At 44.7% G+C, this 288,358-nt stretch overlaps 1 protein-coding gene and 2 long non-coding RNA genes across 7 annotated transcripts; 2 read left to right on the forward strand and 1 right to left on the reverse strand.

Moving 5' to 3' along the window:
* Window positions 1-32,578: 32,578 nt before the first annotated feature.
* On the reverse strand, window positions 32,579-225,647 carry hipk2 (homeodomain interacting protein kinase 2). 5 transcript variants are annotated; one of them, XM_033037737.1, is made up of 16 exons: window positions 224,863-225,647; window positions 222,117-222,199; window positions 174,907-175,993; window positions 89,368-89,491; window positions 77,427-77,546; window positions 72,309-72,395; window positions 66,709-66,893; window positions 64,392-64,554; window positions 59,690-59,909; window positions 57,368-57,489; window positions 55,360-55,502; window positions 53,051-53,227; window positions 48,612-48,893; window positions 41,731-41,978; window positions 39,020-39,180; window positions 32,579-37,269 (listed from the first exon to the last, which is right to left on the reverse strand). In XM_033037737.1, exons 3-16 carry the CDS (start codon window positions 175,890-175,892, stop codon window positions 36,808-36,810), a joined length of 3,480 nt encoding a protein of 1,159 aa, XP_032893628.1. In that variant the 5' UTR covers window positions 175,893-175,993; window positions 222,117-222,199; window positions 224,863-225,647; the 3' UTR covers window positions 32,579-36,807. The 5 variants fall into 5 exon arrangements, with proteins under 5 accessions (XP_032893628.1, XP_032893627.1, XP_032893626.1 ...); XM_033037736.1 differs by lacking the exon at window positions 222,117-222,199; XM_033037735.1 differs by lacking the exons at window positions 222,117-222,199; window positions 224,863-225,647 and adding an exon at window positions 189,889-190,339 and having other exon boundaries at window positions 59,690-59,816.
* On the forward strand, window positions 164,333-169,149 carry LOC116983858. Its single transcript, XR_004414827.1, has 3 exons — window positions 164,333-164,345; window positions 165,742-165,744; window positions 169,108-169,149. It is a non-coding gene; the product is annotated as an uncharacterized LOC116983858 (long non-coding RNA).
* LOC116983859 lies at window positions 224,438-234,071 on the forward strand. The gene is made up of 2 exons (XR_004414828.1): window positions 224,438-224,818; window positions 233,720-234,071. It is a non-coding gene; the product is annotated as an uncharacterized LOC116983859 (long non-coding RNA).
* Window positions 234,072-288,358: the final 54,287 nt, after the last annotated feature.

A 288,358-nucleotide genomic window follows, 5' to 3' on the forward strand; every position in this document is an offset into this window, starting at 1 on the left:
TGGGGTCGCGCGGGCTCGAGGGTGGCGGGCTCGAGCCGGCGTCTCCCAAACAAAGATCTTATAGCAGCGCTATAAGATCTTTGCTCCCAACGGCTGCCCGAGCGAGCGAGCGCGCGCGTTGCGACGTGATCAACTAGCCCGCCCCCTCCCCGGACTCCCACCAACCGGCTCGCTGCTCCCCCGGCCAGCCCCGCCCCCGCCCCCGCCCCCGCCCCCGCCACGCGCGGCCCCGGGAGCCGTCGGGCGCGCGCAGTTCGTCCGGCGAGCTGCGGTTACCAAGGAACCAGGAGAAGAATCGTGAATGAATGAATGAGTGGGTTAACTAACATTTGATGAGCCCAGGAATGATTAAGTTAACGTATGATGAGCGTTTGACAGCATTCGGTCTCTACTCTATACAGAAGAATGAGGGGGAACCTCGTTGAAACTTACCGAATAGTGAAAGGCCTGGATAGAGTCACTCTAGAGTCACTGTAGAGAGAGGATGTTTCCACTGTGGGATAGTCTAGGACCAGAGACCATAGCCTCATAATTAAAGGATATACATTTAGGAATAACATTTGAATCTCCAGGTCTGAAGAAGGGTTTCGGCCCGAAACGTTACCTATTTCCTTCGCTCCATAGATGCTGCTGCACCCGCTGAGTTTCTCCAGCATTTTTGTGTACCTACCTTTAGGAATAGGAACGGTCTCAACCCGAAACGACTCCAATTCCTTCCCTCCAGAGATGCAGCCTGTCCCGCTGAGTTACTACTCCAGCATTTTGTGTGTACCTTGAGGAAGGTGAGGAGGAATTTATTCTGTCAGAGGAAGATGAATATGTCGAATTTTTGATTCTTGATTAGCACGGGCATCAGGTGTTATTGGGAGAGTGGGGTTGAGAGGTAAAGATAGATCAACCATGATTGAATGGCGGAGTAGACGATGCATTGAATGGCTTGATTCTAGGTCTATCACTTATGAACTTATGAGATGTCCTCTTGCTGCAGTGCATCCACCCGAGTGTTATCAACTCCAAAGCTTCATGCACCCGTAATAAAACAGAAAGTGATAGAGCCAGCATCTGTGGAGCGTAAAGAGAGGACTTCTCACCTTGTTGATAATTCACCAGCACAGTGGTAAATGCTGAGCTGACCGTTAAGCCATTGCCCCTAAACATACTTTCGGCAAAATACTTTTCCACAACAATTGCAAAGGTTCTTTGTTAATAATTTCTGCAAGTTGTTCAATTTACACTTGGGAGACCTGGTCTGACCGTCCTTTGAGCTTTCTTATAAATTGAGGTGAAAATTGTACAGCACAATGATATTTTTACAAATGATTGTTAATAAAAAATTGCTTTGGGTAACGTAGCACATCTCCACAAATTCAACTAGATCCTCCAGGCTTGATACATGGAATTTTATTCCACACATTTTAATGTTAATTCTGCAGATGTGTTTGAGACCTGCAAACAGTGCAGCCATAACTGGAGTGTGTAGATCTGCATTAGCATTAGTTAAAGGTTTCAAGGTCAGTTTATTGTCACGTGTACCAATTAAGATACAGTGAAATTCGAATTACCATGCAGCCATACTAAAAAAAAAGCACCAAGACACACAACTACATAAAAGTTAACATAAACATCCACCACAGCAGATTCCCCACGTTCCTCGCTGTGATGGAAGGCAATAAAGTCCAATCTCCTTCCTCTTTATTCTCCCGCGGTCGGGGCAGTTGAACCATCCGCAGTTGGGGCGATCAAAGCTCCCGCAGACGGTGGTCGAAGCCCCCGCGTCAGGGCAATAAAGGGGGCTATGCCACAATATGGAGTGTGAGGTGCTCATCATCCTGAAGATAGAAAACAACTTAAAACAGGATCTAAGAAAGAACTGCAGATGCTGGAAAAATCAAAGGTAGACAAAAATGCTGGAGAAACTCAGCGGGTGAGGCAACATCTATGGAATCCATAGATGCTGCCTCACCCAATGAGTTTCTCCAGCGTTTCTGTCTACCTAAAACAAGATCTATGTATTTTAATCCAATTGGCCATGCATTTTGTATGCTGGTTGTGCCCTAACAATGATCTGTTCCACTAACGCTTAATATACTAATTCTACATTCCCTGGGTTCACCATCCTTTGATGTGCCCTTTCACCAATGCATCCTTCTAATAATATGCTGTTCCACTGATATGTCTTCCACTGTTGTGCCCACGGATCAATGCTCCTTGCCATTGCTGTTACCTTTCCTCAATGCCCCGTTCCATTGCTATGCCTGTCCAGCTGTACTCTTTCTGTACTGACCTTCTGACTATCCTTACTTCAGGCCTGAAACTTCTTCCTTCGCTAGGTCTTTATCTCCCTCCTTATGTGCACATTGTCAAGCCTCTTGCTTGATATTGTTTTGCTGATGGGAAGCCTTGTGCAAAGTTTGCAAAGGCTTATTGCGCTGTGCTGTTTAAACACATTTTTACCAACAACATATATCCAATTATTTTGTTTTATTCTATTACCATATTCACCAACTGCTACTTTAGCTAATATTGTGACACTGATGACTTTTCATGTGTAATTAAATGTCTGGTAAATTCTTTAGAACATTCTAGGAGGTGACAGGTACTATAGGAATTTAAGTTACTTTATTGCTTTTATTCACATGCTAGGGAGGGGAGAGGGAGGGGAAAGTAGGGGAGTTGAGGCAGAGTGGGAAAGGAGGGGGAATAGAGGGAGAGGAGGGAGGGAGTGGGGGAGGTAGGGAGTGGAGGATAGAGGGGGAGGAGGGCAGTGGGGGAGGTGATGAGGGAGAGTGGGGGAGTGGGATTGGGGAGGTGAGGAGTGGGGGAGCAGGGAGATAGAAGGAGAGGAGGGGGTAGGGATGAGAGAGGGGTTGGAAGGAGGGAGGGAGTGACTGAGGGTAGGGGAAAGGAGAGGGAGGGAGAGGTGAGGGAGGGAGGGAGTGGGGAGGAGAGGGGAAAGAAGAGGGAGGGTGAAGAGGGAGAGTGAAGAGGGAGGGGGAGTGCTGGAGGATGAGGGGGAATGGAGGAGGATAGAGGTAGGAAGAGGGATGGCGAGGCGCAGTTGGGGAGGGTTGCCATGACTCGCATCACAACGTGGATCTCTGGCGTCACAACAGGAACCCCTCGGCCGTGCTTGCGAAGTTGGCGGCTTTGGGTCAGTGGTGGAATATTGCCTTGGGGACAGGCCCGACGTGTCCACACCTGGTCTAATACCCTCTCCTCCCCACTCCCTCCCTCCCTCCCTCCCTCACCTCTCCCTCCCTCTCCTTTCCCCTACCCTCAGTCACTCCCTCCCTCCTGCCACGGTCTGTTTCAACTACTTCCCTCCGGCAGACGTTACAAGGCCTTCTACGCCCGAACCTCCAGACTCAGGAACAGTTTCATCCCAAGAGCTATAGCGGCTCTGAACCGGCCCTAATGAGTGCCCCCCCACCCACCCCCTTTGGACAGTCTCCCTCAGATGGTCACGTCAATCAATTCAGCTTGTTTATTTATGTATTGTATTTATTTACCTTTCTTGTACATCAGTGGAGCTGCACACTAAATCTCGTTGCACTGACGTGCAATGACAATAAAAGATATATTATTATTATTATTATTATATTTATTAAAATTGATTAACATTTCAGTGCTTCCTCCCATTTCCTCACTCAAAGATTTTGCTGAGAAGATCTGAGGCCTTCAGCTGAAATTAAAACGTAGAAGAAGAGTGAAAATTATCAATAAAGAGGATGAGGATAGATGGAACAGTACAAATTGGTGAGTGATCTATATATAAAATTTCTATGGACACTATTTCTATAGAAAGATAAATATCTCCAATGGAATGAAATGATAATGTTTTCTTTAAACTGAGTCTTTAAAATGGGTGAAGGGATTTTCAACATTGTAGACTGAATATACAATGCTCAGGAAATGTACTAGAATTATAAAGAAGACCATATGTTTCTTCTTGTGGAGCAAAAAAAAAGAATTTGAAAATATATAAATTATAAACTGAGCCCAGGAAGACTAAGATTGAAAAAATATATGTCAAGGGACTCAACTCCTGAAATATCTCCTGCATTGCCTCTGGCACAGTCATTTTAGCTTTTATCTTCCAAACTGGACAAGATATTTTCTGTCCTTTTTGGTGACCTATGAAATGATTTATTTGCTTTTAAAATCCCAGGAACCAGTTCAGAGAATTTAATATCAATATTACATTAATGCCCTATGGACCTGTAACATTTTACAATCTATGAGCTCAGACCAGAGAGCAAATATGGTCTAATTGGGAGACAAGTTAACAATTGGCTAGCCTTTGGCTCTCCATTCACCATTGCACTTTTGCAGCTGTCAATTTACTTCCATTTTCATGTCCATTTCCCCATTAAATCATTATTTTTCTTTTCATAGAAACAGACATAGAAAATAGAAACATAGAAAATAGGTGCAGAAGTAGGCCATTCGGCCCTTCGAGCCAGCACCACCATTCAATATGATCATGGCTGATCATCCAAAATCAGTACCCCGTTCCTGCTTTTTCCCCGTATCCCTGAATCCCTAGCCCTAAGAGCTAAATCTAACTCTCTCTTGAACGCATCCAGTAAATTGGCCTCCACTGCCTTCGGTGGCTGGCTGTTCCTAAGTTCAATTCGCTTCCCAAAAGCTGAGACAAGCAATTCTGTACTGTGATCATTTAATTCACCTTTTGATCTGCCTGAATCATGTCAAGTGCTGCCAGCCTCGTTCCCCTCTGCCAGTCTTGAACTGTAAAATGAACCAATTATTTCCTTAAAGTCCTTCCCTTGCCACAGAGGGCAGTGGAGGCCAAATCACTGGATGGATTTAAGAGAGAGTTAGATAGAGCTCTAGGGGCTAGTGGAATCAAGGGATATGGGGAGAAAGCAGGCACGGGTTATTGAATGGGGACGATCAGCCATGATCACAATGAATGGCGGTGCTGGCTCGAAGGTGCTGGCTCCTGCACCTATGTTTCTATGTTTCAATTTGAACATCACCAACCTCTCTGTCGTTCAGAGTCAAATTTTGTGATATTTTTTGTAAACCAGCATCTGCAGTTCCTTGTTTCTCCAGGATTTTTACATTCTTGGAGATTAAGCATTGATGACAGTGGCAACATTTACTGGCTGTCCTTGAAGAAATGGCAAAAAGCCACCTTCTCGAATTACTATAACCCTTCCACAGGTACATCCAGGCACGATTTTAAGGATTTTAATCCAACAGCGATAATATATTTCTAAAAGAGGGTAGACTCTCTCTTGGGTAGGAAGGAACTACAGATGCTAGTTTACACCGACGATAGATATAAAATGCTGGAGTTACTCAGCGGGTCAGGCGCATCTCTGGAGAAAAGGAGTAGGTGACATTTTCAGTCGAGACCCTTCTCTCTTTTTCTAGATTCTCTCTTGTTAGAAATTGTCATCATCTGGCATTTATTTGGGTTGAATTTTACTTATCACTAATGAGCCCAGGCCTGAAAGTTGTCTTTTGAGGAGTTGTGAATGCTACTGAACATTGTGATCATCAGCATATAACCCCACCATATGATGATGAAATGCCTTTGATGAAGCAGGTGAAACTTGACTGTAAAGCACTGCCAATGAGCCTCAATAGTATGTCTTATGAATGACAGGATCAGCCTCCAACATTTAAACCCTAGTTATGTCTCCAGATAATGTAGATTTACTCTTAGATTCGCACTGCTGCAGTCAGTGAAATGCTCACCTCATCTATGGAGTTTAATCCTTTTTGTCTGCACTATGGGCAAATCAGCAATATGATCTGCAGTGAAACACTTCCAATGCATTGGAAACCCACATCATTGGGTAGATTATTGCCGAGTACATTGTTAGGCATCACTTTTGACACCATCTTCCATCATTATGCTGATTGGGGTGGGAGATTGCAACCTTCACATGGTCCGCCCTGTTTCGACAAATGCAATCAACCTGGTGTGCACAATCAAATAAGATCAAATAGAACAAGTTGTCCTACAACTTTAGGATGTGCATGCCATACGCAAGAAGAAGAAGAAGAAGATTATGCTGATGATTATAACTAAAAATACCTTTACAGATAATAAAGAACATGGTCAATTTTCTAATTTGTCAGTTAGAAGTCTATTATGGAAAGAGAATTTGAAGCAAATAATGAAATCTTTCATTAAGCCTATGACAAAGTGTTTGTGATGTCCATTTGTTTTATTTGTTGGTAACATGTAAGTGTAAAGATTATTAAAGCAAATGCTGCAAATATTACCATAGGATCAAAAAGCAAAACATAATGTCCAGTTAAGTTTTAAAAAAAGATACCAACGGCAAAGGATTTGCAGGGAAGAATTATATTTTAAATCTGAATACTGCAAAGATCATGCTTGTATACTTCGATTCCACCTGCAACTTCATGCAGCCACACATATTGGTGTAGGATAAGTGTGAATTTGGATACCCTTGACCTTTCTGTTATCTGGGGACTTATGCACACTCCCATCTCAGATCCCCAGGTGAAATAGAAAATGGCTCAGAGGACTGCCACAGTGGATGAGAGGGATATGGACCACACCTGCACCAATTATGGCAACAACATGAGCACCTCACACCTGATGTCCAGGTTCTTGTCAATCGTCTACAGGGAGTTCCACTCCCACAGTCCCACTTTTTGTTAAAACTTAGATATCTGTTCTAACTAATTTTTGTTACATGCCTCTACCCCTCCACATCAGATCCCCCAGCACCTTCAGGTAGTCAAACTTGACAATGAAAGGGTCGATGGAGTGGTTGGGCTAATTGCCGAAGAGAATGTCCTTGCTTATCATGTGGTTGGCTCAACTCCCCAACACCCCCACAAAACCAGCTCAAATGATTGGAGATGTTGGAGTCTGAAGACTGACCTGAGATCCGAGCAGAAGACGGTGACATTGTTCACATACAGTGAGACGTTGATCCGAGTGCCCCACTGCCTGGCATTTTCACCCCTCATGTCCCTGTCCTTCCTCAGTGGATTCGGCAAAGGGCGCTATGCAACACACAAAAAAGACAGGAGTGTCGGCACCCCTGCCCTACTGCAGAATTAATAAAGAGCTATTTATTTCCCACCCATCAATTTGGACCGTGCTGCTGAGAGAAACGGTGTATGGTTTGGAAGAGAGAGAAAGCAAACTGAACCAGGAGAACCTGTAGTCCACTGGATACCAAAAGGGAGGAGTGGTTGTGGAAAGATTATGCTGTGCTCCCAAAGAGAGTAAGCCTCCAAGATTTTGTGAACGGGCTGTGCCTAATAAGTACTGCTTCTTTGTACTGAATGCCACTTACTGATATATCTGTTATGATTATGAACAATATCTCTTAGCCATAGCAGTTTGCCGAAGTCATGAGCAAATATCTTGAGATTAAATCTTGAATGTTAAACAAAATTTAAACTGGTCAAATCTTACAGTTATAGCTGTACTGGAATGTCTTGGTGTTTCTAGTCCTGGTGTGTCAACCGTATCATGACACCATGTGGAGTGAATTAAATTGCCTGAAGATTGGCTTCTGTGCAGTGTTGGGCCTTGTGCGAAGTCTACGATGAATCATCCATTCAGTGATGACAGTTGGAAACACTTCAGCATTGCCTTTTGTATTAATGTGCTGAGCTTCAACATCACTAAGGATGAGAGGTTGCTCCCAGAACCTTTTCCTATTGTTTAATATTGTTTCACATTTAACAAATAGATGTAGCAGCCCTACGCAGCGATGGGTTCAGTTGGCTTTGAATATTACTTCTGCTTACCCTGCCCACCACACACGCTGAGTTGTAGGTTAATCAGACTGTAGTTCATTTTTTTAATACATTCTTGTTGCTTCTTCTGGTATAGTCCTCAGCTCTGGTCATGCTGGTCACTGGCTTGATGGTAATGCAAATCTTACATGATGATGGAATTCAGAATTGGTGTTCACAGGGCCTCACCAATGTCCAATGTTAAGCTTTTAGATTTGTTCTGGATGTTTTCCATATATTACAGATGTGCCGTACAACCTAACAGATGATTTCCTCAAATATGTTTTCGTTTCATATGAAACATGTGATGGTCATTCTTGTTAATACATTCGTGAATAGATGCTTCTGGAGTAGGTGCATAGGTGTGAACAATATAAAGTACAGTAGATTTCTTCTCACCCCCTACTCCCCAGTTTATACTAGTTCTCTCCTGACCTGTTAAAAGTAAAGTCTGGTAGCTGAATCCTTCAAAACTCAGCCAGCTTCGTCACTGGGGGCTCCTGATGATTTACATTAAAAACATTATCAAAATTACATGCACACACTCATTGCCTTCAGTGTTTCAACATTGAGAAATACCATAACAAGGGTATGTTTGCATTGCAGAGGCTCTCATCAACAGCATGTGCCTGGGATGGAGGTAAGAGAAGAGCCTGGATAGGCTGGATTTGTTTTCAATAGGATGAAGCCGGTTTGGGGGTGAATCTGAAGGACATATGCAAAGTTACAAAAATCATAGATAGGGTAGATCATGAGAAACGTTTCCTCCTTAGCAGAGATAGGGTATAGGTTTAAGGTAAAGGTAGGAGATTTAGAGGGGGTGTGAAGAAGAATATTTGTTCACCCCGTGTAGTTGATATCTGTAATTCATTCCCTGATTGTGTCCATTTTGTTTGATTAATGTATGGGCCAGTTATTCAGGAGAAAAGTATTTGCATGGTGCACTAGGCTTCTGTTTTTTGCGAATCTGGCACCAATATCCATGACTGGAGGTATGTCTGGCTTTATATATACTGCAGAGTACTAGTGCCATTACAGAGAGTAAGTAAAAGTCAACTATATTGTAATGAATCTGGAATCCTACATAAGCTTAACTGGGTAAGCGTGATAGAAATTCCACCCAAATGAATATTAGTAAAATAGATGGACTTCTATGACATTCACAATCACTATTAGTGCAATTACCTTTTTTTCCTCCAGATTTAACTAACTAATTTATATTCTACAGTAATGGTGGAATTTTTAAGATCTCAGGTCCATTATTTTGGAATACTAGGACAGCAAATTAACTGCTATGTTTCATATCTTCAGTTCCCACTTTTGATTCCTCGACCTCACCCTGCCATTAGGCAAAATCTCCCTCCAAGTGTCCACCCACATTCAAAGAGGGAACATTTCTTCTATCTCCATTCATACTCACTTAAATTAAACAATTTAATTCCTAAGGCCAATTTCATCCCTTCTCAATCCCATTAAATGAATTGATCCAACATCCCTTTCTGCCCCTATACTAGCTGATATTGTAAACATATCCATTTCCCAAGGTACTGACAGGTTCCCGCTCAAGATACCTGTGCACTCTCCATAATCTCAATGTCTTTGCAAATTATTGCATTGTTCCGAAGACTCAATTCCCCTCACCAAAAGATTCCAACGTGGTGTCACCTCCTAAATTGGTGTCTAATTTGCTTGAACCTTTGCATCTGAATATCTTCAAATAGTTTTCTGTTTGTCACAGTAGTAAACCAACCCATATCACAGCTAATAAGAACATCATCTGTAATTGTGACACAAATTCATCTGATCTTCTCACCTCCCTGCAGCCTTCTATGTCATTAATCGTTATCTTTCACCTTAGTCATAGTGATATAGTGTGGAAACAGGCCCTTCTGCCCAACTTGCCCACACCGTCCAACATGTCCCAGCTACACTAGTCCCACCTGCCTGCGTTTGGCCGATATCCCTTCAAACCTGTCCTATCCATGAACCTGTCTATAGGTATGTTGCAAAACTTACCTTCAGAGGCGCTGCAGTTCTGTCACTGCCCGTGTGCGCGACTTTGGCGCCTTTGAGAGGGGGGCGGGTTTAAAATGCCGTTTCCTCCAGGCTGTTTAAATCGATGTTCATCAGCCTGTTTAATTGCTCAAGAAAAATCGCTGCGACTGCCGTTCTCTGCACTTATTTTTAAGCTAAGTTAGATAATTTAATTGTTATAGTAAATTAAAAATCATCTTCTAAAGCCGTGAACACCGACAACGGGATGGATCTCACGCAGGGGACAAGGCAAGGTAGGCTGTTTATTTTTACATTAAAAAGTGCTTCTTAAGTTCCCTTTAATCAAAATTTTAAGTTGCGAGAAGGTGACTTGGAGCCCCTCCGAACCGGCAGTATTTTTCCTGCCGATATGGGGCTCAAAATCACTGCAACTGCAACATTCTAAATGATCGCGTTCCAGAAAAACCCACTCGCAAGATGATTTAAATGGCCATTAATTTGCAGGTATTAAACACTAAATTCCTTCCATTTGGCCTATAAATTTTTAATAAAGTTATGGGCTTTTGACTGTCCTCGATCACAGCTTTTGAGTTAAGTCAATGGAAAAGCAATAGGGAACAAGATGCTAATTTCCGAGTATGAAAATGGCCATAACTTTAATACTGAAGATATGAAAGTGAATTAGGTGTCAAATTAAACTTGTTTTTATGCTTTATCTGATGGGCTAAATTGCAGACAAAAATCGCAAAATTTTGTAACATTGCTACTGTCTAACTGCTTCTTAAACATTTGGATAGTCCCACCCTCAGCTACCTCCTCTGGCAGCTTGTTCCATACATCCACCACTCTTTGTGTGAAAAAGTTACCCCTCAGATTCCTATTAAATCTTTTCCCCTTCACCTTAAACCTATGTCCTCTGGTCCTCGATTCACCTACTCTGGGCAAGAGGCTCTGTGCATCTACCCGATCTATTCCTCCTATGATTTTATATATCATTGTAAGATCATCCCTCATCCTCCTGCGCTTCAGGGAATACAGTCCCAGCCTACTCAACCTCTCCCTATAGCTCAGACCCTCTAGTCTGAGCAACATCCTTGTAAATCTTCTCTGTACCCTTTCCAACTTGACAACATTCTCTATTCTACTGTCCAAATTAGTGAAACTGCTTTTATTTTAATCCACTTTTGTGTCATATCCTAGCCAGAAATAATTCATTTTCCTCGCGTCAGAAGATTTCAAAGCACGATTATAACAACAATTTTTATAAAGTCTTTAAATTTGTAAAAAATTTCACAGGGGACTTAATAAAGAATTATGAAATAAAAACATACCAGGCCTTATTGATGATTTAAGTAATGACTAAGAACTTGGTTGATGAGTGAGCTTTTGAATAGTCTCTTAAAGGAAGAAAGTGATAAAACCATCTGGAACTACATGAACACATATATATACATTTCAAAAGAAGGTCTGAATAAAATATTACCAGAGAAATATGAAGGAGCATCCTTCTATTTCTAAAATATTTAACACATGGGTAATCATACTTCGTCATTGACTAGTTTTACCTAATTTTGTTCATTTCAAAAATTACCCATTTTGCAAGCTCAGAAAATTTTTAAATTCACTTTTTTTGTGCTGCAGCAAGTAAGAATTTCATTGTCCTATCTGGGACATATGGCAATGAAACACTCTTGACTTGACTCTTGCACTGTGTGCTATGGCATTACTCCTTTAATTCGGAGAAAACTATGTTTAAATCCAGAATTACGCTAATACATGAAATCTCTATTAAGTTTAAGCAATCAAATGAAATATATTTGTGCTATCTCTTAATTCTTTTGAATTTTAATTCTCAACTGATAATAATCAATCGTGCTGTATCTCTCCTGTCCATTGCTCGTTTACAGGAGGTGATCAGTAATGTTAACTACTGTGTACCCACAAGTGTACCAGTAGTGCAACCACTGTTAACAGGAAGTGTTGTTTTATACTCACAAGGATTTTGTTGATATAATAAACCAAACAAAATCCGTAAGTTGTAATTCTCTTTTTAAAAAAAACATTGTCAGAGAAGTTCAAGTTCAAGTGAGTTTATTGTCATGTGTCCCTGTATAGGACAATGAAATTCTTGCTTTGCTTAAGCACACAGAAAATAGTAGGCATTTACTACAAAACAGATAAATGTGTCCATATACCATGATATAAATATATACACACATGAATAAATAAACTGATAAAGTGCAAATAGCAGAAAGTGGTTATTAATAATCAGAGTTTTGTCCGAGCCAGGTTTAATAGCCTGATGGCTATTACTGGCCCAAGAGAGAAAAGGAACACAATCTCATCAAGTTAAATGATTATATATAGTTCTGTTAGAATTTACATTCATAGTCTCTATGGAGAAGAGATCTGATCTAAACATTGAGGTCATCTTCTGTCGTCATTGTCTGACACAGCCACTGAACATAGTGCAATAGATTCTGAACAAGCCTGGCAAATCAGACCTGTATACTCGCAAGACACTGTGAGACATTGTCACCACTATAATTACATTGGATCAAAATTTAGAGCTCTCTTGCCTGGGATATTCCTCACTCCAAGATTAACATTAAGATACCCAACTTGGTTCAATGACAAATGCAAAAGTTCATATCAGGAGTTGGATCAGAAGTACAGAGGAATGAGTGATACTTGCCCAGCTAATCATGATCAACATCTTCACTGTCTACAATACCAACATCATCTGCAAACTTACGATTCATGTCTTGTACATTATCTCCCAAATTAATTGATAATAGATGACACGTGGCAACGAGTCCATCACAGATCCCTGAGGCATACCACTAGTCACAGGCCTCTAGTCTGACAAACAACCTTCCACCATCCCCCTCTGCCATGAAACCAATTCTGTATCCAGTTAGCCAACTCTCGCTGGTTCCAATGCTTCAATAAACTCAATCAAAAACATTAAACACAATCTCCCACGCACAATACCTAAACAATGATTCCTCATCATTTAATGTCATTCCAAAGGTATGTATATCTTATACGTCAACATCCTCTCCAGTAACTTTCCTTCCACAGATGTACTAGTCTATAGTTCCCAGATGTTTCTTTGCAGCCCTTTTTTAATTAAAAAAAAAAATCTAGGATCGAGTCATCTAGGATTCCTGATTCCTATTTGCTTGTTTTTCACTCTAATGGGAACGTGCTTAACTATCACACTTTTAAATGCATCTCACTTTCCAGACTTTCCTTTGCCTGCAAACAATGTACTTCAATCAACTTTTGTATCAGTTCTGTCTAATACCCTCAAAACTGGACTACCGCTGATTTAGAACAGTAACCTGTGCACCAGCCCTGTTCTTACCTATAACTATTTCAACGCTAACTTATCATTGGTCCTAAAAGACTTGCCCACTGACACCTCAGTTACTTGCCCAATTCCATGCGAGTAGGCGAAGCTTTGTCCTCTCCCTTGTTGGGATCTCTACATATCGGTTAAGGAAACTTTCCTGCACCAAGGCAAATTCCTTGTATGTGAATACTTGGCCAATAAACCTATGCATTCATTCAATGTATTTGACAAATTCCAGACAGTCTAAGTCTTTGGCATTGTAACAGTCTCAGTCTATATTGGGAAAGTTAATATACCTTATTTTGACAACCCTATTACTCTTGCAACTGTATGCAATGCTCCAGGAGATTAGTTACTCTGATTCCCATTGACTATCTGAGTACCTACAGTACCAGGTAATCATCCCTTTTTTTTCCCTTTAATCATTAAAGCAACTCCAACTCCTCTTTTTCCCCCACCTCTATCTCACAGTCCTGTCCCTCCCTTAGCCTGGTTTCCACAATGTCTATAACATCCCTGTCGCACCTACCTAAAGAAGGGTCCCAACCTGAAACATCATCTATCCATGTTCTCCAGAGATGGTGCCTGACCCACTGAGTTACTCTAGCACATTGTGTCCTTTTTTGGGAGTTTTTGTTTAATACATCTTGCGATAATTTTAAGATTAAAGTTTTCCAATCAAATAGACATTTCCAATTAATGCCGGAGCACAAATAACATAAAATAAAATGGCTTACAATCAGTTATTTCAAAATTCTTTAAAGTTTGTGGCATTTAAACATAGTCTGGAGTCATATGTCTTCATCTTTAAGAAGAGTTTATTTATGTTAGAGTTAAGACCAAAAACTGGAACAAGCACAGGACTAATTCTCCTAACTAACTAACTCTCAGTCAAAGTCCAAATGAATGGTTTCAACATGAAACATCGATGTCTATTTCCTTCAACAGATGATATCCAATCCTCTGAGTTTGCCTGAGAGTTTGTTTTTTTGCTCTGGATTTCTGCACCTGCAGTCCCTTGTGGCTCCACCAAATTCATTATATTTAATTCAATTTCTGCAATATTTACTCGTCGAAAGAAGGATTTAAAGAGTTGAGTCACCATTTATAAACGGTCAACTGCTGAAACAACCACACGTTCAGAGGTTTGTGGACCAGGAGTGAATGCATTATTAATGGTGGAGAAATTCCTCCCTCTGCTGCTCAGATTTCTGCACTGCAACCATCTAACAAGGTGTTGAGCAATAAGCTCAGTAAGTATATCCACGATAGTTGATACTTAAGCACTCATGCTATGAAAACTTCTGTTTTCGCAAAGGTGACGTGTAAAAAAAAACATCCATGTCTGCACTCTACAAAATTATCAACAACATTTCCATTTGTGGACATATTAGGTCATAGAAGATATATTGCATTGAAGGACACAAAGTGCTGGTCAGCCAATGTCTCTGGACAACATGTATGAGCGACATTTGGGGTCGGGGCCCTTCAATCACGTGCAACAATTTTCAATCCTTATTTCGGAAACAATAGCACAACTGATCACGTTCTGATTAAAATGCCTTGTTGATCACTCAAAGGAAATGTGTACAATAAGGATAGAAAATTGTTGCACGGAGATTGAAGAATATAGCACCTTGAATGGACATGGATCTCGCAATAACATTTTGAATTGGTGAACTCAGAACAACTTCTTTCATCTTATGCCTTTTTGCCAGAACTGTTTTTTGGCAAGTCTGATGGACAACATCTACAACCAGGAGAGGCTCAAAGCATTGGATTCTTGTTAGAAATCTTCAACAGAGGAAGATTCGGTAGGATCTTAGTAAAAGGCACCTACCCCCATGAGAGCCAAAATCCAGCTCCCCAAGTGTAAGATTTTCTGCTGGTTGTGACTGAGCTACATTATCTTGTAGAGACAGAGCTCCAGCAGCCTGTACTGTTGGGAGGGACGTTCATGGTCTTGTTGACGTTTTGATAATTTTAGCTGTTGACAGCTAATGTATGTCATATATCTTAGTCTAGAGCTCACTGCTACAATAGTCACCCTTTCTTTCCACTCAAGAAAAATGAATCATATAATTCCTGAATAGAGACTATCAGGCATTATGGGGTCTTTTCCAAAGGTTTATGGAGTTCCTGACTGGTGTGTGCCCTACATGAAGTATTATGGCTACCCCATTGTAAATGAGTAGTTCCTCTGCGCATTATAGAGGTCATCACAATTGATGCCCCATTTCAAATCTTTCTACTTCCATGCCTGGCATATATCAACCCCAAATGGCAAGGAGGACTGACATGAGAGTCACGGGTTATCCTTTCTAGGAAATAAATTCAAATTTGGAATATGCCACAATTCTGGACAAAATATAAGAGTGGACATCATGGATGTAGACTGAAGGAACTTGCTTCAGTGTTCCTGAACAATAAACAAGTCTAATTTGGGATTTCCAATGCAGAGTACTTATATTTCATTCACTTCCATTCAGTATAAACAACTTTGAAATAACTGTTTGTAAAGGAATTTATTTTGTGTACTTCATGCTTCTTTCTTCCCAATAACCCTTTCTGGCTTAAGCCCTCCCTTCACCACCTCCAGTTTAAATTCCATTTGGAATATTTTGGAGGACCAAGAAACCAAGAACCAAGGCCCATTGGAAACATTTATTTGATGTTAAAATCCTAACCTAAAAAGGTAGGGCAAGGTATATCAAAAAACGTTCCACTTGCTACAAACAGCAGGTCCATTTGCTGTTTTAAATGCAGAGTAGTTATGGTTTATTCAACTACACCAACTAAAAATAACTTTGCAATAAACTAACTTTTGCAATAATAGAACTTTGCAATAAGTGTAAACCTATTTTTATGTGATTCATATTCCACATTCTATTGGAAACATTTCATTCACTATAAACCCTTATATAGAAATAACTATTTGTCAATAAATTTATTTTGTGTAATTCATGCTCCTGTATCCATTGTAAATACCTATTTCGTTGCAAAACCTCAACCAGAAAAGTTAGTGCACGATAAATCATAAATACTCCGACTTGCTGCAAACAATCTAATTTGGTGTTTCAATGCAGAGTAGTCATGTTTCCTTCAACTTCTACCAACTAAAAGTAATTTGGAAATAACTTTTGTAAATGACTTTGTTGTATGTACTTCATGCTCCCAGTACTATTGGAAATGTTTATTTGATTGTAAAACCTTGCACAGAAATGTTAGTACAAAAAATATCAAAAATACTTCAAAATCAAAAAATATCCACTTCGAATAATCTGTTCTTTCCAATGCAAAGTGATTTTCTTTTCATTCAATTACAGGCACCTCACGTTTTATGCATGCTTCATTTACCCGTTTTTAGAATATCATGCTTGTCTAATTACTACCAAAGTTTAATTTGTGTTCCTATTTTCAGAATAATGTGCTAAATTTTATACCTGGCACCGTATGGCAGCGTAGTTGCGTACGATGCCCTGACATATGTTTGAGATATATGATTTTTTAATCTCCGCACTGCTAATCAAGCAAGTATCCCCGCGTAAAATGTGAGGTGCCTGTATCACCAACTGAGAAACATTTCAAATAACTGGTTGTAAAACTCTTTATTTTAGATCATCCATAATCCTGCATCCATTGCAAGTGTTTATTTGATGTTAGCCTGAGGTTAGTGCTAGATGTATCAAAAAGACTCCCACTTACTACAAACTGTCTAATTTGCTATTCCCATAGCAGAGTATGCATAATTCAACTGTTACTGAAAAGAACCTTGAAATAACTGTACAGGGCTTTATTTTATGCAATTTGGGCTCCGGAATCCATTGGAAATGTAAATTTGATGATAAAACTTAAACTTGAAAAGGTAGTGCAAAGTGGAACAAAATGACTCTTACTTGCTGCAAACAATCTAATTTGATGTTTCCGATGCATAGTAGTTATGCATCATTTACTCTTTATTAGTGATTTTTTTTTTTGCAATTCATACCTGCGTCCATTGGAAATGTTTATTTAATGTAAAATCCTTATTTGTTCGAGATATATCAAAAATATTTGTCCTTGCTGCAAACAGATTATTTAATTACTTGCTTACTGCCTATTATGCCTCCTGGCATGTAGGGCAGAAACGAAGGTCCTTGTTGATTCCTTCAGTTGCTGTTTCCGTAACATATTTGTTTTACGAGACAGGGTTGTTAGCCCTGTGCTCAACCTCCAACCTGGAGGACCAGTGGATCGCTCTTCGTCTTGCCTCTACCCTTTGACCTGTCCAGCATGGGAGACCCTAACAGGAGGCAAATCTCCCGCTGGCATAGCTCACGGGGTCACTGAGACACACAAGCTCCCCGACCAAGACAAGGTTGTAATCCAACGGGGGAGAAACAGATTAACCTTGTTTGGTTAATCTGAGCCTTTATGGTTCATTCAAATGCCATATACTAAAAAGGACTTTGAAATAACTTTTGTAAAGGCATTTATTTTATGTATTTCGTGCTCTTGAATGTTTTGAAAATGTTATTGGATTGTAAGAGAGAGCTAAATAGGGCTCTTAAAGATAGTGGAGTCAGGGGATATGGGGAGAAGGCAGAAACGGGGTACTGATTGGGGATGATCAGCCATGATCACATTGAATGGCGGTGATGGCTCGAAGGGCCAAATGGCCTACTCTTGCACCTATTGTCTATTGTCTATTGTAATGCCTTAACCTTAAAATGTGTTCAAGATGTATCAAAAAATCTTCCACTTGCTGCAAATAGTCTAATTTGTTGTTTCAAAAAATGTACAGGTGTCAGAGGTTATGGGGAGAAGGCAGAAGAATGGGATTAGGAGGAAGAGATAGATCAGCCATGATTGAATGGTGGAGTAGACTTGATGGGCCGAATGGCCTAATTCTGCTCTTATCACATGATCTTATGAAATGCAGAGTAGTTCTGTTAATTTAACTGTCACTAACTAAAAACTACTTTGAAATAACTGGTTGCAAACCTCTTTATTTTATGTAATTTGTGCTCCTGGTCTGGTTGAAATCTCTATTTGATTGTAAAACCTTACAAAGAAATGTTAGTGCAAGATGTATCAAAAAGACCTACATGCAGTCTAATCTGATTTTTCCAGTCCAGAGTAGTTTAATTGGATTGAGGAGAATGAATTAGTCTTTTTGAGACTACTTTGCAGGCAAATGCTTTACAATCAAATAAATGGCACGGTGGGGCAATGGTAGAGTTGCTGCCTTACAGCGAATGCAGCGCCGGAGACTACGGGTGCTGTCTGTACGGAGTTTGTACGTTCTCCCCGTGGGTTTTCTCCGAGATCTTCGGTTTCCTCCCACACTCCATAGACGTACAGGTATGTAGATTAATTGGCTTGGTAAATGTAAAAATTGTCCCAAGTGTGTGTAGGATAGTGTTAATATGCAGGGTTTGCTGGTCGGCGCGGACCTGGCGGGTTGATGAGCCTGTTTCCGCGCTGTATCTCTAAACTAAACTAAACACTTCCAAAGGACGTTGATGCATGTTACATGAAATAAAGTGGTTATTTCAAAGTTCTTTATAGTTAGTGGCAGTTGAACCGACAGAACTACTCTGCACTTGAAACACAAAATTAGACTGTTCACAGCAAAGAGAAGTCTTTTTGACACATCTTCCACTAACTTTTCAGGTTGCTATTAGATCTTTCCCCTTTCACCTTAAATCTAAGTCCTTTACTTCAACAGTCCTGTCTTCCCATTCCTACCCTCACAAGCACATGGCACCAGAGTAATCTGGAGATCATAACCCTTGAGGTCCCATATTTTAATCTTTTGCCCCCATATATTTCCTCTGCAGGACCTCATCTCTTTTTCCTTCCCGTCATTTGTACCAATGTTAACAACAACTTCTGGCTGCTCATCCTCCTCCATGAAAATGTTCTACAACGCTGTGAGACATCCTGGACCCTGGCAGCAGGAAGACACCAGACCATCCTGGAATCCTTTTTCCAGCCTCAGATTCTTCCATCTGTCGCTCAAGAGATATCCTCTCATTTTTCTGAAATCTAGATTATATAAATTTAGTCTACTCCATATGTAGCAAACCTGTATCCCTGGAATCAGTCATGGGATTTTTAAATTACACTCCCTCTATAGAAATTGAATCTGCTCTCAGATAGAAGATCAAAACTATCTATTGTTCCAGGTGCACTGTTGTATAATTGCACTAAATTATCTTTACTTATTTACTCATATCATATTGCAGCAAAAACCAGTGTACCACTTGCTTCAGAACTGCATGTTATCATCCTTTAGTGACTTGTGTTCAAGTTCACACAGGTCCCTTTGAACATAAACAATTCACAATTTATCACCATTTAAAAATACTTTTAATTATCCCTTTAAGTACCAAAGTGAATAACCTAACATGTTCTGCCTTCTGCCATGTTCTCGCCCACTTGTGTAGGTTGACAATACACTGTTGAAGCTTTTGTACACACTCGTTAGGATCCTACTTAATTTTTTATCTTCAGCGAACTTTGAAATGTGACATTTGGTCCCCCAGACAAATCGCTTATACAGATTGTGAACAGATGGGGCCTAAGCACCAACCTCTGCAGTTCCCACATTACCACTTGCTTTTTATTCCCATTCTTTGCTTTCATTACTTCCAGTACATTACTTCCAAGTTTGCAATTTCTTTGGCATCAAGGATACATCATATTGGGACCAGGTGATTTGTTTGCTTCACAAACTTCATTGCTAGCAAATTCCCACAGCACTCTCTGAATGTCCATTGACATTGCCATCCAACAGTTTTCTGGCAATAATAAGCTTCAATCTGCCAATTCTTTGCTTCCAAAGAATTGAAGACTCGGTTCTTCAGGCAGATTAATGAAATTGACCCAAAACAGACTTCATTGCATGCTTTGGAAATGATTGTATTACTTAGAAAGAGTTGGGAGGAAAGTTGGACGTGGATCTCCAAACGTAAAAGGAGAATTACTTAGTTTGCCTTTGCTGTTGCATGTAATATTTTCAATGAGCAAATGATCAAAACAATGGCATCATGTCAACTTTTGTTTCAATGGCCAGAAGGTTGTTTACAAAACCCACATTCAAGATATAGAACACATTGCAGATCACTAACTTGTCCAAAGAGAGAATCAAGATTCACATGACTGGCAAAAAATTGTCTCAAATCATAGTCATTGAAATTATCTTGAGAGACCTACGGGTCCAAGTCAATAGTTCCCTGAAAGTGCCAAAGCAGATGGATACAGTAGCAAAGAAGGCATGTGGCATGCTTGCCTATTGATCAGGGTACAGAATATAAGAGGAGCGACATTATGTTGCAACATTAGAAAACACTTGTTAGGCCACGCTTGGAGTGTGCAGTTCTAGTTGTTCATGAGATATGTGATACCGCTGGAGAGAGTGCAGAGGAGATTCAACATGATTTTGCCAGTATAGGAGGACATTCATCATAGGGAAAGATTGGACAGGCTGGGTTTTTTTACCCTGAAATGAAGGAGGGTGAGGTTTGACCTGATGGAAGTATATAGGATTACTAGACTAAGTAATCACACGGGAGGGCTGGTCCCCCAACGCAATATTCCACTTCTCCACCATTGGTGGCCAGTGAGGGGGGGGGGGGGGCTTTCTGGAGCGCTAGTATGGGTGTTGTGGGCTGAAGGGACTGGTTTCCAGAGGGCTAGTATGGACATTGTGGGCCGAATGGATTATTGTGCTGGCAGCTCAGTCACTCAAGCCTGTTGTGTCGGCAGCACACCCACTCACGGCTGGTGAGCTGGCAGTTGACTCACTTTTATTCCTTGAAATTCCATTTCAATCAGGGTGCAAGGTCACCAAATTCAAGTGCAGTTTCATACCATTTCAAGCAGGGTGCAAGGCCACAAAAGGCAGCAAGTCGTGACCTCTCCCTCCTCCATCTTGCAGAGACTGAGCCACGCCCACACTTCTGGGTTTTACAGTCCCTCCCCTCTCCCACCAGAAGGGGCATGGCCTTCATGACATGATTGACAGGAGAGAGAATCACAACATTTTTTAAACACTAATAACACTTTTATTTTTCATCAATGGGAAAAATCCTCAGCACCTGATGAGCAGAGTGGGACTCTGAGTAAGACGGCTAAAAATCACAGCCGTACATGGCAGCGTTTTTTCTAAAATCAATATAAAGCGCAAACAGAAAGTGGTCAAGATGAGACTTAAATATATAGAAGGCAAGGCGACTTTAATTAGGCAAGGCGACTTTAATTAGGCAAGGCGACTTTCATTAGGCAAGGCTACTTTCATTAGGCAAGGCAACTTTCATTAGGCAACACAGCTTTCACATTTCCAAACCAAAGGCAACACAGCTTTCACATTTCCAAACCAAAGGCAACACAGCTTTAGCATTTCCAAACCAAAGGCAACACAGCTTTATAATTTCCAAACCAAAGGAACACAGCTTTAGCATTTACATACCAAAGGCATTTCCAAACTATGTTTTCAAACCACATTAAGGGCACTGACAGGTCAGTAAAACCACTCACAGTTTAGTAGACATGTGTTCAGTGTTATTCACAGCTCAGACTGAGAGATGTGACCCTCTCGCTCCCCCATCCTGCAGCGACTGACTGAGGCACTCAACACTTCTGTGTTTTATAGTCCCTCCAGAAGGGGCATGGCCTTCAGGAGAGAATCTCAACATTTTTTAAACACTAATAACTCTTTTATTTTTCATCGATGGGAAAAATCCTCTTGACCTGCGCAGGGGAGGGGGACTCTGAGTAAGATGGCCAAAAATCACAGTTGTAAGTGGCAGCGTTTTTTCTAAAATCAATATACAGAACAACAGGAAGTGGTCAAGATCAGACATTTAGTAATATAGATGAGAGGCATAGGTACGGTCATGGAGTAGTATAGCATGAAATGGGCTTGCAGCCTGTCTCTTTCATGCCAACTGAGATGCTTATCCATGTTAATCCCATTTTCCAACATTTCACAAGTCATAAGAGTAGAATTAGGCCATTCGGCCCATCGAGTCTACTCCGCCATTCAATCATAGCTGTCTTTGTTTCCTAATCCCATTTTCCTGCCTTCTCCCCATAACCCTTGACACCCGTTCTAATCAAGAATTTGTCTATCGCTGCCTTAAAAATATCCACTGACTTGGCCTCCACAATGAGTTCCACTGATTAACTACCCTCTGACTAAAGAAGTTCCTCCACAAGGGCTCATCATGTTAACCCACTTATTCCGGGAATTGTTCTTGCAAACCTCCTCTGGACCCTCTTCTGAGCCAGCACATCCTTCCTCAGGTATTGGGCCAATTTCTGGATTCTCTCTCCATTTAGAAAATAATCTACGCCTTTATTGTTATTACCAAAACATGTGACCGCACTTTGCTACATTGAATTTCATCTGCCACTTCTCTGCCCACTCTCTTAACCTATCCAAGTCATTCTACAGAGTCCTTGCTTCCTCTACACTGCCTGCCCCTCCACCTATCTTGGCATCATCTGTAAACTTGGTCACAAAGCCTTCAATCCCCTTATCCAAATCATTAATATACACCGTGAAGAGAAACGGTCCCAGCACCGACCCTTGCGGAACTCCACTAGTCTCTGGCAGCCAACCTAAAAAAGTGTTTTTTAAAACAACTCTTTGCCTTCTGCCATCCAGCCAACCCGCTAATGCCTCCACAATCTCTGAGGCCACCTCCTTCCGAACCCTGGGGTGCAGTCCATCTGGTCCAGGTGACTTACCCAGCCTCAGACCTTTCAGTTTTCCCAGCACCTTTTCCTTAGTAATCGCCACTCCACTAACTTCCACCCCCTGACTCTCTAGGATTAGTGTCTTCCACATTTGTCCCAAAACCCTTTATTCCCTTCTTATCTAACTCTCCATTCACCCTATCTTTCTCCCTGGCGAATACTGACACGAACTATTTATTCAGGACACCACACATTTCCCCTTACTCCACACAATGACTTCCCTTTTGGTTCCTGAGGGGATATGTTCTTTCCCGAGCTATTTTCTTGCTTCTAATATATTTATAAAAGGTTTTGGAATCGTCTTTACTTCTATTAGCTAAGGCCTTTTCATGTCCCCTGTTTGCCCTCCTAACTCCTTTCTTAAGATCTCGCCTATATCCCCTATGCACCTCAAAGTCTTCCTCTCTTCTACCCGACATATGTTTGCCGGAAAAAGAGCCTATTTCTAAGTTGTACAACTTTATGATTTTTCTTAAAGAAAAGATAGAAAACACACAAACTGCCTTGTCTGTAAGGCTGCTAATAAGCTTTCTTTGGCACAGTAACAGATTATTAACAAGAGGGTCCCGTGTCATTATTAGGTATTTAATGGGGTGGATGTATGTTACAGAAAGAGAACAAGTGGAGCTTTCATTCAAATTTGTTGAGAACCATTTTGATAGATAAAGCATGGAAATACACCCTTCAGCCCCTCATCCACGCCAACCAAGCATGTAAGCTAATCCTATTTGCCTACATTTGGCCCAGAAACATTTCCTATCTATGTACCTGTCTAAGTGTTTTTTTAATGCTGTTATTGTGCCTATCACAACTACCTCTTCCAGCAGCTCATTCCATGCACCCACCACCCTCAGATTGAAAAGGTTGCCCTCAGGTTCCTATTGGTATTTTTCCCCTCTCACCTTAAACCTATGTCCTCTGGTTCTTAATTCCCCAACCCAGGGTAAATGACTGTGCATTCACCCTATCACTACCCCTCATCGTTTTACACACCTCTATAAGATAACCACTTAGCCTCCTGCGCACCATGGAATAATGTCCCAGTTTGCCCAATCTCCCCCTAGAGCTTTGGCTGGAGTCCTGGCAACATCCTTGTAAATCTTCTCTCTGCTCTTTCCAGCTTGATAATCAAATTGGTTGCAGGGTTGATCGGGACACCCAGGAAGAGCTCTCCTAGTCTTCCTTGAACTAGTTGATGATTATCACCCTAGATGCTGCTGCACCCGCTGAGTTCCTCCAGCAATTTTGTGTACCCCAAATAATGGTATCTACAGCAGCACAGATTTATCTGTGCTAAACTGGAGTACCTACTGTGATAATGATTAAGTCCCTGATGCGTGGCATGAATGATAATGCTATCACTAAGTCAACACCGACTTCGAGATACTACAAGGCCATCAGTGAGTTCAGTTTCCAAAGGAGGCAAAAAATGATTGGTGTCAGAAATGGCCAAAATCAAATCAGAAGAAAATGTGAAATTTGGGGTAAAAAGGTGGATTGAGAGTTTAACAACAATCCAATGATTCAATTATATTTTATTCAATGATTGCTTTATTCAATTATTCAATCCCATGCTGAATAATGTGCCACTAAAATGTTTTACAGGTAACATTACATGTCAGTGTTGCCATTTGATAAACTACCTGCAAATCTCCAATTTCTGCTGAACTTAACCTCCTGCAAAATGACTGTCATTAAAATGTTAAAACGAGTGTAATTCTCTGAAGTGGATCCCATTTAGCAGAGGCCATTTGGGTTTCCATCGTAAAGTTTATGGAAACATTGGGAGGTAAATTTGGCATGGTTCAAGAACTTCCCTAAAACTCTCTATAGTCCTTTTGCTAACAGTTGAAAGTGATTTATCTGTGTGCGTGTGGAGAGGGGGGACAAGACTAGATTAGCAACTCCCAGAGTGAGATGAATGAGGCATTGTGAATTGGTTTTCAATAAGCAAGATGCCCACTCTGTTGCATTTACGAACACTCCAGAATTAGATTGTGGTTTGCATTTTGGTCTATAAATGAAACAGAAGTCTGCACTTTCCCGCTGAGATTGAGAGCTATTTTAAAGCACCCCGAAAAAGTTCCAGTTTCACAGTAGGAAAAAACCCCCAAATTATTTCTGTTTTCAGTAAAACGTTTGGCAAGGGATGTGATCAAAGAAAGTTGAATAATTGAAATACAGATTGAAATACAGCCATGATTAAACTGAATGGCAAAGCAGGCTTAATGGGTTTAACAGACTTGTTCCTTAGACCTGCCACCATCATGCAGTAAAGGAGAACATCCCTTGAAACTTTGCTACTGGAGCTTTCCAAGCATTATTCGTCTGCCTTTACGATTACTCAACCATCAGCAACAGTATAATTTTATAAATGCGGATGCCAATAATGTATGCTGGTGGCCCGATTGTACTTTACCTTAATGAACAGCCTCAGCAACAGCTTCTCCCTCTCTGTTATCAGGCTTCCGAATGGTCCTTCCATCAGCTAGGGTACTGACCGATTCTCCTCTACCTCATTGTGGACATTGGACTTTGTCTCTGGAACTGTTATCCTATAATGCCTGACAACAATATTCTGCACTCTGTATCTTTCTCTTTTCCCTATCTATTGTACTACAGTGTGGCTTGGTTGTATTTATGTATAGTATAATCTAATTTGAAAAACAAAGCTTTTCACTGTACCTTGGTACACATAACAATAATAAAGCCAGACCTAAACCTGAAGGTTTTTATGAGAACTTTTGTTCATTTCTTCCTGCATATTTAGCAGCAACACTAACTGGCACAGTTTGTCCTTGGCCAGTGGGTGTTGATCTGCCACTCTTACCTTTGCTGAAGTAGTGAAGTATAGAAAGACCAAGGCCAATTGGTGGGGAAATTGAGTGAGAGAAGATATAATGCATTTTCTCTGGGCAGTTTGCATATTCCCCTTAGGGAATGTTATGCTGTACCTTCATATAATCCATCCTCAATGCCCTTAGTCTCCATACATGTTCAGGAGAGTGTTGTGAGAAACCCACGAGGGAAAAGGATTGGGGATTATAAAAAGGTTTTAAAAACATTTTCATTGGAATATTGTTACCTATTAATTCTGTTAGAGAAAGTGCAGGGACAATGCTGTTGCACAGTCATAAATGATCCAATTGACTAACAAAATATTCACTTTTTTATTGGTAAGCTGGTTCAGATGATGATAGGGTAATGTTAGGTGATCAATGGAGCAGGGGAAGGGACAGACTTGTTGAAGATAGGGGATCGAGTGATGAAACCTCGAGGAATATCCCTGTGCAGAGTTGCCAATCCTATTGACCACAAATATAAGAACCAATGTAGAAACACAGGATCAGTCTGTCATTGGAAATTGCTTTTTTAAATTGTTATATTTTTTAATGTAATTAATTTTGCCTAAGAAAATGTATTATAATAAATAATAGCAATGTGCATCTCACACTTTGTTGGAATTGTAGATGGTGGGAAGTATGTTCACAGTTTCTTTCAATTCAGCCCCTCCTGGCCACAGACATGTAGGACTCAATACCAGCATTCTCATTTTAAGTTCACTGAATTACTATTTACCATTTGCGGGAAGGCACCATTTGCCTATGAAACCTATGTGTGCAACTAATTAATCTCAACACCTACCCCAATAACAACTTATCATGCCATCACTTTCTAGCTCATTAGACCCTGCACAATATCTCCAGATATGTCTATTCCAAATCATTTCTAATCGGCCTCCATCATTCAAACCTTAGTACCTTTGATGTTATCCAGAACTGCTGCCCACACCATCATTCATAACTAACAAAGTTGTATTCATTCATCTTCCTTGTACTTGCTCATCCACAGTGGCTCCAACGAAGAGGGAATCTGCATGGGGAGCCCACATAGAACAAAGAGGGACCTGGCGGGGTGTGAACTTACGGGGGGGGGGGGGGGGGGGGGGGGGGGGAGCCCACTGAGAACAAAGAGGAACACGGCAGGGGGGAGGGGTCAAGAAGGAAGAGGGATCATCAGAACTATATTGAATACTTTTTTGTACCTTTGTCAGCATACTTTGCATACTTTGTGTATTGTATCCAAAACAAAGAATTTCACTGTACCAAGTACATGTGACAATAAGGTATCAATCAAGCAATCCCAATTAAGCAGTGCCCCTTCTCGCTCTTCCGTTCAAATCTCTAGATCACTGGCTTGATAAAAGAGCAGTTAGATAGATTCATCTGTTTTTGCCAGCTCCCATAAAAGATAAGCCCCAATTGCTTCCCATTAATCCATCTCGAGCCCTCCAAAGACAGACAAGAAAGAGTTGGCATCACAGGTGTGGCATGACACGTTGACAGTGCACGGTGACAGATACAGTTAGATAGGCACGCATACAGACTGGTCATGTGGTGACTTAAAACAGTTTAATGCAAATTCAAGACAGTGTGTGATTACATTTCTACACATATACAATATGCATATGTGAGCGTATATATTCTGATTAGGAGATAAGCAGATTCACCTTGGAGACCGAAAAAATGATCAACAATCAGTGAACTACAAGCTAAACAGTTCACAACAATAGACCCCCTTTTCTCCCTACAGTTAGTAGTAACAGTTAAAATAACTATATACTCTATAATTTTTCCATTAAAATCCTCTTTTAATTTACAATGCTAATATTAGTTTCAGGATGAGACCATAAAAATTTCCACTCATTCCTCCTACAACTGAAACAGTTAAGAGTGAGCTCACAACATCTTTTTAAAAGAAAAACACAAGCATTTAGTAGCTACGACTGAGTTTCTGGCTGAATTTTGTTTTTAAACACTCTACAATTCGGTAAAATAAACATTCTCATAACCATATCTAGAATATGGGGCAAAGATATAAGTTTCTACATTGTACATATAACCCTACGACATCTCACACCTCCCCCCACCCCACACCCTGCACTCATGCCTTTAAAAGACAACAAACCACAGAGCAAAAAGACAGTCCACAAAGAAAAACAGAGAAACACTTTGACACACAAACCTACAGAGAATGAATACAGATATCCAAGCCTTGACGCTGAACAAGGATGAGATGGGTTTCTTAGTCCAAAAAAAACTCAAAATGTATCTTGGAGAAACCAGCCGCAGTTGCAGGTGGGTATAGCTGAATGATTTAGATGAGTCCAATAAATGTGCCCCATGCTGACAAAATAAATTCCTCTTTATGTCCCCTTCATTCCCCACCCCTTCCAATTCAGTCCGGTGAGATACCCAGCAAGATATATCAATAAATGGGAGGGGGTTACTATCTACCAGGCTTTGAAGAACTTTAATTCCAAGCACCTGCAAGAAATTCAAAATGACACTGTACCACACACCTCGCCAAGGTCAACAAACTACAACCCAATCTAATAATAGTTTGAGTTAGGGGAAATAATTTTGAGTGCTTACTGCACCAGGACTTTAATGAATGTGTTTGCAGAGTTATTGGTTGACATTTTTTTTAAACTTGCTAACTTCCAGGATGATGTCAGAAGATTGGAAAACAGCCAGTTGGATTAATATTTACTGTTGACTAGATGCTGGAGTCAATAATGAAAGAGGAACAACTAATCCTTTAGAAAAGCCAAATTTAATCAAACATAGTCAACATGTTTTTATGAATGGTGTCATCATTGACCAATTTGCTCCAATTCTTTGCGGATGTGATGGGGAGAGTTGATAGAAGAGTATCGGTAGATGTATTTAGATTTCCAAAGTGCATTCGACATTGTTCCACATAAGTGACTGATGCATAAATTAAGAACCCAAGCTATTGAGGACGTACATTAGCATGGATTGAAAACCAACAGTTACATAAACCATAGAATTCAAATATGTGGGTTGGGGTGGTGTGGGACCCTCAACTGTTTACATTCATAACCTGGAGTAGAAAACAAAATTTAAGGTTTCCAATTTTGCCAATGATAGGAAAATAGGTGAAAGAGCATATTGTGATAAGGGCGTGTGATTCTGCAATTGGATATATAGATTGAGTAATTTGGTGAAAACCGGGCAAATGAAATTTAAGGTGTGAGGTCATGCACTTCAGCAAGACAAATCAAAAAATGGATTATTGTAATCTAAATGGAGAGAGACTGAAAACGAGAGAAGTTCAGAGGGATCTACGTGTTTTTCTGCATGAATCATAATCAGCAGTAGGCAGATCGAACTAGTAGTTAGAAAGGCAAGCAACATTTTGGCCCTTATTGTGAAAGAGTTCGATTTGAAAAATAGTGAGGCTTTGGTACAGTTGTACAGGACATTGGTGAGGCCACACCTGGAATACTGTGCACAGTTTTGGTCATCTTACCCAAAAGACAAAGTAACATTGGAAGCAGTCCAAAGGATGTTTACCAGGCTGATTTCTTGGATGAGAGTGTTGTCCGATCAAGAGGGGCTCAATAGTTTGGGTCTGTATTCCATGTTTATTGCGATGAGGAGTGACATTATTCAAACAAATAAAATCCTAAGGAGGCATAGCAAGGTAGATGTTAAAGGTACACAAACTTGCTGGAGGAACTCAGCGGGTGCAGCAGCATCTATGGAGCGAAGGAAATAGGCGACGTTTCGGGCCGAAACCTTCTGAAGAAGGTCTGAAGAAGGGTTTCGGCCCGAAACGTCGCCTATTTCCTTCGCTCCATAGATGCTGCTGCACCCGCTGAGTTCCTCCAGCAAGTTTGTGTACCTTCGATATTCCAGCATCTGCAGTTCCCTTTTGAACACAAGGTAGATGTTAAGATGTTCTCAACAGTGGAAGAGTCACATACAAGGGAACTTGGCTACAAATTAAGGAATCAGTCATTTAAAACTGAGGCGTATAGAAATTTCTTCTCACTGGAATTCTCAGTCACTGAGGGCGGTCAATGCCAGATCATAGGATATTTTTAAGACGGAGATTGATAAACATTTGAAAGATTGAGGTTGTGAAGGTTATGGGGAACTGGCACAGAAATGGTCAACATAGATCAGCCATGACCATATCGAATGCCGGGGCTGCCCTGAGAGAACTGGCAATTTCCTCCTATTTTCTTGTGTTATTGTGTTTACCAAGAAATTGAGGATAAGAAACACTTTTAATTTTTTGATAGATGAAAAGTTATCTATTTTAAGTTATTTTAAGTTACTCATTCAAATATTATTATTTGATTCTTTCCTTGGTTATTACTATCACTGGCTCGCTAGAGCGGAAAACCAATTATCTTCCAAGGAAAGACCAGCATCTACAGTTCCTTGTTTCTACAATGATCTGCCTTGAGTTCTGCTCGTCTGTTTATTAGCCAGGTATGTAAGAGAGTAGAAACATTTGGGGTTAAACTGTACAGTGTGGGCAGCCTAAAAAATGGGTAATGCAAAACAACTTGGTCTAAGGACTGTGAAACGGTGGAATGATGTGGGCAGACCAAGCTGATAGTGAAAAATGAGTTGGTCAGTGTGAATGGTATTGACAGGATAGTGTGATCAAGTGTGGCAATATAGAGTGGGTTGAGGAAGGTTGTGCAGTGTTCACATAAACAGTATTAGCAGATCAGGATAGTGTGAGAAGGCCATGAAATATGAATGGGGCTGGGGGAGTTGGACATTCCAATGTAGGCATGTCATGACTAAGTCATCAGAGCAGGGTGGACGTTTTATTTTACTGCCGTGCTGCTCTTTATTCTCTTCACTAGAACCTGCCAATTCTTGGCCTGTTTATATTCTGTGATGTGTGAATGAAGCAGAGACAGCAGCCAGGCTTGGTTCTCATCAAGGGATCAGGATTCTCTCCAAAGCTTGATGTAGAATTTTGGTGTCAATGTGGATTTTACAGGTGGCAAGTACTGAGTAATTAACAATAAGTAAATAACTATAGTTTTACTGGAAGATGAAGCAACGACAGGCATTAAATCTTCACTCAGAAGCATCTAAAGATGCAACTATAAATATATACCAACCACATTCAAACTACAGTACCCCTCATTTTTCATTTTTGTGAATTGTGCACACTGCAATTGTCCTGCTTCATTAATTTTGTCACCTTGACTCATATCTAACTTCATCATCATACTGCAATTCTCGACTTTTTGAAACCATCACACCCATCTCCCTTCTTATCAACTCAGCTGCATGTACATGTTATCAACATCACTATACCCTCAATTCAGAACTGGAGTTGGTATGTATTATAGATGATCGAAGAGCTTAAAATGTTTATAATAGTTCAATAATGTGCTTCCCAGATGGCTCAGTAAATTCAGTCAAGGAGTAGGAACAGAGAAGAAAGTCCAAGATCTGTATTGGGTGAGTTACTTTGAACAGGACCTTAGTGCCCTTGTAAATCTTGCCTCCGCAAGTGTAGATCGGCTCCTTGAGCAAGGCATCAAATTAATCAGCATGGTAGCAAGGACCTAGGACAAGAGGAGAGAGGGGAGGGGAGGGCTGAAGCCATTCAGGGAAAAGAGACCCCTTTACACCACCACCTATGTCAAATGTATTATGGTTGAAGGACTAAATCAACCCCTTTTGTACTTGGTGGAGTTTAGTTTGGTTTAGTTTGTGTAATAAAAAGAGTCTTCCCACAAAATTATTATCAGCCCTAAATTTGATCTATTCCAAGGCAGGAACCATAAAAATCTCTGCAATTCAACAGCTAAAAATAACATATGAATAGTAGTCTGTGTTGCTGAAATGCAAATGCCCTCACCTCCTGCAGTTCCAAGACATGTTTCTGGCTCTCAAAGATTTCTATGCAAAGTCGTAGACGTAATTAAGAAAGAGGCGGGGAACATGATGGAATGAGGGAGGATATTCCATCTAAATCCCAAATTCATTCTGATGTTTGCCCAGGTCTGGTCAATCCTGGCAGTTTCATCACAATATCCCCATATCTCCCAAACAATCTTTTATTATTATTATTACCATCTCTTGAACATTTAATGAAGGAAATTAGAAAAAGAGACCATTTGTTACAACATCACAGTGTCTCTCCTGGGTTGCTTCCAGTAATGTTTGGTATAGTACCATCTCTTTAAATTCCAGGTTTCTCACCTCCGATCTATATAACTCTTTGCTTGTTATAATATCTCCAGCACAGGAGCATTTCTGTTTAACAGAACAATGTTGGTGCCAAGGGGGGCTGCATTGGAGGACTGTTGCCAGTTTTGTAGTTATCTCTACACTCCATGCTTGGCATCAGAGAACTGCTGCATGTAGGAAACCCACATTTTTTTTTGTTAAAAGCAATGCACTATTGCCAATATACATAGAAGGTCTTCTGAATCAAAGGCACTTTCAGCCGAATCGTAAAGGTGCTCAAAATGCACCAATGCCATAGCAATTCACTTGGATTAACAAGCATAAAGTCTACCGGTTCGTCTTAACCAACGTACAGTGAGCAGCAAAGAATCTAAAGTAAGTAAGTAAGCATTATGAAAGTCAACACCGAATGGATTCAAGCTACCCAGAAACTTCAGCCACACATTGTTCCGTGACAAAATATTTGCATGTGTGATTGGATATTCCTCCCAAAGTTAATGCTGATCTGTCCACCAGCCTTGGCGGGTGGTTGTGGAGGTTGTGGACGAGGGTTTTTGGTCGACATTGAACTGATGAACATTTGCATCAAAAAGTTTTTAAAAGGTAGATGTACAAATTCATTAAACAGAATAAAAATCGATTCTCATGTGACTCAAGAACTAAACTGTGCAGACAGCTCACTTTTCCTTGTACTCAGTAGATTTTGAGCCCCTTCATGGATTTAATGATTAGGAACATTTGTTTTCTTTTTTTTATATATATATATAAATATATGTATATACACACAGAACAGATATGGACTCACTCAAATGTATAAATACATCAAAATAGCAGCAATGCCAGTCATCATTAAACTAAGAAATTCCAAACTAAAGACAAAAAATGAAGTTAGGAAATAAGTGTTAGTTACACAAGAGGAGGAACAAGTTCCAGCTCCCTCCTCCTAACAGGGTAAAGAAAGCTTCATGAAACAACCAAGTAGTCAAGGGGCAGCAAAGAAAATATGAAGCAATACAACGTGATTTCTTTGGTGACAAGAGCCATCTTGTTTTTGCAAGTATGTTTTACTCGTTCTTTTCCTTGAGTCTCCATTCTCACTCAGAACCAACTTTTTTCCCCAACAGGGTTGAAGCTGGCTACTGATAGGTCCAAAGCAAGACCAAGCCTTCAGAACGTACAGTAACAGTTGTCGCAACTCGACAATGTTTGAATTTTGGAAAAGTTGCAATGCACTTCTTCCCAGACCAGTCGCAACCCAATTGACACAGCTCACCTGTCCTTTAAAAATACAACATCGTCTGTGTGCAGAAGTGCATTCCGAACTCCTTCAATTTTCTACTAGTCATCTGCCCCTAAGCAGTGTTGCCAAATACCTTAGCCACTAGCCACATGGTAATCGAGAAAGAGTTGGATTAAATATCAAAAATAGAATTGCCACTGGTGTCACATTCACATGACTTACCCAAGTGATTCTTTTGTGCATTTCTTGGTAGAATGGCAAGATGATAAATAGAGTCAGTGTTGATCATTAGGATTGCATTGCTTGTTTAGTTACTGAAGGGTACTAGATGTTTGTTAAGTGAATGTACACGTGTTTCACATTTATCAGGATGGGAGAGTGTCTGTAATTAAAAATGAGTCCAGATTGCTATGACTATCTAAAGGGAGCCCTGTGGATAGTAGTTTTTTTTATTGGACAACACTGCTCAAAAAGGAAATAAATACAACATTGCTTGAAGTAAACAGCAAGGAAGAAATTAAATATTTTCCACAAAAATATGTGGAGCTGGTTGTCACCAGAAAGAAAACCAGAGGCAAGGTATAAAAACAAAATCAATGCTAATTCAGACTATTCAAAACAGCAGCTACATGTAAAACCTATCACTGACAAGAAAAAATCTGAAATGTTCTTTTAAAAATGTCAGTCACAAAATGTCAGTCACAAGGAAATACTTATTATTAAAAAAACAAAACATTTTTTTCCATAAGATATTTTTCAAGAAAAAGCCTACTTTGCTCATGACACTGTACCAATTTAAAAGGTTCCTATATTTCCAATTTTCAATCTGCCTTTTATTCCCCAACACACACAAGCACACAGACAGAATCACGATGCTTTTCACCACCAGATGGTGGTCAAACTCAGCACTGAAATGTCATGGGTCAGAGCTGATCAAAATCACTAGTATTCTGTTCTTAAACTATCTGTTTCATTTACCTCCCTGCCTGTCATCAGTGAGCTGTTGAAACCCTTTGCACAGGCTGGTCCTATCTTCAGGCAAGGGCCACAACTAAACTAAGTAAGGTGGAGCCTTATTGGTTTTAATGCTTGAGTACATTGGGCAGGTGTAGCAGAACCCTCAGCCCCATACCTTCACACCTGCCAGCACATTTGGACAAGATAGGGCTCAGCTGTGATTCCAGGTGAGATTCCGACAAGGTACCAAAAAAAAACATTCACCCAGGCAATTAAAGAATTAGAAAAGGAGCAGGCGATTTTGCCCATAAGCTTATTGTATCATATGATTAGGTCAAGGCTTGTCAGTATTGTATGAAATTGGATGAGCTAGAGACAAAAAATAGCAGGTAATTGAAGTCCTGCTTGGGTTGGATGCAACATGGTTAATATTGTGGACAACAGGAACTAAGTTCAATGATTGGGCAGATAATTATGTTCTCAGTGGTTGATGGCATAAAATTGCTTGTTTAGTTGAAACATATGGCTAATATCAAAATGAAGACACTAATTCAACCAAGTAAGAAATAATTAATTTTGGTGAAAAAGAACAGAGGGGTAGTCTGGGAGGATTTATATCTAAAGATGATCCCAGAATGTGTTCATTCCACATAAACTAATAAATCTTCATCCCATAACTTTGAATATTGTGGGGCATAGCAACTTCATGTGACCTTGCCTCCTTACATTTTCTATTCTCCATTTACCCAGTCCTACAGTTTTGCCAAGGACAGGGTTAGCAATGCTGTACATCCATCTATGCAAGTGTTGCCTGCCTGCACCAATTAACTGAAGAGGGTACTTGATTCACGACAATTGGCATCTTTAAGAGGGCAGGAACACTGGTGATTTTATCATTGGCGAGACTTGATTACTTTTCAGGGAGATTGATGTTTCAAAAAATTGGTAAATCAATGCGGGGAGGGGAAGCCACCCATCAACATTAATCACATGGAAACTGTGAGTGTGCTTAAAGGGCTTACTGTGCATTCTTCTTTGAGATTTTATATTCTTCCACTGACAATAGTTGGACATGAGAAGACAAAACCTATGGAATTGGAACCTGTAACGTTGCACACGACGGAAATGGTGGTGCAAGAAAACAAGTGGGGACATTAGACATGCAGATGTTGGAATCCGGAGCTCAAAAAACAATCTGCAGGAGGTACTCAGCGGGTAGGGCAGCATTTGTGGAAGGAAATGGACAATTGACATTTCAGGTTGAGACCCTTCCTCTGGTCGGAAAGGGTGGAAGGGAACAAAACCAGTATATGGTTGAGGTGGTAGGGTAAGAGCAGGCACATGATAAGTGGCTCTGGGTGAGGAGATGTGGATGGGGTCGGGTGGGGAAGAGAGGGGTGGAGGTATCAATAGAGTCTCGGGTGGGGGTTTGGTTACTGGTGGAGGTAATCAGGGGCCGAGATGATGGAATGGTGAAAGGTGGGTCCAAATAAGGAAGGTGGGGTGGGCAGATTGGAAAAGTGAGAGTGAACTCAATGGGAGGAGTGTGTCAGTGATGGGCAGATGGTGTGGATGAGGAAGAGCCTCACACACTCTTCCCATTGTGCCCCTTTCCAGCCCCTCTCTCTGTCCCTACCTGCCCACCACACCTCCCTTATATGGTCACACACTCCACCTTGGTTCCTCGTCAAATTCCTTCATCTTCAGCCCATGGTTACTTCCAGCAATCACTGGCGATCTCCCCTCTACACTTTCAATCCAGAGGTAGGGTCTCAACTGAAACATCAACTGCCCATTTCCCTCCACAGATGCTGCCTGACCTACAGAGTTCTGCCAGAAGATTGCTATATGCTGGGATGTGTGCACTCCCTCTCTCTCACCAATCACCACCCATAACCCCTCCCTACCCCCACCTTCCATTGGTCTCCTACAACTAGTCCCTCCTACCACCCAAGATCATAATGCCCAAGAGTCATAATTAGGAGGACTGTCCCAACATTAATCTGTACGAAATCTGGTGGAACTCTCATCCTTTTCTGTAAGGCACTACAAGGGAATATGTTCAAAACCATGTCTATGCCAGGAAGCTCGCTACTAAAGAAACCACAGACAAGAAAATCAGCACACATGCGCACACACACATACACACTGGAGCTCTGAATAGACACGACTAGTACACCTTAAGAACAGAGTTAGGCTGAATCACGGTTGTGTAATCACAAGTAATATCTATTGGTATTGCGTCAATGAATGAAGCTTTCCTTGACTCTACATTCTAAGGGGTCCTGGCAACCTTTACCTTCACAAAGATTGTTTTATTTAGAAAAGGAAGAGCAGCTCTTTGTTTTTCAAAACAAAAATAAAAAGAAAGTAAAATTGGGAAAGTCAACAGCTGTTGTACATTTACTGAACTTCACTGATAAAAGTCAACCAAACTCTGAGAGTCGCTTCCAGGTTGTAGATCCTTAATGTCCCCCACCCTTCCATTGATCGACTCCTCTTTGAACATCTTCGTCATTGACCCAAAGTCAATTAGCAGACTCAAGTTTTGGTGATTTCTTTTCAAAAAAACAAATTTCCCAAACAAATTTGTTTTCCTCATTCCATGGCCGGGCACACTTCCTTGCAGCCCGTTTCTGAAGTACCTTCCCAAATGTGAGATGCATTGCTGCTTGTTTTAATTCAGTACAACGTCTTACTGATCTCCAGTCTTAAAGGTAGGGGTACTGGTTTACCTTGGTTGGGCTCAGTGGGTATCCTGTGTAGACAGCTGAGGCTGGTGAAGCATTGATGTATGTCTGATGAGCAAACTGGGGTTGATACTGACTCGGGTGTATGGTAGGAGATGGCAGTACTCTTGGCCCCATGCCAACGGGCACTTGGTGAACAATTCCCCCAGGGTGGGTCGCATAGGCGTGCCTGGCAGAACCCTGCGACGTCACAAGGTGAGCCACTGTTCCTGTGGGACCCAGGGCGGCGGGTGTGGCATAGGTGTACAGGTGAGGCTGGCCTGGTAGGTGAGCTGCTGCCAGGTGAGGATGCACAGTGGAGTGCGAAGGACTACGGTGCGGGAATGAGTACGGAGCCTGTGCAATGGTCGGCGTGATGTAAGCCTGCTGCCGTCGATGTCCATGGTTCCCACTCCGCTCCGGTATAGTCACGTGTTGCTGAGCCTATTCATTGTTGAGTGATATAAGAGAGAAACATGTGAGTCATAGAGTCTTACAGCGTAGTAATAGGCCCAACTTTCCCACGCTGGTCAATATATCCCATCTCCACTTGTCCCACCTGCCTGCATTTGGCCTATAGACCTCTAACCTGTCCTATCCATTTACCTGTTTAAATATTTCTTAAACATTGCGATAGCACATGCCCCAACTACCTCCTCTGGCCGCTCGTTCCATACACCTACCACCCTTTGCGTGAAAAAGTTACCCCTAAGGTTCCTATTGAGAATGTTCAAGACATCTTACTATTTTATTTCCAAGATCTTTCTTCCCTCCCTTCCACCCAATATTATTTTATGATGATCCTAAACAGCACTTCAATCCCCTCACACTTGGAGAGATCCCCTCACACTCGATGCTCTCTTTACGAGAGACAGCTCAATGGCGCAACGGTACAGTTGCTGCCTTATAGCGCCAGAGAGTCGGGTTCGATGCTGACCACGGGTGCTATCTGTATGAAATTTGTACGTTCTCCATGTGACCGCGTCGGTTTTCTCCGGGTGTTCCGGTTTCCTCCCACACTCCAGAGACGTACAGGCTTGTTGGTTAATTGGCTTTGGTAAAATTCTAAATTGACCCTAATTTATAGGATAGTACTAGTGTATGGGGTGATCGCTAGTCAGCGCAGACTCGGTGGGCCGAAGGGCTTATTTCCACGCTGTATCTCTAAAGTCTAAAGACAGAGTTTAGAAGCGTGTGGATGTACATCAGCTGCAAGTGGACAACCAGATGGATCCAATCATCCTTGATCTTCTCCTCACAACTGTTGGGATCCCAGACCTGTCTACCTTTCTCCACACAACTGCTGAGGTTCCAGTTATATTTGGTACTCTCTTTACTTGTGGAGAGATCACCCACACACTCACGCCTCTACCAACAGTGTGATCCCATTGTGACCCATTCCTGTCTTTACTGGACGCTTACAGCCATAGGTGCCTGGTGCAACCCCTGCTGTCCTCAATTCTCCTCTCACACCGAGAGGGATCCACATGAAAAAGCATGCCAACAGAGACAAGGAGCAAAAGAACAAGGAACAGAAAAGATCTGAACCGAGTGGACAGAAATATTAGAGAATACTGGCAGGGATCATGGACAAGGCGGAAATCGGGAGTAAGCTGGTGATGGGGAGAAAGCGGACAGGAAATGTGTGGATCAAGAGGCGGAGAGCATGGATGGGGATGGGGAGAGTACAGACAGGGATGGGCAAGATCAGGAATGAGCAGATAGGATTCATAATTAGTAAAACACGGATCTGGAAAAAGTAGACAAGATTAGGTTGCAATTGAACAGAGATTGGGCTCTGGAATGCTTCAACAAGGATAGAAAGGGACAAGAGGGAGATTGGTAGCAAAGATGCATGTTTGCCGTATATCAAAGATCATGGGCCAAAGGCCTTTTCCTGTCCTGTACTGCTCTGTGTTCTATGTTCATACAGGGATACAGTCAGAGATCGGGAGTGCGCAGATTGGGATCGTGTGCGAGAGGGGGATCAGAGCAAGATCGAAAAAAAATCACACAGGAATCAAGAACAGGCAGATAAAGATTGAGAGAGTGATTAATATTGCGTGGATAGGGTTAAGAATGCATGAACATATTGGGAGGTATAAGAGTGGATTGAGAGCGAGTGGAGCAATATACTGTCAATCAAGAACATTCACTTTATATTTGAATGAATGTAAAAACATGCGCTAGGTACCTGACTGAGATTAAGTGGCTGCTGTTGTAACGAATGGGCTATTGACCTCTGTTGCCGGTAAGGTGATATCCCCGAGAAACTCCCTAAGGAATGACTTGTACTAGATGTTATTGTGCTGGAGTTTTTGGTCTTGTGCCCCAATGGATGTTGCCCCTGTACACCTGAAAGAAGAAGAAGAAAATTCCATGTAAACAAGGAATAACTCTACTGCACTAGAAGATTCAGTTCTTAGTTCACATGAATATATTCAGAAAAAGTCAAGATATTTCGACAATCTGTGTTCTGGTATCTATAAATGAGGTGTTAGGCAGTTACTCTCTGCAGGAGACCTCAGCTTGACTAGAGTGTTGTTAGAAAAGGATCAAACTATCAGCATATCTGGTATGTAGCCATAAAGTAGAATAATGAAAGGCTAAAATTCTATTCTGACTCAGCTTTAATGTGGTTTGTTAGCCAAGGTGCTTATAGCAGTGCTAGTTACTCTCATCTGGCAACACCAACTGCACATTAGATGATATCCTCTTTACCGCTACACACTAAGTAAAGATTATTGCATTATGTAGCTGCCAGTAACGTGTGTGACCTTGCAAGCAACAAGGCTTATGGCAATTGATGGGAGTCGTTTCTAGATTTACAAGTGCTCCTATTGATACTGCTCCAGGCAGAGAGAGCAACTCGAAAATCACATGTTTTTCTTTCCCTTTTAGTAAAGGTTGATCATAAAATCTTATATGACAGAGATAGGTCGACCTAGGCTTTTTGATACACTGAGGATCACTCTTTGCATTTTCCTCAAAGGCTTACAGGTGTTTCCATTTCAAATGTATCTTTTCTAAGTTTCTATTTCAGGCAGTGGATTCCAGATCATAAGTTGCAGTCCAATCTGATCATTTGTATGCAAAGAGATCTTCACAGTAGTACCTCAGTAATCTGCGTCAACTGAAAGCTCAATTTTCTCATGACAAAAGCTTACAATGTTTGAAAAAAAAGCACTGTTCCAAATAACATGAATCAATGTAATTTTTCATTTTTTTCCTTCTAAACTTTTCTCGGATACTAATTGTTCAAACATTTTCAGGTTTGACTGCAGTGCAGAGTACAATGCATGGTACTCCAGATTTTGTACATCAACGTCTTCTAAGTCGTCACCGAGGACATGGTTTGTTTCTAAAGGGCCTGTCCCACATGGAAATTTTTTCGGCGACTGCCGGTGTCATAAAGAGTGTCGCCAAAAGATTTTGAACATTTCAAAATCCAGTGGCGACCAAAAAAAACGTTGCGACACTTGAAAAAACACCGCGCGTCATATGTCATCAAGTCGCGTCACTGTCACATCACGCCATAAATTGTTGGCCTGATACGTCAGTCAATGATGCCGGCAATCGCCGAAAAAAATCGGCAAGTGGGACTGGCCCTTTAAGGTACAGGCCCTGAAGTCTTACAGCAGCTCCATTGCAGGTCAGTTATGTTCCCTTGTTCTTGACTCCGGCAGTAGAAGACATGATTTCTCTATCTAACCCAGCAACCCAGTTAAGATTTTAAATGCTTCAGACATCTGAGCAAAACATGGCACAGTGACCCACATAGTTGGTGGAGCTGCTGCCTCAGTGCCAGAGACCCGGGATTGATCATGACCTCGGGTGCTGTCTACATGGAGTTTGCACGTTCTTCCTGCCTTCGCACACGTTTCCTCCTGGGGCTCCAGTTTCCTCCCACATCCCTCACATGTGCGTGTTTGTAGGTTAGTTGGTCTCTTTAAAAAAATAATACCACCTAATGTGTAGGGAGTGCATGAAAAAGTGAGATAATATTGAACCAGTCTGAACTGGTGATTGATGGTCGACGTTGGATCGTTGGACTGAAGGGCCTGGTTCTATGCTGTATCTATAAACTAAACTAAACAAAGGGATGCACAAATCAAGATCATGCATTCTTCCCTCATAATTTACTTCGCTGATGGTTTTTGTGAAATTCAGAAAATCGGCATTTTTGGGTATTGCGTGGCCAAACATAATGGAGGAGATGACGAGCTAAAACAAAAAGTGACTATGTATGATATTTGCAACATTAGGATCCTCATAAGGAATGGACAATTTAGCTCCAGTCTGTATTCCCCTTGCAATGTCAATGGGTTTATGAAGTTTGCCTGCCACAGCATGGCACAGTGGCACAGCGGTAGAGTTATTGCCTTACAGCACCAGAGACCTGGGTTCGATCTGACTACGGGTGCTGTCTGTACAGAGTTTGTACGTTCGCCCTGTGACCACGTGGGTTTTCTCTGAGATAACGTGCTAAGGAATAGTACAATTAGGCCATTTGGCCCATCTAGTCTACTCTGCCATTCATTCATGGCTGATCTATCTCTTCCTCCCAACCCATTCTCCTGTGTTCTCCCCATAACCTCTGAAACCTGTACTAATCAAGAAATCAAGAGATCTTCGGTTTCCTCACAAACTCCAAAGACATACAGTTTCAGAGGTTAATTGGCTTGATATTCATGTAAAATTGTTCCTAATGTGTGTAGGATAGTGTTACTGTGCGGAGATCGCTGGTCGGTGCAGACTCGGAGGGCCGCATTGTATCTTTGAACTAAACTAAACCAGATTAGTGGTTCTCCATGATTGAGAATAGCACTGGTGATCTGCAAACTGCCACAATGGACAAGGACACATGAGTGAGATACAGCAACACTGAGGGTCGACTGCAGCTACCTGACACGAGGCGATCACATCCCACCACAATGTCACTTGACTGCGTCTTGAGGAGAGGAACGATGATAGTGCGTGGATTTGCAGCATAGTGGCTGTCCGGCTGTCCTTTGGTTGTGTTGTAGGCGGTGCTGTTCCCGATGGTGTGCCGCTGACGCACTGCTGTGGGGCTGTTGCTGCTCGAGGAGTCTGAGTCTGGTGAGTCGTGGACCGTCACACAGCTGATCACATTCTTCCTCTGCTTGGATGACCTGGACATTAAAAAAAAAAAGTGCTTTGTAAGAATTGACAATAGAATGGACTCTTTACAATGGCAAATTTCATCTTATCTCCCAACTCCTCCCCCCCCCCCACATTTCACATCTCCCCTGTGGCTTTTAAGCTTTTTTTCTGAACTAGGAACGAGGGACTGGCCAAACTAAAATGCCGAAGACTGACACTTCTCGGGAGTGATCCTTGCCGATGACAAAGATAATTTTTGGGACAAAGATGATTTCCCCATCTCCAGAATTTCCCCATCACCAGAATTCCAGGGCAAATTCTGGAGCGCCAGCTATTGCTCCGAATTAACCCAACATTTCGGCCCTCTGAGTCCACGCCAACCAGTAATCACATTAGCACTATCCTTCACACACTAGGAACAATTTACAGTTTTACCGAGCTAATTAACTAATTCACCTACAAACCTGCACTTCTTTTGGAGTGTGGGAGGAAATCGGAGTTACCGGACAAAACCCACATTGGTCACGGGGAGAACGTACAAACAACGTACAGACAGCACCTGTAGTCAGGATCGAACTCAGGTGTCTGGCGCTGTAAGACAGCTACTCTAACGCTGCACCACCGTGCCACCATCTAAACCATATGTTAACCTATCACTGCTGTAGCTGAATATGTTCCTTGTCCTGATAATTAATACCATTCCACCCTGGCCACATCCTTTCAATATTCCTTTATCAAGCAAACTGATTAATGCATTTTTAAAACTCTGCTGCAAGAAGAGTTTGTGGCAGGGGATTTTACTTCTTATTCAAACCATTGGGTTGTAAGCTACCGAAGTAGAATAAGATCTCTTGAGTTCTTTGTAATAAGAAACTTGTGATGACTGCTTCACAGAAGGCAGGTGGATTTGATCAGTGATTTGATGGACTCTTGGAAGCAACGCCTTATCTTTAAGAGGCCTTAAAGTGTCCATTGGTCACAGCTGTTGTGGATCCACTTAATGTTCCCTTCAAGGATCTTTGTTCGGCAAAACATTTTATCCATTGTGCTCTTTTTGCCAGCAATGCATAATTTACAAAATTCATGGACGGTTCTTTCAAGGGCTTTATATGCATGAGGGAATAACAATGGAAGATAAAAATCCGCTGAGACTTTGACACCTGTTTTTGAAATCTGTTATTACTGTAGAAGGCACTAATAGCATTCCAATTAAAATAGAAAATCCAGGGCAAAAGTGAAAAAGAAGCTTAAAATAATCACTCACTGGAGACACGGAAGGCACACTTTAGGGACCAAGGGGCTGACAAGTCAACTGAACCTGATAAACTGCATCCCAGATTCTAAAAGTTGTGGATGCAAAGATAATGTGTACATTGGTTCTGATCTACCAAGATTCCCAAGATTCGGGATATTGGAAAAACCAAGATTGAAAATCACAAAGGTAACCACTCAACCCAAGGAAGGAAGCAGAGAGAGAGAGCAGGAAAATATAGGCCAGTTAGTCTGACATCTATGGTGGAAAATTGTTGAAATCCGTTCTTAACATAGTTCCAAACATTTAGAAAATAATACCACGATAAAGCAGAATCAACATGCTTTTTTAGAAAGAGTGATCCTGTTGGACAAACTAGTTCTTTGAGAATGTAATGAACAGCAAGGATAAAGGAGGATACAACAGGTGTGGTGTGCAAATAGCTCTGCTATAATGTGATAGAAAGGTTCCAAGGAATCTCACACAATAGAAAACATAATGGGGTGGGAAATTGACACCTTCACCTGTTTCAACGAATGCAATCAACCTGACGTGCACAATCAAATAAGATCAAATATAACAAGTTGTCCTACAACTTTAGGCTGTGCACGCCATACGCAAGAAGCAGAAGAAGCAAATAACATGATTAAAAACAATTGTGCCAATGAAGTAAAGGGGGTTTGAGGGGAGTTGTGCCAATGAAGTAAAGGGGGTTTGAGGGGAGTTGTGCCAATGAAGTAAAGGGGGTTTGAGGCTAGAGAGTTTCAGACTTGCAAGAACAAAGTTATTTCTCTTGCAGGACTTTCAAATGCAAAGATCTTTTTAGCAGCTAGAAGTTTATTTTTATTACTGCATGCCAATAATAGTGGACGTTATATTTCATTTTATCAGTGCACAGTTGTCAATAGAAGTGTTCAAGTGTTCGGGGAGACCAAGCGTAGGTTGGGCGATCGTTTCGCCGAACACCTCCCCTCAGTCCACAATAACCTACCTGAACTCCCGGTGGCTCAGCACTTCAACTCCCCCTCCCATTCCCAATCCGACCTCTCTGTCCTGGGTCTCCTCCATTGCCAGAGTGAGCAACAGCGGAAATTGGAGGAACAGCACCTCATATTGCGTCTGGGGACCTTGCGTCCGTATGGCATTAACATTGAATTCTCCCAATTTTGCTAGCCCTTGCTGTCTCCTCCCCTTCCTTAACCCTCTAGCTGTCTCCTCCCACCCTCCCATCCGCCCGCCCTCGGGCTCCTCCTCCTCCCCTTTTCCTTCTTTCCTCCCCCCCCCCACCCCCCATCAGTCTGAAGAAGGGTTTCGGCCCGAAACGTCGCCTATTTCCTTCGCTCCATAGATGCTGCTGCACCCGCTGAGTTTCCCCAGCAATTTTGTGTACCTGTCAATAGAAGTGATTGCTTGTCAATTTCTATGGCCACCTCAGGTGAAACGGACAGACTGTGTTCTTAAGACACAATAGTACCTGATTACAGTGGGGACATGGATGTTTTTTTTCCCTGAGAGGGGACAGTTGTGAGGGGGATGGGAGAACAAAGGAGGATTTGGGATCCTTTGTAAATTTTTCGGCGCCCTTTATGTGGCGTCTCTTTGCATACCATGGGTAGCAAAACAAATAATTTCTCTCTGACTTGTCACATGTAACAATAAAGTATTCATTTGTTTGTTCAGCTTTATTCTGCTTCTCAATTTCCAAAGTAGTTTTTAAATGGTTCTGTAGATCCCAATCTAAATCACGTTATAAGCAGTTCGACCCATAAACAGTGTTCCCTAATTCCCTAAGAGTCTGAAGAAGGGTTTCGGCCCGAAACGTCGCCTATTTCCTTCGCTCCATAGATGCTGCTGCACCCGCTGAGTTTCCCCAGCAATTTTGAGTACCTTCCCTAATTCATCAATCACTTTATATCTAATATACCTCATGGAAACACGTTTTACAACAGAAATGGCCGTATTTGGATTTCCAAAAAGTATTCGATAAGAAGCCACATAAAATGTTACAGCATAAGTTAAGAGCTCACAATTATCAGTTGGAAAAATCAGTTAATATTGAAATATATAAGATTCTGCGATGGCATGGGAAAATTAGATGCCGAGGCATTTTCTCTCATGAGGAAGCAAAAACTGGGAAGCAGAGATTCAGAATAAAGTTTCCAAGGTAAGATGGAGATGAGAATGAATTTCTCCTCTGAGTTATGAGTTTGGAATTCACAATGCTGGAGAACTTTTGAGACTGATTCATTGCATATATTCATGACCAAGATGGACAGGTTTCTCAACTCTCGGGGATTTGAAACAAGCATGAAAGTGGAGCTGTAGTCAAGATCGGATCAGTCATGATCTTAGAGAATGGCAAAGCAGGCCCAAGAGGCCATTTGGACTGCTCTTGCTGCATTTATTAATGTTTTTATGAGGCAGTAAAGTGCGTGACTAAGATACTGTTGACAGTCAGGTGATGCAATACAGTATGGTCAACATCCCTTGGGTTTCCACCAAGATTGTATCCTTTCACCTCCCTCCTCATATGAGGATTAGATTTTTGTAGAGAGCCATGCACATATCCAGTTTTATTTTTGTCATTGTTATGTGGACTTTAATAGAATACCTGCTGCAACCTGATGGTGTTCCTGATGAAGTATTTTTATGTAAAAGAAAGTGATTATTAGCAGCTGGGTAGGGTAATCAAGTGAATCATCTGGCTATTAAGGTGACTCAAGGGCATGGTCACATACAGCCTCCTTCATAAAGAGAGTCACTTGATCAGCGTGCATGCTGCGACTGATTACCATGCTGTTTATTGTCACCGCTCTCCTATTCCTCTTGCTCTTTTCTGGCTGTGTTACCTCAGGTAGTGCCAGAGCTTTCCTTGTGGCCAAGCTGAGCAAGATGCAGTGCACCACAGCCAAGGGTCCGGATGTGTTAGGAATGTACTTTGGTGAGAAATCGCTTTTAAAACATGGAGGGGGGGGGGACACACAATGAGGCCTAACATCTAGGACAGGGGTCGGCAACCTACGGCCCACGGGCGAATTCGGCCCGTAACCCGAAATCATCCGGCCCGCAGGCGTATTTTTTTTCAATTAGTTTTCGCAACCTGAGAACTGTAGCCAGTCCCGGTGTACACAGGCGACCTGGGCGCTAAAGCCAGACCTGGGGCAAGCGAGGCGACTTGTGCGCTACAGCCAGACCTGCCAGCCGACCTAGGTGCTACAACCAGGCCCGTGGCTGGCAAGCCGACCTGGGACTGGCTGTAGTGCCCAGGTCACAAAACATGGGGGATATTATTTCCTACCTCTCAAAACATGGGGAGGACAGCCCCCCCCCCCCCCCCCCCCCCCAGGATTTCCGCCCATGCTTCGGTGCACTCCTGGACTGTTGCAGAGTATGGAATCTTATCTTGATAAGGCAATGCATTTTCCACTAGAACACTGGATTGTGCTGTGGCTTTCAATAGAGTGACAATCAGCAGGAGTAGATTTCCTGCATTCATGGCCTATATTATTCCTTTCAAGTGTCGACCGTTTATTTGTCATTTGCACCAAAATGAACCAGAGCAAGGAAACTTATACTTACTGCAGCATTCCTAGTTTTCTTTAGAGTTTAGACTTTAGAGATACAGCATGGAAACAGGCCCTTCGGCCAACCGAGTCCGCACCATCCAGCGATCCCCGTATACTAGCAGTATCCTACATACTGGGGACAATTTACAATTTTTACCGAAGCCAATTAACCTACAAACCTGTATGTCTTTGGAGTGTGGGAGGAAACCGGAGCACCCGGAGAAAACCCACCCTGTCACAGGGAAAACATACAAACTCTGCACAGACAGTGCCCGTAGTCTGGATTGAACCTGGGTCTCTGGCGCTGTAGGGCAGCAACTACAACCACAGCACCATTGTGGTGCCCAACAAAGTGTTTCCTCTGCACCTTCAGACACAACCCCTATTACCAGGGAGGAAGCATAATTTCTCCCTGTTAAATTCTAGCCGTATCTCTCAATCTCAGCTCTTGACAGGTATCAAGACTAACCAACCCGTGAGATACATAAATGGAGGAGTTGGTGCAATTTACATTACCCAAATGCCTAATCAACAAGAAGAAATTATTTTATCGGCAACTGCTTTAAGACCAAATTAATTAAAGTCATCATTTAAAACCACTCTAAAATCTCCAGTACATTATTTTGGACCACAGAGACTGACAGGAACTCAATGCATAATAACCTCCTATTTGTGGTGCATTTGTGTGTATTGGAGTAGTGTTGTGGTTACTTACTAAGCAGTTGCTACAACGCAGGGCTCTTTGCCAGTTCTCTCTCTTCTACTTCATAGGAAATGTTCCCAATTCTGACTGTTTTAGGTATTTCTCTCTTCTCATTCCCATATCCCCAACCAATTTCCAATAATGGTAACAAACCCTCATCAAGCAGATGCACAAATCCTCAGAAATTACTCTGCATTGCAGACTTTTGTTCCCCTGTCAATAAGTTATTAAAACCTAGCCTTTGCCACTGAACAGTTTTAGAAATGTGGTCAAAAGCTTCAAACAGTCTGAATTCCAGTCCGAAGAACGGTTCCGATCTGAATCATCACCTATTCCTTTCCTTCAGATATGCTGCATGACCCTCTGAGTTACTCCAGCATTTTGTGTCTAGCTTCAATCAGTAACTATAGCTGAATAACACTGCTCCTGCTCAAGGGCTTCACTCAGGTAACTATATTCAGTACATCAAGTAAATAAAGTTAAGTAGAATCTCTTCACCTTGAACATGTTTATAATGAACTTGTTGTCACACATGAAAGTGAATAACCTAGATGCCCAACACATAGAAGGCTGCGGACGCCAACAGGATCAACAAACTCATTGAGAAAGCTGGCTCCGTCCTGGGGGCAGAGTTGGATTCATGGGAGGTGGGCTTGGAGGCGAGGATGCTCCTCAAACTGCAGAGCATCCTGGACAATATAGCTCACCCCCTCCACGACACACTGGTCAACCTGAGGAGTACCTTCAGCAACAGACCGGTTCCACCAAGATGCAGCACAGAACGCCACAGGAGATCTTTCTTCCCTGTGGCTATCTAACTGTACAACTCCTCCCCCTTCTGTCGTGGGGTAGACCGAGTCCCCTCTTCCCCACCCATGCCAATCTTTGCATTTCCCCAATCCTTTCCACTCATCACTTTAATTTCATGTTTCATGTATTTTGTGTTTTATGACTGTTGGACGATCTAACACTTTATCCCTCGTGGGATAAATAAAGTTCTATCGTATTGTATTGTAGATGAGGAATGAAAGTAAAGACCATGTGGATACAATAAGGTGAAATAATGCTGGGGGAGATTACTGTGAGGCATAATCAAAGCCCTGCTACTGTGCTATAATTTCAGCGCCTCCTATTTCTTCACCTGTTGGGTACCCGCTTGCGTTCTTCCTCATCGTCCGTGTCACTGCTGATGGTGATGACGCTGACCGCTGGGCTGGGTGTGTCGGGAATGACGATGGTATGCCTCTGGTTCTCGTGGGTTGTGCTGGTGGCCTCTCCCCAGCCACACGTCAAGGTGTTACAGGACGGACTGTCCTGCACCACAGCACAGCGAGGGGGAGTGTTCTCCTTGATGCGTTTCGAGCGCTGGGGTGAGTGCGAGGTGTAGCTTCGGGAGGAGGAAACTTCATAGGTGAAAGTGTTCCTGTGGGGTAGGAATAGAAATATTGAGACATGCACACAAAAAAAACAGACATGCACACCAAAAAACCATGCGTAATATAACACACACATAATAGAACACACACACAGTACATACCTAATATAGGTTTGATTTGCTTTACTTTGAAATGTGACCACCAACTAAAAGCTTAATTCAATATAGACAGAAGGATCTACAGAAGCTGGTCTATAAAAAAAAAACAGTGCTGGAATAACTCGTAGAAATAGGAACTGCAGATGCTGGTTTACACAAAAGGACACAAAGTGCTGGAGTAACTCAGCGAATCAGCAGCACCTCTGGAGAATATGGACAAGCGATGTTTCGGGACAGGACCCTTCTTCCAAACCCGAAACGTCACCAATCCATATTCTCCAGAGATGCTGCCTGATCCACTGAGTTACTCCAGCACTTTGTGTTCTTTTACTGGAATAACTCAGCGGGTTAATTCATAACTTTTACATAGCAAACTTTGTCGACTAATAGTGTTTATAAGAAAATGAACATGAGTACAGTCTGATTTATTTTATCTCAAACTATTCGCTGATTATGGAATTGTTATTAATGATTCTAATTGTTTTCTTCCTTTGAAGATATATGATTTAAACCATATTTTTAATGGATATGACAGAAACTAATTTTCAAACAGAATTTAGCGGAAGTAGTATTAGGAACCTAGAGGTAAAAGTGGACTTGTAATTTTCACGTCAGTTTAGTTTTCAGATACAACGCTGAAACAGTCCCCTCGGCACGAGTCCACACCGACCAGCGATCCCCGCACACTTACACTATCTTGCATGCACAAGGGACAATGTACAATGTTGCCAAAGCCAATGAACCTACAATCCTGTAGTTCTTTGGATTGTAGGAGAAACCCGAACATCCGGAGATAAGCAACACAGGTCACTGGGAGAATGTGCAAGTCCTTACAGACAGCACCCGCAGACAGGATCAAACCTGGGTCTCTGACACTGTAAGGCAGCAACTCTATCGCTACACCACCGTGCCGCACATGGAGAAGAAAAGTAAATGGTGGGCCTCCAGCAGGTGTGTTGAGGCTTTACTGAGAAATTATGTGCTAGGAATAGCATGTTTGAGAGAATTAGGTAACACTGGATCGATGATTCCCACGTCTCACCACCACTGGGATTTCTCTAGTAACTTATCCGGGGACTGTTGTAAATTAATTCTTATGATTAGTCAACAAATCCATACTCATTACATCCTGCCTTTGCCAGGATGGTGGCAAGGAAACTTGTGGACAATTAATTTTCTCTGTCAAGCTGTTCTATGTTCCCAATACACTGGACAAATTGATCGTAGTGTGTAAATCTTCATTTGCACCAGTTCAAAATGTAACGTATTCCTTGACTGTTTCGAAGATTGAGGGGAGACTTTATTAAAAATGTGGTTCTCAAGGGGACTTGACACGATATACTGTATGTTAAAATATTTTCACCAGTGAGAGTAATAAACAAGGAGATATAGTTAACATAGAACAGTATAGCACAGAAACAGGTCCATTGGCCTGGCACACTAGGACTAACCACGATGCCAATCTGACTAATCCCATCCACTTGCCCATCCATATTCCTCTATTCACTCTGAAGAAGGGCCCCAACCTGAAATGTTACCTATACATGCTCTCCATGGATGTTGACTGACTCGTTGACTCACTCTAGCACTTTTTCTGCCTTTCCTTGGTAAACCAGCATCTGCAGTTCTTTATTTCTACATTATTCCTCTATTGCTTACCTATTCACATAGCTGTCTAAATGATTTTTAAATGATGCTACCATATTTGCTTAAACCACCTCCTCTGGTAGTATGTTCCAGGCATCCACCAATCACTGTGTAAAAAAAACATGCCATGCAAAACCACTTTAAACTTTCTCTCTCTGATTTCAAAGCTACGCTTTCTAGTATTTGGCATTTTTTTATCCTTGGAAAAAGATTCTGAACATCCACCTTATTTATAACTCTCATAATTTTCTATTGCTCTATCAGGTCACCCCTCAGCCCATGATGTTCCTGAGAAATCAATCCAATTTTGTCTTGCTTCTCCTAATAGCTGGTACTCTGCAGTCTAGGCACTGTCCCCATTAATCTTTTCTGCACTCTCTCCAAAGCCTCCACATTCTTCCTGTAATGCGATGACCACAACTGCACATAATACTGTAAACGTGGCTTTGCCAAAGTTTTATACGGCTGCAACTTGGCTTACCAACTTTTATACTCAATGCCCTTACCAATAACGGCAAGCAGACAGTACACCTTCTTTCCCATTCTATCTACTTGTGTTGCCGTTTTCAGGGTACTAGAAGGACTTGCACCCAAAGATCCTTCTGTACATCGATGCACAGAAGGTCCTGCCATTTACTCTATACTTTCCTATTGTGTTTGACCTCTGGAAATACATTACCCTCATATTTGTCCAGAAAAAACACAATTTGCCAATTTACCAAGTTTCAACTTATCTATATCCTGCTGCATACTTTGACAATCTTCCTCACAAACTTCTCCAATTTTCATGTAATCTACAAGCCAGCACACATTTATAAGGGGCCATCAATTAAAAGAGAGATGCATCAACATTTCTTCTCTCAGGGTGTAGTGATTCTAGAATTCTTTACCCCAGAGGTGATGGAGGCCAGGTCATTAGAACTATTTAAGATGGAGACAGATTTATTTTTGGAAGATTGAGAAATCGGGGGCTATGGGAGACTGGCACAGAAATGTGTTAAGGTCAGCATATGTCAGTCTTGAAGATAGACACAAAATGCTGGAGTAACTCAGTGGGTCAGGCAGCATCTCTGGGGAAAAGGAATAGGTGACGTTTCGGATCGAGACCCTTCTTCAGGCTCGTCCCGAAACGTCACCTATTCCTTTTCTCCAGGGATGCTGCCAGACCCTCTGAGTTACTCCAACATTTTGTTTATCTTCGGTATAAACCAGCATCTGCAGTTTCTTCCTGCACATGGAACAGGCATGACCATATTAAATCATGGAGTAACTTGATGGAGGGGCGTCATGGCCTCCTCCTACTATTTTATTTTTCTTGTGTCAAGGTAGCACTTGAACGTCGAAAATCAGAGGTTGTGGATTCATCTCATTTCTTTGAAATAGGACGTATCCAATCTTCACAGACACAAGCACTGAATGAAAATGCCATTATTCATCATTTAAACAACTTGACTGCCACATGTTATAGCAGTGATTACACTTCAAAAAGCACTTGCCTGAGTGAAAAGCATTCCAAGATTGTGAAAGACGTTATGTTTTAAGAGAAAAAAAAAAATTATTGGTCAGGCACCGACTTTCCAGTAAAAGTCCAATTCAACCCTCAGAACAATGACGTTAAGTTCCCAACGGTACATTGTACACAAAATGCTGGAGTAACTCGGCGGGACAGGCAGCATCTCTGGAGAGAAGGAATGGGTGACGTTTTGAGTCGAGACCCTTCTTCAGACTGAGAAACGAGAGACATGGAAGGAAGGGTAAGGTGTGAAAACAATAGATCAAAGCAGACAATGCTAAAAGGAAATGTAGAATGGTTCATTGTTAGCTGAGGGAAAGGTGACAAGGCATACAATCAATAAAATTAATCAAAGGTACACAAAATTGCTGGGGAAACTCAGGGTTTCGGGCCGAAACCCTTCTTCAGAAGGTCTGAAGAAGGGTTTCGGCCCGAAACGTCGCCTATTTCCTTCGCTCCATAGATGCTGCTGCACCTGCTGAGTTTCCCCAGCAATTGTGTGTACCTTCGATATTCCAGCATCTGCAGTTCCCTTTTGAACAATAAAATTAATCAGCTCCGTTCCTCCCCCACCCTAGTTCTCCGACTAGTTTCACTGTCCTTCTGATCAATTTTCCTGATTGTATGCCTCCTTGTCACTTTCCCCATAGCTACCATTGAACCATTCTACATAAACTTATCATCATCCGCTGAAACTGTCAGTTTCACACCTTAACCTTCCATATCTCTAGACTCCCTCTCCTCTGACTCTCAGATTGAAGAAGGGTCTCGACCCGAAACGTCGTGCATTCCTTCTCTCCAGAGACCCGCTGAGTTACTCCAGCACTTTGTGTCCATCTTCGGCATAAACCAGCATCCGCAGTTCCTTCCTAAACATTGAACACACCTGGTGGAGGACTGCTGCTTGTTCTTCTTTGACGAGGAGCTTGAGGTGGGCTGCTGTCTCATTACATGAGCCACGCCAATGTTCAACGGCTGAGCGGATGGCAGCGTCATGTGACTTGCCAACAGAGCCGGCTGCTGCATGATGGTGTTGTAATGGCTTGTGTGCGGGTGGGCGTTCCTGAACCAGATAAAGCCATTAAATGAGAGAATTGCACAATAAACAATAATTTCACAATAATTAGCCTCATGCAACACTGTTACAATAATTAACCTTATATATTAATATTTTTCACTGGAGTCTTTCCTGGATTAGTGATAATGCAATGGGAAAGGGATTAACACATGAAAACGCACACCTCCAGATTCAGGGACAGTTTTTCCCCAGCTGTTATCAGGCAACGGAACCATCCCACCACTACTAGAGAGCAGCCCTGAACTACTATCTACTTCATTGGAGGCCTTCGGACTATCTTTCATCGGACTTTACTAGATTTATCTTGCACTAAACGTTATTCCTTAAACATGTATCTCTACTCTATGAACGACCCGATTTTAATCATGTATAGCCTTTCCGCTGTCTGGTTAGCACACAACAAAATCTTTTCACTGCACCTCGGTACACGTGACAATAAACTAAAGTTTAAAAAACACATGGTCAGCTCCTGCAATAACTCCATTTATATGCAATGAATCACAAACTTAACGAAGTAAGCAGCTTTGACAGGTGAGCCATTCACATGTATCACCAGAAGTCACTGATAGATTTATCACTGACTGCCTTTTATTTGTGATCCCGAGTTGTGGATGTATCTGGTTCATGTAAAAATTCGCACTGAACACTGCACGATCAAGTTGGCTTGATGGTGACAAACTCCGTGATGGGAGATAGGTATTACTGAGCCAATCAGTTGTTATTTGGGTAACTAAGTCGTTTGCAAGGAAGTGAGGAATGAGTGAACAGGGTCTCTGCATGAGTTACTTTAACTCTGCCATGACAAATCTGGAAGTAAACCATTGGACATGAATGGGACATTCTTCACTACAGCCATCAGGTTATTAAACACTACAACCTCCAAATAAGCTCTGAACCACATAGACAGTCACAGTGGCGTAGCGGGAGAGTTGCTGCCTTAATGCGAATGCAGCGCCGGAGACCCGAGTTTGATCCCGATTACGGGTGCTGTCTGTACAGAGTTTGTACGTTCTCCCCGTGACCTGCATGGGTTTTCTCCGAGAACTTAGGTTTCCTCCAACATTCCAACAACGTACAGGTTTGTAGGTTAATTGGCTTGGGAAATGTAAAAATTGTCCCTAGTGGGTGTAGGTTATGTGTGGTAGGTTAATGTGTGGGAATCGCTGGTCGGTGTAGACCTGGTGGGCTGAAGGGCCTGTGTCCGTGCTGTATCTCTAGAAAACTAAACTTGGGGGCATAGTTTTGTTTTGCACTATTCTTGTTTGTTGGTCTGTTTTAATGTGTATGTGCGTGTATTTATGTGTGTGTTATATATATATATATATATATGTAAATATATATACACACACACTGAACCTTTTATTGTTTATTATATTGTTTGCTGAGTACTATATTTACATATTCTGTTGTGCTCCTACAAGTAAGAATTTCATTGTGACAATAAAACACCCTTGACTCTTGACATTGGAAAGAGGATGACCATCAAGAGACATCCTTAATTACTCAACACTAAAGTACATAGTGGCATCAGTAGCGAATGGCCAGTTGCCTGGTGCCAGTGATATCTGGAGAGATAAAATGTACTGCCTAGATGTGTCCAAGAAAGACTATCAGAGATGGAGCAAAAATGCACAGTATTGGTGCATCCCTCAACATTGAATCTAAAGACGGTGACACTGGAAGCTGATGCATTCATTAAGGCCCATTTCAGTTTGCAGGTCAACAAAGGTAAGGAGATGGATGCTTTGCTCACCTTGCAAACGTGACAAGATTCAGGATAATGAAACGTCAGTGGCACCTTTTGTCAGGATGTCTTTAATTCTCCTGCCCCTCATTTCTCTGGAATAAGTTGTGCTACCTCAGAGAAAGTACTGACTCCACAATGACTTTGTGCTTCAGTGTGAGGGGTCAAATTGCCGCATACATCGGAAAGGCAGCACAGAGATCTGACCAATTATGCCTGGTGTCACAATAGATCAGGTCTACCTTATACTGATATTCTATCCATCTGTTGAGGAGCGATTAGAAAATTAACCTCATTTTAATTGGCAAGCATGCAGTAGGCCTGAGCTGCTGAATATTCCTGCGTATTTCTGCTTTGCTTTCATCGAGCTTACCTCCAGTCTGCTAGTTGCTGGGTCCCAGCCATTGTCTCTGGAAGAACAGCAGCATGCTGCATTGAGGCGTGAGTCGTTACTCCTGTTAACTGCTGCCATGCTTGAGGTAAAATAATCTGCTGGGTCCCACTGGGCCAAGTTTGCTACATGGAAGAAAAACAATATCCGTCAACCATCACCTTCTCAATTGGTTTAACTGTGCAGATTAATTTCATCATTTCCGTGTTGCACCTATTTCGCTTGGACAGCTTACAACCAAGAGGTATGAATATTGATTTCTCTAATTTCAAGTGACCCTTGCCTACCCTCTCTCTCCATCCCTCCCCTACCCTACTCATTCTGCTGGTTTCATAGTCGTCTTGCTAATTTCACCGTTTCCCCCCCTTCATTATCACCCTTTCACAACCAACAATGAACTATTGTGGGCTCCACCTATCCTTGGTCATTGGTGCTGGCTTTAATTTGTTCTGTACTTTATCATATCTCTAGTTTCCCTCTCCCCGGGCTCAGTCTGAGGAAGCGCCTCGACCCAAAACGTCACCTATTCCTTTTCTCAGCCTGACCCGCTGAGTTACTATAGCATTGCAGCATTTGTGTCTATCTTCAGCCCTTTCCATAGTTTTACAGAACTATTCTCGCTGCTCTGGTTCCTACCTTTAGCCATGTCTCTTCCTCTGCTTCAGATGATTATCTGCCTCTTCTTTAAAATGAACCATGCCCTATGCTTCAAACACTCCATGCAGCAACATATTCATGCTCAATGCCCTCATTGCAGAAGTTTCTCTTGACCTCCCTCCTTGTTCCCAGTTGGAGTTTTCCCCAGCACTGATTTACTCAACCAGACGAAACACTTCTCACATTTATCAATACTCTACATTTTAAACCACTTCCTATGCTTCTATGGAGAAAAATCCTCATATCCCCAAATGTCAAACCAAACCACACTATACCATCCCTGGGAAGTCTAATCAATATACTCTTTATAGAATTACAGATAAATGGATCAAAAGCATCATTAAAGAAGATCGTCAGAAATCCCCATTATCCCGGCCAGTATTTATTCAACTAATCAACATTATTTGAAAATGTCTACTTATTATTTAATTTATCTAATGATTTTCAAAATAATGTGAGAGCTTCCATTGTGCACATTGGTTGCCATCTTGAGACCTGGAAAATTGTTATGTAATTAGAGTTTTCCTTTGTTCTCATACCAAGAGGTTATTGGATTATCACCACGAACGGGAGCATTTTTAATTACCCCTCCCTCGCCAAGACCTACAGAAACCAACTACAACAGCCTTCCAACAATTTCCTCACTTGACATTAAGTAGTATAGTGCTGGAGAATGTCTAATGCATTCCGCTCCTATATTTCTAACCCTCTGGACCACAGACAAGATCTTCTGGTTTGTATGCCCTTAGCTTGTGTTCTGTCTACTTGACAGAACATCTCCCGGTTGCAAAAAACCTTAACTCCCCTTCCCATTCCCATGCTGACCTTTCTGTCCTGACCTTTGGCCTCCTCCATTGTCAGAGTGAGGCCAAACGCAAATTGGAGGAGCATTACCTCATATTTCAATTGGGCAGCTTACAATCCAGCGGTATGACTATTGATTCCAAGTAACCCCTGCATCCACTCTCTCCCTGTCCCTCCCCCACCCTAGTTATTGTACTAGTTTCACTGGCGTTCCTGGTGAATTTCATTGTCTGTATAACTTGTTTAACACAACTAACAATGGACCACTTCCTTGATCATTGTTACCTTTTTGCATATCTTTCTTTTCTTTGTTCTACATCTCTTTATATCGCCGTCTATATCTCTCGTTTCCCTTTCCCCTGACTCTCAGTCTGAAGAAGGGTCTCGACCTGAAACGTCACACATTCCCTCTCTCCAGAGATGCTGCCTGTCCCGCTGAGTTACTCCAGCATTTTGTGTCTACCTGCTTGATCGATCACTACATTGCCTCTTTGATCACTCCGGCTGTGCGGCCCAGTGTTTCAACTACCTGTGTTAGTAGGCCGGGCTGGATCTGAAGTGGCTGAGCTCCTGGAGCCTGCGTCACGATAGGAAGAGCGTTCTCCATTCGGACCGAGTACCCAGCGTGCTTGGAAGGGGAGGCCTGCAATCCTATTGGCATCAACCACAGCGCGTTCAGATGGTAAGAAGGAAAAACATGAAGAACAAAATGTCTGAAACAAGTATTTCGTCATAATGTGAAGCCTTTAAAAAGTTATCACTTTTCCCATTGAAGCTTACAAGGTCATAAGACACTCCAGGTCCTTCACCGTTAGGTCAAATCTGCTCCTTACCCAACAGGCAAATACGTTTACATTGTCATATGACACTCCAGTTCCCAACAGGACGTTATGTGAGTTTTTCACAGTTGGGTCAAATCTGCTCCTTACCTGAGAGCAAATACACTTTCTACCACTACCGGAAGTTCTGCAGCCTCTTTGGTGTTGATTCCATCTACATTGAACTTACAGCACAAAGCAAAACCCACTATTCTATCCCAGTGTTTATGTTCCACGAGTCTCATTAAATACCATCAAAGGCACATTCCCTAAATTATTCCTGTTCAGGTTATCAACATTTTAACCTTGTCATGGGCAAGTAGGTAAAACGTAATAGCCCTCATGGATTTAATAGACTAGCTTTTATTTATGTCCAGATTCTCAAAACCCACCCCGGTGGAATTATCTTCTGTCACACCACATCATAGTTTTTTAATCCTTCGTTCAGGTCAACCTTCTCCAGAGATCAAAGAACATCAGTAATTTCTCCTCTCCTCCCATCTTGTTGACACAAGGGTTAAGAATCAGACTCTGGATCTCTCTGGTACTCAGTAGAAACATAGACATAGAAACATGGAAAATAGGTACAGGAAGCAGCCATTCGGCCCTTCGAGCCAGCACCACCATTCTATGTGATCATGGCTGATCATCCAAAATCAATACCTCTTTCCTGCTTTCTCCCCATATCCCTCGATTCCATTAGCCCTAAGAACTAAATCTAACTCTTTCTTGAAACTACTCGCTAACGGGGCTGAGCATTCTTGATGATGGGTGGGTGTCACAGTTTCATGGTGTGGCAAGCTGCTTTCAGAACAATAGAAGACAGTGACTTGTGCACTTATTAAGTTGTCTCCCTCTCTCAGGCCAACACCTCCAGTGCTGAGGTCCCAGTTACACTCAGGCCAACACCTCCAGTGCTGAGGTCCCAGTTACACTCAGGCCAACACCTCCAGTGCTGAGGTCCCAGTTACAGTCAGGCCAACGCCTCCAGTGCTGAGGTCCCAGTTACACTCAGGCCAACACCTCCAGTGCTGAGGTCCCAGTTACACTCAGGCCAACACCTCCAGTGCTGAGGTCCCAGTTACACTCAGGCCAAGTCATTCGCATTTCCAACACCAGAACTCTAAACCATACACTCTATTCCAAAGAAGACACAGAGTGCTAGAGTAGCTCAGCGGGTCAGGCAGCATCACAGGAGAACATGGATAGGCGACGTTTCGGGTCAGGACCCTTTATATGAAGAAGGGACCCGACCCAAAACGTTGCCTATCCATGTTCTCCTGAGATTCTAAGCTACTCCAGCACTCTGTGTCTTCTTTTGTAAACCAGCATCCACAGTTCCGTGCTTCTACACTCTATACCACGTTCTATTGGGGAAAAGATTACCAGGTTGACAGAGGTTAAAAAAATTAAAGGATCTGCTGAAAGCCTCCTTAAACAAATGCATCATCATCATTGCTTCTCAGGAATCTAAAGCTCACAAGTCTCTAGCTCACTTAGGATGGCATTTAGAACCTTAAGGACGTGCATTGGGACCACAAAAAGGCCTTGCATAAGCCAGTTTAGTTTAATTTAGTTTCTAGTTTAGAGATACAGCATTTAAATGAGCCTGGTCCACCAAGTTCACACCAACCATCTTCCACCCATTAACCACTTTAGCATCCACTAGGGGCAAATTACAGGGGCCGAAAGCATTAGAAGAAGCCCCTCACCTTGCCCACCCAATCACCCTCACACACCACCTGCCTTATCTCACATTGGTCTTGTTACCAAACTAAGAACTAACTAACAAAGTTAGAGCTCGCCTCAATCTCAAGGAGCTGTCCAAGAAGAGACCCAAGTTGTGTGAAGAAAGGAAGTGGCCCGAAACGTCACCCATCCTTTACCTCCAGAGATGCTGCCTGACCTGCTGAGTTACTCCAGCACTTGTAGGCGTCCGTCTTCGGTACAAACCAGCACCTACAGTTCCTCCCTATGCCCAAATTGTCCAGGCTGTGGGGTAGAGGAACCGAACCACACCAAACGCATCTCACCTTGAAATCCAGGTGGGCATACAATTAAGGCCTGTTGGAAGGGATCAGGTCGGGCACACAGCTGCGAGGCTCCAGACTGCAGAGGCATGGTCCGCTGGGCAACGGCTGCCATGGAAGCTGCTGAAGGCTGGTAAAGTGCAGATTGGTAGTTAAGTAAGGAGACGTCAGAATTGGCAAGGGAAAGAGTGGCACTTGTGGATGTGGGAGCCAGACTGTTGGCCTAAAGGGATATAACACAAACAATAGGAAACGGTAAGCAAGGCTGGCTGGGAAAGGAGAAATTAAATGACAAAGAAAGCACAAAATCTTGGCCAAACAATTTGATTTCCTGGAGATCCGCCCAGAATGTGCATTTACTTTTTTTAAGAAGGTGAAGAAAATCAATTACAATTCATCACATCAAAGTTTACATTATCATAAGTTTATTTGTTTAGAAATCAAATTTAAAGATGTTTAAAAGTTAGAAAATTCTTCAGCAGCTCCTTATTTTTAAATTTTTACCTGGCATATTGTTTGTCCAAAGAATTGGCTCTAACTTCCCAGTAATGCTACATGTGGTTGAATAAAGTTTATTTTGTAACAATGACTATAGCTCAATTATTTGCATTGATGCTAAGTCCTGCTGTACAAATCTAAACTAGTTTAGGAGTAGTGGTGGATAAACATAGCCACTGTGGTGCTGCTGCCACATGGCACCAGAGATCCAGGTTCGATCCTGACTACGGGTGCTGTCTGGATGGAGTTTGTACGTTCTCCCTGTGATAGCATGGGTTTTCTCCGGCCAGAGTGAGTCCCACCTTAAATTTGAGGAGCAGCACCTCATATTTCGCTTGGGTAGTTTACACCCAGCGGTATGAACATTGACTTCCCTAATTTCAGGTAATCCTTGGTTTTTTCTTCTTCGCAGCTCTCCCATTGCCCACTGTCTCCGCCTCTTCCTTTCTTCTTCCCGCCCCCCACCCCCACACCCACATCAGTCTGAAGAAGGGTCTCGACCCGAAACGTCACCTATTCCTTCGCTCCATGGATGCTGCGTCACCTGCTGAGTTTCTCCAGCATTTTCGTCTACCTTCTGAATCTGGAGGTGTGCGTTTTCTCACTTCTAATCTTCTGCCCGATAGGGAGGATGAAGTATAAAATAGTACGGAATCTAGGCACTAACCCACAGCTTAACTTGAATAAAACTCTGCCTGATGAGATACCCATTCTGGGTGCATAAAATGTACCAAGGAAACTATAAATATGTGAAATTACAGCCTACTATCAACGTACCTGTCCACCAGTCCAGCTGCACAATAATTCTAAATATGAAATAAAAGCCAGAAAATACTGCAGAAACTCAGCAGGTCAGGTTGAATCTATGGAGACAGCTTGTGTTTCCGATCAATAACCTTTCATCAACTAGGAGGTACATGACAAAAGGTGAAACATTAACTTGGTATCTTTCTAGAGTCAGTTATTAAAGATGGGATAGCAGCACATTTGGAAAGTGGTGAAATCATTGGACAAAGTCAGCATGGATTTACAAAAGGTAAATCATGTCTGACAAATCTTATAGAATTCTTCGAGGATGTAACTAGTAGCGTGGATAGGGGAGAACCAGTGGATGTGGTGTATCTGGACTTCCAGAAGGCTTTCGACAAGGTCCCACATAAGAGATTAGTATACAAACTTAAAGCACACGGCATTGGGGGTTCAGTATTGATGTGGATAGAGAACTGGCTGGCAAACAGGAAGCAAAGAGTAGGAGTAAACGGGTCCTTTTCACAATGGCAGGCAGTGACTAGTGGGGTACCGCAAGGCTCAGTGCTGGGACCCCAGCTATTTACAATATATATTAATGATCTGGATGAGGGAATTGAAGGCAATATCTCCAAGTTTGCGGATGACACTAAGCTGGGGGGCAGGGTTAGCTGTGAGGAGGATGCTAGGAGACTGCAAGGTGACTTGGATAGGCTGGGTGAGTGGGCAAATGTTTGGCTGATGCAGTATAATGTGGATAAATGTGAGGTTATCCATTTTGGTGGCAAAAACAGGAAAGCAGACTATTATCTAAATGGTGGCCGACTAGGAAAAGGGGAGATGCAGCGAGACCTGGGTGTCATGGTACACCAGTCATTGAAAGTAGACATGCAGGTGCAGCAGGCAGTGAAGAAAGCGAATGGTATGTTAGCTTTCATAGCAAAAGGATTTGAATATAGGAGCAGGGAGGTTCTACTGCAGTTGTACAGGGTCTTGGTGAGACCACACCTGGAGTATTGCGTACAGTTTTGGTCTCCAAATCTGAGGAGGGACATTATTGCCATAGAGGGAGTGCAGAGAAGATTCACCAGACTGATTCCTGGGATGTCAGGACTGTCTTATGAAGAAAGACTGGATAGACTTGGTTTATACTCTCTAGAATTTAGGAGATTGAGAGGGGATCTTATAGAAACATACAAAATTCTTAAGGGGTTGGACAGGCTAGATGCAGGAAGATTGCTCCCGATGTTGGGGAAGTCCAGGACAAGGGGTCACAGCTTAAGGATAAGGGGGAAATCCTTTAAAACCGAGATGAGAAAATCTTTTTTCACACAGAGAGTGGTGAATCTCTGGAACTCTCTGCCACAGAGGGTAGTCGAGGCCAGTTCATTGGCTATATTTAAGAGGGAGTTAGATGTGGCCCTTGTGGCTAAGGGGATCAGAGGGTATGGAGAGAAGGCAGGTACGGGATACTGAGTTGGATGATCAGCCATGATCATATTGAATGGCGGTGCAGGCTCGAAGGGCCGAATGGCCTACTCCTGCACCTAATTTCTATGTTTCTATGTTTTCTATGTTTCTCCACGGATGCTGCCTGGGCAGCTCAGTATTTGCAGAGTTTCCTGTTTTTATTTTCAGAATTCCAGCTTCGACAGTATTTTCTCCTGGAAAACTATTTTCATTTTTAGTCTTAACCTTAATCTTGTTTCTGTTTCAGGGAAAGAGCAGTTCCCAGAGAACACAGTCATACTTTCCAAGGACAACTGGCTGTTCAGATTGAGAATGATATCACGATGATTAATGTGGTAAAGCAGCTTTGTCAACACAGATGCAGCCGTGCCTCTTTAAGACTGAAACCTTAGTGTGTTGATTAAACATATTGAGTTACTGTTTACCCAACATTTTAAGCTCTTATTCATGAAAGTGAGAGCTAAATGATTGCTTTCCAACTGTCCTGTAAATGACCTTGGCAGTTTAACTTAGAAAATGGGTGCATGAGGAGGCCATTTGGCCCTTCGCGCCTGCATCACAATTTACTATCACATATTTTAATTTTCAGTTCAAGCAGTACATTTTTTACAAGGATGTTGGGGGATCAGTTATTTCCATTTTTTTTCTTGTTTTTCTGAATGAGGCAGTTTTTTAAATGCAGTTGAAAATAATCCCAAACATGCACGAAAGTGCAATAGCAATTGTTTTAATTGCAATCCATAACCTGGGCTTGATCTGATGCAACTGTTTAAGTTTATTATCGTCACATACTGTATACAGAGGTACAGTGAAAAGCTTTGCTTTGCAAGCTATCCAAACAGATCAGATAATATCGTACGTAAATACGATCAAGTCAAACTCAAGTACAATAGATAAAGCAAAGGGAAATATACAGAGTGCAGAGTATAGTTCTCAGCATTGTATCGCATCAGGTCCGTAGGCAAAGTACAATGTCGCCAATGGGGTAGAGGTGAATTGGACAGTACCCTAGCTTATGGAAGGGCCGTTCTTTGCAGTTATAATTGACTTTGGAGTGATTGGTGCCATGCAATGAGACTGTTTAGAGAATGTGATAACAGAGGGGAAGTTGTTACTGAGTCTGGTGGTGTGCGTTTCAAGCTTCTGTACCTTCTGCTGGAAGCGCAAAGTGCAAATCAGTCGCAATCTACCTCATTTATAGAACAGTTTGCATTGACTTATTATTGTACGTGTTGTTCTGAATCTGTGACGGGGGGGGCGGGGGAGTGCCGAGAATGGTGGGGGACCTGGCGAAAGTGAGGGGGGGGGGTGGGGGCAAAAGCGGAAAGGGACCTGGTGGTGGGGGTGGAAGCTACTGCCAAGCACAGCAGCGGGCAATAGACAAGACTGTTGTAACTTGGTCAGTGCCACTTTGCCGGCGACACTTGTACACTGCCTAGGTGAGGTCTGCGACATGATTTTACCGGGTTGTGTGCAAAACTAAGCATTTCACTGAACCTAGGTACATTGACAATAAAGTATCATTGAATCATTGAATCGCCCACAAAAAGAATACAGGACAACTGTGAGTCTTTGTCTCGTGCAGCTTCCAGGTTGCGTTGTGAACTCTGTCCATATGGCTTAACACAAATATTAGCAATGGAATAGACCTAGTAGCATGGTCTCCCTACAGAGGAGGAGTTGGGTATTTGGCTCTTCAAACGTACACAGGATCTACATACTGCTGGCAATCCAATGTACGGTGGGGGTCATGGTAGCTTGCACAAGAGCCCCATCAATAGGAGACAAGTGTAGCAAAAGGCGTGCCTTACAGAAACGTCACCCATGTTAATCAGATGATCTTGCATTGAGATCAGAAACTAGGAGTTTCCAGTTCTTCTGAGTTTGTGTACTCATAAAGACCTGGTTTAGATCCACACCTTATTCATGAACTGTACTCGGCTGGCCATACCCCTTGTGGCCAGGTTAAGATCACTCGTTATGCACATACCTGGTTTTGAACTGCACTGAGTTGGTTGCTGAAGGTCATGGTAAGATTGTTCGATGTGCTCGGAGCTACATGTGTGATGAATGGTGTCTTACTCTGGTTCACTGTGTCGTACATATTAACCCTTCGCTTGCAAATCTCCATGTTCTGAAAGCAGGACTTGACGCTGAAAAAAGAATTAAGAGTTAAATTCTTCGCTAAGAAGGGGAAAACTACAGTGATGTCACTTGTCTTAGCCATGATTTTCTTCAAATTGGAGACGGCGCAAAGATGCTTGAAACTTAACAACATTTCCCATTTACCTTCAACAAGTAGTAAGTGACCTCTACACAATGTACTTTTAGTTTAATTTAGTTTAGAGATTCAGAGCGGAAACAGGCCCTTTGGCCCACCGAGCACACTGAATATCGATCCCCATAAGACTAACACTATCCTAGAGATAATTTCCAAATTTACTGAAGCCAATTAACCTACAAACCTGTATATCTTTGGAGTGTGGGAGGAAACCGAAGCACCCGGAGAAACCCCACAAGGGCACGGGGAGAACGTACAAACTCCGTACGAATAGCACCCGTAGTCTTAGCCATAAACTTCCTATCAGAAGGCCAATAGTTTTCTTCTAATTAGCTCAAAGATGCTTGAAATGTAACAATATTTCCAATCTGCTTTCTGCAAGTGACCTCAACAGATTGTACACTTCTTGATTCAGGCTGAACACCTTCTCACTAACTTACCTTTCTAAAATCCATTTCTTACAATCCGTTCCCTCACAGATTATGGCCTAAAAATCCTAGTGGATCCAAAAGCGAAATGGCTTGACAATAAAAATCAATGACAGGTTTAACGTTAGCCTCCAACTCCTCCCCTTACATTGGGGGGGATGTTGTGAAGATTAGGTGACAGCTTTGTGGAAAAGATCCATTTAGTTTGCGAGGGTGACCCTGAACTTGCAGCTGCTTGGCACTAATTGTCTCATTCATTCTCACTCTGATCTTCAGCCTCCAACACTGTTCCTGCAAAACTCAAATGGAAATTTGAAGAACAGCACCTTATCTTCCACCGGGGCCTGGTATGGCCTTCACCGAGGCCTGGTATGGCCTTCACCGAGGCCTGGTATGGCCTTCACCGAGGCCTGGTATGGCCTTCACCGAGGCCTGGTATGGCCTTCACCGAGGCCTGGTATGGCCTTCACCGAGGCCTGGTATGGCCTTCACCGAGGCCTGGTATGGCCTTCACCGAGGCCTGGTATGGCCTTCACCGAGGCCTGGTATGGCCTTCACCGAGGCCTGGTATGGCCTTCACCGAGACCTGGTATGGCCTTCACCGGGGCCTGGTATGGCCTTCACCGAGGCCTGGTATGGCCTTCCAGTCTCAATGCCAAATTTAGTCATTTTGGGTAATCAACTATTTGAGCCTTGTCACTTACACTTTGAATGGCACTGTGGCATAACGCATAGAGCTGCTGCCTCAGTACCAATGATATAAACTCAATCCTGCCCATGGATGCTGTTTGTGTGGAGTTAGTACTTTCTCCGGTGCTGCTGGGATTTTCTTGGGTGCTCTGGTTTCTCCCATGGTGGTCTAATACGCCACTGTAAATTCCCCCTGCTGTGTGTGTGGCAAAATCTGGGGAAAGTTGATGTAGAATGTAGGACACATTTGAGAATAGGTTATACAATAAAAATGAGAGGAGAAATGAGATCAGTCTGTGCCATAATAGATACAAAGGGCCACATGTTCTCTTTCTGTCAAGAGAAAAATTAGAAATGTATATGGAAATTTCCAGAATTCAACTTTTTTTTCCCCCTCTGGCTATGTCAGAATTCATTCACCTCTTCCTATTCGTACTAACGCCTCTCTTAATTTTCGTTCCCCACTATCATGCACTGCCACCTACATTATGCTACATTATGCCAAGCTACATTATGGTGACCCCACTTGTGGATGATAGAAGAACAGATGTCAGCTGTTAGTCTGAAGAAGAATGGTCTGAAGCTGGGTCCCGACCCGAAACATCATCCCATCCTATTTCTCCAGATATGCTGCCTGACCCGCTGACTGCTTTATGTCTACCTTTGGCTGTTAGTACCTTGGCTTAGACAAGCTTAGCAATAACAAAAGCATGCATGAGGGATTCCGTTGCAGCTGAATTTGGACAGAGGAGTCAGTTGATGTTCTGTAGACAACCTTACTGATAGTGTGGTCTTGTTCTGACATTCAAAAGGGTCAAATATAATAATAACATTGGAAAGCGTTAGGTTCATCCTCAGACACATGCAAGGGTTAGGAATGGCGCCTGCTCTGGCAGGTGCGAACGTACTGTATGCTATGAGGAAAATCCAGTAGATGGGTCATCATGACAAAGGGATGGCTCAGTGTTTCAATCGGAGTAATTCTCTTGTCTGCATCAATGGTCAACATCTTCTTCAGCAGATCGATAAACTCCCGTCTGTCCGCCTTCTCTGCCAACATCTCACTTCCCTCGAAATCCGTGGTCATGTTCACCTGCAAGAGAAAGACTAGCATTAGAAGGGAACAAACCAAACCTGCAGCGACAACAAACACAGCAACTGTTTGCGTTCCTCAGTAGGGTTGCAAGCACAGGGCAATGCACAGGACAGTGGCAGGTGTGGATCAACGGTTTCCCAATAGGTATACAAAGTCTTTTGTGGACAATACGGGAGAGATAGGGAGAATGCTTTCTCCATAAGCCCCCATTCTCACGGTGCTCTCCACAATGCTAAAACACAGCTGTAGTGGCGGCCCAAGTAGAACAGCAATTACCTATTCTTCATAGAAATAGACCAACTTAACAATAGATATATGATCTGAAGTTCTTCAAGGTCGATATAATGCATTGCAGACATACACCAGAGAATATTTGTAACTTGCCAGGATGTTACAAGGTAGGTTTATCTAAACAAATCTACACAGATTATTTACACATAGGTGTATCGATCAATGTATCTAATAAAATAGTATAAAAACAACTTGAGATCCCCTCTCTCTCCATCACCCCCCTCCCCCCCTAGTTGGCATACTAGTTTCACTATTATCCTGTTGCGTTTCACTATTCTGTACAACTCGTAATCACCTAGCCCACAACCAACAATGGACCATTGTGGGCTCCACCTTGATTTGATCATTGTTACTTTTTGCATATATTTCATTCATTTGTTCTATATCTCTCTATGTCACCATCTATATCTCTCATTTCCCTTTCCCCTGACTCTCAGTCTGAAGAAGGGTCTCGACTCGAAACGTCACCTGTCCCTTTTCTCCAGAGATGCTGCCTGACCCGCTGAGTTACTACAGTGTTTTGTGGCTATCCTCGGTTTAAACCAGCATCTGCAGTTCCTTCTATCACATCCTTATTTATCCACAAGTCTTTATATATTAAGTAGACCACCGCTTGTTGTCAACATGGCAGCGAGGCGAACTGTGGCCACCATTAAACATGCTCTAATGGTGCAGCAACATCAGCCACAGGATACAGCTGGTCCTGCTTGCACTGTGCAGCCCTTTGCATTGTGTCGACACGATCTACCTTCTCCCTGACACACACTGAATAACCTGACAGAGTTATAGTTGCATTGGAAGACACAGAGTGCTGGAGTAACTCAGCGGGTCAAGCCGCATCTCTGGAGAAAAATGATGGGTGATGATTCGTGTTGGGACCCTTCTTCAGACTCAAGTTACAAATGAATTATTTTTGAATCAATTTCAAATCCAAGGTATCTTTTTAACAATGACTAGTTGTAAATTATTAAGTGTCACGAGAATGGTGTCTTCTTTTTGTCAACAATTTTTTTAGATATAATAAAAGTATAAAATTTTAATATTTAATTTTTCTTACATTTTTCACAATCCAATCATTGTGTTCTTTTAATTTTCTGAATTCTGAATAATAAATTCACTCACTCTACCACCATCAGAGAGCAGTGCTGAACTACTATCTACCTCTGCTGACCCTTGGACAATCCGTGACCAGACTTTGCTGGCTTTATTTACCTTGCACTAAACTTTATTCCATGATCATGTATGTATACACTGCAAATGGATTGATTTTTGTAATCATGTATTGTCTTTCTACTGACTGGTCAGCATGCAACAAAAAGCTTTTCACTGTACTTCGGTACACGCGACAATAAACTAAACTGAAATTGAACTGGATTTTCCCTTCCTATTTAGACCAGTACCATTAATTTTACAATCCTTCAGCTCAGAACAGTGCAGCACAAGAACAGGCCTTCAGCTCACAATGTTTATGCTGGACATGATGCCAAGACCAATTCTTATCTACCTACACCTCCATCCCTCCATTCCCTGGACATCAATGTGCCTATCCAAAAGTCTCTTCATTTGGCAAGGAAATGCAAAGGTGCCTCGCCTCTTCATTTGGTATACAGATACAGCACAGCAACAGGCCCTTCGGCCCACCTAGTCCACGCCAATCATTGATCACCCATTCACACTAGTTCTATCTTATTCCACTTTCTCATCCACTCTCTACACATTAGAGGCCATTTTAGTGGCCAATTAATCTACAAAATCCGGACATCTTTGGGATGTGGGAGAAAACACACATGGTCACAGAGAGAACATGTAAACTCCACACAGACAGCGCCCGAAGTCAGGATCGAACCTGGGTCTCTGGCACTGTGAGGTAGTGGCTCTACCAGCTGCACCACTGCTCCACCCACCCACTGATACTCTGCCTTGTTATCAACTCACACCAACAAATGAGCATACACAATTATTTAATAGTACTGTCCTTTCAGATTTGGGTTAGTTCTCAGATGCAATGCCATTGCAAATTACTAACTGTTTTAGATATGCTCAGGTATAAACAAACATACCTGCCTCTCGCACCCAACCATTACACACGCACGCTTGCCCACGTGCTCACACACACACACACACACATACAGTTTGGCTAACAGCAGTCTGATATCTTTGATGTGGATGAATTACATGGAATTACAGTTTCCAGATGGAGGGGTTGATTCTGAAGCTACTGTTGATGTCAGTGAAGTGAGTTGAATGGCCTTTAAGGCTCTGGAATGCACTACCAAAATTAGCAGTGGAGGCAGGTTCAATTGTGGCAGTCAAATAGAAGCTGGATACATTTAACCAACAAAATGGAGCACAATGGGAACGGGATTAGTTGGATTGCCCTTACAGAGAGCTAGTATGGACTCAACAAGTGAATGGCCTCCTTCTGTGCTGTATCCATTCTGTGACTTCCTGAAATGTAGAGGCGGAATACTAAAAGTCTCTCACCACTGAAACTCATCAAACATTTTAATAGAGAGACACAAAATGCTGGAGAAACTCAGCTGGACAGGTAGCATCTCTGGATACTCGGAATGGCTGATGTTTTGGGTCGAGGCCCTTCTTCAGACTGAGTCTTCCTCAGCCTGAAGAAAGATCTTGTACCACGAAACGTCACCCATTCCTTCTATCCAGAGATGCTGCCAGTCCCGCTGAGTTATTCCAGAATTTTGTGTCAAGCTTCGGTGTAAACCAGCATCTGCTGTTCCTTCCTAAACATTTAAATAACTGTGGCCACGATACACTGGGCCTGGTGTGTGTCTACGCCTAATTTCCACTCCCTCTACTCTTTACCTGAACTTCACACATCTCTGCCCCTCGCTCTGATGTGATTGGGACTGGGAACATTAGTAGTGACTGGAGTTTTGAACGTCACAAGCTGCATTTGTGCTCAAAGCACCTACACAAGAAGTTTTCTTCAATGCAAAGCATTAAAATATGTTGCTGTTGTACGCATGATGCATTGCAATGGAGATTTGAGTCAAAAATGTCCTCATGTTTTAGAACTGGGTCATCACAGCACAGGCATGGTGTAGAAAAATAATGGAATATTCACAATACCAAATACCATCAGTCATTTTGACCTATTTGTATTTTTAGTCCAGCTAAAAAAGAAAGAATATAGTTGGTCGATCTTCGAGTGGCTCCCTGCTTTGGTGAGCTCAAATACTGGGGCTGCACACACCACACAGTCTGTGGGTTCAGTTCGTGCTGAGGTTGGATTGGAATTGATATTCATCCCTCCAGGATTAAAACATAAAATAAAATTGATTAGTTTTTTCCCCCACAGAAAGTTAGCCGATGTTTGTGAGAGCTTGTATATGCAGCCCTCTGGTTGTGTGTTTAACTGTTTCTGTGTGCATGCATGTGCACTTCAGTTTGAGGCTGTGCACGGATACATGTTTCCGAGTGATAAATATTGATTTCTCTAACTTCAAGTAACCTTGCATCCCCTCTCTCTCCGTCCATCCCTCCTCCACCCTACTCATTGTACTAGTTTCACTGTCGTCCTTTCATTGTCTGTATAACTCGTTTGCACCTAGCCCACAGGAAATGGTCCTATTTCCTTTATCATCATTACTTTTTTGCATTCCTTTCATTCATTTGTTCTGTATCTCTCTATATATCTATCTATATCTCTCATTACCTTTTCCCCTGACTCTCAGTCTGAAGAAGGGTCTCCACCTGAAACGTCACCTATTCCTTTTCTCCAGAGATCCTGCCTGACCCGCTGAGTTACTCCAACGTTTTGTGTCTATCTTCGGTTTAAACCAGCATCTGCAGTTTCTTTCTACACATGTTTCCCAGTGTTCCTGTTTCACTGTAGCTGTGTGCGTGTACAAGGCTATGTGCTGATGTCTACAGTGTCAATGCTGTGCGTTGTTAACAACATAAGAAATAAAAGCAGTTATTCATGACTGCTCCATCATTCAAAAAGATCCTGGCTCATCTTTTACATTCGCACCACTTTCCCATATTAGTTTCATATCCTTTGACAGAGTTTGAGATATTAAGGTAATCAATCTCTGCCTTCAGCCCTCTTGGGCAGAGAATTCCCATCTTTATCCTGTGATCGAAAAATGGTCCAACGGTACACTTTATTGTCACATGTACCTAGGCACCGGGAACCCGCCCGAAGGCTCGTCGGATGAAGGGACCGGGAAGGAGCTGGGGATGTCGGATGTGAGGAGCATGAGCCGGTAGGAGGCTGACCCGGGGTATATCTCCAACGTCTACAGGTAGCTGCAGGAGGCGCCCCCGGGATACAAAGATGGCCGAACGAGGAGAGGGACATCAGTTCGCGGGAACTGCTACAATAAATTGAGCGCATGGGCCGACCAGACATTGGACTTTGAATAATGGCACCATAAATGGCAGCACCTGCATGTGTAATATATGCAAAAAATATTTCACTGTACAGTTGCAACCGTGACAGGTAAAACTCCATTGAATAAATCACCATTGAAAGTATAGTCAAATTCCTTTGTTGCATACAATTCAGTAAGAATCTTACCATACATAGGCACAATCATACTCAAGTACAAGTAAGGAAGAATAGTAGAATAAACTGAGGCAGTACACAAGAGTCGCCATGTTTCCGGCACCACCATGTTCAAGTTCAAAATTGTTAGCAATGTCAGTGTCTTAACTTGGCCATAAAGGCCCTTTGTCCTGGTGGCAGCACTGGAGTAGAGTTGCGATGGTCCCAGTATTTAGTGTGTGCCTTTATCTGTACATTGCTGTGTACATCTCTTTACACAGCTATGTACACTTATATACAGCCATGTGTGCCAGTTTCTGTATGTGATTGTGTACCTACTTCTGAATGTGTGTGCCATTTCTGCATGCTTGTGCATGAGTGGATGCATGAATGTAGGGTGTGTGAGGGACAGCACATGAGTGTGTGTGTGTAAGCATGCCCGCTGTACGTGGCTGTGGACAGTTTGCTGAAACATCCTGCTAGCACTAACCACCAGGCAGAGAAAAGGCCCTTTGGGAGTGTACTGAAGGAAGACAGCTTGTTCAGAATTGTAGTCCATCAAAATAGGCAAAGAGGAGAAAACTGGCCAAGAAATTCAATCGTACCTGTGCCATATCATCCAAACAATTAAAAATGTACTTTCTTGCCTCCTTCGACTTGATTCCCATCTCTGTTTCATGATCTTCTGGTGTCTGTAATTTTGAACAAGAATATGTTTTTAAACTCAGAATTTAACACAGTATAGAGACCACCGAGGCTATTTGACTTCCATCAATGCTGCTTGGCATCTCATAGTATGCCCGGTTCATGGTACCGACTTAGAAGTACAGGCAATTATTGACCATTACAAACACCCAAGTTCCTTTCAACCATCATAGGACCAGTCTCATTTCAGTAATGATGTCTAACAGATGGGGCCTGACAACGATTCAAGAGTTTCTACAATACAAAGAAAGCAGGAGCCACATTAAGTTCACTGTAAATTATTAGAGGCACATGGAACTGCAGATCCTGGAATCTTGAGCAAAGCTGAAAGTGATCAGGGGGGTCAGGCAGCATCTGTGGAGGGAATGAACAGGTGACGTTTTAGGCCAGGTATGTAATTGTTCCCCTTTTCCCACCAGGTGCTGCCTGTTTAATTCTTGCATTGCCTGTGGGTTGGGGAAAAAATCCCTTTGAAATTCACCCAAGGATTCTTTCAGACTTGCCAACACATGTTGCGGTGCTGGAAAGTTTCCTTGGACTCAAGGCCCCGATGCAAAGCGTATTTATTTAAGCGTTTGGATGTGCCAAATGTCAAACATTATTGGGACAGCTGATTTTTATTTCAACCTTCCCAGAATTTCTAAAGCAGAATAGTCCACACTCGGGGGGACAGTCTGACGCTGTATGGTATCGGAGCTGGGCGAAAATGGAAACTAATTTCAGCGCAATGATGATGATGGATCAGCTGTCCGTTCAATTATGTCTTGATGTACCCTACTGAAATTCAACAAATTAATGAATTTCCCTCTTCCTAACTTTGAAACTCAAGAAGCCAGCAGTTCCACTCCGCTTCTTAATTTCCTATTGTCCTGTAACTTTATCTCATATATCTATCGCAAAGAGTAGGAGTAAACGGGTCCTTTTCACAATGGCGGGCAGTGACTAGTGGGGTACCACAAGGCTCAGTGCTGGGACCCCAGCTATTTACAATATATATTAATGATCTGGATGAGGGAATTGAAGGCAATATCTCCAAGTTTGCGGATGACACTAAGCTGGGGGGCAGTGTTAGCTGTGAGGAGGATGCTAGGAGACTGCAAGGTGACTTGGATAGGCTGGGTGAGTGGGCAAATGTTTGGCAGATGCAGTATAATGTGGATAAATGTGAGGTTATCCATTTTGGTGGCAAAAACAGGAAAGCAGACTACTATCTAAATGGTGGCCGATTAGGAAAAGGGGAGATGCAGCGAGACCTGGGTGTCATGGTACACCAGTCATTGAAAGTAGGCATGCAGGTGCAGCAGGCAGTGAAGAAAGCGAATGGTATGTTAGCTTTCATAGCAAAAGGATTTGAGTATAGGAGCAGGGAGGTTCTACTGCAGTTGTACAGCGTCTTGGTGAGGCCACACCTGGAGTATTGCGTACAGTTTTGGTCTCCAAATCTGAGGAAGGACATTATTGCCATAGAGGGAGTGCAGAGAAGGTTCACCAGACTGATTCCTGGGATGTCAGGACTATCTTATGAAGAAAGACTGGATAGACTTGGTTTATACTCTCTAGAATTTAGGAGATTGAGAGGGGATCTTATAGAAACTTACAAAATTCTTAAGTGGTTGGACAGGCTAGATGCAGAAAGATTGTTCCCGATGTTGGGGAAGTCCAGGACAAGGGGTCACAGCTTAAGGATAAGGGGGAAATCCTTTAAAACCGAGATGCGAAGAACTTTTTTCACACAGAGAGTGGTGAATCTCTGGAACTCTCTGCCACAGAAGGTAGTTGAGGCCAGTTCATTGGCTATATTTAAGAGGGAGTTAGATGTGGCCCTTGTGGCTAAAGGGATCAGGGGGTATGGAGAGAAGGCAGGTACAGGATACTGAGTTGGATGATCAGCCATGATCATATTGAATGGCGGTGCAGGCTCGAAGGGCCGAATGGCCTACTCCTGCACCTAATTTCTATGTTTCTATCAACTCCGCTCAGTTTTACAACTGACCGACAGTAAAATGGTGACATTTAGAAACCGCTGAGTTACTCCAGCACTTTGAGTCTTTTCTTTACACAATAAAGGGCTAATGTATTGTAGCAGATTAAACAACCAACAAATACTTGGAATGCACGAGGAAATCAGACAGCTGGTGGAAACTCATATGGTCTTGGGAAGAAGATGTAAACTCTGAACAGACAACACCCGAGGATAGGATTCAAGCCTGGTCGCTGGAGCTGTGAGGCAACACCACAGCTTTCTTAAATCTTGCTGTTTTCTTAAATCTTGCAAGATTTAATCAATCAATCTTTGATTTTACAAATCGAAAGATTGTGCAAACAAACCAGGATGAGTAGAATTCACAAATCCAACATCTAAATGCGCTTTACAGGCTGAACGTAATTTTGAAGTTTAGTGACACTTGGAATGAAAGGAGCGAGTGCTGCCAACTACAAACAACAATGAAATGATGATCAGATCGTTAATTTATTTTTATGATGTGGCTTTGAGAATAAATGTAGATTACGAGGAAATCTCCCCCGGCATCTTTGAAGCAGTTTCTCGTGATCTTTAACAGTTAGGTGGGGAGACGGTGAGCCTTGGTTTATTATCTCCCAAAACATCACCTTGGCCACTACAATGTTCCCTCGCTACTGAACTGGACTGTTCAGCTTCCGTGTTCAAATTTTGAGGAAAGCTTAAATAGAAACCACTAACTCAGGCAAGAATAATTCACAAAGCCACAGGGACTGAAAGCACCACCCGCTCTGACCACCCCAGAGCTTCGAGGTACTTTCTGGAGTAAACTGTGCAATTTCAAAACTCAAATGTGCTGGAGAAACTCAGCGGGTCGGGCAGCATCTGGGGAGGGAATAGACAGGCGGCATTTCGGGTTGAGACCCTTCTTCAAACTCTGACTCAGCGAGTCTGAGGAAGGGACTCAACCTAAAATGTCACTTGTCCATTACCTCCTCAGATGCTGCCTGACCCATTAAGTTGCTCCAACATCTATTAATCTAGATAAGCATCTGAATTGCTAAGACTAGGCTAGTGTTGTAAAATTGGATTAATAAGGATGGATACTTGGTGGTGGTCTTGGACATGTTGGGCCAAATAGTCTATTTTTGGACTTTAGACTTTGAAGATACAGTGCGGAAACAGGCCCTTCGGCCCACCGAGTCCGCTGTTTCTATGCTGTAAGACTACATGATTCTTCAAAAATCTGCCAGGCTTTATCTTGTTCTTTAGACTTTAGAAATACAGCGTGGAAACAGGCTCTCTTTGGGCACCGTGTCCGCACCGACCAGCGATCACCGCGTACCCTAGCACTACTCTAGGGACAGTTTACAATTTACAGCAGTCAATTAACCTACAAACCGGTGCATCTTTGAAGTGTGGGAGGAAACTGGAGCACCTGGAGCGAACCCACGTGGTCACAGGGAGAACATACAATCTCCACACAGATAGCACCCGTAGTCATGATCGAACCTGGGACTACGGCACTGTAAGGCAGCAACTCTACCGCCACTGTGCCACCCATTGTTAGGGATAAGTAAGCGCATGCTTATCCCCAGACAACAGTTGAGGTGATACATGTGCCACTTATCTGGGAATTGGAGAGATGGGAATGAGGATGAACTTGGATGCTGATTACTCCTGACCTTCACTGAATGGACCTTGCTTTGTAGTGCCTGCCTACAGAAAATGGTGAGGATGTTGTGCTCGATATATAAACAGCTCCAAACACAAAGGGTCAAACAAACAGGGCGGCACGGTGGCGCAGCGGTAGAGTCGTTGCCTTACAGCACTTGCAGCGCCGGAGACCCCGGGTTTGATCCCGACTACGGGTGCTCTCTGTACAGAGTTTGTAAGTTATTTCCCTGACCGCGTGGGTTTTCTCCGTGATATTCAGTTTCCTCCCACACTCCAAAGACGTACAGGTATGTACAGTAAGTTAAATGGCTTGGTGTATGTGTAAATTGTCACTAGTGTGTGTAGGATAGTGTTAATGTGTAGGGATTGCTGATCGGCGTGGACTCGGTGGGCCGAAGGGCCTGTTTCCGTGCTGTTTCTCTAAACTAAACTAAAACAACCATCATGTGGTTTGGTGGGGTGGAACGAAAGTAGGCAAGGCCAATGGCATCTGTAATACCAGAGAATAAATAACAAGGGCTAGGCTGGAGAATCATAGGGATGCCAGAATGTGGAATGAGAAGGAAGCTTAGAATCAGATTGGTAAAGAGACGGAGGAGAAAACAGATCTCACCACCGATCATGAGCGAGACTCAGCTATTTCATCTTAAAATGCACTGTAGGCTTCATAGAATCAATGATGTTGACTGAACATGGATCACCTAAAGAGCATAAGGATTCCATACAGTTCCAGCGTGTGTCCTGAGACCACAATCTATAGTGAGTGTCTCCTTTCATCAGGGCCACCAACATTGAGCGCAATTAGGAAAGGGAGAGTTGTAAAACCAGAATAAAAGATATCCAATTCCATTTGCACTTTGTATAGAAAGGAACTGCTGATGCTCGTTTATACCAAAGAAAGACACAAAGTGCTGGAGTAACACTTAGACCGAATTAGGACAGGTTTGGAGGGATATGGACCAAAAGCAGGCAGGTGGGACTAGTGTATCTGGGACATGTGGGCAAGTTGGGCTGAAGGGCCTATTTCCACGATGTATGATTCCATAACTCTAACTCAGCGGATCAGGCAGAATCTGTGGGGAAAAATGATGGGTGATGTTTCATTTCGGGACCCTTCCTCAGACTGAAGTCGAAAGAAAGTTCAGTCCGAAACGTCACCCATCCTTTTTCTCCAGAGATGCTGCCAGAACCGCCGAATTACACTAGCACTTTGTGTCTGTCTTACCCATCTGTACTTTGCCGCTCAGGAAGAGGCCTGAATAAGTCAGGATACACTGTGTGGTCTTGCTCATGTAAGAGTGGACAACCCAGCATGAACCAAGTTAAGGAGGAGAGATGCAGACAGAGAAAAACTGGACACGATTGAAACGGAGTGAATTACCTTAAGCCTCCACAGTGGGTACGATGAATCGGGATCTCTGTTGAAGAACCGCGTTGTCTTTGTCCCTGCACTTAGTAAATACTCTGCTGGCAACCCTTGTGTCTGTGAGATGTACCGGATCTGAGAAAGAAAGAGAAAAGCAAGCAGTGAAACAGACTTTCCCACATGGTGGAAAATCCTCAGATTCCACAATGGACTTTGGAAATTCTCCCAAGCTCCGACTTTCATGATGTCTACCTTCATCTACCTCTGATACACACGGTCATTCCATCCATTCACATTTTTAGTTTAGAGATACAGTGTGAAAATGGGCCCTTTGGCTCAACAAGTCTGCGATCCCTGTACACTCGCACTATCTTACACACACTAGGGACAATTTACAATCTTTACCAAACCCGATTAACCTACAAACACGTACGTCTTTGCAGTGCAGGAGGAAACCAGAGCACCCGGGGAAAAACCCACGCGGTTACAGGGAGAACGTACAAACTCCGTACAGGCAGCACCCGTAGACAGGATCGAACCCTGGGCTCTGACGCTGTAAGGCAGTAACTCTACCGCTGCGCCACTGTGCGACATGGACAGGAAAGGGATCAGAAGTGCGGACCCTACTTCCCAGATCTGAGCCCCTAAGACTATCAAAATATACTTCATTCATAGTATTTGCAAATATATAACATGGCACAACCAAAGATCATTTATAGCATGAACCACAACACTCTAATTAAATGATATACATAATATCAAGATGGCATTCATTTTTCTTTCATATAGTTTCCATAACAAACAGTCCAAGGAATCGTTACACGTTCTCCGCGTGACCGTGTAGGTTTCTCCGGGTGCTCCGGTTTCCTCCCACTTTCCAAAGATGCACAAGTTTGTAGGTTAATTGCCTTCGGTAAAAATGGTAAAATTGTGCCTAGTGCGTAGGATGGTGCTAGTGTACGGGGGATCGCTGGTCAGCGCGGACTCGGTGGACTGATGGGCCTGTTTCCACGCTGTATCGCTAAGCTATAGACAGGTTCAATGGCACGAGGGCTATAAACTGTGGTCTTTCCTCCCCTTAGAGCCTTTTCCAGGGCTGTTCTGTCCGAGCTGCAGTACATTGCTCAGTACTGGACCATGGAATGCACCTCTCTGCAATGTTCAGTCAAGGGCAGCACCTGCTCTGGGTCCACCAGAGGGCGTCTTCCACAGAATTGATAATCTTCCAGCAGTTTCAATGTGTGTCCCCGGGAACAACACCTAGAACAGAAACCTGCATTACCCGGCCTTAGGGAAGAACCTTGACCCAATGCATTCCTTTCCAGATCTTGGCAAATACACATTGCATGAAGAAATGGATAGTGATCGCATCGCTGACCCCAGCTGCCTCCAATACATAGGGTGGGGGTGATGCAGACTCTGTGTGGACTAATCTGAAGATGGGTCTCGACCCGAAATGTCACCCATTCCTTCTCTCCAGAGATGCTGCCTGTCCTGCTGAGTTACTCCAGCCTTTTGTGTCCATCACCTGTCAGGATTGAACCCGGGTCTCTGGCGCTGTAAGGCAGCAACTCTACCGCTGCGCCACCGTGCCGCCCTAGACTGTGTACATTCAGACTATATCTCTGCTTCCTTGAGTTTTTTGCCTGTTCTTTTGTGAACCAATAAATAACATCCTTTTCTCAAATTTGTTCACTGCACGTTTAACTCCTCACATTTCCCCGTATAACTATTTAACTAGTTGGAGGTTTTAACCCCAATTAAACAACAACAAAGCAGGTAATAGAAATAGAGGTGTGGCATGGTAGTGCAGTGGTAGAGTTGCTGCCTTACAGTGAATGCAGCGCTGGAGTTCTGGGTTCGATCCCAACTACGGGTGCTGTCTGAACGGAATTTATACGTTCTCTCCGTGACCTGCGTGGGTTTTCGCCGAGATCTTCAGTTTTCTCCCACATTCCAAAGACGTACAGGTATGTAGGTTAATTGGCTTGGTAAATGTAAAAATTGTCGCTAGTGGGTGTAGGATAGCGTTAATGTGTGGGGAACGCTGGTCGGCGCAGACCCGCTGGCCTGAAGGGCCTGTTTCAGCGCTGTATCTCTAAACTAAAAAAAAAGCAGGATGGGTTGCTCATTTGGTCCCTCGCAACTCAGTTCAGTTAAATCATGGTTGCCCCAAACCATGGTTACCATCACAATCACTCTTGCACTGTGCTAGATTCCCACGTGGCAAAACGGGATGGGTTTGAACTCAATCTAAAGCTAGAACGGTCATCTATTTATCTCATCCCCGACCTCTACCTCCGTTACATTGACGACTGCTTTGGGGCCACCTCCTGCACCCACACACAACTGACTGACTTCATCCACTTCACCACCAACTTCCATCCGGCACTCCAATACACCTGGACCATTTCCGACACTTCCCTACCATTCCTTGACCTCACCATCTCCATCGCAGGGGACAGACTTCTGATCGACATACACTACAAACCAACTGACTCACATGGCTATCTGGACTACACGTCTTCCCACCCTGCCCCCTGTAAAGACTCCATCCCCTACTCCCAATTCCTCCGCCTACGCCGCATCTGCTCCCAGGATGAGACGTTCCACACCAGGGCATCGGAAATGTCCTCGTTCTTCAGGGAACGGGGATTCCCCTCCGCCACCATAGATGAGGCTCACACCAGGGTAATCCTCCGCCACTTCCGCCACCTCCAACGTGACCCCACCACTCGCCACATCTTCCCATCTCCCCCTATGTCTGGCTTCCGCAAAGACCGCTCCCTCCGCAACTCCCTTGTCAATTCTTCCCTTCCCTCCCGTACCACCCCCTCCCCGGGCACTTTCCGTTGCAACCGCAAGAAATGCAACACCTGTCCCTTCACCTCCCCCCTCGACTCCAATCAAGGACCCAAGCAGTCGTTCCAGGTGCGACAAAGGTTCACCTGCATCTCCTCCAACCTCATCTACTGCATCCGCTGCTCTAGATGTCAGCTGATTTACATCGGGGAGACTAAGCGGAGGTTGGGCGATCGTTTCGCCGAACAACTCCGCTCAGTCTGCAATAACCTACCTGAACTCCCGGTGGCTCAGCACTTCAACTCCCCCTCCCATTCCCAATCCGACCTCTCTGTCCTGGGTCTCCTCCATTGCCAGAGTGAGCAACACCGGAAATTGGAGGAACAGCACCTCATATGGGTTGTTTGCGTCCCGATGGCATGAACGTTGAATTCTCCCAATTTTGCTAGCCCTTGCTGTCTCCTCCCCTTCCTTAACCATCGAGCTGTCTCCTCCCATCCCCCCGCCCTCGAGCTCCTCCTTCTCCCTTTTTCCTTCCTTCTCCCCCCCCCCCCACCCCCTATCAGTCTGAAGAAGGGTTTCGGCCCGAAACGTCGCCTATTTCCTTCGCTCCATAGATGCTGCTGCACCCGCTGAGTTTCTCCAGCATTTTGTGTACCTACGGTCTTCTATTTAGTTTAGTTTAGAAATACAGCGCGTAAATAGGCCCTTCGGCCCACCGAGTCCGCCCCGATCAGCGATCCTCTACACTAGCACTATCCTACACATTAGGGACAAGGTACAATCTTTAGTAAAGATTACAAATCTGTACGTCTTTGGAGTGCGGGAGGAAACCGGAGTGCCCGGGGAAACCCACGCGGTCACGGGGGGGGGAGGGAACGTACACACTCCGTACAGATGAAACCCTTAGTCGGGATCGAACCTGGGTCTCTGCCGCTGTAAAGCAGCAACTTTACCGCAGCGCCACCATACAACCGCTGATTAGATAGGCTCAATTTGGAGCTGATAGATTGTAAACCGTAATTTAAAAATTCACAAGTTAATAAACGCTTTAGAAACATGCATTAAATAATGGGAAATAAATCTTCTTCTTCCTAGGCATTCCCTCATGAATCAAGGATGATCTACTTCCTCTCCTGTTTCATGGGCTCGTGGGTGGCTAATGAAGCCGATACAAGAACCATAACCTCTCCAACAGAGGGGCAGTAGTGACTGATGGAGTGTACATGTGGGCAGTCTGTCAGGTGGCCTGCAGGTCAAAGTCTTATGAACCAGATACCATAATGTGCTCCAAAGCAAAGACTGCTTTGCTTTCTCTCTCAGCAATGCAAGCAATCAATCAATCCACTCGAGAATTCAACTGTCTGTTGAAGAGAGAGAGATTTCAAGAGAGTTAGATTTAGCTCTTCGGGCTAAGTGAATCAAGGGATATGGGGAAAAAGCCGGAGTACTGATTTTCAGCCATGATCATATTGAATGGCGGTTGGTGCTGGCTTGAAAGGCCGAATGGCCTACTCCTGCATCTATTTTCTATGTTTCTATTTTGACAATATGATTTTTGTGCATGATTTAATTTTGAAATCTACATTATGAAATCTCTGCAGCGAACAAGTTGCCCTCTTTCTGCTTGGAAGCAGTGATGCTGAACATTAATTTCCTTCTACATTTACTGCAAGCCTATAAGAGCCTCACAGCTCCAGCAACCCATGTTTGATCCTGACCTCAGGTACTGTCTGTGTGGAGTTTGCACGTTCTCCCTTTGACTGTGTAGGTTTCTCCTGCGTAATCCAATTTGACTATCAGAGCCCTAAAACATGTGGATTCATAGATTTGTGTGTAGGAAGGAACTGTTGATGTTGGTTTATACCAAAGCCACAGCCTTGTCTGAAGAAGGGTTCCAACCCGAAATGTCACCTATTCCTTTTCTCCAGAGATCTTGCCTGACCAGCCGAGTTACTCCAGCATTTTGTGTCTATCTTCAGTATCTAACCAGCATTTGCAGTTCCTTCCTACACATTTTGTCTGTTCCAGTCTGAAGAAGGGTTCTGACTCATCTATTCCTTTACTTTGGAGATGCTGCCCAACCCGTTGAGTTACTCCAGCATTTTGTGTCTATCTTGGGTTCGTAGATTAATTGTCCACTACAAATTGCGTGTAGGTGAATGCTGGAATCTGGGTGGGATTGATCAGAATATAATGAGAATAAAAAATGGGATAGCTGTAAATTGATGGTTGATGCTTGTAGGAGAATTAGTGGATTGAAAATCTCTTTCCAAACGGAGTGATTATGCATTTTTGAGCACCATTGCTCTTGTTACCGTGGGACAGCGGCTTGGAATGCTGGATCTAAGCACTGAATGGATGGAACAGTTTCTCGAATGTTTGTGAAAATCAAATAGAATTTACTGTTCTAGGTTTTCAGGAGACTTCTAAAAATATAGTTGTGGGATATAGGATTGCACGCCCATTTAGCACATTGGTACTGGGCTGTCTCTGGACCCGCCAAATGCTTGTCAAGTATCAATGCTTGGTGTGAGGATGGCTATGCAAGGATGCATGGGGAACTAGTCAGGGTATTTTGACAATATGATAGCTTCTTGATTGCGTTTACTACTCGATTTTAAATTGGAACCAAATTAGCAGGATTTCAACTCATGAACTCAATAGTGTTCGGGGATCGCTGGTCGGCGCAGACTTGGTGGGCCGAAGGGCCTGATTCTGCACTGTATCTCTAAACTAAACTAAACATAACTCCAGATTACTGTCCAAGCTGCAGGGTCCTCAGTTAGCACAACCATCTTACTGCTGGATCACATGTTGCGGTGGTTGAAGAATTGGGCTTTTAAGAAGCAAAAGAAAGGTTAAAACTTCTCAGAAAATATTGTCTCAAAATTCAATTGCATAATGGGGCGGCACAGTAGTGCAGCGGTAGCAGTAGCGCAGTAGCGCAGCCTTATGTCGCCAGAGACCCCGGTTCGATCCTGACTACGGGTGCTGTCTGTACGGAGTTTGCACGTTCTCCCTGTAACCCCGTGGGTATTCTCTGGGTGGTCTAGTTTCCCCCCACATCCCAAAAGAGGTGGGGTTTGTGAGCTAATTACCTTTAACTAGGTAAAAATTGTCCCTGGTGTGTAAGGTAGAAGTAGTGTATGGGTGATCGCTGGTCGTGGCGGACTCGGTGGGCCGAAGGGCCTGTTTCCACGCTGCATCTCCAAACTAAACTAAACACTTTCAAAGGGTGGATGCTTTGTGGATTCAGGTGATTGATGATTGAATGATTGCATGGATTAAAATGACTGAATTCCATGATTGGATTGCGGGGTAGACTTGAGGGGCCAAATGGCCAAATTCCGCTCCTATAACATGAACTTATGAACTCCTGGGTAGAAATAGCAAAATCACTGGTTTCTTTATCGACAGGCTTGTTGGGATGACTTTACATTCAGCATCAGACTATCGACAATAAGCACAATTCTTCGTGTCAGCACACAAATTTGGTTTCGGGGCATTGAGTGATTTTTCTTTTGTCCAGTCAATTATTTTGTACGACCTCTGCTTTTTACAAACCGTCCTTCACTGAGTCGGTGGCAGTATATTTGCGGGATGCTCAGTTGCATCGAACACGGTTTGCACGATCCTCCTCTCTTGATGCACCCCTGAGTTGATCTAGTGGTACAGAGAGACTAGTAATGATCGAAACACACGCTCATCATCCACCCATTGTGATGTTCAGTAATGACTCCTGCCTGTAACGTTTCCAGTTTTCATCTGAGTGCTGCCAAGTGTGAAGTACGACCTCAGTGCCAATGGTGTGTTTCATTACAAATAGATTTTACGCTTGACATAATCTAGAGACAATGCCATTGACCAGTTCCCAAATAGATCTACAGGGTCTGCAATAAGAAGATGGAATAGGTGGGTTACAGAGACATGGCACAAGTCCAAACACACCCATATATTCTAGATGGACACAAATGGCTGGAGTAACTCAACGAGTCAGGCAGCATCTCTGGAGAAAAGGAAAAGGTGATTTTTCGAGTTGAGACCCTTCTTCAGACAGAGAGTCAGTGGAGAGAGAATTGGAGGTGGGAAAGGGAACAAAGAACGGTATGAAATGTATGAAAAGAACAGATCAAAGCCAGCAGTGATGATAAGGGAAAGGTTGAGCCCTCAATGGTCTGTTGTAGACTGAGGAAAAGGTGATAATGAGTAGACACAAACAGTGAAACTCAACAGGACAACATCGAAACTAGTCAGCCGACTAGGGTTGGGGAGAGACTGGGAATGAGGGAATGCAAGGGTTACTTGAAATTAGAGAAATCAATTATCATACCACTGGGGTGTAAGCTGCCCAAGCGGAATATGAGGTGCTGTTCCTCCAATTTGTGTTTGGCCTCACTCTGACAGTGGAGGAGGCCGAGGACAGAAAGGTCAGTGTGGGAATGGGAAGGGGAGTTAAAGTGTTGGGCAACTGGCAGTTCCTTCCTAAAACCAGCGTCTGCAGTTCCTTCCTCCACCCACACATTCCGTTCATCTCTCCTACCAACAATAGCTCTCTGGTTTATCCTGATAACCTAGCCTGGGTCCGACACCAGTCCCTGATACAGTAATCTAACTGGGGGTGGCTTATACTTTCTTCTCAGCCCTTGCCCAGTGGTTATTCCTGGCCTGAAAGACAAAAGCATATTGGATCCATGGTTCCAACTGCAGTCCAGGCACTTGGGTTTAACAATCTAGCTGACATTTCAGTGCAGTACTGAGAAACAACTGCCCGGAAATATAATCGTGTAGTGCTGGGGTTTTTTGGTGTTATTAAACTGAAAATCACGTTTCTCTTGGGGTGTAGCATGACAACGATCATTTCCAGGTCATTTGGTTTCATATCAAAAATTCATTTAGCACTTCCTGTCAGTCATCCTAGTGACCGAACAGGAAATGTCGTCAACCTTGCATTCGGCCAACATTCAGCCCACACTCGATCAAGCTCGACCCCCAACATGGGGGTGTTGGGGACGGAGCTGGCGATCAGTGGTTTAGGGAGGGATCGGTGAGATGGGGAGATATCCAGGGTTGAGTGGGTTGGGTTGGGTTCGAGTAGTGGGGGATCTCTGAGATGGGGAGGAGTCATAGAGTGTGAAAACAGGACCATCAGCCTAACTTGCCCACACCGGCCAATATGTCCCATCTACACGTCCCACCTGGCCGTGTTTGGCCCATATCCCTCTAAACCTGTCCTATCCATGTACCTGTCTAACTGTTTCTTAAATGTTGCAATAGCACCTGCCTCAACTGCCTCCTCCAACAGCTCATTTCATACATCACCACCCTTTGTGTAAAAAGGTTCCTATTAAATCTTTCCCCCCTCACCTTAAACCCATGTCCTCTGGTTCTCGATTCCCCGACTCAAGTCCCCTCAATAGTACATTTAGACAGGTACATAGATAGGACAGGTTTAGAGGGACCATGGGCAAAGATGGGCAGCTGGGACTAGTGTAGATGAGGCATGTCGGTCGGTGTGGGCATTGGGCCAAAGGGCCTGTTTCCATGCTGTACGACTCTGTGACTCTAACTTGGAGAATGCAAAACAGGGGCACAGCCAGTGGGGCCACTACCTCACAGCGCCAGGGAACCGGATTCAAAGCTGACCTCGGCTGCCGGTGTGGAGTACGCATGTTCTCTCCGTGACTATATACTATGACTATGACCTCTACTCTGGATCTCTGCAACTCATTCCTCCACTTTTTCGCTGATAAAATCAGCACCATCTATCAATCTTTATCCCCTGTACCCGACTCCCCAGCATCTACTCCACCACCTACCAAGGCCCATCCTTTCAACATCTCCACTGACCTCCTTACCCCTCCTCCACACTGCTTCCTCTCCCAGTTTGACCTGGTCACCCCTACTGAAATTTCCAAACTCATCAGCTCTTCCAAACCCACTACCTGCTCCCTCGACCCTCTCCCCACTCCCCTGTTGAAGGCCTGCCTCCCCGTTCTCTGCCCCTACCTCACTAATCTCTTCAACCTCATTGTCCCAAGGAATTGTCCCCTCCGCTTTCAAAACTGCTGCTATCACACCAATCTTAAAGAAACCTGGTCTTGATCCCTCCTCTCCCATTAACTACCGCCCAATCTCAAACCTCCCCTTTCTTTCAAAAACCCTGGAGCGTATCGTTGCGTCGCAACTTCATTCCCACCTCCTTGCGTATAACCTACTTGAACCCCTCCAATCTGGCTTTCGCCCCCTCCATAGCACAGAAACTGCTCTCCTCAAAGTCTTCAACGACCTCCTCACCTCTGCTGACACTGGTTCCCTCAACATCCTCCTCGACCTGAGCGCAGCCTTCGATACAGTGAACCATAACATCCTGCTCACCAGACTCAAAAACCTCGGCATTGAAGGCTCTGCACTCAGCTGGCTCCGTTCCTACCTTTCCAACAGATCCCACTTCATCTCTCTCCACAACCACACCTCTGCTACAGCCACAGTCACTCAAGGCGTTCCCCAAGGCTTCGTACTCGGCCCCCTCCTCTTCATCATCTACATCCTCCCCCTTGGTCAGATACTCCTCCACTTCAACCTGGACTTCCACTGTTACGCCGATGACACCCAGATCTACCTCGGCACCAAATCCCCCCACAACCCCCCGCTCTCCCATATCAACTCCTGTTTGTCAGCTATAAAAACCTGGATGCAACATAACTTCCCCAAACTCAACAGCGATAAGACAGGATTCCTCCTCATAGGCTCCAAAGCCACACTCAGCAAAATCAATAACCCCACTCTCACCATTGACGGCACCACTGTCTCCCCATCTCCCCAGGCCCGCAACCTTGGCGTGATCTTTGATTCCACCCTCTCCCTTGAGCCTCACATCCGCCATGTCATTAAAACCTCCTTCTTTCATCTCCGCAACATCGCCAAACTCAGACCCTCTCTCACACCTCCCGCTGCTGAAAGACTCATCCATGCCTTCATCTCCTCCCGACTGGACTATTGCAACTCACTTCTCCTTGGCATCAGCTCCACCTACATCAACCGACTCCAACTGGTCCAGAACGCAGCCGCCCGACTCATCACCCACACCGAATCCTGGCATCACATCACTCCAGTCCTCAAACAACTTCACTGGCTTCCCATCTCCCACCGGATCACCTACAAAATCCTGGTCCTCACCTACAAAGCCCTCCACCATCTGCCCCCCCCATATCTCACTGACCTCCTCTCCCCCTACCAACCCTCGCGGTCCCTCAGATCCACATCAGCCGGTCTCCTCTCCATCCACAAGTCCAACCTCCGCAGTTTTGGGGACAGAGCCTTCTCCAGGGCAGCTCCCAGGCTCTGGAACTCCCTCCCCCAACTGATCCGCAATTCCGTGTCCCTCACCATCTTCCAGCCCCGCCTCAAGACCCATCTCTTCACCTCTGCCTATCCTTAGCCCCACGTCCCCCTCCCTTTTCATCTGTGCATTAATTGCCTCATATTGTGTTTTGAATTGAATTCTGTCTTTACTTTGTGTACTAGTCATGTCTCTACTATTTATTTCATTCCCCTTACATGTTTTTCCTCTACCTGCTAAATTTTTGTAAGGTGTCCTTGAGACTCTTGAAAGGCGCCCATAAATAAAATTTATTATTATTATTATTATTATTATTATTAAATGGGGTTTTGGCTGGATGGATCAGTTCCTTCCCAAATTGCACAAAGGTGTGGTTGAGTAGGTTCCTAGGCCTTGAAAAATTCCCTTTAGTGTGTAGGTGGGCAGTCGATTCTCGGGAATGTTGATGAGAATGTAAGGAGAATGTAGGACAGCACAGTGGGGCAGCGGTAGAGTTGCTGTCTTACAGAGCCAGAGATCCGACTCCCGGGTACAATCCTGACTACGGGCGCTGTCTGCACGGAGTTTGTACGTTCTCCCCGTGACCTGCGTGGGTTTTCCCAGAAATCTTTGGTTTCCTCCCACACTCCAAAAACGTACAGGTTTGTAGGTTCATTGGCTTGGTAAAATTTTAAATTGGCCCGAGTGTGTATAGGATAGTGTTAGTGTGCGGGGATTGCTGGGTGGTGCGGACTCGGTGGGCCGTAGGGCCTGTTTCCGCGCTGTATCTCTACACTACATAAAGGGATTAATGTACGATCGGTATAAATGGGTGACCGATGGTCAGTGTGGACTCGATGGGCTGAAGGGCCCATTTCCATACTGTGTATCTCTAATGTGAGTCTAAAGATCCAGGCTTCATGGTTGCCGCTGTATCTTTCCAATTTGTGTTCATATTTCACTTCTTGACGAGAAACACATTGCAGCAGGATTTAATTTCCAGGCGCCTCTTTCTGTTTTCTGCTCCAAAGCCCTGACTCATTTCCACAACGCACATCTCTATTTCAAGGAATCCTGAATCACCGGCAATTAAATCACAGACACAGTGGTGAGTCTTGTACACAGCAAAAAAAATAGTGATTTTGATATTTTTTTAATCTACAGTTGCTGGAAATATAAAATACAAAATTCTAGGAAGTAAAATAAAATTCTAGGAAAACTCAGCAGATCAGGCAACATCTGCAGAGAGAGAAGCAGTTTACAATTTAGGTCTGTTTTTGTGGTGTTGACTGAGAGGTGACTATTGGTCAGGTTGAGGCAATCAACCTGACCATCAGTCTGAAGAAGGTACCCGACCCAAAACGTCACCCATTCCTTCTCTCCAGAGATGCCCCCTATCACGCTGAGTTACTCCAGCTTTTTGCATCTATTTGAGGAAATCAGAGATGACCAGTGGCGGACTGGGTCTAAAAATATTGGTTGCCAGGAGACAAAGTGGGCCCACTTCATCAGGGGCCCACTTGAGATAGGGGGCCCACTTGCCATCGGGCAAGCTGACACCCTGGCCAGTCCGCCACTGGAGATGACTCCACTATTTCATCATCAAAAATATGGTTATGGTATCTTTCCCATTCAAAAACACTTTGAAGGTTCTCATCTCCCAAGTGGATCCGCTCCATTACCAAACCAGGGCCAACAGTGTCGCCAAATGAGCCATTGTGTTAGAGCACAGGACGCAAAGTGGCCCAGCAATGTGACGAGAGACAAACTTCACTCAATGCCCTTCTCGTAGCCCGAGCACTGGTCCTGAGGTTCAGCACAGCTGGAACGTACCTGATCATACTCCGACGCCCCTGGATACAACGGCCACCCCAAGAACAGCTCTGCGATAACGCACCCTAGTGACCACATGTCAATCGCCTCGCAAAACAGCAATCCCAGGATGATCTCCGGCGCTCTACGGAGAGAGAGAGAGAGAGAAAGGCAAGAGTTAGTGGCACACACTTTCCTCCTTCTATCTCCATCCCCTTCTGCCAAGTGGGTTGGGGATTCGCAGGCATCAAGAGCTCTCTGGTTTCTCCACAGCAACCCTAGAGAGGAGGTTTACAAGAATGATCCCAGGAATGAGTACCAGGAATTAACCTATGATGAGCTTTTGTCGGCACTGGGCCTGTACTGGCTGGAGTTAAGGAGAATAAAGCCGGCACGGTGGCGCAGCGGTAGAGTTGCTGCCTTGCACCGAATGCAGCGCCGGAGACCCGGGTTCAATCCTGACTATGGGTGCTGTCTGTACGGAGTTTGTACGTTCTCCCCGTGACCTGCGTGGGTTTTCTCAGAGATCTTCGGTTTCCTCCCACACTCCAAAGACGTACAGGTTTGTAGGTTAATTGGCTTGGTATAAATGTAAAATTGTCCCTATAGGATAGTGTTAACGTGCGGGAATCGCTGGTCGGCGCAGACCCGGTGGGCCGATGGGCCTGTTGCCGCATTGTATCTCTAAACAAAACTAAACTAAACCTCATTGAAACGTACAGAATAGTGAGAAGAGTGGATGTGGAGAGGATGTTTCAACTAGTGGGCGAGGCTAGAATAAGAGGTCCTAGCCGAGAATTAAAGGACATTCTTTTAGGAAGGATATAAGGAGAAATTTATTGAGTCAGGGGGTGGTGAAACTGTGGAATTCTTTGCCACAGAAGGCTGTGCAGGCCATGTCAATTGATATTTCTAAGGCAGAAATCGATTCTTGATTAGTACAGGTGTCAGAGGTTATGGGGAGAAGGTAGGAGAATTAGGTTTGGAGGGAGGGATAGATCAGCCATGATTGAATGGCGGAGTAGACTTGATGGGTCGAATGGCCTACTTCTACTCCGAATACGTACGACCTTATGAACCCTTTGCAAGTTCAGACAATGAATGGTTCACGGAGCTTGAGGCGTCACGTATGCAACTGCACAGTGAAACTCGTTTTGCATATATTACATGTGCTCCCCACTATTTTTGGCACCATTATTCAAAGTCCAAAGTCCCTCGATGTACCGGAGCAGTTCCCGTGAACCAATGTCCCTCTCCTCTCCTCGCCCGGACATCTTTGTGTCCCGGGGGACCTCCTTCAGCCCACTTTGAAGTCGCTGGAGGCATTATCCCGGTTCACCCTCCCACCGACCCACTCCTAGCATCCGCTGTCTCCAACTCCTGCCCGGTTATGCCGTTCGACAGAAGGTCTCACGATAAACCTATGTGATCTCCTGGTTGCTCAGCACTTTAACTCTCCCTCCCATTCCCAATCTGACCTTTCGGTCCGGGGCCTCCTGAGTGAGGCCCAGCGCAAAACTGGAGGAACAGCACCTCATATTTTGCTTGGGTAGCTTACACCCCATTATGAACGTTGACTTCTCTAACTTCAAGTAACCCTTGCTTTCCCGCTCTCTCCATCCCCTCCCCCTTCCCAGTTCTCCCACCAGTCTTACTGTCTCCGACTACATTCTATCTATGTCCCACCCACTCCCCTGACATCAGTCTGAAGAAGGGTCTCGTCCCCAAACATCACCCATTCCTTCTCTCCAGAGATACTTCCCAACCCGCTGAGTTACTCCAACATTTTGTCTGCAATCAAACTCAATCGCTTTCTATCCCCTCTGGCCAGTGTGGAAGATCATTTCTCCACCTCCCTCACTGAGGCTAAGTATAAAACTCTCCCCACCGTCTTCACTGCTGATATAACCAACAAGATGGGGAAGGATTTAGGATCCTCATGGGTTTCTGTTCAAGAGTCAAGAGTCAGGAGTGTTTTATTGTCATATGTCCCAGATAGCACAATGACATTCTTACTTGCTGCAGCACAACAGAATATGCAAACATAGCACACTGTGAACAATTTAATAAATAAGAAACAAAAGCTCAGTGTGTGTATATATACACATACACCACACACACACACACATAAAAAACAAACACCAATAATAGTGCAATAATAATAATAATAATAATAATAATAATAATAACTCTATGTAGATCAGAGCTTAATGGAGGTTGTAGTGTTTAATAGCCTGATGACTATAGGGAAGAAACTGTTCCTGAACCTGGACGTTACAGTTTTCAGGCTCCTGTACCCTTTTCCCGATGGCAGGGTTGAAATGATTGTGTGGCCTGGGTGGTGTGGGTCTCTGATGACGCTGGCTGCCTGTTTGAGGCAGCGACTCCTGTAAATCCCTTTGATGTTGGGGATATCAGAACCGGTGATGGACTGGGCAGTGTTTGCTCGCATCGTTTATGCTCCTCTTTCATCTGGGACAGGCAGTAACCCCTCGAATGACCTTCATAACCAGCCACCAAAAACACTTTCCCTGCCAGCACAGACTAAAGCAACCAGAAACCAGTATAGCTCAACGGACCAATACAATACACACATACAGCTGAACAAACATGTACAATACCAGGAACGCATGCATGGATGGAAAGCAATGTGGTTTAAGATGTAGGTAGATTGACAGATAGAAACACAGACAGACAGGCAGACAGCATTAATCCCACAGTTTACACTGACTACAGCTCAATAGTACTTCTGCCGGATATGAGGGAATGTTGGAGACGGGAGAAGGGGTCATTACTGGGCGGCGAGGACTCCTAACCAGAGTAAAATGCCCAGAGGGGGAGACGATGGAAGAAGAACTCATGGCGGGCTCGGAATTTGTTGAGGTGGCACTTTCGTTATTGTAGAGTGATACAGTGAAGAAACAGGACCTTCTGACGAACCTGCCCACACCGACCAACATGTCCCATCTAAACTAGCCCCATCTGCCTGCCTTTAGCCCATATCCCTCTAAACCTGACCTATCCGAATCAGAATCAGAATCCGAATCACACTTTATTCGCCAAGTATGTTTTGCAACATATGAGGAATTTCCTATCCGTGTACCTGTCTAAATGTTTCTTAAGCATTGTGATAGTCCCTGCCTCAACTACCTCCCCCAGCACTTCGTTTCATTCACCCACCACCCATTGGTTGCAAAATGGTTTGCGATATTATGTAGTTTAGTTTAGTTCAATTTAGCTTAGAAATACAGCGTGCAAACAAGCCCTTTGGCCCACTGAGTCCATGCTGACCAGCGACCCCCACACACTAACACTATGCTTCACACACTAGGGACAATTTACAATTTTTACCAAAGCCAATTAGCCTATGTCTTTGGAGTGTGGGAGGAAGCCGGTGCATCCGGAGAAAAGCCACACGGTGACAGGGAAAGCATACAAATTCCGTACCGACAGCACCCGTAGTCAGGATCGAACCTGGGTCTCTGGCGCTGTAAGGTAGCAACTCTACCGCTGCACCACCACGCTGGAAGATTATAAATGCAGGTCTTTATTCATTCTTTGAATTGAACTATTTTATTGAGAGCTTTGTAAAAAAATTGTGAAAAAGACAAGGAAGAATTTATAGAGGACTAGATATCGACCCTTGATTTAATGTGAACTGCACTAGTGAGCGAAACAGGTTTGGGTGACATTCAAGCTCTTCATACTCACCTGGATTAGGTAAACAAAGCACTAGGGTAGTGTTCAATGTTCACATGGGCCCTATGTGTTGCCAGCAGTTAAATGATCACTGACCCCTCTTCCCCAACTGTCTGTTTCCAATCAGCAATTTCCAGGACACTTCCCAACAATAGGTACTAACGGGGGCTGGGCAGGTAAACCACAGCCCCATCCTCACCTACTCCAACCAAAGAAACCCAACAAACCTCCAGAGATGGACGCAGAATGCTGGAGTAACTCAGCGGGGCAGGCAACATCTCTGGAGAGAAGGAACGGGTGACGTTTCGGGTCGAGACCCTTCTTCAGACCAGCATCTGCAGTTCCTTCCTAAACAAACTTCCAGAGATTCTGCCTGACCCATTAAGTTATTCCAGCACTTTTTCTGTAAACCAGCAACTGCAGTTCCTTGTGTCTCTGTCCGACCAAATTAGTTCCTTCTCAACCTTTATTAATTTGAATCCACAATAACCTTTAGGTTGCATAATTCATGTCTTCCTGATTAACTCTGTGAGCAGAGGTCACCCTCGAACAAAAAGGGTCATGTTTCAGCAATAAAGGGCTTTCATTTATTTGTCCAATTGCTTGCTATTAAAACAGTGGACATAATTCAGTCAGAAAAAATGATATTTTTTGAGCCTCCTCTGGAAGGCACGGAGAATTTCAGACTCTAAGAGTTTCGACTTTACTGGCCATCCCTTACTGCCCTTGGTGAACCAACTAAGAACAGATGCAGGCCTTCTGATGAAGGTGCTCCCAAAGTCTATTCTAGAGTGAGTTCCAGCATGCCAATGGATGCCAGGCCCCACCACCCTCTGTGTGAAATATCTGCCTCGTATACATCGCCATTTAACTTTCCCCTTCTCACCTTATAGCAAGTGTTGGACATTTGCACCCTGGGGTAAAGGGTCTGAATGTCTACCATATCTATGCCTCCCATAATTTTATCTACTTCTATCAAGTCTCCCCCAACCTTCCACATTACAGAGAAAACAGCCCTAGTTTCTCCAGCCTCTCTCTGGAGCTGAAACCCTCTAATCCAGGCAGCATTTTGGTCAACCTCCTCTGCACCCTCTCCAATGTTTAGGCTTTACAATCTAGAGATACAAGTCAAGAGAGTTTTATTGTTATGTGTCCTAGATAGGACAATGAAATTCACTTCTCACTTCTCATGATCTCACTTCTATACCCTCACTCTATACTCTGCAGTGCGGAAACAGGCCCTTCGGCCCACTGAGTCCATGTCAACCAGCGATCACCCTGTACACTCGCACTATCCTACACCAGTTGGGACAATTTACAATTATACCAATTATGCCAATTAACTTACAAACCTGTCTGCATTTGGAGTGTGGGAGGAAACTGGAGCACCCGGAGGAAGCCTACACGGTCACTGGGAGAACGTTTAAACTCAGTACGGACAGCACACCCTGTCAGGGTCAAACTAGGGTCTCTGGTGCTGTAAGGCAGCAACTCTACCGCTGCGCCACCCTGCTCTGTTCTGCTCCTTTGCGATCCTCAAGAGCCCAATGAACACTCTATCAAGAGTCAACCGTCTCAGGACTGTAAGCCATTTCCTAAACACCTGGCTTTTAAAACTTTAGCCTAAAAACGTTTTATCATGTAGTTCACATGCAAGAAAAGCTTTTCACTGTACCTTGGTACACGTGACAATAAACTCAACTGAACTAAATCCAAGATGTTTCTGCCTCAACCGAGGTTCAATCCTGACCTTGGGTCTTGCTGATGTCAAGATGACATTATTTTTCTGGTTCCAAGATCCGATTGTCCATTGTCCTTTGCTGAAGCACTACCTGCTGCATTTCCCCCTGCATTAGACACAGCATCCTGCTTTACAAAGACATTGTGGCAAGTTGCTGGTTTAAAAGTTGCACTGGAACTTTGCCTCCGAAAATACTTCCCTGCATTCGTTGTACGGCTCCAATAGGATTCTGCGTAAATGAATTTGTAATTACAGGATCATTTCCAAGTAATCCCCTCAATGACGCCTCCGTTGGGAGCAGCGTGCAATTACTCTGAAGCCATTCCAGTTTGTTCTCCTCACCTGAGGCGAGAACACATGAGCTCAAATTCGGAAGATGAAAACTCTTCAATTAATACACATTTTAAATAGGCACGGGGACACAGTTTGTAAATCTGCTCTAATGAAAGTTCTCATTTGAAATGTTAATTTCAGGTTGCAAAGAACCTAAAAAAGAGCCAGTCCAAGTGAAGTTAATGTAGATTGATCAATGTTCTCAGCAAAGGTTATATCACAGATTTTTTTAAATTATGTTCATCGTACAAAGAAAACTTGAATCCTGAAATTACAATGTCTGAGATACAAACCTTGCAAGAAAGGATTTAAAACAAAATATAAATAAAGCATGCTAAATTTGTAAAGTGCTACATAAATGCATTTTATAATGTTTAGTGTAATGACTGAATGTGGTCTGTCAGGATGACATGATGAGGCAAAGATGATTGGGCTTGCATAGATGGAAGGTGGAAGGGATGGGGACATTGGAGGCATGGGGAGTGAAAATGCGGCACTTGGGCTGCCTTACAGCGCCTGAGACCCAGGTTTGATGCTGACTACGGGTGCTGTCTGTATGGAGTTTGTACGTTGTCCGTGTAACCTGTGGGTTTTCTCCGGGTGCTCCGGTTTCCCCACACACCCCAAAGACAAACAGGTTTATAGGCTAATTGGCTTCTGTAAACATTGTAAATTGTCCCTAGGGTGTAGTGTACGAGGTGATCGCTGATCTGCGTGGACTCACTGTGGTTATCTGGTTTCCTTCCTCATTGCAAAGACATGCTGGTTGCGTAGGTTAGTTGGAAACTGTAGATTGCCTTGAGTGTGTTGGATAATAATCCAGGTGGGATGGGGCAGTTGGTGCAAGAGGGAAGGTGGAATGAGTATAGATGAGTGTTTGTTTGATGCTCTGCACGGACTCTGTGGGTCAAAGTGCCTGTTTCTGAGCGATGTCACTCTATTCCTCATTAAAGCAGAGAAGCCTCACCCTACCACACCGATCTATTCACAGATCAGAGTTCAACAGTTTAGTTTAGTTTAGAGATACAGCACGGAAACAGGTTCTTAGCCGCACTGAGTCCACACTGACAAGCGATCCCCACAAACTAACACTATCCTGCAGTCTAGGGACAATTTACAATTGTTACCAAAGCCAAATTAACCTTGTCTTTGGAGTGCCCTTAGTTCCCGCGTAGAAATCATTTTGAGAAATTATAAAAACTCTAGGCCCTATCATAGATCCCTGTGGTACATCTTGCCAACCAGAGAATGACCCATTTACACCTATCCCTTGTTTTGTGGAGGCAGTCAATCTTTTATTCATGTCGAAATATTCCCATCTATTTTCATTTCCTCGGTAACCTTTGATGTGGCACCTTTTCAAATATCTCCTATAAATCTAAATATACAGTAGATCCACCAGTTCCCCTTCATTCACACCACGTGTTATATCTTCAAAGATTTCCTGACACACGATTTACCTCTCAAGTTAATTCCAAGTGACAAGAAAGAACAGCGGAACACACTTAGCACCACAAGGGCGCGATGGTCTAGCGTTCTAGGAGGTTGCGTGGAGTATCAGAGGCACTCAAAGCCAGTCACTGAGAATTTATTGCACCCCTCATCATCTTGAACAGTTCATGACAAATACACAAAATTCCTGAGGCAACGGCAATACTGTGCGCGAGGCTGCCAGCTTCTGGCTGCAATAGCAGCATTCGCAAAAACCCCTTGGTGCTTCTATGGGGAAAATCGGAAACATACTTTAGCTGTATTACTGCAAGTAGGGCAACACAGTGGATCAGCGGTAGAGTTGCTGCTTTACAGCGCCAGAGACCCGGGTTCGATCCTGACTACGGGTGTTTTCTGCCCCTCTATTCCTATTACTTGTTTAAATGCTGTTTAATTGTGGTTAAAACCTCCAACTAGTTCAATAGTTGCAAAGGCCAAATGTAAGGAAAAGGTTAAGCCGGCAGTGAAGAAATTTGCGGAAAGGATGTTATTTATTGTTTCACATTAGAACATGCTAAAACCTTAAGGACGCAGGGAGATAGTCTGAATGTATTTAATTTAGGGTGGCATAGTGGTGCAGCGGTAGAATTGTTGCCTTACAGTGCCAGAGACCTAGGTTCAATCCTGACCAAGGGTGCTTTCTGTATGGAGTTTGTACCTTCTGTTTGTGACCAAGTGGGCATTCTCCGGGTGCTCCGGTTTCCTCCCACACTCCAAAGACGTACAGGTATGTAGGCTAATTAGCTTCTGTAAACTGTAAATTGTCCCTCGTGTGTAGTGCTAGTGCTAGTGCTAGGGTGATCGTTGGTCGGCGTGGACTTGGTTAAGTCTAAAGTCTAAAGAGAGTGGATGGGCAAATGCAATCAAGAGGTTGTATCTAGGGACATACCACAGAAGGAAAGAATTTGTGTTATTCATATGTTTTGGAAGAGCAGAATTAGGCCATTTGGCTCATCAAGTCCATTCCGCCATTCAATCATGGCTGATCAATCTTTCCCTTACAATCCCATTCTCCTGCCTTCTCCCCATAACCCCTGACACCCACACTAATCAGGAATCCCAAAGAGATTTAGAGAAGGAATTCCAGAGCTTAAGGCCTCGTGCATTGAGACACCTGGCGGTGTTGAAGCCATTAAAACAAGAGATACTGAAGATGCCACAACTGAAGGCGAACAAGGATCTTGGTACAGTCTGAGGAGGCAACAAAGGCCATTTAAAAACAAGAATGACCATTTTAAAGTCTCTTGCTTAACTGGGAGCTGAGTTCACCCAACAAGACCAGGCGTTGGATTCAACCCCTCATCTCCAGCTGACACATGCATCTTCCAGTAATCCAGGACACAGAACAGGCTCCGTAAACATACCAGCTGCAGCACACTGCTAACTGTGCACGCAGCTAGGCTCATAACCAGCATGGTGTCAACAAACAGATCATTTGTGTTCTTTGGTGCTAACTGAGAGATAGGCATTGACTAAGGAATTACAAACGCACCCACTGTTCTTTACAAAGCCCTTCAGTCTGAAGAAGGCTCTCGACCCGAAACGTCACCCGTTCCTTCTCTCCAAAGATGCTGCCTGTTACTCCAGCATTTTGTGTCTATCTTCTAGCATCTATGGTCTCTTGTGACTTTGAATTCACTGAAGATGGAGCCTGTCTGTGGCGACATGTTGCAAGCAGCACAGCGTGGGTATTGTTCTGTCTGAGACATATGACAATAAAACACTCTCGACTCTTGAAAAGTGGCGTGTTCACTCTCCACGCTGGGGACAGGCAACCTCAGCTACACACCTCGACAGAAGGACTGTATCTCCGACAGTGTAGTACCCGCAAACACTGCACTAGGGATGTCAGGAACGGGATGGAAATTGATGGTGAAGTCAATGAAGTCCATGGGTTCTGCATGGGTGCAGGAGGTAGCACCGATGCAGTCGTCAATGTAACGGAGATTTGTTCTATATCTCTCTACATCATCGTCCATACATCTCGTTTCCCTTTCCCATGACTTTCAGTCTGAAGAAGGGTTTTCACCCGAATCGTCACCCGTTTCTTTTCTCCAGAGATGCTGCCTGTCCTGTTGAGTTACTCCAGCATTTTGTGTCCAACTAGAGATGTCAGCCTAGGTTAGCAGATCGAGTGCCTGAACCATGATTAGCCAACGCAGGCACGAAAAGCAAACAAAAAAGGCAAGTTAAGTTATACTATCACAAGGTTTCAGAAATATTTAGCCAGGTAGAAACATAGAAAATAGGTACAGGAGTAGGCCATTCGGCCCTTCGGGCCTGCACCGCCATTCAATATGATCATGGCTGATCATCCAACTCAGTATCCTGTACTTGCCTTCTCTCCATACCCCCTGATCCCTTTAGCCACAAGGGCCACATCTAACTCCCTCTTAAATATAGCCAATGAACTGGCCTCAACTACCTTCTGTGGCAGAGAATTCCAGAGATTCACCACTCTCTGTGTGAAAAATGTTTTCCTCATCTCGGTCCTAAAAGATTTCCCCCTTATCCTTTCCCCCCTTATCCTTAAACTGTTACCCCTTGTTCTGGACATGGTACATGGATAGGATAGGCTTACAAGGATATGGGCCAAATGCAGGCAGGCGGGATTAGTGTAGATGGGGCATGTTGGTCAGTGTGGGCAAGTTGGGCCGAAGGGCCTGTTTCTACGCTGCATGACTCTGTGACTCTTAGTCCAAATTCCAAACCTGGTGCTAGTTTTCCATCAACCTGTTTAAAGTGTAAATAAACAGCCTCTGCTGTGTTTTGGAAAATCACCAGGGACCTAATCTGATGAGAACTGTCCTTAAGTTAAAAATATCTTATTGTGGAAACTTAACAAAACAAATATGCTGACTTCCCATGTGCTGTATTTTACATTTTGAAAATGAAATCTAGATAGCGGTACTTTTAATTTGCATTTGCCTTCTCCACAGATTGAACTTTTGGGCCATGTTATTCTGATTCATATCAGCTCACATCTGTGCAAATAAATGTTCTTTTAAATGTGTTAGTTGTGCAATATGTTAGTCCACCATTAGGTGGGGCATCTGAGTCAAAATGCAAGCGGTGACCTGCACAACAGCAATGGGCTCGGAACCCACATACAAAGAGCAGAGGGAATTGGTTGTAAAGGGGCTGTGGACCCACAAATGGCTGGTGAGGGCACGGCGGAATAACGTGGGCTACAAGAATCACATCGGCCGTAGTCCGGTCCTGTCTGTACCAAATTCATGGCCTTCCTCCCAAGTATGACAGGGATTATCAACAAGTGACTCAGGGTAGAAACAAAATGTTGGAGTAACTCAGCGGGACAGGCAGCATCTCTGGAGAAAAGGAATGGGTGACATTTCGCGACGAGACCCATTCTTCAAGAAGACATCCTCTTCTGAAGAAGGGGTCTCGACCCGAAACGTCACCCATTCCTTCTCTCCAGAGATGCTGCCTGTCCCGCTGAGTTACTCCAGCATTTTGTGTCCATCTTCGGTGTACACCAGCATCTGCAGTTCCATCCTACAAGAGTGACTCAGGGTGTCTGAACCTCCATGTACGATCTAAAGTAGAGCATTGGCTGCCTCCGACGTGTCGGCAAGTCTGTGTCTTTTTATAGAGGGCTTTCACTGGCGCTGTGCATGCTGAGATTGCAGTGCCCCCATTGCTATTTCTCACCTCTCCCGGCAGTGAAAGTATAAAAAAACACTGAAGTGATAAAATACAGGACAGAAAGAGAGATAAAGGCAAGGAAAGAGAAAGTGAGCATAAAAGCAGGTTTGCAGATTTTTAATAATTTCTCAGGCTTCACTTTTTCCCAATGCTGTCTTGTCTTTTGATGACTCCGCGATGTACAGAAACAGGCACAGGGCAGATACCGTAACTATGGCAATGCTAACCAAGTGCCTCCGTCAGGACAGGGAGCCTCCATGGCTAAGTTAAGACTCTAACAAATATCTAACAACTTTGAACTCAAACAAGATTTAGTCTAGGTTTAGTTTAGTTTAGTGATACAGCTCGGAAACAGGCCCTTCGGCCCACCGAGTCTGCACCGACCAGCGATCACCACACACTAACACTATCCTGTACATTTGGCTCAATTTACAATTTTTACCGAAGCCAATTAACCTACAAACCTGTATGTCTTGGGAGTGTGGGAGGAAACCAGGGAAAATCCACACGGTCATGGGGCAAATGTACAAACTCTGTAGAGACAGCACCAGTAATCAGGATCGAACCCGGGTCTCTGGCACTGTAAGGCAGCAACTCCACCGCTGTGTCACCAATGCCGCCTCATCGATGGTGGTGGAGACGTGGCGACTCTCGTGTGTACGGCCTCGGTTTAATCTACTATTCTTCCACTCTGGAATTTAACGATGATTGTGCCTGTGTATAGTAACATGTTTACTCAACTACACGCACAAAAGCAATTTTACTGTAACTAGATCCATGTGACAATAAAGTACCACTGAACCACTGAACAATAGATGAAAGTTCGACCGCTGGCAGCCACACCAACAAAGCTTACCACTGCAGTATTTTCAGTAAATAACAGTGAGAGGCAACAGAGCATGACATCATGTTCCACCCTCTCAATAACATTTCTACTTTCCAAAACAGAAACTAATTAGCTCTTGTACTATTTGTGGAGTTGTCAGGTTTTTATATTGCTTCTTGTGCGGCACCTTCATCTCCAAAGCAGAAGGTTGTGCACTCAAGTCCACTTGTGCAGGCTTACACTCCAGTTGAGGCCTGAGGGTCTACTGCAATAACAGAGGTGCTTCTTTTAGAGAAGTTGGACTAGTACCCTGTCTAACCTCGCAAGTGGACATTAACAATATCCCACGGCACTATTCTCCATCCGGACCGCAAGAAATGTCAGAGTATTGTGGACGCAGCCCAGACCACAACACAAACGGACCTCCCTTCCATTGACTCCATCTACATATTGTGCTGCCTCGGCAAGGCCAACCAAGGACAAATCTCACCCGGGACACATGCCTCTTCATCCCTCTCCCATCGGGCAAGAGGTACAGAAGTGTTAAAAACGCACACCTCCAGATTCAGAGACAGTTTCTACCAAAGATCCTATAGCGAGCAAGATGGTCCACCCAACGAAAAGGACGTAGTACCGTCGTGGGTAATTTAAGGCCCCATTTCCGTAACCGGCTTCCGTCTCCGCACCAAAGATCCCATAGGATAATAGTGCGGAGACGGAAGCCGGTTACGGAAACATCCTCGTAAAAATAAAAGTTATTTGGTAAAAATCTTCTCATTTTCAGAATTTAAATTTATTAACACAAACTGTTCCCCCGCAAACTTTGATTACACTGCGAGTCTTTGAAAAGAATAATCAAAGTGTAGAATTCCCATCTCTGTCCTGAATTGCTTACAACTTATTTTGTGCGTGTGATATCCAGTTTTAACTCCCCAGCCAAGAAAACACCATCCATGTGTAGGAAAGTGTATGTGTCAGTCCGAAGAAGGGCCTCAACCCAAAAGGTCACCTATTCCCTCTCTCCGGAGATGCCGCCTGTCTCACTCCCGCTGAGTTACTCCAGCATTTTGTGTCTATCTTCGAAAAATCCCATCCATGCCTCTACCCGTTCAAGCACCATAATGTCGTATGCAAAAAGATCATCTCATTCTCCCCAACTCACTGGGTAATCTTGCCTCTCCCCAATCCCTGGAGTCAATATGTTGAGTGTTCATTCACAATATCTTTACATAGGTCGAGAAACCAGACCAGCAGGCAATATACCTAGTGCAAGCTGTTGTTACTCCTGCATTCAAATCCTCTTGTAATATAGGCCAACATATGGCCGGCCTTCCTAGCTGCCAGCTACACCTGCACATTTGTAGTGATTCATGTACGTCAGGGCTATCACACGACCAGCTTCTTTCTACAGGGAGAGTCCAGGACCAGAATGGACAGCCTCAGAATAAAAGGGCGTACCTTTAGAAAGGAGATGAGGAGGAATTTCTTGAATGAGCGTGTGGTGAAACCATAGAATTTATTGCCACAGACGGCGGTGGAGGCCAAGTCATTGGGTAATTTTAAAGCGGAGATTGACAGATTCTTGATTAGTAAGGGTGCCAAAGGTTATGGGGAGAAGGCAGGAGAACGGGGTTGAGAGGGAAAGATAGATCAGCCATGATTGAACGGCAGAGTAGACTTGATGGGCTAAATAGACTATTTCTGCTCCCATGACTTAAGAACATGAATATTCAAAGTGCGGTTCTCAGAGTTGAACAAAACATCTTAATATTTATATTCTTCATCCTAAGAAGGGAAGCATGCAGCATGCCATCTCCACCACTACACCTACCTCTTTGGCCACTTTCAAGGAACTGGGAGCTGGAATCCCAAAGTCCCTCCGTTCATCAACATTCTTTGCGTTATACCATTTACTGTACATGTCCCACCCCTATTTCACTCCCTAAATTGCAGCGTCTTGCAGTTGTCAGGATTAACTTTCCATGGCCTTGGACAACCTCTCTGTCCAAACACTAGCAATTTTCATCCTGACTGCAACTTACTAATCATACCTCCAACATTCACATCCAAGTCATTAATATATAACTCAAACAACAACGCTCACAACACCAATCCTTATTACAGACCTATATTCAGAAGTGGAAACTTCTAACACTAATCTCTGCCTCTTATCACCGAGCCAATTTTGAATTCAATTAGCTTGTTTGCCTTGGATTCCATGTGGACCAGCCTAGCATGCATGACATTGTGAGATCCTTACTAAATTCCATACAGACAATACCTGCCACCATGTCGCAGTAACATATTCTACACATTCACTCAGCTTGGTTATCCACTCCTGAACCATCTCTTCACAACTTACACTGACATCTTACCGTGCATCAATGGCGAACTTGGATATATTACACTTGGTCCTTTCATGCAAGTGACTGAGATAGCTTGTGACTAGCTGGGGCCACAATGCTGATTCCATCATCACCCTGTTAGTCATAGCCTTCCAAATAAAGACTATTATTACTTTATAAATCCCCTGAATAGTTCCATAAATGCAGACCACGTATTTTGGAAGTGGTCTGCTTTGCCTGCTAGGAGGAGTCTCATCTCTTCCAAGTGTAGTGTTTCGAACATGTTTGAAATCCACATTTTTATTGTTGGTATTGGAGCATTTTTCCAAAATTTGAGTATAAGCTTTTTTCCCATTATTAGCCCGTAATTAAGTAAGTTATTTTGAAACACGTTTAATTCGGGGTTACCTTCTGATATTCCAAAAATGACCCATTCTGCTTTTGGTACAAGTTTTATTTTAAATGATTTTGTGAAGATTTCAAATATTTCGTTCCAAAACTTTTGGATTTTTATACAAAAAACAAAAGAGTGCGCTATGGTAGATTCTTGTGACTGACATTTATCACAAATGGGTGAGACATTGGGGAAAAGTTTATTTATTTTAGTTTTTGAATAATATAGTCTATGTAATGTTTTATATTGAATTAGAGTATGTCGTACGTTGATCGAGCATTTATGCACATATAGTAAGTGTTTATCCCAGCTCTCTTTTGAAATTTTTATAGCTAGTTCTTGTTCCCAGTCTCTTCTAATACCATCAGTTGTAGGTATTTCTATATTTAAAATAATGTTGTATAAGTATGATATTAGATTTGCTGATTCAGCCTTTGTCTTCATGGCTTCATCCAATAAGTCTGGGGACATGTTATGATAGTCTTTTGTGTATGTTTTCAGATAGTCACGGATTTGAAGAATCCGCATTTATGTCTGCATTTATGGAACTATTACAAGCATAAGGTGCAATAGTAATTTAAAATATAAATGGTACCAGGATCTGGTAACGAGGGGTATAAAATAAATTAAAAAAAAAACAAAACACAGTTGGTATATCCTTTTTTGCGAGTTTTGTGTTACAATAGAGCGACTGTTTTTCTTTTTTTTTTAGGGTCTTTTCTTTCTAGGGTCTTATTTCCTTTCTTTACTTCCTTCTCTAACTTCCTCCCTAAGGGGCTTTTTTTCCCCAACACTTTCCTGCACCTTCACGATTCTTGCTCACTTTCCTTACTTCTTTTATTTCTATCTTTTTTAAAGCTCGAAAAACGAAGTGGTACAACAAATGTTGTGTATTATTGTAATTTATAATATATCTGATGTGTATTATTGTAATTTATAATAATAAATAAATAAATAAATAAATCCCCTGAATGATAAATCCCTTCTGCCTAGTTCCTGTGCACTGGCTATTTGTGGTCCTTCCAGATGGCGGAGTTTGTGGATTTGCAACATATGAAAGAAATGCACGTACGAATAATATGTGAATAAGGATACAAGTGACCAGAAACCAGAGAAAACAAGTCAAAGTCAAACCTGTTCCAATTCCTACTGTGTGGAACACAGATTCAGAGATTCAATGAACCACAGCTGAAATGTCAATGAAACACTTACTGGGTCACAGATTAACCAGTGAGTCACTTGTGAGATGCACAGTGTGATGAGCAACTCATTTGCCTTTCCTGTTCGTTTTCTCTCCCATTCTCCTGGAGGGTGGTGGAAACAAAAGTCAGAAGGGAATTGAGCAGTCGCTCGGAGGAGAACGATTTAGAAGAACAAAGGGAAGGATCGAGCAAACGGGACTGATGGGAGTCGTCACCACCGAGTTGAGGTCATAAGTGATAGGAGCAGAAATAGGCCATTCAGCCCATCAAGTCTACTCCGCCACTCAATCATGGCTGATCTATATCTCCTTCCTGACCCAGAGGCCCGCTACAATGGAATGATTCCGTTGGTTCTGCAGAGCATCGAGAGGTAATATTACGACTGGTAGCCAGTAACAAATGGGTACTGATCTGATGTCCACTTAAAAAGAAACACACATGCACAAACGCACATACGCACGCACGCACGCACGCACGCACGCACACACACACACACACACACGCATGCACGCACACACACACACATACACACGCATACACATACACACACACACATACATACACACGCACACACCACACACACACGCCGCACATACACACACACACACAAACGCGCATACACAGGCACACACACACATACACACACACACACACACTACATACACACGCACACCCCACACACACACACCACACACCGCACACATGACACACACACCACCGCACATACACACACACACACAACACGAACATACCAAGGCACACACACCCCCACATACACACACACGCAACACCACACACACACACCTACATACACACACACGCCGCACATACACACACAACACAAACACACATACGCAGGCACACAGACACACACATACAAACGCACATATACCACACACAAACACATACATACACACGTACACTCACACACACACATACACACACACACACACACGAATGCACATACACAGGCACACATACACACACACATACATACGCACATACATACGCACATACACACACCACACACACACATACATACACGCACGCGCACACACACACACACACACACACACACACACACACACACACACACACACACACACGCACACATACACGCACATACCCACGCACACACACACAAGAATATTGGAGCAAGAGTAGGCCACTCGGCCCCTCATTACAATCATGGCTGATCAGCCCCAGACCGTGAATCATTCTGTGCAAGATCCTCTTGGGTCTCAATCCTGGATCTTTCTCAAACTTATGGGCCTGTCCCACTTAGGCGATTTTATAGGCAACTACAGGCGACTAGTTTGTCACCACATGTTCGCCGGTGGTCGCCGGGAGTCGTCTCCTCAGTCTCGCAAAGAGTCGTAGCGTCTTTCTGGTCGCCGCTACATTTTTAACATGTTGAAAATTTTTCAGCGACAGAGGGTTGACAGAGCGCAGCTTGACTTCTCCTGACGTAGGTGCTGTCGTAGGTTCTCGCCAGGATGACGTAGGTTGTCGCGGGTTTTTCGGCGACCTGCTACGACTATGACAGTCGCCGGCAGTTGCCTAAAAACTCGCCCAGTGGGACAGGCCCATTAGTCTAAACTAGTCTAGACTAAGACTATATCTTAAACTCAATTTGAAAATCTAAGTCTACAGTAATTCAGACTTTACTTAAGACTTTATAGTTTACTTAAAGTCCAAAGTATATTTAAAGTTTAATAATTTAAATATGGTATTTAAATTTCCTCCACAACTCCCTGGGTGGAGAATTCCACCGATTCACCACTCTCTGTGGGAAGAATTTCCTGCCTACCTCAGTTTTAATATCCGGTCCTTTTTCTTGTAATTAGGTGCCCTTGTCTGAGATTCTCCCACGAGAGGTCATATCTCAACACCTCTCCTGTCAGACTCACACCCGCGGATTTTACATGTTTCAATAAGATCGCTCCTCATTCCTCTCAGCTGCAAAGAATGCTGACTCGACCTGAATCCAGGGAAAACCCCACTGATTTCCAACTGATCGTAAACAGGTTGCTGACTTGCTAACACCCATTTCACAACGCTCGCCCAGAGCCACGTTCACCTCTGGTGACCCCTGCTATCTTCAAGTTCTACAGCTGGTGAGGCAGGGGGGGAGCACAAATGAATCCTGAGCTGACCGCTGATATTCTGAACTGTGTGCTTTGCAAGGTTTGTGGGAGTGGGGTTTTGGGCTGGAGTTGGCGGGTAAGAATTATACTCAGATTCGGAGATACATCGAGGAGAACTGCAGAGCTCCCCTGCAACGGGCATCTCCGTGAGGTTTCATGGCTTCATGTCAAATATTGAATATTGTCGTCTGTCAGCTAATGGTGCTGAAGTGATCACGATTAAGGGGCTGTTCCACTGCGGCGGCTTAATTAGCGAGTTTAGAAGAGTTTAGGAGAGTGAAAAAGTGTCATGTTGAAGACCTCCTTCGACTATGTTGAAGACTAGCTTTGACTAGCTTCGGGAAAACTGGACACCGAATAGTGGAGAGTGAAGACGACCTCCTTCGATTTTGGTCTCCAAATCTGAGGAAGGACATTATTGCCATAGAGGGAGTGCAGAGAAGGTTCACCAGACTGATTCCTGGGATGTCAGGACTGTCTTATGAAGAAAGACTGGATAGACTTGGTTTATACTCTCTAGAATTTAGGAGATTGAGAGGGGATCTTATAGAAACTTACAAAATTCTTAAGGGGTTGGACAGGCTAGATGCAGGAAGATTGCTCCCGATGTTGGGGAAGTCCAGGACAAGGGGTCACAGCTTAAGAATAAGGGGGAAATCCTTTAAAACCGAGATGAGAAGAACTTTTTTCACACAGAGAGTGGTGAATCTCTGGAACTCTCTGCCACAGAGGGTAGTCGAGGCCAGTTCATTGGCTATATTTAAGAGGGAGTTAGATGTGGCCCTTGTGGCTAAGGGGATCAGGGGGTATGGAGAGAAGGCAGGTACGGGATACTGAGTTGGATGATCAGCCATGATCATATTGAATGGCGGTGCAGGCTCGAAGGGCCGAATGGCCTACTCCTGCACCTAATTTCTATGTTTCTATGATCTTGTTCGACCTCCCTTCGACTATGTTGAAGACTATCTACGACTACCTTGGACTACCTTTGATTACCTTTGACTACCCTCGATTACCTACGAATAACATGCCGACCTACTACGACCTACCTCGACTAAACCTACGAGTAAAAAAAATATTGATTTTTTTCCATGGTGACCATTTTTTACTCACGGGCATTTTATCAGCATGTTGAAAAATACGCCGCGACCTAGCTGAGGCCTCAAGTACGCGGGGACTACTCTCGAGCATGAAGGAGAGTTACAAAGACCTCCTAGGACCTCGTGTCGACCATGTTGCGAGTATGTCGAGGGAAAACTCTTCTGAACTCGCGGATTAGGTCGCCGCAGTGGGACAGCCCCTATATAGCTCTCAAGGCTTACGGAATCAAGGGATATGGGGAGAAAGCAGGAACAGGGTACTAATTTTGGATGATCAGCCATGATCGTATTGAATGGCAGTGCTGGCTTGAAGGGCCGAATGGCCTACTCCTGCACCTATTTTCTATGTTTCTATCTTTACTCCACATAGAAGCATTGCAACTCTGGAGTACCCAAAACTCAAGTTGCCCAAGTCCAGCAGGAAACACTTTGAGTTTAGTTTATTGTCACGTGTACAGAGGTACAGTGAAAACGCTTTTGTTGCGTGCTATCCAGTCAGCAGAAAGACAATGCATGACTGCAATCGGGCCATTTACAGCCATGCAGATACATGATAAGGAAATAAAATGTAGTGCAAGCAAAGTCCGATCAAGGATAGTCCGAGGGTCACCAATGAGGTTGATAGTAGTTCAGGACTACTCTCTGGTTGTGGTGGGATGGTTCAGTTGCCTGATGACAGCTGGGAAGAAACTGCCCACCGCTGTCACCACAGTCATTGTTGCACGATGGGTGGCAGCAGGGATGCAGTGAAGAGGCTTTGGGACCTGATGACCCCCTGGCTGGAGTGCCTGGACAATAGTCCAGAACAACGCTGCAACTTCAGCAAGGCCGACCCAGTACAACAGTCCCACCCGCCCCACAACAGGGAACATTGGCCAGACATGTCCACATAAAGCAGCACAAATCAAACACACCCCATCACAGTTGGCATCTGCAACAAGTTGTCCTTCATAACGAGAGGATTCGAGTACAGGAGTAAAGGGGTCCTTCTGCAGTTGTACAGGGCCCTGGTGAAACCACATCTGGAGTATTGCATGCAGTTTTGGTCTCCTAATTTGAGGAAGGACATCCTTGCTATTGAAGCAGTGCAGCGTAGGTTCACGAGGTTAATCCCCGGGATGGCGGGACGGGACTGTCATATGAGTAAAGATTGGAAAGACTGGGCTTGTATTCACTTGGAATTTAGAAGGAATGACAGGGGATCTTATAGAAACATATAAAATTATAAAAGGACTGGACAAGCTAGATGCAGGAAAAATTTTCCCAATGATGGGGGAGTCCAGAACCAGGGGCCACAGTCTAAGAATAAAGGGGAGGTCATTTAAAACTGAAATGAGAAGAAACTTTTTCACCCAGAGAGTTGTGAATTTGTGGAATTCTCTGCCACAGAAGCAGTAGAAGCCAATTCACTGGATGAATTTAAAAGAGAGTTAGATAGTGCTCTAGAGGCCAGCGAAATCAAGGGATATGGGGAGAAGGCAGGCACGGGTTACTGATTGTGGATGATCAGCCATGATCACAATGAATGGTGGTGCTGGCTCGAAGGGCCAAATGGCCTCTTCCTGCACCTATTTTTCTATGTTCTATGTTTTCCAAGCCATTTTCCTGTCACTTAGAATGAAGGGTGGGTGCCACACAGAGGGAGAGCTATAACAGAGTCCGCATTCTGCAGGAACTCAACGCCAGAGAGCTCGTACTAAGACAGCAGTACAGTATGGAGCTTGCGTCAAAGTACATCTGAAATAGTCTGTGCCACAGAAGCTGTGCATTGGGGAACTTGTATCAAGGGAGCTCGGCAACATAGACGTACATATGCACATTGGGAAGCATATCAAGAGACCTCCGTTAGAGAACTATTATCAAGGGAGTAGGACATTTGGGAGCTCACATCTGGAGAGCACCACATTAGGGGGAAGGGAGAGTCATACATCGTATTAGCGCACACCCAAAACATTTCAATGCCAAAATAATTCTCGTCGAGATTATTTCATTGCTTATAAAGTGACCTCTGAACAAATTTGACAGCTCTGTAAAGCAGATCAACGCTTGACTATCATCTTAAATTTGGTTGATCATATTAATCTCTATTATATTAGTCCCCGTCTGCAACTGAAGTCGTTTCTCCCAGACGGACTGAGGTTGGGAATGCTCCGAGCAGACGGATGCCGGGTCTGGATATGGATTGACATTAATACTGTATCGAGGCAGGCATTAAGCCTGGATATAGAATAGAACGCACACTAATGGGTTACCATGGCAGTGGCCCGAGACCAACAAAATGACAGATTCCGATGTTGCTATTCGTACGCGGCGAAAGAGGGTTTCAGTTTCTCTGGTGACGTGGGTGTTGGAGTGGAGGGAGGGGAAGCGGGGGGGGGGGGGGGGGGGGCAGCGGTGGTGGGGGAGGGGTGGTGAGGGTGGGGAAGCAGTGGGGTTGGGGAGAATGGTAAGGGGGGGAGAGGAGGCAGGAGGGGTGGGGAGGATGGTGAGGGGGGGAGGGTGTGAGAGGGGGGTTGGGGCTGGGGGGGGGGGGGTGGTCAGGTGGGGAGGGCAGGCTGTGAAAGCTCCCTAGGAGACCAACTGCCCATCTATCACGGAAACATAATTAGTGGAGATAAGTGAAAACACAAGGCTGAGAAGGTCAGATTCCAGCTCGGGCTCATTTTTCAAAGCTTTAATTATGCCGTTACCTAGCAAACACATTTTAGCAATCCTATCATTTATGGATTTCCCCTGGGTAGTGAGGCTGTGCACTCACTTCTCATCGACACATTAAATCACGCACAAACCGTGCAGAGAAGCAATTGTTTTTGGAAATATTATTTAACACTTTTATCCTCTGCCCTCTGGACATGATTTTTTTTTAAACTTTGAGCCGAGAAATACTGAACTGGCCTAAGCACCACTCACACTCACACTGTAGCCCCAAAGGTAGACACAAAGTCTGGAGTAACTCAGCGGGTCAGGCAGCATCACTGGAGAAAAGGAATAGGTGACGTTTCTGGTCGAGACCCTTCTTCAGACTGAGAGTCAGGGGAGAGGACTCTCCCGTCTCAACCTGAAATGTTCTCTCCACTCACCTGCAGTCTGAAGAAGGGTCTCAACCCGAAACATCATCTATTCTTTTTCTCCAGAGATGTTGCCTGACCGGCTGAGTTACTCCAGCACTTTGTGTCTGCCTTCGGTGCAAACCAGCAACTGCAGTTCCTTCCTGCACTTTGGAACCCACCGACTCATTCACCCTGACCCGTCACAAAGGCTCTCACACCTGGTCTGTGAGTTGTGTTTATTGAGCTTTTGTTCCGCTATTCCCTTTATCATGCATCTGTAATCTGTGAACGGCTCGATTGTAATAATGCATTGTCTTTTAAGCCCCCGTCCCACTCTCCCGAGTTTTCCCCTTGATTCAAACTCGGAGAATTACGGTAATAGCCAGCCGTAGGTACTCGGGGCTATTTTTTTAACTCGTGGATATGTTTCAACATGCTGAAAAAATGTCCCAACTTACCTGATGCCCCGAGTACCTGCGGCTGGCATTACGAGCCGCTACGAAATATCCACGGACTCGCTACGGACATTCCCCGAGTTTGATCAAGGGGAAAACTCGGGAGAATTCGTGAGTAACTCGGGAAAGTGGGACAGGGGCTTCACTGTACCTCGGTACTCGTGACAATGAACTGAATTAAACTGTCGGTATCTCTCAGGATCTTGTATTTCAACTAAGTCTCCTCCCTCTGTGTCTTTCTTCTAAACGCCAGTGGACACAAGCCCGGCCTGTCTCACCTTTCCTCATGTCACAGCGGTAGAGTTGCTGCCTTACAGCGCTCGCAGCGCCAGAGACCCGGGTTCGATCCCGACTACGGGTGCTGTCTGTACGGAGTTTGTACATTCTCCCTCTGGCAGCTTGTTCCATGGAACTGTGTGAAAATGTTACTCCTCGGATTCCTATTAAATCTTTTCCCCTTCACCTTGAACCTATGTCCTCTGGTCCTTCGATTCCCCTACTCTGGGTAAAAGACTCTGTGCATCTACCCGATCTATTCCTCTCATGATTTTGTTAATAGTCGGTGCGAACTCAGTGGGCCAAAGTGCCCGTTTCCAAGTTGTATCTTTCAACTAAACACCCATTGTCTGAATAAGTCCATAGATGAAGACTAATAAATTCAAAATGAAACCAGCAAGGGCTGATCTCTGAGGAGCCTGGCTGGTGACAATGTGGCCTCATTCTAACTCTGAATGAATCACTCACGTGCCGAGCACATGAAACAACTTTGACAAAGTAATTAGATTCTTACAGGAAGCGGGAAGTATCGATTCTGAACGTTATGTGGCTGCAAAGATAAAAAGAGAATGAATTCTGGGAACAAGATATGAAAGGAAGTCTCTGTGCCTTCAGTGTAACTTAGATATTAGCGGCGGCAAGATTAGGCACGTCAGTCTCAACAACTTCCACAGAATTATTTCATTCCACTCACTGATCAGCCAGTTAAAATCAGCACTCAATTTCTCTTCACCGGGAGTTGTCCAACCTCTGATAAGCAGGACGTAGCCAGATATATTGGTATGGTAATCTGCCCAGATATATCCTTTTAATTTATGTTCATCAGCTATAGGAGCAGAATTTGGCCATCAGCCGATCAAGTCTACTCCGCCATTCAATCATGGCTGATTTATCTACGGTTGCCAACTTTCTCACTCTCAAATAAGGGACAAATTCCCGACGGCAATTCGTTGACCGACTCGGCCGTGGGTGTGTGAATGGTGAATTGGCCCGGGTGCTGGACTGCACACAAAGCGCAACCGGCGGGCCAGCTGAGGAGTTTTGACCCTGCGCCTCCATAAATCTCCTCAGCTGGCCCGCTGGCTGTGCCTTGTGTTCTGCTGCATGCGAAGTCCAGCATCCCATCCAACTCATGAACCGATGATCGGCCATGAGAAGGAGCTGGTGTTGACGGTAAGCGAAGGTCCGAAGGTCGGACAGCTAACCGGGCTGCCGACCGACGGGGCCACGGGCGAGGCACTGCTGCTGCACTCCATGTGCTGCACTACGTCGGGACGGGTGAGGCGGGTCCAGACGCGGCGCTCTGACCCGACAGTCCCCTCGACCCGAGTAGTAGCAGTCAAATATGGGACAAGTGCGGTCCCGTTTGGGACAAACCAATTTAACCCAATTTTCGGGATGTCCCGGCTAATACGGGACAGTTTACAACTGCATTCTCCGGCCTTCTCCACATAACCCCTGTCACCCTCATTAGTCAAGAATCTGCCAATCTCTGCCTTACAAATATCCATTGACGGCCTCCTCAGCCGTCTGTGGCAATGAATTCCACAGATTCACCACCCTCTGACTTACCTCCTCATCTCCTTTCTACAGGTACGTCCTTTTATTCTGAGGCTACGGCCTCTGGTCCTAGACTCGCCCACTAGTGGAAACATCCTCTCCACATTCACTCTATCCAGGTCTTTCATTATTCGGTAAGTTTGAATAAGGTCACCCCTCATATTACTAAACTCAAACCCACTCAGAGGGAGAACGTACAAACTCCACGCAAACAGCACCCGTAGTCTGGATCTAACCCAGGTCTCTGCCGCTGTGCCATTGTGCCACCCCTAAATTTAGGTTAGTGAGAGTCACAGCATGGAAACAGGCCCTTCGGCCCACTGAGTCTATGCTGACCATCGATCACGCACTCACACTAGTTCTATGTTTCCCCACTTTCACTCCCATGGGAATGTGGCATTGTGGAAAATTCTACCCAGTAACAACCTCATTTACATTCCATCTTTCATCTTCACCATACTGATGAATTTGTTAAAAGTTTTATATGTTGATAAAGTTGTTGTCGCACAGCGTCAGAGACCCGGGTTCGACCCCGACCTCGGGTGCTTGCTGTCAATGTGGAGCTTGCACATTCTCACTGTGACCGTGTGGGTTTCCTCTGGGTGCTCTGGTTTCCTCCGTGATGGTATTCCAGTCACAGAGGCCGACGTCAGAAGATCCTTCAGGGGGGTGAACGCTTGGAAAGCGCCTGGACCTGATGGTATACCCGGGCGTGTTTTGAAAACCTGTGCGGACCAACTGGCTGGAGTTTTTAAGGACATTTTCAACCTCACTTCTGAGGTCTGAGGTTCCCACATGCCTCAATGACTATCGACCAGTAGTACTAACGTCTGTGGTGATGAAGTACTTTGAGAGGCTGATCATGGCGCAAATCAACTCCTACCTCGACAAAAACTTGGACCCACCGCAGTTCGCTTACCACCACAACAGATCAACGGTGGATGCGATCTCACTGGCTCTCCACTCTGCTCTGGACCACTTGGACAACAAAAACTCATATGTCAGGCTATTCATTGACTACAGCTCGGCTTTTAATACCATCATCCCCTCCAAGCTGGTTACCAAGCTCTCAGATCTGGGTCTCTGCGCATCCCTCTGCAATTGGTTCCTCGACTTACATTCACAGACCAGTCTATCCGTATTGGTGGAAATGTGTCATCCTCGATAACAATCAGCACGGGAGCACCTCAAGGCTGCCTGCTCAGCTCCTGCTGTACTCACTCTATACTCATGACTGCGTAGCCAGATATAGTGCGAACTCCATCATCAAGTTCGCCGACGACACCACTGTTGTGGGACGAATCACTGATGGTGACGAGTCAGAGTATAGAAGTGAAATCGACCGACTGACCAAATGGTGCCATCACAATAACCTGGCTCTCAACACCAGAAAAACCAAGGAACTGAATGTGGACTTCGGAAGGGGTAGGATGGGAACCCACAGTCCCGTTTATATCAACGGGTCAATGGTGGAATGGGTGAAGAGCTTCAAATTTCTGGGCATGCATATTTCTGAAGATCTCTCCTGGTCCCAGAACACTGATGCAATCATAAAGAAAGCACATCAGCGCCTCTACTTCCTGAGAAAATTACGGAGAGTCGGTATGTCAAGGAGGACTCTCTCGAACTTCTACAGGTGCACAGTAGAGAGCATGCTGACCGGTTGCATCGTGGCTTGGTACTGCAACCTGAGCTTCCAGGAGCAGAAAAGACTGCAAAAAGTTGTAAACACTGCCCAGTCTATCATCGGTTCTGACCTCCCTACCATCGAGGGGATCTATCGCAGTCCTTGCCTCAAACAGGCTGCCAGCATCATCAAGGACCCACACCATCCTGGCCACTCACTCATCTCACCGCTGCCATCAGGTAGAAGGTACAGGAGCCTGAATTCTGCAACATCCAGGTTCAGCAACAACCTCTTCCCCACAGCCATCAGACTATTAAACTCAACTTCAAACAAACTCTGAACTATAACAGCCTATTGCACTTTATCTGTTTATTTATGTGTATATTTATATTCTATGGTATATGGACACACTGATATGATCTGTATTTTTGCCTAAAATATTCCGTTGTGCTGCAGCAAGCAAGAATTTCATTGTCCTATCTGGGACACTAATCCCTCTTGACTTGACTCTTGACTCCCACATTCCATTCCCACATGTGCAGGTTTGCAGGTTAATTGGCCATATATATGTCGGGGGTGGAAGAGAAGGTGTGATGCCATATAACTAGTGTGAGTGGGTGGTTGATGGTCAGTGTGGTTCCGGTCAGTCATGGGGCCTGTTTCCATGCTGCATCTCGAAACTGATCTAAACTAAATGGATGCACTTGGGCAGATTGCCAATATATCTGGCCCAGGAGGTATACCTAAAGGAATAAAGAGTGGCTCAGTATCGCAGTGGCAGAGTTGCTGCATTACAGTGCCAGACACCCAGGTTCGATCCTGACTCTGGGTGCTGCCTGCACAGAGTTTGTATGTTCTCCCTGTGACCACGTGGGATTCTCCAGGTGCTCCGGTTTCCTCCCATACTCCAAAGACGTACAGGTTTGTAGGTTAATGGGCTTTGGTAAAATTGTAAATAGTCCCCAGTGTGTAGGATAGTGCTAGTGAATGGGGTGATGGCTGGTCGACGCGGACTCGATGGGCCGAAGGGCTTGTTTCTGCACTGTATCTATAAACTCCAATTCAATATGTCAGAGATTGGTGGAACTTCAGGGATAGAATTCCAGAAGTCGAAGTGCAATCAGTTGAAAGCACAGCTGAAAATGTCAGAACGATGAATATTAGGAGACAACATTTGTATATTTGTGAACTTAAAGATGTGATGGAAAATCACTGGTAGGCTGTGGGCCGAGCATCAAAAATGTGTCTAGAAATAGGATTTCGTGACCCAAGTCACCAAACTACATGAAATTTTCACATATTGTGTAATTTTTTTAATATAAATCACCCCTGAAACTCGATATGAAGAAGACTTGCACATTTTTATTAAATTAGAGAAAAACCGGAAACATTTCGGGAATTTTTTAGTCCAATCAAAGCACATTTAACATTGAGTTGTCTGCCAGTTGGCCAATCACGCGCTTTGTTTCAGGCTAGCACACAAAATGGCTGAGGGGGCTTCACAGATGCCTGTTTTACCGGAGATTCCGATTTGTTCTGTGGAATAAATGTCGTGGAAACTTGCAGCAGGTAATTGTATTTAGTAAGAAAAGCATTAAAAAGGCTGAAGAAAGTACTGATAACTGGATGGAAGTGGAAGAAAGCCTTGAAAGTCCCTGCTGATGTGCTGGAACACAAAGAAGGCCCCCATGAATCAACTCTAACTGAAAGGTAAGACTAAAGTCTGAATTTATGAAAATCTATCTGTATGGACTTTAATTAATTTATTGCACCCTTTTATAATGTGAATAAATGCATGCATTCATTCATTCATTCCTTATTCATTCATTCATGAAATTGAGGGCCTAAACTATAACATAGTCAATTAAACATTTTCACTAATGCCAGCTTGTAGTAGAGTAATAAGTCTTTAACAGCTAATCTCGGAGCTGCCTGCGAAAACTTACCGGGAAAAAGTGCTCCGACCGTGGGGCCTAGGTACTCGCGGTAAAGAGCGATCGATATCCCTCCGTTTTTCTCCCGTTACCGCTTATTAATTGAGACCGCGGCTTCACTTTACCGCGAGTACCTAGGCCCCGCGGTCGGAGCACTTTTTCCCGGTATGTTTTCACAGGCAGCTCCGAGATTAGCTGTTAAAGACTTATTACTCTACAACAGCCTGGCATTAGTGACTATGTTTAGGCCCTCAATTTCATGAATGAATGAATGAATAAGTGAGTGAGTGAATAAATGAATAAGGAATGAATGAATGAATTAATGCATTTATTCACATTATAAAAGGGTGCAATTAAATTAATTAAAGTCCATACAGATAGATTTTCATAAATTCAGACTTTAGTCTTACCTTTCAGTTAGAGTTGATTCATGGGGGCCTTCTTTGTGTTCCAGCACATCAGCAGGGACTTTGAAGGCTTTCTTCCACTTCCATCCAGTTAGCAGTGGCCTTTTTAATGCTTTTCCCACTAAATACAATTACTTGCTGCAAGTTTCCACGACATTTATTCCACAGAACAACAAATCGGAATCTCCAGTAAAACAGGCATCTGTGAAGCCCCCTCAGCCATTTTGTGTGCTAGCCTGAAACAAAGCGCATGATTGGCCAACTGGCAAACAACTCAATGTTAAATGTGCTTTGATTGGACTAAAAAATTCCCGACATTTTTCAGTTTTTTCTCTAATTTAATAAAAATGTGCAAGTCTTCTTCATATCGAGTTTCAGGGGTGATTTATATACATTTTTTTACACAATATGTGAAAATGTCATGTAGTTTGGTGACTTGGGTCATGAAACTGCAGAATACAGCTCCTCGGCCCACGGCCTATGGGAAAGGGGAGGTTTAACAGACAGGGAGAGGCAAGAGTCCAGGCGGATTTGAAAATGTGAGTTCTATAAAACAGGAACCCTAGATCAGTTTTGGTGTGTGAGCAACAAACATCCCTCTGGCTAGCTGTGTGGTGGGCATGAGCTCATTGTGCGGGCCAGACAGGCTCTTGAGAGAATAACCAACAATGGGGCGGCTACTGCCTGTCAGACCCATGCTGGGAAATGAGGCCCACACAAGTTGTCGGAAACTCCATGAGCCATACTTCACCCTCGTTAGACCTCATTTGGACTACGCAGTTGCAGCATGGGACCCATACACAAATAAAAAAATTTCTTCCATCAAACGTGTCCAAAGACAGGCAACTCGATTTGTTACTAACACCTATGAGAGAGAGAAGCGAGTGTCACCAAACTTCTGAATTCTCTGGAGTGGAACCCTCTCCAAGCCAGACGTGAAGCTCACCGTTTGACCTGTTTTTACAAAATGTTAAATGGTCAGCTCGACATAGACTACAAGACCTACACCAAACCCAAACCAATTAGGAGCAGACGAGGGCATTCAATCCAATTTGTGATCCCAGCTACAAAGACAGATGTATACAGCAATTTGTTCTTCCCCCGCACAATTAAAGCATGGAATAATCTCCACCCAACTATAGTTACCCAACCAGATGCAACTAAATTTAAAGTAGCTCTTTCTTCCCAATAACCCTTTCTGGCTTAAGCCCTCCCTTCACCACCTCCAGTTTAAATTCCATTTGGAATATTTTGGAGGACCAAGAAACCAAGAGCCAAGAAGAAGAAGCTTTCCGAACTTCCGATTATTTGGCTTCAACGCCTGATGAAGGGTCTCAGACCCGAAACGTCACCTATTCTTTTTCTCCAGAGATGCTGTCTGACCCGCAAGTGTTACACCAGCTTTTTGTGTCTATCTTCGGTTTATACCAGCATCTGCAGTTCCTTCCTACACGTTATGCTTGAGCACTCATCCACATGGAGACTTGGACAGGGCATTGAGCAGGAGGAGAACAAAGGGTATTGGATATAAAAAGAATAAGGTCAGTTCACAGGTTTACATTCATAGGCTAAATAAAGCGAAGATGGACACAAAGTGCTGGAGTGACTCAGTGGGTCAGGCAACATCTCTGGAGAAAAGGAATAGGTGACGTTTCAGGTCGAGTCTGAAGAAGGTCGATTGGCTTCGGTAAATTATCCCTAGTGCGTGTAGGATAGTGCTAGTGTACGGGGAACGCTGGTCGGCGCGGACTCGGTGGGCCGAAGGGTCTGTTTTCACGCTGTGCCTCTAAACTAAACTCCCTTTAAACTAAACGAAACACAGACGAAATTCTGGACATCAAAAACAAACTGCTGGAGGCACTCAGTGGATCAAGCAGCATTTGTGGAGACCGAGGGAAGGTCGCTGTTTCAGGTCAAGACCCTGCATCAGGACAGGGTCAAAAGATGTGGGGGGATTAGTGCAGGAAAATGTCACTACGGTAGAAGATCAGCAATGTTCTCGGTAGAGAGAGGTGCAGGTTCAAAGCACCAGACGGCCAATTCCTGATCCCAACTGTTATGTCCGTTTGTTATTCTCTTTCTTTGTCTATTTCTCACCCCGTTTCTTTCTCTCGCGAAACAAATATACAAATGTCCATAATGCTCTTCCTGTTTCTCTTTCTTTCATTCTATATTTCTCTTCCTGTTGACAGTGATGCAGATATAATCTTGCGCAGACATGTCCTTTGTGGATAGCACGGGCTTGAACTGGGGAGCGAGCCACAGCCGGCAGGTGATAAAACTGTACCAGTGTATGCTGAAGAGCCTGTCCCTGTCGGGTTCTGACAACCAGAAACGTGAAGGGTGGTGCTGATATCTCCCGGCTCCTCCTTTCTCTGTCAACAGCACAAGGCAGAAGATGGGGGCGGCACGATGGCGCAGCGGTAGAGTTGCTGCTTTACAGTGCCGGAGACCTGGGTTCAATCCTGACCACGAGTGCTGTATGCACGGAGTTTGTACATTCTCCCTGTGACCACCTGGGTTTTCTCCAGGTGCTCTGGTTTTCCCCCACACTCCATAGACATACAGGTTTGAAGTTTACTTGGCTTCGGTCAAATCGTAAATTGCCCCTAGTGTGTGGGATAGTGTTAGTGTACGGGGTGATCGCTGGTCAGCACAGGCTCGGTGGGCCGAAGGGTCTATTTCCACGCTGTGTCTCTGTATCAACGTTCCCTAATCTCCCAACAAAAGTACTTTTAGTTACATACACCAGTGGGAAATGCCGACACCAATTCCCACTTTATATTCCACCTGCCCTGTTTCACACACTCGCCCAGTCTGTCCAGGCTCTCTTGAAGCCTCGCTCCATCTTCATCCCTAACCACAATCCCACCTCGCAAGAAGGAAAGGAAAACAGAAGAGGGGAGGTTGGAGAGGGAGAGCGGGTGGTGAATCTGTGGGATTAATTGACACAGTAGGCTGTGGAGGCCATCAATGGATAATTTTTAAGGCAGAAGTAGATAGATTCTTGATTATTGTGGGTGTCTGGGGTTATGGAGAGAAGGCAGGAGAATGGGGTTAAGAGGGAAAGATAGATCAGCCATGATTGAATGGTGGTGTTGACGTGATGGGCCGAATAGCCTAATTCTGCTCATATCACATATGAACATACGAAAGAGTGTGAAAACACAGAATAAAATACAGAAAGAGAGGGAGAGGGAGAGGGAGAGGACGAAAAGTCATATACACCAAAAACGTGCAAGAAATCTGACCCAGGGAAACTGATTAATTCCTTGGAGAACAAACAGATATTACAAAGTGAAAAACTGATATATGAAAGGCGGCTGAAACAATAGAGAGCAGCGGGCAAGATTTATACTGACAGTGAGAGGTAACACAGGAATACAAAGGAAAGGGATGAAAGAGGGACAGGTAAAGGAAGAGATGGTGGGTGGGTGAGAGAGAGGGAGGTCCAGAAAGACTTTCTCCTTTGTAATGTCGAGCTGATGCTTTAAAAATTAATGTTGAGGCGCAGTGATGGACCAGATGTGGCAGAGTTCAATTCCAGCATATGCCGGGTTAATGGGTATCCGGTGTCAACTAGACAAAGTAACTGAAGGTTCCCAGCCCTCTCTTGTGTAACTGAACCCCCCACAAGGGGCTTCAGAAGAATGCGAGTGAGTGGGGTTGGGGAGGGGGGAGGAGGGGGAGGGGGGAGAGGGTAACAGCCACAGCCACAGCCACACAATGATAGACTGCCTGATGTAACAAACAGGCTGAACCACATCAACTCTCAACCACCACCTTATCTGACCGTTTCATTCATGTGTCAGAACAGGGAAATAGTCATAGTCATAGAGTGATACAGTGTGGAAACAGGCTCTTCGGCACAACTTGCCCACACCGGCCAACATGTCCCATTACACTAGTCCCACCTGCTTGCGTTTGGTCCGTATTGCCCCAAACGTGTCCTATACATGTTCCTGCCTAACTGTTTCTTAAACGTTGGGATAGTTCCAGCCTCAACTACCTCCTCTGGCAGCCTGTTCCATACACCCACCACCCTTTGTGTGAAAAAGTTACACCTCTGATTCCTATTAAATCTTTTCCCCTTCAACTTGAACCTATGTCCTCTGGTCCTCGATTCCCTTACTCTGGGCAAGAGATTCTGCGCATCTACCCGATCTATTCCCCTCATGATTTTATACATGTGTTTTCGAGGAGTTCATGACTCTTGCTGTCCATCGATCCCACCCTTCCTCTCATCTTCCTCCCGTACCTTTAGTTCTGACCGTTAATGCCGAGCATTAGTCATTAGTTGTTCACAAAGCCCAAATACTGCCACGGCCTTTAAAACCACACGTTTGCTTCAAGCAACTGCTCAGAATTCAACTGGTTTTTCATTTAGAGACAAGCCCCATTTGCAAATTGGTTCGATTAAAGCTATCTGTTGGCCAATTTTCCCGCTGGGGGCCCATTAACATCTGGGACCTTGCCTATTTGGGCTTCTCAGCATGAGAGACCATGGACGATATGGATGGTCGGCCAACCCAGTGTGACAAGATCCTAATATCCACCCCTCACCAATTTGGTTCACCAAGATGGAGCAGAAAAATGTCTGACTCTGCAGCGGCACTTAGAAGTCTACTGCAATGTCTCCACCAGTCAAGTTGAATATTAGACTTGTGTTTCTATCATACAGTTCAAAGCCCAAGGACACTCAGAGCCCTTCATGATGACTTACTTCTCGTGCGTGTAAAGCAGGAAACATAAAAGTCCTCCCACACTCCAAAGTTCGTACAAGTTTGTAGGTTAATTGACTTTGGTAAAAACTGTAAATTGTCCCTTGTGTGTAGGATAGTGCTAATGTACGGGGTGAACGCTGGTCGGCGCGGTTTCTGTGCTGTATCTCTACACTAAACTAAATTAGAAGGCAACGGTTAAGGTCAAGGGGTCATAGGTTTAAAGTGGATCTGAGGAAGGAAATTTTCAACCAGAGAATGGTTAGAATCTGAGTCGGAGACACTCACAATATTTGATGAATATCGAGACACTCATTTGAATCATCTATCTATAAAGGCTGTGGACCAAGTGGTGGTAAATGGATTGATATAGATAGGTACTTGATGGTTGGCAAGGACATTTAGTTTAGTTTAGAGATACAGTGCGGAAAGAGGCCCTTCGGCCCACTGACCTGAGCCGACCAGTGATCCCCGCACATTAATGCGACCCTACACACACTAGGAACAATTTACATTTATATCAAGCCAATTAACCTACAGACCTGTACGTCTTTGGAGTGTGGGAGGAAACTGAAGATCTCGGAGAAAACCCACCTGGTCACGGGGAGAACGTACAAACTCCGTACAGACAGCGCCCACAGTCAGGATCTAACGTGGGTCTCCGGCACCGCAAGCGCTGTAAGGCAGCAACTCCACCGCTGCGCCATCGTGCTGCCCCGATGGGCCAAAGAGCCTGTTTCTGTACTGTGTGATTCTGTCACACTTCAGTCGCCCCCGGGGGGTGGGGGGGGGTGGATGTATTTATGGCCTTTCCTCTCAGCTTCACAATAACCTGGCCCCTTTCCCTAAATGGAGTCACCAATCTTCATTAAAAATGTAAGTGGTCAACCCTTTTCAATTTTTTACAATTTATATTAATATTTCAAATGCTAATATGAATGTTGCAAAGGGCTGTCAGCTGTACAACTACCAGGGTCAGCTTTGTGCCAAAACTTGATGGTTTGCGCTCGGAAGATGGGATTAATGGGGTGTCAAGAATTAAATCCCTGTACCTATTTGGAGACACTAATTAAAAACTTGACCAAAAACAAACGTTTAAATAAGTTTATAATTATCACTGAAAGTATGGGTTCATTAGTGCGGGTATTCCTTGATTAATACGGGCTATGGGGAGAAGGCAGGAGAGTGGGGTTCAGTGGGAGAGATAGATCAGCCTTGATTGAATGGCAGAGTATACTTGATGGGCCAAATAGCCTAATTCTGCTCCTATGACTTATTAACATGTACCTCAGGCATTTTTTAAATGTTAAAGAAATCTTTTGCCTGGTTTGACGTCCTTGATCAGTGGAGACATTTAAAGACACTGGAAAATGGCTTCAGAACAGACCAGGTGATCAGACCACCTGTGCGACCATGGGAATAACTGCCCTGGGACAGGCCGTCACAGTTTAAGAATAAGGGGACTGAGATGAGAAAAAACATTTTCACCCAGAGAGATGTGAATCTGTGGAATTCTCTGCCACAGAAGGCAGTGGAGGCCAATTCACTGGATGTATTCAAGAGAGAGTTAGATTTAGCTCTTAGGGCTAACGGAGTCCAGCGATATGGGGAGCATATCGGATTTTGGATGATCAGCCATGATCATATTGAATGGCGGTGCTGGCTCAAAGGGCCGAATGGCCTAGTCCTGCACCTATTTTCTGTGTTTCTAACTCCCACACTGTGGAATTCTGCCTCCAAAACATAGGGATCGGCACTGCCACGATGGGGGGTGAGTTCATGTGGATCCTGAGGGTGGAGAACATGCAGGCAGAGATAAATGCTGCCAGAAATGAAGGAGGTAAACGCCCACGGTGTTTACATCGGTACCAATGGATTTACTTCATGGTAGCAAGTGTGCCCCCACTTTCGATGTTTCATGCCAACCAATGTCAGTGCTGCACTCCCTCTGTGCCATGGTTTCGCTCAGCTTACAGTAGATGATCCACTCGAGGCACTGAAGCCACAAAGTGTAGGAAAGAACTGTAGATGCTGGTTTACACCCAAGATAGACACAAAAAGCTGGAGAAGGGTCGCATCCCGAAATGTCGCCCATTCCTCCTCTCCAGCGATGCTGCCTGTCCCGCTGAGTTACTTCAGTTTATGTCTAGCTTCGAGGAGATTTCATTCTCGGCCTCCCTCCCTCCCCTCCATCCATCTTGTGAAGATAAACCCACAAGGGGCTGACACAAAGCAGACCCTGGCTGATTGTACGGCTGACAGCCATTTGCGAAGGAGAAGCAGGGGGGGTGGGGGGGAGTAGACTGTGCAAGGCACGATTGTAGCAGAAGTGGGCATCCCTACCAGCACAGTCGCTGGAGACCAGTCAACTTTTCTTTTCAAGCTTTTGGTTAAATTACTATCATGGATGAAGTAATATTACTTCACTCTAGTTCACACCCCCATTTCATTGCAAGTGCTAATACGAACCAGAGCAGACCTCTACAGTGCTCTAGCTGGTCACAAAACCTTCCCCAACTAACCTTTGCATGTGTCTCACCAGCGACATGTGGCAAGCTGCTCTATCATGAGATGCACCCCAGCCAGTACTGTTCATATACCAATATACATGGGATGCATGCACACACAGGTACGCATATAAACATACAGGCAGCACAAGGAACCACAGTTGCTGGTTTACCAAAAAATACACCAAGTGCTGGAGTAACAGCAGATCAGGCAGCATTTGCAAAATAATTGGATAGGCCATGTTTCGGTTTGGGACCTTTCTTCAGACTCAAAGATAAATGCACTCCAGCAGAGGTGATAAAAAAGGGCAATATTACTCCCCCTTCAAACTTCAGAGATAGTGACAGTCTCATTACCTGAACTGACCAACTAACTGAGAAAACCAAGGAACTGGTTGTTTCCTGGACCATATGGCCCTATTACAGCTGATTTGAGTCAGTTGAGCAACCTGCATGCGTCATCACTCCATCTCCTGCTCCTTTTTAATATTGGACTGTGTCCACATATCACTTGATATAGAAGGGGCAGTGTGGGCCCACTGAGTCCATGCTGACTCACAAACCCATCCTATTGCTGAGGTAATTTTCTCTGCCATCAATTCTCTCCGCGTTCTCATCGTTTCTTCTTTGTCCTACCACTCGCCTATCTTCCATTTGCATGTCTTTGGGAAGAAATCAGCGAACCCATGCAGTCACAGGGATAATGTGCAAACTCCACACAGACAGCACCCAAGGTCAGGATTAAACCTGGGTCACTGGAACGGTGAGGTAGCAGCTCGACTCGCTGCACCACCGTTCCCTCCTCTGCCTCTCATAACTTCAAACTCAGTCACCCATCATTACCGCATTTCTTTGCACCCTTAAACTATGCAGAAACTTTGACTTCACTTAGATCTTCGTTGATACTAATTAAAAACTTGACCAAGAACAAATGGCCTGGTACCTCAGAGCAAAAAACAATGTAGTGGAGGAACACAAAGGGTCAGGCAGCATCTGTGGAGGGAATGGACAGGTGATGTTTTGCATTGGAACCCTAAATATACTTTGTCGTTGCTATGGAAACATGCCACAATATGTCTGAATTAACTTTTCAATTTTCTTTTGTATAGCTTCAGCTCAAAAATAACTTTAATTGTACTGGGATATATTGAGATGGGTCTTCTTTTTATCGAGTCCACACACAAGATTAGAAGTTGTTCAGCCAGAGTTGAACACTCTTCTCGGCATCTGCATACAATGGTGTCTGTCTTGTGCTTCTCGTGCGTGGTGGTGGAAAGATTGGTGGAAACAGGGCCGCGACGTGAACGCTCTTTCCTTGACCTCTTCTGCCATGGGTGAATGATATGAGACAAAGGCGAGTTTTTTTTTTTACAAATTAATGGCTACTCTTCTGAGTGGTATAAGGAATTAGACCTGTATTCTCTGGAGTTTAGAAGAATGAATGTGAGGCATCTAGTCTGTCAGCTGCAGCACTGTGGTGTACCTCTGATGGTGCAGAGAGTCCCAGTATCCCACTGGGGCAGAGCGCCCTCAGTGTGAACCTCTGATGGTGCGGAGGTCCCTCAGTGTGACGGTGAGGAGGTCCCTCAGTATCAGGGAGAGGCAAGAAATCGTGAGCCAAAAAACATAAAGCGTTAGAGGAACTCAGCGGGTCAGGCAGCATCTGTGGAGGGGATGGATAGGTGGCATTTCTGGTCGGGACCCTTCTTCGCTGCTTCTGTATCACACCAGGGCAGGGCCGAAATGTAACACCCTGACCTCAGGCTGGTCTGATTTAGCTCCAGCGATCTCAGCCCAGCCGGTGTACAGAGGTGTACAAAATCATGTGAGGACTAAATCGGGTAGGCACACAATGTCTCTTGCCATGGGTAGATTTCAGGTGAAGGGGGAAAGATTTAATAGGAACCTGAGGGGTAACTTTTTCACGCAAAGGGTGGTAGGTGTATGGAACGAGCTGCCGGAAGAGGTAGTTGAGGCAAGTCTCAATAGCAATGTTTTAGAAACATTTAGACAGGTACATGGATAGGATAGATTTAGAAGGTTATGGGCCAAACGCAGGCAGGTGGGAATAGAATAGTTGGGGCATGTTGGTTGGTTGGTGTGGGCATGTTGGGCCAAAGGGCCTGATTCCACGCTAATGGATGGTCCCTAAGACCAGACACACCAATATACATCGTCTGGGACTGCAGTGAGACCCACCACCAGGCACTACTGGGGCCTCGTTTGTAAGAAGATCCTCTCGAGTCCACATAGGTAGAAATGAACTAATTATCCTGATGGGGAAGGGAAACCCAGTGGCCAACGCAACAGGGAAAGCAGTCATTAACATTCACAAGCAGGCAAGACAAATGGGCTGCCATTATTCCACAAAAACACGCAGCTGGGCTGCACAATTACAGCAGCAAATTAGCCTCAACTAAATGCAAATGGCATTATCAATTCACAGTGTTCAGAGAACACCTTCATCCACCCAACTGTGGGGGGGGGGGGGGGGGGAGGCGGAAGTATAACATTATATCAAGATTTACAATAAGAGACAGATTCTGATCAAAATCTCCATCACTACCATCATCTGACCTTCTGCTGACCTAATGCTCTGATTATGGAGAGTTTTGTACGGACCAAATGTTAGTCATTATTTCTTTTTGAGGGGGGGCCTCTGTTCATACGTCGTAACCGTATCACAAACCCCAGCGAGTGAAAACTTGATCTTCGGCAATCCTGAACTCCGACTTTCGTTTTATCGCAGAATAACAAGAGTTGAAGTCTCTGCTCCACTGATACTCGAGGTCGAAGGTGGGTGACCTTTCAGGTGAGAGTTAGTTGGGAGCGGTCCTTGCCTGTGATTCTGTACCTCTGCATAAAGTCAATTTCACCCTCCAGGGTCAAATGCGCAAATAACGTGGAGGCCGCAGTCTTACAAAGAACAATTAGACAGGAAATGAGTAGTTTCCAAGATTCCAAAATGAACAAGCAGCAGGCATGGAGGCACTGTTGGTGTATGGCCGTTATCCGACAGATAACAGAGGGAAGGTGATATTGCTGGATATTGCTGAATGCCTTGGCTTCACCATAAAGTTTAGTTGAGAGATATAGCATGGAAAGGCCGTTCGGCCCACCAAGTCTACATCGACCATCGATCCCCCGTACAGTAACACAAACCTACACACACCAGGGACAATTTATAATTTCTACTGAAGCCAATTAACCTACAAACCTGTAATTCCTTGTGGTAGGAAACTTGAGCACCCGGGGAAAACCCCACGCAGGTCACGGGGAGAACAAACAAACCCTGTACAGGCAGCACCCGTAGACAGGATCGAACCTGGGTGTCTGGCGTTGTAAAGGGCCTGTCCCACTGTAAGAGATAATTCAAGAGTTCTCCCGAGTTTCTCCTGATTCGAACTCTGAGAATTACGGTAATAGCCACTCGTAGGTACTTGGGGCTCCTGTGGACATTTTTCAACATGTTGAAAAATCTTCACAAGCTTACCACGTTTCCCGAGTACCGTTAGCGTTACGAGCCGCTAAGAGATGTCCTGAGCTCCGACGTACCCGCTACGTACATTCTACGTATTTACCAAAAGTTTGATTTTTTTTAAAACTCGGGAGAGCTCTTGAATGACCTCGTACAGTGGGACAGGCCCTTTAGACAGCAACGCTGACGCTGCGCCACCGTGCCGCCCCAAATCGCTCTGCATTGGTTTAGCAATGAGTCTCAAAGTTGACCATTAGGATGGCAATATTGCTAAATGCTGGCGTTTGATAAAATACATTCATCATCATTCATATTCACATGCAAAGCCCAGATGCTATCAGACTGGCTACATCCCGAGTCAAAAATAAACTTAATGTCATCTTAATTCAGTTAAATGTCTAGCAGTTGCTATCTTTTGTCTGGTGTGTACACGCAAACCACAATGTACAATAATGTAATATTAATCTGTGTCTCGTTCACAACTGGGCAAACACAACTTTAACTTCCCACAGCCAAACACAAACTCAGTGGGTCAGACAGCGTCTGTGGACGGAATGAACAGGCGATGTTTCGGGTCGGGGGGGGGGGGGGTTTAAGTTCCCACGGTTTGGAGGGATTAGCAAATCTACTTATCACTTCAAATCAGACATTTGAGAAACAACTATCTCCTGAATGACAATAAGCCTCCAGCAACAACATTTTAAGCATCAATCTGTCTCAGGAGCAGAACTAACCCCGACATTAGTCCTGCAATAGTTGTCGTCTACGACAAGAAGGTCGCCTACACAGTGGGACGGCACGATGGCACAGCGGCAGAGTTGCTGCCTTACAGCACCAGGGTCCCGGGTTCGATCCCGGCTACGGGTGTCATTTGTACGTTCTCCCTGTGACCTGTGAGTGGGTTTTCTCCAGGAGCTCCAGTTTCCTTCCACATGCCAAAGACGTACAGGTTTGTAGGTTACTTTGGCTTAGTGTGTCCCTGGTGTGTAGGATAGTGTTAGTGTACGGGGATCCCTGGTTGGTGTGGACTCAGTGGGCCAAAGGGCATGTTTCCACACTGTATCTCTAAACCCAGCCCTGGGACCTTTGTCTCCCAAATGGCATTGGGATCTCCTATCTCAAAGATCCATGGCATTTTCTCCCTCATGGCCCTGGGACAACGAATATTACTTAAAAACAGAGCCATGAAGTCCTGCCCTGCCACCCTCGCTGGTTAGGCTCAGCGCCATCCACCCTGTAGACCCACCTGGAGTGATTGCTCGGTTGGTGAAAAGGCCACGGCCACTGTCATAATGCAGTGCAAACATATAAGATCCCAAGGGCACACAATCTCATAGGTTCATAAATGATAGGAGAAAAAATAAGGGCATTCAGTCCATCAAATCTACATCCACCATTCAATCATGGCTGATCTATCTTTCCCTCCCAACCCCATTCGCCTGCCTTCTTCCCATAACCCCTGACATCCATACTAATCGAGAATCTATCAACCTCTGCTTTAAAAATATGCATTGACTTGGCCTCCACAGCCTTCTGTGGCAATGAATTCCACAGATTCACCGCCTTCTGACTGACGAAATTCATCTTCATCTCTTTTCTAAAGGTACATCGGTGAACCCGGGTCTCTGGCACTGTAAGATCTGCCCCCTCCATCACCGCCACCCCCACCCTGAAAGCAATCTGTCCCAAACACTGAGCCATGCCAAGCCGACAGGGAGTACACAATGCGGCCATCATACCGAGCCAGCCTGACGGTTCATCGCCGTTTCCTTGGAGACATGATGGTACACGAGGAGCTTGACCCAATTAGCACATTGGATGCATTCAACCAAGTTTAAAACACCACTTAAATGCGGTGGGGTTTCAGTTTTACGTAGTTTAGTCGAGAGATACAGCGTGCAAGACAGGCCCTTCAGCCCACCGAGAACGTGCCAACCAGCGATCACCCCGTACACTTATGCCCCTGTCCCACTGAGGAAACCTGAACGGAAACCTCTGCAGACTTTGCGCCCCACCCAAGGTTTCCGTGCGGTTCCTGGAGGTTGCAGGTGGTTGCCAGAGGTTGCAGGTAGTGGAAGCAGGTAGGGAGACTGACAAAAACCTGCGGGAACCGCACGGAAACCTTGGGTGGGGCGCAAGGTCTCCAGAGGATTCCGTTCAGGTTTCCTAAGTGGGACAGGGGCATAACACTATCCCACACACACTAGGTGTGTTACAGGTATTTTAACAGTCACACCAAGCCAATAAACCTAAAATAACTGTACGTCTTTGGAGTGTGGGAGGAAACCGGAGACACCGGACAAAACCCACGCAGGCCACGGGGAGAACGTACAAGCTCCGTACAGACAAGCAGCCGTAGTCAGGATCGAACCCGGGTCTCTGGTGCTGTAAGGCAGTAACTCTACCACTATGCCACCATGCCAGCATAGTTGAGTGAGAGGTAGGCAACTCGACGCTGGATTGAAGTGCTGTTACACGACAGGCTTAAGATGCAAGGCTCAGACCCAGACTAGAGCAGAGCGATTTGTCAATGCTGTGTGCTGAAGGGTGGTTACCTCAAACCTATCCAGTTGACTACTCCACAAACTCCACTTATTTCCACTGTTCATGCTCATTCCTGTCACAGGGTGAACAGCAATGACTTTTAGCCAAGAAACAAGTTTGTTATAAGATCGCAATGGACATTGGTGGGCGAAGGAGTGTATAAGCTGCCCACAACAGTTATAATGGGGAAAACATGATTACTGTAGCACATCCGCAGATACTGATGTATCAACAGGGCACCCAATACGTACGTACTCTCTGGCTAACCGGCCATTCAGGTGGAGATTGAAGATGGCCTGGCAATAACTTTGGAAAAAAAAAGGGGTTGAATTTATCCCTGGTGTCCTGGCCAACATTGACTACTCAGCTAACAATATGGGACTAGGGGAGATTATGTGTTCGGCACGGACTAGAAGGGTCGAGATGGCCTGTTTCCGTGCTGTAATTGTTATATGGTTATATGGTTATATGGTTATATGGTTAATATTAATCCCCCGGCCATCACCACGTAACTGTTTGTGGGATCTTGCTTTGTGAACATGCACAGTGGCGCAGCTGGTAGAGCTGCAGCCTCACATTGCCAGAGACCCGGGTCCTTGGATGTTCCGTTTGTGGTGTTTGCACGTTCTTCCTGTGACCGTGGGGGTTTCCTCCGGGTGCTCTGAATTCCTCCCATGTCCCAATGATGGCCGGTTTGTGGGTTAATTGGCCACTGTAAAAAAAATGCCCCCAGTGTGTAGGAAGTGAATGGAAAATTGAGATAACAAAAGTAGTGTGAACTGATGATCGATGATCTGATCGGCGTGGACTTGGTGGGCTGAAGGTCCTGTTTCCATGCCGTATCTCCAAAACCAAACTAAATAAGTTGTCTTGCTTCCAAATTTATAGCAGTGACTACACACTAAAATATGAAGCTTATTCCTTTCTCCAATTTCAGGTAATCCTTGCTTTCTCCCTCCTTCCCCTCCCCTACCAACACAGCCTCCCTCCTCCGCCTCTTCCTTTCTTTTACCATCACCAACCCCCCAACGACATCAGTCTGAAGAAGGGTCTTGACCCGAAACGTCGCCTATTCCTTCCCTCCATAGATGCTGCCTCACCCGCTGAGTTTCTCCAGCATTTCTGTCTACCTTCGATTTTTCCAGCATCTGCAGTTCTTTCTTAAACACACTAAAATATGGCGACTTGTTATAGAAACATAGAAACATGGAAAATAGGTGCAGGAGTAGGCCATTCGGCCCTTCGAGCCTGCACCGCCATTCAATATGATCATGGCTGATCATCCAACTCAGTATCCCATCCCTGCCTTCTCTCCATACCCCCTTATCCCTTTAGCCACAAGGGCCACATCTAACTCCCTCTTAAATATAGCCAATGAACTGGCCTCAACTACCTTCTGTGGCAGAAAATTCCACAGATTCACCACTCTCTGTGTAAAAAATGATTTTCTCATATCTAAAAGACTTCCCTCTTATCCTTAAACTGTGACCCCTAGTTCTGGACTTCCCCAACATCGGGAATAATCTTCATGCATCTAGCCTGTCCAACCCCTTAAGAATTTTGTAAGTTACTATAAGATCCCCCCTCAATCTTCTAAATTCTAGCGTGTACAAGCCGAGTCTATCCAGTCTTTCTTCATATGAAAGTCCTGCCATCCCAGGAATCAGTCTGGTGAATCTTCTCTGTACTCCCTCTATGGCAAGAATGTCTTTCCTCAGATTAGGAGACCAAAACTGTACGCAATACTCCAGGTGTGGTCTCACCAAGACCCTGTACAACTGCAGTAGAACCTCCCTGCTCTTATACTCAAATCCGTGATATACTCAATTATGCGTGAGTTATGTAAAAACTCACCCCCCACCCCTCCCCTCCCCCCTTCCCTCCATCACCATGTAGTGACTGCAGCAGCTCCTGTCTACAATACACACTGCACTGACATAGACATATGTTGCTGGTCCTTCACTGCCACTGTGTTTAATTCCATTAAAATGATCAGCATTAATTGAGAACGGTAAAAGATGCAAAGCGCGTGGTGCTTGCTGTTTAAGATGGAGGTCAGTGAACCATCCCATCACGTCTTGATGTCTTTGCATCTGTATCACTATTCATGTTTGTTCAACAGTGCTGTATGGTCACATCCCACGTAGTTTTGTGTCATCAGCAAGCTTGGAAATGTTGCATTTGTTCCCTTCTGTTGAATCATCAAATGAGATTGCAAATTTCTGGGCCCAAGCACCAGTCCCTGCGGTACCCCGCTAGATAACAGGAGAAAGACCTGTTCTGTCTTACCCCTTGTACTCATTTCCTCAACTCAGTCCGCTGCTACTGGACTCATTGGTTCAGTTTGAAGAAGGGTCTCGACCCGAAACGTCACCCGTTCCTTCTCTCCGGAGACGCTGCCTGTCCCACTGAGTTACTCCAGCATTTTGTGTCTATCTTCAATTCAGTTTAATTGTCATCTGACCGTGTTTGTCTCAGTCGATCCTTCAAGATCAGGATAATAAATTATTGCGGAATTGGTGTTGACATTACAATCAGATAATTCATGAACATATTAAATGCTAGACCAAGCTTGAAGGGCCGAGTGGCCTCCTCCTGCCTTAATTCATATATTGCATGAAGCTTGAATGGCTTTACTTTGTATCCTGTCGCCCTTGTCAGTGGCCCTGACTCATTCAGAAGCTGCTTCACACTGGCTGGTCGTCCCATTGATTTTATACCCCCTGATTCATCTACAGTAGATAGCTGAGTCAATCATCCACTGTTTTTTTTACCAAAATTAATTTAAATCAACTATTTACAAAAACACAAACAAACCTACCACCATAATACAACATAAAGCAAACCTTCTTAAATATTAAATCACTATGTCCCTGTCCTTATTGAGGACACATTCCACCCCCCGCGGTGCCCAGTGGTCCCGGAAATCCCCCAGGGCGCACGTGGACAGCGCGTAGTCCCTCGTTAATACCACCCGGGAGTTGACGTAAACCCTGAAAAGGGGCAGGCATCCGGTATGACCGTGGCCTCTGTGACTCGTGGATGGCCAGCTTGGCCAGGCTGTTGATGTGGAGATAGGTAAAAGTCAACCTCCTGACTGAGGAAAAGCCGGCGAACTTAAATAAACAGCAGACAAAAGCCGGCAGGAATATCTAGCTCCTGGACGTTAAAGAATACAACTCTACTGTGGGAGACAGAGACAAAATGCTGGAGAGTAACTCAGCGGGACAGGCAGCATCTCTGGAGAGAAGGAATGGGTGCTGTTTCGGGTCGAGACCCTTCTTTAGACTGGTCAGGGGTAAGGGAAACGAGAGATATAGACGATGATGTGAAGAGATAAAGAACAATGAATGAAAGATATGCAAAAAAGTTATGATGATAAAGGAAGCTGGCCATTGTTAGCTGTTTGTTGGGTGAAAACAAGAAGCTGGTGAGACTTGGGTGGGGGAGGGATAGAGAGATACAGAGAGAGAGAGAGAGAGAGAGAGGGAATGCTGGGGTTACTTGAAGTTAGGGAAATCAATATTCATACCACTGGGCTGTAAGCTCTACTCTGCTCTAGTGTGGGAGGTAGGCTTGGAACAGGCGGCAGAGAAACCTGACTTTGCCTCATTCACACAGCAGGGATAGTGTGGAAGAGATGCATAAATCGCTGTTAGTTTTGAGAGTTCGATAATTTTCTTTACCCTGACAGCCCTGAACCTTTATCTTCCCAGCATACAATATTCTGCATTGACATTTGACACGTCACACTGTAATTTTTTGCAGCACTTCAGACATTTTGCTTCAAAAAGGCGCATTTAGCCTGGCGGCAATATCTTCAGTCAAGTGACGGCAGAACTCAGTGAGAAGCACAGGCTGTGCAGGGAATCCAGGCCTGCAAACATAGTGTGTGGACTGCAGCCACATCTTTGTTTGCTTGTTCTGGACAGAGATTAATCCTGGACTTCTGCCAAGCCAGGAACAGAAAGAGTCCAATTCACTGCTGACATTTTTATTCACTGCGAGCAGGGGAAAAAAAAAATTAAATGGATCAGCTTCAAGCCTCAGGTAAGATCGAAAATATGTCAGTATGAACTCTCTAAGATCTGCAGGATACAGGCCAGGCCCACACCAACAAGGCTCATATTTAGTTTCATCTGCACTTGACAGTGGGGAGAATCAAAGGGTGTAAAACCAATGTAGACGACTGCCCAGTGTGCAGCGGGCTTTTGAACGTGTAACTAGGGAGGGCCGGGATACAGAGGGAAGCTGTTCAAGCCTCACACAACATGTGAATATTACTAAAATGGACGGTGTATACGGGTGTATGGACCCAGAACGACTGTGTATCTTGTGTGGCTGTATCATAACGGACTGTGTATTTCAGTCCCTGTACCTAGAACGACTGTGTTTCCTGATGCCTGCACGTAAAGCACACTGTAAAGCCCAGAGTCTGTATCGAGAATGACTGTGTATTTGATGACTGTACCCAGAATTACTGTGTCTCAGTGCCTATACCCAGAATTACTATGAATCCCAGTGTTAGTAGCTACAATGGATTGTGTCTGTATCCAGAACAAAGGTGTATCTCAGTACCTGCACCCAGAACCACTGTCTCAGTGCCTGTAACTAGAACGACTGTATATCTCAGCGTCTGTACCATGAACGACTGTGTATCTCAGTTCCTGTACCCAGCACGACAGTGCATCCTGATGTCTGCACTTAAAGCACACTAAATCCCAGTGTTTGTATCGAAAATGACTGTGTATCCTGATGGCTGTACACAGAAAGCACCCTGTATCCCAGTGTCTGTAGTGGACCTTGTCTCTGTATTCCAGAGTTTACTTCACACTAATATCTGTGCATCAATAGGGACTGTGGCTTCCTGTCGTAGTATCCAAGAGTGGGCTATACATCGACGTCTTAATACCCCAAAGTAGATGATGTACCTCAGCCTATGTGACCTGGAATGAACCATTTATCCCACCCTCTCTCTCTGCCTCCAGGTGCTCTTGCATATGCACAGTCTATGGCTACCAGAACAGAACAAAATACCGCTGGTATCCACGCCCAGAACTACTCGTGCACCTGTCTCTACCTCAGAAAGGTTTCCACGCTTAGCTCTATACTCTAAATGTACAGCGGGTCAATTATTTGCCCCTCATAACTGACTGCACCCCTGACTCTATACCCTACAGTAACTATGTATCCCAATGTCAGTACCCTGAATGGATTATTCCCCTTTCTCCATAGCCCAGAATAGACCGCATCCACCTCCCTCTTTAACCCAGGATGGGCTGCATTCTCAGGAGTTTGTAGCCCAGAATGAATGTGTAACATCAATTGTTGTACATCAGAATGGTGCAGATACTAGGATACAATGTCCAAACTGGGTACAGACACCCAGATATGCAGGGTTTCCAACATGGATCATGCTCTACCTGCATCTGTAACCAACAATGGACAGTATAGCCCGTCCCTGCTCTTCAGAATGTACAATGAGCCCTATCCTCTGTACGACAGATGGCACAATGGGCTAAGTGTTCGGCTGGCAACCGGAAGGTAGCCGGTTCGAATCCCCCTTGGAGTGCATACTGTCGTTGTGTCCTTGGGCAAGACACTTCACCCACCTTTGCCTGTGTGTGAATGTGTGTGAATGTGTGTGAGTGATTGGTGGTGGTCGGAGGGGCCGTAGGCGCAGATTGGCAGCCACGCTTCCGTCAGTCTGCCCCAGGGCAGCTGTGGCTACAGAAGTAGCTCACCTCCACCGAGTGTGACTGAGGAGTGAATGAATAATGCGATGTAAAGCGCCTTGAGTATTAGAAAGGCGCTATATAAATCCCATCCATTATCATTATTATTATCAGGACAGGCCATGTACCACACCTGGTGTGTACTGCTGAATGGATTAGGCATACCAATGAATTTGGTTTCCCAGCATCTAGACAAGAACCTTGGGCCGCACAGTGGCCTATCTAGCAGAGCTGCTGCATCACAATGCCAGCCACCCAGGTTCGATCCTGACTTTGGGTGCTGTCTGCATTGAGTTTGCATGTTCTCCCTGTGACCCCGTGGGTTTTCTCCAGTTTCCTCCCACATTGTAACAACATGAAAGTTTGTAGGTTAATTGGCCTCTGTAAATTGCCCGTAGAGTGTCATAAGTTCGAGGAGCAGAAATAGGCCATTCGGCCCATCGTCGACTCCGTCATTCTATCATGGCTGATCTATCTTTCCCTCTCAACCCCATTCTCCTGCCTTCTCCCCTGCAAAATAAAACACGTTCAGATTGGGATAGCATAGAACTAGTGTATGGATGATGAGCGTGGGCATGGTGGGCCGAAGGACCTGTTTCCACACTGTAACTCTAAACCATGCCTAAACCATCAAGGCATGAAAGGCTACAGAAAAATGCAGGTCGATAGGCTCAGTATAGAAAACAATGGTTGGCATGGACGTGATGGGCTGAAAGGCCTGTTTCAGTGCTGTACGACTCCATATTCATGCCCAGTATTTCCATATCCTTCACTTTAATCTCCGATATCCTCCTGATTTACAGCGTTCTCGCCGTTAGGAGGGGCTCACCAGTGCTTAGTTCCTTTTTCGCTCATTATGGCATTTTTTTGACTACTTACTTGATGGTTTTGGAAGTACTTCACGTTCATAGAACTAATATCCAGAAGACACAGACTTACAAATAATTGGCAAAAAAAAACCATGAGGGAAATTAGATTGTGTTGGTATCAGTGCATTGCCTGAAGGGCTGGTGGAGCAGATTCAATAATAACTTCCAAAAGGGAATTCAATAAGTATTTTTTTAATCGGAAGGGCTGTGGGTAAAGGGATGAGGCGGGGGTCTAATTGGACTGTTCTCTGAAAGCACAGGCGCACTCCCAAAGGATGAAGCAGCTTGTGTCCAGCAGTGTTCTTCAGATTTACAATCTCATGCACTGTTGTGGCCTCCCTACCATCAAAGTACCGAGGCACAAGGGAGAATCAAAGAAATACTCACAGAAATATGGCTCTGCAGAGGCACATAGAGTGAGCAGACTGGCTCTTGATCCATCAGCAAGAGAACAGCCTGATGTTGGTCTTCAATATTACCACCAGGTCTCCGCCTTCCCGATCTCCTACCAGTCTGACTGTCTCCGACTACATTTTATCCCTGTTTGCTTTGTTGTTACCTTCTCCCAGCTAACGATGATCTATTTTACATTTTCCTTGAGTTCCCTTTGTCCTGTTTTCACACCTTACACTCCCTTATCTATGTACCTCCCTCTCCCCTAACATAAGTCTGAAGAAGGGTCTCGACCTGAAACGTCACCCATTCCTACTCTCCAGAGGTGCTGCCTGCCCCCCCTGAGTTACTCCAGCATTTTGTGCCTATCTTTTAGTTTAGTTTAGTTTCAAGATACAGTGCGGAGACAGGGCCTTCGTCCCACCAATTTCGCAGCGACCAGCGATCCCCGCACATTAACACTATCCTACACACACTCGGGACAATTTGCACTTACACTTATACCAAGCCAATTAACCAGCAAACCTGTACGTCTTTGGAGTCTGGAAGGAAACCAGAGCTCCCGGAGAAAACCCACGCGGTCACCGGGAGAATGTACAAACTCAGTACGGACAGCACCCCTAGTCAGGACCGAACCCGAGTCACTGTCACTGTACAACAGTAACTCTACATCTGCGCCACCGTTAAACTAATTTCCTCTTCCTGCACGTTATCCGCTTCCCTCCATTCCCTGTGTTGGCTTTTTTGAAAGGATGGATATATTAGAGAAAAATAAATGATGAGATATGCTGGAAAGTAGAGATAGGCTAGTTGGAGTGCTACTTAGTGCTACACTTGCACCAAAAACTGAGTGAAGGCCTTGCAGGAATGCAGTCGCTGGGGTTCAGGGAGGCGGCAGCACAATAAAGATGCATGGTTTTGGCACGGTGACATTGCTGGGCTGGGAACACGGGGACAAGAGTCAAGAGTCAAGGGTGCTTTATTGTCGTATGTCCCACATAGAACAATTAATTTATTACTTGCAACAGAATATGTAAATATAGTACAATGGAAACAATATAATAAACAATTGGAAAAAAAAGCCCTGTGAGTATGTGTGAACGTTATATACAGGGAATGTAGAATAGTACATTGTTAGCTGACGGGAAGATGACAAGGAGGCATACAATTAGTAAAATGAAGGACGGTGAAACTAATTGGAGAACTAGGGTGGGGGGAGGGACAGAGAGAGAGGGAAAGCAAGGGTTACTTGAAGTTAGAGGTCAATATTCACATCCTTAGGTTGGAAGCTGCCCAAGTGAAATATGAGGTGCTGTTCTTCCAATTTACTCTGACAGTGGAGGAGGCCCAGGACCATTCTACATTTCCTGCTTTGATCTGTCATATTCACGCCTTACCCTTCCATATCTCCAGCCTCCCTTTCCCTTGACTCTCAGTCTGAAGAAGGGTCTCGACCAGAAATGTCACCCACCTCTCCAGAGATGCTGCCTGTCGCGCTGGGTTACCCCAGCATTTCGTGTCCATCTTCACAATAAAGTAGTGGACTCCAGTTTAAATCCATTTGGAATATTTTTGGAGGACCAGGAAACCAAGAAGAACCAAGAAGACCGCATGGACCACTCTGAGCTTTCACTCCCTCAATGCTTGGTCACCTCACTGTGTTGCTCACAGGATCTTTCTGTGTCTAATACGGCTGCTGCAGAAGGACATGACACTAGCAATGCCACTTCCAAATATACTTCACAAAGTTACAAACAAAAGCTCCTGCAGGCGCTGAAAATCGTAGTAAAGCTGAAGAAGCTGAGGAAAGGTTATTGGCCTGAAAGGTTAATACTAATTCTCTTTTCAGTTGCTACCTGACCTGCCGACTATCTCCGACATTTTCTGCTGTTATTCCAACAGTAATTCAACGGCTATAAAGTATTTCGGGCCACCCTGATCTCTTCAAAGTCACTTTTGAAATGGAAATCCTTCTTTGTCTTTTATCGATTCAAAGACACCAACTAATGGATGTGGCTACAAAGGAGCAATTGAATGAAAATAATCTCTTTTTGCTGCAGAACTCATCCAAGGATTGAACCAGCGTTGCATTCGGTTAAAGATTACATGTGAGGTGACTGTTCCTTCGGTAAAATGAGGCTGGTACAGTTACACAGATAGACACGAAATGCTGGAGTAACCCAGCGGGACAGGCAGCATCTCTGGAGAGATGGGTGACATTTCTGGTCAAGACCCTTCTTCAGACTGAGAGTCAGGGGCGAGGGAGTCTGGAGATATGGAAGGGTAAGGTGTGAATATGACAGATCAAAGCAGAAGATGATCGAAGGAAATGTGGAATGTCACCTGTTCCTCCAATTTGCATTGGGTCTCACATCAGGGACTGGGACGTTCTACATTTCCTTATCATCGTCTGCTTTGATCTGTCGCATTCACACCTTACCCTTCCAAAGTGTGAAAATGACAGAGAAGAGGAGCTGTTCAAGAAGGAACTGCAGATGCTGGAAAATCGAAGGTACACAAAAATGCTGGAGAAACTCAGCGGGTGCAGCAGCATCTATGGAGCGAAGGAAATAGGTAACGTTTCGGGCCGAAACCCTTCTTCAGACTGATCAGAGAAGAGGAGCTGATGGGCTGGGTTTAAATGCAAGCTCTTTACACAGTTTGTGCTCAGGTAAGGTACATTCCTGGCCTCCGTGCACGGCCAGTCCCTGAGTGGGAGCCAGGAGGGAAGATTTTCCATTCATTTTGCGGTCAGCCGTACGACAGCTCGCACTGGATTTACTGTATTACAAATATTAAAATGGTGCAGCTGCCAAGGGAAAGTCAGGAGAACATAACAAGACAATTCATTACACTGCCAGACTCCTTTACTTTCGACATTCGAGATAGTGCCAAAACAGGCCCTTCGGCCCACCGAGTCCCTGCCGACTAGCCATTACCCCGTGCATTAGCTCTATCCTACACACTAGGGACAATTTATAATTTTACCAAAGCCAATTGACCTATAAACCTAGGCGTCTTTGGAGTGTGGGAGGAAACCGGAGCACCCGAAGAGAACCCACGGGGTCACGGGGAGAACGTACAAACTCCGTACAGACAGCACCCGTGGTCAGGATCGAACCCGGGTCCCTGGCGCTTGGAAGGACATCTTGGCTGACGTTTGCCTGTGTTTGACTCATACTCCGCTGAACCTTTCCTATCCACGCACCATCAGCGCAGATCTAACCCAGCGAGCACAGAGGATTGCTGTTCCATGCATCGAGGAAGATCCCCATTACATGTGAAGAATGCCTCCACTGCGCTCGATCTACAGGCCCATATTTAAAGGCAACTCACACCACTATCAGATGTCAGCTGTGGCACCGTGGGGGGTACTTGCCACTGAGTCAGATGGATATCAAAAGGCAGCGTCGCCTGGTATTTATGTCAGCACCTGCTCTACTTGGCTGTGTGTCCTGCATCAGACACTCAATCAGACTCTTCCCTACAACACTGATAGTTGCACCCATGGAGATTGGGGCTTTTGGATGTTCAACTGGGACCATGTGCCCCAAGAAGACCGAAGAAAGTCAGGAGTCTAGAGTGTTTAGTTGACAACAGAACTGTGACATTCTTACTTACAGCAGCTTAACAGGCCATTATATGCATTGCACACAAAATATATTTACTTGTTTAAATTCAATAAGTTAATAACCATAATACTAGTGCAGCAAAAAGAAAGCTGAAGTCCTTTGTGAAACCAAAGACAGTCCATAGAAATTCAGTGTTGGAAGGAACTGCAGATGCTGCTTTAAACCGAAGATAGACACAAAATGCTGGTGTAACTCAGCTGGACAGGCAGCATCTATGAAGAGAAGGAATGGGTGACGTTTCGTGTTGAGACCCTTCTTCAGTCTGAAGGACCGAAACATCACCCATTCCTTCTCTCCAGAGATGCTGCCTGTCCTGCTGGGTTACTCCAGCATTTTGTGCCCATCTTCCATTTAAACCAGCATCTGCAGTTCCTTCCTACACAACAGGTACGGAGGGTCGTCTAGTGTTCCGACCAATACTTAAAGTAGATCATCCAGACAATTTCACTTTGCCATCTGAGTGTGATCCTCCTGGGAGTAAACTACCTGCCACACTTCCAATATCACAAGACCGATTGCACTCCAGAAGTGCTTTGTTGGTTGTTAAGGGCTATAACAAGACAATGTTATTCCTCGCACAGTGAGCGGAGCTGGCACCATGGAAACAGGGTTATCTATAGACCGAGTGGCCTGGATACCTGGGTTCAATCAGTAGGCAGCGCACACACTTGACGTTATTGGTCACAATAAGCGAAGTGCTCGCCCTTTGCAACTGGAGTGAATGAAGCATTTTTCCAGGAAACGGGTTTCCTACTAAATGGGGAGATGACATCAAATTCTAATTACAGGAACACCTCTTCCATTGAAAAACTTACTGGAACATGGGATCAGAACTAAAACATCTGCCTGTTGTGCTATACAAGAGCTGTCTTGCAGCTGGTCTGGAAAATAATCAGAAAGCAGTACAACATCTCACTTAATCAATCTTTTCTCCCACTTTTACTTAATGGTGCTAATGTTACAATATGATGTGCAATTATAAGATGGACACAGCATGTCAGAAGCCAGGGGGAGGCACAGTGACGATTATGTATGTAATATGGAAATTTCATGGTCACAGTACCGAGCTATCAACTGAGTTCACATTTCATCGTGCCAAACTATATTACAGCTAATAAAGCTTGTAATTTGTGAACTGGCATCAATGTGCCAGCACGGCCTTTGGCTAAGTGAGGGTAAGAGCATTTCAAGATGAAAGCGTGAGACTTGGCTCAAACATCCTGAACTATGCGCGGTCCTGCATGCGGTAGAGTTGCTGCCTTACAGCGCCAGAGACCCCGGTACCATCCCGACTGCGGGTTCCCGTGTGTACGGAGTTTGCACGCTCTCCCCGTGACCTGCGTGGTTTTTCACGGAGATCTTCGGTTTCCTCCCACACTCCAAAGACATAGAGGTTTGTAGGTTATTTGGCTTGGTATGAATGTAAATTGTCCCTAGTGTGTGTAGGATAGTGTTAATGTGCGGTGATCGCTGGTCGGTGGGTACTTGGTGGGTCGAAGGCCCTGTTTCCACGCTGTATCTCTAAACTAAAAATGAAACTATTAGACGCCAGTGATCCCTGGTCTCCTACAGGCTTCTAAGACCTGGACTACCTGCAACAGTCAACAGTCATCTCAACGCGCTGGAAAAATGTTACCATTCCTGCCTCCGCCAAATCCTCCAAAGTCGCTGGAAGGATAGCGAAACAATGTCAGTATCATAAGTGCCAACATCTTCATGTCTAATTACACTCGATCGGTGACACTGGGCAAGCCACGTCATTCACATGCCTGACACCAGAAACTGGTACCCCACCCGAGCTCCGTGATGGGAAGAGATTATAAGGTGAACAGAAGGAGCGCTCAACACCTCCTTGAACAAATGCAACGTGAGTACCAACTTCTGGGAGATTTCTGTCCCGTGACCGCTCACAGTGAAGAAGAACGATCACTTGCGATGGTATCGAGAATCTGGAGCACGAATAAAGAGTCCAGCATAAGTGTCAGAGGGAGTGGCCACCTCACAATTTACTCACATGGCAACCCTATCGATTTTCTCCTGTGGAAGAGTCTCTGCAGTTCCCACATTCACCACTAGAGTCCAGAAACTCAGTGTGGAGGTACCACCGATCTTGAGGGATATGACTGAGACAAAGATGGTCAGATGACAATTAAACTGAATCGAAGATAGACATAAAATGCTGGAGTAACTCAGCGGGACAGGCAGCGTCTCTGGAGAGAGGGAACGGGTGACGTTTCGGGTCGAGACCCTTCTTCAAACTGAACCAACGAGTCCAGTAGCAGCGGACTGAGTTGAGGAAATGAGTACAAGGGGTAAGACAGAACAGGTCTTTCTCCAGTTATCTAGTGGGGTACCACAGGGACTGGTGCTTGGGCCCAGAAATGTGCAATCTCATTTGATGATTCAGCGGAAGGGAACAAATGCAACATTTCCAAGCTTGCTGATGACACATGTGACCATACAGCACCGTGATTGTGATACAGATGCAACGACATCAAGACGTGGTGGGATGGTTCACTGACCTCCATCTCAAACAGCAAGCACTGCGCGCTTTGCTTCTTTTAACCATTCTAAATTCATGCTGATCATTTTAATGAATTTAAGGGATAAGAGTCTTTATATAAAATAATTAATTAAAAAATATATAATTGGTAAGATTTATTTCTCTTGTTTTTGTTTTAAATGTGTTTCGAATTGTCTTTGTTCCTCGGAGACATATGGAATCAATGGAAATGCCATCTGAGCCCAAGGACTCAGTAGGTTACTGGAGAGGCCTGGACTCCGGGCCTCAACAGCAGCAGCCTGAGGCCTAGCTGCTATTCTTTGCCCCATCCGCATTGCAGGATGTCATCTGGAGCAACTCCTCCAAGACACTGGGAGCCGCGGGGATCCTACAGGAGGCGATGGCGAGCTGGGAGCCAGGTGAAGATCAATACAAGGGCTGGGTGAAGTGTGTGTGGGGGGAGGGGGGGGGGGGGTGGGGGGGTTGGGCCCATTCGCTTCATATCCATTGCTGGTGAAAGGCCAAGATCAGATAAGTCGGAGTCTCTGCCTGACTAATCTTCACGTGCCGCAAAGCAGTGTGCGGTTGGCTGAGAGTGGCCGGATCAGAAGAAAAACCATATTCTGCACAACAACAAAAAATGCCGACTCCATCAACAATAACATGAACTAACACGCAAGGACTTCCTCCCGAACTCTCCCACTTCAATAAAACAACCAGCTGTGGGCCGTTCCTGGGGCAGACAGAGCACATTTCATCCTGAGAGCACTTTGAAAGCATTTCCTGAAAGACCCTTTGAAACCCAGCTGGACAAAGGGGCCCTCCAGCTATGTAGTCCAATCAAGTGGAGTGGCTCGGCAAGCAGGCAGGCACAATGCGCCTCACATTAATGTTCAAAGCCAGCGATCGAGGAGGCAGGTACTCTGAGTGGGAATATCCTCGGATTGGATCAGGCAAGCGTTGCTTTTATTATTTCTTTCCCCCGTCCCGGTAGGAAATGCTGTTAGCAAGACGTGTGGGAGAAAGGAAAAAGTAGACGAGATAAATGCGCAGACAGTCCATTTTAGGACTGCGTTTGGAGGCCAAGAATAAAGAGATCCTGGATCCCCTTTCCTTAAAGTTATTAACCTTTATGACGTAGGCATTATTGGCAAAGACCGGCTGTTACTGCTCATCTTTGGCTGCCCATGAGAAGCTCTTGGGCCACTTCCCTCTACTCCTGCATTCCATGGGCTGAAGGTGCTCCCACAGCTGATATCACATCAGATATCATATCATACCTGGAGGTCATAGCCTCAGATTTAAAGGATGTTCCTTTAGGAAGACGATGAGGAGGAATTTCTTTCGTCAGAGGGTGGTGAATCTGTGGAATTCGTTGCCACAGAAGGCTGTGGAGGCTTTCAATGGATATTTTTAAGGCAGAGATAGATAGATTCTTGATTAGTTACAGGTGTCAGGGGTTATGGGGAGAAGGCAGGAGAATGGAGTTAGGAGGGAGAGATAGATCAGCCATGATTGAATGGCGGTGTCGACTTGATGGGCCGAATGGCCAAATTCTGCGCCTATCACTTATGACTCTATGACCGATATCTGGGGGCTTCTGATGGGACAATTCAGCCTGGTTCATAAGTCATAGGAGCAGAAGTGGGTCATTTCCATGCTGTCTTTCGATCAATAATTGAAGGGATCTTCCAAAATTCAACTGATATCGCAAAGAAGGAACAATTATCTTCATGGAAACTGGAGGATATTCCGGATCAAGTGCAAATGATACTTTTTGGTGAGAAGAAGGGTTTTACCTAGAATAGACACAAAATGCTGGAGTAACTCAGCGGGTCAGACAGCATCTCTGGAGAAAAGGAATAGGCGACGTATCAAATCTCATTTTGGGCTCTTTTCAATGTTAAATTAGGTTACTGGTGTGGGATTGATGGACCGGAGTGGGAACGGGCAAGGTGAATCCAGACCCACGGCTGGGAGATGCAAGACAACGGGCAAAAGCTCCGAGACCAATCTCATCGCCAACGTGCCCAGTCTGTGGTGACTTGGCCACAGTCCAAGGAAGAGGTCAGGGCTCCCACCACTCGTCCACCCCTGTGGTCAAAGTGGGCAGTGGGCAGCCCTGCCAATGGTTCCCTCTCTGGGTCAAAGAGCCTGGTGGCACTCAGCACAAGTTCAATTCCGTTTTAATTGTCATATGTAGGTTAACACTGGGTCAGCGATACAATGTAATGTGTTTGACAAGACAACGGGTCACCTCAGCAATAATATAGCAAGGATAAAATAAGATAAAAGTGACGTTGGTAAGGTAAAAGACAATAGTAAAATAATCAACATATATGATGTGAAATGTGTTTATGAGTTCAGAAGCCTGATGGTCAAAACTGTTCTTAAGTCTGGTGGTACTCCTGTATCGTCTGCCTGACGGAAACGGGGAACAGTCTGCGTGCTGGGTGGCTGTGGTCCTTGATGATACTGTGTGCCTTCTGCAGGCACCGCCGGTGGAAAATGTCCCGAATGGCCGGGAGACAGTTGCCAGTGATGTGCTGTGCCGCCTTCACCACTCTCTGTAGTGATTTGCGGCTGTGGGCAGAACAGCTCCCGTACCAGACTGTGATGCAGCCCGTCAGCAGACTCTCGATGGTGCAACTGTAGAAGTTTGTGAGAATGCTGGCGGCGTTCATGCCAAACCTCCTCAGTCTTCTCAGAAAAAACAGCCGCTGGCGGGCTTTCTTTGTTATTGTGCCCATGTGCAGTGTCCAGGAGAGGCCCTCAGTGATGTGTACACCGAGGAACTTGAAGCTGCTGACCCTGTCAAGCACAAGTACCAGGGAAGGCCAACTCCCCTGTGAAAGGCTCTTCACCAAGAATCTACACCAAGAATCTAACTACAAAGCCAATGTTTACTTTTCAGTTTGAAGCAGTAATCTGGAAGGCTCAACTGAGCTGAGGCAGATGAGATCACTTTATCTTGCCATCAATGTTCGATTTACAACACAGATATTGTGGGCCAAAGGGCTGTTCGATGTTCTATGTTCTCCAAAGTGACTACGCCAGGCCTAGGACCCATTATGAGCCTGCACTCACCATCACTGGAGGCAAAGTGTGAGCAAACAAACCACAACCCACTGTCTGTCTGAATATTTAAAGCATGGGAACAACGTGAATCTTCACATTAACTTTCTGTTCTCCTGAGACTGCAGCTCAAGAACACTCCTCCCTTGTACATTGCAAAGGATGGACAGGAGACATGATCAACCTCAGCATAATTGGTCTCCAGAGTTTACAATCTTAGAGTTGAATCCAGAGTACTGTATCCCTCTGTTAGTCATGGCAGACACATACTGTGACAACTGGTTATTCAGTGGCAGTTCTGTCCACACCAGTACTGTACCCCAGTGTTATACAGCGACTGACCCATCCCCACCGGTACTGTACCCCAGTGTTATACAATGATAGGCTTGTCCTCCCCAGCACTGTGCCCCAGTGACAGATCCTGTCCCCACCGGTAGTATCCAAGATAGACAAAAATGCTGGAGAAACTCAGCTGGTGAGGCAGCATCTATGGAGCGAAGGAATAGGTGACGTTTCGGGTCGAGACCCTTCTTCAGACATAACAGTATCCATGTTATGCAGTGAGAGTTCTGTCTCCACTGGTACTGTACCACAGTTTTATACAGTGACAGACCTGTCCAGATCAGTAATGTACTCCAGTGTTATCAGATGACAGATCCATCCCCACTAGTACAGTGAGAACCCTGTCCCAATTTCCCGAGTTACTCACGAATTCTCCTGAGTTTTCCCCTTGATTCAAACTCGGAGAATGTCCGTAGCGAGGCCGTAGATATTTTGTACCGGCTCGTAATGCCAGCCGTGGGTACTCGGGGCATCAGGTAAGTCGGGACGTTTTTTCAGCATGTTGAAAAATGTCCACGAGTAAAATAAAAAATAGCCCCGAGTACCTAGGACTGGCATCTCCGAGTTTGAATCAAGGGGAAAACCCGGGAGAATTTGTGAGTAACTCGGGAAATTGGGGACAGGGGTTTAAGTGTATTATACAGTGACAGATATGTTCCCACTGATACTCTATCCCAGTGATATACAGTGACAGAGTCTTCCCCACCAGTATTGTACCCCAGAATTATACAGTGACAGTCCTGGCCCCACTACTGTCATCAAGTGGCAATCACATTATTCCAACGAGCAGCAACATTCTGTCATGTCCAAACCAATATTCGTCCCCCTATCAAGAGCCAGGAAGAGATGATTTAGTTATTTGTTTAACTGCTCCTTGTGTGACCTTGTTGTGTGCAAACTGCAGTGATTTCAGCATGAATGCAGAGACTGCAATTCTAACATACCTAATTGACAGCATAGCTCATTTATACAGCCAAGGGCAACAATGGCATTTCATTAGGTACAAATTCACTCGTTGTTTATTTTACCTCTACAACCTTGAATCATATTTTCAACGATCATTTCCAAAAGAGGAAAAGAAAGAGAGGGAGAGGGAGAGGGAGAGGGAGAGGGAGAGGGGGTGAAGAAAGGAGAGAGGTATACATATATATATATATGTGTATATATATATAGAGAGGGATGGGGAAGGAGAAGGGGAAGGAGAGGGGGGGGGGGGGGCAGAGACAGAGAAAGGAGAGATATTGTGTAAGGGGACGTAAGAGATATTTCAGAGCGAGGAAAGGAATGAGAATGTGCTAGTGGTGAAGGGGATGTAAATGCATGAGAGACACAAAGAAAGCCTCAAAAAGAGAGTAAGAATGGAAGAAAAATACAAAGTCACAGAGTGAGAAAGACCAGATGAAATTCAGAAGCATGGACAGAATGTAGAACCGGACACCTGGACAATGTGGCAGCCCTTGCATTGTCCCAGAGCTGAAAGCACAATCTGTCAGGAGGAATGAGCATGTGAAAAGTGGGGATTATGAGATTGGGACGCACAGCCTACACCTGCATTCCCTTATGTGTAGACGATCAAAAGATGGCCTGCTGGGAATGGTTAAAATGACAGGATAGCCAGACATTATTATTTCTCTGCTGGTGTTGTCCTGCACTTGGCCTGAAGGAAATGTAGAGATGACATTTCGAGTTTGGAACTTTCTTCAGACTCCAGTCTGAAGGAGGGTCCTAACCCAAAATGTCATCTGTACATTCCTTCCACAGATGCAACCTGACCTGCTGAGTTCCTCCAACATTTAGTGTTTTGCTCAGGATTCCAGCATCTGCAGTTCCTTATGTCTCTCTTTCAATGCCCTGCTTGCGCTATCCATTCATTATCCACTTATTTGTTGAATTTCAAGTCCTGACATTCATCATAAACTCACCAGCTATTGCCAACTTCACTTCCTCTACTGCCACTTAGGGTGGTGTGTTATTTGATGCCCTAACCTTTCCATTCAAAGGAATGCACCCTTCATCATTAAAACAGATTATCCAGCCATGCTTCCCACTGCAGCCTCTGTGTAGATGGGCCCAGATGAGATTCTCCTGATGTCATGAAAGTTGCATTTCAAAGTGCATCGCTGTCGGTCGATGAGCCTCAATAGGCATGAATGGGTGCTATCTGAATGCAAGTTATTCCATTCCCCAGGGAACAACTGCTCAGAGTATATTTGGAGCAAATAGAATTCCCTTGGATGGGTGAACTGAAGGTCAGGTTTGCAGATGATGTGAAGATAGATGGAGGGGAAAGTAGTGTAGAGAATGCAGGGACTCTGCAGAAAGACTTGGAGAGGTTGGGAGTGTGGGAAGAGGAGGGGCAGAGTGTGGAGTCACGCACTTTGGTAGTATGGATAAAGGCGTACACTATTTTCTAAATGGGGAGGGAATTCAGAAATCGGAGGTGCATAGGGACTTGGGAGTGCTGGTAGAGAAATCCCAAAAAGTGAATTTGCAAGTTGAATCTGTGGGTGAGGAAGGCAAATGCATTTATTTCGAGAGGACTAGAATACAAAAACAGGGATGCAATGCTAATTCTGCTCCTGGGGTCAGACTGAGGGTCAGATTGCCCGGCGCGGGGGAGCTGAGACCCCCCCCCCCCCACCCGATGCACAAGCTTGATCGCCTCGACGTGAGGCTCCAAACGCCGCCGGCTATGTGAGTCAAGATCGTCCCGTCAACGGAAGGCTCGAGGCCCCCGACGGCGGGAGAACAAAGAAGGGAAGAAATTGAACTTTTTTTCACCTTCCATCACAGTGAGGAATGTGGAGGAGTCACTGTGGTGGATGTTTATGTTAAAATGTATTTTGTTTGTTTTGTTGCTTTTTATTGGTATGACTGTATGACAAATCAAATTCCTCGTATGTTGCAAAAACATACTTTGCCAATAAAGTATGATTATGACTATTATAATTTGCGATCTTAAAAAAATAATGTTTGAAGAAGGGTCCTGGCCAGAAATGCTGTCCACCCATGTCCCACCACAGATGCTCCCTAGCCTACCTAGTCCCTCCAGCAGTTTGTTCTTTGTTCAAGATTCCAGTGTCTCTTGGAAGGAACAACGGAGGGACCTTGTGTGGGGGGACTGCCGTGAGGAGCGGGCGGGGGGGGGGAGTGAACAATGGACAACCCGGCATGGGGGGGGGGGGGTGCCGGTTGGGGGGGTGGGGGTGGGGGGAGAACAAAGGGCGTGGATACTGCCAATCCTTTATAGCTTTGTCAGCGCCATTATGTGGCGACTATTCGCATACCTTGGGTATGCAAGCAAAGAATGTCACTTGACTTGTCACATGTGACAATAAAGTATTCATTCATTCTTGCGCCAACACCTTCCCACAGACCAGCACCTCATGGACAGCCCTGAGGCACGGTTGTGTGAGGGAAGTACTGGAGGACTTATGCTGAAAGACAAAGTTGAATAGAGGTCTCCACCCATTGTTTGGTTAATTCAGGAACATCTTGCGCGGAATTATACAGTACAGAGACGGGCTGTCCGGCTCGCCAAGTCCACGCCGACAATCAAGCGCCCATTTTACACTCATCCTACACTAATCCCATTTTATTTGCTGCATTTACAATACGTTGCGTCCCTTTCAAATCCCGTGGCTAGTTCTTCCTCTCAAGTATATGTAAAAGCCCGCACTACATTGCTCCAGCATTGTCGGGCAATATCTATCACTCTCAACCAACATCATTAGAACAGATTCTCTGATTATTTGTTCCTCTCCTGGTGGCGAGGGGTAGATTTACTACATTTCTAAACAGTGACTGGCCTTCCAAAAGATGTTTCCGTTTTTACATAAAAGGAAATACCCAAATAATTCAAGGACTGAATCTGTTTTTGAGGCTTGAGAAATGAACTGAAGAGGCAGTTTTTTTGCAAAGCTTTAAGCAATTAAGCAAGATAGATGACAACATTTCAAAGAAATGTAGCAGTGAAGTTAGGATACTTTAACGAACCTAACCTAGAGCAAGATAAGCATCGTGCAAACTGTAGGGGAGGAGAGGACATTTCTTCTTTTATACAACACATGAAACGGTATAAGATCATTCAGTGAGGGAGCAGGGCAGTCGGTGTGAGTGAGGGGGCCGTCGGTGTGAGTGGAGGGCCGTCGGTGTGAGTGGAGGGCCGTCGGTGTGAGTGGAGGGCCGTCGGTGTGAGTGGAGGGCCGTCGGAGAGCCGTCGCCCGCGTGAGTGCTGCCGGTTGGACGAGGATGGACCCGCGTGAATCCCGGAGGTCGGTGGAGGACACACCGCCGAGAACAAAGATGGCGGTGAATCTGTGGGAATTCTTTGCCACAGAATGCTGTGGAGGCCAAGTCAGTGGATATTTTTTAAGGCAGAGATAGATAGATTGTTGATTAGTACTGGTGTCAGAGATAATGGGGAGAGCACAGGAGAATGGGGTTAAGTGGGAGAGATAAGTCAGCCATGATTGAATGGCGGAGTAGACATGATGGGCCGAATGGCCTAATTCTGCTACTATTCCTTAAGACTTTATGACCTTAGGACCCGGCTTAGGGGGGCCGCTGAGAATAACGAGGGACTGGAGGGGTGTGGAGAAGGAAGAGTGACTATATTGAACCTTTTGCAACTTTGTCAGCTCCCTTTCCGTGGCTGCTGTTGCATGATGGCACTGTTCACAAACAAAGAATCGCACTGTACCATATGCACATGGCAATAAAGTATCAACAATCAATCTGTTCTGGGAATGTGTAGGAAGGAACTGCAAATGCTGGTTTAAACCGAAGGTAGGGACAAAAAGCTGGAGTAACTCAGCTGGACAGGCAGCCTCTCTGGAGAGAAGGAATGGGTGACGTTTCGTATCGAGACCACAGACTGAAGAAGGGTCTCAACCCGAAACGTCAGCCATTCTTTCTCTCCAGAGAAGCTGCCTGTCCCGCTGAGTTACGCCAGCCTTTTGTGTCTAATCAGTTCTGGGAAGTTGTAATGCAAAGGATGATTGACCTGGGAACTGTGGGCCAACAAGTAAAGACAATTAAGCAATTATGGATAATGACAAGAGAGAGAAAACAAATCAAAAGAAGAAAAGATGAACTGGGGAAAGAGCGAATTTGCAAACTATGCTTTTCACAGGATCTCAATAAACATGATAATAATAAACCGAAACCCAATAAAGTTTCAGTGATTTAAAAGGGCCCCAAAAAATTGGTTGGGAAAGAGGTGGGTGTAACAGTCATGGGTCTACGATGACCATTCATGGAAGAGAGGGTTGTAAAATTAACTTCTTTGAAGGGAAAATGTGGAACAATGAATAATGCAACCTTAGCGACGGAGAAAATGAAAGAAAAAATTGAAACCGTTGAAGATAATGAAAGCACAGGGCATGATATGATAATAATTCCAAAATTAATAAGCAGCATAGAAATTAATTAATACATTTAATGTAGGAGGCAGAGAGCTAGAAGAGAAGTTTAACAGGCAAAATAACATTGGAAACCTTGAAAAATTAATCAATCTGCAGGTTATATTGATGAGACTTTCAGTGATCGCCCATAGATTCTGACTAAAGGCCAAGACCGAAACATCAACTCTCTCCGCTGATACTGCCTGACCTGCTGTTTATTTCCAATATGCTTTTCTTCTTGGAGTTAAGAAAAGCATGGAGCCTGTAAAAGATCCAAAAGAAAATCATGGAAAGGCAGAGGTTTTAAAAATGAACCTTCTTATAACCATATAATCATATAACCATATAACAATTACAGCACGGAAACAGGCCATCTCGGCCCTACAAGTCCGCGCCGAACAATTTTTTTCCCTTAGTCCCACCTGCCCGCACTCATACCATAACCCTCCATTCCCTTCTCATCCATATGCCTATCCAATTTATTCTTAAATGATACCAACGAACCTGCCGCCACCACTTCCACTGGAAGCTCATTCCACACCGCTACCACTCTCTGAGTAAAGAAGTTCCCCCTAATGTTACCCCTAAACTTCTGTCCCTTAATTCTGAAGTCATGTCCTCTTGTTTGAATCTTCCCTATTCTCAAAGGGAAAAGCTTGATCACATCAACTCTGTCTATCCCTCTCATCATTTTAAAGACCTCTATCAAGTCCCCCCTTAACCTTCTGCGCTCCAGAGAATAAAGACCTAACTTATTCAACCTATCTCTGTAACTTAGTTGTTGAAACCCAGGCAACATTCTAGTAAATCTCCTCTGTACTCTCTCTATTTTGTTGACATCCTTCCTATAATTGGGCGACCAAAATTGTACACCATACTCCAGATTTGGTCTCACCAATGCCTTGTACAATTTTAACATTACATCCCAGCTTCTATACTCAATGCTCTGATTTATAAAGGCTAGCATACCAAAAGCTTTCTTTACCACCCTATCTATATGAGATTCCACCTTCAAGGAACTATGCACGGTTATTCCCAGATCCCTCTGTTCAACTGTATTCTTCAATTCCCTACCATTTATCATGTACGTCCTATTTTGATTTGTCCTGCCAAGGTGTAACACCTCACATTTATCAGCATTAAACACCATCTGCCATCTTTCAGCCCATTTTTCCAAATGGCCTAAATCACTCTGTAGACTTTGGAAATCCTCTTCATTATCCACAACACCCCCTATCTTGGTATCATCTGCATACTTACTAATCCAATTTACCACCCCTTCATCCAGATCATTGATGTACATGACAAACAACAAAGGACCCAACACAGATCCCTGAGGCACCCCACTAGTCACCTGCCTCCAACCCGACAAACAGCCATCCACCATTACCCTCTGGCTTCTCCCATTCAGCCACTGCTGAATCCATCTTGCTATTCCTGCATTTATACCCAACAGTTTAACCTTCTTAACCAACCTTCCATGAGGAACCTTGTCAAAGGCCTTACTAAAGTCCATATAGACAACATCCACTGCTTTACCCTCGTCAATTTCCCTAGTAACCTCTTCAAAAAATTCAAGAAGATTAGTTAAACATGACCTTCCAGGCACAAATCCATGTTGACTGTTCCTAATCAGACCCTGTTTATCCAGATGCTTATATATATTATCTCTAAGTAAAGGAAGAGCTATTGGAGGAACGGCACCTCATTATTTCACTTGGTCATCTTACAACCCAGTGGTAAGAGGTTTGATTTCTCTCATTTCAAGTAACATTTGCATTCCCTCTCTCTCCAGCCCTCCCCCACCCTAATCATCCTGCTAGCTCCACTGTTTGCATCCATATACTCCTTCGTTATCAACTCTTCCACAGCCAACAATGGACCATTGTGGGCTCCACCTTTCCTAGGTCATCTGTGCTGGCCCTGACCCTATTCATACCTAGTTTCCCTCTCCCCTGACTCTCAGTCTGAAGAACAGTCTCCACACGAAACGTCACCTATTCGTCGCCAATTCTCCGGATGCTTTCAAGAGAGAATTGGATAGAGCTCTTAAAGATAGCGGAGTCAGAGGATATGGGGAGAAGGCAGTAACGGGGTGCTGATTGTGGATGATCAGCCATGATCATAGTGAATGGTGGTGCTGGCTCAAAGGGCCGAATGGCCTACTCCTGCACCTATTGTCTATTTTCTCCAGAGATGCTGCCTGACCCATTGAGTTACTCCAGCATTTTGAGTCTATCTTTGGTGTAAACCAGCATCTACAGTTCCTTCCTACGCATTTCGTCTGCTCCACTGCAAAATCTCCTCAAGGTTTTGCTAAATGAGGCCGGACGTTGTGGATGGAGCAGAGACCGACAGAGACATGGTGAAAGGATTCACATTTCTGAAAGTTGGTATGTTGCCTGGTCCAGATGTAACACAGCCCTGCCACTGCAAGAAGCAATATAGAAATGGCATTGGATGTTGAGAACCATTTGGTGTCCATTGGATACAGGAGTAGAGGCAGAGGATGGATGAACGTAAATGCCACATCACAATTCAAGGAAGGGGAGTCAATGCCTACTATGTTCTGTTGTGCTGAAGCAAAGCAAGAATTTCATTGCCCTATCAGGGACACATGACAATAAACTCACTTGAACTTGAACTTGAATGGGATAAATCAGCAAACATTCACATGTTTTCTTTCGCCTGGTCTCAGGTTTGAGATTGCAACGCCACGGAGATATGGGAGGCACGGTGAAGCAGCGGTAGAGTTGCTGCCTTACAGTACCATGAGACTCAGGTTCGATCCCGACTACGGGTGCCGTCTGTACGGAGTTTGCGCGTTCTCCCTGTGACCGTGTGGATTTTCTCCAAGATGTTCCTCCCACATTCCAAAGAAGTACAGGTTTGTAGGTTAATTGGCTTGGTATAAGTGTAAATTCTCCCTAGTGTGTGTTGGATAGCGTAAGTGGGCGGGAATTGCTGGTCGGCACTGACTCTGTGGGCTGAAGGGCCTGTTTGTTTAGTGCTGTATCTCCAAACGAAACTAAACGTAAACTATGACTGCTCTCACAGAGCGAGCACAGACGTCGTGGATCAGGTGGCCTCCTTCTGCACTGCAAAGCTTCTGCACTCCCTGTTGTAAAAATCTGTTGGCCATGCATTCTCACATCATCACATGTGGATGTGATCTATCGTAGGCAGGAAAGGTAGAACACAATAAACAAGCAAATGAAACTCACACAGGAATTGGGCTGAATGGCCTGTTTCCATGGCTGTATAATTCCGACAATTGCAACCTCTACAAGTCTCAGATGTAGTAACCTCCACATGCCTTACTTTGACTTCCATCTGTCCCTTCCAATGCTAAAACAGCTGAGATAAATGGCATCTTTTATATGACAAAATGTATTAATTCCTTGGCTTTTTTGTCCTAGTTTAGCCTACAACACGGTTTACATCTTTCTTCAACAGTCAGTGTTCAGTTCAGTGGCCAACATTCCCTCCACAGATGCTGCCTGACCCGCTGAGTTCCTCCAGCACTTTGTATTTTGCTCAAGATTCCAGCACCTGCAGTTCCTTGTGTCTCCACGTCGTCTAGGTCTTGCTGCAGCAGAGCTTGGCCTGCGAGCCTTGCTGAGGAGACATGAATGAAATTGCTGCCATGTTCCACAGTTGTAAACAGTGTGCTCTGTTCCTCAAGACAGCCACAAAATGCTGCAGCATCTCTGGAGAGAAGGGATTTCATTGCAGTGAAGGAAAACTTCTGTCAGTGGCGGACTGGCCAGGGTGTCAGCTTGCCCGATGGCAAGTGGGCCGCTGATGAATTGATAGCAAGTGATGGCAAGTGGGCCCCTGTTAAATGATAGCATTGTAGTTGTGGGTGGGCCCCCTTTGTCTCCTGGCAACCAATATTTTTAAACCCAGTCCGCCACTGACTGCCGGTGGCGCAGCGGTAGAGTTGCTGCCTTACAGCGCCAGAGACCCGGATTCGATCCTGACTACGGGTGCTGCCTGTATGGTGTTTGTACGTTCTCCCCGTGACCTGCATGCGTTTTCTCCAGGTGTTCCGGTTTCCTCGCACACCGCAAAGACGTGCAGGTTTGCGGGTTAATTGGCTTTGGTAAAATTGTACATTGTCTCCAGTGTGTAGGATAATGTAAGTATGCGGGGATCGCCGGCCAGCGAGGACTCGGTGTGCCGAAGGGCCTGTATTTCTAAACTAAAATAAACTAAGCTAAAGAGAACGCCAGTGACCTTCAGCAGGCATTACTGAGCCTCCATCGTCGTGGAAGGGAACAATGGTAAATGATGGGGTCAGTCTGGTACTGAAGCAACAACAATGGATGAGTGAACTTGGCACAGATGGATGGGAATTTTTCGTCTAAATCCTATCTGACATGTGATTCAAAGAAATAAAAAAAAATGGACTCGAGCAGCAAAACATTGTTCATTGTCTATGAAAGTCTTTTAGGCCAGATAGAAACAGTTGATAGATTCTGTTGATTGAAATGTTGCTACACCACGACACTCAGGGGACAGCAGCGCAGTGTGCAAGTCTTGGAGAGTAAGTGGCCGTCGTGGATGGTGATAGGAACAGGCTCCGATGTACACACCAAGGTTCATTGTTCAGCTCGCCGGGCAAGACATCAAAGGATTGGCAGCGCTGCTCATTGTTCAGTACCCAAGGGAGAGATAAAGTTGGCAAAAAAAGAAACAGACTAAGCAAAAGATACCCAAACTAAAATAAAAATAAAAGGAATTCTGTGGGTGCTTGGATCTCACTTTCAAACACTTGGCCATTTCTAGACCCGACCACAAACCATCATCTATCCATGTTCTCCAAATGGACAGAGAACATGTTTCCCTCTATCCTGTGGATAGACAGACAGATGGATAAAGTGTATTCATGTATCCATGCTGCCTGGCGGACTAGGTTACTCCAGCACTTTGTGTCTTTTTTTGTAAACCAGCATCTGCAATTCCTTTTGTCGCCATATCTGGATGCTTGCTCAGTTACTTCCAAATTGTGTGCCTCTTGCTCTTGCTAATGGGAGTTTTCTGATACAAAGAGCAAAGGGTAAAGAATAATGCAGGATGCCACGTCAAATATAGCAAGCAGGAAGGTTTGCCTGTACCATGTTACTACCCTCCTGATAGCCCAGTGGCATCATCCAGTGAGATCCCACATAAGGTGCCATTGTTATGACATGAGATATTGGATGCTGTTCTCAAGGGCGTTACAGATGGCCCATTGTTTCTTAGTGGTGAAGAGAGGAAAAATAGAGTTAAGAATCAAGGCCATTGTCAGTATCCTGCAATCTCCAGTGAGCAGTCACTGGGCAGGCCAGATGTGGGTCTACCCTCCATGGCCACATGACTGAATCCCATCCATTTACCCCACAAACCAGGTCCACGTCTGACGAATCTACAAGATATCATTCTTATTCATCATGGAACCAGTGTCAATGGCAGCAGAGGTAGAGGGAGAGGACAAGGTGAGGGAAAGTCAAGCCAATCTCAGGTCAAGCATACAAGCCTTTATTATTTCTTCACGGCCTAAGTTACGTTGTGTGTTTGCAAGGTAGACATTTACTATCCATTCCTGAATGGTTTGCTTGGTCAAAGAATTGTCAAAGATCAAGTATGTTATTAGGGTCTGGAATCACATATAGGCCAGAGAACAAGCAGGAAACACTCAGCAGGTTCGGCAGCATCTGTGGAAAGGAAACCGCCGCCATATCTAAGAAATGGGGGCGGCACGGTGGCGTAGTGGTAGAGTTTCTGCCTGACAGCGCCAGAGACCCGGGCTCGATCCTGACTATGGGATCTCTGTGCGTAATTTTATACGTTCTCCCCGTGACCTGTGTGGGTTTTCCCGGGTGCTACAGTTTCCTCCCACACTCCAAAGATGTACAGGTTTGTACGTTAATTGTACGATGGTGCCCGACCTGGTGGGTGTTCGCAACATTTCCTGTTCTTAATTCAAATTTTCAACTTCCAGTTTTTTTGAGCAAAGACAAATATTTTCAACCAAAAAAGGGCATTAGTTGACAGTTGGGTTTGTCACGACAATCCTTCATTAAACTTCAACCTTCTTAAATAATAGCAAAACACAAATACATTGCAAGGGTCAGAATACACTGTAAGTGCCGCAAATACACTGTGCACTGCAAGGACCAGGAAGCGAGCGGGTAAGATCATCTCTGACCCCTCTCACCCTGGCCACAAATTATTTGCATCACTTCCTTCTGTCAAAGCTGCCACGGCCAGACATAAAAACAGCTTTTTTTCCCCCACGAGTAGTAGCTCTACTCAATAACCAAAAATCTGTAGCCTCCTTTTGCTCTGGTATTTTATTTAATTCACACGTTTAATCAATAATGTTTTATTATTAATGTTTAATGTGTCATTGCAAAATGTCACTGTAACTCATGTTGTCACTTGCGGGCAGAGCACCAAGGCAAATTCCTTGTATGTGAATATTTGGCCAATAAACTTAAACTCATTAAAGTGCTGGGATTACTCCAGCAGTTGTGATTCCAACACTCAAGATTCCAGCGTCTGCAATTCCCTTTGTCTTTGTTTAAAAAAATAATGGACTTTACTTGATTAACTAACTCTAATAGCATCTTCATCATGGTCAGCATGCCAAGGAACTTCACGGGAGAATGATTAGGTTGGGCACTGAGTACACGAGACAACATTCGGGAAGATGACCAAAAGCTTAGTGGATGTAAGGATCAGTGTGAGGACTTAGAATTTTAAATGGAGGAAAGAGAGTGAGGAGATTACAAAAGGCTGAGCAAAAAGGGGAAACCATAGACACAGAGAGAAACAGGCCATTCAGCCATTAAGTACTAATCCTACCCTATCTCAATATATTCTCACATTCCCATCAATTCCCTGCAAATTTTACCCCTCACCCACAGACTAAGGACAATTTACAATGGACAATTAACCTACCAACATGCACATCTTTGAGATCTTCTTCTTTTGTGTGGCGTGCACAGCCTAAAGTTGTTGGACAACTTGTACTATTTGATCTTCTGTTTGTGCATTAGTCTTCGAGTTGATTGCATTAGTCGAAGCAGGGCGGACCACGTGAAGGTTGCATTCTTCCACCCCATCTTTGAGATGAGGGGAGGAAATCAGAACCTCTCCCCAGACTCTCAGTCTGAAGAAGGATCTCGACCCCAAACGTCACCTATTCCTTCTCTCCAGAGATGCTGCCCAACCCGCTGAGTTACTCCAGCATTTTGTGTCGACGCTTAATAGAAATCGACACAGTCGCGAGAAAACGTGCAAACTCCACATTGACAGCAGCAGAGGTCAGGGCTGCTGGAGCGGTGAGACGCTGCCAGCCCACGGGATAGGAACCGCAAAAGCTCCGTAACTGAAGGGTCACGGATCTAATGTTTCGCATCAGTGTTCAAAGAGATTTATACTAGCTCTTAGGGCTAAAGGAGATAAGGGGTATGGGGGAAAAAGCAGGAGGAATGAGGTACTGATTTTAGATGATCAGCCATGATCATACTGAATGACGGTGCTGGCACGAAGGGCCGAATGGCCTACTCCTGCACATGTTTTTCTCTGTTTTCTACGTTTCTTATGGTCTTTGCCTTCACAATAATATGTCAGTCACTCCACCGGTAACAATGAGTTACTCTGTAAATGAAGGGCAGCCAAAATGAACGCGTGCATTAATGATTTTTGAAAGACCATGTTGGTAGTTTTAGTGCTGTCAGCTGCTTTGGCCTTGATGGTCTTTTGAATGAGGGACACACACAGTGGAGAAAGATCAGTTAGCATCTGCCCGGAAGGTGATTACTCAGCAACCGTCTGCATGAGCTATTGGCAAAATAACAGCTTTATTTTTCACATGTGGCGAGGCATACAGTAATTCTGATGACATCAGCAAAAAAGCAACCTGTTTATCTTTCCACCATTTGCTCAGAGGCGATGAAATTCCATCTGACCAACATGAAAGGACAATAAAACCTCCCTCGTCCATATCGCATCATCCTTCATCACCGCCAAATCACTTCTGGTGAATTATCAACTGAGTCATGAAAGCAGTCGACCCAGGTTCAATCCTGACCTCGGGTGCTGCATGGAGTTTGCACCTTCTCCCTATAACCCCATGAGTATCGTCCGGGTGCTCCGGTTTCCTCCCTCATCTAAAGACGTGCGGGTTGCTAGGTTAATCTGGGGGGGAGGGGGGGGGCAGATGGGAATGTGGGGAGGATTCCATTGTTGAGAAGGATTAACCTAAATGGGTGGTACATAAAAAAGCTGGAGAAACTCAGCGGGTGCAGCAGCATCTATGGAGCGAAGGAAATATGCAACGTTTCGGCCCAAAACGTTGCCTATTTCCTTCGCTCCATAGATGCTGCTGCACCCGCTGAGTTTCTCCAGCTTTTTTGTGTACCTTCGATTTTCCAGCATCTGCAGTTCCTTCTTTAACCTAAATGGGTACTTGATGATCAGCAGGGACTCGGTGGGCTAAAGGGACTGTTTTCCTGACGTAGGACTCCATGACTTTAGCACAGTTGCCAGCAACCGAAATATTCTTCCATTCACATAACAGGGAATGATCAAGGGGGACACAAAATGCTGGAGTAACTCAACCTTCGTCAAGAAGGGTCTCGATCCAAAACGTCACCCATTCCTTCTCTCCGGAGATGCTGCCTGTCCCACTGAGTTACTACAGCATTTGTGACTATCTTCGATTTAAACCAGCATCTGCAGTTCCTTCCTATTCAGAGATCAAGGCGGATCAGGTGCAGAGCAAAGAAACTCCATAAGGTACAGAGGGGTTGAAGCAGGAGGCAGAATGTAGGCAGAAGAGAATCCTGGTGCAAGATTTTTATAAAGATAAGATTTCTTTTGTACCTTTCAGTATTTCAGGACCCTGTAAGGTGCTTCACTGTCTGAGTGAGCTCACGTGCAAATTGTAGAAACAGCATCTCAAATTTCACTGGGGAAGCTTACAACACAGCGGTACGAATATTGATTTCTCTAATTTCAAGTAACCCTTGCATTCCCCCTATCTCTGTCCTTCCTTCGCCCTCATTATCTTGCTAGTTTCACTGTTTTGTATCACTTTATTGTCTATTCTTCCACAGCCAACAATGGATCATTGTGGGCTCCACCTTTCCCAAGTCATCGATGTCGGCTCTAATTTGTTCTGTAGCTTTTCATACTTCTAGTTTCCCTCTCCCCTGACTCTCAGTCTGAAGGGTCTTGACATGAAACGTCACCTATTCCTTCTCTCCAGAAATGCTGCCTGACCTGCTGAGTTACTCCAGCATTTTGTGTCTATCTTACCACACCAGGTAGTTTTAAAGTGAAGTCACTTTTGCAATATAAGAAAATAAGCCAGTTAAATTGTGCAGCATAAGATGCACAATGATGAGAATGGCCATGACTATCAATAACATGGTTCCAGGTCTTAAATCATCATTCGAGCTTCTCACTTCATGACCAATGCTGGAAAACAAAAGTAAAACAGAAAATGCTGGAAACACCTGTAATATATGAACTCGGGTTCTTCTTCCACTGATGTTTGCCGACCTGACGAGTGTTTCTAGCATGTTCCGTGGTGATTCCCACTCCGTTTATTGAGCTCCACTCTAGGGTTCATCAATCTGATGTCTTAAGGGCCTGTCCCACAAGCATGCGATTGCATGCGGCGAGCGCGACCAAACCGGAAGCGGGGGCCGCGCGGAGGTCGAGTGATCCCGTACGAGTTGACGTGAAGTTCGAGCGAAGGCGTACGCCGTCAAGACGCTGCATACGGCGTCGAGACGCTGCGCACGCCCGTCGAGGCGGTGCGTACGGCCTCAATGCGGCTGCGGGCCGGCAGGCCGTTGCCGCGCGGAATTTTTGGACAGTGTCAGTTTTTCGGAGCCCCGCGCGATGTCTGGATCAGCTCCGCACAGCTCCATACGGCTCCGGCGATCGAAGTGGGACCGGCCCCGCGAGGCCGTACAGCTCAAGCGACCACGTTAGGTCGCGCTTGCCGCATGCAGTCGCATGCTCGTGGGACAGGCACTTTACTATTTAAACTTCAGACTCTCTTGGACCTCATTTAGGGATAAGACTGTCCATGATCATGTAGAAACAAAGAACTGCAGATGCTGGTTTACAGAAAAAGACATAAAGTGCAGGAGTAACTCAACGGGTTAGGCAGCATCCCTGGAGAACATGGATAGGCGCTGGGTCCCAAACCAAAATTACATCCATTACAGGGATGTAATGCTGAGGCTCTATAAGGCGCTGGTAAGACTGCTTTTGGAATATTGTGAGCAATTTTGGGCATCATATCAGAGGGAAGGATGTGCTGACTCTGGAGAGGGTCCAGAGGAAGTTTACAAGAATAATCCTAGGAATTAGTAGGTTAACCTATGATGAGCATTTGTCGGCACTGAGCCTGTACTCACTGAAGTTTAGAAGAATGAGGGAGGACCTCATTGAAACTTACAGAATAGTGAAAGGCTTAGATAGAGTGGGTGTGGACAGGATATTTCCACTAGTGGGAGAGTCTAGGACTAGAGGTCAAAGCCTCAGAATTAAAGGATGTTCTTTTAGGAAGGAGATGAGGATATTTTTCTTTAGTCAGAGGGTGATGAATCTGGGGAATTCTTTGCCACAGAAGACCGTGGAGGCCGTCGATGGATATTTTAAAGGCAGAGAGAGATAGACTCTTGATTAGTACGGGTGTCCGGAGTTATGGGGAGATGGCTGAAAATGGTGATCGGAGGGAGAGATAGATCAGCCATGATTGAATGGTGGAGTACATGCCCGGTGAGCCAAATGGCCTAATTCTGCTCCTATCATTTATGACCTTATGATACCCAAACACTGAAGTAAAGGCCTTTTGTAAAATAAGAGAGCGAGAGGTTTTTGTTTACGACACATGTTTTTGCCATTTCTCAAAGGTCACAATTCAATGCAGATTTGGTTTGGCTCCTGAGGATTGCATGACGTGTTTATAATAAATCTGGTCCTTCTTCAGTCAGTACTCGATTGCAGATCTGTCCTCACTTCTGCACTGTGAAATCCGTCTCCTTAATAATCCAGTACATTCAGACCAAATCCCCTTAATAATACACACATCAGAGCAAAGCAGCCACCACATTGCCTATGCATGGATCTTTCTGTTATTCCATAATCTGCATTAAGTTTGCTTCCAACATCAGAAGCTTACCGTCTCTCTGCTCACGGGATCACAGCTTTGATCACGACAAATTGGTTAGGCCACATTTAGAGTATTGTGTTCAGGCAACCTTCTCCACACAGAAGGTGGGGGAACGTGGAATAAACTGCCAGAGGAGGTAGTTGAGGCAGGTACAACAACATCATTTAAAATACATTTTTGGACAGGGGCAGCACAGTGGCGTAGCGGTAGAGTTTCTGCTTTACAGCACCAGAGACCCAGGTTCGATCCTGGCTACGGGTGCTGTCTGTGTGGAGTTGGCATGTTTTCCCTGTGACTGAGTAGGTTTTATCAGGGTGCTGTCCAAGAAATTTTAAGACAGGTACATGGATACAAAAGGTTCAGAGGGATATGGTCCAAACGCGGGCAGGTGGGATTAATGTAGATGGGGCATCTTGGTCGGCATGGGCAAGTTGAACCTAAGGGTCAGTTTCCATGCTCTGACATGCATATTCGTAGATTAATTGGCCATTGTTAATTTCCCCTGGAGCGTAGGTGAGCTGTAAAATGTAGGAGTAATTAATGGGATTGCGGGGGAATAAAAAGTGGAATTAATGCAGAATGAATGTAAATGCTAGTTGATGGTTGTTGTGGACTTATTGAGCTGAAGGGGCCGTTTTCATGTTATATTCATGACCCTATAAATCAAGAGCTCACCGTACATAAACTTGGCTCATTTTCCCTTGAATATTGCAGATTAAAGGTCAGCTTGTTTGAGCTGCTTGAAAATGGTAAAGTAGCCTGGATGCAAAGGAATTATTTCAGGATCAAGATCATTTATTCGTACCATTAATGGCAGACTATTGGGCGTGAAAGCAGCCTGCCCTGAATATAGTGCAAAACTGAAAACAAGGGCAGCACGGTGGCGTAGCGGTAGAGCTACTGCCTTACACCACCAGAGACCCAGGTTCGATCCTGACTATGGGTGCTTGTCTGTACGGAGTTTGTATGTTCTCCCCGTGACCACGTGGGTTTTCTCCGAGATCTTCAGTTTCCTCCCACACTCCAAAGATGTACAGGTTTGAAGGTTAATTGGCTTGGTACAAGTGTAAATTGTGTGCAGGATAGTGTTAATATGCAGGGATCGCTGTTCGGTGCGGACTCGGTGGGCCGAAGGGCCTGTTTCCGTACTGTGTCTCTAAACTAAACTTCCCTTCCAACTAAAGATAGGCACAAAATGCTGGAGTAACTCAGTGGGACAAGCAGTATCGCTGGATAGAATGAACGGTGACATTTCGGGTAGAGACCCTTCTATCCAGCGATGCTGTCTGCCCGAGTTACTCCAGCACTTTGTGTCTATCTTCGGTGTAAGCCAGCATCTGCAGTTCCTTCCGAAACAATTCCCCTCCAACTGGGTGTTGCTGCTAGGGTTAACTAAGAGTGCATGAGATGCAGGCCAGTGAGATATAATTGAATGGACCTTTGAAAATACTTTGGATACAGGTCTTGGATATCAAAAGGTCGGTTTAACACTGTTGTCACACTAAGATTAACCAGGCCCTGGGGAGAGAAGTCAAATCCCTAAAATCATTCACAACACTCAGAGTCCCAGAGCAAGCTTTTGGTTGTACGCACTTGGAAAACAAATGATTATGCTGAAATGTGCCTAGGCGATGAGTGGAAATCAATGCATTAGAATCCTAAATATCCAGAAAATCCAAGGACATGGGAGCACTGTATTAAATTGAAAGCTTCAATAGAAGGGAAAATAAGATGGAAAATAAGAGGTCTTAAGTGTGTCAGATCGATGCCACAGCTTCATGTGACCGAGGACTGATTTAAGCTCTCCGAATTTCATGCCCTATTGGGGTCATGGTTCAAGAATGAAACCAGACTCCAGCTTTGGGTCTGGCCTCGATACCCATACTGGGTAGAGCGCATCAGATTTCCAGTTCCCCGCAACCAACACTGGAAACCAGAAGCCGATGATATCATTTCATGGGCCTGACTCAGAGGAAAAGATAATTACAACCCGGCGAACTGCAGGCTATGAAATGAGAGAAAAGAACTGGTGTCGATACATGCGCTGCTCAAAGCCGTGCAGCGACTGAAGCATTGATGCTGCCAAAAGGGCACAGTAAGATCGCAGCAACAGCAGAGGCAAGGTCATCTGTTTGGCTGCCGCTGGTCGAAGGAGAAGATGGTGCCGTGAAGAAAGCCTATGCAATTCTACAGATAGTGCCATGCAACCTTTGGCAGCCACCTGAGATGGCGGGGATGATTAGCATCTCACCTTACAGTGTGCACTGCTCCCTCAGCAAGTACGAGGGAGAGTTTGGTCCCGACTTTGTGCTCAAATGTGTGCGGGGATTTGAACCCATGACCTTCTGAATCAAGAAGGCAAGAATTTCACCAGTGACTGACCGCTGGGACCTCATTCAGTGGATTGGCTGGGTTTTTTTTCTAAACCATCAGTTTAACTTGGGCAGTGGTCATTTAAGGAGTGTACGACCCTTCATCACTTCCTTCATTAAACTGAGTAACCACCCTTTGAACAGGTGGGGATCAAGCCTACATAATTATCAAAGGAGGAGCCATGCAATGAGTGAAGATTGCCAACTCTACCAAGCCACTTGGACCAAGACATGGATGGGAAAGGTTTAGAAGGACGGAGGAAAAATGCGGGACTAGCATAGATGGGGGATCTTGGTTGGCATGAACGAGGAGGACTCTATGACTCCGAGCCATGTTGGTGCATTAGATAAGAGACCTCTGCAACTGTGCAGTAACGCTTCGCACTTCATCTATTTTTCATGCCGTTGCCTAATGCCAGCTGCTGCCCATCCCCGTTCTCAGCTACAGAGAGCAGCAGAAAATCTTGCTTCGTTAGCTGAGATCAATTTTCAACCTCGGCCACAGGGGATCATTTAAGAAAAAAAAGAAAATTTCATTTATTCACCTGCAAAATGTTAGCATCACTGACTTATTCCTTGTTCTTAATATAAAATAATATAAGGGTTTATAATATGCTGTTCAGACTGCCTTTGGACCGCCAAGGATGGCTGGATTAAAGTATGAGCAGCAGAGTAGACTCAATGGGCCAAGTGGCCAAATTCTGCTTCAAAAACCTATGATCTTGCAGAAGGTGCCAGTCATTCAAACCTCTCAAACCTCGCAGTGAAGCTATTCCCACAATGTTATCAGGTTAGTAATTCAACACACAAACAGGGCCTTTGGTCCACCGAGTCCACACCGACCAGCGATCTCCACACTTCCAACACGACATTAAACACACTCGGGACAATTTTACATTTACACCAAGCCAATTAACCTACAAACCTGTACGTTTTTGGAGTGTGGGAGGAAACCGAAGATCTCGGAGAAAACCCACACAAATCACAGGGAGAACGTACAAACTCCGTACAGACAGCACTCGTAGTCTGGATCGAACCCGGGTTTCCGGCGTGCAAGCCAGCAACTCCACCGTAATGTGTAGTCTCTGTTTAGTCTCTTTTGCACTATCTAATGTAATCATGTATCATATGCCCTGCCTGGATCTCATTCAAAGCACCAAATAAATCAATTTATTCAGAAATCTATGCTGGCTTTCGCTAATCAAGCCACGTGTTGCAGTGACTGCTAATTCTGATCATCGTTCACTAGTGATAATCCCCATCCTTATCCTGCCTCGTGACTGTGGTCAGGTTGGGAGGTGCTGCCATAGAGACTGTGGCAATGGGACCAGTGGATGTCAGGGAGTGAGGTGCAGTATTACCATGGAATTAAGGACGTATTCAGGGTGGTGAGTGCAGCAGCAACCCAACCATATAACCATATAACAATTACAGCATGGAAACAGGCCATCTCGGCCCTACAAGTCCGTGCCGAACAACTTTTTTCCCTTAGTCCCACCTGCCTGCACTCATACCATAACCCTCCATTCCCTTCTCATCCATATGCCTATCCAATTTATTTTTAAATGATACCAACGAACCTGCCTCCACCACTTCCACTGGAAGCTCATTCCACACCGCTACCACTCTCTGAGTAAAGAAGTTCCCCCTCATGTTACCCCTAAACTTCTGTCCCTTAATTCTGAAGTCATGTCCTCTTGTTTGAATCTTCCCTATTCTCAAAGGGAAAAGCTTGTCCACATCAACTCTGTCTATCCCTCTCATCATTTTAAAGACCTCTATCAAGTCCCCCCTTAACCTTCTGCGCTCCAGAGAATAAAGACCTAACTTATTCAACCTTTCTCTGTAACTTAGTTGTTGAAACCCAGGCAACATTCTAGTAAATCTCCTCTGTACTCTCTCTATTTTGTTGACATCCTTCCTATAATTGGGCAACCAAAATTGTACACCATACTCCAGATTTGGTCTCACCAATGCCTTGTACAATTTTAACATTACATCCCAGCTTCTATACTCAAAGTTTAGCCAAGTTTAGCTTCAGGCCATCACTTAGCCTCCTGTGCATTAGAATGTCTATACCCACCAAATAGTCAGTCTCCAACCCACTCTAGTAGATGTCGTTGCATTTGTCTAGTCACCGGTTGCTCCACAGATCAGTAACAAAGTCTATGAGGGGACATGCTACGATTTCTTCCTGGTGGAAAAGGCCATTGCTACTCCACAGCATCAAGCCGGATGGTGGACCAGCTTATTTGAGGAGTTGAACTGAATTTCACCCATTCCTTGAATGGTTACAGTGTGGAAGGAGGTCATTCAGCCCATCAGGTCTATACTGGCTCCAGACAAGAGCAATTCGGCCAGTCTCACTCCCCCAGCCTTTCCCCATCCTTTCTCGCTATAATTTATCTGGAGCTGATTTTAAAAACTCTCTCAGATTCTCCCTGCAACCTCCTCTGTTCCAAGGAGAACAATCTCAACTTCTCTTTTCTATCTGTATAGCTAATGAAGCACTATGCTGCAGCAAATTCAATGTCTTCGCATTTTTTCTCCTTGATGTAACACCCAGAACTAGACTCATTACTGGTTGAACGAGCATTTTAGGAAGGAGATGAGATGGAATTTCTATGATCATTTATAACATGACCTGATATGAAGGGCCATCAAAACTTTCTACCTCTAAAGCCTGGAGACCCTCGTGTTTATTTAACCATTGTCCCTAATGTGCAGGGAATGGATTAGAAGGGTAGGATAACAGAACTAGCATGAACAGGTGACCGATGGACAGCCTGGACCGAAGGGCCTGGTTCCATGCTGCGTCTCTGAACTGAACTAATTTCATGACCTATATTTATTTTTAATTTTTTAAATTTTTCCTTTTAAAATCTTTTTATTGTTTTTTTTCCCCAAAGAAAAAGCAAAAATAATACATAAATAAAACAGAGCAAAACGAATAATGATAAACAAAACAATGGTATTGATACATAGGGATCAGGATTACATTAATAACAGGTATAACCTAATATGAGACCTGTGTCAAAATACACAATGAATATAGACCTCCCGGTCTCTATGTAAATCTAGTTAAATCTTTAAAGGGAAACTTATAAATGTTTTTTAAAAAAACAAAGATAAAAAGACAAAAAGAAAAAGAAAAAAGGAAAAAAAACAAAAAACAACAAAACCCCCCCAACTGAAGAAAGAAAAAAGAGAAAAATTGATAATAAAATACGCATAAAAATGAAATATAATATATTTATTCTTGAAACACCATGTAATCCAGGTAATTTAGATCTGTACATCCTTGCCCTGTGCGTTGGGCTCTTGCGAGGTTTCTTGCATCACAGTAGTGAGTAGAGTCAAGGGAACCCAAGTGGCAATAATTGCTTTGCTAAGATCACAATAAAAGCTACAGACAATATTTTGTTGTCCCACTCCGGGCCACAGTTTGCGGGTTGCTTTGGCGAGGAGTGCCTGCATGAATACCCAAGTATATTAAACATCAGCTCACACTCACCCTTTAGAATGGATCAAAGGTAGAGCTCTCCAGAACATGGTGACAATCACCTTGCAAAGCTTCAGAAGAGCAGCAGCATCGATGACATGAACCAGATCACGGTATTTCTGGGACATCCACGCAAATTCTGCCTCTTCCCCGTGCCACACAAGCTAGATGCCCTCTTCCTGGATCACCCTGCCAGACCCACCCGCCCTCCTTCCCCCCCCCCCCCCCCCCCCCCCCCCCCCAGAGAAGGCCAATGGTCCAATAATATATCCCAGCTGTGTTCAAAAGGGAACTGCAGATGCTGGAATATCGAAGGTACACAAAATTGCTGGGGAAACTCAGCGGGTGCAGCAGCATCTATGGAGCGAAGGAAATAGGCGACGTTTCGGGCCGAAACCCTTCTACTGTTCCTTTTAAATTTAAACAGTGGGCAGCAAATAATAAAAGTCTACAGATGGATTTCCACCCCTTCCTAATTCTACTTAGCTTTAGGGGCGACACAGTGGTACTGTTTGTAGAGTGACTAACTGCTGTCTCACAACTCTAGCCACCTGGGCACTACCCAGATCTCCAGTGCAGTCTTTGCGGAGTTTGCATGTTCTCCCAGTGACCGTGTGGGTTCTCCGATATCCTCCTACATCCCAACGTCTGGGCAGATTTGTAGGTAGATTGGCCATTATAAGTTGTCCCCGATGTGTGGATGAGTGGTAGAAACAGAGAGACAAGTGATGAGAATGTAGGGAGAATAAAATTATATTTTAACCTAAGTGGTGCTTGAAGATCGGTGCAGACTCAGTAAGCTGAAGGGCCCCATTCACCCAGTAATGCATAACTATGACCTTCAACCCCTATATCTTTATTGCTCCAGACACTCCAACTCCTATCTTCATCACAAGGATACATGTATTTGTGCTCATGAATGTTATTACAGTAAACACACAGTGTAATTTTCTTCTGTAGGCTGTGATAATATAGCTAAAATATGCCCAAACAGCACTCAACCACAACAGACTCATTGCAGAGAAACCAGGTTTGGCTCCTTGTCTGTGCTCATCTGGCAAGGCACGTAGAACTAGGAAGCAACCGGCCAAAATGTTCATCACCACGTATCAATCCAAAAGGAAAACAGGGTTAAAAATACTGAGTTTCCCATTTGGGGCATTTCAAAGCCTTTTACAGCCACACAGCTACTTTGGAGCAAATGTCACTTGTAATAAAGAGGTGGGAGCTAATCTATCCTGCATTCTCCTGTTGCTCTCATCACAGCCTTCCATTTCCCCTTTTCATCTTCTTCATAGCAAGGAAGCCCCATTTCCCCCTGACCCTCGGACTATCTTTGATCGGACGTTAATGGCTTTATCTTGCGCTAAACGTTATTCCCTTATCATTTATCTGTGCACTGTGAATGGCTCAATTGTAATAATGTATTGCCTTTCCGCTGACTGGTTAGCACGCAACAAAAGCTTTTCACTGTACATCAGCGCCTCTACTTCCTGCGAAGATTACGGAGAGTCGGTTTGTCAAGGAGGACTCTCTCTAACTTCTACAGGTGCACAGTGGAGAGCATGCTGACCGGTTGCATCGTGACATGGTTCAGCTACTTGAGTGGCCAGGAGCGGAAAAGACTACAAAAAGTAGTAAACACTGCCCAGTCCATCATTGGCTCTGACCTCCCTACCATCGAGGGGATCCATCGCAGTCGCTGCCTCAAAAAGGCTGGCAGCATCATCAAGGACCCACACCATCCTGGCCACACACTCATCTCCCCGCTACCTTCAGGTAGAAGGTACAGGAGCCTGAAGACTGCAACGTCCAGGTTTAGGAATAGCTACTTCCCCACAGCCATCAGGCTATTAAACTCAACATACAAAACTCTGAACATTCATAGCCTATTATCTGTTTATTTGCACTTTATCTGTTTATTTATTCATGTGTGTAGATATTTATAGGTACACAAAAATGCTGGAGAAACTCAGCGGGTGCAATAGCATCTATGGAGCGAAGGAAATAGGCAACGTTTTGGGCCGAAACCCTTCTTCAGTATATATTTATATAATGGTATATGGACACATGGATCTGTTCTGTATTATTCATGCCTACTATATTCTGTTGTGCTGAAGCAAAGGAAGAATTTCATTGTCCTATCTGGGACACATGACAATAAACTCTTAGGAAAAGCTTAGGATCATACCTAGAAATGATCCTTGCTCAGTTGGTCTGGACAATATCCTTTATGGTTTATTTTGCTGGCAGCAGCCACTTTCTCTCTCCCCACACATCCACGGACAACCCCTACTGCTTGAAAAACCCACATTTGCAAGTTTGAACTCGACTGCACATGACGTGATCAACTATTTGAAGGATCTTGTGAACGTTAGAAACGTTGGATCTCTTCATCTCCAATATATTGAGCAGAGGCAGGAAAGTGTTTTCTCCTCATAAAATCTTTATCCCCTGGCCAAATTGGTTTGTAAATCTTGGGATGTAGGTAGAGAGCAGCAACTTGAACTGTATTGAGGGTCGCTCAGTAATCTCTGCATTGTTATCTCTCCTTGGGTACCACGCTGATGGCAGACCCATTCACTTTCAGCCATTGTCACCCATGCTGTTCATGTTTGCTCAGTTCTTTTACATGATTTACAAAGGAGGACTCAGTTCAGGGTTGACAGATCAATGTGACACCCACTCTATCCCTTGCCAAATCAGCAGGATCTCTTCACAGTGACTTAGTTAACAGAACCGCTGTCTCACAACTCCAGGCACCCGGGTTCAATCCTGACCTCTGGTGCTGTATGCGTGGAGTTTGTTCATTCTTCCTGTGACCGTATGGATTTCCTCTGGGTGCTCCAGTTTCCTCCCATATCCCAAAGACATGCAGGTTGGGATGTTAATTATCTGCTGTAAATCGCCCCAAGCTAAAAATGGTAGAATCTACAGGGGGTGGGTGGGTTATCGATGAGAACGCAGAGAGAATAAAACATGAGTAGTGTGAATGAGTGCTCGATGAGTGGCCTAAGGGGCTTTCACAACAAACCAAGTCTCAAGAACTACTTGCACCTGGAGAGATGCTGCCTATCCCACTGAGTTACTCCAGCTTTTTGTGTCTATCTTCAGTGTAAACCAGCATCTGCAGTTCCTTCCTACACAAACTACTTGCAATAATTCAGGTTCAGTAATAGTGCAATAATTCAGGTCTCCAAGTCCATCTCAGAAGTGCTTCCAAAGAAAATTTGGAACATAGAACAGGAAACCAAAAGCTTGATGAAAGCACAGTGTTTAAAGGAATGGGATTTTTCTTTTCACAAAAAAGGATTAAGGAGGTATTTTCAGAGTTTGGACACTAGGATAGATGTAAACACAATGACCACTATAGCACAATGGGGTGTGTTGAGGGAAACAAAAGTACATATATATATATATATACACACACACACACACACACAAAACAGCCATGACCCAATCTTCACCTCCCAAAGACCTTTACACATCTGCCAGGCATACATGGAGCATAACACCATGCTCTCCATTTGCCTGGATCAATGCAGTGCCCAGAGTGTTCACCATATACAAATTGCAGCACTCACACAACATCAACCTAATCCATCAGCACCTCTCAAACCCGCAACCTCTATCACCATGAAAGCAGGTGGTGACAACCACCACCACCACCACCTGCAGATTCCCCTCCAGGTCATACACCACTCTAACCTGTAAAGATATCACTGGGTCCAAACCCTGGACCACACAATCCAACACCATGGTTTGCCAGAAGAACTGCAACATATCAAGGGGACAACTTTTCTGCGGCAGTAAGGATGCTGGCCACTCCCCCCTACGGCACGGTGGCGCAGCGGTAGAGTTGCTGCCTTACAATGCATGTAGCGCAGGAGACCCGGGTTCGATCCTGGCTACGGGTGCTTGTCTATGGAGTTTGTACGTTCTCCCCGTGACCTACGTGGGTTTTCTCCTAGATCTTTGGTTTCCTCCCACACTCCAAATACGTACAGGTTTGTAGGTTAATTGGCTTGGTACAAGTGTAGGTTGTTTGTAGGATAGCGTTAATATGCAGGGATCGCTGGTCGGTGTGGACTCGGCGGGCCGAAGGGCCCCTATCTCTAAACTAAACTAAATGAATAAATTAAACATCCCTCCCCAGAGTGCAAGGAGAAGTTAGGAAATATTGGTGAGGGGTGGAGGCCGAGAAGAATTACGAGGGACAAGAAGAAAGAGAAAAATGAGTTAAAGAGAGAAAGAAAGATAAACAAAGCCACAAGCATTACAGAAAATGTTTGATGAGGATTTATAAAACATTTTCAGTATATAAATCTGTCTAAAATGATCTTGTGTTTTCATGAACTGGGGAAAGCATTCATCACAACAAAGTCCATGTCATATCATGTGCATTCTGATTTTTTCCCCTTCACCCTGCCATGCAATGCGACAAAGTAATCACTGCCTTTACTTTCCCTGTATCTCCCAGTTTCACAAGCCTCCTTCTTCTCAGTATTTCCAAAATGTCTTTGATGGCTCAAAATCCACGCACAGGATACTCCGACCCATTCATTCTCCATAAATTATTCCAATGAATTTAAAGTACAAAAATACACGCACAGTCTACGATCTCCTCCGCTGCATCCAACGCATATAACACCCAATTCCCTCACACAAAACTCCCCCTTAAATTTATCTTCTTCCAATGCTTGATGACAAACATATTCCTCACCCACGTCTAACCTCCTGATACTTGGAATTTCATTTCCGCTCTAATGATGAGGCACATGTAAAGAAAGCTAGATAAACACACCGGATTGCCACAGTTATGTGGAAAGTAGGGGCTCCGTGGGTTACAGACACTTGGCCAACAGAAATCTGACTTTAGGCAAATTCACCCAAGGCGTTTTTTTAAATTTCAAGCAAGTAAAAATAATGTTTCTCAGTGATTAAACCCAGGCGTCGTTGGAGCTGAGCTAACACAACAGAGCAAACCCAATTTGATGTAAAGCACGAGAGTTGCACAAAAAGGGGAGCGGAAACCTGAACCTACCTGTAATACCTGGACTGTAGGTACGTGGAGCAGACGGCCTTGGACACGTGACTGGCTGAGCCGAAGTCTATCACTTTGACTCGGTAGGGCTGCCGCACGGGGTCCACCAACATGATGTTCTCGGGCTTGAGGTCGGCGTGAATCAGCCCCAGGCTCTTGAGCTTCATCAGAGCGGTGGCCACTTGCTGGAGGATGGGCCGAATGTACTTGAGGGGCAGCGGGCTGAACTTGTTCTGCTTCAGGAAGTCGTACAGGTTCTGCTCCAGCATCTCGAAGACAAGGCAAGTGTGGTTCTTGTGCTGAAAGCACTCGTAGGCCCGGACAAAGTTGTAGTCGTCGGCGCTCTCCGTGCTTAGCCTGGCCAGAATGCTGACCTCGATCTGGCCCTGTCGTGCGTAAGACGGGTGGTTCTTCAGGATCTTGATGGCCACAATCTCATTGGTGCCCCTTTTCCAGCACTTGACCACCTGGCCAAACGTCCCTCGGCCTAGGAACTCCAACACCTCGTACGTGTTGGTCATTGAGCACAGCACCTCGTGCTGCAGGAGCTGGTAGTCGCCCTCGCTGTTGGAGCCGCTGTTCTTGGAGGTGGCGGTGGAGGTGGCGGCCGTGGCAACAGTGGCGCCGCTGGTGGCGTTCTGAAGCATTGGCGGATGCTCCTCGATGATCTGCACGCTGCTGGTGTTCTCGAGCTCCTCACTCTTCCGCTTCAGGCTGCATTTCTGGTAGGTGTCGAGGAGGCGCACGGTGATGCGGCGGGTCAGGTTCTGAGGACCTCCCAAGGCCTGGGCGGAAACGGCCACCAGGCCCGACGTGCTGTTGGCGGTGGTGAAGACAATGTGACCGGCGCTGGCCGGGAATATCACCGTCTGCTCGTAGGTCAGCGTGGGGTTGGTAATCTGAAGAGAGGCGCTGACTGTCGACTGCGAGATGGTCGTACTCTTGCTCTGGGTGTAGACTTTACTGTGCGAACCATACCCGGTCATATCCCACTTAGAACCCGGCTCCAGTTTCAGCTTCTTCACACTGCAGAAGGCACTTGACTGAATTGTGTGAGGGGAAAAGACTTCCACTTGTGAGCCCACACCTGCACGGACAAAGAGCAAAAGGTTGAAGACCATCAAACCCAAACCCATTTATAGACCATCATCGCCAGTGTGGGGGGGGAAAACAAGATCAATAAAACTGCTGACACCACAAATCTGAAATCAAAGCAAAAAATGCTGGAAATACAAGCAGGACAGGCAGCATCTGTAGAAGGAGAATGAGAGTTAAAGTCTTGGGCCAAACACCCTTCATCACCTAATCACGTTCTTTTGAAGGGTTATCATTCAAAACCCTTCAATAACCCACACAATACTTTGGATGCTTCCTTCAACATGCAGCTAGTTACAGTTCTCAAGATGCAGAAACAAGGAATTGCAGATGCTGGTTTATACCAAAGATGGTCTCAAAGTGCTGGAGTAACTCAGTGGGTCAGGCAGCAGCTCTGGAGAAAAAGAGTGGGCGACTGATGTTTTGGGTCAGAACTGCACTGCTACAACAACCCTCTACAAAACTGTCTTATGATTGAGCAGTAGGGGTACAAGGACTGACCTCACTGAAACCAACTTCTCAGAGGGTTTAGCCTGGCTGAGACAGGCTGTTTTCTTGGGTGGAGAACCCAGAACTAGAGGACAGTCCTCCATGCAAGGGGATGGTTGTTTTGGATAGGGGAAGAGGCGAGGTCTCTTCACAGCCGTTTGCGAATCTCTGGAATTTTTAATTCACAATCTGGTTAATCATAATCAAAACTGAGATTTATAACATACTCGTGTTCAGCCAGACTTGTTGGAGTCGTGGATTGGCTTCCACCTCCAGCTCCAGCTTCGCATGATGCCTCCAGGACCAACTCAGTCCATTGTATGAAGGGGCCGAAATCTTGCCCAGCCATTTCTTTACCTAAATGCCAACATTGTGGAGAACCCAGCCAAGGAATTGTAGAGACAAGGAGATGCAGATTTACCAAAAAACACAAAGTGCTGTCGTAACTTTGTATTTTTAAAGCTGGGAATGACAGATTCTTGATTAGTACGGGTGTCAAAGGTTATGGGAGAACGCAGGTGAATGGGGTTGAGAGGGAAAGATAGATCAGCCATGACTGAATGGCAGAGTAGACTTGATGGGCCAATTGGCCTAATTCTGCTCCTATGACTTTCCTGATCCCTTTAGCCACAAGGGCCACATCTAACTCCCTCTTAAATATAGCCAATGAACTGGCCTCAACTACCTTCTGTAGCAGAAAATTCCAGATTCACCACTCTCTGTGTGAAAAATGTTTTTCTCATCTCGGTCCTAAAAGACTTCCCCCTTATCCTTAAACTATGACCCCTTGTTCTGGACTTCCCCAACATCGGGAACAATCTTCCTGCATCTAGCCTGTCCAACTTAAGTTTCTATAAGACCCCCCCTCAATCTTCTAAATTCTAGCGAGTACAAGCCGAGTCTATCCAGTCTTTCTTCATATGAAAGTCCTGACATCCCAGGAATCAGTCTGGTGAACCTTCTCTGCACTCCCTCTATGGCAAGAATGTCTTTCCTCAGATTTGGAGACCAAAACTGTACACAATACTCCAGGTGTGGTCTCACCAAGACCCTGTACAACTGCAGTAGAACCTCCCTGCTCCTATACTCTTTCTTTCTTCTTTCCAGTCTTTCTTCATATGAAAGTCCTGCCATTCCAGGAATCAGACTTATGAATTTATGAACTCAGCAGGTCAGGCAGCATCTCTGGAGGACACAGAAAGACGCAGGTTTGGGTCAGAATCCCTCTTCAGACTCGTGTATTGTTTCACTCAGGTATTGACTGCAAAACCACGGATCGCAAAGAATAAACTTGAGCAAACAGCCCTAAACTCATTAAACCCAGATTGAAACTGGTCTGGCACATTTGGACATGTATCAATTTCAACCACCTTGAGCGCATTTGATTAGTGCCAAGAATTCCAACAAGCCAGGTCCAGGTCATGCCTCCCCTTTAAGCATTTATATTGAAATGCAAATACGTTACAGTTCTTCAAAATCTAAAACTAGAAATGGGAAGGTTCACGAATCATGGTTAGGAATTTTCAGACCTGCTTTGTCTGGATGAACCTTTATTAAAATTGCAGGGACATTATAGCACTCCTGTAATTTTCCATAGAATTGCAGAGATTGTATTTCAGAGCTCAAGGGATCATTGCCAGTATTTCTACGCAACTGGAGGCTCCTCCCAGTCATCAACCTATTATTTTATCCTCGCCTTGTTTACTTTTAATTTTCATGCAGACAGAAGGATTACATGGCATTAACCTGGGTGGTTTCCCTCTTGTCTAAAGGCGGCACAGTGGCACAATGGTAAAGTTGCTGCCTTACAGCTCCAGAGATCCGGGTTCGATCCTGACTACGGGTACTGTCTGTATGGAGTTTGCACGTTCTCCCCATGGCCCGCGTGGGTTTTCTCCGGGTGCTCCGGTTTCCTCCCACTCTCCAAAGACATACAGGTTTGTAGGTTAATTGGCATTGGTAAAATTGTAAATTATCCCTTGTGTGTGTGTAGGATAGTGTTAGTGTGGAGATCGCTGGTCGGCACAGACTCGGTGGGCCGAAGGGCCTGCTCCCGCTCTGTATCTCTAATCTAAATAAAAAAGTGGGCCCCTGGCCAACACCTGGAACAAACAAACACATTGCTGTTCACGAGAGTGATCTGCATGAACTGGCTTCCACAACTTCCTATATTAAACCGACTATTTTTCAAGAGCACTTATCCGCACATGCAGGGGTTTATAAAATGCTGTGATCATACAAAATTTACAAAGTAGACACAAGAGAAAAGTAGACTTTTCTTTCCAGAAAGTCCTCATATCAGTGTCCACAATCTATCATGAGTAGTTCTGTGGTTACGTAGTCACTCAAAACATTAACCCTGACCTCTCCCAGACTGGCCGAACATTTCTTGCAGGTTCATTTTTTATTTCAGATTTCTAGCATCTGCAATATTTTGCTTTCTCATCAATTGGAGTGGCATCACATTCTCTGCACCAGAGGAAAAGAATCCTATCATCACCTCCTCCTCATAGAACAAACAGGCCTCATGCAAAGAAGCGACACAGTCAGCTAGCACCCCACCCACCACCTCCACTAAACCAATAAACTTTCCGTGAGTAAAGAAAACAAAAGTACATGCTGTATCCCATGACTGGTCTCATTAAAGCCCTAATTACTGCAATACTTCCTTATCCTTCTTCTCTACGCACTCTGATAATGTACCATTTGCCTTTCTGACGTAGTGCTGAACCAGCATATTTGTTTTCTGTTTCGTGTGCTCCAAAATGCTTCTAATAACTAAAAAAAAATCAATTTTCCCATTATTCCAACCTCTCATCTCTCCCACTAACACCTGCCATTTTCTTACCCAGCACTTAAACGAGACAAAATCTTTTTGTAATCTCTTTGCACAGCTAATGCTCCCACCCAGCTATGCAATGTCAGCAGTACTTCACACTCCAACTCCTTATCCGCCTCTCCGTAATAACCTGCAAGTAATTGAACCCCAAACACTGATCCCCCCCCAATTACACTGCCATTCCAAACCTGATCAATCCACTGTTAATACATCACCCTAAATCCCATGAGCTGCAACCGTGCACAATACCTCGTGACAACTTATTGATATTGGTTCATTATTGTCACGTGTACCAAGATACAATAAAAACCTTTTATTTCATTATTGAAGAGAGACGGCCAGTCGAATCAATATGTTTTAATTATCTTTTACACAAAGGGTGGTGAGTGTCTGGAACGAGCTGCCAGAAGAGGTTGTTGGGGCAGGCATTATCTCAGCGTTTTATGCCCCTGTCCCACTTAGGAAACCTGGACGGAAACCTCTGGAGACTTTGCGCCGCACCCAAGGTTTTCATGTGGTTCCCGGAGGTTGCAGGTGGTTGCTGGAGGTTGCAGGTAGTGGAAGCAGGTAGGGAGACTGACAAAAACCTCCGGGAACCGCACGGAAACCTTGGTTGGGGCGCAAACTCTCCAGAGGTTTACGTTCAGGTTTCCTAAGTGGGACAGGGGCATAAGAAACATTTGGACAGGCACATGGTTAGGACAGGTTTAGAGGTATATGGACCAAAGGCAGGTGGGACTAGTGTTGGTCAGTGTGGGCCAAAGGGTCTGTTTCCACACTGCATGACTCTATAATACAATACATGAATACAATTAAGCCGTACACAGTAAAACAGGTGGAGCAAAGAAAATATACCAGCATGCAAAATATAGTTTTTCAACATTGCAGCATTAATCAAATGCATCCTGAGAAAGTATGACAGAGTCCCTCACAGGCCCATCTACTTTGCAACTCCCAAACCAACCCGAAATAACAATTGGGTCTGTTACGCATGATTTCCTTTCATTTAAACTGTGTTGGATTTGCCTGGACATTCATTCGTTTAACTACACTGTTGCCACACTCAAGTAACAAATTGCAGCATTTCCCCATAACCGACATCACGCTGGCTGGCCTAAAGTTCATGGGACTTTTTTCCTTCTGCTCCCTCTCCTCTTCTTTTTTTTTGAGGAGCATTTTTAAATCCACAGGGCCCATTTTAAAACAAATCGGAAGATTGGAGGCAGAAAGCTGCCCAGATGCAGGGGTCACTAAAGCAATGAATTTGTCAAGACTTTATCCCAGTTATTTCTCAGTTTCAGTTTAGTTTATTGTCACGTGCACTGAGGTACAGTGAAAAGCTTTTTGTTGCGTGCTAACCAGTCACCAGAAACACAACACATGATTACAATCCATCCTTTTGCAGTGTGTAGATACATGATATGGGAATAACGTTTAGCGCAATGGTAAAGCCAGCAAAGTCGCATTAAGGATAGTCCGAGGGTCACCAAAGAGGTAGATAGTAATTCAGCACTGCTCTCTGGTTGTGGTACGATGATTCAGTTGCCTGATAACAGGTGGAAAGAAACTGTCCTTGAATCTGCTTTTTCTACTACTACTATTTATTTCCTGATCCTTACTCACACTGGATCCTCAGCTCCGCAACATTAACAGTGGACCATTTGTCTTCTGCTGTAAATTAAACAGATATTTGATTAATCTGTTTAATTATTTGCTTACTCTCTCTTTTAATATAAAACTATCCGCTGGCCCTCTCTCTTCAATAATGAATCTCATATCTATTGGAGATTAGATCTGCTATCTCTCCTCTAATTTAATATATCTTAATCCAATCTATCCAGACCACATACTTAATTCTCACACATTCATCTCCGCTCACTTGAAAGGAGGTCAAAAAAAAAAAAATTTCACAATCATGCTTGAAAATAACGGAGGTAGAAGATGTGCGCAATACCCAGCATGAACGAGCTCCATCAGGTATATTTGGCACTTCCAATACTTGGTCCTGTTTTCATTAAAAAAAAACGAGAAAAATAAGAGTTGTTTTTTTTGGAAGGGGGAACCCAAAAAAATGTTTTTAAAAAAAAGGTCACCATCTCCTCCAGCCTGCCTCATCATTCAATATCTTGACTGATCTTCACTTAATCTCCTCTTCCATGCTAGATCCCCAGGGCCCTTAATTCCCTGAGCTTTTAAAAACGCATCTATTTTCACTCTAAATACTTCCAATGATCCAACCTCCACAGTCCCTCAGGGTAGAGACTTCCAAAGATTCACCACTGCAGTTCCTATGCAACTTAGTTTCGTACGGCCACCCACTAAATCTGTGACTATCATCCGAGATGTTCCTTTACTCAGAATCTCGAGGAGAAAGCAAGGCAAGAAAGGCAAATGGGAATATTGAAAACAGTGGGCCATTCACCCTGGGCTGGGTAGCAGCTGGAGGGATAATTGGTGTTTCCAACACTGGTGTGTAGAGGAGGCATGTAAGGGTTAAAGATCAGGTCTCAGTTTTACAATGGGATGACGAAAATGACATCTGCGGAAAGGATTACAGTTTGATGAAACTTACTTGAATAATTCTTGCCCTATCATTGCTATCATGATTGGAATTTGCATCTAAGTTATATTCAGTGAAGCTACATAGTCCTACATATGGATTTATCAAAGGCATCAAGGTCTTGTGATGTTGTGAATGGGAGAAATTCTCTCCCAATGTTCTACAAAGTCTTTGGCCCTCAAATAGCTCCAGCAACAGCAATAAAACCTCTGCATCATTTGCGAGATGTGTGCAAGCATTCTGTTACAATATGATCAATCTCCTTTCAAATCTGTCCACCGACTCTCAGGACCTGAAGACTTCACTGGAGAGCCTCTGACTATCTTTTAGTTTAGTTTAGAGATACAGGGCAGAAACAGGACCTTTGGCCCACCGGGTCCATGCCGACCAGCGATCCCCGCACATTAACACTGTCCTACACATACTAGGGACAATTTTTTACATTTACCAAGCCAAATAACCTACATCAGTCTGAAGAAGGGTTTTGGCCCGAAACGTTGCCTATTTCCTTCGCTCCATAGATGCTGCCTCACCCACTGAGTTTCTCCAGCAATTTTGTCAACCTACGTACCTGTATGTCTTTGGAGTGTGGGAGGAAACCGAAGATCGATCTAGGAGAAAACCCACGCAGGTCACGGGGAGAATGTACAAACTCCGGACAGACAGCACCCATGGTCAGGATCGAACCCGGGTCTCTGGCACTGCAAGCGCTGTAAGGCAGCAATCGTAACCCTGTTCCACTGTGATCTTTAATCAGACTTTACTGGCTTTATCTTGCACTAAACATTATTCACTTCATCATGTCTCTGTACACAGTGGATGGCTCGATTGTAATCCTGCATTGTGTTTCCGCTGACTGGCTGGTACGCAACAAAAGCTTTTCACTGTACCTCGATGCACTTGGCAATAAACTAATCTAAAACTAAACTCAATCTGCAACACAACGTTGCCGCATGATGCTTGATATTCGCATCTGATAAAAATAAAACCAGGAAAATCAAGACTACAGGAGCAAAATCTGAAGTGAAAACTGAAAATGCTGGAAATACTCAAAAGGTCAGGCAGCATTTGTGTATGAAAAAAGTTAACATTTCAGATCAGAGATCCTTGGTCAGAGTTGGGAAAGGAACACTGGATTTCAACTTGAAATGTCGATCAAGCCCTGGTGTCCACAGATGCTTCTCGACTCAACGAGTTTCTCCTGAAGTTTGCTCTTTGCAAATAGAAAACACATCGGTTTCAAATTGAGCAAAGGAACAACGGAACGGAATCCCAGAGACGGGAAGCAGAATTTTTACAAAGGAAAGAAAGAAGAAATAAATTCAAGGTAAAATAAAATAAAAATACTACAGGAGCTTGAAATCCATACTGGACTGGAGTTTAATGGCGCACTGTCATCCAAGCAGTGAGAAAGAGTTCAAGGCATCGACTTTCCCGCCCAGAGTTTTGGCAATTAAAAGTAAGATGGAACAGGAGAAAATAAAGCAACTAAACTAGAGTTTACAGCCGTACATACCACTCTAATTTAGTTTAATTTAGTTTAGAGATACAGCGTGGAAACAGGCCCTTCGGCCCACCGTGTCCGCACCGACCAGGGATCCCCGCACATTAATACTTTCCGACACACACTCGGGACAATTTACACTTATACCAAGCCAATTAACCTGCAAACCTGTACGTCTTTGGAGTGTGGGAGGAAACCGAAGATCTAGGAGAAAACCCACGCAGGTCACGGGGAGAACGTACAAACTCCGTACAGACAGCACCCATAGTCGGGATCGAACCTGGTCTCTAGTGCTGCAAGTGCTGGTGATAACTTCAGTCACCTCACTGTTTGGATGAGAGTAGAAACATTAACAGAACTATCAAATTTTTAGGTGACACGATTGAAATCAGGCTCGTTGCCCGGGGGCAGAAATTCTTGCTCGAGTTAATATTGGGATTGGCCTGAAAATAGAGGAGCAATTATGTTTCTAAATTCAGTACAAAGTGAATTTACAGAAAACTCTGCTTTAAGTGTCAAATAGGTCAGGAGGACACTTTTTTTTGTGGCAAAAGTAAATGTAATAAATTTACAAGAATAATAGATTCTTCTTCTTGTAAATAAATTTACAAGAAGAAGGATTTCATCGTTCTATCTGGGACATAGGACAATAAAGCACTCTTCTCTTGAAACAGGACTACTCAGAGGAAAGCCACAGGTCACAGGGAGAACGTGCAAGCTCCTCACAGACAGCACCGGGTAGCAGTATCAAACTCATGCATCATCACTCCTCGCTGCACTACCACACTGACCCAAGGGAACGGTTCAACAAGCCAGCAGCTTCAGCGCCTTCTCTACTGACTTCTGATTTGGGGTGTTGCTCTTCTAACAGCTCCGATACATGGGATTAATGATCGGATGATGTTCCTCTCTCATCTTCTGGCTAGAAGAGTTTAAAATTTACTGAGTAAATCCGGGCCTCTTTCTTGGCAGTTGTAGACAATGCTTGAGGACCCGAAGGTAGTGAGGTTATGCTTCAGTAACATCAGGCACTGGCGGGATGTCATCTGGACTACTGTGTAGAGTGTTAGTCTCCTTATTCAAGGAAGGACATTGTGTTGGAAGCAGTTCAGGGAAGGTTTATTAGACTGACCCTTGGAATGGGCAGATTGTCCACGATGCATGAAGCCACTGCAGTTCTGAAGTGAGACTTGCTTGATTGAGACATAAACCATCCCTGGGGGTGGGGGGGGGGGGAATAAATCACAAAGATGCTGGAAAACGTAAATAAAGACAGTCAAAATACCAACAAATCCACCACCATAATACAAAGTAAAACAAATATTCTTAAATATCAAATATACTGAGTATTAAACAACTACATTACAATCCTTGTCAAGGATACATTCCTTCAACCCCTCCCCCGCGGTGCCTAGCGGTCCCGGAAATCCACCAGGGTGCCCGTGGACAGCGCATAGTCCCTCTCTAGTGCCACCCGGGCACTGACATAACCCCGGAAAAGGGGTTAGCGCACTCTTCCGCCTGGTGGCGTGGCTGATGACACATTATTGGCAACAATGCTGAACACAGACACTAAAGGGTTAAACACCTGACAGCATCTCAGTTGTAAAATAGCATTGGGAAAATTACATCAGCCGTATAGATTATATTATGATGACTCTTACTTGAACTGTTCCCACATTTTAACTATTATCATGACAGTGATTAATATTCTTATCGTGTTCTGCGATATTGCACCATCCCACATACGGATTTATCCAAGGCATCAAGGTCTTGTGAAATTGTGAAATGAAGAGTAGTCTGCCCAACATTGACACCTCAAGGACCAGCAAACTCTTTGAGATTGTGATGTGCACAATACCCTTCACCTCTCACCCTTCTATCCACATAACGGACGAGTATATCAATGGTCCACTGGTTTGGAACATTAGCTATGAGTTTGAGTTTAGTTTTTTGTCACGTGTACTGAGGTACAGTGAATAGCTTTTGCTGCGTGCTAACCAATCAGCGGAAAGACAATAGGTGATTTTAAATCGAGCCACCCACATCGAGTGCTCCCAGCGAAACCGATGCATTCACAGGGAGAAATGACAGCACCCGAGGCAAGGTCCGAACCTGGTCTCTGGCGCCGAGAGGCAGCCCCTCGACCAGCTGCACCACTGTGCTATTCTCAATGTAAGACAAGCACAAATCACGCATCTTTTTCTATAATTTAACCCTTCCAGCCCTGGCCATAACTTTCATGATTTTGTTCACTTGGCAATCTCTACGAATGCTGATTCACCTTTTAGGAAGAGCCCTGATCTCAATTGGATTTTATCCAAAATTACCAACTTTTCCAACATACACAAAATGTTCCCAGTCCAAGTAATAATCCATTGTTCAGTATTTCAAACTATTTCACCACAGAGACTTTTCTGCTCACTGGTCACTCATGGTGACCAGTCAGGTTCTGGTCCACAAGTGGTTAAATCCACTGGGCAGCTTCACGCTAGGAATGTGTTATAGGAATCAGACATCTATCTGGATCACTAGATGGAGTGACGGTGCGTTGAAAGCATCCCAGTGAACATACATACACAAAGTGTTGGAATGCCCGCCTGTCCAGGTTCAGCACGATTTAATGCACTTTACCCACAAGGGTGTACTCTGTAACTTGCTTGGTGACTGCGGTGACCAAACGGCACTCAATGGAACTGGGAGAGAGTCAGAAATTAAGACAATCTCTTAATAGGGGGCAGCACAGTGATACAGTGGTAGAGCTGCTGCCTCAATGCTGGAGGCCCAGGTTCACATATATGTGCATAAACACACACTGAACTTTATTTTCTCTTCTATTATATTGTTTACAGTGTACTATGTTTACATATTCCATTGTGCTGCTGCAAGTAAGAATTTCATCGTTCCATCTGGGACATAGAACAATAAAACACTCTTGATTTGACTCTTGAAACTGGACTACTCAGAGGAAAGCCACAGGTCACAGGGAGAACGTGCAAGCTCCTCACAGACAGCACCGGGTAGCAGTATCGAACCCAAGCATCATCACTCCTCACTGCACTACTGCACTGACCCAAGAGAATGGTTCAACAAGACAGCAGGCTCAGCGCCTTCTCTACTGACTTCTGATTTGGGGTGTTGCTCTTCAAACAGCTCCGATACATGGGATTAATGATCGGATGATGTTCCTCTCTCATCTTCTGGCTAGAAGAGTTTAAAATGTACTGAGCGAATCCAGGCTCCTTTCTTGGCAGTTGAAGACAATGCTTGAGGACCCGAAGGTAGTGAGGTTATGCTTCAGTAACATCAGGCACTGGCGGGATGTCATCTGGACTACTGTGCAGAGTAATAGTCTCCTGATTCAAGGAAGGACATTGTGTTGGAAGCAGTTCAGGGAAGGTTTATAAGACTGATCCAAAGATGCTGGAAAACTGAAATACAGACAGTCAGCAGGTATGGAGAGTGTTTAATGCTCCAGATCCCTGGCCCCTTCACCAGAGCTGGAAGAGGCAGGACACAAATGGATTGTAACTCAGAGAGCAAGGGAAGGGAAGAGGTTAGAAAGGGGATGCCTGCAAAAGGGTGGAAACCAAAGATGTCCAAGTGACACAATGCTCTCAGTGCTTCCAGTGCCGAGAGAGTAACATTCACGCTAGAACTGACAGGCACAACGTGCTGGGAATCCGATGCTGATGGGACTTGACACACTGCACATGGAGAGGAAGTTCCCTCTTGTGAGAAGATGCAGAACTAAGGGGGGGGGGGTGGAATCAAGCTTTAATGTAGTGCCCCATTGAAGGGATGAAACAACAACTGTTTCTCTCGAGAGTTGAGCGTATTTAGAGCGCTCTCCCTCAAAAGGGTGCTGCAAGCAGAATCTTCGAATACTTTTACGGCAGAGGTCGATCGATTCTTGATAAGTAATGGGTTCAGTTCAGTTTCAGTTTAGTTTATTGTCACGTGTACTGAGGTACAGTGAAAAGCTTTTTGTTGCGTGCTAACCAGTCAACAGAAAGACAATACACGATTACAATCGATCCATTTACAGTGTACAGATGCACGATAATAGAATAACGTTTAGCGGAGAAGATCATAATTAAAGTAGGAAATGTTGCTGTAGGAATAGAGATTTAAGAGTGTGGAACGATTGTAATATGTGGTTGTAGATCTGTCTCTGTGGCGAGCACGCAAATAGTCGCCTGCATCTTGGAAGCATGCTACCAAATCTCAGAGAAAGTTTCATACCAAGCCAATGTAGATGAAGGAACTAAGGACACAGCCAGAGAAGCAAGTTTTAAATAAGTGTTTTAAAGTTTAGAGCTTGGGTAAAAGGCAGCTAAACACACAATGGATGGAGCAATATTAATAGGGGATAACACATGAGGCCAAAGATCTCTGAGGTTTTTGGTCAGAGGCTGGGTGGAGGAGAGAGATGCAGAGAGTCAAAAATCATAAAGAGGGCTAGAAAATAACATAAATACTTTTCTTTAAAACCTCCATCCAGCCACCATCAACACAGCAGGTGACAGACGGCAAGTTTAGTTCACCCGTGAAGGAGTCCTGTAACAGAATACAATTCACCAATATTGATACAGCAGAGTTACGTAGATTGAAAGCTCTGAAAAGGGTTTTATACTCTGCTTTGAATCACATTGCCTGAGTGTACTGGTCTGGAAACCAGATGGAGATTTTTTTAAATGGGATAAAAAAAAATGGCCAGAACTTTGCAAAGCGTCCCAATTTTCAATATAAACATACGGATTGTCAAGCCATCCACCCAGACTATTCTCACCACAGCAGCCCCAGGCCTAGGGCTCCAATTAGAAGGATTACTGTCACACAAATTAGGTATGGGCAAGGACAAAATGAGCTTAATTAACCACTGCAATTTAAACCACCCAGACTCTCTCCCAACCCTTCAGCTGCCGGCTGTTCGCTCTCTCCCGGAGCAAGGCCACCCCCCCACACTACCCGACGTCAGGAGGGTAAGGTCTCGCGGTGGGTGGGTCACAGTGCCATCACCCAGAGGGGCTCATTCTGCTGGAACATCTACCGGGCAGCCACACAAGCCTGATGCAAATGCGGCAACTTAGTGAGGAGCGGCTCGGTGGCGCAGTGGTAGAGTTGCTGCCTTACAGCGCCAGAGTCCCCGGTTCAATCCTGACTGCAGGCGATGTCTGTACAGAGTTTGCACGTTCTCCCCGTGACCTGCGTGGGGTTTCTCTCGTTTCCTCCCGCAGTCTAAAGGTGTACAGGCTCATTGGTTTGGTATCATTGTAAATTGTCCTTAGTGTGTGGAGGATAGTGTAAGTATGCGGGGATCGCTGGACTCGGCACGCCGAAGGGCCTGTTTCCGCGCAGTATCTCTAAACTAAACTAAGTGGTGGGAATGGGAAGGGGACTGTGGACAAACACAGAGGCTCAGCAGGTGACCCCGACATCTCTCAGCTTCTGAGACTCAGGCCCTCCAGTGCTGCTAGCATGCGGCGTTTACAGGTTCTCCCTGTGACCGCCTGGGTTTCCTCCCACGTGTGGTTGGCATGTTAATCAGTGATCCTAATGTAGATGGGCGATAGCACTACAGAAGAGGGGTGGTCCTTTATCATGTATCTGCACACTGTGAATGGCTCGATTGTAATCATGTGTTGTCTTTCCTCTGGCCGGTTAACACACAACAAAAACTTTGCACTGTATATTAGTACCCGTGACAATAAACTAAACTAGTGGGCATCAGAGAAGTAGGGGAAGGGGACTGATACAATTGCTCTGGTATAGATGTTAAGACACAAATGCTGGAGTAACTCAGCGGGTCAGGCAGCATCTCTAGAGAGAAGGAATCGGTGACATTTCAGGTCAGAGCCCTTCTTCAGACAGGTATAGATGTAATGGGCTGAAAGGACTCCTTCGTCATTATGAGAAGCATGAGAAATAAAATCAAAAAGGATGGCAAAAGGAAGATCAGGGGAACTTAAAGTGGGTGGGAACTGGTCTGGTAAAAATGCAAGGAGGCAGGGACATCAGAAATAGGGTGAGGGCGGGAGAAGCCAAGTTAGCGAGGCAGAGGTAGAGGTTGTAGATAAGACCACGGGTCTAAGTACATCTGCGCCTGTCTGTAGTCAGAGTGTGTCCACGTGTACTTGACCCGGAGATACATCTGGAATTCAACGGTCTTAACCCCCCGTGCTACTGGATCAAAGCCTCGCTCTGTGAAGATCTTGTAGTAGCTGGTGGACTTGATTTCAACAGTCCTCTTCCCTGTACTTTCTTTATTTTAATGGCTCTGGCACAGACGTGATGAGCTGAACGGACTCAGTCCTCGTCGTGAGAAAACAGGGAAAGAAAAATCGAAAGGATGGCGAATGGAAGATGGTCTAAGAAGGGAAGGACGGAGGTAAAGCCCAACATTAAAATAATTCACGCACAGGCATCTTCTAGAACAGGATTGTACAGTACATGAACAGGGTCTTTGGCCCACCACGTCCTGGTTAAACTAACCTCTTCTGCCAGCATATAATCCATATTCCGTCATTCCCTCCATTCTGGTCCTCAACAGCAAATGGTCCTCGATCCCCAGAGTCTGTTGCAATGTCCGGCTGCTGGAACTTCTACTCAGACAGATTTCTGGCTTTGTCATTCAGAAGCTCCGACAAAAATCACTGGGCACACCCCAGAGAGGCCCTCTGGCTCATCCCCTGCACACGAGCTCTTTGGAAAGGTTCAGCTACACCCACTCCTCGATTGCAATCTGCAAATCTATTTTTCCAATTTAACTTTTGATTCAATTCTCTTTTGAAATTTACTATTGAATCCACTTCCGACATCCTTGCCAACAGTGCATTCCGGATCATGACATGAACAGCGTTAAAGCTCTTCTCCCTCTGGTCATCTTTCTCCATCTGTGGCATTGGCTTGTGATCCTCGTCCACTCCTGTCTATTTCCCCCGCCCTCCCCCCATCTCATCTATCATTCCTCCTCATGAACACTTTTATTAAATCTCCCCTTAATCACCTCGGCTGGAAGAAGTGTCAGATAATATCTAAATTCTTCACGTAACAGAAATACCTCATCAATTATGAAAATTTCATAAGGTAGTAACTCTGCTAAATGAATCCTGTTCACACACCCCTTGATATAGAGTGATAGAGTGTGTAAACAGGCCCATTGGCCCAACTTACCCACACTGGCCAACATGACCCAGCTACACAAGTCGCACCTGCCTGCGCTTGTGTCCATACCCCTCCAAACTTGTCCTATCCATGTACCGGTCCAACTGTTTTTTAAACGTTGGGATAGTCCCAGCCTCAACTAGCTCCTCTGGCAGCTTGTTCCATGCACCCACCACCCTTAAAGTGAAAAAATCTAAGCTTTGCAGTTTTCTAGGTGAATACAATGCAAGTCCTCGAGATTATAAGGACTTGCAACCACTCTGACTCTACGACGGTCTGATGTGACTGATGAGTCCATTGTGGGACCTGTACATGGTTGTTGCTGGGGCAAGAAACACTTTGCAGGGCAGAGGAATGGATTGGAAGTCCCTGCACTTCTGACGTTTTATAGTAGGTGTTTGTGTGCCCTCAACATGTGCCATCCCTGAGAGTGTGTTGTACATTTTGAGCAGTCACGGGCCAGAGATTCTCACAAGTCAGTGAAGATTTCTTCATGGAGGAACGTCCTTGGATTATTTGCTCTGTCCACTTGTTGTACCACTAGCTTCTTTGTTTCAGGAGTCCAGTGATGTGCCTGCGAGTGGTATAGCCTGCCAATTGGATTGGACTGAGGGGCAAAAGGTTTTTGGTGCTGGAGATAGACAAAGTGTTGGAGTAGCTCAATGAGTCAGGCAGCATAACTGGAGAAAAAGGATGGGTGATGTTACTAGTCGGGACCCTTCTTCAGACTGGAGACTGGTGCTGGAGATGTTGGCTGGGAGAGGATTGACTGACGTTGACTTGCTAATCTCATCGGGGATCTAGAGGTTTGTCTGGAGGTTCATTGGTGGCATCTCTCCAGCGCTCCGACATACCTACCATAGGTAGTCCATGTCTTCTTAATATAGATGTGGAGAGGAATCACAGACCCTTGCTGAGGTTATACTTCATTCACAAGGTTGACTGAATTGTGAGGAGCTTGGTCTTTACCCTCACCTACAGTCTTGCTCGATCTAACCGGTGCTCAAGGGCATGCAGACATGGAATAGACATTTGGATCTTCTGGACTATAGGTTCAGCTGGATATTATTTTACTAATTGAACCCGTGAACAACTATAAGCAGTCATTTTTAATAAGGGAGGAGTTCTTCCCATAAAGTCATACTAGTAGTGTAACCTGTAACCTAACGACAACAGAAACTAAACATCAGTCTGAAGAAGGGTCCTGACCCGAAATATCACATCTATGTTCACCAAGGATGCTGCCTGACAAGCTGAGTTTACTTTCGAGATACAGTGTGGAAACAGGCCATTCATCCCACCGAGTCCATGCCGACCAGCAATCACCCCGTTTTCTAATCTGCACACACTAGCGACACACTACAATTTACCAAAGTCAATTAACCTACAAACCTGTACGTCTTTGGAGTGTGGGAGAAAACTGGAGAACCCAGTGAAAAACCACTCAATCACAGGGAGAATGTACAAACTCCGTGCAGGCAGCACCCATGGTCAGGATTGAACCTGGGTCTCTGGTGCTGTAAGGCAGCAACTCTACCGCTGCACCACTGTGCTGCCCCAACACCAGCACTTGGTCTTTTTTTCTGTAAGCCAGCATTTGCAGTTCCTTGTTTCGATAAAAACCAATGCATCATGACCTTCGCCCAGCAGAGTGGCCCTGTATGGTTCATACATGAAGGGCAATGGATAAGTGGGCTAAAAATAATGGAAGTGGGCAAATCTGTCGTCACTGTAGATCAGGATATGATTACACATCAATTCAGCATTCGGAGCCATCTATACAGAACACCACAACCATAACCCTTCACTGTAGACAGATCCTGTAGACTCCGGTGATGACATGGATAAGAGTCGAATGATTTGTAAAAAAGGTGGAAATATGTTTTTAGTTCTTTTGTTCATTGCCTTCAAAACCAAATACATGATTTTATTTCTGCAGCAACTTTCATAAGCACAGGAGGTTCAAAGGTATCCATCACTTAAATACTTTATGGCACAGATTATTCCTCAAATTGGAAATTTAGCAACCAATGAAGCTCACACAAGCAGCAGCATAATCCCCGGAGGAGTCTTAATTAATTTTTCTCAAGAAATAATGTAAATCAGGACATCTTGGTCTTCTACGAAAAGCTCCGTTTTCTATCCAGGAGTTCAATCAGCATCCGAGTTTTAACATTCCTATGTTTTAGTTTAGTTTAGAAATACAGCGTGGAAACATGCCCCTCCGCCCACCATGTCCACACCAACCATGCACTAGTTCTGTTATTTCCCACTTTGTACCCTGGTTAGCATACAACAAAAGCTTTTCATTATACCTCAGTACACGTGACAATAAAGGGCGGCACAATGGCGCAGCAGAAAAGTTGCTGCCTTACAGCGTGTTCTGTCTGTACGGAGTTTGTACGTTCTCCCCATGACCGCGTGGGGTTTCTCCGAGATCTTCGGCTTCCTCCCACCCTCCAAAGACGTACAGGCTTGTAGGTTAATTGGCTTGGGTTTGTATACTTGGTATAAATGTAAATTTCCCCCAGTATGTGTACGATTGCGTCAATGTGCAGGGATCACTGGTCGGCACAGACTCGGTGGACTGAAGGGCCTTTTCCCACACTGTATCTCTAAACTAAAATAAACTCAACTCAGTCGGGCAGTATCAAAGGCTGTAATGGGTCCCTCTCTGATGAACTCAATGCATTCTACATTCGTGTTGGACAGAAGATCAGCGATGGAATGCCACTCGCCCCAATAGTCTCAGGTACACCTGCACTGAAGGTTTATTTTGGAGATAGATTGTGGAAACAGGATCTTCAGCCCACCAACTCAAGGTCAACCATACACTAGCTTCATGTTATATTATGTTAGTTTTATGTCATATCCACTTTTGCATCCTATACACCCGGGGCATTTTACAGAACAATATGCAAACCATCACTCTTTGCAATGTGGGAGGAAACCGGAGCACCGGGAAGCAACCAACACAGTCGCAGGGAGAATTTACACAACTTTGTACGGACAGCGGTCCATTGTCAGGATCGATCCCGAGTCTCTGCCACTGTGAGGGAGCAACTCTACCTCTGGGTCACCGTGAAAGATGGTTCCTCCAACAGTGCAGCTCTCCAGCAGTCCTGCCTTACATTTGTATCGATTAGAGACAAACTCTCAAACTTGAGGCCAAAGTGCCACCACTGACTGAGCCCAACTTGGAATTTAATACTGCAACAAGCAATTGAAAAATAAAACTTTCCTCTCCTCACACGACATGAGGAAAGGAATGAAAATAAAAATCAAAGGTCTCGATGCATCAGCCGGTCATTAAATGATATCTGCATCAGCTGAAGAATTTCCTCTTTTTTCCCCTGTGGGTGTGAACAGAATCTATCGGTCACAGACAACTAGTTTACTCGGTCTTACCATCGTGGCTCTATATATGCGTTTTCATTAGGTCACTATGGTAACAGGAACATTCGGAAGGATGAAAATAAATTCCCTCTCCCACATTACCTTCTTTACATAGAATTGTGGAATCCACAGCCCACACCACTAAACCAGTCTACATTGGCATTTGTGCCCACCCTATGTCCCCCTCCCCCCCTCATCCATCTATCAACATTACTCTTCATGCTCTTCTTCCCTTGTTTACTTAAGAGCTTCCCCTTCAATGCAAATGTACATTTGCCTCAAGTGCTCCCAATGAGCAAACTCCATTGCACAAAGAGTTTAGTTTAGTTCAGAGATAAAGCGGGGAAAAGGCCCTTCGTCCCGCCGCTGGTCCGTGCCGACCAGCATTCCCCGCACATTAACATTATCCCACACACACACTAGTGAAAATTTACAGTTTGACCAAGACAATTAGCCTACAAACCTGTAGTCTTTGGAGTGTGGGAGAAAACCTACGCAGGTCACGGAGAGAGAGTACAAACTCGTTACAGACAGCACCCGTAGTCGGGATCCAAAGTGGACCGGAACTTGACCGCTGCGCCACCGTAACGCACTAAATGGAGGTGTTGTGAATTTCCTATGGGACTTTTTGGCCGGTACTATGAAACAATCTGATGTCACATCCACATTATCTGAACTCGCCCTTCTAGAACGAAATTCCAACTTATTCTAATATCATCCTCGTGCTCAAACTATCCTCCTTCCTTCTCAACTTCAATAGGCAACTTCAGCACCGCAAAACTGCATTTTTTAAAAAATGATTAAGTGTACGTAAGACTGTAAACTCCAGGGAGACTAGTTTAGTTTAATTTAGAAACAGCATGGAAACAGGCCATTTGGCCCACCGAGTCCACGCCAACTATCGATCGGCAATTCTTTCTACGTAATCTCACTTTCGCATCTACTCGCCACACACTAGGGAAAATGTAGAGGCCTATTAAGCTACAAATCCGCATGTCTTTGGAATGTGGAAGGAAACCAAGGAAAACTTAGATTTGCGAGACTTTATTTCCCCATGTATGAAGTCATGCTGACTATCCCTAATCAGTCCGTGCCTATCGAAATGTTGGTAGCTCCCGTTCCTAAGAATCCCCTCCAACAACTATCCCACCACTAAAGTCAGGCTCACTGGCCTGCAGTTTCCTGGGCTTGTCCTTGCTGCCATTTGAAGTTTAGTTTAGTTTAGAGATACAGCAGGGAAACAGGCCGTTCGGCCCACCGGTTCCGCACTGACCAATGATTCCCGCACATTAACACTACCCTACACACTTGGGACAATTTCCAATTATACCAAGCCTATTAACCTACAAACCTGTATGTCTTTGGAGTGTGGCAAGAAACCAAAGATCTCAGAGAAAGCCCACGCAGTCACGGGGAAAACGTACAAACTCCATGCAGACAGCAACCCTAGTCGGGATCGAACCCGCGTCTCCAGCGCTGAAAGCGCGGCAAGGCAGCAACCACAGCTGCGCCACCGTGCCGCCTTCAGTAACGGTAAGACATTAGTCTCCCTCCAGTCTCCTGTAACTTCATCTGTGGCTAGAAGTGATACAAATACCTCTGCAATATTCCCCATTATCTTTGCCCTTACAGCCACACTTCCGGAACAGGTCCTGAAATAGCAGTGCCCGGTCACAGCTGGTAGAGCTACTGCCTCACAGCACCAGAGGCCCGACATTGGGCGCTCGATCCGTGGAGTTTACAGGTTCTCCACGTGACCGTGTGGGTTACCTCCATGTGTTCCAGTTTCATCCCATATCGTAAAGCCTTGTACAATTGCCCTCCATGTGTAGGGAGTGAATGAGAAACTTGATAACCTAGAGCAAGTGCAAAGATGTTTTCAATGGTCTGTGTAACTTGGTGGGCCAAAGGACCCGTTTCCACACCATATCTTTAAACTAAAGTAAGGTACTGGATTTTAAAAAATGGATTGAGGAATGGTTAAAATCTTCCTCCTTTTCAATCCAGGAGTACTGAGCCTATTTATCGTCTCGTTACTGCATAGGCTAATTCACCCAAAATTGAAAGTGGGAAGAGGGATAGCGTAAACAAGCAGAACTTGATGTATTTTGCCCTAAAATGACGTGTCAACGCACATCAGGACACTGGCGAGCCTCCCTACTCTTGCCCAAATATTTTCTTGCCATTTGAACAAGCAGCTCGAGTCTCGGTCCAACACGTTTTGTGAAAGACTTAACATGCGCACTAGTCTAATTTAAAGCTTTGCGTTTGCCAAAACTAATTATCAATGCCCTGCTCCCAAAATATTTAAGATATTATTTACATCAACAGTTTAAACACAGAAAAAGTCACAATTATAGTGCAATGCATTTGCCACTGTAAGTAGCCCATGGCTGAACAGTCTAGTACTAGGTCAGTTCCTCACAAGGCTGCCTCTCAAAAAGGGTATTGTATAAGTTCCATGTCTCCGGAGAACATTGCATAACTGCAGCTTGTTTTCTGTAATTCATTGACCCATGCCAGAAAGATTATTCGAGGATTAACAGGGTGGTTTCAGGATGAATTCCTGCAGACTTTCGTTTCCCAAAGACTGTGTATGAAAACAAAAATTTTTGAGAGCTTAACAATGGTTTTGAAGGATAGGGTGCGTTTGGATCTCACTTTCAAAGATTCTCTCGCTTTCCCAGAAGGAGGGGAAAATTAAAACAAAAACTGCACAAGCCGGCTGCATGTCATTGTGAAAGCAGGGCATTCAACGGCCTGCAGTAACATCACTTAAGCAGCAGTGTGCTGAGGAATGCTGCCTACTAAGTTAATAGTGTGTGACTGGACAGCACGTTAGACGTCTTAGACAAGAACAACTATATCCATTTATCTACCACTTTGAATGCTGCAAAACATTCCAGGCTGCAGTGTGGGAACATTATCAAACACAAATTAAATGCAGAGTCTAACTAATAGAGCAGATGACCACAAACATGGACACGAGGAGTTTTAAGGATCATCTTAAAGAGTTGGAGAGGTTTACGGAGATTTATTCAGGGCAGGTCTAAAGACACTGGCAATGGAGCGATTCAATTCAGGGATGATCACAGGTCAGGAGGGCGGATATCTCAAAGGAAATTACAGACAGGAGATCGCAAAAATTTGTAAATATGGGTGCGAACTTCTAAACTCAAGCCCAATTACCAAAGACAGATACAGTGCTGTTGTAACTCAGCGGGTCAGGCAGCATCTCTGGAAGAAAAGGATGGATGGCGTTACGGAGAGATGCTGTCTGACCCCCTGAGTTACTCCAGTACTGTGTGTCCATCCAGCCCTGTTGTAGGGTTTTTATTTACATGCCAGGGAGAGGGAACTTGGGGAGTTAAGCTTTGTTGTAAATTCTTGCCTTCATTTGGCACCTTTCAAGGCAAAAGGGCATTTTGAAACACACCACTCAATAAACTGGTTTTAGAACGCAGTTATTTTTATGACATGGGAACCGAAAAATAAAAATTAATTAAAATAGCCTCATTACACATTTGCTTTAAGATTAGTAGACAGCATTTAAATTACTTCACCACATCCCAAAATAATCTAGACTAGACTGGCACTCCAGTCTGTAGAGAGCTACAGTACCCAGCAGTGCATTTACTGGAGACTACTAACGTCTGTAGATCATAAGAGAAAGGAACAGAATTAGGCCATTGGGCCCATTAATTCTACTCTGGAATTCAATCATGGCTGATCATCTCTCCCTCCCAGCACCAAGCCCTGCATAACTCCGCTAGTCATTGGCAGCCAACCAGAAAAGCCCCCTTTATTGCTACTCTTTGCCTTCTGCCATCCAGCCAACCTGATATCCATGCTAGTATCTTCCCTTTGATGCCATGGGCTCTTATCTTCCTTAGCAGCCTTGCGTGTGGCACCTTATCACGGATTTCTGTACAATCCTCATTTCTCTAACATGAACAACTTTTACTTTCTTATAACTGTAGAAATGAAATTAAAACTAGGCCCGGAGATTTGCTGCCTCACAGCGCTAAAGATACGGTTAGATCGTGACCTTGGATGCTGTCTGTGTGGAGTTTGCACGTTCTCCCCGTGACCGCGTGGGTTTCCTCCCACATCCCAAAGACGTGCAAGTTTGTAGGTTAATTGGCCCCTCTAAATTGCCCTGAGTGTTTAGTGGGATAACTATGGTGAATGGGTGGCCAATGGTCATCAAAAGACTCGGAGGGCTGAAGGGCCGTTTTCCTGCTGTATGACAATGACTATGACCTGCAGGAAATGTCCACAGTCACCAGGAGAACATGCAAACTTCACATAGTCAGCACGCGAGGTCAGGATCGAACCTGGGTCTCTGGAGCTGTGAGGCAGCAACTCTACTAACTGCACCTGTATACTGCCCAATGGAAATGGGCGAGCAGAATGCAACAGGAGCGAGTCATATAGTCCCTCAACCAAGTGGTCATTCAATAAGATGTTGTTTCACCTCGTCTGCAGACAGCCTTGCTCACCCTAATGTGTAGAAAGGAACTGCAGATGTTGGTTTATACTGAATATAGACACAAAGTGCTGGAGTAACTCAAACGGGTCAGGTAGCACCACTGGAGAAAAAGGACGGATGACGTTTCGGGTCGGGGCCCTCTTCAGACTTCTGTCTGATGAAGGGTCTCGACCCGAAACATCACCCATTCCTTTTTCTCCAGAGATGCTGCCTGACCCGCTGAGTTACTCCAGCACTTTGTGACTATCTTGCCCACCCTAAAATCCATCGGCATCAATTCACACCTCCAGCATCTTTCGAGAGGAGCATTCCAGGTTTGACACCAGACTTGGGGAAAGTGCATTTGTTGATCTCAGTCGAGTCTTCCAGCTCTAGTTTTAATTAGCCCTTCTCTCCTAGATTCCCCACGAGGACGTAGATATGCTGTATCCACTTTATCAAACCCCTTCATCTGCAGCCTCCTGGGAACATTATCAAGAGCGGGCAGGAATGGAAAGTGAGAAGAGCAGATGGAATTTAGCTTCCTGTCGAGAAATTATTAAATATAGCCATTTCAAATCTGTCATTGAGATGTTTCTATTAATTCTTATTAAATATCATAACCTCAAGCTTTAAAAGTGGACATTTTTAATAATAAATTTGCAATATCCTTAAATTAAGTTTCAGATTCATTAAACCGCAGACTACATTTACTGGTACTATTAAAACTCAATTTTAAACACATGATGCAGTCAGTATATACCTTCCCGAGTTCTCCCATGCCTCTTCCCTGTCGCCTGGGCAGTTCTTCCAGGTTCTAATCTCTCTTCAGTACCCAAGTGGCGTTCTACCTTTGTGAAAGGCAACGTAATTGAGGTCGTGAAGATTATTCATCCAGGGATTGAGTCACAAGCTAGGCTCCAATGCACCTTTGGCAACATTGCCCCTAACGTGTAGGAAGGGAAGTCTTCCCTGCCTCCTAATGTTGGAACCTCTGTAGAGAACTCAACTGACCACATAACGTGGAGTGTGCAAGGTTGGGCATTCAGTACACATCACATGGGCTAAAGGCTTAGCGATAGACACTAATTATCGGTAGTGACAAACCCATGTCTAAAACCTTTTAAGTAATCGAAAAAGACATTATGTTTAATTGTGAAAAATCGCAGCTCCCCGAGACATAATGCATGATTCGACACAGAGTGCTGGAGTTACTCAGCAGGTCAGGCAACATCTCTGGAGAATGCGGATAGGCAACTTTCTAGGTCGGAACCCTTCTACAGACTGATATGCACAGGTACAGAGAGTAATTAGGAAAACTTTTAATGTTCTCATTTATTGCTAGGGGAAATGGGTATAAAAGTAAGGAAGCGATGCCTCGATTAAGTAGAGCATTGGTGGACTACTCTGCAGAGTTTTAGTCTCATTTAAGGTAGTATGTGAGTGTATTTGAAACTGTCCGAGGAGGCTTATGAGGGTAATACTTGGAATGGGCAGGTTATCTGAGAATGACTGGTTCGACAGTGAAAGCTGTATCTTGCGAGAGCTTAAAGCGTGTAATGGCACTTGACTGAACGCAAGATCTTGAGCGGTCTTGACTGGGTGGATGTGGAGAAGATGTTCCCTCTTGTGGGAAAATCTTTAACAAGGGATCACTGTTTAAAAATAAGACGCCATCCATTTAAGTCAGAAATGAGACAGATGATTTATTTCTTTGATGGTTGTAAATGTTCTTCAAAGGGAGACAGTCTTTGAATAAGGTAGAGCTAGACGGATTCTTGATAAGGGGATGGAAAGATTTTGAAGGGTAGCTGAGATCACAATCAGATCAGCCTGGATTTGACTGAAAGAGCCAATAGTGTTTTATTGTCATTTGTCCCTGATAGAATGATGACATTCTTACTTGTAGCAGCACAACAGAAAGACAGTGGGCTCGAAGGGCCGAGTGGCCTCCTCTTTATAGGAAGCAGTGAACATAGGCCGCCGAAAGTGCTTTGTAAATAAAAAGTGATCCAAAGCACTTCATAAATGTTATCTGATGGGAACCGACAGCAACACACCTGGACCAGAGATCAAAAGCTTGGTCACGGAAGTAGGTTTCACTTCATTGCATGGCAGCAACAGTTTCCCACACACACGCACATACTGCTGATATTCAGCTTCAACATGGTCAACACCACATCGCTTTATCCTGCCCTACTTTAAATTGCCGCACTGCTCGGCCTATGTCTGGTGCTGAGCGAACACACTTCTTCTTTCCTCAGTGGGCAGATTGAAACCACTGTGGCAGCTACCAAGGGCAAGCTCCAGCAGCTCCTAATGCCCCTGTCCTACTTAGGAAACCTGAATGGAAACCTCTGGAGACTTTGCGCCCGACCCAAGGTTTCCGTGAGGTTGCAGGTGGCTGCCAGAGGTTGCAGGTAGTGGAAGCAGGTAGGGAGACTGACAAAAATCTCCGGGAACCGCACGGAAACCTTGGGTGGGGCGCAAAGTCTCCAGAGGTTTCCGTTCAGGTTTCCTAAGTGGGACAGGGGCATAAGTCATCAACTCTATCCCTCTCCTTGCCAAACATCTAACCCAGACTGTTAACAAACCAGGCATACAATACAATACAATACCTTTATTTGTCATTTGAACCTCACATGAGGTTCAAACGAAATTTAGTTTCATAAAATGAATCACTTCTCATCCAGATGCATCACTTTTCATCCAAAGACAGATTCCAACCACACATCCAGGCCATTATAAAGACAGTTTATTTTCGCCACCGTAATATCCCCTGACCATGGGCAGCACGGTGGCGCAGCTTTAGAATTGCTGCCTCACAGCGCCAGAGATCCGGGTTTGATCCTAACTACCTGTGCTCTCCGTACAGAGCGTTTACGTTCTCCCTCTGACCTGCGTGGGATTTCTCTGGGATCTCCTCCCACACCCCAAAGAAGTACAGGTTTGTAGGTCAATTGACTTGGTAAAATGTAAATTGTCCCCAGTGTGTTAGGGTGCAGGGATCACTGGTTGGTGCGGACTCGGTGGGCCGAAGGGCCTGTTTCCGTACTGTATCTCAAAACCAAACTAAAAACTAAACTGTACTTGAAGCCTCGAACCCACCTTTATTGTTGGTTATTTCAAAGCCCTCCTGGTCAGCTACTGGCTTTTTACCTTTGCCAACCCAGAGATCACACGCCCTTATTAACATGGCCCAAATCCTGACCATCCATCATCTCTCAAAAGCACCCTTGTGGTGCCAGCATTGGGACAAATTCCAACAAGCCTCTCACAATTGACCGAATATCAGGGTACAAGAAATAGCTTCAAGTTCCATTGTATTTCACGCTCTTTGACCAAAGGTAATTTATTGCTGAAACTAACGACCTTCCTGTACAGGTCCACCGCCGATTTTATAGCACACTTGGTTCCAGAGTCTTTCTGGATTTTACGTCTTGCTGGATCAACAGAGGTCACGGCCTCAGGGGGCCGAGAAACCTCCCTGCTATGGGAACGGATCTGCCGGGCCGGAGATCCAGTGGCAAATTCAACCTGCCGATCGGCATGGAAGTCCCAATGAGGTTGAGAATGTCCACCTCTCCCGGCTTAGGCACCACATTTTCAGGGGGACTTCCTGCGGAGGGGGGATTTTGTCAGTATTGGGGGGGGGGGGGGGGGGGGGGGGGGAGGAATCACCAGTTGACAGAAAATCGGTGGCGGACGTGTACTATATTCTACTTGAAACTGTCTGATGCCGAGATGCATAAAGAGTGTTTTTCCACACCATGGAGAGAAATGCTCATCACCACACTGTACTAAAATCAAGTTACACTGTAGCCCCACATGGAATTTTAATCTGATCTGTTATACATGCCAAAAATACCAGAGATTAATCTAGTGTGTCTCCAGCCAGACTGTCCTGAAAGTCACATCTCTTCTTGTACTCAAGACTCCAGATGAATATAATACGACCAGTTTCAATGGGCAATTCTATTCCTTTCCCTCACAAATAAGTTCATCAATAGTTGAGCCAAGATGGAATGTGGTTCCCCACAGCTTTGCTCTTCAAATGCATCGGAGTCTGATGACAAGACACCAAAGGAGAGACTGAGCACATCATCATTTTGTTTTACAATCCACAAGTGACAAGTGTGATTTTGGAAGGTAGTATACTGCTGATGAATCTGCTTGCTGCTTGGCTGAGATTAACAGTGTGAGGCACCTCCTCCTTCTTCCTTTCCATGGAGATGGTTCAAAGGTACTTTATGATTCATTAACGGTACGTTACATGTACCGGGGAACAGTGGCATTTATTCAGACTAACATCAGGCTGACGACACTTGCTCAGCCAAAACTTGGACTCAGCAGTGATGCACCACACAGTTTGGGCGGCAACAGTAAAGCTGCTACCTTACAGTGGCAGAGACCCGGGTTCAATCCCGACAATGGGTACTGTCAGTATGGAGTTTGTATGTTTTCCCTGTGACCACGTGGGCTTTCTCCAGGAGCTCCGGTTTCCTTCCACACTCCAAAGACGTGTATGGGTTTGTAGGTTAATTGGCTTCGGTAAGTTGTAAAATTGTCCCTTGTGTGTAGTATAGTGTTAGTGTACGGGGTGATCGCTGGTTGGCGCAGACCCAGTGGGACACGGGGCCTGTTAGATGGGGTATTTTGGTCTGCATGGACAAGTTGGACCAATTGGCCTGTTTCCCTGCTGTATGTCTATGACTCAAAAGGATACACATAAATTTCACTGAAATAGTATTTTGACATTTTAGAGAAAGAAATGTACGTGTGTCCTGTCACAACACCAATTGCAGGCACCCAAGAAGCAGATACAATTGATAAGCATAATTCATTGCGCAAGGGACAAGCAGCAGACTCTACTGTACCCAAGTGCTTGCACAACAGTCAAAGTAAGGCCTCGAGCATTAATCTCCCGTGCTCATCTAATGATTTCATTAATTCCCAAATCACACTTCCCTCGTTCCACTGCCATGCCGAGACAATCCAGCCACAGCCGCCACCGTGGAAGCACAACGCCTTTACAAAAGGAGATTATTCTCACAGACTGCGCAGCAGTTTAACCAGTTGCTGCCCTCTGACAGTGTCTAACCACTGGGCATTACACTTCCCTTGGTGAGCACCACTACCCCAGGGGTGCAGACTGAGCAATAAACGCTGCCCTTGCCAGCAACACCCAGGCCTCACCAACTAACACAGGGTGGACAATGGACAGGAGGAAGACTACACTGTCAGAGGGCAGCAACTGGTTAAACTGCTGGGCAGTCTGTGAGAATAACCTCCTTTAGTAAAGGAGCCGTACTTCAACAGTGGTGGCTGTGGCTGAATTGCCACGGCATGGCAGTGGGACGAGAAAAGTGTGATTTGGGAATTTATGAAATGATTAGAATGAGCACGGAAGCACAATGCTGAAGGTCTCACTGTGAAGAAGGGTTTCGACTCAAAACGTCACCCATTCCTCCTCTCCAGAGATGCTGCCTGACCCGCTGAGTTACTTCAGCATTTTGTGTCTATCTTCAATTTAAACCAGCATCTGTAGTCCTTTCCCGCATGTCTCACTCTGACTGTTGTCCGAACATCTGGGTAACACGGTGGTGCAGCGGTAGAGAGGTAGAGACCCAGGTGGGCTGAAGGGCCTGTTTCCAGACTGCATCGCCAAACTAAATAGTATGGGCATTAAGAGAGCACACGTATACATGTAGACTGTACCCACGTGGTGGACATTGAACAGTCCAGCTGAAACACTGAGGTGCACCAATTTCTCCCACTTGCCTGCACTACAAAGTCCAACACCAAATATGGACCAACATCGTTATGCTGTTATTGTGCTGTTGTACGTCTCCTTAATAACACATGCTGGATTTTAAATTATTCATTTCTGTTGAAGCCCTTTACATGGCTTTGCTGAAACAATGGGAAAATGAATAAAATGCCTACATTTCTTTCCCCCCCCCTCAGTCACAGCACAACTAAATCCAATGTTACTAGATTATGGCAACCAATCTCACTAATCCAGAGTATTTAAAATGTAAACCACCAGTTTGTGTCGATGTTAACTTGGCTATGGAAACGGTTCAGGGAACTGTTTCAATTATTGTAAAATCTACCCATGTAATCCAGATTCCCCCTGTTGGTGCTAAATTCAGAATTTGTGATATTTCAGAGATCCAGTTCGGTAATCCTGGTTTAATCTACATACATACCCAAGGAAAGCTGTGCTGTAATTGAGACTGCGTGCACATAAATGTTGTGTATGAATTATATAAACTCACCCGTGGTGACCAGAACGCGCTGGCAGGGGTGGTGGTGGAGGCAGATACAAAAGTGACATTTAAGCAGCTTTTGGTTTGGCAGGGAGTGGAGAGATATGGATCACATGCAGCAGAGATCAGTTTAACTGGGCATCATGTTTGACACAGACAATATGGGCCAAAGAGCCTATTCCTGTGCTGTAATGTTCCATGTTCAATGTTCTATTCTCACTCGGTCAAGTTTGCCTCAAGTGAGAGCCCCTTAAAGTCCAAAACAATGCAAAGATGATGTAACACTTCCATGCCCGAGGTATTAGTTGTCAGTCCTACTCCTGGTTAACATACAAAGAGAGTTTGAGGTTCAATCCAGACCCCTCTGACCTGTTGCTGCAAACCTAAACTCTCTAGACCAATTTCTCTAGCACCATGAAGGCAGTCAGCTCCTCCACCCAACAGGCATTCGCCACCTTCACACAAGCTTGGTCCAATTTACTTCATCACCTCGTTGGCCCTTCACAATGTTTACTCCTCAGTTGGCATCTTCACTTGGCTTTCTGGCTTGAACTAGTACTGCAAAAGAGATTACGTTGACCAGGTCTGAACTCTAAAGCACAGAACAAGAGATGATCTCATCAAGATGCAAGGTATTGGCGTGATGTAGATTAGATGTTTTTCCCGACTGGGGTGACAGATACAAGATTGTAGGTCATCCATTACGGAGAGAGATAAGTCATTTCTTGATGTAGAAGAAAATGAATCTTTGGCATTCTCCATTCAAGAGGACTTTGGAGGCCCAGTTGCCGAGTATATTCAAGGCAGAGGTACGGATATTTCAGAATATTAAGGAAATCGATTTTCCATTGGTCTGGTGTTAGAAAAGATCTTATTGAATGGTGGAAACAAGGAAATGCAGATGCTGGTTTATACCAATGATGGACACTAAATGGTGGAGTAACCCAGCGGGTCAGGCAGCACATCTGGAGATAAAGGATGGTGACGTTTCAGGTCAGGATCCTTCTTCAGACTCTGTCTCCCAGACTATTTCGGGTTCCAGTCTGAAGAAGGTTTCCGACCAGAATCGTCACCCATCCTTTTCTCCAGAGGTGCTGCCTGACCCTGCTGAGTTACTCCAAGCACTTTGTGTCTATCACTGAAGTGTGGACCAGATAAGAAGAGCTGAAAGCACACTTATGTTTCTCTTTCATTAAGTAGTGTGTTTACTTGCACTCAGCATTTCCATGTAATTAAAGGCCTGATTTGACGCTCCATAAACTCAAGATCAAATTTCACAGCAGCGCTGGGTAAATAAGGTTCAGTTCACTAAAAAAATCTGGAACCCAATGCATGTTACAGTAGTGGTGACGGTCAAAGATGGAAATCTGTCTCACTCATCTTCTCTGCCCATGTATCTGTCTTTCCCTCGAAAATAGCACAGCAACTCACTCAATTAGTTTAGAGATACAGCACGGAAACAGGCCTTTCGGCCCACCGGGTCTGGGCCGACCAGCGATCCCCGCACATTAACAATATCCTTACACATACTAGGGACAATTTTTTTTACACTTTTTACAAACCGAAGATCTCGGAGAAAACCCACGCAGGTCACGGGGAGAATGTACAAACTCCGTACAGACAGCACCCGTAGTCAGGATCGAACCCGCGTCTCCAACACAGCAAGCGCTGTAAGGCAGCAACTCTACCGCTGCGCCACCGTACCGCCCAATTCAGGGACAATCAGTAACGAGTGGGCCCCGCTGACGATGTTCACATCCCATGAATAAATACCCTCACCCTCGAGCAGAATAATTTCCTTCTGATTATTGACATTCAGCACTGTAATCTTGATTCGGAGCATGCTGGTGAAGAGAGCGGTGCCCATTAGCACTTAACATAAATATTGATTAACCTTTGATCTGCTCAATACCACTCCCAGGATAATACACGATTGTAGTACAGAGTAACAAGGGGGCAGAAAAATAGATACGAAAAACTTGTTAACAAAGTTGCAAAGGTTAGACTCTGCACGCCATTACTAACACTCATGTCCAAAAGGTAACAAAGATATACGCTGGTACACAAAATTGCTGGGGAAACTCAGCGGGTGCAGCAGCATCTATGGAGCGAAGGAAATAGGCGACGTTTCGGGCCGAAACCCTTCCTCAGACTGATGGGGGGTGGGGGGGGGGGAAAGAAAGAAGGAAAAGGGGAGGAGGAGGAGGAGCCCGAGGGCGGGCGGGTGGGAGGGTGGGAGGAGACAGCTAGAGGGTTAAGGAAGGGGAGGAGACAGCAAGGGCTAGCCAAATTGGGAGAATTCAATGTTAATGCCATAAGGACGCAAGGTCCCCAGACGGAATACGAGGTGCTGTTCCTCCAATTTCCGCTGTTGCTCACTCTGGCAATGGAGGAGACCCAGGACAGAGAGGTCGGATTGGGAATGGGAGGGGGAGTTGAAATGCTGAGCCACCGGGAGGTCAGGTAGGTTATTGCGGACTGAGCGGCGGTGTTCGGCGAAACGATCGCCCAACCTACGCTTGGTCTCACCGATGTAAATCAGCTGACATCTAGAGCAGCGGATGCAGTAGATGAGGTTGGAGGAGATACAGGTGAACCTTTGTCGCACCTGGAACGACTGCTTGGGACCTTGAATGGAGTCGAGGGGGGAGGTGAAGGGACAGGTGTTGCATTTCTTGCGGTTGCAACGGAAAGTGCCCGGGGCGGGGGTGGTGGGGGAGGGAAGGGAAGAATTGATGAGGGAGTTGCGGAGGGAGCGGTCTTTGCGGAAGGCAGACATGGGGGGAGATGGGAAGATGTGGCGAGTGGTGAGGTCACGTTGGAGGTGGCGGAAATGGCGGAGGATTATGTGTTGTATTTGCCGGCTGGTGGGGTGAAAGGTGAGGACCAGAGGGACTCTGCCCTTGTTGCGTGTGCGGGGATGGGGAGAGAGAGCAGTGTTACGGGGTATGGATGAGACCCTGGTGTGAGCCTCATCTATGGTGGCGGAGGGGAATCCCCGTTCCCTGAAGAACGAGGACATTTCCGATGCCCTGGTATGAAATGTCTCATCCTGGGAACAGATGCGGCGTAGGCGGAGGAATTGGGAGTAGGGGATGGAGTCTTTACAGGAGGCAGGGTGGGAAGACGTGTAGTCCAGATAGCCATGTGAGTCAGTGGGTTTGTAATGTATGTCGGTCAGGAGTCTGTCCCCTGCGATGGAGATGGTGAGGTCAAGGAATGGAAGGGAAGTGTCGGAAATCGTCCAGGTGTATTGGAGTGCCGGATGGAAGTTGGTGGTGAAGTGGATGAAATCTGTATTGAGCACGCAACTCATTCAAAAGAGATACAGCGCAGAAACAGGCCCTTCGGCCCGCCGAGACTACACTGACCAGCATTCCCCATACACTAGCATTCTCCTACACATTAGGGAAAATTTTCTTTTTTTTTTTTAAACCAAAAAATATTAACCTACAAACCTGCAAGTCTTATCACAATCATAATCACAATAATACTTTATTAACCAACTATGTTTTGCAACATATGAGGAATTTCATTTGCCAAATCAGTCATACAAATAAAAAGCAACGGAACACACAAAATACACATTTTAACATAAACATCCACCACAGTGACTCCTCCACATTCCTCACTGTGATGGAAGGTGAAAAAAAGTTAAAATCTCTTCCTCCAGGAGAGTGGGAGGAAACCAGAGCACCCAGGGAAACCCAATGCACTAACGGAGAGAACGTACAAACTCCGTCCAGCCAGCACATCAAACCCAGGTGTCTGCCGCTGCGAGGCAGCAACTCTACCGATGCACCCCCACGCTGCCTTCTTGTTTTAAACACCACACTCCACCACAGGAGAAAGATTCTTGCTATCTACCTTTGCAACCACTCCTAATATTGTAGACTTCTACAAGCTCATCATTTTGTCTTGTTCGCTCCAGGGTAAATAACACCATCGCTCCAATCTCTCCTTACAAATGACATGCTCCAATGCAAATCTGAGATGTGCTCAGCGGAAAGGCAAGACTAATCACACAGGGTGCCTGGGATGAAATGCATTGGTGCCACCCCGCATCTCCTTGCAAAAGGAGTAACATGGACAACAGATTGGAGATTCTGTGCGCAGACGATACACTTTCAAAGGATTTATGGAAAGTCCTGCTCATGATGCGAAAGCCTTTGGGAGCTGGGCTCAACCCAGAATTGGCAGCATGAAAACGTCCTCTCTTTATATCCCCAAAAATGTTGAAGCCGAGGTTCATAGATCAAAGTGGGTGCTCACACAAAGAGCCTACAGATTGACCGAGGATGGAAATGAAAGAAAAGCACCCAGCAAACTCACATTACCACCAATGAAGTAACTGCAGATAACCCGTTCTACTGAAGCTGCTCTATGGAAAAGTACTGGGCACAGGCAGGACTCTAACCCAACCACTTTTATTAGAGAAGAACCACAAGATTTCACGTCTACCTGAGGGATCAGGCATAATAAGATAGCACACCAGACATTGAAACATCCCCTTGGCATGGGGTGGGGTGGGGGGGGGGGGGAGGAATGGTTGTGGGTTGCGGCAATAGGAGGCTTCCAAACGCAGGCCAAGGACTAGTCAGCCCCCGCTCCCGTCCTTTTGCCAAACCTCACAGCTCGACTCTAACGGTCGTGTGACTAATTTTCATTTTACAGTCAGCACATAATCACCTCTTGGACGTGCTGCATTTGCGCATTCATGGAGTGTCACACATGAACGGGGAAAGTCAGCGAATGCTCGAGGACAAGTGAACAGGGCCGTCGATGATACACAGGACTTTAACACCTTCCTCAGGGCAATACATTGATTTTAATCTTTCAAACACGGCGGCAGCACAAAGGCGGCTGCAACATAAAGTATTAACTTCACCGGTTAATCTTTAAACTCCCAGCAAATATTTACCATGCAGGGATCTTGGTGAGTGGGTTTACGATTGAATATAATGAGAGGGCAATAAGCAGGTGCCTTGTTGTTTCAAGTATACAAAGAAAAAGGTTTGTGAACAATGACAAACCCCAAACTTGGTAAATTGTGCCCCGGAGATTCTAAGGGGCATTAGCATGACACCGACTGATGCAAGGTGGCACTCAAAAGGTGTCAAAATACAGCCTAAAGAGATCAGTTGAAGGGTATCGAGCCGAAAAGTCACCTATCCTTCTCTCCAGAGATGCTGCCTGTCCCGCTGAGTTACTCCAGCTTTTTGTGTCTACCTTTGGTTTAAACCAGCATCTACAGTTCCTTCCTACTTGGATTGAAGGAGTGGGCATCCCTCCTCATGGTGCAAAAGCATGAGGGATGAAGCAGCAATGAGAAGGAATCGCACCTTAAGGCCCAAGACGTTGGAGTCACTCATGGAGCAGCAGAGATGCACCACAGGCCAGAACGGAGGAGCTTCGAGATAGCTGTGTATTATGTAGATGTTGGGAAATTAGAGGGAAGAGGCGGCAAGGTATTAGGAACCTGGAGGGAGAAGATGATTGGCAGTTTGGAAGGCCACGTGGGTTAGTAGGCACTGGTACGAGGAAGTGCTGGGACCAGGAAAGGCTGTGATGGGCTTCAAGTACCTGGATGAACCAGCTTGCAGAACGGAAAAGGCAAGCGTCTCATCTGGACAAACACAACGGACAGTTGACAAATGGACCAAACCCAAATTAATTCCATCAAAGTGCTCGCAACTGCAAGGACGCAACATTAAGACTCTTGGGCAATGGCTAGGGTTAATATTTCTGCACAAAATGGGATAAACTTGCCTCCTAAGAGCTTTATCAAGTACTAGTGAAAAAAAAGAAAGGGAATTCCAGCTTCGTCCTTGGACGGAGGTCCTATACCGTGTGGAATAGTCAAGCTATGGAGTAGGAAGAAGCTGCAGATGCTGGTTTACACCGAAGATAGGCACAAAATGCTGGAGTTACTCAGTGGGTCAGGCAGCATCACTGGAGAAAAAGAATAGGTGACGTTTCTGGTCGAAACCCTTCTTCAGATTGACGATGGAGTCGCAAGGACAAAGGAGAACCAATCTATGGCTGTTCCTTGGATGCCAAAGAGTCAGTGCGTAGAATCAAACCAGATTCTTCTTGCGTGCAAACTACTCGCCCTTTTAGCCCATTCCGTACTGATGCCCGACAGCAATTATTTACTTTATACTTCCATTTGCTCAGCTGGTGCACACCATGTTGTGCCCGACCCACATACAGCCTGCCCTCGACCCACCGGGCCTTTCAATAGGACCAACAATGGGGCAGCAGTGGAGTGCTTGGAGTTTAATTGTAGAACTGAAATGCTCCATCCTATTGCAGTCATGTGGAATGAGTCCTTTATCTCCACGTCCGTCCTCAAAGGGAAATAACCTTCAGGGCTGACACTGAACCATGTTCTAAACAGCTTCACACGATCCCCGAGAGCTGGGACCAACAGCCTGGCCACAAACGATGATCCTGCAGAGGAGGAAAGCTTTGTCCATCGTGCCTCCTTTGCAACGTCACCCAAATACTTTAATTTCCCCCGAATTCAGTAGCATCTTGTTTTCAAATATTCATTCAATGTCTTTGTCAGAGTCACCGTTTAATTGATTTAACAGTTTTTCAGGCTGTGCACTCCACATCTTGACTATCAGGATGCAAGAAGTACTCATCTCCAGGTTCTCTGCTTACTGACCCAGCTCCTGTCCTCAATTTCCCCTTATTCGTCCTATTAAGAACCGAATTTAAAAAAAACACAAACTTTTCTTTAAAAAACCTTTCAGCTCCTTTTCCAACTCAACTGAAAGCCCAAACTGGTGCTATGATATGACCTATGGTCAAAACAGTTCACATACAACTCATTAGGGGCTGCACTGTGGTGCAGCAGTAGAATCGCTGCCTTACAGTGCCAGAGATCCAGGTTCGATCCTGGCTACGGGTGCTGTCTGTACAGAACTTGCACCTTCTCCCTGTGACAGCATGGGTTTGTCCAGGAACTCCGGTTCCCTCCCACACTTCAAAGACGTGTTGGTTTGCATGTTAATTGGCTTTGGTAAAATTGTAAATTGTCCCGAGCATTTAGGTTAGATTGGTGGTCAGCGCGGACTCGGTGGTCCAGACCTGTTTCTGCACCATATCTCAAAAGTATAGTAAACTCATTCTAAGGTGTATTATTTTTTTAAACATATCTTGTGGGTCGCAACCAGATTCAAATCCTGTGCCCACACAATAGCAGGAATAAAAACATAAAATAACATCTATACCCAGAAGGTCAGACAGCATCCACGGAGGGAGATAAATCATTTATATCTAAGGCAACAGAGCTGATTAACAGAGGCACGCCAACAGAGTACACGTTGACCAATGATCACCCATACACTAGTCTATCCTACACACTAGGGACAATTTACATAAGCCAATTAACCTGCAAACCTGCACGTCTTTGGAGTGTGGGAGGAAACTGGAGCACCCGGAGAAAACCCACGCAATTACAGAGAATATGCAGACTCATTACAGACAGCACATGTAGTTAGGATCGAACCCGGGTCTCTGGCGCTGTAAGGCAGCAACTCTACCGCTGCGCCACTGTGCCGCCCTTTAATTGAGTAGGCATCTTGGACTGTCCGAGGATGGCTGACAAAGAATGCTACTGTACCAGTGAACAAAAGACGTGTATACCATCTTGTCATTATAACCAGCTCATTTTAAACAAGTGAAAATCAAGATGCCACAAGGGACTGCAGTGGAAATAGAAGAAACATACTGAGAGTTATATGCCCCTAGCTGGAGTTATCTGACAATGTCCCACATCCGATCACGTCTCCCCAAAACTCCCCAATGCTCACCTAATCCCGAAGCTCATTGTTCTGCCACGGCAAGTGCAAGTCAACAGGAACGCACCCTCACATACGAATGATTATAGATTGGCTAAAAGGCAACTTCCACCCATTTAAAATGCACAAACAAATTGAAGGCAATGTCCAATTTTATTTATTGCACCCATGGAAATTTTTTAATCCTTCACTTGCGAGCAGCAGTATCCAGAAGATTAATCTTTAACTCCTGGAAAATTCCTGGCCATGCCGGGATGGTTGGCAGTCCTGGCAGGGAACAGGTCCCAGTCCTCAAGGGTGGTCTCACTTGCCCAGCTTACAAATAGGGAATAACATATGTATATGGGCGAGATGAGAGTTGGAGGGTGGGCTGGGACTGCATCACCTGCTGACTGGTGGACGAAATGTGTTTAATCGGCAGCCAGGCCCTCTGGCAGGCCGACTGAAGAGGCAGCTCTGGACATAGAATTACAGAGAACTAAATCAGACTATTCACTGTGTGCTGGACGCAAAAAGCTGGAGTAATTCAGCGGGTCAGGCAGCATCTCTGGACCCAGAATGTCACCAATTCCTTTTTCCCCCCAGAGACGCTTAGTTACTCCAGCTTTTTAGCGTCTATCTTCCATGGAGAGAAACAGAAAGGGAAAGGAGAGATGGAGGCAGTGATATAGAGAGGTACAGATCAAATGAATGAAAGATATGCAAAAAGTAATGATGATCAAGGAAAGATGGAGCCCACAATGGTTAGATGTGAGTGAAACTAGTATGATGACTAGGGTGGGGGGAGGATGGAGAGAGAGAGAGAGAGAGAGAGAGAGAGAGAGAGGGGGTGGAAAGGATACTTGAAGGTGGGGAAATTAACTGCTGGGTTGTAAGCTGCCCAAGCGATACATGAGGTGCTGTTCCTCCAATTTGCGTTTGGCCTCACTCTGGCAGTGGAGGAGGCCCAGGACAGAAAGGTCAGTATGGGAATTAAAGTGTTTGGCATCCGGGATATCATGTAGGCCAAGGTGGACAGAATGAAGGTGTTCAGCAAAATGATGACCCAGTTTACGCTTGGACTCACCAATATATAGGAGGCCACACCAGGTCGTTGTACAAGAGTCCTACACATATTCACTGTTTGCGCTCCAAGTACCATTCCCAGATTTATTTCATGAAAAAAGGAAGACTTGGAATTCCAGCTTAGTCCTAGGATGAAGGATGAAGTCCTTACCGAAACCAAATTCATCAACAAGCCTGTAGGTCTTTGGATTTGAGGGGAATGCCGGGCACCCGAGGAAAACCCTTGTGGTCTCGGGGAGAACGTGCAAACTCTGTGGAGACAGCACCAGTAGGCAGGATCGAATCCGGGTCTCTGGCACTGTAAGGTAGCAACTCTACCGCTGCGCCACTATGCCGCGCGCCTGCCATTCTACCCTGCCTCACCCAAATCCATCTATCATTTGCTAGTTCTTGTCCTACCCCTTCCCTTCATCTCTTTACCAGCTATTGCCTCTCCACTCTGGCCAACCATACCACCTTGGCCACGCACTCTTCTCAATGCTGCCACTGGGAGAAGGTACAGAAGCCTGAGAACCATTAACTCCAAGTTGAAGAACGGCTTCTTCCCAAACATCAGGTTTTTGAACCACAATCTTGACCACAACTCAACCTCGGCACCAAACCACTACGGACTTTGCGCTATTATGGTTTCTCCGTGTACTTTGGGCTTTATTTTGCATGATCATGGTTCAATTTACTTCGATTAACTGATAATTTAAGAGTTATGGTCTTTGGTTTCCTCCCACACTCCAAAGTGTGTTAGGTTAATTGGCTTCTAGGTTAATTGGCCTGGTATAAATGTAAACATGTCCCTAGTGTGTGTCGGGTATTGTTAATGAGTGGAGGTCACTGCTTGGTGCAGACTCGGTGGGCCGATCGGCCTGTTTCAGCACTGTATCTCTAAACTAACACTAAACTATTAAGAGTGTTGTTGCATACTTATTGTTGTTGATGCATCTAATATGCCTGTAAAGCTGCATCAAGAAATAATTTAATTGTTTTGTTTCATGTCCAGTGCAAATGACAAATAAATATTTTCACTTTCACACCTCCCTTCAATTATTTTCACTTTCACACTAAAAGAAAAAAACCCCCACCTCCTCCCCAAAGATGGTAGATCAGTGATTGCAACAAAAAAAAAACAATCAATTGGAAACTGGAGGAAGGGCAGCCAACTAGTCTTTGCTTCCCCCACAGATGAGGTTTTAGGTATTTGCAATCCTGCTGGTAGCAATTTCTGAGCAGAATTGCAGGGCAGACTCTGCAGCAGAAGGGCCTGCTGATCATCAGCTGTTACAAGGAGGGCCAATGCATTCTCTTACTCTTCTAAATAAAGCAAATCCTTAGGCAAAGGGTCCGCGCACACTGTGGACACAGTGGGCACAGATTTATCTAAACTTCAAAAGAATTTCGCTTTTTCATTTCCCCCCTCATCTTCTCTTTTGGAACAAGTAGTAGAACATACACTCTCTGCCACTGCTCTCCAAAAGTCTGCACCCAGCCTGCGCTGATTTATTGCCCAAGGTCAAATGGGAACATGAAGTTCCACCAGCACACCCCCACCCACACCCCCACCCCCACCCCCACCCCACGCACACCCCCACCCCCACGCACACCCCCACCCCTCCTCCCCTCCCCCCCCCAATCAAAAACACCAAGTTCAGCTGACATTCTCCCCAAATCCCCCATTATTGGAGGATGGACAACTCTGACAACAGCGCCATTTCCCATAAGATCATGGGTCAAAGCAGCAGAATTAGACCCTTCAACCCATCTAGTCCACCTTCAAATTTAATTACCCTAACATAAGATCATAAGCGATAATAGCAGAATTAGGCCATTCGGCCCATCAGGTCTAGTCCGCCATTCAATCATGGCTGATCTATCTCTCCCTCCTAACGCCATTCTCCTGCCTTCTCTCCGTAACCCCTGACACCAGTACTATCTATCAAGAATCTATCTATCTCTGCCTTAAAAATATCAATTGACTTGGTCTCCCCAGCCTTCTGTGACAAAGAATTCCATAGGTTCGCCACCCTCCGACTAAAGAAATTCCTCCTCATCTCCTTCATAAAGGAACATCCTAAAGGAAGAATCCACCGGGTGGCACCAGCAATGGCTACCCCGACAACAGTCTGTCTGTCCCTTCTTTCTTTGTAGTTTGTTTGTATGTGTTAAATATATGTTTTGGTGTTCTTTAGCTTGTTTTATGTGTGCGGTGGGGGGGGGGGAGGGGGGGGTTGGGGGGAACTTTTTCTAATCTCTTACCTGGACGGAGATGCGATTTTTTCCCGTATCGTATCTCCATGCGCTCTGCGGCATAACACCGTGGAGTTGGCGGCCTTTGCTGGAGACTGACTTCGAGAGCTCCACTGCTGGAGCCTGTGGACTTAACATCACGGAGCTCGCGATCCCTGTCGGGGATCGACTTTGGGGCTCCAACCGCGGGAGCCTGTGGACCTTAACATCATGGAGCTCGCAGTCTCGGGTTAGAGACTGACTTCGGGAACTCCAAGCCACGGGAGCTTCGACTGCCCTGACGCGGGAGCTTCATTCACCCGGACATGGGAGCTACGACCACCGACTGCGGAGAGTTCGACTGCCCCGACCGTGGGAGAATAAACGAGGAAGAAGTTTTAGACTTCATTGCCTTCTACCACAGTGGGGAATGTGGGGAATCCGCTGTGGTGGATGTTTATATGAACTTTTATGTAGTGGTGTGTCATGTTGCTTTTTTTTTTTAGTATGGTAATTCAAATTTTACTGTACCTCAATTGGTACATGTGACAATAAACTGACCTTGAAACCTTGACCTTTAATTCTGAGACTATGACCTCTGGTCCTGGACTCTCCCACTAGTGGAAAGATCCTCTCCACATACACTCGATCCTAGCCTCCTACTCAGGGTGCCCACTCTATCCAACCCATATGAAGAAATGCAAAGGCTGGGAAACAGATTGTCGGTCAAAAGGACATCATTTTGAAAGAGAGGCAAAGGTCACGGCTTCAGAAAAGCCTCTCTGCAAAGCTGTTGTAAACACAGGTGGGAAGAAGACAGCATTTCAACATTAAGTCTGATATGAAGCGGCTTAACGGGTTCATGGCTGAGGGAAGAAGTGATGTGTGTAAAATTAAGTGAGAGGCATCATGAACAAAGAGTGGGAATGAAGATGGATAAAGTGTATTTCTTCCATATACAGCAGAGTGAAATGTAATCAATGCTAGAATCCAGCAAGGTTTAACAACAATCACTCTGATCATTCTAACATGGACAATGCAGGCTGATACTCCTTCCCCAGTGTTAACTATAGTCAGCAAGGTAAGATATCCATTCTATCTACAATCTAGAGTTTAAATTACAAAGTTCACAATCTAATCAAAGGCAAAGCTTTGCATTATTTTGGACTATCACTTTTCCTGGTTTTACTTGTTGTAAATATTGTGTTGCCTTTGTGAGCGGTTAACACTTTCCCCACCAAGCCATCCCACGACAAGGCAACAAGCAGAGAGGTCCACGATAAAGAGCCCTTCCACCCATTCTCATAACATGCCCCGACTCAGATAAACAAGTCACCGATGGAACTGCAGATGCTGATTTAAACCGATGGTAAACACAAAAAGCTGGGGTAACTCAGCGGGTCAGGCAGCATCTCTGGCGAAAAGGAACAGGTGAGGTTTTGGGTCGAGACCCTTCTTCAGACTGAGAGTCAGGGGAAAGGGAAACAGGCCCTTTGGCTCACCGAGTCCGCGCTGACTAGCGATTCCCGCACATTAACCCTATCCTACATACACTGGGGACAATTTACAATTATACCAAGCCAATTGACCTACAAGCCTGTACGTCTTTGGAATGTGGGAGGAAATCAGAGATCTCAGAGAAAACCCACACAGGTCACAGGGAGAACTTACAAACTGTGAACAGCCAGCACCTGTAGTCAGGTCTCTTGCACTGTGCCACCGTGCCACCCTAAGGATCTTCAGTTGGTGATTTTGTGCATCACTCCGTCCCTGGTTTTGGGAACCCAGATTGGGAAGAGTTACTGGAACTGGAATCAGGACTAGATAGTCCTAATGTTTGGAATTTCTTACAACACACACGGACAATGCAGCGGCTCGCTTCTATTGCCAGGTTGGAGTCCGTGCAAAATAAGAGACAAAGCGAGCTAGCGCACTGAGGTAAGAGCAGGGAAGAAACACCGGCCAATGATATTATCAGTTCTGTCAAACTGCTTCTCCTGCCTCCCCCATGACCTTTTTGATCCTGACCTTCTTATTCCTTAATCCTCCAAACCCCACAGACAGCACAACACATCATCAATCTGTACCTTCCCAAACTATCTTCACCATGCTCACTGCTCTCAAAATCTCAGAGCCTTATCTTTGCCCACTTCAGCCTGATTCTTTCCCAGATTTTGTATGTAATCCTCAACGTAGCCTGCCTCGAGAGGCTTCCTTCGAAGGGCATAATACTTCCAAATTGTCGTGTTTATCCCGCACTGACGTGCTGTTCTTCACACCTCTTCTCTCTGCTCTTTAATTATCGTTCTATCAATAGCCGTTCAATACATCTCCCACAATGGAAGATCCCACACTCCCAGTGGACAATGACAACAAACAGAAAATAAACAACAGCCCCAAACAAAACTCGCACAGGGTTCAACAAGCTGGATTGAGTTTGGCTTATCATCACATGTTCCGTGGTATGGTGAAAAGGTTTTGATGTTTGCTAGCTATTCAGCGGAAGGACAATACATGGACGAAAGATGATGCAATGAACAGTCTGAAACCAGCAGTCACCTTCTCAAACTAGAGGATCCACCATGTGGAAGTGAAATGAGCAGATATTTCTTCACTCAAAGGGTGGTGAATATTTGGCATTCTCTGCTCTGGACTGCTGTGGAGGATCAGTCATTAAATGCATCCAAAAACAAATATTGTAAATATGGAATTGAGTTGGAAAATCAGCCATGTTCTTAATGAATGGCAGAGCAGACTCAAAGGGGATTTTGGTCTATTCCCATTCATAATCCTAATGTATAGTTTAGAGATACAGCGTGGAAACAGGCCCTTCGGCCCATCGATTCCACACCGACCAGCGATCCTCGTACACTAGCACTATCCTACACACTCGGGACAATTTCCAATTTTTACCGAAGTCAGTCAACCTACAAATCTTTGGAGTGTGGGAGGAAACCAGAGCATCTGGGGGAAAACCCACGTGGTCACAGGGAGAATAAACTCTGTACAGACAGCATCCGTGGTCAGGATCGAACCCAGGTCTCCGGCGCTACAAGGCAGCAACTCTACCATCCTCATCCTCACAGATTTTAATGGAGCCGTGGCTGAGATGTTAGCCCTCTCGGTTCCAAGTTCGAAGCCTGATGGTTCTAGCCTTGTGCCTAAGATTCGACAACATAATCACATTGCACCACACTACTGTAGACATGCCATGGAGTCATACCCTCTCAGGGGAAACATTATAAAGGTCAATTTATAAGAGTGCACATGGAAGTGCCGCAAGGTAGTTCAACCATGTAGATCACTCGAGTAGCACCAAAAACTGACCGCTGATCATTGTTCTTTTTAACTGAAGCCAAGCTGTGCAATAACTGGCTGCTGCCAGCACAGGATTGCAAGAGTGACCACACTTTCAAAGAAATTCAATGGCTGAGTAGAATTTGCCAACCTTCAGTGTTTGTAAAAATTGTTGAATACCAGCTGTTTTTCTTTTTCCATTTCACAGACAGTGAACATATCAATTGCAACAGAGAGAGCATGTTAATATTTACTGAGGGGCCTGTGAACATATTAGTATTTACAGAAAAGCCTAATTTTTCCCCCCGCCATCTTTACTTGAGGGAGGGGGGGGGGGAGTTCAACTTTCAAACTACCTACCTTGATGATTGTGGCCGAATCTTACAGTCACCCGAGATTAACCCACTTACTGATCATGCGAAAGGATTTTTTTTCCCTCTGTCAACTTTAAATTGGCACTTTGATGCAGCAAAACTATTCCTGGGGGTTTCAGGCAACAAGTCAGTCACATTCGGCTTCTTCACAATACATCTCCTTCCGACAACACCATCAACCACTTATCTCTTCAGCTATTTTTGCCTTGGAGTATAAATATATATTACATTAACAAATCCAACAGTAGCTGGGACCAAAATAGTAAATCCCATTGCAGCGAGAGATAGAACATAGAACAGTGCAGCACAGGAGCAGGCCCTTCAGCCCACAATGTCCATGCCGAACATGATGCCAAGTTAAATACATTTCCTCTGCCTGCAAGTAATCCATATTCCTCTCCATATTAAAGCACTTGCAGAATTGCACTTGCATGTTCTTCAATGCGCAGGAGATCCTTTGCTCCCTTACTGGCTCTCAGTAGAGCTACCTTAGGTCCTATTCCCTGGACTATCTCCAAAACAGAGCAAATGAGCTTAGTTTAGAGATACAGCACGGAAACAGGCCCTTTGGCACACCGAGTCCACGCCGACCAGCAATCCCTGCACATTAATGCTACCCTACACACACAAGGGACAATGTACCAAGCCAATTAACCTGCAAGCCTGTACGTCTCTGGAGTGTGGGAGGAAACCGAAGATTTCGGGGGAAAAGCCACACGGTCACGGGGAGAACGTACAAACTCTTGACAGGCAGCACCCGTAGTCGGGATCGAACCCGGGTTTCTGGCGCTGTAAGGCAGCAATGCTATCATTGTGCCACCGTGCCGCGCTAAATTGTCCTCGCTCACGTGCCTGTAAAAATCCCCTTTGAAAATCCGATTTGACTCAATTTCCACAACCCGCAAAGAAAAGTGTGCTCCAGATAACTCCTACTCTCTGCATTAAAAAAGAGATGTTATATCTTTTAGGGACCTCAGAAACATTGATGTGTGGAGGGACTTCATGGTTGAAGCTCGGTGACACGGGTGGGTAGGGTAGTGAAGAAGGTATTTAGCTAGTTTGCTTGCACAATAGGCAAGGGTGTTGTGCATTCGGGCCTTGACCCGAAACACCACCCATTCCTTCCATCCTGAGATGCTTACTGTCCCGCTGAGTTACTCCAGCATTTTGTGTCTATTGTGTACAAGAGCTGGGAAATCATGCTGTAGCTGTATCAGATACTGCTTAGGCCACAATCCTGGTCACCACATTGTAGAACATACGATAAGCACCGAGAATCTGGTTGCCTGGGTAAAGTCTAATCCAACCTGTACCAATATTCTAGTTGCGATTGAAAAACACTGGAGTAACTCAGCTGGGTCAAGCAGCATCCCTGGCGAACAAGGATAGCCGACATTTCGGGTCAGGACCCTTTGTCTAAGGGTGAGTGCCTAACCAAAACCTTGCCTCGGGTGTTCTCCGGAGATGCTGCTTGACCCGCTGAGTTACTTGAGCACTTTGTAATTTTTTTTCGTTTCGGTCCTTGTGGCTTCTAATTATGATTTCTTCCTCTTAACCTCCAATATCATCCCCTTTATCTTACTATCCTTTACTATCACTACCAATTTCCCCTTACCCACATTATTTGGGTGCCTGTGGAAGGTTTTGACATCATTTCTGCAAGCTGCCATTCTCCTATTGTACGCTCTCTCTGCTCACCTGATTTTTCTTTCCATTTCCCCACTACATTCAGCACAGATCGTACTGAAGTTATTCTCATGACGGTTATCACACACCCATATTTTCCAGCATCATCTTGTCTATTCTGGGAACTTCAGGTGCCCTTACCCCATCCGCTTCAGTGACTAAACCAGCCTATACCTGAAACATCTACCCAGGAAAGGCCACCCTTTGTTTCATTTGCCAATGTTTAGATTCATTTATAATTAAAGCAGGAAAGCCTGCACAGGTTAGGTGGATAGACACAAAATGCTGCAGTAACTCAGCGGGACAGGCAGCATCTCTGGATGGAAGGAATGTGTGACATTTAGCATCGAAACCCATCTGTGCAGGACTTCCTTATCTCTGCAACTCCATCCCCTGACGCTCAGTCTGAAGAAGGGTCTCGACACAAAACGTCACCCGTTCCTTTTATTCAGAGATGCTGCCTGTCCCACCGAGTTACTCCAGCATTTTGTGCCTATCTTGTGTGTAAACCAGCATCTGCAGTTCCTTCCTACACAGGTTAGGTGGTATCTGCAGGGAGAGCAGTGTTAACGTTTCAACCAGAGACTTTAATCCTATTACTCTCTCCAAAGGTGCTGCCTTACCTACCAAATATTTCCAGCAATTGCTGTTTCTAGTATCGGAATAGGTTTTTTTTTGCTTTTTAATTTTGGTTTATTTTATACTGGCCAGATCACCTTCTCATGCCGATTAGCCATTCTCTGGTACAGAAGACCTGCGTTAGATTTCTCCTTCAACCTCACGATTAACATGATGTCTGAATGACCTTGGCCCCAACTCGTATCTCACTGATACTTTGTCCAAAATTATTCCCCAAAATCAGTTGCTCCCTCCCAGGCCTAGAATCATATTGAACAAGGGAGTCCTCCCCTTCTTTAAACATTAACATTATTCCAATCAATACTGAAATTATCTCATCAAAACATACCTTCATTTCTTATACGTCCTTGTATCCCTTCAGATCTGATTCTCCATCTCGCTCTCACTATTCAGTCAGTTGTGCATGCTTTCCTAATGGTCAGGAGGGAGAGATAGATCAGCCATGATTGAATGGCGGAGTAGACTTCTTGGGCTGAACGGCCTAATTCTACTCCTGTTCCTTAAGATCTTACTAGTAGGTAAATGTCGAAAGACTACAGAGGCTGGAAATCTGAATCAAACAAAAAATGCTGGAAAATGCAGCTTGTCAGGCAGCAACTGTGGGAAATGAAACAGTCATCACCATGAGTCACGTTCACAAGTTATAAGAGTAGAATTAGGCCATTCGGCCAATCGAGTCCGCTCCTCCATTCAATCATGGCTGATCTCTGCCTCCTAATCCCATTTTCCTGCCTTCTCCCCAAAACCCTTGGCACCCGTTCTACTCAAGAATTTGTCGATCTCTGCCTTAAAAATATCCACTGACTTGGCCTCTACAGCCCTCTGTGGCAATGAGTTCCACAGATTAACTGCCCTCTGACTAAAGAAGTTTCTCCTCGCCTCCTTTCTAAAAGAGCGCCCTTTAATTCTGAGGCTATGATCTCTGGTCCTGGACTCTCCCACCAGTGGAAACATCCTTTCCACATCCACTCTATCTATGCCCTTCAATGAGGTTCCCCCCCTCAACCTTCTAAACTCCAGCGAGTAGAGGCCCAGTGCTGTCAAACGCTCATCATATGCTAACCCACTCATTCCTGGAATCATTCTTGTAAACTGTAATTGGTACATATGACAGTAAACTGACCTTGAACCTCCTCTGGACCGTCTCCAGAGCCAGCACATCCTTCCTCAGATATGCGGCCCAAATTTGCTCACAGTACTTCAAATGCAGCCTGACCAGCACCTCAGCGTTACATCTCAATTGTAGAGTCTGGGACCCTTCATCAAGAATAAGCAGACCTGAAATTTTGGTTGTTTCAATATTGACTGGTGGGTGACTGGAACATGCCCCCAGGGGTGATGACAGAGCCAGCCAATAGTGGAAGTTAAGAGCCTTTTAGATAGTTCAGTTTAGTTTATTATCACGTGTACCGAGGTACAGTGACAAGCCTTTGCTGCGTGCTATCCAGTCAGCAGAAAGACAATACGTGATTGCAATCGAGCCATTTACAGTGCACAGATACATGATGAGGGAATAACATTTAGAGCAAGGTAAAGCCAGCAAAGTCCGATCAAGGATAGTCCGAAAGTCACCAATGAGGTAGATAATAGTTCAGCACTGCTCTCTGGTTGTGATTGGATGATTCAGTTGCCTGATATCAACTGGGCCAGATACGTGGAAATGCAGGGAATGAGGAGATATGGATCATGTGCCAGCATAAGCGATTAGTTTAACTGGGCATCATGTTCGGCATGGACATCGTGGGCCGATGGGCCTGTTCCTGTGCTGTTCTGCGTTCTATGTTTCTCCCTCCATAGATGCTGCCTGACCTGTGGAGTGTTTTCAACATGTTCTGTTTTTTTTTTTTAATTGCATAAAATAATCAACGTTTTTTTTGCAAAAGCAGGACTCAAATCTGCAATGGGAGGTTTGTTGCTCTGACAAGGCAGAAGGTGATAGTTTCCTCCAATTTTGACAGTTGCAATAACCCGAGCGGCACACATTTGTAGTGGGACAACTGTTTGGAAAAACACACAGCATTTGCTCGCGTAGATAGACTTAGCCACAATTGCAGGGACAACTGCAGTAATAAATCACGAGAAAGCATTATTGAAATAAAGAACCCCCCCTCCCATCTAAAAGAGCCCAGCGGCCGGTATCTCACACAGAGGCAGGCAGCGATAGCACGGTACGTTTGGTCGGCAGGGGGCAGACAGGAGGCGGGGTTCAGAAAAGAGGCGAAATATTTCAGAGCCCAGAGTTGTAATGTTCCCCTCTCCCAATGCAATCAAATCCGCTCTGAGCAAACTGCACGATTTAAAAGGCACTTGCGAGCAGATTCGCGTATGCATAAAACACACTCACACACGCACAGCCTAAGACCAGGGCTTGCAACAAAAGGGAAAAACGTTTCTAACTGAGCACTTCGCTCCTATAGCGCCCTTTAAGACATTCCTTTGTCTACTTGAGTTTAATCCAAGCTCCGCTATCAGCAGGAAATCTTTCCAACTATTCACCCGTAAATCAATGGCACTTTCACACGCACGCAAAGTTTCCACACTTGTTATTCGCTCAATGAATCGGCTGGGAAATTAATCAGCTCTCTCGTTTTCCCTATTCTGATTTAGAAAGAGGTGGATGCATGGCCAGCACAAAAGTCCTTTATCTCCCCAACACACAAAAACAGAAAGCACCAAGGGAGGGGGATATCTCCTCAAGCTGGCATTTTTGCAGATATTCATTTTTATTCTTTTTTCCCCCACCCTCCCTCTTAAAAAAAAATCCATTAGACTAGGGATCCAGACCAACCGGGTCCAGCCTGCAGGACCCCAGACAATAACATGTAGCCTCCGCGCGAAATGCCCCTGACAGTCGCCCCTGAAATCCCTTCTCTGGTCTTTGCACTCGAACTGATGCAGCCTCCAAGCGCAGAATCTGGACACTGAATATCCCCCCCTCCCCACCACCACCACCACCACCATCCTTCACAATGAACCGCCACCCCCTTAGCCACCACAATCAACCTGCCTCTGGAAACAATACCGCCCAAGGTATGTGTGTATGTATGTGTGTGTGTGTCCATTTCCAGCCTTACCTTGGTATACTGGGGCCATCGGTGCAATGCTGTGTGCTATGCATGGCAGAATACAAAGGCAGTTGCTCCTCTCCTTGCTAAACACGGCGCAGATCTGCCATATTGTGCTGGGTTAATTTGGTATGTAAATCCCCGGTTGCATCGCCGCCTGGGTTCATCCGGAGAGGGGGAGAGGGAGAGAGAGACATCGAAGGGGGAAAAAAACTCTTTTAAACCCGGTCACTGAACGCTCTTCTTTCATGCAAGGCAGACTCTCCCTCTCTCTCCCTCCCCCTCCAAGTACAAGACAGCGGAGACCCTGCGAGGATCCAGTTCGAGTCCCACATGCGGATCTGATACTTGACGTCTCGATATTATATATATATATATATATATATATATACCGTCCCTTTTTTTTTACCTTCTGGACAACATGTTCTGTGCGGTTTCTGCAAAGTTACAAGCAGAAACCAGGGAGCCGGAGAGACATCAACTGCCTATGCAGTCGATTACCCCCGAATATAAAGCCCTTGCAGGAGAGAGCAACTGAGCAACTTTGCTTAGGCGCCGCCAACTCTCATTGCAATGACTCTCGGAGGTGGGGGGCTCAGCTTGCTCGGGGTAGGGTAGGGCTGGGGTGGGGGGAGAGAGAGGGAGTGAGGCGGGGAGGTGCGAGGCTATCGCTCGCTGCGGTGGGCGACGGCGGCCAAAGAGATGTCTCCAGCGCTGGGAAAAATGAAAATAGGGGAATTACTTCTGCGCCGATTTCTTCTTTCGACTGCTCCAGGCTGCAGCCGAGAGTGACGCAGAGAGAGATACAACAAATGGCAGCGGAGATGAGCCGGCGAGCGAGTGATGCTTGCCCATCCAAATTGGCACTTTAACTCTCTGCTTGCCAGGGTTGCCGGAGGCATCGATTTGATTTTCCTTTTTGTGCAATCCATCGATCATTTCATTGTCCAGTATTTAACCAACCCCATATCATTCAAAACACCGATTGTGTAGGAAAGAACTGCAGATGCCGGTTTACACCGAAGGTAGACACAAGATGCTGGAGTAACTCAGCGGGACAGGCAGCATCACTGGAGAAAAGGAGTGGGCGACGTTTCTGGTTCGAGACCCTTCTTCAGACTCACTGTCTACTGCTCACTGTTTAGCAATCGTCTTTCCGCTTGTATTTCCCTCCTGGGATAAAAGAGGGAGAACAAGGAGGGAAGAGACAGAGACTTTAAGACTTTTGCCTCCATCACAGTGAGGAGGTGCCTGGTGAACTCACTGTGGTGGATGTGAATTTGTGTTTATTGTGTGTTTTGTTATTTAGTATTATAGGTATGACTGCAGGCAACAAAATTTCGATCAAACCGAAAGGTCTGAATGACAATAAAGGAAATGGAATCCAATAAAGTTCTATCGTATCGTATGTGTATAACTCGGATAATCCGCTACCCGATTATTCACAAGCTGGTTTACTGATCTCCAAGCTGGTCTCCATGCTCTCTGTATGTCTTCCATTCATTTCTCCTAAGGACCATCGATATCTCTCGTTCCCCTTTCTCCTGAATCTCAGTCTGAAGAAGAGTCTCGACCAGAAACGTCCCCTATTCCCTTTTTTTCCAGAGACGCTGCCTGGACCCGCTGAGTTACTCCAGTTTTTTTGTGCATCTATCTTCGATTTAAACCAGTATCTGCAGTTCCTCCCGACCAAAGATCTTCTATGATCTTTGCTCCATACTGACTCCCAACTTGTCAGGGTCAGGGTTCCACGTATCTGGTCATAGAAACATAGAAATTAGGTGCAGGAGTAGGCCATTCGGCCCTTCGAGCCTGCACCACCATTCAATATGATCATGGCTGATCATCCAACTCAGTATCCCGTACATGCCTTCTCTCCATACCCTCTGATCCCCTTAGCCACAAGGGCCACATCTAACTCCCTCTTAAATATAGCCAATGAACTGGCCTCGACTACCCTCTGTGGCAGAGAGTTCCAGAGATTCACCACTCTCTGTGTGAAAAAAGTTCTTCTCATCTCGGTTTTAAAGGATTTCCCCCTTATCCTTAAGCTGTGACCCCTTGTCCTGGAATTCCCCAACATCGGGAGCAATCTTCCTGCATCTAGCCTGTCCAACCCCTTAAGAATTTTGTAAGTTTCTATAAGATCCCCTCTCAATCTCCTAAATTCTAGAGAGTATAAACCAAGTCTATCCAGCCTTTCTTCATAAGACAGTCCTGACATCCCAGGAATCAGTCTGGTTATGTCGGTTGGATAATGTGTGTAACATCTGAGAGAAAGTGAATGAAGAACATGTTGAGGGATCGGTAAAGATATCATCCAATAGACCAGGAAATTAGCTGTTCCTGCCACACCAGACTCCCCTAGATGCTGGCTTACTGGAATTTTACTTACTTGGCTGTAAATAGGTCGCCATGTCCTGAGGTTTATGGGCCTGTCCCACTTAGGTGACTTTTTACGAGACTATGCGGTCACCGCATGGTCGCTACATGTTCGCAGGTAGTTGCCGGGGAGTCGCCTTCATAGATGGGTCACCAGGAGGTCCTAGTGGGTCGCCAGGAGGTCTAAGATTCTCGTAGGTTGTAACCGGTGCTGACCGGTGAATTTCATTGGCTCATTGGGAAAAAAAATTAAGCAGTAGTTTTCAGAACCAAGGATAACCGACCGGTAATGTTAATGTCTGCTGAGCTTCACAGCCGTGTATCTCTGGATTCTTAAAAGCTGTCTCCACTCCTTCTCCCCCCGCTTCTCCCGCTTCTCCCCCCTTCTCCCGCCTTCCCCCCTCTTTTAAAGGACTTATGTGACCCTTCCCGCACACTGTGCTTTCACCGTCTTAATTACAGCACCAATCTTCCTGTTCATCGCGGTGTGTGTCTGTATCACATTGGCTTTGCACCGTGTGAATTTCACTCAGACAGAACTCCCCCGCTTACCCTGTCCCCCGCCTGCATAACGGGCTGGTGAAGGAAGTCGCCGGCAGTCGCCTGAAAAATCGATACCCGAATATCATTGCAATATAATTTCAGGAGTGTTTTATTGACATATGTCCCAGGTAGAATAATGAAATTCTTGCTTGTAGCAGGACAACAGAATATGTGAACATAGCATAATATTGTGTTTTAAATTTTCATTTTCTTGTTCCATATTAAGTACTATATTGTGTATTTTATTTTAATCTATTTTTTCATGGAATGTGAAAGCAGCTGGCAAGATCAGCGTTTGGCACAAGATGCCAATCCATAGTTGCCATTGGGAGGTGCTAATTGTTTTCAACCACTGCACTCTTTTTCTTAATCAAAATAAATGTTATTCAGAAAAAAAAAAATGTACAAACAAGAACTGTGCAAACATTTTTCCAACATTCTCAGCATCAGATTTGGTAGTGTTCACAGAAGCATCGTTATACCCAGCATCTTTGCAACACATGCAGCCCCCTGGGGTGATATCCCTTCCCTCTTTGAGGGGTGTCTCCACTGTGCCCCTCAATGTCCAGCAGTGGAAGGACCCTAGTCTGTGGTCATTCCCCACAGAGCCTTGACGTTGGCTGCAGTGCGTCCCTCAGTGCTTCCTCCTGCAGTCTGGAGCGGGCCAGTCGGACATCTCGCTCTGCTGGGAGGTCAATAAAGTTTGGGCAGACCAAAGAGCGTCCTTCCTCTGGTCTTGGACTCTCCCATGGTTACGCAATGGATCTAATGGTTGCGCAATGGACATAGACTGCAACCTGAAAAATGGAGGAAACATTTCCTTTCAGGAAGGATAAAAGATGGGAAAAGCAAGAGTAGATGGTCCATAAATCATGAATGATCCTAGTGCACTGGAAAGGAGTGACCAATATTTAGGAAACCAGGCTGTTGAAGCAGTTTGGGGAAAGAAAATAACAAAAGCAAAAAGTCAGTAGGAGAGATGCATATCTCCCAACAGTAACCTTATGGTAGGACAGAGTATAAAGGAAGAAATCATATTTTCAGAAAGATATAGTAATGATTGTGAGTGAGTTTTACTATGTAAAGATTGGAAAAAAATAATATGCGCAGAGATGAGGGGATTTCGAGAGCATCATGGCCTCCTATGGTAATTCTAACGCAGAGCATCGCAGGAGGTTGCAGAGAGTGGTGGACTTAGTCCGGCCCATCACAGGCACAGCCATCCCCAACACCAAAAGCATCTACATGAGGCACCCTCAGGAAGGCAGCATCTAACATCAACGACGCCACCATCCGGGCCATCTTCTCACTGCTACCATCGGGCAGGAGATACAGAAGTCTGAAGCTCCATACCACTGGGTTCAGGAACAGCTACATTCCTACATCACCATTAGGTTCTTGAACAGACCAGCACAACGCTAATGCTACCGTGGCAACAGCACGCTACGGACCACCGCTAGCAATACCGTGCAATTGTGTTTTTGTATTTATGCCTTGTTGTCTTTGCACAGTCTTTTTAGTTTCACCAATTTTGAATTTATGTGTGATATTTGTGTGAGTGCGTGATGTTTATGTCTATTGTCTGGGTCAATGTGTGTGTGATGGTGCTGCAAGCAAGATTTACATGGTATCTATACATCACTGTTCTTGTGCAAGCGACAATAAACTTGACTTGTTTTGGGGAGAGACACAAAGTGCTGAAGTAACTCAGCAGACCAGGCAGCATCTCTGGAGATAAAGGATGGGTGACGTTTTCGGTCATAGATAGATAGATAGATAGATATAATTTATTCATGACCCTACTATAGTCCGAAGAAGAGTACTGACTCGAAAAGTCAACCCACCCTTTTTCTCCAGAGATGCTGCCTGATCAGCTGTGGTACTCCAGCATTTTGTGTCTATGTTTGGTATAAACTAACATCCGCAGTTCCTTCCTGCACAACTTGTTTTGGGGACAATTGCAATTAGGGAAAAGGCTGCGGTAGATGTGCTGTTGTGCTACAAGGTGGGATGAATAAATAACCTCATCATGAAGGGGCTCCTAAATAATAGTAATCATAACGTGATTGAATATTACATTCAGTTTGAGGGGGGGGGGGGGGAATGGGTCCAAGAATAACAGTTTAAACTTAAACGAGGGCATGTATGGGGGATGTGAAATGAAGGCTGGTTAAAGTCAACTGATCAATTAGTTAAGGGATCGGCCAACCAAGATGCAGCGGCAGACATTAAGAGGTTATTAAGACATTTCAGAAAACAAGGATAACGGGAAAGAAAACTGGAACACTGACCATCCCTGGTTAACCAGAAAAGTTAAAGATGGTATCAAGCTTAAAGAAAAGGCACCAGGACAAGTGGTGGGTTAGACATTTGGAAAGAAGATCAAAATTGGAAAGGAAAACTGAAAGGTTACTAATGAATGGAGAAATGAGAGTACAAGCTACTACCCAGAAATCTATTAAAAAATACACACACACATTAAAGAGATCCTATTGATGTGTTTAAAAGTTAGCAATGCAAATGCTGCCCCTGCCAGAAGGTACTGTAAATCTGGAGAATTCATAATGGAAAACGAGGCACTGATAGCTTGGCTCAAAAGCCCAGATGTTGTCTTCCCAATGATTTATGTAGCTTGACCATGACCTCTTTGCACTTGCTTTCTCTTATATTTTTTTGCACTGTCCCTATACCTTCAAACAACCATGAAAGCGAGTGTTTAAGTTAAGAACTGAACGAATGAAATCCAAATGGCTAACTTGTATGGAGCTAGAACACGAGATGTTTCCAAATGAATCTACACCCGAGTTCACAAAAACATTTTGGAGACAAAGTGTCGAAATATTGGACGGGATAAATACGTTGAAGTAGGAAATGATATGGTAACTAGCATCAATGAAATAAGAGATTTCTCCTAATTTTACTCCTAAATGTCTTACCCTGAACTTGAGACTGCGATCCTTTACTGTAGAGCCTGCTGTCTGGGAAACATAATTTTCACATCTAGTTTGTCTTGTCCCATCAGACTTTTATACCTTTCAATGAAGTTATATTTGTTATTTCCACTTCAACTGATTTACTTTTAAGTAGCTGCCTCCAGGCCACATTCGCCAGATCACATCGCAGCTTAATAGTGTGTAGGAAGGATCTGCAGATGCTGGTTTACACCGAAGATAGACACAAAATGCTGGACACTCAGCTGGTCAGGCAGCATATCCAGAGAAAAGGAATAGGTGATGTTTCGGGTTGAGACCCTTCCTCAGGCTGAGATTCAGGGGAGACGGAAACTAGAGGCATGAAAAGACACAGAACAATTACAGAGCTGGCACCGATGACCAAGGAAAGGTGGAGCCCACAATGGCCCATTGTAGGCTGCAGAAGATGATAACAAAGAGATACAAACAGTAAAACTAGCAGGACAACTATGGTGGGGGAGGGACGGAGAGAGAGGGAATGTAAAGGTTACTTGAAATTAGAGAAATCAAAATTATACCGCTTGGCTGTAAGCCGCCCAAGCGAATAGCAGCTTAATAGAATTGGCCTTTCCCATTTTGGAACCTGGGCTATCTTTATCCCCTTTTATAAATACTCTAAATCCAGCTGAAATATGATAATTTCTACCAAAATGGTCTACTGTGAAATGCATTGCATCCACCATGCTTTTATTCCTCAGAGATGTATGCCCTTTGTTGTGTTTCCTACATGCCAGCTAAAGTGATTCTCTGTATATATTGTATGAACTCGATGGCCTCTATAAGTTTTCCATTAATTCTATCCCAGTCGAAATCTCCAACTATTATTGCCATATTGTTTAGCACTTGTTCAGATTTTGCCTTCATATTGATGCTTCTGTCTCCCTCTGTCTGATTGCCTGTAGTACGAAGACTGCCCCTATTTTTTGTTCCTTGTCAGCACATTTGCCTTCATTCATGACCCATCCTTACGGCTATGTCCCCTTAACTAAGAAGACCACCAGGGGCGGCGCACGATTGGCAGCCCCGCCAACAGTGTCTGTTTATTTGTCTTTTATTGTTATTTTTAGTGTGTTTAAAAAGTTTGTGTAAATGTTCCCCGGTTTGTTTTATGTGGGGGGAGGGGGAGAGGGTCGGGGAAACGTTTTTTTCAATCTCTTACCTTGCCGGAGATGCCATTGCGGAGCTGGAGGCCAGCGTGGACTGACTTTGAGCCCCACCGTGGGGCGTGGACTTAACATCGGAGCCTGTCCCTTGCCTGGGATCGCTCCTGCAGACTTTACCATCGAGAGCTCGCAGTCTCGGGCAGAGACCGTAAGTGTCGGGAGTTCCAACGATACAGAAGGTTTGACCAGCCCTGACACGGGGTCCGATCGCTCGGCTCAGGGAGCTGACATCCTCCCGATGCGGGAGCTTGATCGCCCCGACGTGGAGGGCCCAAATGCCACCGGCTATGGGAGTGAAGATCGTCCCGTCAACGGAAGGCTCGAAGCCCACGACCGCAGGAGAACAAAGAAGGGAAGAGATTGAACTTTTTTTTCGCCTTTCATCGCAGTGAGGAATGTGGAGGAGTCACTGTGATGGATGTTTATGTTAAAATGTATTTTGTGTGTTCCCTTGCTTATTATTTGTATGACTGACTTGGAAAATAAAAATCCATGTATGTTGCAAAACATACTTGGCTATTAAAGTATTATTGTATTGTATTGTATTGTATTGTATATTCTGCCCCTGCCCAAACCTCCCAAATCAGTTTTATCTTTCTCTGCATCGCATCAAAAAACTATGTTGACAGGATGGTTGAGTAGCCACCCCTGCTCTTCTTCAGCCATATCTCAATGGTATCTTGTCTATCATTCTCCCACATTCACTGTTATCTTTCTTCACTGGAATCCTTTTATGGAATGATGTACATCAAATTCCTTTGTTATCTATTCCCACCTATTTCTCCATTTCAAATTCCCTGCTTTCTATGTGTAGGAGGGAAATGCAGATGCTGTTTACACTGAAGATGGACACAAAATGCTCAAATCTGAAGAAGGGTCTCGACCCAAAACGTCACCCATTTCTTTTCTCCAGAGATTCTGCCTTTACTGCGGAGTTACTCCAACAATTTGTGTCTATCTTCCCTGCTTTCGATCTTCAGCCTTGCATCTCTCCTTGACCTTCATTGCGAGAGGATTTGAGTTTCGGAACAAAGCGGTCCTATAGCCCTGGTGACAATGCACCTGGAGTATTGTGTGCAATTTTGGTCTTCTAATTTAAGGAAGGACATTATTGCTATTGAGGGAGTGCGGCACAGGTTCACCAGGTTAAATCCCGGGATGGCGCGACTAACGTATAATGAAAGAATGGGCTTGTGTTCACAGGAGTTAGAAGGACGAAAGGGGATTGCATAGAAACATATAAAATTCTTAGAGGATTGGACAGGCTAGATGCAGGAAAAATGTTCCCAATGTTGGGGGAGTCCAGAACCAGGGGTCACAGTTTAAGAATAAGGGGTAGGCCATTCAGGACTAAGATGAGGACACATTTTTCACCCAGAGAGTTGTGAATCTATGGAATTCTCTGCCACAGAAGACAGTGGAGGCCAATTCACTGAGAGAGAGAGAGAGAGAGTTAGATTTCGCTCTTAGAGCTAAGGGAACCAAGGGATATGGGGAAAAGCCTTAACGGGGTACTGATTTTGGATGATCAGCCATGGTCATATTGAATGGTGGTGCTGGCTCGAAGGGCCGAATGGCCTACTCCTGCACATTTTCTATGTTGCTAAGTTTCTATGTAATGGAATCTCTGAGATAAGTACCTAGAGTGGGGTGTGATGGGCAGCACTTAGTCAGCTGATGTCGCTGCACTTGTCTGGTGTGCAGGTGATTCTGATGAAGGTCATCGATCTGAAACATAATCATCTCTCTCCAGTGATGCTGACTGATTTACCGGACGTTACCAATTTTTTCCAATTTTTATTTCAGACATCCAGCACTTATTGTAAGCTGGCAGATTTGAGTTTCAATGAATGTACAACATCATTTGCCCTCTCACCTAAAAATCATCGTCACTTGATGAATTCAACATTGCACCCAATAACTGTGGACATAAATACTAACGGGAATCGGAAATTTTCGGGAAAATAAGAAAATGTGGTTAAGAGATACGAGGGACTTCCCAATGTCAAGAATTGGTGGTGACCAAGGATGGTTCTGTTATTCTCATTCCAATGGCACAGTCGTGTCCGGTAACACACTGCAACATTGATGCATGACTTTGTAGGCAAATGAGAAGACGTCACTCATGGTTTATTAAAAATTAATTTGACAATATCAATTCATGTCAACAATTTTTCTCGTGATGAATTAACTTCCAGTTGGATGTAAGGCAAGTCACTGGGGATAGGGGCTGAACAATAACGTCTAAGATATTCACAATTCAATGGCGCAGTGACAGCCCGGGATGGAAAGCATTGCATTCTCCAGTGGTAAGAGCTGGCACCGCAATCAGCATGTAATCATTCACAAAACTCCCTCAATAAACAAAGCGATAAGCTAAATTGCAGTGGGATCAGAAAGAACCCAGGAAAGAAAAAAGCAGTTCATACATTACCTTGAGCTGTGAAAATGAATACAGAGAAGGAAAAGATGTCACTATTCAGTTTAAGGGCGAATACAGTATATAAATCATTAAATGCAGAAGTATCTGTCGATGGCAGAGTGCACACACACACACACACACACACACACACACACACACACACACACACACACACACACACACACACACACACACACACACACACACACACACACACACACACACGCACGCTCTAAATTAGGAGCTAGCTTCACTGAGCTGTTCTGGCAAGAAAGACTATGGGTTTAAGATTGGAGGGAGGTGGGCATTTGGAGCGATGCAGTGGCTGGGAATTGGGAAAACTCTCTTCTCGGTCGCCTCTGTATGTACTCGGTCAACATCGGTCAGATGGGATTAGACGTTCCAGGGCAGGCAACTGGTCAGTAAGTAGCTGAGTTGCTGGAAGGGGGTTTTGAGTAAATTTCACGAATGAGAATGGTAACAGGCTTCAATAATTACAAGATTACCTTGCAGGACCCAGAGGAGCTCTTCTGCTAATTTTCTTAATTGTTTTCCTGTCATAATCTACAAAGATGTCTAGGTTTGTAGGTTAATTGTCTTGGTATAAAAAGAAAATGTGTCTAGTATGTGTAGGATAGTGTAAGTGTGCGGGGATCGCTGGTCGGCGCGGACCCGGTGGGCCGAAGGGATTGTTTCCGCACTGTATCTCTAAACTAAAGTAAAGCTAAATAATCCAGTTGCGGCCTAATTTATGAGTTTGAGTTTGGGCTTAGCTTATTGTCACGTGTACCGAGGTACAGTGAAAAGCTTTTGTTGCATGTTAATTAGTCAGCGGAAAGACGATACATAGAAACATAGAAAATAGGTTGCAGGAGTAGGCCTTTCGGCACTTCGAGCCAGCACCTTGTATCTTAGACAATAGACAATAGACAATAGGCAATAGACAATAGATTACAATCGAGCCATCCACGGTGTACAGAGTTATGATAAAGGGAATGATAAAGAGATTAAGAAAAGCATAGTTAAAGTAAGAAATATCGAGTCTGCAGAAAGGTCTCGACCCGAAACATCACCAGACATGCTGCCTGACCTGCTGAGTTACTCCAGCTTTTTGTGTCTATCTTCGGTTTAAACCAGTATCTGTAGTTCCTTCCTACACATATGAAATGCTGCTGCTGGAGTAGAGATTTAAAAGAGTGGAGCGATTGTAATGTGTGATTGCAGATTCAAGCCAAAGGGTTTATCCCCCCCTCTATATGCAGCCCTGTTGTACAATATCTGGCCATTCACTGCACTCCGCTCAATGTAAGGTCTTCTTCACTGGTTTCTAAGGATTGAGGATGACCTGCTTTCACTTCCAACTGGGTGGGCCTGAGGTGGCTCTTGGGGCCTGTGTGGAAACTGCAGGCTCTTCTAAGGATGGGGCAGGAGGTGGCTGACATGCAGGGAGATGGGTAGTTTGTAAGGTTGATTGTCCTTTCACCATTATCATAGCTCCCACACATATGAAGGCTCCCAAAACATCGACTCAAGACGTTTCATACTATCCTGAATGCTCCCACATCTGTATAGCCTCCCCGTCCCATTTTTCTGCTAACTGATCCTACAATGTATTAACATTGAATAGTGTCTGCTCCCACCTTCCCACTTGGCTGAACACTTTGATTAAACAGCATTCTTCCTCATTCTTTGACCTTATTTGCAAACTTTGATTATCCGTCCAGTTTATGCCTAGCTTATTTTTATATATGGATGTTTAGACATAATATGCTCAACCTGAACCACTAAGGCAAACTCATTGTTCCCCTACGTATTCCATGAGTACTCCAGAAGGCTGTGGAGGCAAAGTCAGTGGATATATTTAAGACAGAGATAGATGGATTCATGATTAGTACACGTGTCAGAGATTATGGGGAGAAAACAGGAGAATGGGGTTAGGAGGGTGATAGATCAGCTAAGTTTGAGAAGCGGAGTAAACTTGATGGGCCAAATGGTTTAATTCTACTCCTATCACTTAAGATCTTATGATGATGACATGAATATTGTTTCTCTTTCATGTGACCATAATGCCTTTGAAAATCATATTACTAAATTAAACAATATATTTTAAGTGTAACCTTATCAAAAACCTTCTAAAAGCCATATGTACGGCATTGAACATTAATCATTTTTAATCTGTAGATTAATTTCTTTGTAAATTCTAATCAGAATGATTGTGCTTGCTCAGTCCTTTGCATACAGCATGGATATTTCTCCTGAATATTTCTGAATAAGCCTAGCCTATCCAGTTTTTATCACTCCAAAAATGGACCCACTTTTAACATATAGTTTAATTCCTTATCCGTGCCCTCTTAAACAAGAAAAGTATTTCCAGCCTCAAGGAGTCGTGTAAAATCTTGTTGATGTTTCAGCCTTTATTCGCACACCCTCCTGCTTCATCCGAGGAATCTGAGTGCATTTATGTTTTCTCTTTCCGTTTCAGATCTATTTGATTTAACAGCTTCATTTTGAATATTTATTTCCAATCTTTCACATCTTCCAAGGGAATATTTTACACTGCTCCATGAAACCCAGGCATCGCCATCATTAACATCTCAAGCGGAAAACAGCCTCTTTCAAGTAGTAGGTACAAGGAACTGCAGATGCTGGTTTACACCAAAGATAAACACAAAGTGCTGGAGTAACTCAGCAGGTCAGGCAGCATCTCTGGAGAAAAAGGATGGATGATGTTTTGGGTTGGAACTCTTCTTATGTTCACAAAGCCATAAGTTATGGGAGCAGAATTAGGCCCATCAAGTCTACTCCAAACATTCAATCATGGCTGATCTATCTTTCCCTCTCAACCCCATTCTCTTGCCTTCTCCCCATAACCCCTGATTCCAAGATTGAAAGTGGGGAGGGGGGGGGGGAGGGGGTGAGTTGGGGGGAGGGAAGGAGGGGATGGAGAACTAGAGGCGAGAAAAGACCAGTACCTTCAAGAACAGCCACAAGTGACCTCAGGCAGGCAGTGCCTGGTAAGCCCATTGTTGGGGAGGTGCGATCTCAAGAGGGAAACAATGTGGAGAACTGTGGAAATGGTAAAATAAGTAGGATGGAGGAAGGGAGCAAGTGGGGCATGGTGATGGGAGGGGTGTGTAAGTAGATGTTACTCCAATTAAGAGAATTCAATGTACATACCGCTGGATTATAAACTCCACCAAGCCAAATATGAGATGTAGTTGTCCCCATGCTTTGACTCTCTCTGGTTCTGTGTTTCACTGCCCCCGCTGTATCCAATGATAAAAATACCACTCTTCATCCCCTTCCATTCCTCCCCATTCTTCTTTCGTCACTTTTATGATCCTCTGTTGTTTTCTTCAGTATAATCTCAGTAATTACCACTTGGTGCTATTTTTAAACTAAACATTTGCATAAGATGAACTATTCATGCCTGGAGCTCAAGCCTTCTCCTCAGCATTTATTTAACCTGCATTTTATTTGATTTTATTTCATCCATCGCCCACAATGGACTACTGTTTGATCTATGTTCTACTGTACTTCATCTCATTAATTTGAATGAGAACCACTGCAATCAGATATGTCTAATCAAGACATTATTCTCCCAAAACAGGAATATTGAGTTCAAGACAGTGGCCTCAGATAAACTCACGTCACTGTCTAGGGTATACTGCGCCCCTTATTTTTCTAATTTGTTCCTTTGCTCGCCAACATTTTTGTTTTTAGCCTTTACATATAACTACTGCAACATTTACACTCGAAATATATAGCATCCCCTTAATTTCATACTCTCTTTCACTATTCTCATCAGCCACTATTCCACCTGGCTTTAAAGTATATCTATACTTTAGGGGAAGAAAAGCTTTTAATGGTGCAGTAATTCACAAAGTACTGGAGGAACTCAGCGGGCCAGGCAGCATCTGAGGAGGGAATTGGCAAATGACATTTCAAGTTGGGACTCAGAAAGTCACCTCTCTATACCCTTCCCAGACACTGCCTGATCAGCTAACTTCTTCCAGCACTTTGTGTTTTGCTCTAGATTCCAGTATCTGCAGTTTCTTATATTTTGATTGTGTGTACTATCTTCCATAGCCTTAAGGTGTCACAAAATAACTTTCGATCCTCTCTGCTCCAAGTTCACCTTCACCACATAACTAACCATGGAATTTCTGGAAATGTGCAACAAATAACTAGCAGGCAGTATCTGCAGGTAATGAACAGCATCAGAACAGATCATCCACCCTGAAGCACTAACCTTATTTTTCTCCTCACAGGTGCTGCTTGTACTATTGAATGTTTCCAGTATTTTAGTTTTTACCCCACAGATAATTTCCTGGACAGCTTGAGTATAGTGCGAAGATAGACACAAAATGCTGGAGAGACTCAGTGGGACAGGCAGCATCTCTCGAGAGAAGGAATGGGTCGAGACCCTTCTTCAGAACAGTCAGGGGAAAGGGAAATGAGAGATATGGAACAAATGAATGAAAGATATGCAAAAAAGTAACAATGATAAATGAAACTTGCCATGGGTAGCCGTTTGCTAGGTGAGAATGAAAAGATGATGTGACTTGGGTGGGGGAGGAATGGAGAGAGATGGAATGCTGGGGTTACTTGAAGTTAGAGAAATCAATATTCATACCACTGGGTTGTAAGCTGCCCAAGCGAAATATGAGATGCTGTTCCTCCAATTTGCATTTAGCCTCACCCTGACAATAGAGGAGGCCTAGGTCAGTGTGGGAATGGGAAGGGGAATTAAAGTGTTGGCAACCAAGAGATCAGGTAGGTCCAGGCAGACTGAACTAAGGTGTTCAGCGAAACAATCGCCCAGTCTACGTTTGGTCTCGCCGATGTATAAGAGTCTACATCTTGAACAACGGATACAGTAGATGAGGTTGGAGGAGATGCAAGTGAACATCTGCCTAACCTGAAAGGATTGTCGGGGTCCCTGGACAGAGTCGAGGGAGAAGGTATAGGGACAATATTGTGCTGTTTGATCTTTTCCATCCTTTTATCCAGAACAGATGATCATCATTCAAAGGCAGCTCCATGAATACATTTCCTTTAACATAACATATAGGGCAGGTGGTGCAGCGGTGGAGTTGCTGCCTTACAACGCCAGAGACCTGGGTTCGATCCTGACTAAGGGTGCTATCTGTACGGAGTTTGTACGTTCTCCCTGAGACCACGTGGGATTTCTCCGGGATCTTCGGTTTCCTCCCAAACTCCAAAGACTTACAGGTTTGTAGGTTAATGGTCTTCTGTAAAAATTGTCCGTAGTGTGTCGGATAGAACTAGTGTACGGGGATCGCTGGTCCACGCGGACTCACCGGGCTGTAGGGCCTGATTCTAGGCTGTGTCTCTAAAGTCTAAAGTTTAAAGTCTAAAGGTGTGTTGATCAATACTGTGCACCTTCCCAACCCATTCCAACACTTTGATGCCTCTCTGCTTCTCATCCGCAAACCATGTTGGGAGGGTCGTTCATTTGCCATTCCTGCTTTTCGTTAAGTCAGGTGTGAGTGATCAGGATGTTATGCTATATGCTCTCAATTCAATAGCAGACCCTATGGGAATTCTGGTGGGAGTGATAAATAGCCGGTGGTCAAGATGCATATCGATACCAATGACAGAGCAAGAAATGGGATGAGGACCTGCAGGGAGAATTTAAAGCAGAGGTACATTGAATAATGGATCTGAAACGATAAAAGTTTCCAAATTAGTTCTAGTTTCATGTATCATTGACCGAGAACTAAGATTTTATTTAGTTTAGTTTCGTGATATGTAAACGGAAGCAGGCCCTTCGGCCCAGCGAGTCCATGCCGACCAGCACACTAATGCTAGTCCTACACACATTGGGGACTATTTATAATTATACCAATCCAATTAACCTACAAACCTGTATGCCTTTTGGAGTGTGGGAGGAAACTGGAGTACCCAGAGAAAACACACGCAGGTCACAGGGAGAACGTACAAACTCCATACAGGCATCACCTGTAGTCAGGATCGAACCTGGGTCTCTGGCACTGTAAAGCAGCAACTCTACCACTGCTACCCTGATGGTGCTGATAACCAAAGATGTGCTGATGAAACCAAAGTTAGGCACAAATTGCTGGAGTAAGTCAGCAGGTCAGGCAGCATCTCTGGAGAAAAAGGAGAGGAAAAGACTACAAAAAGTAGTAAACACTGCCCAGTCCATCATCGGCTCTGAACTTCCTTCCATCGAGGGGATTTATCGCAGTCGCTTCCTCAAAAAGGCTGGCAGTATCATCAAAGACCCACACCATCCTGGCCACACACTCATCTCCCTGCTACCTTCAGGTAGAAGGTACAGGAGCCTGAAGACTGCAACAACCAGGTTCAGGAATAGCTACTTCCCCACAGCCATCAGGCTATTAAACCTGGCTCGGAAAAAAACTCTGATTATTAATAACCCATTATCTGTTATTTGCACTTTATCAGTTTATTTATTTATGTATGATATATTTATATTATGGTATATGGACACACTGATCTGTTTTGTAGTAAATGCCTACTATGTTCTGTGTGCTAAAGCAAAGCAAGAATTTCATTGTCCTATCTGGGACACATGACAATAAACTTGCACAGTGGTGCCGATGAGCGCAGGATGGAGGAGGCTGCAGGAAGCAGTGCTTTGGAACCAGATGAAGGATGACAGGTCTTATACAAACCAGAAGAATTGCATAGCGACAAACACTGGGCCAAAATCACAGGGAGGTTTACTTGTATTGTTGAGAATATTTGAAAGTAATTTTCAGAGAAACAGGAGCATGATGATAGATGGGAGAGAAACAAGGCTGAAGATAAAAAGCTAGGAGTTTGGAATGAGGAAAGAATATAAATATGAAAATAGACAACAAAGGAATATCTTGTGTGTAATACCATACAAAGTGTCTAGTGAAGAAGGCAGACAAACTAACGGTGTATGTGGGGGAAACATAGAAACATAGGAAATAGGTACAGGAGTAGGCCATTCAGCTCTTCGAGCCAGCACCACCATTCAATATGATCATAGCTAATAATCCAAAATCAGTACCCCATTCCTCCTTTCTCCCCATACCCCTTGATTCTGTTGGCCCTAAGAGCTATTGAATACATCCAGTGAATTGGCCCCCACTGCCTACTGTGGCAGAGAATACCACAGATTCACAACTCTCTGGGTGAAAATGCTTTTCTCCATCTCAGTCCTAAATGGCCTACCCCTTATTCTTAAACCGTGACCCACCCCCCCCCCCCCCCCCCCCGGTTCTGGACTCCCCCAACATATCTGAGCGGATAATATCTGAGCTATTACTGACACATGGCTGTGGAAGAGGAAGAATAGCTACTCAGCCATCATGCCAACATGGTTTACAGTAAGGCAAAGAAGCATAAAAATGGAAGGTACACAAAAATGCTGGAGGAACTCAGCGGGTGCAGCAGCATCTATGGAGCGAAGGAAATAGGCAACGTTTTGGCCCGAAATGTTGCCTATTTCCTTCGCTCCATAGATGCTGCTGCACCCGCTGAGTTTCTCCAGCATTTTTGTGTACCTTCCATTTTCCAGCATCTGCAGTTCCTTCTTAAACAGCATAAAAATGGAGTTGGGTGGTTCGGGAGGGTGGTCAATATGGAGAGAAACTCAACGCGTGAGGAGGGGTCATGGAATGAAGCCGAACGTGCTGACTTAGAACAATAAAGATCAGCCTAAATGCTGATTGCGTGCAGAAGATCTTCTGAGACAGATGGCAAGTTCTGACGGTGCTGAACGACGTGGCAACAATAGGAGGAGACTTTGACGATCCGAACATCAACTCTGCGGAAAAAGTAAAGCGATAAGAGAAATCAGAAAATACATGCAGAGAATTACTTTAGCCAGCACACAAAAATAAATACCTGAATGGAGGCAGCTCTCAGGATTAACGGCAGAGTAGATGAATGAGATTCCACAGGAGAACATTTCAGGGGATGTCAACATATTTTGATTGGATTTGGTGTATTTATGGAAAAGGATAAAGATAAATTTCGATCGCTCTCAATTTCTTTCAGTTTTATAAGAATTTATCATTTTTGCCTGCCGTCATGCATTTTTATTTTTCTGTGTCATCAGACAATGCCACATGACTCAGCATCTGCAAAACACGTTACACAGACAAAGAAGCTGCATCTCATCAACTAGCCTCAATATTTCGCAGTGTGTTGGATGGGACTCGGCGGGTCAGGCAGCATCCGTGGAGGGAATGGACAGGATGGCGCCTGACCTGCTGAGTTCTTCCAGCACTTTGTGGTTTGCTCAAGATTCCAGCATCTGTGGTTTCATGTGTACCCCTCTTACTTCACCCTGACTTGGGAATGAGGGAGGATGATGGATGATGGGTCGTTACTGCCCATGCTAACTTGTTTCTCTCTTTTTCCCAGTTCTGATGCAGGATGCCTGATCTGTTATTTTGTGCCCAAAACTGATTTCTAAAGTATTTGGCTGTTCAGTGCAGTGCAGTAAGTTGAGAGGTCTCCATGCTTTACTTAGCTTTCATCATGTGACTTAGCCACTGTTTAACTCAGTGCTGTCAGATGTGACCATTCACCAACTGAAACAGTAGACAATGACGTGCATCATTGTCATGTCAAACTTTAGACTTTACACATTAGAGATACAACATGGAAACATACACTTTGGCCGACCAGTGATTACCCCGTACTCGAGCACTATCCTACACACTAGGGACAATTAACAATTTTTACCGAAGCCAAATAACCTACACACTAGTACGTCTTTGGAGTGTGGGAGGAAACCGGAGCATTATCCTACACACTAGGACCAATTTACAATTTTACCAAAACCAATTATCCTACAAACCTGTACGTCTTTGGAGTGTGGGAGAAAGCTGGAGCACCCGGAGAAACCCCAAGCAGTCACAGGGAGAACATACATACTCTGTACAGACAGGACCTGTGTAGTCAGGATCGAACCTGGGTTTTTGGTGCTGGAAGGCGACATCACCATGCCGCTCCCAACTCTTGTCAAAAACATAAAAATAAAAATTGTGCTAACTTGATTTCCCTCCTTTCTAGTATTTATGAAGGGACTTCAACCTGAAACATTAAATCTGTTTCTCTTTTCCACAGATGCTCTCTGACTTGCTGTTTTAAAAAAAAATTTGGAGCAAGATAAGAATCCCACTGCTGTGTGGTATTAGATGGTTATTTTTAAGCTATTTGTTTCCACATCTGAGACAGCATAATCCTACCTGAAGCCAAATAATGGCTGCCTGTCAAAAACAGTCTGTTTAATTCAGAAGTAAATTGTTTTATTGTTTCCACTTCAGCCATATGTTCGGCCAGATGGCTTATTACCGGTGTAACCATGGAATATGGTGGACAGGATATAAAAGGCTTGATTGATCAGTAGTTTAATTAGCCCAACTGGTTATTTGATCAAACTGCATCGCTGTCTACTTCTGTCACTACTGAAGAAATATCATGTGGGGTTATCAAGTTACAGGGCAATTTTATTTTAATCCAGGCAGACGTTGTACTTTCTGAAGTGGGAGAAGTTCAGCTAGCTAACGTCAGTGACAATTCACACTTTAGTTTAGTTCAGTTTAGTTCAGTTTAGAGATACAGCACGGAATCAGTCCCTTCGGCCCACTGAGTCCGCGCCGACCAGCAATCCCCGCACAACACGACCCTAGGGACAATTTCACATTTATAACCAAGCCAATTAGCCTACAAACCTGTACGTCTTTGGAGTGTGGAAGGAAACTGACAAACTCGGAGAAAACCCAAGCAGGTCATGAGGAGAACGTACAAACTCTGTACAGACAGCACCCGCAGTCAGGATCAAACCCAGGTCTCTGGCGCTGGAGGGCGGTAGCTCCACCACTGCGTCACTGTGCCACCCCTTGAATCAGATATAACATTATTAAATGCACAGCAGAGAACTAAAACCACAGCGAGCACCTCTTGCTTCCTACACTAAGATACAGGTTGGGTGGTTTACAACACTTTCCATTCCAGCAATCCTGTGGTTTAGTGGAGGGACTGCTCCTAATTTGAAGTGAATTGAAAGCAGTTTCTTGGCATGTAACAATGTTCATAAGAAACCACGAGTCAGGCTGTTCAGGACTCTCCACCAGGCAGCCCATATTATGGGTAGATATTCTCCAGTCGGTGGCAATGATCAGGGACAAGAATCCTGGCTCATATGGCTTCCTAATGAGACCGGGCGAAGACATGTTTTCTGTACAAGCAAATGCAACTGAGGACAAAGGGCGGCACGGTGGCACAGCAGTAGAGTGCTGCCTAATGCCCCTGTCCCACTTAGGAAACCTGAACGCAAACCTCTGGAGACTTTGCGCCCCACCCAAGGTTTCCGTGCGGTTCCCGCTGGGAACCTAGGGTGGGGCGCAAAGTCTCCAGAGGTTTCCGTTCAGGTTTCCTAAGTGGGACAGGGGCATTAGACATCAGACTTCCAGGTTCGACCATGAGTGCAGATACTGTCTGTACGGAGTTTGTACGTTCAGGGCCTGGTCATTAACACCGCCAAGTGCCAGTTCGGTCTCAGCTCCATTTACTTCCTTGAGTACCTTGTTAGCCCACAGGGCACCACCCCTCTTCCCGGCAAGGTGGAGGCGATTCGGCAGTTCCCTCGGCCGCTCACCGTCAAGGGGCTGCAGGAGTTCATGGGGATGGTGAACCTTCACCATCGTTTTGTGCCGGCAGCGGATCATGCAGCCCTTGTTCCAGTGCCTGGCCGGTAAGCCGCGGGATCTCGTGTGGAACGTCGAGACCGAGGCCGCTTTCGATGGTGCCAAGGAGGCGCTGGCCAATGCCACATTGCTGGTGCACCCGCGGGCCGCTGCCCCCACCGCCCTCACCGTTGACGCCTCGGATACTGCTGTCGGAGGGGTCATGGAGCAGTTTATCAACGGTTGCTTTGGGTGTTGCTGGGGATCCGCACGGCTCCTAAGGCGGATTTGGACACATCTTCCGGGGAGCTGGTGTACGGTGCCCCGCCGCAGGTGTCTGGGGATTTCCTTCCTGCGACTCGAGGGTCTCCGGAGTCTGCCTCCTCTGTGCTGGCGCACCTGCGGGAGATAAAAATAAAGGTCACTTTGCTCAACCTGTCTGGCTCGCTACAATTTACTATGTTTACCAAAGCCAATTAACCCTCAAACCTGCTTATCTTTGGAGTGTGGGAGGTTAATTGGCTTTGGTAAACATAGTAAATTGTAGCGAGGCCAGACAGGTTGAGCAAAGTGATTTTTATTTTTTAATAAAAACAAAACAAAACTTGTGAAGTTCGCGTGTCTGACTGAACTAAGAATAATAGCTCCTGTTACTAGGAGGAGCGCTGACTGACTAACACACCCTAGAAAAGTCCGTGAATGAACCCCCACGGTCACGTGACGGAACCGACCAATGATGAGGGTGCTGACCTCCCCACCCCACCACTAGATGTCGCTATAAAATTATCCCTAGTACGAAGGATAGTGCTAGTGTACGGGGTGATCGCTGGTCGGCGCGTACTTGGTGGGTCGAAGGACCTTGTTTCCTCAATGTGTCTTGAATAAAAACAAACTGCCCATTGGACAGCGCAGTGATATGATACCGCCTCTTGGCTCCAGTGACTCAATCCTGCACTCCGCTGCTGACTTTGTGGAGTTTGCCTGTTTTCACCTTTTTCATTGCTCTGGTTTCCTCTCACATCCTAAATACATGTGGGTTTGTAGTTAATTTCCAATTCTATATTGCTCCTTGGCTCCTTGTAAGTTGGTGGGTAGTAGAATCAAGGGGGAGTTAATGGGAATGCATTACAGGGAAAATTATTGAGGAATTGATTTGCTATATTGTAGAGTCAAACTGCAAGGAAACAGGCCCTTTGGCAACTTGCCCATGCTGACCACGATATCACATCTACACTAATCCCACCTGCCTGCGTTTGGCTCATATCTCTAATCCTTTTCTATGTACCTATCCAAAGGTCTTTTACTATCTCTTAGTACCTGCCTCAACCACCTACTCTGGCAGCTCGTCCCATACCCACCATCCTCAGCGTGACAAAATTGCCCCTCAGCGTGCTATTAAATCTTTCTGCTCTCACCTTAAACCTAAAGCACGCTCCATTTCAATGGAGTGAATGCCTCCTTCTTTGCAATGAGGGAGTATGTTTTCATTGCACCAGGATCCTCTTGTTGTGGATCATGCCATCCAATGATACAGCCTTCAAGGTAACACTGCTGAAAGGTCACTATTCAAATGGAAGGGTTAGATTCGAAGGTTATCGTAAATTTATATCCAGGGACTTAATAGTAAGTTTTTGAGTTGTTCATATCGGAACTGGAACAGAAATCAAATACCTGTTCACACGAGGGGCATAGAGGCGGTGAGTACTGATATCCTTTTCTGCCTCCCTGGATTTCTGACAATTTGGTAATGATTTGCAAGTTGGCAAAGCCCCGAAGCAGAATATTTTGCATTTCCCCTTGTGTGTTATTTGTGGCTTTGTGCTAACACTTGCATCCCAGAATCAAGAGGTTTTGAGACTGTCTTGCAGCAGGGTTTACTACACAAAAATCTAAGCTGCCATTTCAGGCCAGTATTCGGGATGCACTGTTTTTCAGGATGTGATCTTTCTGGGGATTCATCAAACCAGATCCCTCCTGCTCTCTTTGCACAATGAGCTCCATTCAGCTGTTTTGCACTCATCATTGAATTTATTGTTGTGTTTATCATTACTGTGCATAGACTGTTTAATCTGTGAGCTTCATGTGATCAAGGAATTTCATTGAACCCTGGTGTATATGGCAATGAACCAAAGATACAAGGAACTTATCGAGTCAAAGAGTCATACAGAGTGGAAACAGACCCTTCGGCCCAACTTGCCCACACCGACCGAAATGTGCCATCTACACTAGTCCAACCTGCCTGCATTTGGCCCATTGCCCTCCTATCCATGCACTTGTTCAAACATTTCTTAAATGTTGTGACAGTAACTGCCTCCTACCTCCTCCGGCAGCCCGTTCCATACACCCACCATCCTTTGTGTGAAAAAGTTACCTCTCACGTTCCTATTCAACTTAGTGGGTCAGACAGCATCCCTGGAGAACATGGATTGGTGATGTTTCAGGTTGGGACCTTTCTTCAGATTGCTGAAGAGTCTCAACCCGAAATGTTACTGATCCATGGTCTCCAGAGATACTGCCTGACCTGCTGAGTTACTGCTGAATTTGTGTCTTTTTTTTGTAAACCAGCGTCTGTAGTTCCTTTCATCCTTATGACAATTAACTAATTTGATCAGAACATTCTGAGAGTGTTGGAGAACATTTTACAGCGTTATTTGAAACAGGGTAGATCACACAGTCCTGTCAAATGGAGTCGCTAAAACATAACCTATTTATTATCCTCTCATAGTACGCACCTTTAAAAACAACTCTTCAGAGCGTATCTGGGTTGTGAATTTGGAAGAAAACTAAACACATCCAATGTTTGTGAAGGTGGAATATAACCAAATCCTACTTGCGGCAGCTAAAAATGATGATTATTTACATAGTGCTGAGGTGGAAAACATTCCAGGGTCCTAACTTGAAAGAATCAACAGAGTGCGGTGGTAGGGACAGGAGAAATCACCATAGACGTGGTTTCAGGTTTGCAACCTAGGCTGATACACATGTAGCATTGAGGGACTGCTGCAACTTCAACGGTCCTTCGTGTGAGACATTAAACAATCTTCCTTCTCAGTTTTAGTTTAGTTTAGAGATACAGTGTGGAAACAGGCCCTTCGGCCCACCGAGTCCGAACCGAACAGCAATCCTCACACGCTAACACTACCCAACACACACTAGGGCCAACTTACAATCATACCAAGCCATTTAACTACAAACCTGTACATCTTTGGAGTGTGGGACGAAACTGGAGATCCTGGAGAAAACCCATGCAGGGAACGGGGAGAACGTACAACCTACGTACGGACAGCACCCATAGTCGGGATCGACCCCGGGTCTCTGGCGCTGTAAGGAGTGGTACGTTCAAAAGATCCCACAACAACATTGGAAGAGGAACAGGAAAGTCCCAGAGACATAGAGTTAAGTACCATACGAAACAAGTCCTTCGGCCCATCTAGTCGATGCTGATCATTGTGATTTTCTGAGCAGCACCAGGGATATGACCTGCATTTGGGCCATTTACCTCGAACCCGGTCCTCTCCATTTACCTGTCCAAATGTCTTTTAAACATTCTAATTGTATCCGCCAGTTTTTTTTGAAGTGCTTTCCATCTATCCATGACCTTTGCGACGAAAACTTGCCCCTTAATACATCCTTAACTTTTTCCCCTTAAAGAAGTGCCCCCTAGTTTTAGACTCTTTTATTCTGGGAAAATATCTGCGATCATCCATCTTATCTGTGCCTCTGCGGATAATCCTCTGTAAAGTTACTTCTCTTTCCTCCACTTCAGGGAAAAAGTCCCAGTGTATCCATCTCTCCTTAGAACTCAAGCTCTCCAATCATAATGAGTAAGAAGGAAATGCAGATGCTGGTTTAGACTGGAGACACAAAATGCTGGAGTAACTCAGCGGGTCAGGCAACATCTCTGGAGAAAAGGAATTGGCGGCGTTTCGGGTCGAGACACATAAACACATACAAACAAAACAAACATTAATAGTGCCGAAAGACAAAAGTCTATGTAATTCAGAGGTTATTTGGAGGTTGTGGTGATTAATTGCCTGATGTCTGTCGGGAAGAAGTTGCTTCTGAACCTGGACGTTACAGTTTTCAGGCTTCTCTACATTCTTCCCGATGACAGGAGTGAAATGAGTGTGTGGCTAGGGTGGTGTCGGTCTCTGATGATGCCGGCTGCCTATTTGAGGCAACGACTCCTGTAAACCCCTTCGATGCTGGGGAGATCAGTACCCATGATGGACTGATCCATGACGGGTGGACTGGGAAGTGTTCACCGCTTTTTCCCGCCTTCTTCGCTCTTGGGCGTTCAAGTCACCAATCCAGGCCGTGATTACTTTCACATCACTTTCCAGCCTCTATTGCTACCTCCCCCTTCCTCCTCCCACCTGTTTCATCCTCCTCTCCCTTCCCTCTCCTCTTCCCCCCTCCCCTTGAACCCTCTCATCCCACTTCCCTTCCCCCATCCCCTCCAACCCTCATCCCCCACCCCGGTCTCCCGCAACTCCTTCCCTCCTCCCCCGCAACCTCCATCCTCACCCCCCACGCTCTATAATTTCTCTTTGTAACTTTGAGATTTGTAAACGGAACCTTTTCTGTTGTAAAGTAACCACTAGCATGCATCGATAACATCCTCCACCTACACCGCCTGCCCTGTTATCTCCAGCAACTTCTGCTTTTATTTCAGATTTCCAGCATCTGAAGTTTCTGTTTGGCTTGTTTAGAAACTGTTGCCTGGTTCAGGATGATTCAGCCACATTGATTTTCCAATGACATTTGCAAAACAAAAGGTGGGGAGATTAATAATGTAGAGTTAGCAACACTTGCAATCTCACTAACGATTTATTGACACTGGGCGACGTTTTTTTTTCTCAAAACTAAAGACTTTCCATTGCGCACTCAAGCATTAAACTGAGAGTTTAAAAAAAAACCACTAATCATAAATAAAACCTTTTTTTGTTGTATTTTTCCCTAGCTTGGAATTTCTACCTCTCAGCCCGGGGTGAAACCGTTCTCGCAAAGATTGACTGCCGAATGGGGAATTTGTTTTCCTAAATCCGATATTAGTTTTTGAAAGTTACGGCGAGATGGCAATCTGCGAGTAGTTCCTTAACGCTCTGAGCGCACTTGCTATGCGGAAGCGCAGGGTGGCGGGTGACTGAGCGGCAGTGCGCAGTGTCCGCTGTGTCGTGGGATAGCAGCGCTCAATGGGTTGAGACGCCGGTAGCCGCTGAGCTCGGTTCCTGGTGCGGGTTGGAGGGGGTCCGGGCTGCTTTACCCCCGCCCTCATTCATGGGAGGTGGTCTTGGAGGGGAAGATGCTCCTCAAACTGTGAAGCATCTTGGACAATATAGCTCACCCCCTCCACGGCACACTGGTCAACCTGAGGAGCACCTTCAGCAATAGACTGGTTCCACCAAGATGCAGCACAGAACGCCACAGGAAATCCTTCTTCCCTGTGGCTATCAAACTGTACAAATCCTCCCCCTTCTGTGGTGGGGTAGCCTGACTCCCCTCAGACAGAGTGTGGCAGGGCCCAGCTAAGGGGATCAGTCAGCTCAAAAACCTGGGCTATTCGACCACAGAGACACCGCTGCGCTGGCTTGGTTTGTGAGGACACCTGGCGAGGCTGAAAGACAGCTCTGGCTGAAATTTAGCCTGGCATAAAGTACTGAGAGATGGCTGAGGTCCCATCACTGAATGACTGGGATGAGAGTCTAAAATGTATTGGTTCTGTTGGTTGATAGATCTGATCCCATCATCAAAATGGTAACTTGTGTTGTTATTCACCACTGTGAAGCAAAAGCAAAGAAAGTTACAAGCCCTCCATTTCATTTCAGGGATTGTATTGCATGTAACTAGATGCTTACAGCAACAGCTTGTGTTTCACCGTAGCTGGTGAAGATGTCACTTTCTCTTTTTGTCTTTTAACTTTTGCCTTCTGCAGCCCTTGTGGTTGGATGGTCATCGAGTTGTATAGCACAGAAGGAAACAGTATGCCTTGTGTAGGAGGGAACTGCAGATGCTAGTTTATACTGAAGATAGACACAAAAGGAGAGAGAAAGGATGGGTGACATTTTGGATTGGAACCCTTCTTCAGACTGGAAGTAGAGGGGTGGGGGGGGGGGGTGAGGGGGGGGGGGGGGGTGGGGGGGTGGGGGGGAGGCATGTTAAACTGCTCCTCTTCAAAGAAGAAGTCTGAAGATGGGCCCCAACCCAAAACGTCACATCCATTTTCGCTAGAGAAACTGCCTGACCTGCCGATTTACTCCAGCATTTTTTGTCTATCTTTGGTATAAACCAACATCTGCAGTTCCTTTTTATTACTTACTGGGAGCCCCTCCATGAGCTCTTAAATATTGTTCTGCTTTGCGGAATTACATTCAATTGACTCTCAAATTGAATGGTGACTGTAATAAATGGACACATGATTACAGTAAGATCCACCTTAGGACTGACCACCTTGCTCAACCCCTACACTGCTCGTCTGAACGCTTAACAGATGAATAGAAATGTAATCAACTAAATATTGAAAACCAAAGCACTTACCCGCACTATAATCGTATGCTTCCTAACCACTAACTATCTTCACCTCGGTCAAATAAAAGTGTAGCAAAATTTTACTCGTACGTAAGTTCCATATATGAAGGCATGGAACTAAGGATGAGCAAGAACTAATTTTGTTTCTATCATCCAAAACTTAATCTAATTGCTGTATGCTTCTCATCAGTGATAAAGAAATATTGACAACTGCACTAAATGTGATACAGGAGAGATTAAATGTATGGGTTTTAAATATTTAAGCAGTACTTAATTATCTTGGTTGGAGAAAAAAAGTTAAGAATATTACTGAGACAGGCACCACCCTCAAAATTCATGACAAAGGCTTGGGTATGAAGTTGGGACAAATGTGTTGAATGGATTGCCAATAGGCTAATGCTAGAAAACTGCTGGTGGATGAATATTCAGATTGGGAGGGTGGAGAAAGGAATGTTCCACTGGGATTAGTGCTGGGAACAATGTTATTCATTTTCATTGAGTTGAATTTAATAACAAGTCGAGTCCATATGTGAATTTTCAGGCGTTGCCACACTGAGGGTACAATTTATTCACGACAAGACATTCGCAAACTAGCTATCTGCACATCAGCTGCACAATAGAAAATGAGAAACTGAGGTGGAAGAGACTGAAAAGGATGGTACAAGTACAAAGAGAATACAGCCATCTTGAAAGATTGAATATTGTTCTTTTCACCCCGGATTAGAGAAAATTAGCAAAATCACAAATTACGTGGAGGTTGGACATGTCGAGAACAAAATCCCGCGGGAGAATCCAAAACTAGAGGCCATAAATACCAGCCAGTTGGCAATAAATCTGAAAGAGAAACAAGGAAAAAACTATTTAGTGGTTAGGATGTGGAGCTTCATAACACAGGAATTAATTGAGGTAAATTCCAGAGATGTTTTCAGAAGTAAATGATGAAATAGTGTAAGTTATTGGGGCCAATCCGGACTTGGATAAGGACATGGATATTTTAAAAGACAAATTTGCTGGCTGCAACGGAAACCCCCCCCCCCCCAATCCACAGAAAGAATCAAACCCGTCTGGCCTGTGGACTTGGACATCACACAACGGTGTGAACAGGAAAGGCTGAGACGGAGATAACGAGATTCTCTTGCATACACAAAGGAAGGAACCAAGCCTCAGCAGACGGTGGTAAACAGGCCAGCACAAGCACAATCACCATCGGGGATGATAACGATCAGGCTGAGGGATCATGACATCAGCAAACCCCTTATCATCGGAAGCCTATTGTTCATGCCAGATCGAAACTGGGAAACATCAAAAGAACCCCTTTTATCCAGAGGACCACCTGGGGGTTTCAAAGGAAGCTCAGGTATAAAAGTCGAAGTCAAGCCAGAACTCTCTCTCTCTTCCTGCTCTTCCTGCTCTTCCTGCTCTGCTGGACAGTTCGTGGGCCTGCATCGACTTAGCTGTGAGTATCCTGGTGACCTGGTGAAGTTCCCGAAATAGGAGGTTAAGGGGAGAAAGGTCAAGGGGGAGTATGCTTGCAAGTAAATTTGTGTTAAAGTAAGTTTTACGACATGCCCGATAGTCTTCCGTCCATCGTCTTAGTTTAAAGCATAAGTTTAGCCACGTATTGTGTACTGTTGGTGAGATTCGATTTCTCATTGTTTAATAAAGCCTGTAAATTTTAGACTTGCTTTAAGTCCATCTTGGTTTCTGTTTTCTCTCATCGGCACACTCTGGTCAATTCAACCTTTTATCATATCCCACCATAATTCCGAGGTCTAGAACCTAGGGGAATCCCTTTTGTGGAGTAAAGGGAAACGCAAAACCCCTACAATAGGTAGATGACATAGGAGGAGATATGGATTATCAATGGCAGCACAGACTAGTTTGGGTTAGATGAGTTATTTGTGTTGTATATGCTATGTACCTGCAACTGACTGTGGATTGAATGGAAATGAGATTTTATGACCATTCATTCAAAACACTTGGTAGTGCTTATCTTCATAAAGCTGTCAAGGTAACAAGAGTTATTTAGACCCACATTTTCCTTGGGATTGGCTGGACATGTAAGCAAAGGAGAACAGATAAAAGAACTTGCATTTATATTGTGTCTTCCCTATCCATGTCACCTTCAAAATGTTATCTCTGTGTGAGGCACTTTTAATCAAGCAATATTCCAGGAATTAGTAAACAAGTTAGCAGTTTATTATAATTGCTGTTCGCTGAATTTATACTATAATGATAGGGATAACAACATTAGGGTGGCACGGTGGTGCAGCGGTAGATTTGCTGCCTAACAGCACCAGAGACCCGGGTTCGACCCTGACTATGGGTGCTGTTGGTACTGAGATTGTACCTCCTCTCTGTGACCACGTGGTTTTCTCCGGGTGCTCCGGTTTCCTCCCACACTCCACAAACATGTGCAGGTTTGTAGGTTAATTGGCTTCGGTAAAATTGTAAATTGTTCCCAGTGTGTAGGATGGTGCCAGAGTAAGGGGAACGCTAGTCAGCGCGCACGAGTTTGGATGAAGTGCCTGTTTCTGCATTGTGTTTCTTAAAGTCTAAAGTCTAGCGTACGAGGAAGGGTAACAGGATCCAATGGTGTTGGTGTTAAGGACCCCAGCTGGGGGAACTGGGAAGGCGATGGGGGCCAGTTGATCTGGTTGACCTGGTATGGAGGTTGTCAGGAGGGAGGGGGTCTCGAGAGGGTGAGAGTGGGCAGTATGATAGCCCCAGCCTGAAGAAGGGTCCCAACCCGACACTGTAAACGTTCCTACAGGTATGTAAAAATGAAAGGATTAGTGAAGACGAATGTAGGTCCCTTACAGTCAGAGACAGATCATTTTATAATGGGAAACAAGGAAATGGCAGAGCAGTTAAACGAGTACTTTGGTTCTGTCTTCACTAAGGAAGACACAAACAATCTCCCAGAAATACTAGGGGACTGAGGATCTAGTGGGAGGGGGAAACTGAAGGGAATCCACATTAGTCAGAAAATGGTGTTAGGTATACTGTTGGGACTGAAGGCAGATAAATCCCCAGGGCCTGATGGTCTGCATCCCAGAGTACTCAAGGCTCCAGAAATCGTAGATGCATTGGTGATCATTTTCCAATGTTCTCTCAACTCTGGATCAGTTCCTGTGCACTGGAGGGTAGCCAATGTAACTCTACTTTTTAAGAAAGGAGGGAGAGAGAAAGCGGGGAATTATAGACCAGTTAGCCTTACATCGGTAGTGTGACAAAACTTTTTCACCCAGGGAACTCTCTGCCACAGAAGGCAGTGGAGGCCAATTCACTGGATGGTTTTAAGAGAGTTAGAGTTAGCTCTTCGGGCTAAGGGAATCAAAGTGTATGGGGATAAAGCCGGAACGGGGTACTGATTTTGGATGATCAACCATGATCCTATTGAATGGCGGTGCTGGCCGAATAACCTACTCCAGCACCTATTTTCTCTGTTTCTATTTTCTATGTTTCTATGCCTAGTTTAGTTTAGTTTAGTTTGGAGATACAGTTTGGAGAAGCAGGCCCTTCGGCCCACTGAGCCCCCACCGAGCAGCGATCCCCGCACACAAACACTATACTACACACACTAGGGACAATTTCTTTTTTACCTTTATATCAAGCCAATTAACCTACAAACCTGCACGTCTTTAGAGTGTGGGAGGAAACTGAATATCTTTGAGAAAACCCACGCAGTTCACAGGGAGAACGTATAAACTCCGTACAGACAAGCACCCGTAGTCGGGATCGAACCCGCGTCTCTGGCGCTGTGAGGCTGTAGCTCAACTGCTGTGCCACCGTACCACAGTATCATCTGTCCTGTCCCTCCAGAGATGCTGCCCGACCCACTGAGTTGTACTTTGTGTGTTGCTCAAAGATTCCAGCATCTGCAGTTTCTTGAGCCGCTCTGACAGTGATGGGATGCTGGCCTGTGACTGAGAATTCCCCACCTAATGCAATTCTCATTTCAATGTGTCTACATAAAGTTTAGTGTTTGCTGTGCACATTTTTCTCGAGCAAGGGAAAGATTAATGGTCCCATTACATTAGTTCAAATGTTTTAAAATTTTAACCAGCTCTGTGGAAGCTGGGCTAAATGCTCCCTATTACTATTCCACACAGAGAGGAGGGTGAACAGCTTAGAACCTCGGCTGCACGAGTGTCCCAAGGTTGTGCGGACAGCTAATGGAAACCCTGAGGCACACGCAGTAATGAGTTTAACAAGCTCTGGGTGTGGAAGAGGTGGGCTGTGAATATACACCAGGGTCCTATTAGAAATATCAATGCATTGAATTTTGAACACGAGCAAACGTGAATATCATAAACGGGGAGAAGTGGAATGCAAATACAACTCCATAAACACAAAAGAAAAATTGTTTATCGCGAAATGGAATGCACCGGCTGAAATCCTAGAGGAAGCAGATTCAATAGTAACTTTCAAAAGAAAAATTCCAACATTCCTAAGGGGAAACATTTATAGTCCTGGGGAAATGAGGAGGGGAAAGGAACACATTGGATCGTACTTTCAAAATGTCCGCATAGCCACATTGGGGCAAGTAGTTGGAAGGAACTGCAGATGCTGGTTTAAACCGAAGATAGACACAAAAAGCTGGGGTAACTCAGCGGGTCAGGCAGCATCTCCGGAGAAAAATAATAGGTGATGTTTCGGGTCGAGATTCTGAAGCAGGATCTCTTCCCGAAATGTCACCTATCCCTTTTCTCCGGAGATGCTGTCTGACCCGCTGAGTTGCTCCAGCATTTTGTGTCTATCTTGGGGCGAGTATCCTGCTCCTGTCTTTAGTCTCTCTCTTAATATTCACAATTAACAAATTAAAGATGATGGAAAATGGCAGAATTAAGTGCTGAACTAGTGTTATAAGGATCAGATATTTTAAAATGATTTCCAAAAATGAATTGGCAAAAATGACCTTCCACAACCTTGTCCATTGCCCATTGGAGCATTGACTCGGTCACCAATGTTGTATATTGTTCATTTTGGTCTATTTCTTTTAATAATTGTCGGTCAGTGATTAGTCAATACAAGGAGGAAGGAATATGTCACCCATTCCTTCTCTCCAGAGATGCTGCCTGTCCCGCTGAGATACTTCAGCTTTTTGTGTTAAATAAATGCAAGTTGTTTCAATGTAGTCCATGTGTACATTTAATTAGAAATTGTCCATTACCTTTCACTAATAGCTGTAGAAATGCATCGGTTCTTATACTGGCAGTTTATAACAACGTTCTCAAACTCCAAGTGCGATAGCCACTCATTTATCGGGTATGATTAGAAAAGTAGTCTCACGCACTCCACGAGCTCCGGTGATAGTAATAATAAGTCTTCCAGTCTTGATTAATTGTTTTGTATTGAAATAATACAAAACAATGATATGCTTCATCCCTTTCCGTTCTTAATCGTCGTTCCATTCACGTCATATAAATCATATAAACCTCTTCTTGTAAAGGTACATGGTCTGACAACATATATATGTCTCGATCATGCTCGTGGTCCTGGTAGAAAGACTGATTCAATCCATGGCCCGATCAAAACTGAAACTAATCATCTGAGCGTCTGCCAGAATCCTCTAGCCAAAAACACGCCCCAGACTACGTTTAAAATCTCACCCACATTAACACATGGCAGATAATAATTAAAGGTAACTAGACATGCTATAATAATCTTACTTAAGCTTAATGGCTCCAACAGTTCTGTTAAGGGCCTATCCCATGAGCATGCGACTCCATGCGGCAAGCGCGACCTAAAAGGGCCTGCCCCAGCAGCATGCGACTGCATGTGGCAAGCACGACCAAACCAGAAGCGGGGGCCGCGCGGAGGTCGAGTGAGTGACATGAAGTTCGAGCGAAGTGCGCGGTAAGTTCGCGCGTGACGTACGGCGTCGAGGCGGTGCGTAGGGCCGAATGGCTTACTCCTGCACCTATTTTCTATGTTTCTACGTTTCTATGTATGGCGTCGAGGCGGCTGCGGGCTAGCAGGCCGTTGCCGCGCGAAATTTTTGAACACGGTCAGTTTTTCGGAGCCCCGCGCGATGTCGGGACCAGCTCCGCACAACTCCATACGGCTCCGGCGATCGAAGTGGGACCGGCCCCGCGCGCCGTACGGCTCAAGCGACCACGTTAGGTCGCACTTGCCGCATGGAGTTGCATGCTCGTGGGACCGGCCCTTTAGGTCACACTTGCCGCATGGAGTCGCATGCTCGTGGGACAGGCCCTTAATTCTGACGACATGCAGTGCTTCCCATATTTCCATAGCTACCTCTTGGTGTTATTGGTGATGACATTAACCACTGCCCTCAATGCACCTGCACTGCCGTCAGTCAACTGAGGGAAGAGGTATTTGAAGATGCACACCTTGGATCTGGTACAAAGCTTGTGGTCTACTGGGGTAGCAATAATCCCAGCCTTCCTACATGCTCTTGTAAGCTTGGAATTACCTGCAGTGGGCATTTTAGCACTGGGGAAAAGTTCCATTAATGCTGTGTCCACAAGAACACTACAGAGTCACTTGAAGGATAAGTAAACCAATGTCAGAAGTTGCCAACATTGAACAAGCCACGTTGTTTGCATGCCTGATCACCAGACTCCTAAAACAGGCTATGTTTCCAACTGTGACAAGAGGAAAGATTACTTGGTGTACAGAGCACCTGGAGCTCTCTATAGAGTCTGGGTGGCACAGTCGCCCAGCGGTAGAGTTGCTGCCTTACCGCGCCAGAGACCCGGGTTTGATCCCTATTACGGGTGCCATCTGTATGAAGTTTGTACGTTCTCCCCTTGACCTGTGTGGGTTTTCCCCGGAGGCTCCTACCACATTCCAAAGACTTGATAAAGTGATAAATTTATTGGTTGGCTTGATAAATTGTGAGTTGTGCCTAGTGTGTGTGTAGGGTAGTGCTAGAGTACGTGGATCACTGTTCGAAGTGGACTCGGTGGGCCGAATGGCCTGTTTCCGCGTTCTATCTCTAAACTAAAAAATCAGAAAATCCAAGGATGTGTTAAAGCCTGCTTGAAGAAATGCAACATCCGTGATGTCTGACTCCTGGGCTTTCCTTGTCTATAACCATTTTAGTTGGAGTTTTTGGGGTGGTATTGAGAACTCAGGATGTCAAAGTGGTGCAGCGGTAGAATTGCTGCCTCACGGTGTCAGAGACCTTGGTTCGATCCTGCCCATGGGTGCTATCTGTGTGGAGTTTGTACATTCTCCCTGTGACCCCTTGAATTTACTACAGGAGCTCCAATGCAGAGACGTGCAGGTTTGTAGGTTAATTGGCTCCGTAAATTGCCCCTGGTGTGTTGGATGTGAAAGTGGGATAACACAGAACTGGTGTACGGGTGATCGATGGCTGGCGTGGACTTGGTGGGCCAAAGGCCTGTTTCTATACTGTATCTCAAAACTAAACTAAACCAAAACAAGTCCTTGCATGTTGAGGCAGTTAATATAACAACATTTAAAAGTTATTTGGACAGATACATGAATAGGAAAGGTTCAGAGAGATGTGGGCCAAATGTGTGCAGGGCATCTTGGTTAGCATTGACAAGTTTAGTCAAGGGGCCCGTTTCAGTACCTACCGGTCACCACCTGCACCATCTGTTCATTCAAATTGAGCCAAGTTGATTTGACTTTAAATTCAAATTTACAAACTATCTTCAGTCACAGTGACCATAATGTTTTTATAAAACGGCATTGGGTCATTGCTACTGAGGGAATACAATCATTTGTGACTTATTCAATTTGGAGGTTGTTTTTTTAAAAAACCGATAAGACCATTGGGATTTAAAAACAAAACTAGATAAAACATTGGCAATAAATGACAATTATGTTGAATTAACATTCAGCTTTTAAAATGCTGCAAATGATTTTCAAAGTGCCCACATAAACTATCAGGCGTCTGTGAGAGTCACTGATCGGGGGCACAATGATGGTATGAGTGAGTGAGAAACCAAATATGTGTATGGGTCAAGTAAAACAAATAAACATTTGCTGGAACTATTCTGTCTGAAGGATTTAGCAAGGCAACTGTCGCTGAAACAATCCGCTTACCGGAAAGCATTCATAATTGGCTCAGGAAGCTCCAACAAGGATAGCGCTGAATCACTTTTGATGTTGAATCTGCTCCCCCATGGATTGAAAAGTAGGTTAGCTTCAAGCTCTTTGTACAGTTGAATTAAACATCAGAATGAATGATGAAATCCACTACCTCCGAGCAAGATGCAGATTTAAGGCAAGCCTTTATCTCAGTGCCAATATGTGTCTTCCTCAAATTAGGGTGAGTACATTTCAAATCACAAATGATTCCTCAGGCAAAGTGCAGAATCGGTGCGCGCACATCACGTTGGACATGATTTTTATTGTCATTTCAACTTGATTGCACTCGAGACTGAAAGTTGATAACAGCTTCCCCCTCCCCACCCACACTCACTATTAAAGTCTCCTTTACATGTTTCAACCCAGCTATCACTTACTTTTACAAATGTACACCAGGCAAGCCCATCCAACACCCCTCACAAGACACCTCCTGCCCACCTTCCCATTCCAGAGAAATAGTTTAATAAACCTTCTGGATGGTCATCAATGCATATATACTCTCCCTTAAAGTGACAAATTCTGTCATGGTTCCCTAGGCGTGGTCTTGCCAATGTCCTATATCAATGAAACATCATCTCCCTAGTTATTGTAAGGAAAATTGAAATAATAAGTAATAATATTTTTACCTTTCCTAAGTAGTTACTACACCTGCAGACTAGCCTTTTGCAAATTGTTCTCTAAGTCAGCCAACTTCTCCGCACCTTGGTGTTCTCTCAGGTTTTGCCATTTAGATAATGCGCTTTTAAAAATTTGTGGTGTCAAACCCGACTTTCATATTTCCCACACTGTCCTGTTTGCTAGCTCTTTGCTCATTCATTCCATCCTATCTATATTCAATTGCTCTCCTCTTTGCAACTAGCTCTCCTTCCAATCTGTATACCATGAGCACATTTAACAACTAGAATTCACCTGTCATTTATTTTCAGAATATCGGCTTCGTGTTACTATTTTGTCGAACAAAATATCCATTAGCCCCCTGTTTCCTGTTAGCCGGCCAATGTATTATCCGTACAAAAATGTTACATCCTGTGACATCAGCTTTCGTTTTCCACAGTAACCTTTGTGACACCCTATCAAACCTCTGGAAATCCAAGTATAGTGCATTTAACAATCGGTCTTTATCCCCATATCACATGGTTAAAGGACTCTGGTAAATTGTTTAAATGTGAATTATCCTTTCTTAAAGCCATTTTGATTGTCTAATTACCTTGGATTTTTCTGAATGCTCTATTGTAATCAGAGCTTTGAACAGTTTCTTCGGTACAGATATGAAACTAACTGGTAGTTTCCTGTTTGATCCCCCTTTTTGAATGAAACATTTATAGTTGTCAGGGGTTTTGAGGAGAAGGCAGGAGAACGGCGTTAGGAGGGAGAGATACATGATTGAATGGCAGAGCAGACTTGATGGGCCGAATGCCCTAATTCTGCTCCTATCACTTATGACCTTATGACCTTATTTGCCATTTAATGGAACAACATTAAATGCATTTTAATGATTTATTTTAGAATGGTCCTTCTCGACCCAGGGATGAGTCCGCATTTACATTGTTGAAAGAAATGGCTAAGGAAGCCCCATCAGGATAGTGCTGAATCACTTTTGATGTTAAATCTGTTTCCACTGGGTTGAAAAGCAGGTTAGGTCCTCCGTGCAGTGAGCTTTAATGTCCATCAGAAAGAGTGGCATATTGTCTGGGCTTGCCAACCTATATGTCGTGGTTATCAGACTTTACAGTAAGGTGGTGAGCAAGCTAGCATGTAGTTAGATAAAACAGAATGCTGGAAGAACTCAACGGGTCAGGCAGCATCTGTGGATTGGATCTCAACCCAAAATATCGACGTACCTTTTGCCTCCGCAGATGCCATCTGACCACCTGAGTATTGTTTTTAGAGACACAGCTCGTAAACAGGCCCTTCTGCCCAGCGTGTCCATGCCGACCAGCGATCCCGGTTATACTAGCGCACACTGCACACCAGGGACAATTTATAATTTAGCCAATTAACCTCCAAGCCTGTACATTTTGGAGTGTGGGATGAATATGGGGGAGGAACCAATTTAGTTCAGACATCAGTTTCTTCTGGTACTGTGCTGCCCCTCAAACAACAAGCAGCTGGGAAGAGTTTAAGGACTTGCCCAAAGGGTTAGACTCTACAAATGTGTTTTGTTTAGTTTAGTATAGTTTAGTTTAGTTTAGTTTATTGTCACGCGTACCCAGGTGAAAGGCATTTGTTGCCTGCTAACCAGTTAGCGGAAAGACGATACATGATTACAATCGAGTCACCCAGAGTGCACAGATACATGATAAAGGGAACAATGTTTACTGCAAGATAAAGTCCCGTAAAATCTGATTAAAGATCGTCTGAGGGTCTCCAATGAGGCTTCAGAGGGCATCAAAAAATCAAGAGTTCAGGATTATATTCACATTTAGACACTCACATGGTCATGTATATCTGCTTCCAGCCCACAAAAAAAAAAGATTTATCATATTCATCCCATTCATATTTCACCCTATTACCAATTCAGTTCGCAGTATAAGTGTTGTCAGGCCATTATTGTTCTGAGATGCAGAAAGCCTTATTTATCTATTCTCTTTATTACAGCAGAGGGCACTCCACCCCCAACATATCAATCTGGCTGCATTGCTCCTGCATTGGAATATTTTAGGTCCAAGCCCTGTTCTATTTTGTTGCTCCTGGGCATTACTGAATGATTCTGTTGGAGGTGATGTATTTTCAATGTGAAATCGGTTAGTTCTGGTTCTTGGTGCAACGCACTACTCAATGAAAAGAATTGGCTGGTCAAGGTCAATGTTCTTCCCCCAATTCATATCTGCAACCACAACAAAACAAAATTCAGATTATTCACCACCACAGTTTCTGGGATACCGCTGAGAGAGAATTTTGGCCTCATTTGCTTTCTGATAACCCGGTGTATTTGAAAAGTATGCGTGATGCATTCCAAAATAATTCAATCTGACCAAACGCTGGGTGGCAGTAAGGACATCATTTATTGCAAATTGCATAGAGTGCTCACAGTGTGTCGCAGATGTGATGGGATTATGGTCTCATCTGTAATAGCTGTATGAAAGTAATAGAGGTTCCAAGTAAAACTCTCTAAAGACGTACAGGTTTGTAGGTTAATTGGTTTTGGTAAATTGTCCCTTGGGTGTTGGATAGAACGAGTGTTTGTGGGTGATTGCTGGTCAGTATGGACTGGGTGGGCCAAAGGGCTTTCTCTTTCTTGGACAGCTGTACTGTAGAATTGACTGCAGAGATGATGGATGAAGTGGCAACAATAATCTTACAAAAGTGTTTAGAATCTGGAAGAAATGGCCGATTATTGGAAATCTGCAGGTTTGAAACCTTATTCAAAAGAAATCGAGTAACTGTAGACAGGTTAGCCTAGTGTTTATAATAACAATAATAATAATTTATTATTATTATTATTATTATTATTATTACTACTATTATTATTATTAAACATATATAATTAAATTGAAAGTCACAATCTGACCAAACAAGGTGAACATCTATATAACTAAAAATCTCATCTTGACTACTGCCTGTCTGCGCTGTATATTGATCTTAGAAAAGAATGCTACCATATATCGCTATGATTTTTTGCCATCTTACTTACAATCCTCCTCCGCTGAGGCAGTCCAAAGGATGAAAAATAAAACAAATTATGAATGTTTAAAAAATCTTAAGATCAGCTGATTGGTCCTCTAGCCAGTCAATCTCCATGGTGAAGGTAACGCCCCTTCTGGGGGGGGGGGGCGGGATTATAAAACCCCGGATGCCTGGACGTGAGTCAGTCACTCTGGAAGATCGCGAGGGAGAGGCCACAACTGTGATTCAGCTGTGAATCAACTGAACTGCGAATCTATGGAACTGTGAGTCTGTAATGTACTTGCAATAAATAATTTGTTAGCCCTTAATGAAAATAAAATTAGTTGTTTGGTCTGCCCTGTGCTTGAAACTGAAATGGCAATGGAAATGAAATGAAATGAAAATTAGATGAGTTGTTTGGCCTGCCCTGTGCTTGAAACTGAAATGGAAATGAAATGAAATGAAATGAAATGAAAATGAGATGAGTTGTTTGGCCTGCCCTGTGCTTGAAACTGAAATGACAATGGAAATGAAATGAAATGAAAATGAAATGAGTTGTTTGGCCTGCCCTGTGCTTGAAACTGAAATGACAATGGAAATGAAATGAAATGAAAATGAAATGAGTTGTTTGGCCTGCCCTGTGCTTGAAACTGAAATGGCAATGGAAATGAAATGAAATGCAAATTAGATGAGTTGTTTGGCTTGCCCTGTGCTTGAAACTGAAATGGCAATGGCAATGGAAATGAAATGAAAATGAAAGGTAGACAAAAATGCTGGAGAAACTGAGCGGGTGCAGCAGCATCTATGGAGCAAGAGAAATAGGCAATGTTTCGGGCCGAAACCCTTCTTCAGACTGAAATGAGTTGTTTGGTCTGCCCTGTGCTTGAAATTGAAATGGAAATGAAATGAAATGAGGTGTTTGGCCTGCCTGAAACCGCTCATTTCAGCCCACAAGGCCCCTATTAGCCAAGAAACCAGTCCATTTTGCCCAAAATGCCTGTATTAGCCCAGGAAGAGCATTTTGGCCCAAAAGGCCCGTGCCAGGCCAGGAAAGTCCAGAAAAAGTGCCTTTCACTGAGATTTCACTCCATTTTTTTAAGTCCCTTTGGCCCATCAGGCCTGTACTAGCCCAGGAGGAGTCCCTTGGTCGATAGTAAGTATTCCCCCTGCAAGTATTAAACCTCACCCCAGTATTTTTCTCCCTCCCTTCATTGGCTCCCTGTGAGATCCAGGCCAGGATAGACTTTCCTCTTTCATTGCTGTGATCTGCAGAAATAGATGAAAAATGTCTAAAATTGATTCTCCACCATCTCCCCCTTCTCTCTAACCGAGTCTCTCCTTGTTTTGGGCAGAATTTCTGGCAGTTTCTGAGCTTCCAGACCACCAGCCCTGAGTAACTAAGCTGCCAGCCCACCAGCCTGAGTGAGAGCTGCCAGCCCACCAGGCCCAAGTGACTGAGCTGCCAGCCCACCAGGCCTGAGTTGCCAGCCCACAAGGCCCGAGTGACTGAGCTGCCAGCCCGCCAGGCCTGAGTTACTGACCTGCCAGCCCACTAGGCCTGAGTGACTGAGCTGCCATCCCAAGAATCCATTTGTCCCACAATGTCCATACTAGCCCTCTGGAAACCAGTCCCTTCGGCCAACAACACCCATACTAGCGCTCCAGCAAGCTCCCCCCCCCCCCCCTTCCAGCCTGGTGGAATATTGTGTTGGGGGACCAGCCCTCTCATGTGAACATGGGACCCAAAGGGTCCCACTTAGTCTGGTAGTTTTATAAAGATAAAATCATATTTAAGAAATCAGAGTTCTTTGACAAGGTATCAGCCAACCTGGTTAGAGAGCAACTAGAAAATCTGAATATATTACAATAGATGTCGTACACAGCTACTTTGCAAGTAAAACTGCGTTTCATGAAAAAAACATTTCAACATATCTCTCCATTCATTAATTCAATATTGATTTGCTTATCTTTCAGACTCTAGAATGACACTAATTTGCATTTGCAATCAGTCAAGAAATCTATCCAATCTATCTTTCTGTTTGGTTGAAGTAGCTCAACCGTGATGTAATATGAATTGAATCTTCTCAGCACAGAAAGGAAGCCATTCAGCATTTGATGCTTGTTCTCCCTCTTTTAGTTATTTAATCAGCTGCATCTCTCTACTTTATCCCCATTGCTCTCAACTTCACCAACCTCATCTTAGAACTAAAATCCTTCATATCTGGCACAATGCTGGTAAATCTGTTCCATGCATGCTCAAGGACTTTTACACTTTTCCAAAGTTGTGATTTCCAAAACTAGATGTGGAGTTTGGGTTATAACATAACCAGAGCTATATTCAATTCAATTCAATTCAACTTTAATGTCATTGCACAAATACTGAGTATGGGTACAACGAAATGCAGTTTTGCATCAGTCTGTAGTAGTGCAATATAGAAATTAAAAAAAAAAAAAAAAAAAAAAAAGAGGATACAGAATAATAAAAAATACAGAATAATTAAACAATGGGGACGGAGGGATCGGAGGAATCTATCGGCGGGACTCCGAGTTCAGCAATGCGATGGTATGATTGTAGAAGCTGTTCCTCATCCTACTGGTACGAGACCTGAGGCTCCTGTACCGCCTCCCTGATGGGAGGAGGGCAAACAGTCCATGGTTGGGGTGGGAGGGGTCTTTAATGATCTTCCCAGCCCGTTTCAGACACCGTTTTCGGTGGAGGGCATCCATGGCAGGGAGCGGGGCACCGATGATGTGCTGCGCGGTTTTCACCACCCGTTGTAGTGCCTTCCTGTCTGCAACAGTGCAGCTGCTGTACCATACCGTGAAGCAGGTGGTCAGGATGCTCTCGATGGTACAGCGGTAGAAGTTGGTCAGCATCTGGGGGGACAGGTGGGCTTTCTTGAGCCTCCTCAGGAAGTAAAGGCGCAGCTGTGCCTATTTGATCAGCTTGGAGGTGTTGAGGGACCAGGACAAATCCTCCGAGATGTGTACCCCGAGGAATTTGTAGCTGGAGACGCGCTCCACCTCAGTCCCGTTTATATGGATGGGGGTGTGTCTGCCCCCTCTGACCTTCCTGAAGTCGACAATAAGTTCCTTCGTCTTATAGCAGAGTTTTGTATCATTTCTGTATTGTTCTCAATCCATGAAGCCCTTGTGTTCTGCTAACTAACCTCTCAGTATGTCCTGTCACCTGGCTTTAGATTTGTGCCTTAATATATCTTTCCATTTTGCTCTCCAAAAATGTATCACCTCGCACTACAATCCATTGAACTTTGTCTGCTACCTACTCCATGCTCGGGGGCCAAGGAAAGAGCGTTCACGTCGCGGCCCTGTTTCAACCAATCTTTCCACCACCACGCACAAGAAGCACAAGAAGCGCAAGACAGACACCATTGTGCAGATGCCGAGAAGTGTGTTCAGCTCTGGCTGAACAACTTCTAATCTTGTGTGTGGACTCGATAAGAAGAAGAAGACTCCATGCTCTGTTACAGTGGACTGGTATTCTCCTTATTGCTTGCCACCCCTCCAAGTTTGATATTTTCACCAAATCTGTGAATTATATTTTTCATGTCAATATCCAAATAATTTATATCAGTTAAAAGTAGTGAGTCTAGCACCTGTCTCTGGGGATAACACTGTCTACCATACACTTGTCTGAAAAACAGCCATTTAACACGATTCACTATTTTTGGTCCTTCAGTCACTTTGATATCCAAGCTGACTCGAACACTTTATTCCATGCTTTATTAGGCTGTTTTCTGTGTGGGACTTTATTAATATATTTTCTTAAAATCTATATAGATCACATCTACTACATCAGCCTGTGGTATTACATTTTAATTTTAGTTTAGAGTTTTAGTTTAGAAATACAGCATAGAAACAGGTCCTTTGGCCCACCGAGTTCACACTGACCAACGATCACCTGTACACAAGTTCTATGTTATCCCAGTTTTACATCCTATGCACAAGGGACAATTTACAGAGCCAATTAACTTACAAACCTGTACATCTTTGGAGTGTGGGAGGAAACCAGAGCACCTGTAGGAAACCCACGAGGCCACAGTACAAACTCCACACAGACAACACCTGTAGTCAGGATCTCTGGCGCTGTAAGGCAGCAACTCTACCGCTGCACCACTGTGTCGCTCATCTTCAAAAATATATAATTAGGTTAGTCAAACCACATCTGCCCTTGACAAATCCAAGCTGGCTGTTCTTGATTAGACCTTTCCAAGTGCCTGATGATTTTTGTTAACATTAAATTCCACTCTTCCTTGAACAAATGGCCACTTTCCAGTTCTCTGTCATCTCCCTGTATCAAGGGCATTGGAAGATTGAGGCTATCCTCTGCTCTCCACACCTCAACTTCCCTCAGTAAAAGGTGAAGTATACTTTGTGCACGAGGTGACATATCCATTTTAAGTTTGGCCAGCATCTACATTACACCCTACCAGTCAATTTTATTGATATTCATTATTTTACCATCTCTGTTTCTAACAATGTTTTATCTGGATTCTCTACCTTAGTAAACACCAATACAAAGTACTTATCAGGTGTTTTAGCCTTGACCTGTGCCTTTCAGCTTGTATCATCGCCTTATCACTCATAATTTCCACCTTAGTTGTAACTATTTGCTTTTATATTGATTGCCATTCTGTTCTCACCGTCTTTCTACACCTATTTTATTTTCCCCTTCACTTCCCCCATCAACTTTATATTTTGCCAGTGTAGGTCATGAATACAGATGACAAACAACATTGGGTCCAGCACTGACCCCTGAGGCACACCATTGAGTGTGTGGTGTCGGGGGGGGGTGAATCACCCCGTGTGTGGGTCGGGGGGTGAATCACCCCGGTGTGGGGGTTGGGGTCCGATGGCGGTGTATTGCGGTCATGTGACTCTGGGTGGGCGGAGGGACCAGCCTGTCCCACACCTCTGCTCCACCCGCTGCTGCCAACTCGCAGCCTGTCATAGTGCGGCCGCACGGGGAGATGAAGCGAAGGGCGGCCGTGGCCGTGGGAGAGTGGGGGCTGTCCCGAGGGATGCGCTCCTTCGGCCGCTTACAACTTGGTGCTCGGGTTCAGAGAGCCCAGTCACCTATGGCTTGTGTGGGGAAAATGACCCCCACCCTCCCGTCTCCACCGGCCAGTGATGGACGCGGGGGGCTGGGCCAATCTCTGACAAGTACCGCTCCCCCCCCCCCCCAGTGAAGTCATGTCCGTTATTTGACTTTTCGGTAGAGAGGCCTTTCGATGAGTTGGCTTGTAGGCGACGTGGCCTTTCAGCGAGTTGGCGTTTCAGCATAGCGGCCTTTCGTTGAATTTGTTTTTAGGCATTGCGCCCTTTCGGTGAGTTTGCTTTTAGGCTTCGCTTCCATTCGGTTATTTGGCTTCCACATCTTTGCTTCGGCTTCTCGTCCTTCAACGCCACGTCCGGGTACCACACCAGCCAACATGTCCCAGCTACACTAGTCCCGCCTGCCTGCGCTTGGTCCATATCCCTCCAAACTTGTTCTATCCATGTACCTGTCTAAACTGTTTCTTAAACGTTGGGATAGCCCCAGCCTCAATTACCTCCTCTGGCAGCTTGTTCCATACACCCACCACCCTTTGTGTGAAAAAGTTACCCCTCAGATTCTTATTAAATATTTTCCCCTTCACCTTGAAATTATGTCCTCTCATCCACGACATTCCCGTACTCTGGGCAAGAGATTGCATTAGTCCTTTCTAATGTGCACTTTCACGCCAGCTCCCTTTTCCCTTCCCAGATACTGCTCGTATTTCTGACCTGGTTGGGTTCTCACGACTTGTAGAAACATGGATGTGAACATGTACATCCCCAAAACCCCCATTTACCCTTTAATCCCCCCCCTCCCCATGTCCCCTTCCACCCATTTTAGATCATAAGTGATAGGAACAGTATTAGGCCATTCGGCCCATCAAGTCTACTCCTCCATTCAATCATGGCGGATCTATCTCTCCCTCCTGACCCCATTCTCCTGCCTTCTCCCATAACCCCTGATACCCGTACTAATCAAGAATCTATCTATCTCTGTTTTAAAAATACCTAATGACGTCCTCCACAGCAGCCTGTGGCAATGAATTCCACAGATTCACCACAACCAGGCAAAAGAAGCTCCACCTCATCTCCATTCTAAAGGTACATCCTTATAGTCTGAGCCCATGCCCTCTTGTCCTAGATTCTCGCATTACTGGACACACTCTCTCCACATCCACTCTATCCAGGCCTTACATTATTCGGTAGGTTTCATTGAGATCTCTAAACTCCAGTGAGTACAGGCTCAAAGTCGCCAAACACTCGTCATACCCTTACCCAATCATCCCCAGGATTATTCTCATATCCATTTTGTTTGTATCTTCCCCAATCCAGCAACAAAGAAATGGAATATTCAAGTCATGTCTCTCGGTTCCCAATTCCCACTCACCTATTGATGCTAAACCTTTATGGATATGCATAGTGGTTGACTGGTTAATCGTGTATATGAGCCTGGCAAATGAGTAGCACGGTGGTGCAGCGTTAGTGCTGCTGCCTTACAGCGTCGGAGCCGCAGGTTCGATCCAGACTACGGGTGCTGTCTGTACGGAGTTTTACGTTCTCCCCGATACTGTGGGGTTTTCCCGGGTGCTCCAGCTTCCTCCCTCACTCCGAAGATGTTTAGGTTTGTAGGTCAAATTGCAAATTGTCCAAAGTGTGTAGGATAAGTGCTAACGCGCGGGGATTGCTGGTCGGCGAGGACTCGGTGGGCCGAAGGGCCTGTTTCTATGCCGTGTCTCCAAACTAAACTAAACTAAACTGCATCCCATCCAATTTGTCCTTGTTTTCAAAGGGGCTAGCAGCAATAGCATTTGATTTGCACGTTAAGGGTAGAGAAATGTTTTCTACATTTCATTGTGTGATAAAGTAATGACTATTTTTCCAACAGGAATTGCTTTGGCAAAAACCTTTAATGTGACTGCCACATTAATTACATTATTAACACATTATTTACTCACTTTGAAATGTCTAGCGCTCCCAGTCTCTCTCGCATATATCTTTTTTTATTTTGCATGCTGTCGCACTCTGCCTGGCTCTGTACGTGCCACATTTTACTGAAAATAGTGATTACTTTATCAAGCAATGCTCTTTATTATTATATCTTTCCCCCGCTGGCTTTTCACCTGCCCACCTCCCTCCTTTCCCTCACAACATCGCACCTGCCTTCAGTCTTTACATCCTCCTCCCCTTCTGAACACACTTGGCCATGTTCCCACCGCACACCTGACCCTGTACTTACTACATTCCTTCTGTTGCCAGTCATGCCCTGGTCACTATCTCCTGATCGTGGCTGTACTCCAAGCTCCAGCTCATTTTAAAACATCTAGCATCATTCCATTGCAGTTTAGTTTAGTTTAGTTTAACTTAGAGATACAGCGCAGAAACAGGTCCTTCGGCCCACCGAGTCCGTGCCAGCGATCCCCGCACACGAACACTATCTTACACGCTGTGGACAATTTACAAAACCATTTAACCTACGAACCTGTATGTCTTTGGAGTGTGGGAGGGAACCAGAAGACCCAGAGAAAAGCCATGCAGGTCACGGGGTGAATGTACAAACTGCTAACAGGCAGCACCTGTAGTCAGGATTGAACCCGGGTCTCTGCAAGGCTCTAAGGCAACAACTCTACCGCTGCACCACTGTGCCACTGCACTCTTACCACACACATGGGGCTTATTTACATCATGGTTTGTTCGCACATCTGCACTCTGTTCTCCGCTCCAATTGCTGCCTTACAGCGCTAGAGACCCGGGTTTAATCCTGACTACGGTTGCTGCCCGTATGTGGTTTGTACGTTCTCCCTGTGATCGCATGAGTTTTCTCCGGGTGCTCCGGTTTCCTCTCACGCTCCAAAGATGTACAGGTTTATAGGTTAATTGGCTTTGGTAAAGTTATAAATTGTCCCTAGTGTGTAGGATAGTGCTAGTGCACGGGGTGATCGCTGGTTGTCACAGACTTGCTGGGCCGAAAGGGTCTGTTACCACGTTGTATCTCTAAGGCAGATATAATGTAAAGCCTTTTAGTGAAGACCATACAACAACATGACATAGAGGCAGAATCAGGCCATTCCCCCCCATCGAGTCTACTCCACCATCCAGTCATGGCTGATTTTTTTTTTCCTTCTCAGCCCCATCCTCCCCGTAACTTTTAACTCCCTTCCTAATTAGTTTAATTTAATTTAGTTTTGTTATTGTCACATGTACCAAGGTACAGTGAAAAGTTTTTTTGTCGCGTGCTATCCTGTCAGCAGAAAGACTGCACATGATTATAACGGAGGCGTCCACAGTGTACGGATACAGGATAAAGGGGATAACATTGAGTGCAAGATAAAGTTCAATAAAATCCCATGCAAGATTGTTCAAGGACCTATTTGCACAAACCTTTTAATCTCCACTTTAAAAAAACCCAATGTCTTGGTTTCCAAGGCTGTCTGTGGCAGTGAATTCCACAGATCCACCACCCCTCTGGTTAAAGAAATTCCCCCTCAAGGGAAAAGAGATAGAAAGGCTGGGAGACTGGGTAAGAAACATTAAGATTTAAAATAGAAACCTGATGCGGTAATTTGACCCAAGGGGCCAATCTTGTGTCTGAGCCAGAAGATTATACCAAATATAAGAAATGGAGGAAAGGAGTAGGTCCTTCATGTCTGCCACTCCATTCATCAAGATCATGGTTGATCATCACCTTTGCGTCATAGCCCTTGATTCCCTCAGCATTCAGAAATCTCTTCTACTTTGAATGAAAATTTTCCGAGAATTCCAAAGGTTTACTGCGCTTGAGTGAAAAGAATTTTTCCCCGTCTCAGTCCTAAACTACTTATCCTTTATTCTGAGTCTCTGACCCCTGAGTGTAGACTCCACAGACAGGATAAGTATCTTCCCTGCATCTGGTTGAGCTCAGGAAGTAGTTTCTATAAGGTTCCCTTTTATTTATTTTTTAACCTCTGGAGAATTCAGGCCTAGTTTGCTCAGAATCTGAAAACAATTCTCACCGTGAAATGCTTCAGCTAATTTCTCTGATGATGTCATATTTGTCTATTGCTAAGGTGCCTTCAGAGGAAGCAATGATTCCTTTTGCCTTTATCTTTTTTCTCCTGAAGGTATTATCAAAATCTGACCAGATGAAAAGAGGCTCATCCATATATCCTTTCGTTATCACCTCTTCCACTGCCTTTCCTTGGTTACCGGTGCTTGCTCTGATTTCTTCCGAACCGTTTCATACCTCCAGTCTGAAACCCTATCCCCTAACTCTCAGTCTGAAGAAGGATCTCGACCTGACACGTCACCTATTCTTTTTTTCCAGAGATGCTGCCCGACCCGCTGAGTTACTTCAGCATTTTGAGTCTCATAAGGTCATAGGAGCAGAATTAGGCCATTCGGCCCATCAGGTCCACTCAGCCACTCAATCATGGCTTATCTATCTCTCCCTCCTAACCCCATTCTCACGCCTTCTCCCCATAACCCCTGTCACACGTACTAATCAAGAATCTATATCTAATTTTACCTTAAAAATATCCTTTGACTTGGCCTCCACAGCCTTCTGTGGCAATTAATTCAACAGCGTCACTTCTCTCAGTTGTGGCTTTCTGCGCTCTTTAAAATCTCAATCTCACCAACTCTTTCTATTCCATATTTTAGCCAATTCTTTTTTGAAAAATTCTACTGAACTTGCATTCAGCACTCGTTGAGAATGTGCATTCAGGCTGCAGCATGTAGCTGTCCAATCTAGCTGTTATGCAAATGTTCATATGCCTTTAATTACCTAAAACCTCCCCGGTCAAACCCACAAGCCAGTGGAAGCTTTGTCATTGCTGAGGAGACCTGTATTACATCTTGCCTCACTGAAATTCCATGCGGACTGACAAACTGTTCTGACTCTAGTCCCAATAGTTTTTGTTAGTGCAAGAACCATGTGTTCTGCCAGGCTATTCCATTATGCAGTTGGAATGGATGTGGAAAGAAGGATCAAAACTAAGCTTGGTCCTGTCCTCATCCTGCATGTATACAGAGCCAGCTGATTGGAAATTATTTCAGAGTCATGGACTCGTACAGCAGAAAAACAGGCCCTTTGGTTCAGCTCACCATGCCAACCAAGGTAATCCAACCTGCCAGTGTTTGGCCCATATCCCTTACTATCCATGCACCTATCCAAGTATTTTTGAAACATTGTAATTGTATCCACATCTTTCGGTTCCGCTTTGATAACTTCAGCTCTTCTACCTTAAATCATTCTCACGAGTGACTCACACAGGCTATAACTAAATGAGCATCTTCAAGTAAACACTAAGGTACACAAAAAAGCTGGAGAAACTCAGCGGGTGCACCAGCATCTATGGAGCGAAGGAAATAGGCAACGTTTCGGGCTGAAACCCTTCTTCAAGTAAACACTAACTGATACAGTATGTGGAGGATGGAACTGCAGATTCTGGTTTACACCAAAGATGGACACAAAATGCTGGAGTAATTCAGTGGGTCAAGCAGCATCTCTGGAGAAATGGAATAGGTGATGTTTGGGGTCAGAGCTATTGCTCAGTAATATGCACAGGAGAGAACACAACCTGATTTGAAATTTGTTTTTGTTTTAGTTTAGTTTAGAGATACAGCGCGGAAACAGGCTCTTCAGCCCACCGAGTCCGAACCGACTAGCGATCCCCGCACATTAACACTATCCTACACACACTAGGGACAATTTACACATACACCAAGCCAATTAACCTACATACCTGTATGTCTTTTGGAGTGTGGGAGGAAACCAAAGATCTCAGAGAAAACCCACTCGGTCACGGGGAGAACGCACAAACTCCGTATAGATAGCACCTGTAGTCGGGATCGAACTTGGGTCTATGGCGCTGCAAGCGCTGTAAGGCAGCAACTCTACCGCTGCACCTCCAGTTATGTGGTAGCTACTGGTCAGTATAATTATATAGGCAGAGGACTGTCATTGTTTCACAGAAATTTCAGTTCAAACTTCAAAACGGGAAAGTGTATCAAATGATGAAAAGCATTAGATAGATGGACAGTCAAACCTATTTCACTGGATGGAAATATCAAATACTAGAGGTTCAATGGTGAGAGGGGCAAAGTTCAATGGAGATGTGTGGGGCAAGAAAGACCCAGGTTTGATCCTGATTATGGACGATGTCTGTATGGAGTTTGTTGTTCTCCCCATGACCTGCGTGGGTTTTCTCTGGGATCATCGATTTCCTCCCGCACTCCAAAGATGTACAGGTTTGTAGGGTGATTGGCTTGGTAAAATTGTAAATTGTCCTTAGTGTGCAGGATAGTATTAGTGAGCGGGGATCAGTGGTCGGTGCGAACTTGGAGGGCCGAATGGCCACTTCCCACACTGTATCTCTAAACTAAACAGCTAAACTAAACCCGTCCCAACACCTTTGAGTTTCTGTACAACAAATGGAAAATTAATTAATCAAATCACTTTTTATTGCTCATTTTGTGCTACCACCTAAGATAAATTCCATGTGTTTCAATAAGATCTCACTTTAGCTTTCAACTTTCTGCACACCTTTGCATCAAAGGCTTTGTTGAAATGCCCTGCAGCAAATGTTATGAATAACTCAGTCCTCTGTATCACTGATTCCTATTACCCTGGCAGCAGGTTGCATGTGTCTGAAGTCATAGTCACACAACACGGACACTGGGGCTTCAACCCACCAAGTCTGCACCCAATTACACCCAGATTTATGGTGAGGGGCGAAACATTTAATAGGAACCTGCGGGCTAACTTTATCACACAAATGGTGGTGGGTGTATGGAACGAGCTGCTGGAGGAGGTAGTTGAGGCAGATACTATCACAATAGCACCTGATGGATTCTATTGCAAAAGTACCTGCCTCAACTACGTCCTCCGGCAGCTCGTTCCATACACACACCACCCTTTGTGTAATAAAGTTAGCTCTCAGGTTCCTATTATATGCTGGCAGATGGGACGAGTGTGGATGGGGCATTATGGCCAGCATGGGCAAGTTGGGCTGAAGGGCCTATTTCCACACTGTATGAATCCATGACTGTGTTTTACACCAATTCTACACTAATCACACTTTCTTTTCTCCAAATTCCCATCAACCCCCTCAGATTCAGCCACTTGCCAACATACTGATTACAATATTCACTGTGGTGATTGACCTAACAATCCAGGCCGATCACCTGAGCTCAGGATTGAACCAGGAACTGTGTGTAGCAGGTAGAGATATCCACAAGAAGCGCATCTCAACTCACACACTAGCTCTATCCTACACCTAAAGAACAATTTACAGAAGCCAATTAACCTACAAACCTGCACATCTTTGGAATGTGGGAGCAAATCGGAGCACCAGGAGAAAACCCATGCAGTCACAGCGGAGAACTTACAAACTCCGTACAGACTGCACCCATAGACAGGATAAAACCTGGGTCCCTGGCGCCATAAGGCAGCAGCTCCATCACTGCACCATTGTGCCACCGTTTATAATGCAGCAGTCAGGTAAAACTGGCTTGGTAAATGTAAAAATTGTCCCCGGTGGCTATAGGATATTGTTCATGTGTGGGGATCGCTGGTCGGCGCAGACCAGGTGGGCCGAAGGGCCACTAAGCTCTAAACTAAACTAAACTAAACTAGTGGGTCAATTGTACATTGCTATGCTATGCATTGGTCATAAGGTCATAAGGAATAGGAGTGGAATTAGGCCATTTGGCCCATCAAGTCTACTCCGCCATTCAATCATGGCTGATCTATCTCTCCCTCCTAACCCCATTCTCCTGCCTTTTCCCCATAATCTCTGAGACCTGTCCCTCTTCTCACTCATGGAGGACATTCGGATGTTGAGAAAACAGATTGTTCCTCCAGTATTAAACCATGCTGTCCGATTGTATTCATATAAACATTGTTCGCTAAGTCTTGAGGGTGACCCACGTTTCGGGGTGACCCTCAATACTTTGCAAACATTATCACCCACGTTTCGGGGTGACCCTCAATACTTAGCAAACAATATCACCCCGTTTCGCTGTTGTGTGCTCACAGATTTGCAGATTTGGTTGATATTGGAAAATACCTAGTGACCTGTTATCTGTCATTCTGTAGATTCCCGCAGAATCCACGCCACCATCACCCAAGTTTACTCCAACCCCCCCCCCCCCCCCCCCCCCCCCCCCCGGATGCTTGTGGATCAAGCTTAAAGCATGCCCCAGGACACAAGGAAGAAAATGTGATGAGAATGTGCCTCATTTCAACGATTGGGCCTAAGTTATTACTTTATTTAGTTTAGTTTAGCTTTGAGATACAACGTGGAAACAGGTCCATGCCGACCCACTAGCACTATCCTACACACACACACGGGACAATTTACAATTATACCTAAGCCAATCAACCTACAAACTTGTACCTCTTTGGAATGTGGGAGGAAACCAGAGATCCCGGAGAAAACCCACGTGGTCACGGGGAGAACATACAAACTCCATAGGGACAGCACTCATAGTCAGGATTGATCCTGGGTCTCTGACGCCGTAAGGCAGCAACTCTACCGCTGCTCCACCGTGTGAAAGAGCGAGAGAAAACTCATTTTGGAAGTTCACCAGCATGTTTATACATTTCAACGCGATGAAAGTACACAGGGGAGGCAACGTAAGCACTAACTGCACCAACAGTTCAGCCAAAAATATTTACTACCATCTCACTGTGATGGTGAGCAAGTGATCAACTGAATACGAGGTAAAAACCAAAGAAAACAAAGCTTCCAGTCCGGGGAGTAGAGAAAAAAAATGTTAAACAGGGAAAACGAAACCTTTTTCGTCTACTCCACGATGGTGTCAATTTCTGGGAAAGTCTTGAGAATGCATTGAAACATTTCAAGCATAAATATCTATATGTTTCTGAAAAAGACGTGGAAGTTGTATTGCAAGACTAACGGTTTTTATATTGGGACTTTTAAGATTTGCTGCAGATTTGATGTCTGAAACTGCTCTATTTAAGAAACAGACACGACACTTAATTCTCCTGTCCAAAATAATTCCAATTTAAAAACGATTCAGATGCAGTGAAAACACTATGTTCCGTGCGATTTGTGCCATGTAATTACATGACAACTTCCACCTCTCAGCTCCAGATCAAATGCCGATTGTCAGATTTCAATGGTTCAGAATTTTCCCTTTGTTGCAATTCCCATGTTGGTGACAGTTTAATAAGATATCTCAGCTATCTGGCTTTGGAGAGGTTGGCTTCGGCAAATAGATCTGGGTGTATTTTACGCAACAAATGGGTTGAATATATTTTGCGACTGTTTTGTGATTAAATGAAAACAGAACATCTGTTGCAACAGAGGCATCCATCCGCTGGGTACTGCTATACAAAACCATTCTCCAGCAAAGAAAGTGTTTGTAGAAAGAGCCGTACTTAATCAGAGGGTCGGTGGCTTTAGTATCGATAAATGGGAGCAAGGTGTGTAACCAAAAGTAACGATAATTGTCAAGGGAATTTGACTAGTGCTGAGGAAGAGCGCTCATTCAAGAAGCAGTTCTGTACCTTGAGTTCAATTCACTGTGAATCATATTCATTTTTTTGTGTTTTATTTTAAACAGCACAGAAACATGCCATTGGGCTCACCAAGTCCACACCGACCAGTGATCCCCATACACTAACACTATCCTACACACTAAGGACAATTTAGCAAAGCCAATTAACCGAGAAACCTGTACGTTTGTTGGAGTTTGGGAGGAAACCGGAGCACCCGGAGAAAACCCACGCGGTTACGGGGGAGAACGTACAAACTCCGTACAGACAGCATCCGTAGTCAGGATCGAACCCGGGTCTCTCGCGCTGTAAGGCCATAGCTCCGCTGCTGCACTATCATGTAATGATGTAATCACTTGCTTCCTATGAACCTATGAATGACTGCAATCCATATGGTTATTCCATTTGACTACTGTGAGAACAGGACAAAATTAAATGGACAAATTGAGAAAGGAAGATTGTGGGGTGATCTGTTGGAAACATGTAAGATAATACAAGGTATTTTGTCTGATGGTGATATTGTAAGGGGCACATTCTTCAAATTAGAGCTTGATCATTTAAACGTGATATCAGGAAGCATTTCTCATACAAAGGAATGCATAACCTCCCGTAGGAAAGACTATTAACTCATTTGTAACTTTCAGGGCAGATGCTATAGGTAATAATATCTAGAGATTCAGAGGATATAACGTCAAATTGATGAGCCTCCATGATGTTGTTGAATGGTAGAGCAGGATAGAGGGGCTGAATGGCCAACTTCAGTATTCTCACTACAATATCAGGACAAGTGTGACGGACCAGTGTTCCTCAAGTAGTTTCTCAACAAATATTTTACATATTTCCAATAAACACTTGTTGAGAAACTACTTGAGGAAGATTGGTCCAACACACTTCTGATATTGGATAGTGAGAATATCAACTTGAATTGAAAAAGTGGAATTCGCAGATACCACATGTAAACAGACCCATTGGCCCACCGAGTCCATGCTGACCATCGATTACCCATTCACATTAGATCTACATTATCCCACTTTCACATCCACTCCCAGCACACTAGGGGAAATTCTACAGAGTGCAATTAATGGGCCTGTCCCACTTACGCAACTTTTTCGGCGACTGCTGGCACCCGTCATAGGTCATGACAGGTCGCCGAAAATTTTTCAACATGTTGAAAATCCAGAGTCGACCAGAACAAGGTATGACTCTTTGGGCGACTGCTCACGACCATAAAGGCTTCACCCCACGACATGTTGCAAGGGTGTCGCCTGCATGGTCGTGAGTAGTCTCCTCAGTCACCCAAAGAGTCATAGCGTCTTTCTGGTCACCGCTGAATTTTCAACATGTTGAAAATTTTCGCCAACCTGCAATGACCTATAACGGGTGTTGGAAGTCGCCGAAAAAGTTGCGTTAGTGGGACAGGCCCATAACTTACAAACCCGCATGTCTTTGGGATGTGGGAGGAAATTGGAGCACCCGGAGGAATGTCACATGATCACAGGGAGAATGTGGAAACTCCACACAGTTTAGTTTAGAGATACAGCTCGGAAACATGCCCTTCGGCCCACCGAGTCCGCACCGACCAGTGATCCCCGCACCTTAACACAATCCTACACACACTAGGGACAATTTTACATTTATACCAAGCCAATTAACCTACAAACTTGCACGTCTATGGAGTGTGGGAGGAAACTGAAGATCTCGGAGAAAACCCACGCAGGTCATGCAGAGAACGTGCAAACTCCGATAGACAGCATCCGTAGTCAGGATCAAACCCGGGTCTCTGGCACTGTAAGGCAGTAACTTTACCGCTGCGCCACTGTGACGTATAAAAAGTTTACACTGAATAGAAGCCAAAAGAAACTGGACAGTACAGGCATTCCCCGAGTTACATAAGAACTGTTTGTAAGCTGATTTTTCTGTGTCATAAATGTCCTTTTCCCTTATCTCCCCATATCATATCACTCTCCATACACTTGCTTTCATTCTTTCATTTAATTGAATAATGACTCTAACACTATTAAATTAATGGAATATATAATGTATCCAGTCATTAATGAACACCATTTTATATGAGCTTGACAAATGTTTTAAAAATGTATGGAAGAATTTGCATGAAGCCAGATTTCCATAAATTAGGTATTTGTAACCCGAGGAGCTGCAGTATAATGAATTTAATGCCTCTTGTTTTAATCAGTAAATAGCACCAAGGAATAAACATTGGCTTTGAAGAAGACAGAAAAACTGCTAATTGGATGACATGAATGAATTTAACACCTCTTGTTTTAAACATTAAAAAGCATCCGTAAGGGGAGAAAGAAGGTGTAAGATGGAACTGCAGATGCTGGTTTACACCGAAGATAGACACAAATTGCTGGAGTAACTCAGTGGATCAGGCAGCATCTCTGGAGAGAATGAATAGGTGACGTTTCGGGTCACGATCCTTCCTCAGACTGTGGGCTTCTGGGTGTTTCAAGGGCAATACTGGCAATAATAGGGTGGCACGGTGGCTCAGCAAGGTGGCGCAGCGGTAGAGTTGCTGCGTTACAGCACTTGCAGCACCGGAGACCAGGGTTTGATCCCGACTATGAGTGCTTGTCTGTGCGGAGTCTGTACGTTCTCCCCATGACCGCATGGGTTTTCTCCGAGATCTTTGGTTTCCTCCCACAGTCCAAAGACCTGCAGGTTTGTAGGTAAATTGGCTTGGTATAAGTGTAAATTGTCCCTAGTGTGTAGGATAATGTTAATGTGTGGGGATTGCAGGTCAGTGCGCACTCGATGGGCCAAAGGGCCTGTTTCCACACTGTATCTCTAAACTAAACAAAAAACTAAACAACCATGACAAAGCAACCATAGTTCCTCAGTCTGAAGAAGGGCCTCTTTTTCTCCAGCGATGCTGCCTGACCCGCTGAGCTACTCCAGCATTTTGTGTCTATCTTCGGGGGAGAAAGATACATGGGCTTTGAAGAAGGCGAAAGAGCTGCTAATCGTCAGCTGCGTCAAGCACACATCAAACCCTTAGTGGACTTCTAGCCAATAAACCAGCAGCTGTATGAGACGTGCAGAGAGGCTGAGAGTTCAACCTAACTCACGTTAGCACACGGCAATTCCCGCGGGACAAATAGCAGGAAAAATATACAGCAACGAATGAAAATGCAAGACCTGACATTTCGGAATTGTTTATAGAGAGCACATGTTGAAAAGGGTTAGGAATCAATATTTCATCACACCCCCCCCCCGATTGACTATGGAAACACGACAAGTTACCAGATGTCCTGAATTACTACTTGTGGGAAGATTGTGCTCGAATTTTCAGTTTGAATGGAAAGCTTAAATGAGTGGGGGAAGGGGCAGGAAAGTGCTGCAATCAGCTTTGAATATACATTAAGTTAACTTTTGAAAAACAGCGACATCTGGAATTATAACTAGCTTTAATCAGTGATCGAATATTCCAACTCCCCATGCCATCTGTTGCTAGCCTCACTGTGAACTTGAAGCAATGCGACTTTCTGGCACTGCCCTGTAGCCTGAATAGCCCTCCACTTTTTTTTCTTATTAAAAATCTTATTTATGCTGTGATGATGGGAAAAGATCTTTACGTCCGAAACTGGGTGCATTTGTATACAGACTAGTTTCTAAATTGCTTCATGTTTTACTCGACCTCACACGTTGCTGACAATCACAGGCAAGGCCATTGATGTCGGGCTCAAAGGTATTTCCCTTTTGTCTGACAGAAAGCCGAGCATTTTTGAAACTCCTTTCTGACCTCAGCATGTCCTAGATAATGTTTCATGCTCACTGTGGCACTGGTCAGTTTACAAAAGCATAGTTCCATCGACAGCAGTGTGATCATGGCCGGGTTCTTTCGATTTATTTATGTTGGTTTGAGAATAAATATTAGTCAGGAAAATTCTTGCATTTCCTTGTAGGAGTGCTGTAGGATTATTTTGCATATCGCTGGCAGAGGTCACATCAGATGTAGCAGCTTTCTTTCAGTACCACCAATGTCTCAATCGAAGCCAGAGGTGGCCCTATAGTAAGAATTGTCTGCTGTTCACCACACCTTGAATCTCGATGAGTGATGGGCATCATACAATTAATTCCAACGAGCCGGGTTTGGGAATGTTAGCTGAATGTGTGGCTGGAACTCAGGTGGGCCGAGTGTACATCCGTTGTGGAGTGGTGTTGGAAGGGGGTGTGATTCGTGAGTGTGGGCAGATGCGATGCCGGAGCTGGAGGGATGGGAAGAATGGTAAGAATGTTGGCCAGGTGTAAAGCTGGAGCTAAGGATGGGAAAAGTGAGTCAGGTGTGGGGGCTGAGCTGAAGGAGTGCTGGGAACATGGGCAGGGCTGCAACTGGAGCCAGAGGTGGGAAACTAGTCTTGCTTTGCCGAGCCAGGGTTTAGGATGTCCTTGGGAAGGTTGGAGAAGTATGTGAATAATGCAGTGGCTTGTGGCCAGAGGTAGGGACTGGGAACGTGCAGCTGAGATCAGGAATGGGTAAACGTGTGAGACAGAGTATGGGCAAGGACCGCTGGGCTTTGGTCCACATGACTGTACGTATGTGTTTGCTTGTGTATGTACATATATGTGCGAGACTGTCCATGAGCAACTGCTCAATGCTGGCAGGTACCTGTACAAGTGGACATGTATACCCATCCAGCAGAGCTTTTGAAATTGATTGTAAGATTCAACATGGAAACAAGGCCTTCGGCCCACCAAACCCAAGTGGACCATTGATCACCCATTCACACTAGTTCTGTCATCTCATTTTCTCACCGTCTCCCTATACACCAAAGGGCAATTTACAGGCCAATTAACCTAAAAACCCACATTTCTTTGGGATGTGGGAGGAAATTGGAGCACCTTGAGGAACGCATGTGGCCACAGGGAGAATTTGCAAACATCACATAGGTAACACCTGAGGTCAGGATCGAACTGGGTCTCTGGCACTGTGAGGCAGCAGCTCTACCAGCTGGGCTGCATTTGTCTTGGTTCGCCCCACTGTTAGATCAAAATCTTGCTCTGTGCTGCCCATGTGGTAACTGGTGTACAATGGTCACCCTTTGTTAAGTGAAATCATTCGCATGCAATTTTCAGCCCGCAATATTAAGTCTGGGTATAAGTCAGAGTATAAGGAGATCCACTGCTTTCCCATCTAACCCCAGATTGAAACAGAATGCTGGAGTATCTCTGGAGAGACGCCAGCATCTCTGGAGAGAAGGAATGAGTGATGTTTCGGGTCGAGACCCTTCTTCAGTCCCCAGATCTGAACGACACTGATATCACAGGTCATGATCTGAGATACTTCAGCATTGTTGGACTGAGTGGGATATGGGAGGCAGGCGGTGGCCAGAAGCAGGTGGTGGCTACATGTTGACTCGGTGTTGTATTTATATTGATTCAGCTGAGATGCATCTTAAGGCTGCATGAGGAAACCCCAATCCTGCTCTTAACACTGTCCTCCACCCTCTTCTGGAAGACAACTTTAGGATTTACCTTGGTGTTGTGAACAGATTAAAGTTCCAATGGGAGTCCCCTTCTTGCATTCCAGGAATGTTGATAGTGCCATTGGGCTTGGATAGGACACCATGGTCAATCATACCAGAGGAGTAAATCTCTCATTTGCAACAGACTGGCAGATTTTCTCTCCAGCTTAATCCCTCTGGTTCCAATTCCATTCATCTTCTACATCTTTGATGACCTGTTTCCTTGAAGACATTTAATAATGTCTTCACATCAAATATTCTCATTGTCTTTTTCTGACCAATTTTTTAGATTTTTTAAGCTTTCTTACGAGTAAGTATCGCCAGGATGTCTTGGAGTTTGAATGTTGAATGTTAGACCTTAAAAAAAAAATAAGAGTGACCCTTCATGCAAGTACAAAATAAATCAATCACACAAATATTTTTAGGGTTTAAATCATTTCCCTTTCCTACAGCAAGGGACAAAATTTGCAATGTTGTTTTGGGATTATTGAGCTGCATTTCTAGAGCATGTGGTGGTTTAGGGTACTGGTGGCTCAACTAACAGGTATTCAATGTTACAGCAAATACGTTTTTCGTCAGTGTTACGTCCTGTGGTTTCAAGTGTTTAGTGATGGCATGCTGATTAAAACATAAGAACAAGATGTTGGCTAGCTGCTGGCTGGCGGACTAATGAGGAGTTTAATACACTAGTCCAACTTTTCGAATACTTTTTGCCTCTGAACAGTCGGTCTCACTCTCAGAAATGTAACCTCGTGTTTCACGCCTGGAGCAAATGCTTTCGTGCAGTAAGAATACACACGTTCATTTAGTCATCAAAACATGCAAAGGGTGGTGGGTGTATGGAATGAGCTGCCAGAGGAGGTCGTTGAGGGACCATCACAATATTTAAGAAGCAATTAGTCAGGTACATGGATAGGAGAGGTTTAGAGGGATATGGGCCAAATGCTGGCCTGTTTCCGTGCTCTAGGACTCCACATCTCTATGACTTCCTGGTTCTGGGGAAAAGTAAGAGGGTGGTGGGGACACAGGACACTGCAGATACTGGAATCTTGAGCAAAGCTGAAAAGGTTGGAGAAAATCTACACTAATCACACATTATTCCACTGCAGACTTTGGCTTTCATTAACGCCAACTAGTTCACCTAGAATAACTGATAATTTATTATATATTTCTTTGCTGTGTTATTACATTTAATGTGCCTGCAATGCTGCAGCAATTAATAATTTCAATGTTCCGATTCCAGTGCATATGGCAATTAAACACTCTTGACTATTGACTTTTCTCCATTTATTATTGGACATCTTGTTGGAGGTTAGCTTATGAATTTCCTGGTGTTTTGATTGTGTGTTTATTAATTCTGCTGGTTTCTGAACCTTTCCACTCTGCGTCTCCAACTATATTTGCTTTCCCAGCTCAATAGTTTCTAACCGTGGCCTTATGTCTTTTAACTGTTCCCACCTTACATTGATTCTTCTCATTCCTCTTTATTATATTAGGGGCCAGGCTAAAGATCCTTGTAACAGTCAATTATTGCATCAGGTCTGCAGCGTGTGTGCAATGAGCTGATTCCACTGTCTCACTTTCCAGCAGCAGGCTTATGAAGGAGAATTTGGATCAACTAGTCTACACTGCTGTTTAGTTTAGTGTAGAGATACAGCACCAGGCCCTTCAGCTCACAGAGTCCTTGTCGACCAGCAATCCCCGCACACTTACGCTATCCTACGCACACTATGGACATTTTACAACTATATCAAGCCAATTAACCTACAAACCTGTATGTCTTTGGAGTGTGGGAGGAAACCGGAGATCCCTGAAAAAAACCCACGCAGATCACGGGGAGAACATACAAACTCCGTACAGATAGCACCTGCAGTCAGGATCGAATCAGGGTCTCTGGTGCTTATGGGCCTGTTCCACCTAGGTGATTTTTTTCGCCGACTGCCGGCGACTGTCAGAGTCGTAGCAGGTCGCTGAAAAACTGTCAACTGGACCCCCCTACGACAATGTCTACGACAATGTCTACAGCAACCTACCACCTAGTCGATGTCCAGCTACGGCAAGCTACTGACAACCGGCGACCTATTAGGACGTCCACCTACGACCACACCTACGACCACACAGGTGACAACCTACGACATCCAAAGTCAACCTACATCCACCTGCGACAAGCTATGACAAGATACGACCCAGTCAGCGACAACTGAAGACAAGAAGACAATTCAGTCGCCGGTACCTGTCGGCAGTTGACGTAGGTTGACATAGGTAGTCGCCAATGGAATTCACCGAAGTCAGCACCAGCGACAACCTACGTCATCCTGGCGACAACCTACGACAAGCCAACTTTCGCCGACGGTCGCCGAAAAGTTTTGAACATTTCAAAATCAAGCGACGACCAAAAAAACGCTACGATTCTTTGGGCAACTGAGGAGACTACTCACGACCGTGCAGGCGACACCCACCGACCATGTGGCGATAGCCTAGTCGCCTGTAGTCGCCTAAAAAATCGCCTAAGTGGACAGGGGCATAAGTCAGCAACTCTACCGTTGCACCAACTTGCCGCCCTACCACCATACTGTTTAAGCTTCCTTAACTGAAGTCCTATTTACTGAGGGTTTAAATGATTAGACAGTATCTCAGTCTTCCTTCATCATCCATATGTGAGCAGATCTGAATTTCTTCAGCCTTTTTACTCCCATTCTATGTTTTCTCTGTAATTCCTGTTTGAAACTTAGTTTGGTCTCCTGAATGTCTGAAATTTAGTCATTTTGTTGGCTTTAGATATTTGTTTTTTATTTAATTTGTTTACTAAATAACTCTATATATATATATAACCCCAAAATAGGGTATTCCAACAAAACATACCAATTCCACTGCAAGGTCAAACATCTTCTCATCACAAACTCTAAAGGATGGAGAAATTGCGTGCAAAACTTGCAGGACATCTATGAAACTATTGACCAACAAGAATTGATTTTGGGGGCGAAAATTAAAGAAAGTCGCTTATTCAGCATTTACCATTTTTGCCTTCTGATGACTGAGACCATTCCTTAAGTATTGTTCTACTAATTCATTCGGGTATTCAGTGTTTTAATACTCTCAGTTGAATAAGACTCAAGCAACACCAATCACCATTAAGGGCACTGAGGTGGAGGTGGTCGCTAACCACAGGTACCTTGGGGTGCAGCTTGACAGTGAGCTGAACTGGAAGTGTCATATGGAGGCGGTGTACAGGAAGGGACAAAGCCGACTGTATTTTTTAAGGAGGCTGAGGTCATTTAACATCTGCCAACCCCTACTGTGCAGTGTCTACCATTCAGTGGTGGCCAGTGCTCTGTTTTTTGCTGTGGCCTGTTGGGGAGATGGCGCCCGCATAGCGGACAAAAACAGACTGGACAAGCTAATCAGGAAGGCCGGCTCAGTGGTCGGGGCTGAGCAACGAACGGTCCAGCAGGTGGCAGAGGCCAGAACTCTGAACAAACTGGGTTCAATAATGACCAACCCCACTCACCCACTCCATGCCCTGAAGGTGATCAAGAGCAGCATCTTCAGTCAGAGGCTGATTGCACCAATGTGCAAAACTGAGAGACATAGGAAGTCCTGTTTACCAGCTGCTATAAGGTTATATAATGCGCATAAATAACTGCACTTTTTTTAAATTAATTGTATTTTAACTTGTATTTTAACTTGTATTTTAACTTGTTAAGTATGGAAGCCATTTGAGGAAATGTGTGGTGTTATGTCTGTCTTGAAGCTGTCGTGGCACTGTAATTTCCTGTAAAGGATTATTAAAGGTATAATCTAATCTAATTGGTATGAAGCATCCAGAGCCCTATCTTTAATAATCAACCTTCTCCTCTTATAAAGGTAATATCTTAAGAGAAGCAAGAGGCAAAGTTTAACACTTGGGAGGTGGAAAATGATCAAAACTTTATGGAGTTTAAATGAGGAAATTTGAAATATACAAATATCTGAAATATGGTTAAATCACAGCTATTAGGGAAGGCTGTATGAATTCCATATGTTAACACTGAGATTTGTGTTCCCTGAAAGCAAGACATCCAATAATTTAACAGCTGGATGCTTTATTGGACATGTTCTGCATTTTGTCGAAAGGTTAAGCAGATAAACTGACTGATGGTTTCCTCATTGATACTTATTCTTCTGATTACAAATTTCCATGAGCTGATTAACATGATGTTTTATTGTGGGTTTTCTGTGCTTTTGAACTTCAAAGTTCTTTAAAAGCTTCTTATAAAGATATTTAGTCACTTTCATCTGTAAAATTCAAGAAGATTGAAGTTAATTTGTAAAATGGAGGAACAAGCCTTAAAAGCGGGATGTCACCGACATACAGAGAAATATACATCAGTTAAAAGTAATGATGATAGGGTTCATCCTTTGATTTGTAAGACACGATTTATGATTCAGGAGAAAGCAAAACTAATGGAAGGAAGGAAGGAATTGTATATTTGGAGTCTTGATGGAAATAGATTCAGATAAAAAAGCATTGTGGAAATCTCAGTGTTACCACAGTGATGACCAAGAGATGAAGTGGAGAAGGATGCAGATTTATAATAGATCATGGATTGGAACAAAATCCATGGAATTTTTACCTGTTATTCTGAATGAAAAACAAGCCAAACTTGGAGCGGCATGGTGTAGTGGCACGGTGGTGTAGTGGCACGGTGGTGTAGTGACACGGTGGTGTAGTGTAGTGACACGGTGGGGTAGTGGCACGGTGGTGTAGTGTAGTGACACGGTGGTGTAGTGTAGTGACACGGTGGTGTAGTGACACGGTGGTGTAGTGTAGTGACACGGTGGTGTAGTGTAGTGACACGGTGGTGTAGTGTAGTGACACGGTGGTGTAGTGACACGGTGGTGTAGTGTAGTGACACGGTGGTGTAGTGACACGGTGGTGTAGTGTAGTGACACGGTGGTGTAGTGTAGTGACACGGTGGTGTAGTGACACGGTGGTGTAGTGTAGTGACACGGTGGTGTAGTGACACGGTGGTGTAGTGTAGTGACACGGTGGTGTAGTGACACGGTGGTGTAGTGTAGTGACACGGTGGTGTAGTG

The sequence above is a fragment of the Amblyraja radiata genome, chromosome 19 (assembly GCF_010909765.2).
Source record: "Amblyraja radiata isolate CabotCenter1 chromosome 19, sAmbRad1.1.pri, whole genome shotgun sequence".
NCBI lineage: Eukaryota > Metazoa > Chordata > Chondrichthyes > Rajiformes > Rajidae > Amblyraja > Amblyraja radiata.

What these genes read in the sequence shown, in the direction of transcription:
- hipk2 (XM_033037733.1), bottom strand. Translation starts at nt 190,027, where the DNA reads ATGACAAAGCCAGAAATCTGTCTGAGTAGAAGTTCCAGCAGCCGGACA. An exon ending in AAGCAGCAGTCCTCCACCAG is followed by an intron (nt 48,894 to 53,050) that starts GTGTGTTCAATG and finishes CCTACCCCACAG; the next exon opens with GAACACTTTCACCTATGAAG. An exon ending in AGCCACTTAATCTCAGTCAG is followed by an intron (nt 37,270 to 39,019) that starts GTACCTAGCGCA and finishes AACAATGAATAG; the next exon opens with GCTCAGCAACACGTGACTAT.